General features: G+C 37.5%; 15 protein-coding genes and 5 long non-coding RNA genes across 28 annotated transcripts in view; 13 read left to right on the top strand and 7 right to left on the bottom strand.

Moving 5' to 3' along the window:
* LOC134824689 (polypeptide N-acetylgalactosaminyltransferase 13-like) overlaps nt 1-4,538 on the top strand; it is a 25,595-nt gene extending 21,057 nt beyond the window's left edge. The window contains exons 8-13 of the mRNA XM_063836661.1: nt 1,656-1,773; nt 2,052-2,177; nt 2,441-2,562; nt 2,674-2,740; nt 3,058-3,162; nt 3,367-4,538. Of these exons, the coding sequence (XP_063692731.1) occupies nt 1,656-1,773; nt 2,052-2,177; nt 2,441-2,562; nt 2,674-2,740; nt 3,058-3,162; nt 3,367-3,639 (811 nt within the window). The 3' untranslated portion in view covers nt 3,640-4,538. The remainder of the gene's footprint in view (nt 1-1,655; nt 1,774-2,051; nt 2,178-2,440; nt 2,563-2,673; nt 2,741-3,057; nt 3,163-3,366) is intronic.
* A 35,746-nt stretch (nt 4,539-40,284) lies between these two features.
* On the top strand, nt 40,285-43,533 carry LOC134824688 (uncharacterized). Its single transcript, XM_063836660.1, has 7 exons — nt 40,285-40,464; nt 40,677-40,755; nt 41,042-41,175; nt 41,450-41,540; nt 41,782-41,942; nt 42,383-42,494; nt 42,744-43,533. The coding sequence occupies exons 1-7, from the start codon at nt 40,422-40,424 to the stop codon at nt 42,931-42,933; spliced, it is 810 nt and encodes a 269-aa protein (XP_063692730.1). The 5' UTR covers nt 40,285-40,421; the 3' UTR covers nt 42,934-43,533.
* Nucleotides 43,534-48,340: 4,807 nt separating this feature from the next.
* On the bottom strand, nt 48,341-124,271 carry LOC134824697 (matrix metalloproteinase-15-like). Of its 2 annotated transcripts, XM_063836668.1 has the most exons (22): nt 124,245-124,271; nt 107,576-107,702; nt 107,301-107,369; nt 107,054-107,127; nt 106,695-106,834; nt 100,276-100,307; nt 98,189-98,282; nt 97,093-97,156; nt 85,329-85,400; nt 84,333-84,441; nt 79,168-79,255; nt 78,787-78,887; nt 64,333-64,474; nt 63,065-63,165; nt 62,515-62,653; nt 58,330-58,441; nt 55,485-55,535; nt 52,513-52,573; nt 50,904-50,975; nt 50,333-50,448; nt 50,105-50,193; nt 48,341-49,743 (listed from the first exon to the last, which is right to left on the bottom strand). In XM_063836668.1, the coding sequence occupies exons 2-22, from the start codon at nt 107,696-107,698 to the stop codon at nt 49,655-49,657; spliced, it is 1,938 nt and encodes a 645-aa protein (XP_063692738.1). In that variant the 5' UTR covers nt 107,699-107,702; nt 124,245-124,271; the 3' UTR covers nt 48,341-49,654. The 2 variants fall into 2 exon arrangements, with proteins under 2 accessions (XP_063692738.1, XP_063692739.1); XM_063836669.1 differs by lacking the exon at nt 107,301-107,369.
* LOC134825385 (uncharacterized) lies at nt 64,963-68,430 on the top strand. Its single transcript, XM_063837563.1, has 2 exons — nt 64,963-65,081; nt 65,192-68,430. The coding sequence occupies exons 1-2, from the start codon at nt 65,024-65,026 to the stop codon at nt 68,428-68,430; spliced, it is 3,297 nt and encodes a 1,098-aa protein (XP_063693633.1). The 5' UTR covers nt 64,963-65,023.
* LOC134824758 (uncharacterized) lies at nt 115,838-118,742 on the bottom strand. Its single transcript, XM_063836734.1, has 2 exons — nt 116,576-118,742; nt 115,838-115,905 (listed from the first exon to the last, which is right to left on the bottom strand). The coding sequence occupies exons 1-2, from the start codon at nt 118,740-118,742 to the stop codon at nt 115,838-115,840; spliced, it is 2,235 nt and encodes a 744-aa protein (XP_063692804.1).
* An 893-nt stretch (nt 124,272-125,164) lies between the features above and the next one.
* On the top strand, nt 125,165-127,240 carry LOC134824696 (signal peptide peptidase-like 2B). The gene is given in 2 exon segments (XM_063836667.1): nt 125,165-125,926; nt 125,929-127,240. Coding segments are annotated over 2 exon segments (1,050 nt in total). The 5' UTR covers nt 125,165-125,256; the 3' UTR covers nt 126,309-127,240.
* Nucleotides 127,241-127,483: 243 nt separating this feature from the next.
* On the top strand, nt 127,484-157,790 carry LOC134824973 (uncharacterized). The gene is made up of 4 exons (XM_063837014.1): nt 127,484-127,597; nt 135,093-135,161; nt 154,918-155,017; nt 157,525-157,790. Exons 1-4 carry the CDS (start codon nt 127,514-127,516, stop codon nt 157,599-157,601), a joined length of 330 nt encoding a protein of 109 aa, XP_063693084.1. The 5' UTR covers nt 127,484-127,513; the 3' UTR covers nt 157,602-157,790.
* On the top strand, nt 142,232-143,572 carry LOC134824976 (uncharacterized). Of its 2 annotated transcripts, XR_010161474.1 has the most exons (4): nt 142,232-142,300; nt 142,456-142,660; nt 142,862-142,983; nt 143,150-143,572. It is a non-coding gene; the product is annotated as an uncharacterized LOC134824976 (long non-coding RNA). The 2 variants fall into 2 exon arrangements; XR_010161473.1 differs by lacking the exon at nt 142,232-142,300 and having other exon boundaries at nt 142,364-142,660.
* LOC134824975 (uncharacterized) lies at nt 143,639-146,175 on the top strand. The gene is made up of 3 exons (XR_010161472.1): nt 143,639-144,853; nt 145,067-145,229; nt 145,488-146,175. It is a non-coding gene; the product is annotated as an uncharacterized LOC134824975 (long non-coding RNA).
* Nucleotides 157,791-158,714: 924 nt separating the features above from the next.
* LOC134824974 (cytochrome c-like) lies at nt 158,715-163,970 on the bottom strand. Its single transcript, XM_063837015.1, has 4 exons — nt 163,709-163,970; nt 162,446-162,508; nt 159,597-159,644; nt 158,715-159,027 (listed from the first exon to the last, which is right to left on the bottom strand). The coding sequence occupies exons 1-4, from the start codon at nt 163,872-163,874 to the stop codon at nt 158,993-158,995; spliced, it is 312 nt and encodes a 103-aa protein (XP_063693085.1). The 5' UTR covers nt 163,875-163,970; the 3' UTR covers nt 158,715-158,992.
* A 491-nt stretch (nt 163,971-164,461) lies between these two features.
* Nucleotides 164,462-188,242, bottom strand: LOC134824971 (cyclic AMP-responsive element-binding protein 1-like). Of its 7 annotated transcripts, none has more exons than XM_063837008.1 (9): nt 188,119-188,242; nt 187,875-187,938; nt 184,820-184,887; nt 179,208-179,386; nt 177,732-177,868; nt 168,621-168,713; nt 166,859-166,930; nt 166,497-166,597; nt 164,462-166,171 (listed from the first exon to the last, which is right to left on the bottom strand). In XM_063837008.1, exons 2-9 carry the CDS (start codon nt 187,923-187,925, stop codon nt 166,006-166,008), a joined length of 867 nt encoding a protein of 288 aa, XP_063693078.1. In that variant the 5' UTR covers nt 187,926-187,938; nt 188,119-188,242; the 3' UTR covers nt 164,462-166,005. The 7 variants fall into 7 exon arrangements, with proteins under 7 accessions (XP_063693078.1, XP_063693075.1, XP_063693076.1 ...); XM_063837005.1 differs by having other exon boundaries at nt 184,820-184,938; nt 188,119-188,216; XM_063837006.1 differs by having other exon boundaries at nt 166,497-166,582; nt 184,820-184,938; nt 188,119-188,216.
* Nucleotides 188,243-189,522: 1,280 nt separating this feature from the next.
* On the bottom strand, nt 189,523-210,369 carry LOC134825082 (5'-AMP-activated protein kinase subunit gamma-1-like). Its single transcript, XM_063837210.1, has 11 exons — nt 210,346-210,369; nt 209,763-209,930; nt 209,519-209,588; nt 209,225-209,374; nt 208,833-208,954; nt 208,598-208,631; nt 208,246-208,355; nt 192,848-193,235; nt 192,469-192,506; nt 192,042-192,107; nt 189,523-191,350 (listed from the first exon to the last, which is right to left on the bottom strand). The coding sequence occupies exons 2-11, from the start codon at nt 209,925-209,927 to the stop codon at nt 191,129-191,131; spliced, it is 1,365 nt and encodes a 454-aa protein (XP_063693280.1). The 5' UTR covers nt 209,928-209,930; nt 210,346-210,369; the 3' UTR covers nt 189,523-191,128.
* A 1,210-nt stretch (nt 210,370-211,579) lies between these two features.
* On the bottom strand, nt 211,580-222,047 carry LOC134825225 (uncharacterized). The gene is made up of 4 exons (XR_010161514.1): nt 221,266-222,047; nt 221,008-221,064; nt 218,591-218,656; nt 211,580-212,182 (listed from the first exon to the last, which is right to left on the bottom strand). It is a non-coding gene; the product is annotated as an uncharacterized LOC134825225 (long non-coding RNA).
* LOC134825384 (uncharacterized) lies at nt 213,946-216,651 on the top strand. Its single transcript, XM_063837561.1, has 7 exons — nt 213,946-214,104; nt 214,305-214,406; nt 214,550-214,700; nt 215,087-215,341; nt 215,492-215,731; nt 215,965-216,204; nt 216,374-216,651. The coding sequence occupies exons 1-7, from the start codon at nt 213,946-213,948 to the stop codon at nt 216,649-216,651; spliced, it is 1,425 nt and encodes a 474-aa protein (XP_063693631.1).
* Nucleotides 217,311-218,836, top strand: LOC134825227 (uncharacterized). Its single transcript, XR_010161516.1, has 4 exons — nt 217,311-217,451; nt 217,750-217,843; nt 218,254-218,375; nt 218,779-218,836. It is a non-coding gene; the product is annotated as an uncharacterized LOC134825227 (long non-coding RNA).
* On the top strand, nt 218,916-219,853 carry LOC134825226 (uncharacterized). The gene is made up of 3 exons (XR_010161515.1): nt 218,916-219,006; nt 219,320-219,493; nt 219,611-219,853. It is a non-coding gene; the product is annotated as an uncharacterized LOC134825226 (long non-coding RNA).
* A 6,595-nt stretch (nt 222,048-228,642) lies between the features above and the next one.
* LOC134824972 (uncharacterized) lies at nt 228,643-246,902 on the top strand. Its single transcript, XM_063837013.1, has 7 exons — nt 228,643-228,689; nt 228,964-229,029; nt 230,322-230,406; nt 230,600-230,740; nt 244,844-244,903; nt 246,423-246,629; nt 246,781-246,902. Exons 4-7 carry the CDS (start codon nt 230,717-230,719, stop codon nt 246,895-246,897), a joined length of 408 nt encoding a protein of 135 aa, XP_063693083.1. The 5' UTR covers nt 228,643-228,689; nt 228,964-229,029; nt 230,322-230,406; nt 230,600-230,716; the 3' UTR covers nt 246,898-246,902.
* Nucleotides 246,903-247,337: 435 nt separating this feature from the next.
* Nucleotides 247,338-256,712, top strand: LOC134824757 (transmembrane channel-like protein 7). The gene is made up of 19 exons (XM_063836733.1): nt 247,338-247,655; nt 247,810-247,959; nt 248,511-248,576; nt 248,700-248,871; nt 249,084-249,220; nt 249,473-249,561; nt 249,714-249,849; nt 250,122-250,230; nt 250,499-250,667; nt 251,020-251,173; nt 251,495-251,577; nt 251,828-251,931; nt 252,773-252,926; nt 253,142-253,276; nt 253,536-253,600; nt 253,782-253,930; nt 254,457-254,549; nt 255,958-256,041; nt 256,351-256,712. Exons 1-19 carry the CDS (start codon nt 247,338-247,340, stop codon nt 256,429-256,431), a joined length of 2,448 nt encoding a protein of 815 aa, XP_063692803.1. The 3' UTR covers nt 256,432-256,712.
* Nucleotides 256,713-257,557: 845 nt separating this feature from the next.
* Nucleotides 257,558-264,471, bottom strand: LOC134824970 (uncharacterized). Its single transcript, XM_063837004.1, has 7 exons — nt 263,673-264,471; nt 263,364-263,471; nt 262,944-263,130; nt 259,718-259,792; nt 258,462-258,548; nt 258,050-258,161; nt 257,558-257,864 (listed from the first exon to the last, which is right to left on the bottom strand). The coding sequence occupies exons 1-6, from the start codon at nt 264,446-264,448 to the stop codon at nt 258,051-258,053; spliced, it is 1,344 nt and encodes a 447-aa protein (XP_063693074.1). The 5' UTR covers nt 264,449-264,471; the 3' UTR covers nt 257,558-257,864; nt 258,050.
* A 17,965-nt stretch (nt 264,472-282,436) lies between these two features.
* The window catches only part of LOC134825100 (SPRY domain-containing protein 7-like), a 26,421-nt gene continuing 20,499 nt past the window's right edge, over nt 282,437-288,358 (top strand). The window contains exons 1-2 of the mRNA XM_063837238.1: nt 282,437-282,624; nt 283,345-283,461. Of these exons, the coding sequence (XP_063693308.1) occupies nt 282,498-282,624; nt 283,345-283,461 (244 nt within the window). The 5' untranslated portion in view covers nt 282,437-282,497. The remainder of the gene's footprint in view (nt 282,625-283,344; nt 283,462-288,358) is intronic.

The following is a 288,358-nucleotide window of genomic DNA, read 5'->3' as shown; positions in this document are numbered from 1 at the left end:
ACATTTGAGCACGATTGGTATAAGTGCAACAAAAACCACAGAGATTAACACTATTGTGCAAACATAAACTGCGACGTTCATCGAGCGCTGCTGGTCCTGAAAGAAATCTGTGTTAATATCATTTTTATTGTTTAATGTTTCGTAATCAATAATAAGGAGCATTCAAATTGCTAACATTATTCATCGATTCACGGGGGTTGGTCATGAGTATTTTTGAGAGTCCCGACGAAAATGCCAAATTCTCATTCTCAAAAATTGATTTTGAGTATTTTTGGACCACATTGCACTATTTTGGAATGGACAATTTTTGAGAAATCCATGCTGAATTTCTCAGATTCATAAATAATTTTTGAGAAAATGAGACATCCATGCTGAATTTCTCGGATTCAAAAATAATTTTTGAGTATTCCCGGCGAAAATGGTCAAATTCTCAGATTCAAAAATTCTCAAAAATACTCATGACCCCCCTCCCCCTATAAAAAAGGAAGCTCAGTTTTCATTATTTATGTTAAATAAGTTGTATTTATGTTAAAATTGCAGTACTATATTAGAATCAAGCGTTTCATTTTAGCCACGCAAAATTCAATTGACATTTTTTTGATATAAAACTAATGGAATTGCAATATAAGTTGCATAATGTCTGGCCAGATGACAACTATCTAAACTAATGGAAAAATTATGGAAAAATTATGGAAAAATTATGGAAAAATTGTGGAAAAATTGTAGAAAAATTATGGAAATACAGAGGGAAATACAGAGGGAAATACAGAGGGAAATACAGAGGGAAATACAGAGGGAATTACAGAGGGAAATACAGAGGGAATTATAAAACCAGCCGCTATAGATCAGTAATACTGGTAATTGGTATTAGACAGGAATTTCTCATTATTGCGTCACAAGTGTGGTTCATAATTTAATTTTTTGAACGATGTCTAAATTATTTTTCAAAAAAAACAAAAACATAACAAGTAACAACAAATGTCGGCATGGCAATGAGTAAACGAATTAGAAGTCTAGAAATTACCAAACGGAATACACGTACAGTCATGAAATTAAACGTAACATGAACCCATTGGTAGGACTAATTGGTTCCCTAACACTATATTTTACTTACTAACACATATCATGTTACGGGAGAGAGGCACCACCTGGGCACCACTACACATGTCCCAAAGAAGCTACATGAGGGGGTCCCGGACCCTACATGAGGCCTTGAAATTGTTGCAGAGTCTGTATCCTAGGGACAACAATTAAAATGGCGATGGAAAGGGCGGGAAATGTTGGTTTCTGTGCCCAGGATCGATTTCAAATTTGACCATATTATAAGAAGTGTGCTATATCACCCTATATCACGTGGGATATCCAAACATCCCGCGCATATATTCGCGCTTGTGGTCACTGGTCACGCATATATTCGGCCCATTATTTAGTCCTGGGCACTTGATCGTTTTCAGCTAAGCGAATGTAACATTTCGTTCATAAACTATGGAGTATGGGCAAGTACATAGTCACTACTTATAGCAATAAATCCGTTTGCCAATAAAATAAAGCTAATCCAAGAATTTATCTTACAGTTGTTTTTTTAATTTTCAAAATTATTCTGTATTTTTTAACGCAACTAATTATTTATCTCTGATAATTATCTTCCACGCCAGGTCACCAACAATGGCGGGAGGTTTGTTCGCCATGGATAGGAAATACTTCTTCGAGTTGGGTGCATATGATCAGGGAATGGACGTTTGGGGATCTGAGAACCTTGAAATATCCTTCAGGGTAAGTTAAACAGAAACCTAATGTAGTTCACACGTGACGTCACACTCCCTCACGTGACGTCACATTCCCTCAAAAGTCACACTCCCTCACGTGACGTCACATTCCCACACGTGACGTCAAACTCCCTCACATGACGTCACACTCCTTCACATGACGTCCTACTCTCTCACATGACGTCACACTGTCTCACATGACGTCACACTCTCACATGACGTCACATGACGTCACACTAACTCACGTGACGTCACATCCCCTCACATGACGTCACACTCCCTCAGATATGGATGTGTGGTGGTATACTCGAGATATCAACATGTAGTACCATTGCTCACGTGTACAGGAAAACATTTCCCTACAGTTCAAAGAAAGATGTGGGGGCTAAAAACGCTAAGAGACTTGCCGAGGTTTGTGAATCGGAGCTAAATTTATTTGAATTTTCGCAAATGATTTTTTGTTGTAATGCTGTCCCTAAAATTGCACTATAATTTAAGTTTCGTGTTTTAAAAAGTTGGTTTAATAAAATCTTCGTCAATCCTTAAGTTTAACTCTACTCAAATAATTTCGCCGCTTGAACATCGAATTCATTAGAACCAGAATAAAGTAAAAGTTCTGAACTTTCCTAATAAGTTATATCTGTAGGTTTATCCTCAACTAAAACCCTCTCTAGGTCTGGCTAGATGAGTACAAAGATTTCTTCTACCAGATATCTCCACCCGCCAGATCTGTAGACATGGGAGATATTTCCAGCAGGGTGGACCTTAGGAAACGCCTACAGTGCAAATCATTCAAGTACGTTTTGAAAGGTGTTACCTAAAATGATAGCAAGTATTAGATTAAATGAAACAGAAAGTGAATCTGATTCTATTTTTATCATTGAAAGTGAAACTAATTTACCCGCAGATGGTTCCTGGAGACTGTGTATCCAGAGATGGACGTTCCCAGCAGAGATTACATCGCTCATGGAGAGGTTAGGATATAGGAGAAATTACTCATTTTTTACGCTTATCTTTGTGATAAATATCTAGAATAGCCATGCATATGTTATGGATAGATTCTGTTATGAATCACGCTAATTATTGGCACTGTAAGTGTAACAGATGATAATGGTCACTCCCATGAAGTATGTTAATTGTTAGTACTTAAGCAGATAATGAGATAATGTGATATTAATATGAGAATGTGATAATGAGATATAATGAAATAATGAAATAATGAGATAATGAGATAATAAGATAATGAGATAATGAGATAATGAAATAATTAAATAATGATTCTAACTCCCAGATTCGTAACATGGGGACTAAGAACAGATGTGTTGACAATCTAGGTGGTTGGAGTCCTCCCTCTAGAATCGGAATGTATTCCTGTCACGGTCAGGGTGGCTCCCAGGTTAGTTAATCTAACATTTAAACTTTAATATTTACTAGATTTCATTTGTGCGGAGGTTATTCTTGTTTCCAGTAGCAACCAATCATAACCCAGGATCACTGTCACGTGACACGTGACACATATGAGAACTAATATTTCTAATATTCTTGATTTTATAAACCTTGTTAGTCGAAGTAAATTTATTAACCAGATTATCTGTTTCAGTACTGGCAGTTTGACAAGAGAACAAACGAGATCAAACAGTCACAGAACGCGGAGAATTGTCTGGACGCTGTATCACGTGACCAAATACAACTGGGCAGTTGCCATGGCCAAAAAGGAAACCAGCATTGGACACTAAACACAAAAGGAGAGATAACAACTTCAGGAGGACTCTGTCTTGGTCATGATAACACCTACCTGAATGTAGGAGACTGTACTGGTATCCCCGAACAGAGGTGGCAGTGGGGCTTTGTATTCCAGCAGCCTGTTAACTGAGTGGTGTGTGGGGGGCTATTTTAGGGGGCGGCGACTTTGTTTTGGCTTTCTTCAGCCGACCTGCTCTAATGTAACGAGCCAGAGTGTTGGCTGTTGTCCAAATTATCGTGTTCAGCTCCACTTTACTGGTTTGCCGAGTAAAGTGATATAAAGAAATTGGTTTGTTAGATGTAACGGACCAGTTTTCAATGTAGTATCGGGGAAAATCAACAGTTTTTATGAGTATTAGTTTAATTTATTTATTAATTGATTGATTTCATGATATAAAGTATGTAATAGATTAAATTAATAAATTGCACTCATTGTCGAGGACCGACGCGATAGGATTTCTAAATTGATCTTTCGCCGTTCAAGTTTTCGTCCAAGCTATCGCAATGTGAGATATGGCACAGAAATATTTTTTAAATAGTTGCTTTTTCACGATTAAAAAGATCTGACTAAAATATTTTAAAAATCTAAAACCAGAAATCTTACAAATTTCCTGTGCTTATTTTAGAAATTAGCCTCTTTAGTCTTTATACTTTTATATTTAGTCAAAATTGAGCAAATACTGCAAGGGCAGTATTTTTATTTTTGTTTTTGAAACTAGTATTGAAAAAAGAGAGCTGCTTAGGTTCGGTTTATCAAAATGAGTCTTTAAACTTAGGAATAAATTTGTTTGATTGATAATATTTTATGAATGATGGATTTTAGAATCTTGATTAACTAATAACTATACTGGTTGGCAGGCCGCCGGTACAATAAACTAACAATTTTGGTTAAGAATTCAGTTGATGTTATATAATATTATTTAAATCTGGTTAAGCTTATATTTTATTAACAAAGTTGTATTCAGTCTGACTTTGAAACAGTTTGTCCAAAATATATAGCATTGATGCATTTTTATTTGTTTGATCTCCAACTTCACAGAATTATTTGGTCTTCGGTCATTGTTTCAGACGTATCCTTAATCTAATCCTTCTGATGAACCCACCAAACTGGAATTAAAATATTTGACAGTCTTTTAAAACATGGCAGTATCGAATAATTATTCTCATCAAATTTGGGTATTACAGAAATTTGCTCCAATAAGTAGAATCAGAAAGTTTTCTAACCTTAAATCTTCAAATAGTTGAAGTATTCCCACTTCGAAACGCGGTGTTTAGGATGGACAATTTGATGTAAAACACCGCGTCACTTGTTAAGTACGATACTTGGTGACCTTAATTATTTTTTGACAATATTTTATAAATAAATCCTGGGCTAAAAATGATGGTCACTCGAATCTATAAAACGATATAAGATATAGTACATAATATATAAAGAAAATGGAATGCAGAGCAGTGGAGGTGAGAGAAATATAGTTTAAATCGTCCACATTTGTTAGAAAAAAATGAGGTATAAATAATATTGATAATGATAGTCCAATGTTCCAAGAAGATGGTCCAATGTTTCCAAGAGGAGTTGAAATAGTCATCAGATTTAGTAAAAATACTTTATCAGAAAATGCAAATGTCAACTCTAGTAGCAGTTACAATTAGAGAACATATTTAAAAAAAATTCCCGCTGCCTTTCTGCTTTCCGATCGGTTCTGTTGTGTTAGCGTTGTGTCTTCGCTATCTAAATCTTTACTTTGATCTCAAGTAAAACATTTGTAAGCACTGATTTAAATCCTCAAACAGTTTCAAGATATAAACATGAAACAGGGATGATTCAAAACTCTGACAATTTCAAGACTTGAAAAGCTCATCATAAGAAGGGGGAGGAGCATATTGTGGAACATATTGTGGAGGTGATATATCAGGTGCAACTCTGTTTGGATTCCCTGGTGGTTGAGTTGGTGCTGAATTTGATCTGATAGATGTGACCTCAGCACTGTATAACAAGTTAAAAGCAGGAGCGGATGGTGAAACAATTACAGCTGCTTCATTAATCGTGACATTTTGACCCCGTCTCACATCTTGTTCAAGCTGTGTGCGATGAGCTGTAGGGTTCTCAGTAACATTTGCTGGGTTTTCAGGAACAGTTGGCAAATGTTCATCACCATCACAACAACATTTGCGCACGCACGATATGAATAAAAGCATAAAGATGATCCCGAAAATTATGAGAACTGCTTCACCCATGGCCATATCTAGTTATGATCCGCTGCTGGTCATGCAGGAATTTTTTTTCATTATCAATATAATAAGATCAAGGAGAATTCAAAATTCAAATTGCAGAAATTATTTAATGATTCACTGGGTAGTGCCAGTACGGCGTAAGCATGAACATCAATGTTGGGTCATACTTCAAAATAGTCTTGGCACTTACTTGGAGTAAGAAATCGCATAAAGCTGAATTAGGAAGCTCAGTTTTCATTATTTATGTTAAATAAATTTTATTCATGATAAATAAAGAATAATAACATGTAAGACTGGTCTGGTTCCCAGATGTAACTTCTATAACTTATAGAAGTTACATCTGGGAACCAGACCAGTCTTACATGTTATTATTCTTTATTTATCATGAATAAAATTTATTTAACATAAATAATGAAAACTGAGCTTCCTAATTCAGCTTTATGCGATTTTTTCCGTCGGGGAACAGTCTTATAGTATAAGACTGTTCCCCGACGGAAAAAATCGGATACATACTTATATTACTGGTAAACATTTTTTGACTATTGTTAATTTTGTATCACATCGTGACCCCCACGGTCGTTTCACTATAGTAGAGTTTCAACGATACAGGCGGGTCATACAACGTATGACAATGTTAATCATAATGGTCTGGCCCGGCGTGCGCTACTTCGAAAAAATTTAGTCGAGTCTAGAAGTAGTAACATCGCGTCAAAACTATTCTAATCACATGACAAAATTGTGATACTAATACTAATAGTAATAGTCATTACTGACGGATAAAAAATATAAAAAAACTTAAAGGGAAATAGAACAGTAGCCGCTGTAAAGTGTAAGTGTAGATCAGTTATGCGACTGGGAGTGGGACTTTATAAGATTTTTTCATTATTGCGTGAGTGTGGTTCATAATTTAATTTATTCTGGGAGATGATGTTCAAACACCACCACAACTGTCGGCTTGGCAACGAATAAACGAAATGAAATCGAATGAAATGCACATTCAATCATAAACGTAACATGAGCCCACTTATAGGAAAAATTAGTTTCTTAATATTATATTTTACTTACTAACACACATCATGTAACGGGAGGTAGTCTCCACTATACTCATCTCATTGAAGCTACACCAGGCCTCTAAATTAAACGAGGAAATTGTTGTAGAATCTGTATTCTAGGAAGAGCGATTAAAATTGAAACGACTTGGTTCTTGTAGCTCTAGCACAAATATAGTTCATACCTTTTAGCTCTAACACAAATATAGTTCATACCTTGTAGCTCTAACACAAATATAGGTCATACCTTGTAGCTCTAACACAAATATAGGTCAAACCTTGTAGCTCTAACACAAATATAGGTCAAACATGTACTGAAAAAGATATCTATTTGATATTTTGAGCATTAAAATGAGCAATTACGAATTACGATTGTAAAATTCAGTCTAAGAACGAGAAATAATAGACAAAAGCTGATACCAAGGTTATAAAACTGATAGGAATTAGGATGACAGATATAGTAATAGTAATACAATTACAAACAAATGTAATAATAATGTGAATCTTTAGTCTTGTTTAGTGTTTAAGTGTGTTATATTGTGTTGTTGTTATGTAACGAGCCAGATTGTTGGCTGTTGTCCAAATTATCGTGTTCAGCTCCACTTTACTGGTTTGCCGAGTAAAGTGATATAAAGAAATTGGTTTGTTAGATGTAACGGACCAGTTTTCAATGTAGTATCGGGGAAAATCAACAGTTTTTATGAGTATTAGTTTAATTTATTTATTAATTGATTGATTTCATGATATAAAGTATGTAATAGATTAAATTAATAAATTGCACTCATTGTCGAGGACCGACGCGATTGGATTTCTAAATTGATCTTTCGCCGTTCAAGTTTTCGTCCAAGCTATCGCAATGTGAGATATGGCACAGAAATATTTTTTAAATAGTTGCTTTTTCATGATCAAAAAGATCTGACTAAAATATTTTTAAAATCTAAAACCAGAAATTTTACAAATTTCCTTTGCTTATTTTAGAAATTAGCCTCTTTATACTTGTATATTTAGTCAAAATTGAGCAAATACTGCAAGGGCAGTATTTTTATTTTTGTTTTTGAAACTAGTATTGAAAAAAGAGAGCTGCTTAGGTTCGGTTTATCAAAATGAGTCTTTAAACTTAGGAATAAATTTGTTTGATTGATAATATTTTATGAATGATGGATTTTAGAATCTTGATTAACTAATAACTATACTGGTTGGCAGGCCGCCGGTACAATAAACTAACAATTTTGGTTAAGAATTCAGTTGATGTTATATAATATTATTTAAATCTGGTTAAGCTTATATTTTATTAACAAAGTTGTATTCAGTCTGACTTTGAAATAATTTGTCCAAAATATATAGCATTGATGCATTTTTATTTGTTTGATCTCCAACTTCACAGAATTTGTTGGTCTTCGGTCATTGTTTCAGACGTATCCTTATTCCTTAATCCTTCTGATGAACCCACCAAACTGGAATTAAAATATTTGACAGTATTTTAAAACATGGCAGTATCGAATAATTATTTTCATCAAATTTGGTATTACAGAAACACCGCGTCACTTGTTATGTACGATACTTAGTGACCTCAATTATTTTTTGACAATATTTTATAAATAAACTAGAAAACCCGTGGTCACAGGGAGGAACCTAATAGTATTGTTTGGAAGTCAGTTTTAATCGTGTCAAAAAGTATTCATCCCCACCGAAGATACAGCCAAATAAAATGTTGCTCGTACTAAACACAGCGTAATATCAACAAAACCGATTAAAATGACGTTAAAACAATCATTGCACGTGCACGTGCGTGTAACAATCCTCGTTACTATGGTAACTACGCAACTTCCTATTTCTCGTCTGATTTGCACGTGGGCGGTCGTACATCCTACAGAAAGAATCTTTTGAATTATAGTAGAGATCCTGGGCTAAAAATGATGGTCACTCGAATCTATAAAACGATATAAGATATAGTACATAGTATATAAAAACAATGGAATGCAGAGCAGTGGAGGTGAGCAAAACATAGTTTTAATCGTCCACATTTGTTAGAAAAAAATGAGGTATAAATAATATTGATAGTCCAATGTTCTAAGAAGATGGTCCAATGTTTCCAAGAGGAGTTGAAATAGTCATCAGATTTTGTAAAAATATTTTATCAGAAAATGTGAACTCTAGTAGTAGTAATAATTATAGAACATATTTAAAAAAATTCTCGCTGCCATTCAGATCGGTTCTGTTGTCGTGTTAGCGCTCTATTCTCTCTTCTTCTCCATCTTCTCCATTCACATTGATCTCAAGTAAAACATTTGAAAGCACTGATTTAAAATCTCAAACAGTTTCAAGATTTAAACAAGATTTCCAAACTCTAACGTCTTACAATTTCAAGACTTAAAAAGGTCATCATAAGAAGGGGGAAGAGCATCTTGTGGAGGTGATATATCTGGTGACTCCCATGACGCCACCTCAGCGGCACTGTACGGATACCTGGGGGGTCCCGACGTTATAATAACTCCGGTTGTTTCTGTCGTTTCGTCTCCAGGGGTCGTCAAATTAAAATGAGCAACTCTGTTTGGATTTCCTCGTGGTTGAGTTGATGCTGAATTTGATCTGATAGAATCTTGTTCAAGCTGTGTTCTATGAGCTACAGGGTTCTCAGTAATATTCGCTGGGTTTTCAGGAACAGTTGGCAAAAGTTCCTCACCATCACATGAACAACATTGGCACACGCACGATACAATTAAAAGCACAGAGATCCCCAATATTATGAGAACTGCTTCACCCATATCTAGTTCTGATCCGCTGCTGGTCCTGCAAGATATCTGTTTCATTATCAATAATAAAGAGAATTCAAATTGCAAAAATTATTCAATGATTCACTGGGCAGTAAAGCGTAGGCATCAGTGTCGGGTCATACTTCAAAATAGTCTTGGAGTCATGAATTGTATAAAAAAGGAAGCTCAGTTTTCATTATTTATGTTAAATAAGTTTTATTCATGTTAAATAAAGAATACCAACATTAAGATTGGTCTGGTTCCCAGATGTAACTTCTGTAAGACTGTTCCCCGACGGAAAAAATCGGATTCATACTGGTAAATTAGATTCTAATCACATGACAAAATTGTGATACTGATAGTCATTACTGATGGAAACAAAAGCGTGTGAATGGAGAAAATTATAGAAAAACAAAGGAAAGTAGAACATTAGCCGCTGTAATTGTAGATCAGTAATGCGGCTGGGACTTTCTCAGGATTGCGTGAGTGTGGTTCATAATTTCATTTATTCTGGGACGATGTTCATTGTTCAAACACCACCACAACTGTCGGCTTGGCAACGAATGAACGAAATAAAATTGTAAAAATTACAGAATGGAATTCACATTCAATCATAAACGTAACATGAGCCCATTGATAGGAAAAATTAGTTTCTTAATATTATATTTTACTTACTAACACATATCATGTAACGGGAGGTAGTCTCCACTACACACATCTCATTGAAGCTACACCAGGCCTCTAAATTACACGAGGCCTTGAAATTGTTGTAGAATCTGTATTCTAGGAAGAGTGATTAAAATTGAAAAAGCTTGGTTCTTGTAGCTCTAGCACAAATAAAGTGCATACCTTGTAGCTCTAACACAAATATAGTTCATATCTTGTAGATCTAACAAAAATATGGTTCATACCTTGTAGCTCTAACACAAATATAGTTTATACCTTGTAGCTCTAACACAAATATAGTTCATACCTTGTAGCTCTAACACAAATATAGTTCATACCTTGTAGCTCTAACACAAATATAGTTCATACCTTGCAGCTCTAACACAAATATAGGTCATACCTTGTAGCTCTAACACAAATATAGTTCATACCTTATAGCTCTAACACAAATATAGTTCATACCTTGTAGCTCTAACACAAATATAGTTCATACCTTGTAGCTCTAACACAAATATAGTTCATACCTTGTAGCTCTAACACAAATATAGTTCATACCTTGTAGCTCTAACACAAATATAGTTCATACCTTGTAGCTCTAACACAAATATAGTTCATACCTTGTAGCTCTAACACAAATATAGTTCATACCTTGTAGCTCTAACACAAATATAGTTCATACCTTGTAGCTCTAACACAAATATAGTTCATACCTTGTAGCTCTAACACAAATATAGTTCATACCTTGTAGCTCTAACACAAATATAGTTCATACCTTGTAGCTCTAACACAAATATAGTTCATACCTTGTAGCTCTAACACAAATATAGTTCATACCTTGTAGCTCTAACACAAATATAGTTTATACCTTGTAGCTCTAACACAAATATAGGTCATACCTTGTAGCTCTAACACAAATATAGTTCATACCTTGTAGCTCTAACACAAATATAGTGTATACCTTGTAACTCTAACACAAATATAGTTCATACCTTTTAGCTCTAACACAAATATAGGTCATACCTTGTAGCTCTAACACAAATATATGTAGTTCATACCTTGTAGCTCTAACACAAATATAGTTCATACCTTGTAGCTTTAGCACAAATATAGTTTATACCTTGTAGCTCTAACACAAATATAGTTCATATCTTGTAGCTCTAACACAAATATAGTTTATACCTTGTAGCTCTAACACAAATATAGGTCATACCTTGTAGCTCTAGCACAAATATAGGTCATACCTTGTAGCTCTAACACAAATATAGTTCATACCTTGTAGCTCTAACACAAATATAGTGCATACCTTGTAGCTACTAGCTCTAACACAAATATAGTTCATACCTTGTTGCTCTAACACAAATATAGTTCATACCTTTTAGCTCTAACACAAATATAGTTCATACCTTGTAGCTCTAACACAAATATAGTTCATACCTTGTAGCTCTAACACAAATATAGTTTATACCTTGTAGCTCTAACACAAATATAGTGCATACCTTGTAGCTACTAGCTCTAACACAAATATAGTTCATACCTTGTTGCTCTAACACAAATATAGTTCATACCTTGTAGCTCTAACATAAATATAGTGCATACCTTGTAGCTCTAACACAAATATAGTTCATACCTTGTAGCTCTAACACAAATATAGTTCATACCTTGTAGCTCTAACAAAAATATAGTTCATACCTTTTAGCTCTAACACAAATATAGTTCATACCTTGTAGCTCTAACACAAATATAGGTCATACCTTGCAGCTCTAACACAAATATAGGTCATACCTTACCGTCAGGTGATACAAATTAATCTACAGGAAAAGAAGATTAATTTTTATTAACGGCACTGGCTTCCCACAAACACCACATACCGGGAAGAACAAGTCTAATTTTAGAGGTTGGTCTCCGTCCAGCCACATCAGTGCTCTGAATAACAGCAGGACGTTGATGTTTTAGGATTAGGTCCTTGTAGGAGCTGGAGCTAGCAGAGAGGTCTCCGTATATGCCTGACTTACGACTTACGACTTAGGGCGGCTTCAACGTCCGAACAGAAATAGTCTTCTTCCAAATCTGTCTATCCAGTATGAGTTTGTTAATCTCTTTGCTGTCGTCAAGCCCCGTGTCCTTCCGAAGGATATCAATGTATGTGAGATGTGGTCTTCCCCTTCGACGATGTCCTTGAAGGGGTTCCCAGAAGAGAAGTTGATGACTCAATAGCTCTTCATGTCTGGCTAAATGACCTGCGAGTCTCATCCTCCGTGCAGCTATCTTATATGCCTGACCAAGATGTTAGTTAGAGAAATACACCAAGCAATCATTAGTTTAACAAAACAATTATTACACCAAACAATTATTAATAAAGTGAGGTTATAACTGTAAACTTGTTACACCCCGCAAAAGCACTACCGTCCGGAACAATAATTATTTTAAGTTATGATATTAAGTTTAACATAAGTTAATAGAATATGATATAAGTTACGATACTAATATAACATCAGTGAAACGTCACATTACCACTACCAGTGACAGAAGAAGCCCTTGCCACTCAGCCAGATCTTAGCCTCCACGCCACACAACTCGGCCCTCTCCCGGTTGTATTCCAGCGAGGAACTGTTCTCATCGATTGTAACAAACCTGCAACATGACATTATTACAGGGAAGCCTCCGGGTGGGAAGACTCAATTAAATAACCCCGGCAAACAGTTTAAACGAAAGCCAAAAAAAAATTACCAGAAAATCAGTATTATGTTATCATGAATCTTGATCAAGTTCTGATAAAATGATTAAGTCCATAACTCGAGTTAAAAACCTGTTGAGTAGCGAAGTCTTGATGTAATTCTGGAGTCTCTCAGTAATAGCCTCGTGTTTCTCCTGCAGATAAGGACCTTGACTTTAACAAGTCATTTAGCATCCTAATTCCTAAGTGACTTGGAAACTTAAATGTGAGACTAGTCAAATATAATTTGTGACAAGTAGGATTAACTGACTGTCTTAAATTCCGAAGTCTATTCCTGCGAAGTATTAACTCACTTAACCAAAATTTCATTTGATTGAAATCAATCAGAGATATATCCAAGGCTCGACTGGAACCGCTTTCTTTTGGCCGGGACCGGAATCAATCGGTGCGCTAGACGGTCACTAAACTTCTTGTGAGGTCATTTGGGTTGTATACCCCCTTAAAATGTCATAAAATATATCTTTATTATATAAGCTTTATTACAATAACAAGCTGAATAAGCTTTATTACAATTCGTACGCCGTGAATGAATGGGAAAAGCGAGCGACCGATTTCATTCTCGGTATCAATTTGCATTTGCAGACGGTTATTCAAATTAATATCATTTCCTTTTTTTTGGAAAAGAGAGACACTGGCAGCGGTCCACTCTACCCATGATTATGGGTTTTGGTCAAATTTTGGTACACAAAATATTGCATATAATTTAGTGGATGTGGGACGACCTTTTTAGGTTTTAATTCCAAGAGGTTGAATATCATGAACTTAAACATTATACTTCAGATATTCCGAAGAAACAAAGTATGATATGTCCACAGAATGTACCAATCAAGAATGGTATGCCTTTCCTATTTTTATTGAACTTCTCTTTGCAAATTTATATACAGCTAAAAGTAGAATAGTAATACTGTAATAATAGTAGATTGAGTAGAATGTTAACGGAATATTGGCAATTTTATATGTTCTCCTTCTTCCCGTAATGTCTCTTAGCTGATGAATATTTTTCTTCCGAAAAAGTTGCTCAATTTATTAAGTGCCACGTCCGTCGTCCATTATTTCCTTTTTACTTTCTTATTTTGATTTAACTTGTAATTGCTATAAAAAACTCTTGAACTTGGGTTTGATTAATGATTTGTCGAGTTTTCAGTAAGGAACTCAGGAACTGCTTTTCGCAAAGTTTATCTTCATCATTAATTTAACCATGATATCCCTTTAACCAGCACGATTATGAACCAGTCGAGCGTAAAACACCTTCCTGACCACACCGTCTTCCTAGTCTTCAAAGGAGCATTCTTCTACCTAGCCCCTCTCACCATACATTTGAGTCTGATAGTTGTGATCCAAAACATTGTCATCTTTATCAATTACTACAAGGACAGAAACAAGCTGATCCCCAGTTTGTTCATGGGTATTGCCCTGTCTGACATTCTAAGAGTCAGAGCACAAGGAGAGTTGGTACTCTCAGTGATCAGTATCCTAGCGTACACAGGACTGGTTGATGTGACTGTTCTTTATAGGAGCTTGGTTTACTACATGCTAACTGCCCTCCCTGGTGTCAACTGGTCCAAGGTGTTCAATCTCGTGATGACCATCTCCATCACCATTAATGTCTCCAACCCATTCCACCGGATCAATTTCCAGCGCCTAAGGAAAATTGTAGCTTGCCTTTGCTTTGCCATAATGTCATTATTAATGATGCTTCATGTTGCAGACGCCATCACAGTAATCGTCTGCGAATATAAACCGATGTATCTTGATTCTCCAATTCTCCATCTGAATCATCCATATATGTCTACGGACAGGTTATGGTAATCGTACTGTAGTGCGACACGTACTCTAGTGCGACACGTACTCTAGTGCGAAGTCCGACAAAAACATCCTCTGTCGCACTACAGTACGTGTCGCACTACGATCCAGGTAGTTTTCAGTTCTGAAAATCTGTTTTTGTTTTGCGTCAAATTTCTCTCTCTTCGTTTTAACACTAACAGTACTGCACCCCTTGTACTTGTAACTTGATGCCCGACCATATAGCCAAGGCTCAGACGGCCTACACTGAAATTTCCGATATATTGGATAGTTTCCCGACTATAAATAAAAGCAACAGATCGAAGGAAGACAGTCAAAAGGCGTTTGATAATTCAAAGCTGAAGATTTTCAACCTCATGAAGTCAAGCATTCTGCCTGTTATCACTGATAAGGGTGCTACATCATACACTTACATTGTAAAGGAGAATGTGCGAGCATCGGCTGAGATCAAAGATTTGCAGCTCATAATCAGAGAGTTGCAAACGGAAAACAAGAGCTTGAATGCCCGAGCAGATACGCTAATTGGGACCTATAGTGACGTTGTTGGTGAAGTCAAGACTGTTTTGGAAAACTGGAAGCAAGATCTTGATGTATCAGGTATAGATATGAAGAAAGAAGTGAAGCAGGTCGTTAAAGAACACCTGAAAGAGATTATGACTGAAACTGTCTCCACGATAGTCAAAACAGACAAAATGACAAAAACATTTGCTGACGTTGTGAAGAATACAGAAAGTATCATTGGCCGCGAGACGAAGAAATGTTTCGAGAACAGTTTAGCATCTGCGCTTAAGGAAAGCCAGTCTGAGATTGTATCTCAGACCACAGCTCGACAGGAAGCTGATGTGTTCGACAAAGAGAAGCGTATCAGGAACGTCGTGATCACTACTGTTCCCGAGAGCTCACTAACAGAGATAAAGGACAGGATCGCAGCCGATAAGCTGATAGCTGCCACGGTTCTAGATGTCACAACCGACCAGATAGAACGCTGCTACAGAGCTGGTCCCCCTCTCGGGTCTGGCTCTAATAAGGAAAGAACAAAGCCACGACCCCTTGTTGTTGTGCTTGCGACACCGGATCTTGCCCGTAGCAAGCACAAGTACGGAAATGGCTGCAAGGTTCTCAAGGATGGTGAGGACTACTGGATAAATCCAGACTTATCCCAGGCTGAAAGAAGGGCGAACTACGAGGCGCGGCAAAAAAGACGGGAGCGGACGAAGGACAGTGGTTCCAAGGGACTATTGACAGGTGGTACGGAATCGGAAAACTCCGGCAACGTTGCGACCTATTAGCTGTCTCTAGTTATAACTCTAAACTAAGAAACAATGCTAGTCATTTTCTGAAAGTTTTTTATTCAAATGCAAATGACTTGAAGAATAAAATCAGTGAACTGCAAATTGTAGCCGAATCCAGCGACTGCAAGGTTTTGGGAATTACAGAAACAATGTTCAGTGCAGATGTGTATGATGCAGAGGTAGCATTAGCGAACTTTAGGCTGTATAGAGTAGATCGATTAACGGGGAAAGGTGGTGGTTCTTGTATATATGTGCATGATTCTATCCAATCTCACAATGTAACAATAAATGTACCTGATTGCATATGTGTCATGCTAAATTCTGATTGTATTGATATTGCATTATTTGTTATATACCGATCCCCTTCATTAACAATCGATAAGTGTCAATCAATGTTATCTAATCTGTCCGTAGCGATTGAAAATCTAGCCCCTAATACCGAACTAATCATGATGGGAGATTTCAATCTTCCTGATGTTGTGTGGGATTTAGGTGTAGTTAAATGTCCGAATAATTCAATTAATCAAAAATTCCTGATTCAACAGTGCTATCTTGATTTTTTCGCAAAACATGATCTCAGTTGGGTTATCGGAGACGATGTTAAAACTCGCAGAAGGAAGGTTTTAACAACAGTGCAATCGTCAACTCTTGACAATGTTATGACTTCAGACCCCGCCATATTTCAGGAAGTTCAAATAACCGCACCGCTGGGAAAATCAGACCATGTGGGAATTATCAGTAAGTGGTCAATTGCTAACCATGATGAGTATGTGACTCAACAGAAGAAAAATTGGTCAAAAGCAAACAAAGATCTAATCATTGATACAGCAGGGCCGCTGCAATGGAGTGCCAATCATGACTTGACTATTGAAGAGCACTGGAATCTGATTCAGGCCAATGCCAACACCATTGCTGAAGCTGTTCCAGTCGTCAAATTGAGGATAAATCGTGCAGGTGCAATAAAATCACGATCGGTCTGGGACAAACCATGTCTAATCAAGGCACGGAAGCTAAAAGAAAAACTGTGGTCTATTTTTGAAAACGACCCGACATCAAAAAACCTGAATCATGCACTACATCAGCAGAGTGCTTACGAGAAGAAGCAACAGCAGCTCATGATATGCTATGAGAATAAAGCAGCAGCCCAGCTAAAAATAAATCCAAAAGCTTTCTACAGCTATATGAACTCCAAGCGCAAGATTAGGGCTGCAATATCTGGAATCAGAGATGCTAGTGGGGATGAACTCCACTCAGCACATGATATGGCTAACCAACTTGGGATTTTCTTTGAGAGCACGTTTGTAAAGGAGGATCAGGCCTCAATACCTGACCCACTACCCGGAGACAGCGCAAAGGAGACGATTCCTGACCTGAAATTCAATACAAGTGAAGTTCAAGATCAACTTCGTAAAGTTAACATCTGGAAGTCCGTTGGACCTGATGATATACACCCCAAGCTTTTGAAAACACTAGCCGAAAACAAACAGTTTGCTGATTCAGTCACAGCACTGTTCCAAAAATGCTACAACGAGGGAAAGATTCCCGAAATCTGGAAGCAGGCAAATGTCACTGCATTGCATAAAAAGGGGGATAAATCCCAAGCCAGCAATTATCGCCCTATTAGCCTAACGTGCGTTCTTTCCAAGATCTTTGAGAGGTTTTTAAGGAACCATATTCTAGCTCACGTATCCCCCATGATTGTGAATGAACAACACGGTTTCCTACCAAAAAGATCCTGCGTCTCGAACCTACTGGAATGTATGGACATTGTCAGTGAGATACTAGAGAAGGACGGGTCAGCTGATATACTGTATCTCGATTTTCAGAAGGCTTTCGATTCTGTACCACACAAACGATTGCTGAGAAAATTACAATCCTTTGGAATATCTGGCAACACCCTTGCAGTCGTGGAAGACTTTCTAACAGGAAGAACATTTCGCGTCAGGGTTGGATCATCATTTTCTAGAGTGTTTGCTGTAACATCTGGGGTCCCTCAAGGAACCGTGCTGGGCCCCCTGCTCTTCCTGCTCTTCATAAATGATCTCCCTGATGGAATTGAGAGCTTCGTATCACTCTTTGCGGACGATCTTAAGCTAGTAACGAGCACAGCTAAGCACAGTGTTGCACAAGATGATATACTGAAACTCAATGCGTGGGAGAAGGAATGGCTCCTAAGATTCAATGTGAAGGATGGCAAGTGTAAGGTACTACATATTGGGCGTAACAATCCAATGCACGAGTACTTCATGAATGGGGAACGCCTCCCCCAAGTGAAGGCAGAAAAGGATCTTGGAGTTCTAACTACCAGAAACCTGGACTGGAGTGATCATATAGATAAGTCCGTGAAAAAAGCAAAGTCTGTTATAGGCTGGATCAAACGAAGTTTGATCTGCCGTAACAAATTTGTTATGCTAAATGTCTACAGAACTCTAGTTCGACCTCACATCGAATACGCTGTGCAAGTGTGGAATCTACCAGCAGAGCACGGAAACTGGAGGACTATTAAGAAGATAGAAGACGTTCAGAGAGAATTTACACGAATAATCGACGGGATTGGTATCCTACCATACGATGAGAGACTGAGAATCCTCCAGTTAACAACACTACTGGAGCGCCGTATGAGGGGTGATCTTATTGAAACCTTTAAAATAACGACGGGTAAAGTGGACTATGGACAAGATCTTTTCAGGATATCACGTAGCGGTACCAAGATCCTAAAAGATAAAAGAGGAAATCAGGTCCTCAGTAACCGTGTTGCCAATTACTGGAACAAAGTACCAAGTTCGGTTAAAGAAGCCAGTTCAGTAGACGCATTCAAAGCTCGACTTCAATGTTATAAAAATGAACTGATAGCGAGTGGAGCATCGTCAAAGGGTCACTTCTGGGATCTCAGCGAAACCTTGATGTCAAAAATAAATACATGTGAGCATGATTCATATGCACATTTCATGTCTAATAACCCATTGATTGCTAAATACCGAGGAATCAATGTTTCTTGATTGTTAAATTCAGAACTACATGTTAACGTCCTAAAAATAATTAATCATTAAATGTTCCGGATAGGAACATTTTTCTTTTTGATAATATTGTGCGAACTGCAATAGCGTAGAGTGCAGTTGGGTTTCAAGTTTTGTCGAGATGGCCATGTGGCCATAATCCTATTATTATTATTATTATTAGGTAGCGTACTCTAGTGCGACAAAATATCCTGACTTATTTCCAAGTTCAGGTCACATCCTATCCTTCTTATGGACCATTAAGTGATTCGTCGGGTCGGTTCACGTCACTTATTTCGAAGTGATCTTGCGAATACGATTCGTCGGTTCACATCACGTGTTTCGAAGTTATCCACTGATCATAATTCCTTCGTGTCAGTTCAAGCCACGTATGCAGTGTGTGATCCACTGGGTAACTCTTAAGCAGCATATGATCCTCATTCCTATCACACGCATCGCGGCATCGTATGAAGGTATATCTCCGATTGGGATAACAAGTTCATATGCTTGGGCCATAAATAACGTCACGATAATTCTACCAAAGCATCGAACAACATCAACATGTCTTCTTCAATCACCTTCATTCCTGGACGCACTACTGGTTCAAGAAACGTTATCCACGACTGGATTTGCGACAGCTGCTGCTGTATATTGCAAACCTGATGATTTTGGATTGTCTAGGTGTGACCCCCAGGTCACTACACCTTACTTAGTTGCCCTTGTATATTTAATTGCAGTTGTCTAGGGACTCTGGGCGGAATATGAATAATTGAAATTCCAACAGCATCTTATACCCTTCATTGTGCTGATTCTCGGAAGCATTCTCTTTACGCTCTCATCATTCTGTAGAATGAGATATCGTTCATTTAAAATTTGGTAATTATAGGCCTATCAAGGAATGCAGGGGACTGTGGTCATTATCACTATAGGATAGATCATGACCACTGTAATTTAGAGCATTGGAGCCCTGTGCTTACCCCGGTTAAATATTAATACATACATGCTACATGAAGATTGAAGAGGTCTCCTCCTAGTCGTTGGAGTGGCCAGTGGCCTGCATCACACACATCTCTTCTACGGTGTTCCACTCGTTTTAGAGCTAACTGTTTTACTACGTCTCTGCTGATGTTATCGACACCTGTCAGCCGCATCCTCGAGAACACAGGCCATCCAGCCTTTACGGAGTCGTCCTCTCAGTCTCTTCCCATAGTTTGGTTTCTAATCCCGTAAAAAATTGGGAAACTGTGTTCTGGCATTCTGACAACGTGTCCGTCTAGCTTTGAAAGTTAGCCTTGTAGATACGGATCTTGATGGGCTTCTTATAGTTCCACTGTTTCATGTCTTCCAAAGCTGATGGAACGCACCATTAGCACGCTGGATACTTGGCTCAGGTTACTTGACTCAGATCTCGTGACTCCTGATGCTTTGGGAGGGCCTGCCATGGTTCAGATCTCGAGCCCTGGGTCGGATCTCGATGCTTGAGGAGCAGTGGATCGTATCCTTTTCGGCACGCTTCGTGAACACGTAAGCTTGTTAGATCAGATCTCGCGATCGAAAGGCACCTGAGACCTTGTCATCTATTAGTACGCTTGTTATACAGATCGGATTAATACATAAGGAAGAGAGATGGTGGTCACAGTATCGAATCATGGTTGTCTTCAGCAAGTACATTAGCGGACAAAGAGGAGCCCGGAGAATGGATCGAGATACCCCTACTACCTCTACCTGGAGATGCCAGAAGTACAGAGTCAAGAAATGTCCTGCTCATGTATTCCTTGACCATGGAGATCAGTCCTTGGCCAGCGGTGCCAAACCTCATTCCCACGACCATGACAACTTAGTAGCTGAGAAAGCAGAGTTCAGAGCAGAATTGAAGCGGAAAGCTGCCGACCAACACCTCTCAGCAACACAAAACCTCCTCACCGAAGCCTTATCTACATGCCCACCCGAAATCAACGTGGTACTACCTAAACTAGAATCCCTCGCGAGAATTGTCCAACGATCACGAGCAGATAAGTCCGGATCTGCCAACAACTCCGAAGCACCAACCTCAACAGACCGAAATTATAGCACTAGAAACCAGGCACCAGCTAAACTAGAACTGTATTTGGAAACCTGTTAAACTGTTAGTGATTTCTAGTGACGATTGGGTTCAGTTGTCGTTTCAAAGTTAATTAGGTAGACTGATTGGGTTTATAATTAATTTCCCAAGCTACCCTGTCTAGGAAAAGTCCAAATTGGGTTCAGTTGTCCGGTAGCCCGATGTCTAATGAGACATCGTTCATTTAAAATTGGGTAATTATAGGCCTGTCAAGGATTGCAGCCCAATTAAGACCTGATCAATTGCAGCTACTTGTGCCATATAAGGGATAACTGAGGTCACGTGACAGTCGGTCCTATCACGTGACCGCTAATCCTATCACGTGACCTTGATTCGTAAATCCTCGGGCACGTGATCACATTCGTAACGTGTCGTATGCCGACTAGGATATTTTGTGACGTCACCAGAGCTCAAGCTACTTGATCAGGCCATATATGGAATAATATAGTGTATCGCGTGTAATTGGATCCAATTATATTTATAGGAGCTGAGCGCTCAATTATAACAGCATCTGGTATCACCTTCTGAAACCTAGCAGACAGCTGGCCCAGAGAATCGAAAATAGAAGTATTTTTTTTGATGAAAATAGAAGCGAAAACCTTGTAATCCTATGTTTTCGAGGACGAACAAGATTAAACTGGTTATAATTATCATACTCTCGTGTAAATTGCTTTAAAGCGTAATTGAAATTTGAATGATGCTATCAATTGTAATACGATAAGCTGAGCGGCTTAACGGCTGGCATTCCTGGGCCGCGCTCATCCCAGCTTGTCATTCCTCCGCAGCTTTATAATGTTTGTGAATATTACAGCCTGGGGTCCCCAGGTAACGGCTGGCACCGCTATCTTTGCCTATAAATCTCAGTTATTGTAAATAACGAAGCCTGTGGTCCGCAACCCAGGCCAGGTATTGAACGGGCTTGAATTGAACAAGTCGTGTTATTACTACAAAAAAAATCTCATAGTATCGGGTAAATCGCTTCAAAATGCACTTGAATTTCATCAATTTGATTAAGTTGTTATAAGTTGAAATTGAATAGCGGGCGCATTTACAGTGCTACGTTTTAAATTATTCTACCACCACTTGGAATTAAAATCTTTATATACATATTGCATTGTTAAATACATATAATCAAGATCGTTATGTTCAATGTGTGAACGAAGTATGGCTTTTCTTCTTTGAAAACTTCTTGGCATTATAACTATAAAAGTACTTCGGGTTTGCTTTTACTTTTGCTGCAGCCTGCTCTTCGCGATGCTGAAAAAATGCTCAGTTAAAATACTATCTAAAGATTTAATGTCTGATACAGTAATTTAATCAACAAGCCAGACAAGCCAGACACGGAGTCCAGGGTCAAACTTATTGATGGTCAACTAATTTTACAATAATAGATAGCTTTGAACACATTATGACTTTTGAATTTGATTGGCTTTCCAGAACAATCAAATTCAATTCGACGATTTGTTCCAATCATTACTTCTTATCAAAATGTTTCGTCAAAATGATTTCGATGGTCAACTAATTTCTGTATCTATTATTATCATTTATCAGCATCTGTTATATCACGTTTATCTCACGGACAGGTTGGGCATGATCGTTCTTATTCCTTTTAGGAAATTTACCACCTTTTGTTAAAAATAACCTATGTAGTACCTAACCTTAACCCTAAACAAAGCCAACATTGTTCGTACAACACGTATTGGCTTGCCCATGGTCACGTGATATCGATCCTGCATTCTGATTCGCTCTAGGGCTGCATGTCTATAAATACCCACACACACACACACCAGTAAGTCAGTGACTGTATAGTTTAAAATATTTATAGCTTATTATAACCATTGATACAAAGGCCATAATCTTTCGCCAGCTCTCTAATATCCACCTTGAGGCTACATTTTATATCCTTTTTTTTTTTTTTTTTTTTTTTTCTTTTTTTTTTTTCTTTTTTTTTTTTTTTTTTTTTTTTTTTTTCTTTTTTTTTTTTTTTTTTTTTTTTTTTTTTTTTTTTTAAATATGCAACCTACTAAAACCAATGGAGCCCTCCTCGGGGTCATTCCTCTCGCATTTGCGAAAGTCGTCCCAAAGGTGTAAAAGGAGGTCAGGATTTGTACTCGCCAAGCTCTTACATCGCTAATTGTTGACCATCGGCCTCCACTGAAGGTAAGTTTCTTTAGAGTGGAGGCCAACCGTCAGCTTGGGATGCAGGGCCAAGCGGGAAACAACGTCAAGGCCCCTTTCTACTTAGGCCATGTTGGTTTTGGCAGATACTGTGGTAATAAAATATAAAGTGAATGAGTGAAATGAAGTGAGTGAAAAGGGTGTGAGAGAGGAGGCTGGAGGAGCTTGTAAGAAATTTAGGAAAGGAAGGAAGCAGGGCATGTACTACAAAAAGACAGCTACTAGTAGTACTGCAAGATTGTAACAATAACTGATAAAAATTAAATAACTTAGACAGCAATAAAAATGGAGTGGACATATTACCCTAATCGGCCAAGATCGACACAATAGAACTTCTGTGACCTATTTTATCTCCTTGAAGTGATAGCTTAAGAAGTTTGATATACCCCTGCCAGATCGGCAAGTCTCCTGCCTGAAATTTTTTGCTAATGTACCATTTGGCAACTATATTAAAATAATTTATAATTTGTGAAGTGTGATTACAGATTATAAAATTAATTTTAGTAGGATCTTCGTAATTTCTATCGATTTTCCTTTAATAAAGTCTTCAAGTATTGTGATGAAGCTATTTGTGTGAATACAATGGAGGTAAATATGAGGAATAGTTTCTAAATATGTTTTACACAGGCTACACATGGGAGTATCTGTAACAATTTTCATCTTATGTCTCATGTATCTACAAGTTGTGATCCTCATTAAAAGTTTGTACTGAAATTGAATCAACTTAAAGTTTTTAGATACTAAGAAAAACAGGTTGCTTAGAACGACTGCCCAGTCGATGGAATGACTGTTCAAGTCGATAACCCACTGACGTAAAGGAGACAGCTCGTTTGGGCAAATAGAATCGTACATTTTATCCCGAATTTTGCTTCCCTTCACCTGCCCAGTTGCAGAATGTAAAAATTGAAGTTTTATATTCGGGTCAACAAATTCGATATTCCTTGAGTTAATCGTGGGACAGTTATATCTCCGTATCCCCATGATAATGTTACAGTAATCAATTTTGGAAATCGTATTCGGAGACAGCTCCCACTTGTTCATGAACATATCGTAGTTAAGGAGTGTACTTTGGTCTATAGAAAGGAAATCTGAGATGTAAAATATTCCCCTATCAATAAGATGATTGTTCCAAAGTTTGGACCCGATGTCAGTTATTGCTGGGTTGGACCACACACAGTGATCTATAGAACCCAAGGCTGCATTAGCCGAACTAATCTTCCACTCAGTGTAGCAATCAAGTACGTCCTGTGTAAAATTACAGTTGATATTTGCGAGACCGTTTTCTACAGAGATGGTGATATGCTCGGGAAATTTCAGTTGCATTATCATAATATCTTTCCAAGTGTGGTGAAAGGAATCATTTAGTAGCTTTGAAATAAGACTAGTTTTAAGACCTATAATAAAATCGGATAAATAAAATAGTCCCAGGCCTCCATGTTCCTTGTTTCGGGTTATGATTTCACGTTTTATTTTATCCCGTTTGCAACCCCAAAGAAAATGGAATATAATCGTGTCAAAAGTTCTGATAAAGGAAGCATCTGGTCTGGGGAGAGGAGGAACCAGGTATGTTAATTGGGAAAAGAGGAGAGTTTTGATAACTGTACATTTACCCATTACCGTCAGATCCCTCTTGTTCCACCTGTTAATCCAAGACCGAACCTTAATCAATTTATCATTATAATTACTGTTGACTATTAGTACTAGTACAGTCAAATCCGTCTTTTTGTCGGACAAAATTCGCAACAAAGCGATTTTAACGGGATATGGTCGGGACAGGTCCCAGGATTCATTCCAGAGAGTTCCCAAAATCCTCGACTTCAGGAAAATCCACAGTTACCACTTTTTTACCACCTTTTTACCACTTTGGTTTTCCGCAAATAAGTCACGTTCTGAATATCCTAGAAGATTCTAGTTTAAAGCATTGTGTTAAGAAAACAAAGAAGAACAACTTTTTCTTTAACAACGTTTTCAAAAATAAATTATTTATTTAATTAATTAAATAATTAATAAATTTTAAAATATTTCAAAAATACATTTTCATGAAAAATGTTCACAATTACATTCCACGAATATTGAACTAATTTCTATGAAAATTTTGAAAATTTTCACTAACAATATTTTGAACTTTTAAAATTTACGAAATTTGAGAAGAAAAACCACTATTTACCACTTTTTACCACATTGAATCTCCGCTAAAAAAACGACTTCTGAATATCGTAGAAGGTTCTAGATTGAACCAATGTGTTCAAAATATAAAGAGAACAAAGTTTTATCTGACAACCTTTGGATTAGATAATTAATTAATTAGTTAATTCGATTATTAAACAAATATCCAAAAATTATAAAAATTATTTTTGATCAAAATATTTTAAAATTACATATCACGAATAATTAACAAATTTCCATTAAATTAATCGGGAAATCGAAGTAGTACTTTATATAACCATATATATACTAGATAACAGTCTAACTTATGAGTCCTCAGCTGGCACATTGCTGCAATTGTCCTGACATTTGAGGCAGGTTGATCCACAATGTATTCCTGCTTTTCTGCATGAACAAGCATTGCCACAACCTGACTTTAAACATTTGCAACTGATTTTTTGAATGAGCTTTTTCGGAGCTGTACTCATAAGAGTGGTCACTGGTACATGTGTCCCATTGTTCATCTTCCATCCCAGCTTATCGGATCTAGGTCATTCTCATCCCACACCTGCTGCTGATGGTAAACACGATAAGAATGTTGGCGGGAGCTGTTCGCACTTGATGTCTGCTGTTGAAGATTGCGACTTCTGTTCAAGAACTGAAAGTCTTGCTTCATCTAGTGATCTCGATTTTTATGAAATCAGCTATTCTTAACCAATACAATGTTTTAATTTACCAGGCAAATGAGGAGTTAGTTTCGGTGAATAGCTTTAAGAGGGCGAATGATCGACAATGTAAATTTGCATGGAATGAAATATGGAAAGGGTTGCTGTCCTCAGGTACTATTTAAACTATTTATCTTTTAAGTAAGTGCACTAACTTTTAAACTATGCCCAGCAAATTTGAAACGGATACGTACAGTCCTATTCTTTATCCTGACGCCTCTCATACCTTGTATAAATAAAGAAATCAACGCACCACAGGTTGGATCAACAACCCCTGGTCACTGAACGAAATTAAACGGCAGTACAACGGCATGACTGATTCAGCTCTGAGTGACGTCTTGTGTGTATTATTGCAGACAGTGACCATAGACCAGTTCCAAAGATTCATATCTAGCCTAGCGGTTAGAGCATCCGCCTTCTGCGCAGAGGTTCAGGGTTCGAATCCCAGTGTCACCTAGTCTAGGGAGTAGCTAAGGATCCATTGGATCTAAGGGATCTCAACGGTCGACTCAACCGAATGATAGGAAACTTAATTGAGGTTTAAATGAGGCGGGGCACCTGTTAAAAGTTCAAGCAACTAGGATACCCCTTCAGTGCATACTGTAAACATAGTGCTGTTAACTATTATATCGGCCAATGAAGAGGAGTTCGTTGTAACTGAGACAGGACCATCTTTAGTCCGCGAACACAGTTTAAACAAATGTCCATTCTGTAACGTAGAGATCGCACTAAATGATAAATCCTCAAACCGGATTACAGACAGGGTAAATTATTGTGCGGGGGAGGGGGGAGGTGGTATAGTACACATACGTTAGGCTCTTACTAAGTTCCTAATTCGCTCGCCCAAAAATTTCTCGTGACTTTCTCCGTAGCTTAGTGCACTAGATTCCCACTATCGGAATCGTTCTGAATAGCCGATCCTTACCAACTCCGTGGATCCGACTGGTGGTGTCTGATCCAGTGAAAGCGTGGCACAGAAATCGTGCAGAAAGCCCAATTACGGTATCCTAGCACCCTGTCACGTGATAAGCAATTAGGTAATCATTGATAACCCAATCAATTTCGCTAACGAGATAAACAAATTGCTTGATAACTTCGTCATTTTCAATCCGTTTCGCACATCGTTTTGCAGATGTTTTGATTTGCAGAGAGGCAGTTCTGTGGTCTAATCCAGTTGATGTTTCTGTAAGTCGAGAGATATGATGTGTAAATATTTATAAATAAGCTATAATAGTATCGTACAAATTTTGATATTTTACCGTTTATTCCATTTATCTGAATTTTTTAAATCTGTTATCTAATCTATGTGACGGTGTATGTTCTGTTATTCAAGTAAATTCATTTTACGTCACGGCAAATATTTTTGATAAAAAGTATATTTTGAAATTTTTAAAAATTTAATTATTATTTAATTAATAAATCAATTAATTATCTAATCCAAAGGTTGTCAGATAAAAAGTTGTTCTCTTTTATATTTTGAACACATTGGTTCAATCTAGAACCTTCGACGACATTCAGAAGTCGTTTTATTAGCGGAGATTCAATGTGGTAAAAAGTGATAAATAGTGGTTATTCTTTACGAATTTCGAAAATTTTACAAGTCCAAAATATTGAAAGTGAAAATTTTTATAAAAATTAGTTCATTGCACGTGGAATGTAATTGTGAACATTTTTTATGAAAATATATTTTTGAAATATTTGAAATTTTATTAATTATTTAATTTATTAATTAAATAATTTATTTTTGAAAAAGTTGTTAAAGGAAAAGTTGTTCTTCTTTGTTTTCTAAACACAATGCTTTAAACTAGAATCTTCTAGGATATTCAGAACGTGACTTATTTGCAGAAAACCAAAGTGGTAAAAAGGTGGTAAAAAAGTGGTAATTGTGGATTTTCCTGAAGTCGAGGATTTTGGGAACTCTCTGGAATGATTCCTGGGACCTGTCCCGACCATATCCCGTTAAAATCGCTTTGTTGCGAATTTTGTCCGACAAAGGCTTAAATTAGGACGGATTTGACTGTACTATATATCCATAAGTGAGCAATCATTCCTATAAACTATACCCAAAGCCGTAAAGTTATTTGTTAAAAAATCATTGCCGTAGTTCATTTGAAGGGACGCTAGAAGAGTTGTATTAAGGCGAGCACGACCTAAAGGAATACATCTAGTTTTGTCGATGTTAGCTTTACACCCCGAGCACTGAGCAAACGTTCTGAGTTCTACCATAACTGCCTCTACACTCTCTATTGAAGCTTTCAGAAACAGATCAGTGTCGTCTGCAAAGAGACTCTGTAGAATTTCCACACCCGATATGTTAATACCCCTGATATTAGGGTTGATCTGAAGTTTATTCGAGAAAGTTTGAGCCACAAGTAGAAATAGAATAGGAGAGAGTGGGCTACCCTGATGAAGACCTCTGAGGAGATAAATAGGTGCGCTTAAAAACCCATTAATATTTGCGTAGCTAAAGCACGCCTGAAAAGCCACTTTAATCAACTTAATAATATAATCACTGAAACCTAATTTTTCAAGCGTACTGAAGACAAAGTTATGTTCTACCGAGTCAAAACATTTTTCAAAATCAATCTGTAAAAGGAGACCCTCTTGTTCCGAGTCGTTGTTAAATGATTCCAGAACCATTGACATGAGAATAAGATTATCTGCTGTACTCCTGCCTGCTTGAAAGCCTGACTGGGTTTTGCTGATTATGCTGGGGATAGCTTTCATAATCCTATTCTTAGCTATATGTGTGAAGATTTTATAGTCAATGTTAAGCAGAGTAATAGGTCTCCAATTTTTTATGTAGTTAAGTTCCACTGGGCTTTTAGGCTTGGGAATAAGAGTAAGAATACCTATTCTCTGCGAAGGCGACAGGCATCCACTGTCAATAGATTCTAGATAGCAGTCGTAAATGATCTGCCTGATATCCAACCAAAAGGTTTTATAAAATTCAGCAGATAACCCGTCCCAACCTGGGGATTTATTGTTTGTTAACTTGTTCACAATAGCATCCATTTCGTGTAACGAAATAGGTCCCTCCAGAGTTTCAGTAATTTCCTGTGGGATTTGCTCAAGCTCGCTGCTGGTTACATAATTATCTATCTCAGTGGGAGATGGGTTAGTTGAGTTATACAGATTCTGATAAAAGTTAACCACGTGACTAGAGATGTTATCCTGGTCCGTTAGTTCATTTCCGTCGTTGTCTATCAATTTACTAATACATTTTTTCTTGCCGTTTGATTTTTCAAGTCCAAAAAAGTATTTAGTCGAGCGCTCCCCCTCCTCTGTCCATTTCACACGTGATCTGGTAATTGCACCTCTCACCTCCTGATCTATAATATGATTTAAATCCAACTCTGCTTCAAATAATTTCTTCTGTAGTATCGTACAGTTTACTAGATTCGAATCGTTTTTACAGTCTTCAATATCTTTTTTTAACTTTTCTTTTTTCAATGTGATTTCTTTTTTTTTCTTTTTACCAAAGGTCATTCCAAACTGTTTTATTTTGATTTTTATAACGTCCCAAAGACCCCTGTAAGAATCAAAGCTATCTTCTTTTGTATTATGAATGATTTTCTTTATTTCGTTAATAAAATTTTGATCTAGGAGGTGAGAGTTGTTAATTTTCCAATATCCTTTTCCGTGTGCAATAGTAGAGCCCTGGAGGGATAGCGAGATGTAGCTGTGATCAGATTTATAGCCATGGCTTATTTCTGTATCACATACAGGTAGATTGACCAGGCTATCTTGAATCAAGAAAAAATCTAATCTAGACTGAGTTTTGTACTTTTTGTTAAAATGAGTAACAAACCCGTGCCTCAGCACCTCTGTTAAGACGGAAAATATCACTAAACCCATAGTCGTTAATGGAATCATTGAGAAAATTCTGGCAGCGACTATTTGCATGGGTGGTAGACCCCCCCCTGTTTGTCCAACATGTTGTTCAGAACCGTGTTCCAGTCTCCCACAAATATTATATGATCATCTCGTGCACGACTGAGTGATTCTAGAAATACGTTTTCGAGAAATGAAACATCGTCATTATTGGGGCAGTAGACATTCACTAAACACAGTTTGAGAGAGTCGTATTCTAACTGTACTCGACAAGGGTCGCACGACCTTGGCTGATGCTACGCTGGTTAATAATATGGAGATTCGGAGCATCAGCTTTAACAAGGAAAGCAATACCGGTTGAGTTTGAAGTGCCATGGTTAAAGATTATATCCCCATCCCAAGAATGTTTCCAGTCTCTCTCAACTTGAGGAGTTGAGTGTGTTTCTTGGAGACAAATGATTTGCTCAGGTTTATTTTTAAGCCAGTTTAAAACAAGATTACGTTTAATCGGGTTACCCATACCATTGCAGTTAAAAGAACCGATTTTTGGGCATGCCAACCCACTATTGCTGTTATTTTGCGGAGTCATTGTTAATCTGAAAATGGCCCCGCCCTTCCTTAGTGTAGCTTTTTACCCCCCCCTGAATTAAACCCCAGAAATGAAGGTGATGGTGTCGTGAAAAAATGAGTATATACAATGGAAATAACACAAAAAACATGCACACGCGACATAGAAACACGGAAAACGATCGTAGAAAAATAATTTCTACAATAATACAGCCTGTTTGTACTACAACCTACACTGGCCCCGCCCTTATTATAACAGTTATTATTGGAATAATAGTAGAACCAATAATCGAAGTGACGAGGTAGCAAGGTGAGAAACACACTGTATCTTGGAAACATGAGTGAACGCGTCGCAAGGAGAAGTTGTGACAGTTTACCCGAAACTGTAGCAGATAGAAGATCAGAAAATCTAGAACAAAATGAGAATGATAGCAACTATATCATAATGTTTAAATAGATACCGGTTATACACCGAGCAAGAGTTTTTTTTGTATGTTTGTTGGCATAGCCTTTATAAAGATTTTTTTAAACTTTTGAATAATGAATAATGCACTGTACAAAAAATCAGTACGAGTCAAACAGACCCTTTTAAAATACCTATAAAACATAATAAATAGGTGAAATTGATGGTGATAAAGAGGTAACTCACGTGGACAAAAAACTGGTCTCTCGACGTCGGTATTATACAGGTGTTATAATGAGAGGGGATAATTTTATAAATGCTAAGTTACCTTAACTGGAAAACGACTGCACGGAGCAAGTCAATCAATAGTAAATTCAATAGAATCAGGCTGACGGATACAATATTATAAAAACTAGCGGGTAAAATAATATGAGGAGATACGCACGTTGAATAACAGATAAGAAGTTGAAGAAGAGCCCTTAAGCCCTACCACGTAGCTCCCACCCCACGGAACCCGTGAACCACTACTTGAAGAAAAGGCACACGCTGCATAATTGCTATGCGTGAGTTAAGTGTTAAAACTTGAAGGGGTCTCTCGAAAATCGTACGAGATAATACAATACAATACAGTGAACACACGCTAGAGTGCTGTGATATACTAAAAGTTTATCAACTAATAAATAAATAGGCTATATTATAACAGTTACGAATGGTTACCAGAGCTTGCTGGAGGATCGTTTGGCCTACGTTGACCCCTTTTGATATTAGGGAGGCCATGTCTGGCCCTAAGGGAAAATTTAAGTCGGCTAAAATAAACCTTCAAGCCGGATTCGTTAAGATGAAAAGAGTCCGAATTCCCTACTGAGAATTTCGGTAGCAGCTTGCCGTTGTTGCTTTGGAATGTTTTCATATCTACGTATGATGCATTTGGTAAATGTTGGCACATATCGTTCAAATAAAAGTTGTACTTTGTGATTCTGGTATTGATTACAGTGGAGGTAGATGGGAGAACCCCGGGACAAAAGATGTGGCACGAAGGATGTGCTTTTCTGACTTTGCTTATGTAGGTGAAGGTAGATTTGACCAAATCTTCCGGGATACAAGAATCTACTTTTAAGTTGTTAGTGCCTACTGCTAAAATAAGATCAGAAATGCCATTATATGTTTCCGGCTCTGGTAAATCCTCGACCTTGGCTACAAAGGTATCGGATCCAGGTAAAGCGGCCCCTAAGGTCCCTTTTCCCTGTCCGAATTTGATTTTCCCCCCGGAATTAGAATCACCAAGTAAGGCTATTTTGGTCTCAGGAGAACCTACTGGCTCCCATCCTGACTCTAAGTTAGCTGAGTTTGACCCTGAGAGAGTTTCTATTTTCGCCTCAAGCTCAACATTTAAGTTTTCCAAGGCAACGACACGGTCTGACAAATCTGTGGTTTCGAGTTGATGGGACCCCGCTCTCTCCTCGATACAAGACATTCGGGTATCATACGAATCAAGTTTTAACGAGATTGAATTTAATCTAGAATCGAAGCTTTCTAGTTTATTGGAGATTGCATCCAGTCTGGCAACAGTTTGATTAGAAAAATTAACAAATAGATTTTCTATTAGCGTTACCATCGACTGCTCTTCGGACTTAATTGGAGAGCGTGAAACATTTAAATTTGGACGTTTGGTATCCTTGTCAGAAGGTGAACTACTGGCACTTACATCATCTAAGGTCCTTTTATTATCCGAATTCTGTGGAGGAGAACCAGAAAAGTACCCTAAAATACTCGACATAACCGTTAAATATGGGCACAGCTAAAGTGTAACCGGTAAACCTTATCACGTGGTAAATAATATGTACGTGTTAAGCTATGAATAGCATAGACGTTAGGAAAGTTCTAGAAAAACGGGTAAAAACGTCACAACTTTAACGGATAAAAATTATCTTAGATAAGCCATATCGTACATGATTGAAAAAACCGTTATAAAAAGTTGAAATAAAGGTTTGTGTAATCTAAAAAGATAAGAGAGCTAAGGAAAGAGTGGCGAAATAAAAGTTTAAATTGAGAAGTGAGAGCTAAGGAAAGAGTGGCGAAATAAAAGTTTATACGGAGTCCAGGGTCAAACTTATTGATGGTCAACTAATTTTACAATAATAGATAGCTTTGAACACATTATGACTTTTGAATTTGATTGGCTTTCCAGAACAATCAAATTCAATTCGACGATTTGTTCCAATCATTACTTCTTATCAAAATGTTTCGTCAAAATGATTTCGATGGTCAACTAATTTCTGTATCTATTATTATCATTTATCAGCATCTGTTATATCACGTTTATCTCACGGACAGGTTGGGCATGATCGTTCTTATTCCTTTTAGGAAATTTACCACCTTTTGTTAAAAATAACCTATGTAGTACCTAACCTTAACCCTAAACAAAGCCAACATTGTTCGTACAACACGTATTGGCTTGCCCATGGTCACGTGATATCGATCCTGCATTCTGATTCGCTCTAGGGCTGCATGTCTATAAATACCCACACACACACACACCAGTAAGTCAGTGACTGTATAGTTTAAAATATTTATAGCTTATTATAACCATTGATACAAAGGCCATAATCTTTCGCCAGCTCTCTAATATCCACCTTGAGGCTACATTTTATATCCTTGAACTACACAATATAAACTAAAGCATGTTTTAGTGTAGACTTTTTGTCACAACAAGACTGCAACCTATAGTAACAACTTTAAACAGAACCCCTAATGTCTACTAATATAATAAATTTCTTCTAGTCCTAATATGAGCCTTGTCTCTAAAAACCTAACTGAACTAGCTTTTCGGTGTGTGCAAAAGCTTTCAGGCACGCGCATTCCTTGCCCCGTTAGTTACCTGTCCTTCCAAAACCAAACTAGCAGTCAAGGACAAAAAGTCATACACCAAATGGGCATTATATTTTATGAATTGTTTTACATCTTTTTATTCTGTCAAATTTGCTAAAATTAAATTTCTTGTTTCATTGAAAATTTCTTGTTTCACTGACTTCTTAGTCTGGTCTGATATTGTTACCCATTAGTAAAAGTTATTTCTTCTGACCGCGTATTCTGTTCTTTTTCTCTTGTCTTTTTAAACCATAACAATTTTGATGAGAATCAAAGAATTTTTGCCAGCCTGTTTTAATTTCAGCTGGTATTGTCTCGAAGCCCATAGTCATTTCTATAAAAAATGCCACCATTGCATTTCTGATAGGTCTAGATATTGTAATTGTATCCAAGTACAACAGTCCTCGACATCTCACTTCGTGCCCCAATATACCTTTAAAACAGGATCTACACTGTAGAATCCTGTAGAGTCAAATTTGATGTGGTTCATCCTGTAGATTCTACAGGATGAACCACATAAAATTTGACCACTTTTGTCCGCTAATGTCCGCCAATGTCTTGTCCTTTTTGGATCCCCCCCCCCCCCCCCCCCCCTTATAATAACATCTATGACATTCAAGTGCATTTTAAAGCAATTTGCCCTTGAGTATGATAATTATAACCAGTTTAATCTTGTTCAGCGTCCTCGAAAACATAGGGTTACAAGGTTTTCGCTTCGATTTTCATCAATAAAAAATCCTTCTATTTTCGATTCTCTGGGCCAGCTGCCTGCTGGGTTTCAGAAGGTGATACCTGATCAATATGCTACAATGATTGCGCAGCTCCTATAATTGGATCCAATTACACGTGATACACTATATCATTCCATATAAGGCCTGATCAAGTAGCTTTAGCTCTGGTGACGTCACAAAATATCCTAGTCGGCATACGACACGTTTCGAATGTGATCGTGTGCCCGACGGTTTAAGAATCAAGGTAACGTGATAGGATTAGCTGTCACGTGATAGGACCGAATGTCGCGTGACCTCAGTTATCCCCTATATGGCACAAGTAGCTGTTATTGATCAGCTCTTAATTGGGCTGCATTCCTTGATAGGCCTATAATTACCAAATTTTAAATGAACGATATCTCATTCTACAGTATGATGAGGGCGTAAAGAGAATGCTTCCCGGAATCAGCATAATGAAGGGAACAAGATGCTGTTGGAATTTTAATTATTCATCTTCCACCCGTAGTCCCTACAGTTGTCTACTGTTTAGGCCCCCAATTATCATGCTGACTTAATAATACAGGTTACCCCACTGATGCTAAACACCACCCGTCACGTGTCAATCACAGTATTCTCCATATCCCCCCTCTTCTTCATCTGCAATGCAGCGTACTTTCTCAGTCAGCTCGTATTTTGGCTTATTGCCGACGCTGAACACGTTGAGGGGAAGCGTCACACTGATAAAGATATAGCAGATATAGGAGTATTGATGGCGTTCACTGAGTTCACACTGCCTCTAATATACGCGGTGCTATATCCAGTCATCTTGATCTGCAGGAAGGAGGAGTTGAGGAGGAGATATGTCGGGTACTGGAGAAGACTTACTGCCTGGTATAGCCTTGTTAGAAATGAAGAGGAGACTGAAGGTCTGAACAACTAGAGATTTGACTGACTAAAGTCAAGCTGATCATCCTTATCTACAATACTGACGATGTTTTTCATAAAAATGTGTGCAGAAAAGTTAGCCGATTATCTTATAAAGCGCTGAGTTGTTATCATTAGTTTAGTTTGAAATTTAAAAGATCGATCCTAAATTTTTGATTCGATCAGCTTGGTTTATATAAACTATTTTATCATGATACTAGAAAACCCGTGGTCACAGGGAGGAAGCTAATAGTATTTTTTGTTAATAAGTTTAAATCGCGTCAAAAAATATCCTAAACAAACCGAAGATACAGCCGATTAAAATGTTGCTCGCACTAAACACAACGTAATATCAACAAAACCGATAAAAAATGCCGTTTTAACAATCTTTGCACGTGCACGTGCGTGTAACAACCCTCGTTACCATGGTTACTACGCAAGTTCATATTTTTCGTTTGTTTTGCACGTGGGCGGTCGTACAGACAGACAGACAGAAAGAATTCTCTGAATTATAAGTAAGAAGATGAGGATATTATAAAATATAATATAATTACTACATGTTATCATGCAAATAAAAAGATATTGTGCCACTCTGTACATTGTGTGGTGGGAAGGTAAACCATATTTATTCTAACACGTGACATTGAATAACTAATCAGACTCTAGCAATGACCAATCAAAACCTAGAATCATACAATCATTGTGTCAAAAATGTTCTATGTTGCCCTCATATATTTGGCACAATTCCGATGATATTTTAATTTTAAATTTTGTTTTGCTAATTTTGCTGCTTTTTAATAATTGTTTTAATTTTTGTCGAGCTATTTGGATTATGATATCAATTAATACAATTTTGTTTCTAATCTTGTTTTGTTTTCGGAAATATAAATATTTTCTTAGCTTCATTTCAACATTACATGATTGACTGATTGATAACCTTTTAGAAAGTTACAAGTGGTTTGATTATATTTAATTTCGCACGCCTAGAAATATGAAATGAGAATAAGGATACTGATAGAACTCGAAGTTGATTTCGAGTATGCATTTTTTTTGTTGATAATAATGCATGTAGAAACAGTTGCTGATATTATCTTATCAAGTGTTGAGTTGTTATCATTAATTTACTTTTAGTTTGAAATTAAAAACGTCAATCCTAAATTTTGATTTGATCAGCCATTTTATCACAATGCCGGCAAGCATGACCGTCGCTCTTATATTCAAAATACTATTTACCCCCTTTACTATTTACCCCCTTTATTATTTACCCCCTTTACTATTTATCCCCTTTACTATTTACCCCCTTTACTATTATACCCCCTTTACTATTATACCCTCTATTGTTTTTCAGGCATTAAGACTCATCGAAAGTAGTTCAGCAGGTATATTTAAGTTCAAAACATTCTAATTCAATGTTAAAGATGACAGGAATAAGAAATTGTTATGTGGAGGTTTTAAAGAAATTTGCGCAAAATCCGCGCCAGCATGTTATATGGAATTCGGTAAAAAACCCAAAATTGCCATATTCAGGTGCCTTAAAAACCATGTTAGAATTGAGTTATAGAGATCTGAAACTTTGCAGGGCGTCTAGACGTTGACCAAATCGACTGTAAACCTTTTTTTCAAATTTCAGGAGTATCTCAGTATCGGGAAGTGGGTTTTCTGAAACCCCTGTTTTACAACAGATTGTCGTGAAGTATATCTATCTATTTAGGTATATATCTATGTGACCAAAACCCATAATCATGGGTAGAGTGGACCGCTGCCAGAGTCTCTCTTTCCCAAACAAAAGGAAATGCTATTAATTTGAATGACCGTCCGCAAATGCAAAATGATACAGAGAATGAACTCGGTCGCTCGCTTTTCCCATTCATTCACGGCTTACGAATAATTCGGGTAGTTCTTCTTAATCTATTACAATTGTAAATAAATGGGAGACACTGGCAGTGGTCCACTCTACCCATGATTATGGGTTTTGGTCAAATTTTCACCTCGAATGAGGTTAAAGCTTGAATCTCGATCAAGTATAATCACTATGGATTATACTTGCAACTTGGATATTATGGACGTAACATGAGAAAGTTCTTTTTGAAAAGTGATGAGGCTAATTCGTTAGCCTCAATTAGTCAACTTTTAGGGGTGTTTCTAATGACCAGGGTGAGCCATGTAAATTTTACAGTGATTAAACCTCATTTACAATTGAATAATCTTGTGTTCGTGATATGAGGCAACATGTAGGAGCAGTAATATTTTGCAAATAGTGCGATTCAGCACCTGCATGTTCAACACTACAAATTTTTTTGTGCGGATAATTGGGAGACAAAAATCATCGCAATTAAGTTGAAGAATTCGCCAACTTTGCAGCCAAATTTGCAGGCACTCTCACTTTGGATTATTTAACAGCGTAGTTTTTAAATATGTGTATATTCCATATGTATATTATATTTTGCTATCGAAGTTTAATGAGCCATATCTGAATATCATCCTTATTTCTTATGTTGAGTGTTGGTGGGGCATTCCTCCTTTGACATGCTTACTGCTTAGCTACCTTCGAGAAAAGCTTCAGCTTGAACCATACCTCGGTAACCTATCATTATATTAATACAGGCCGTGCCTGTATAGGGTTCTCATGAACATTTATCTCGTTTTCGTCACTGTCAGTGTCTATAATTAAATTATAGTTCTCATAGTATACAGATTCCTACTCCTAGGGTTCTCAGAAACATTCACTGGGTTTTTATTAATAGTTTGAAAAATTTCGCCGACTTCACAATCACATACACAAGTTGAACACTTTTTGACCACGTATGATAAAACTAAAAGTATATAGTCATAGACCCCCATCATTATGAAAACTATTATAACGTATGGCCAGTCTGTGTCATTATAGTCACTAGCATCTAGATCTGATGGTCCTGCAAGAAATCTGTGTTAATATTATTCTAATTGTTTGATGTTTTTTATTCAATGATAAAGAGAATTCAAATAGCGGAAATTATTCAATGATTCACTAGGAATCAGCGTCGGGCCAATACACTAGACCATAGACAGCCAATTTATATGTTATGAGCAGAATGTTCGGAGCAGAATCCACTCCTATACCTATCGTGTCCATTATTGCTATATATACAGGGTGGGCCAAAAGTTAGTATACATACGTTGGCCTTGATTAATTAAATAATCAATACATTTTTTAAAAATATTTCAAAAATATATTCTGATCAAAAATGTTTATAATTACGTAAAACGTATGATGAACTAATTTTAATAAATTTTTTGAAAAGTTTCACTTTCAATATTTTGGACTCGAAATTTTTAAAGAATAGCCACTATTTATCACTTTTTTACCGCATTGAATCTCCGCTAATAAAACGACTTCTGTTCTGAATCTGAATGCCGTAGAACTAGAAGGTTCTAGATTTGATTGGGTAATAAATGATTACCTAATCGCTAATCATGTGACAGGGTGCTAGGATACCGTAATTGGGCTTTCTGCACATTGAATCTCGGCTAATAAAACGACTTCTGAATCTGAATGTCGTAGAAGGTTCTAGATTTGATCTGGTAATAAATGATTACATAATCGCTAATCATGTGACAGGGTGCTAGGATACCGTAATTGGGCTTTCTGCACGATTCCCATAGTGAGGATCTTGTGCCAACCCAATCACCTGATTCAACGTAATGCTCCCGTTTTTTAGGACAAGTGTATTCTAAAGGCCTACCGACAGTTGCGCCCGTTTCCCACACCTTAACAGGCCATTAACACTTAACAGGTTCCCAATCATAAGTGACGTGATCTGATTCGCCATGTCAGATTCAGATGTAAAAATTTGTACTTAAGACTCAGTTCGTGGATGACAAACTAAGAGGCCACAGACCCTCCTGCAACTTGTGGAATTAACATTCGGTTTGGACGTTTGGAGGGAGTAAAATTAAATTATAAATAAATGTGCAAAATCTAAAAATGAAGTTCGGACGAATACGGTATTCCGTAACTCTCAATTCTTCGTAGCTTTGCGTCCATCGTTATGATTGTACGATTTTTTATTGAATAAAGTTTACTTTTATTATAATTGGAGGAATTTCAATATATCGATTGGGCGCAACTGTCGTATCTGATCAAGCAGTTTTTTAATTGGTTTTGACAGGGGTGTAGGAAGGGGGGGGGGGGGGGGGACAGGGGGCCATCGCCCCCATACAATCTGGGCAAGGGGCCAAAAAGGGCCAACTTTTTTATTTAGGTTTCAAAAAATTTTCGGAGTTTTTCTGAAAACCACTTTTCTCCACGTTTCATGCTACTCTGTTCATTATTAGCCGAAAATATTTTTTCGGTTTTTCAAAGTCCGCACCCACTCCTCGATACACAATTTTGGACTCGAGGCTTCCCCTGGTAATGCGATCTCGGAAGGCAGGCCTCCCCTTTGCCACACGAGCTCGGAAACGGGAGCTCTCGATACGAGAGGTACATATCGAGAATGACTTGGACCGAAAATAGTACCGAAAAGTACACATTTTTCCAGTTTTTCTGAAAACCACTTTTCTCGGTTCTCCACGTTTCTTGCTACCCTGTTCATTATAAGCCGAAAATATTTTTTCGGTTTTTCAAAGTCTAGTGAAAAAAGCTTTGATTTTTAGGGATTCGAGTTAAAATGTGACGAAAAATATGCATTTCAAGATGCATATCTTGAAATGCGGATCTGGATTCAGCCGGATATCCGGTCGGTTCCTAATCCTAGCTCAAATAGAAACATTTCGAACCTGCTAATGTGTATCGCGAACTTGTTACGATTTAACAAGGAGCAATTTTTGTAGCTGATGTTTATTGATTCCAGTTTGTCGGTGGATGGTTTTAACAACTTTGATATTGTGATTTTATTGTAGATAAAAAATAATACGACTCTTAATTAATTAGCTAAACGTCAAAGCAGAAAAATGAAGGTTTTAGTGATCCTGATAGGAGTCTTCTCAGCTGTCTGTAAGTAATGTTTATTTTTTAGAGGATCGAACATCGTGTGCTTGGCTAATTTCTTTCTGTTAACGAGTGCCACCGTATGATAATACAACTGCTTTGTTATGCAATCGAACAGACTGTTGTTATGTTTAAATAAGATTAGAAGATTTCAAACATCAAAGATAAATAGTATTAGTACAATACAAATTTGATAATAAACCAGTGAACACCCTCAGCGGCGGCAGTCATGAAGTGTAATGGCGTTGATGGCGTCACTGCCGAGGACTGCGAGGACGGAGTTGGCAATTGTACATCGTGAGTTGCAACTTTTCCTTTTTTCCATAAAATTAAATATTTTTAATTTCAGAATTGAATACTGGAAAATTTAAAAAACTACTTCCATTCTGATGGTTTTAAATACTCTCGAGTCATTGATTAATGATAACATCTCACAAATGAACTTACAATATTTTGACTATTTTGATGTGACTTTCAACGGGTGTCCAAACCAACATCGAACCCAACTCCTTCCATGTTTTACATTCAGCATACTATTACTAATTTTAAGACATCAATATAACAACCCACCATTCGACCTCAGTCCAGTGTGGTCGGAGAACGGAGGTCTGAGTGCTCAAGCGTACGGGTGTGGAGAGTGCCCTGCTAACAGTACTGCGACATGTGCCCAATGCGTTGCCACAGCAGACAAAGGATGTAACGTAGACGTAACTCCAGGTAAATCTGAATTTGCGATGGAGACAATACTAATAGACAATAGACATAACGTTCCTAGCTTAAGGTATGTATACTAATAAGTAATATTATTACCTAATTACCATGTCAGTTTTCACTATCTTCACAACTCACAACTGACACAGTTTGATCATTTAACTGTGTTGATGGGCAATCGAAACAAATCGTAGTCACGTTCAGAATAAGATTTGTAGTTTTTAAAGGAAAATTTTAAGATATAAGTATGGAATGATAATACAAAAATCATTTACTGCAGCGCCTAATACCAATAAGTGCAAGGAAATGACTGATGGCAGCCTCGCGGATGTGGTGTGTCCTGGGGTTGGTACAGTTACTTATTGTACATCGTAAGTAGAATCTTTTCCAGTTTAAAGAAACTATATCTAATTTTAAGAAACAATTAAAGAATTCAGAAAATGTTACTCTCACTCTAAAAATTTTAAGACACAAATATCGAGTAATTGATGAGTGGTGTCATCTAGTTAACAATTGACCAGTGACTTTTACAAAACGACAAATCCTCCTATATTTTCTACTCAGTATTCACTAACTTTAAGACATCAATATAACAACCCATCATTCCCTCAGTCCAGTGTGGTCCGGTTACGGAGGTGCCGGTTACGGAGGTCTCTCTTTGAGTTCTCAAGCGTACGGATGTGGATCGTGCCCTGCTGACAGTACTGCGACATGTGCACAATGCGTTGCCACAGCAGAGGAAGGATGTAACACACAAGTGGCACTACCAAGTGGTAATCACACTATATGGTGACAAAATAGTGACAAGCACTTTATAATGACAGCTGATCTTTGTCATTATATAGTGTGCAAAACGCACTATATAATGACAACACTATATAGTGACAAGTTTATCTTATATCGACTTTTCCTTACTTTTTTTAAAGACATCCAAGGTTAGCTCTGCACAAGTAAATACATTTGCACAAGTAAATACATTTGCACAAGTAAATACATTTGCACAAGTAAATACATTTGCACAAGTAAATACATTTGCGATTATATACCTTCCACATCAAATATTAATCCGCGGCTCAATAAGAGAATCCAGTAAAGTTAAACAGAATATTATTATTATTAGTCCTGCTTTGAAAATAAAAGTCTTGAACACTCAATTTCGCAACCTCCATAAATTTGTATGAACCCAACAATCGCTGTAAAAATAAACCTTCAGCGTGGACGGAAAAATTTCAGTGTTACAACCACGTCTATAATGCATCAAAATGGAACAAAGTAGCAGCTGCAGTGACTTGCTACCAAGAACATACCTCTCCCATGTGCAACAGGTACGGAGATGAGGATTCACAGCAAATAACGAATATTTAAATTGTCACTCATCAATTGAAGTCAAAATAAGTGATAGTTCGTGGATAACTGACAATAGTTAAATAGTTAAGCTCTTAGTTTTCCAGTTTGCATAGCCTAACTTTAAATTGCTCAGTTTCATTAACAATACTGAAACCTACCAATTTAAATTATTGGTATAAAGTGTGCATTCAACCGGAGAACTTAATGATCACCATTCATTATTTCAGTCCTGGAGAGAGTGCAGACGGTACCTACACCGTGCCCCACAACGGCTGTGGACCTTGTGATTTAGATTATGATTTAACAGCGAAGACAGCAAATAAATGTTCGGACTGCACCACGACCAAATGCAATTCTGCGTCAACTCTCGCATTTGTTTTGGCGCCCCTCTTGGCATTTATCTTCCATATGTTGTAAGAAGACCGGGATAGGAACAAAATATTTACAATAGACATTACCTTTCAGTGTTATACTTTCAATTTTTTTTCCTACTCTTGCCGAAGGCAAAAAGATCGTAGGGAATAAGTAATCGGGTTTGTATATATGAGGTGGCCCGACGGCGCTACGTTGATGACAAAACTCGGCTCCTTCGCAATATAGACCACTCCCCTATAATTATGTGTATAGGAAGCGTCTGATATTGTTATTTAATTAAATTACAGTGAAGTTCCTCCTTCGCAAAGTTATTTTCCGCAATTTTCTGGATTTATTTACTATTGATGCGCGGCGTTACATTGGTCAAATAAATCGTCAATTTTTACCATGCACGAATCCCACTCATTTATTAAAAAACATATTATGTAAATATGTTGTACTTTTTTCCAGTCACACTTTAATTTTCACTCGAAAGAATTAATGGTACAAGTACATTGTATGTAGGGAAAATTGATCTTGCGTGGTTTAACCGCGGCGAAATTCTTGTTTTAATGATCATGAAACATTTTTCTGGTTAATTTCAAAGTTTATTATATGTTAATGTATTTTCTTCCGGCTGCTGCACTTTTCAATTTTTACTTATTTTTTGTTTGTTTTGTTGGGGACCGGCCCGAAGTACCAGCCAATGTTTACTCAAATAATATATATATATAATTATAATAAGTGTTATCAATTCAAATTTAAAACTCACACAAGATGAGATCTTATTAAAACGATTAAAATGGAGCTTGTCGAACAAAACATAGCTGAGCACATAAAAAGTTGCCTTTAGTTGAAATTATCATATTAATGCGCTTTTAGAGTTGTTAGAGTGGAAACAGGCGCATAGCTAGTAGCTACGCTGCCGTTCCCTGAGAAAACGCATTAATGATTAAGTCCATATTTTTTCGAAATTTTGAGATATTGGTACCAACATTTTCAGGAGAAGATTCTCTACAACTTAAGCTATATGGACACGTTCATTTGAGTTTGAGGATATTGGTAAATATAAGTGACCCTATTAAAAGGCACAGTGTAGTTGACTTTGTCACACTATGCAATTACATAAACCCTTGATGGTTAGGATAATCGTTTCATCCTCTAGGCTAACTTTGTCACATAACGATATCTTAATCAGGTGATAAGATATCGCTTAAATACGGCCGGCACGGAAATAGTTACATTGTCACACTATAAACATTAAACATGTGACGGAGTAAACATGGACCCCTTGCTGCCGTTTTTGACCAAATTTTTGAGTGTCCAGTTGATTGGATGGGTACATATGACCATTACCTACATATTTGACGACTTTTTTCGAGTAAACTCAGGTTTACTCTGTCACACACAAAGAAAATATGTGATGAATGTTTAGGGCACCCTGATAAGCAATGCTGAGTAGTGTAGGTTTATTTGATGGCCTGAAAGTGCTGGGAATTGTTATTATATCATATAGTCGTAAGGAATTAAAACACAGAAGGCACAACCAAGTTTAATTTGTCACATTATCTTGATGATATCTGAACATGTGTGAAATTGAACAAATAATGATATACCAGCTTAAACCCCTTATATATTACGTACTATGGATCAAACAACACTGCTAGTACCATGCACCAGTCACATGAATCATTATCAGGTGGTAATTTGTTAACAGTGTCACAATTAAACTACCACAACATGGTCAAAAATAGGGTAATTTCGTCACAAAAAAATCATTATAACTCTGTTAGCTCCTTGCTGGCAAAATAACTAGTTTATCAAAAATTTGTTGATGATTAAGTTACATATTATTCTAATAGAGGTATAGTTCTTCAAAATAGGGGCAAGACATGTTTACTTTGCTTTGTCACATCAGTTATTATAAGAGTTAGGTAATCGTCATCAGATTAAAAAATATTTTTCGTAGTTCGGATCGATTAATATACCTGTAATAAAGCATCCTATGCCAATTTAAACGTGCACTATCTTGATATTGTTGGGGCAGGGAAAGTTAATTTTGTCACATTTAATTTACTATATTTCAGACCAAGGAATGATAATTAAACAACTGCAGTTAACTAAGTCACACAAAATGTGACATTTGAAACATTATAGTGCCTAACAACAATAGATTTTCTTTCTGAGCGGTGCATATGGGAGTATGGGTTACGTGGCTAATGTTCAGAACTTCTGCACGTGCTAGGTGAATAGATGTCAAAATTAAGGCTAAGCCACTATCGTCGAAAACGCTATTATTTTTGTTTACCAATATCCTCAAACTCAAATGAACGTGTCCATAAATCAAGTTATGAAATACTGTTTTAGCTGTCACGAAAGGCAGTAAGTCACACAAACCGTCAATATTTAGCTCGTTATCCCAAAACCTTCCCTGAGAAAAGGCATTAAGTCCAGACTTTATTTGCAGTTTTCATAGTTTTTGGCCTACAACTTTCACAGTTTTAGTTATATCGAAACAATTTTTATGTGGTCGTAATCAGCTCAGCAAGCAAAACATTTTGGTACTAATATTTCAAAATTTAAAGAAATGTTATTTTAAAAATTTTTAAACCTGAACACAAGGGTCCCCCCTTGTGTGAATTATTGAAACATCTTTTGAAAAATTTGGAGCTGAATACGATGCTGTAAAAATTATTCCAAAATGTTCGATATTTAAGAAATTATAACTTATAGGCATTTTGAGCGAGAAATTATCTATTTTTCGTCAATATTACACACTTGCAATGCATAGGAGGCCCACATTGACATAATTATATTGCAAGGATATGATCAAAAATATAGAAATGTTGTATTTTTTGTGTTGACTTTATCTGAGGAAAAATGGACTTACTGCCTTTCTAGAGAGGAATCGGTTGAAATCCTGATAAAAGGCAGTAAGTCCGCAATTCCCTCAAAAAAGGCATTAAGTCCAATGCGGATGGGAAAATAGTTTAGCTATTCTGGAGAAAAAATGGTTTTTATAGATCAGTGTTGGTGAATTTATGCTTTTAAGCATGTTTAGGACATATGACAATAATTTATTCACGCACAAATGTCAAAATTAACCCCTATTATGCAAGTAAAATTACCTAAAAACCGACGAACACGTTTGTCCCATTTTTTCAAAACGACATCGATGTGACTTTATGCGTTTTCTCAGGGAACGGCAGTACGGCTAGCTAGCTATTCCAAAATTTTAAATTTAACGACTGTTATCAGTCGCATAGCATCATGCCGTATTTGCTGGCGAATTGATGGCAGTGTAACTGAAATGGTATGCAGTGAAATTGATTCTGTGATGGCGTGCTTATGGTATTGAGACATAGTTATTATCAGCATTACGGTTGATGTTGCGCTCTGATTTCCTTAGTCCCATTATATTGTATTTATATCACGTCGTGACCCCCACGGTCGTTTCACTATGGTGTAGAGTTTGTACGATACAGGGCTGAGCCGCGCTACTGGTAGTATTGCTCTAAGACCCATTTTTTGTTTTACAAACAGTGTTTCTATATGGGACTTGGCAGCAAAACTCCAGACGAGGGAGCAGTAATTAAGGTGAGACTGCACAAAGCTGTGATATATTTGTAAACGTACTTACAGAGGAAATATTTTAAAAGTTTGTACATGTTGAAAAAAACACTCCAATGTTGAATGTATCTGGCCATTTTCATTTTCATGGCAGAAATATGTTGCGACCAGTTCAGCTTGTTATCTATTATAACTCCTAAAAAACGGGCTTCTGTTTTTCTTTCGATCGCGATTGTGACACCAGAAGGCAGAAATTACTACATCGCGATAAATGAGGTTTCTTTGCCGAGAAAAGATCATATAATTCGTTTTTTAAAGGTTTAGAGCTAAACCGTTGTTATCTACCCATTTATTTTTAACTAAGACTTCGCTAAGAATTTTTAGCTTATCATAAACCTCGTTTATATTTTCTCCTGTTAGGAAAATGTTTGCATCATCTGCGTACATGATGAAATTAGCTATTTCTGATATTTGAGGAAGATCGTTTAACTTTATGTAGATTATAAAAACCGTAAATAATGGGGTTGGCTGAGGATTCAGAGGATCCAATTGATACAAACTGGTTCCTGTTAATAAAACCGAAATCTTTTTGTAAACGATTATTTACTTTTCTCATTAATAACATTTATTTAATTTATAGTTACACATAACCAGCGCTTTAAGTTTATATGAAATTGAATGGCATAATAATGATAAACATGAACAATAAAAAGTAAAAGATTGTGGAGATACAATATACAAATGACATGAAATTAAGATCTAAAATACAACATAATATGTATTTGAAATGAAATGAGGTGTTTATATCCCGCTCAAATGGTTAACCAACAACACAAGGAAGGTGGTTAACCATGTTAGAGCGGTTGACTGTGAGTAATGCGAGGAAGTGTGTAAATGTGAACAAAAGTATGACCCATTATAAGGCGAAGGCAAAAGAAAATACATCAAAACTGATTATGAAAATGGTTCTTCAACATTCGCTTGAAACAGTTAGTATCAGAAGAGAGTTCCATGCAACCGGTGCATGGCTTGCGAAACGTCTGTCATCAACTTTAGACTTTTTATATTTTGGTGTCTTAAGCAAGAGATGATTATCCAGTTTCTTCAATCTGGTCATGCAGACAAATCCCTCGAACCAGTGGTGGTAGTAAGTCATACCAGAAAGAATTATTTCAATTGGGCACTCAGTGACTGAGCTATTAAGGCCAACGTATGTCCACTGACGTTTGGCCCACCCTGTATGTTTTGACTGACTTTTTCTTCAATGATCAATGAATGAGTTCATTTCACTGTGGATAACACAAGACACGATTGAGGCACTGAAAGTTGGATTACCAAAGAAAACTTGGATAAACGGAAAATCTTCAGATTTCAGAATAGAAGTACAAATATTGGAAGAGTATTGAAGAGAAGTTTTAATGACGTTTTCTTGACCTAATTTCAATAGGTTTGACTGAATTTTTGACCAGTGACCAACCAGTAATGTCAGTGTGAATGACAGAAGTTACCATCGAGGTACTGGAAGCTGAATATCCGGAGTAAACATTGACGAAAGGAAAATTACGCGAACCGAATCTCGATGTTTTAACTGAATTTTTCCTTAATGACCAATTAATTGGTTCACAGTGGATCATGGATGGCAAAAGACACGAGTGAGGTACTGAAAACTAGATTATCAAAGAAAACTATTGATGAACGGAAAATATTCAGAATAGAGCGAAACATTTTGGAAAAATTTTGAATAGAAGCTTTTCTGCCGTAATAGTAATATTGTTCGGCATCAGCATTTTATATATTACCACAAGATAAATTTTCTCTCTACTTTTTGAAACACTTATAGTATCATCTTGATGCTTCGGAAAACCAAGTTGGTTGTAGTGTACAGACGCTAAAAAAGTGAACAGACAAACTTGTATTTCAATTGAAATTCGAATTAAGACTTTTACGAAACATAGAATACACGCTCTCGATATTTCTGCCTCATTTTACGAGATTTTACAAAATTTCACAAAGTAAGACATAAGAGTCTCGCAAGATATTCAATATTTCTGCTATTCTTTTGTGGACGAACTTTTGTGGATGATGAAAAACAGTGTTGTGCTTCGAGCAGAAATAAAGAAAAAGTAACAAACAAACACACAGTTACAAAAAGTTTACAATATTTACAATGTCGTAAATTAATTTTAGTTAAAATCGGGTTTTGATAACTTTTACATGAAATAAAAATAAACTTTTCAGAGCTAAAAATAATAATTTAATACATATTCTTATTATTCCTGCGTGCACTCTCGGTCACGATTATTATTTTCATATGGTTCAATCTTTATTTCGGCTGATTTGCGATTTTCAACGATCAATCATTAGTAAATCTGTAAAGTAGACTACGCTCTGATTTCAATCTCGATAACATAAACAAAAAGTTTCGACTAGAAAATCTCTCGATTGACTGTTACCATGAAACAAATAGGCACCCCTTGTTATGAAAAATGTTTTTTACTTCTTGATGTACGAAAATGTTTTAGTTTGCTAGGAAATCCTTCCGGATTTGGATATGTGGCATGGTGTATTATATATATACTCAATCGGCAAATATCAACATTGTCGAAAGGCAAACTGATAAGATACATGAAAAAAGGGTCGACCAACAGGGGTTTTGAAAATAATATATTCGAATCCATATCAACGGGTATATGAAAAATGAAAAGTCAAATAATTTAAACCACAGCCGGTTCTTCAAATATTCAAGTAAACATAAATTACATTATTATAATTTATCGAGTTTCAACTATTAATTGTTGAACTGTTCTATCTAAGGTGTAAACTTACAGAGCATGATTGCACCCTAAGTTTCTTGTATTTTCTTCTTCTTTCAAAATATCTCAAAGTTTCAAGAAATCTAGCCCAAAGGACAAATTCACCCACGACATAGGACAAATAAAGACAAATCATAAAATTAAGAAACACAATCTTGGACAAGACTGATGAACTCTGTGATCCTATCAGAGTCAGAACACACACACACACACACACACACACACACACACACACACACAATAGAATGTCCAACACTTTCTACGCTCATCTTGCTATTTTCAATAAATTAACGGGACTAAATTTCAGTTCGGGGGTGAAATTCTCTTCAGAAATCTAATCCAGCCTCAAGCGCACGCTATGGCAACAAAGCGAGAAAGAAACTCTAATCCTAAAGTAGAAGCTATCGAAGGAGACACAAGTATAAACTGATGGTCAGGAGTAAGTTCCAGGAAAGGGCCTCCTGAAGAGTGGAGTAACCACGGCTGACACCTGGAGAGGATTTGTTTAGTTCAACTTGTTCAACATAGTTTAACTTGTTCAACATCAATTTGTTGTTAATTTATTCATAGTTTATAAACGATTACTATCATTTTCTTTTGACTTTTTATCCGGGGATTTTTGTGCAATGTTCGAAGAAATACACAGTGAACGGTCTCCTACTACCAAATTTGTAAGTGACTTTGCTTACAGCTTATCGGAGCACGATTCAGTCGTATCAAAATTCAATGATCTACTGTAACGTTTAAATTAAAATCGGAAGTTAGATCAGGATGGTTGACCATTGATTCTTGATTCGTCTCACCCCTAAATAACTGAACAATAGGCATTATAAATTTGTGTTCCAACTCACCGATAAGATCTATTTCTAGATCTTTGAATCGGTTCCAATTTTCATCATTCACTTTGTCGTCGAGATCAGAAGTGGTATTTCTCAGGAACCTGTAATGATATCGATATAAATGTAAGGCTCAAGTTGCAGAATTTACGATTTCAATTAGTGAATCATTCATAAAGTGTCGATAATTCGATCAATCACAATTATGGTGGGGATCGAGTACCGTAAAAGTTCCAACTATACCTCGCTCTATTCTCGTCATCAGCGACTTCTTCCTCGCACAAGAAGAAAGAGTATTTGATCTCCTGAACTTGATCTGTCTCTACTTTCGCTTTGCGGTTGTTGAAGGGGAAGTAGTACTGAAAAATATAAAGTCAGTATCAAAATTCAGAACGGTCAATGAAAATTTTCCCATGTAGCGCGTGGTGCGCGCAAATCGCTAAGCTGAATGTCTTTAAGACGTTTTGAGCTGCAAGATAATCTCCGCGCGTTCCAAAAATGTTTTACCAGGTTACGATTGTGTGACTGTAAAACGTATTGCGTGAAACTGAACCCAGAAAAATGATAGGAAATTGAGTTTAACCTTATGACGAAACTCGGAATGAAATGATTTGATTTAAGTAAATGTAATGTTATAAAGCACTGCTCTTATAAACGTAATCAACAGAATATTCTCGGCGTTGAGGTGCGAAGTGCGAACTTTCAATAATTATCGGTGAAGCATTGACGTCATACACACGACCAGAAACATCGGTCATGAATCACGGAGAAATACCAAATTAGGACACATCTATAAATCACACGTTTCACTTACGTGGTAGATGAAGAAGAATGTGTATCCGCCATCCATGCTGGTCATGGCACCGTCAAAGTTGGTAGGTACTCCCTGCAGAAAGGTGCTAATAATGCTAAAATACGGGAATATTTTGGACTTGCTCAGTTAGTCCGTTTTTAAAGTTTTAAAAATGTAATGATATTACTAAAATAGATTGATATCGTTAAGAGCAACTGAGAAGAATATGAAAAATAAGCTAATCATGTTTGCTAATTTTCAGATAAATTTACTTTAAACTTTAAGCTCTACTTTATAGCATGTTTTGAGATGATATATATGGTAATAGGTGAAGGTGATTAAATTTACTTAGTATCTACGATTTCAGTTAATTTTAGAAAAATAAGAAATTTTCTCCAATCAAACAGCCAGGAAGTAATTTCAAACCCTCTTCCTTAATTAAAACCCCTTCCTTAAACCCCTTCCTTCAATACATAAACTAATTACAACACTACAGATTTATTACATTTATTGAGAATTATGTAATGTAACGTGATGGAAATCTTTTAAACGGGCATATCCTGTCCAAACCCAGGATGCACTACATGAAGTATTCGTTGTAACTTTGTTTGAAAAGCAATAAAAAGTCACAGTATCTGAAGTACACTCTCACCCCCGCCACCAACCAAGCAACATTTCAATTTCCAATAGTTAAAACCCGTACATGTAACATGTACCATTACACTTCCATGATATGTATCCCCAGGTTGCAACTGTTGACATGTTATATTGACTAGTTTATTTCAAAATAGAAGAATCGAAGGCGAAAATTTGTTACCCCATGGTTTTGAGATTCAAATGTTTTAGGATTCCTATTTCCGTCGAATGGACGTCCATCAATTTGTCCCAAATGGAATAGTGTCATGGACTCATGATACGGTTTGATGTTTGAGTGCAAAGAATAATTTAACCAATTCCCAAAATTGCCGTGAAGCACCAAATATTTACACCTGCAAAATTTAACCCGAGCTGTTATCGGTTATGGCATTCTAAATATTAAAATACTTCATATTCCTAACAAAAGAATTCAGGAAATGTTAGTAGAAGTTATGTCGCGAATATCCAATATATGTTGCAAGGGCGGGGACTTGTAAATTGAAGCTTGAAAAAAAATCGACTGATTCTGAGGATTCTCGCTTGTAACTGGCTAAAGAGAGCCACATGACACAAATACAGCATTGCGATTGGCTGCTATGAATAGCTCAGTGACCAGGTGCACTCAGGGTGTCAGACATTTCGTGAGGGAGCCTTATGTTTTGTCACGGAATCACAATAAAAATGCGCATATGCGAAGCATATTCATCAAACTCATGGCACCTTAAATTTAGCTCATCCCAAGCAATACAATCAGTACTCAGTAGTCGTGACTTAATCCACGTGACTAGTGACACGTGACACGTGACACGTGACACGTGACCAGAGACACGTGACCAGTGACACGTGGTTAATCGGTTTGGAAGATGAACGTTATGACACAGTATTACAAACGGGAAAACATGACAAAATTAAGTTCACTGTGATTGGATGGTTTGTGAAACCTCGCTATGATTGTTCGAAAGTTTGAAATGCTGCTGCATGATTGGCTGCTTACCTGCCATAAGTACAGCGGTTGAGGGTACCCAGGGTCCATCGTACCTATAGCAGAGTTATACCTGAGAGTCGCAGTGTTAACAAAAATATATAAAACATAATCTTCGTAATATCACACAGAGAGTTGCTGTCTTTACCTATAACTAAATAGTGGATAGATGAGATAGAGTCGTGACTCGTGGTATTATTAAAATCCTCTTGATACTGCAGATGTTTTCAAAGGGAGTATTGGCTAGATAGGTTTTTGGTAAGAGCTCGAAGAGGGTCAGAGGGAAGAGTTATAAGAGGGTTAGTTGAGGTCTGTTAAAGATTTGTAAAGAGCTGAATAATTTAAAAATACGGTTAGAAAGAACTTATTAGGGAGCATATTACGTCAGCATCCTAAAACAGAGAAGAAGTGGTTTACAAATGATCGAAATGCTGCACTAATGTAATTTTCCCACAATGGGCATACGTAAAATTGGAGGAGAAGGGGGTATAGAAATGGCTGGGAACATGCGAACTTTGCCTATCACTAATAAAACAGAGTTCTAGGGACAGTGGTGAATTGTTGAAAGGAATATGTGATCAATGGTCTAAATGATAAATATAGCTGAGAGAGAGAGACTGGCCGACTGGATAGTCTTTGTTCTTATTCTGATAACCTTTTCATAATCCTTCTATTCAGGTGCGTTAAAAATATAAAATATACTAACAATAATACGGAAAATGTTCCAAAAACTGATGTAAATAAATTTCTACTTGTACAACATTTCCTTTAGTCAATGTATTCAACCGAATCTACAATTCTGTGCTTCATTAAAAACGGAAAGTATCCGAAACTTATCGAACTAGTAGCTCAACTACAGCCTGGAGGTATAGTTCAAGGCTCAGCGCTCCGATTAGCTGCGTTGCTGAAGTCTATAATAATTATTACCTGTTCTAAGGAACCGATAAATTGTTGCTTTTTATGAGGTGACCGCGTAGGAGCTGCTGCAATTAACCCTAACTTTGCATGTCATGTTTGTGGGTAAAGTAATGGGAAGGGCACCTGATCAACTTTGATGATGTTATTCTCCTCGAAATTATCCCTAAGGCTAGTAATCGTCATGAAACTTCAAGTCCGGAAACTATATATTTAATAAAATATCTATTTATACTGGTGATAGATATAAAAACCAAGTTTGCTTTCATATTGTGAGAAGTGATGTTGTCACTATTTGCCACCATTAATATATTATACCAAAATATAGATTGAAGTTTTTCACTAAATTATAATGCAAATGTACTGGTGCAAATCTGTGGTCAATTGATAAACTTACCAGCAAATTAAAGACCGTTCTTCGTAAGTAAGTTGTAGCAATATTAAAATAAAAGGAAATTTCCTTGTGTTTGACATTTTCCAAAATGTAACATCCTAAGCCCTATACTAGAATATTCTCCATTACAAGACACCGTGTTCATACACAATTTATACATTCAGAACATTGTTACGGATAAATCCTGATGATTGGAACTCTTAAAACTGCCCGGTTTGCAGATATTCGAGATAAATTCAAAAATAGTAACGGGAACTATTTGAAAATAACTTATAAAAAAACACTTACCATCTTTAGCTACAAATATTCATGAGATTCCCTCGCATTATGTAAACCTTCATAATACAGTATGAGGTAAATTAATGATAATACGGTTTACTCTAAAGAATTTGTCTTTGTATTCGATCAAGGATAATTTTCCGTTACGTGTTTTCGTTACTTGATCATTTTCCGTGTTCATTTGTATTCCAGCGTATCACATTGCGCGCGTTCATGTAAAAAATTAAACCTGCACACATCCTGCACTTCTGCACACTTGCAATTACAATTCTTTAAATCAATCTTATACCTTGTTTCATGATACGCTAAAGTAGATTTAAGATCTTACATTTTGCTCGGGAAACTGAAAAGTGATATAGAAAAGTGATGGTTATTGATTGCCGCGCAGGTCGTTAGCATCAGACTACCGACTTCTAGACGGAGGGTATTGTAACGGGTACTGCGGAGGGTATTGTAACGGGTATTGCGGAGGGTACTGTAACAGACACTGTTCTATGTAGTGTATAGGAAATGTCTGTGTCTGTTTAATTAATCAGGTTTAACCAGACGAGAAAATATTGTGAAAATTAGAAGAATATGTCGATTGTCGCTTTGTTCATAAAAGGAAACTTAGTATCCATGTTCATTCTTCATCTTGTATCTCACCGGTATGATTTATCTGGCCTACAATTGAGCCGGAAAGCTTTTTCAATATTGTATTCCAATTCTAATATTCTAACCTAAGTAATCGTTCATTTACAGGATACACCGAATGATCTAGAATTAGATCTGAAAGCCAGTAACAGCTAAGATAGTGTGAAACAAACTGTCTCTGCTCGAGACTTAGCTACATGAGAGTTTCTTGATCATTCGGCTGAGTGATTGAAGGAGCTGGAAAGAATCGACGGAGTCTCCAACTCACGGAGTGATGGTTTGCGGAGGACTAAGAGTTGAGACTTTTCAATTGTAAGCAGTGTTAGTTGGCACTACACCACGTGACCAGTGACCACGGAGCACATTCCACTTATTAGAGTTTGTGGCTTGGATACTATAGGTTGCAACAAACCTGTAGTTCTGTAGAAACGTTTCTAAAAGTTAAATAACTTTGTTCTTGACGCTCTTGGTGGAGCGCGATACTTTTTTGTTTGTCACAAATTTTCCATGGGTTTTACATCGGCAGTTAAAATATTCCTATTTATAGGTGGCTACACTGTAGTGATATGATCTAATATCTGTTTCCTATCAATTAGGAATTGTAGTTTCGAAGAATACGCTTAAAAGCTAGCAGAGTTCAGAGGTAAACTGTAAATGCGGTAAAATCTAAATGAGGGTGGGGAGGGGGCCGGGGGGGGGGGGGCCGGGGGGAGGGTTTCAGGGTGTACAGATAAACTGAATGACTAATGACTAAATAACTGACCTGTAGTATTTGTTGTAAGTGAAGAAGTACACGTAGTTGTTACGGGGCCACCTGAAAAGAAGATCCAATAATAATTCACTAAGTTCATTAATTCTACATTAATACAATCTAGTATATCACGACAGTCACGTCCAGAATTGTTGAACATTTTTTATAAATTCCAATTGACCGCACAAATAATTCGATTCAATGGAGGGAACATGTTGCAATTCGTCTAGTTCTACTTCTCTAGTGAGACTTTTCGGTGGAGGAAAACCTTGTCGATAAATCCAGCAAAGAAATTGCAATTCCGCGAGTCGTTGTCATTTTTATTTTTTATGGTTTAACTTTTAATCGGTGATTTAAAGGAATGCGAGGTATGCAGTGCTCATATCACTGTTTTTCAGTGACAACCGTGAGTAGAATTTTCCGCCCATCCCCTATTGAGGGAATTATATATAATAGAAGCACTGAAAGTACATAATATGTCCTCTGATGTTTGTCTGAACAGTAATTTTAATCAAGTGCTAATTTTTCAACTGAAATTCATGAGAACACTATCAGCTTTTATCCAGGAATGCAAAATTCCTATACCATAATATGTTCCATGTGTCATATTATATAATCTGCAAATAATTAACTTGCCTGTTTCAACTTATCGAAAAGTTAACAGCCCCTAAACTTACCACGTTCAACTACAACCGAAAAGTTTAGGTCCCTAAAATTAACTCGGACATAGAAACCTTTTAAAAAATGCCAGAACAAACAGGACATTCCGAGATCGTGGTCAAGGCATTCCTGCGTTCAGTCGCGATGATAATTAATGTACTTAACGGATTTCTTCACGCTCTGAATATAACAAAACGCAGAAAAATGCAAAAAAATCGTAAGGTATGTCGAGTACTTCGCACTTTTATGGTTGAAATTTTGTGGATTGAATTAACAAGTTTGCGCTTGTCATCCACTTTTAAATTTCTCAGATTTTAAGATTAAGAGAATATTTCCATAACGAATTTCATAACCCCAACGGTAAGGGAACAAATATAAATTTTGTCCTTTACTTTCAGTCACGAATTATTAAATATTTGATCATACCAACGACAAAAAGGCGAGGAATTTTATATTTAAAAATAGCAATATTTTAACAAACAGATGTTTCTTCTACCTAGAGCCTTGTCTTATCTTATCTTATCTTGTAGACAGCAATAAAGATCCTACGGTTAAAACTACTGTTGTTCGTCATCTCATTACTACGAAGCTGCCATTCACGGGGTGAACTCCATGAGAATTATGATTACAGTAACCATAACACTGTCGCCATAATACCATCACCAGTGTACGTGACATACCAACTTGGCAGGGGGTGGTCAAACTGTTAAAACACCTCTTTAAACCCCACTAGTAGTGTTGTAAACACTATTTATTATTATTATTATGAATCGGTTTCTGTAGAGGTACCAGGGTGACTGTAGTGCTAGTTTAACGTTGTCATTATAACAGAGTTCAGCAGGCAGGTGGCTGAAGTTCTTATGAAGTACGGTACAGAGTCACGTGACCTCAGATTAATATGAAGTACGGTACACAGTCACGTGACCTCAGATTAATATGAAGTACGGTACACAGTCACGTGACCTCAGATTAATATGAAGTACGGTACACAGTCACGTGACCTAATATGGAGTACGGTACACAGTCACGTGACCTCAGATTAATATGAAGTACGGTTTACAGTCACGTGACCTCAGATTAATATGAAATACAGGCAACATGAGCTGATTTGTGGCCAAGGTTTGTTGGTATGATACCGTACAATGCTGTACCAACATTGTAAAATACAAAGTTTACATCATAATCTAAGTTTACATCATAAATCTAAGTTTATTATAGATTAATTCTTCAGATTTAATTTAAAGACAGACATTTTTGAATCTATGATATTGTTATTTACTGTTATTTGTAACACTTCACTTATTTTAAACAGCGGGCGCAGTGATATTCTCCATAATCCTATTAGTCACGGTGACAAGTTCCTGTTAAAATGTAACAAAGTTTTAGAACACATTTTGACGAGGAAAGATCGTGCAAGTTCATGAATTGAACTATTTGAAGTTTGGTTAAAGTAAATAGTTTAAAATCTAGTTACCAGTGTAACACGACTTTAAAATAGATACAGTCAAAACGAAGTCCTAGCTCATAATATATAGGGTGTAAATTTTAGCGCAAAGTAAAATTAACGTCGCTTTTGAATTTTAAAAAGGTCGAATTCGATAAATAAAGTGTTCATTTTATTTTCTGGAGCTAAGTTATCTTACTATATATAAAGCGAGACGATATATATATATATATCTGTGCCATTTTACTGACACCACGGCATCGACTTTAACGCAACTTTCTGCAAAAACCGTAAAAGATATACAACTGAAACTTTTTTGGCTGGGTCAAATGCTTTAATATCCTCCAAATCAGCATGAAAAAATTAAAAATTGGCCGAGGAATAATGATTTTAGAGCCGAAAATTTGGACCCCCAAGTGGTGTCAAAAACGCCAATTAAATAGGTAATAATTATTTCAGTATCTTGAGTCTTGACACCGTTTAGGGTTATATTTCACGGGTTCCTGCTAGTTACTCACTAATTATTAAGGTATTTGTGATAACCTTTTACTAGCATAAGTTTATTTGTCTGATATATACTTAACACACCTACTGATTATGTAAAATATTTATATTTTATTATAATTGTTGGATTATTTTTATAAAAATAATCCAACAATAATAATCTCAATGAAATGATTTGATAACTTAATTATTAATCAATCGAATAATTTATTGTAATTTTAAAATTCTACATTATGAAACATTCCTTACCTTATGACGTCATTGATCTTGGTCGCTTTAGGGAAACCCCAGCCGGCCAGAGATTTAGGGTATCCACGGGCCATTCTGCCAGTTGTAGCATTGTACTTCCAGTATCTGTCTCCTGTTAATTGATCGATTAGTTAATATCTAAGTGATTAATATGATAATTAGCTTATTATTCGAGACAATTACAGATTCTATGGTACACCTAGACAGTTAATCACGAATATAAGTGTACGTGCTAGTACAGACATAGATCATGAGCCACGCTAACTATAACCCCAAATACAGTCGAAATAACCCTGTGAAATTAAATTTTATGATTCGAACATGATCTAGAAATGGGTTCAAAAATTGTTCAGGTATTTTTAATCAAGTTACGGAACAATGGATTTAATCCTGCATTTTTTTTCAGACGGTCCTCACGAAAATTAAATTCCTTTCCATTCAAATAAAAAAGCAGCAACATATTATACTATCATATTTACGATGGAATGATCTAGTCCAGAGAAGCAGTGACCAAAAACCAGACTTGGCTAGATTCATTGACCAATGTCCTTGACTGCCAACACCAAGAACCACCGCAGAAACATGCTGAAAGTACTCCATTGCACGCTCCAACTCGATCAGCGGACAAAGAACATGGGAATTGGGATGTAACTATAGTTTAGAAATATAGTTTAAAATTGTAGTTTTATACAGACAGACTCAGGATGTGAGGTCAGCAAGCTGATTCAGGATTTGTGAAAATTAAGCACTTATTTTGCTGTTAAAATTTAAATAGAGTTTGTGGTGACCTTTGCATGTTGTGTGTGGGACAGTTGGACACGGGTACTTGGACACGTATACCGATTACAGTGTCTCTTTTCTTGTAGATTATATAGACATAACAAGATTTATGATAAGTGTTAGCTGACATTGAAATCGTTAGTTAGTAATAATAGTGCTAAGCAACAGTCTAAACTAATTACAACACTACAAATATATTACATTTACTGAGGTGATAATCTCTTGTGGATGGCCTTAAAAAGTCGAGTCACAAGCAGATCACCTAGAGATATGTCGTTTTCGTGTCTTCATGGTTAACATCAATCTTAACAGAGACAAGATTAAGACAGTTTCTATTTAGTTAGATTTTGGGTCAGTGGCGTAAAAAAGGGACCCACAGGGCGCCATCAGAGGCGGTCTTTTATACCGAATTTTAGGTATTTTTTACGAAGAATCGTCCGATTTAGCATGTACCTACTATATCCCGACCAACTTAACAGTCGACGTGAAAAAATATTCGAGGGCACGACTTTTAAAAAAATGTTTTAAATGTTTTCATATTTCTACAGAAATATATTTTCTATTTTTGTACAAAATATTTTTTCTATTTCTGGAGAACGAATTGGAAGTACGTGATTGACGTGTTAAATTCTTAAATTGTACGTGAATTACCAAAACCAGACGTACTGTTCGTCCCTAACTCACTAATTACTTCACTGGACTGTCTTTTGCAAAGATCAATTGATTGAAGTGTCCAGAGCATCACAAGGCTGTAACTGATAACTTGTCAGCATCATGACCCAGCCCGATTCCCACCGGCACGAATCTTAAGAATTCAACAGAACCTGGGACAGCCTAGAACTGCCGTTACTCTACCTCTCAAATCTACTTTATAGACCGAAAAAACCATACAATGTCAAAACGCTGAGAAAGATGACCAGCAACTTTGAAACACGTCACGGTTAGAAGTGTTTCCTAAACAGGGGGAGGCTCACTTATCACCTTTGAGGGGGTTCCTTGCCTGAGAACGGCGGTTTCAGACTTCGAAACGCCTTTATATCTCGGGGTATTGTCTAAAAACTCTCAAGATATGGCGGTATTGTCAGATAAATTCGGTAGTCTGAAAACATGAAATCAAATTACCGAACTTTACCGCTTCAGCGACTAAAGTATGTGTGATGTAGTAAACAGTAGGAATTTAGCAGCTGGGAATTAATTAATAAGCTGGGGAATAACCGGGAGTCTCAGAAGTGTTGACTCTTGGAGTCGTTAAGTCCTCCAGAACACCCTTGAAGTTACCTTGGAGACGTCCAGAACGCTAACTTGAAGTTACCTTGGAGACGTCCAGAACACTAACTTGGAACACCCCCAAATTAACACCGTCATGAAACTTAGTTAAAAGTGACAGTCTGTGAACTGATTTCAGGTGGCCTATGATTGGTAGTTTATCAGTTTAGCTATTTGTACGGGTTTCAATTTAGAGGCTCTAGTGTTGAGGACGCCCAGGGGACGCCCACGGGAAGTATCCGGAATACTGGGGATTTGTTTAATGTTCAGCTGAAAGGGTTGACTGATTGACTCCCTTATGCTCTGTGTGATTCTGGCGACGCCTTGGTTCTGTGTGTGTGTGAATCTGGGAATGATACACGGAATACTCGATGAATTAGAGTAAAAAACTGAAACTATATAACTTAAAACTTGAAACTATAGGTACAGTTGAGCTGTGTAACTTATACCTATACGTTAAACAATCTGATGATGAAATTTAGGGACCATGTGACAATACCGGTCACTTTGTATCATTGTTGTTCCAATATTCTGGCATTGTGACACGAAATAAATAATGAATACGGAAATTGTTTCAAAACTTAAAACTTGAGACTTTATGTACAACTGAACTGTGTGACTCGTAATTTCTGACACGGGAGATTCTCAGTACTATTTATAGTACTGAGATTCTCAGTACTATAAAGTATAAACATGAAACTGTAACATTTAACGTTCTAACTTAACTTATAAAATTGAGGCGCTATGTAGTATTTATAGTTAAACTGTGTAACTTATTACTTAATTAATGTAATGAAAGTATCAAGGGAACTTGTGGCAGGGTGACATAGTGATAAAGTCGGTCACTTTGTGACATTGTTATTTAAAAGAGGTTAGACAGCGTTATCCCATGTGATAATTAACGTAAAATGTAACAATGGATAAAAATTAGGGAATATTTCTATTCGATGGACATCAATAGTTATTTCAAGGCGCTAAAGTTCTTCGTGACGCCAAGATAAAGTAAATCAGGAAATTGAGGCAAGAAAAATTAGTAATCCTGATACCGTTGTAGACCATTTGTGTCAAATTGATTTGGTTCTGCGGATCTAAAATTCTCAGCTTTTACTCATCAACCCATTTTAACTCATGTTAAAGAAGTAAGAAATTGAAACATCAACTCTTCACAACCAACAATCAAGTCTCATGAACGAAGATACTTAAATAAAGTAATGAAACCCCCTCAATGCATGGTATCATATCAGAACGGTATTTTTAAATCAAAATATAAATATTAGAAAGAGCCCTGAACTGTATTTTATACGGCTTGATATCCCATCGGAACTCAGGTCGGGGCGGTACAATCGGTCAGAATAAAGCCGGACAAGTCTAACTTTCTCCCCGGACAAGTCTCTACAACATTCTCTTCATCCGTCAAGTCTAAAAAGGAGAAAACAGCCTTCTTTTATCGCTCCGGTATGTGTTGTGATCAAATAGTTCTTAATATGTGTATCCAGTCTAGAGTTGGTATGTGTTCAGTAGACATAATTAGGATTTGAGGGGCAATTTGTAAAGACAGTCTAATTTAACGAACCGTCTCTTTTGGGGCAGTTCTTTTAATGCAATGGCTTCTACAATCTACATTCATAGGTCTGAAGTCCAAATGAACCGCTTAAGGATATTAATTTATAGACCAGGATATACCAGAATATATCAGGATATACAGACCAAAATCAGTACAACGAGAGATAAATGGGATGTTAAACTTCATAAAGTTCTTGCTTTTTATACCTCTGCAACATTAAAATATCTACGGTTTCGGTATTTTCTTCTGTGGTGGTATACTGTTTAGTGATAATGGAACACAGAGGCAAACTGTAACACAACAAATAAGGACAAGACAATAGTATAACATAGAGCTGGGTAAAATAATCACTGTTCATTTTATTTACTACAAGTAAATTAATACGATAAATGTATTAATTCTATTCACTCAGAGTACAGGAATAGGATTAATTTTATTAAATCTATTTACTGACAGTACATACAAAAGATTAATTTTATTAAATCTATTTATTGAAAGTACTGAGATGACCAATGATTTTTATTTTATTTTTAAAACTTCATTTACTAACAATATAACAGATATATAGAACATACTTGCGAAGAGAAAGCTGTATCCATTCTTGAACGCGAGACTAGCCTCTATCTCTATAGTAGGGAGACCCTGGAAGTGCATTATGGCTAACTTGGGGTAGCCAGGTTGGAGACCGTCCTCGTCAAACTTCCACACTTGGTCCTGAGAGGAAATTAAATTGAAACTATGATACTGGAACTGTTTGGAAATAGAGAAGTAGAGGTTCAGGCCATTGCTAGCATTTCAAATATTTTATTTCTAGAACGTTTCCTAAACGTTTAGAACAACACTTTAGTAAACATCCGAAATAATCGCGCAAGTTACAACACACAATGTCAGTCTTTTCAGTAAATGGAAGCACTAAGCACGACACACGATCCATATCATGTTAGTTAAACATCTGAGTTACACCGGAACTCCTACCTTCAATATAACGCTGCTAACATAATTAAAAAATTAGCTAATTAACGCTCAGATAATTAGCTAATTAATGATGCAATTAGCTAATTAATGAAGTAATTAGCTAATTAATGAGGTAATTAGCTAATTAATTAGATAATGAGTATGACTTACCCTGTAGAAAGCAAAGCTTATCCCGGTAGTTTGGTCGGTAAAGGCCGTGTCCCACCTAATAATAGAGGGACAGTTTGCTTGCACGTGTGCTCCCCTCCAACCTGTACAAATTGACGAGAATTAGAAACAAAATGATAATTAGAGACAGAAAATGGACTGTAATTGATAGATAGCAGTAATGATCTTTTAGTTACATATTATACGAAAGATTGCTGACGATTTGTCGTGGAAAGCTTTGTTAAGCCGCTTGGAATATTGATAAGAGGTGTTCGTCGCACAGTGGTACATTGGATTTAGATGAGATGTGATCGTTAAATGTGATTCGGGATCGATAAAATATGGCTAAAAGTTATGACTAAATTCTGCTAGTTCCGAGATTTGTGGCATTTTACGAGACAAAAGTTATTTTTGAGTAGTGTTTTGTCCAGTGAAAAGCGAGTATCAACAGTAAGAATTTCCAGGGTAATAATGGTGTTAAATTGCCTAGGACAGTTCCACAAAACATTGTCAACTTTAGATTAGGCGTCTTTCCATGCCTTGTTAAGGCAGCCGTTGAAATTGCAGAATGCGATATACTGCTTAACTTTCAAAGAACAGTTCATTCAAGCTGTCAGCAGTTTTAACCTTTTTGTTTCACCCCTGCAATGTTTCTACAGGGTTTTAATTCGTGATGTTTCACCACAGTGAAATATACAGCTTCTTCTCAAGTGTAAAATCTCCGCTATTAGTGCCGCTTGTTTTTGTAATGCAATAAGAAGTCTACATCTTAATCTGTTCACTGTTCAGAAGTAGACTGATATACTGTAAAAACTAAAGACAATGGCAGTTTCTTTATTTATAAATCTTACATACAATGAAGCGCATTAGTAAAAGCAAGAATATTACTATGCACAACAATAGAAGCGCTATTGTGTAGGCTATAATGGAGTGATGGTATCTGTAGAAGAGACTGGAAGTGACTGGAACAGCCAGGTTATTTTCTGTGTTGAGGTGTATTTTTAGCACGTACGATTTCTCTCCTAACTCGGAAGAAACTAGGAATTGTTGACAATGGAAACTGGTAAATCTGCAGCTTTGAAGCGTGGTGTTACACATGAATGTAACAGTACCAAGCTGTTGCAGAACAATGGCGCATTAGAGCAGGCTAAAACAAAGTTGACCGAAATCATTTGATATTTGCCGTACAATTATTTGTGGATATGATAAAAGTAGATGCATTAGAGAGAAAGTGAAAATGAAAGAGGAAGTGAAAGTGAGAGTGAACTAACCGTATAAGTTCTGAATACTGACGACATCGTCAGGGTTTATCCTCTTCTCCGCCGCAAAGTTATCGTAAAAGGGCGACATGAGAGCTCCGCGTTTACTGGTGTGCTCCAAACCAAGCGAGTGACCTACCTCGTGAGCGGCTACCTGAAAATGTGTCAATTGTCAAACACAAGGATTGTTTTTGGCAAATTAGGAAACTAGGGATAAAATAATAGGTTGAACAGTTAATTTTAAAATAAAACATGAAAAGGGTCGTATAAATTTATGCCTAGCGTCATTCTACAACCAAGTTATTTTCTGTCGTCTTTATGACGCCCCCATAATACACATTTATCAGCTACATTTCAAGACAATTAACATATTTACCAATCTATACTTGCAATCTATTGTCAATGTCAAATCATCACAAGTCTATTGTACGGTTAATAAGAAATGAAAAGAGCGAAGATGGTGTGAATACACCCAGGGTAAAGAAGCACACGGGTTGCTCAATTCTCATGAATTAATTTTGAAATGTTAGTACATGGTGGTGTCCTTTTCTTTGTATGGTGACTTTATCATTGCCAAGCTTTTACGGATTTTAAATTTGATTGCTTCTCGGTTGTTTTCTGAGCATTGATTTGTATCGAATAGATCATATCGTTATATGGTTAATGTATAGCTGAATCTAGATAATCCCACTACATCTCAGCTATGCTGTGTGTTCTAACAGTGGTAGTGATAGCTCTACAAGTACATTACATAAGAACAGGTGAGATTTGAAAGACGTGGCTAATGTGAACTTTTGACTACACGGTTAAAATATTGGGGTCATATTTTGGGTATCTTCCGGAGAAACTTATATTTTTTCAAATTCCACAGATTCAAGTACGGCGGCAAACAGCACTGTAGTGAACAGTACGGCGGAGGTCTTTACCGTGACAGACAACACGGCGGAGGCCTTTACCGTGGCGGACAACACCGCGGAGGCCTTTACCGTGGCGGACAACACCGCGGAGGCCTTTACCGTGGCGGACAACACCGCGGAGGCCTTTACCGTGGCGGACAACACCGCGGAGGCCTTTACTGCGGCGGACAACACGGCGGAGGCCTTTACCGTGGCGGACAACACGGCGGAGGCCTTTACCGTGGCGGACATTACGGCAGATGACACTTCAGCATTGGACATTGTGGCAGAGGTCACTAAAGCAGTGGACAGTTATTCGGATGACAGTATGGCTGAGGACGCTACGTCAGCTGTTTTAACGCTTATCAAAACTGACAAAACAACGGAGCTCACTTCAGTGGAGGACACCTTTACAGGATCTGAGAAAACTTTAGACGTCACTACGTCGGAGGACACCGGGGAGGTCACCAAGGCGGCGGTAACAACGGCGGAGGTCACTATGCCGAAAGACAATCCAGCGACTTCGGCTGCAGAGGTTACTTCGGCCGCGGGTGTCACCACGGCTAGGGAGGTCTTTACGACTGCGGATGCCACTACGGCCGCGGGTGAAACTACGGCTGCGGAGGTCACTATGCCGGAGGTTAATACGGTTGCGGAGGTCACTACGGCTGCAGAGGTCACTACAGCTCCGGAGGTCACTGCGCCGGAGGTTAATACGACCGCGGAGGTCACTACGGCTGCAGAGGTCACTACAGCTGCGGAGGTCACTAAGCCGGAGGTTAATACGACCGCGGAGGTCACTACGGCTGCAGAGGTCACTACAGCTCCGGAGGTCACTAAGCCGGAGGTTAATACGACCGCGGAGGTCACTACGGATGCAGAGGTCACTACAGCTCCGGAGGTCACTAAGCCGGAGGTTAATACGACCGCGGAGGTCACTACGGCTGCAGAGGTCACTACAGCTCCGGAGGTCACTAAGCCGGAGATTAATACGACCGCGGAGGTCACTAAGCCGGAGGTTAATACGACCGCGGAGGTCACTACGGCTGCAGAGGTCACTACAGCTGCGGAGATCACTAAGCCGGAGGTTAATATGACCGCGGAGGTCACTACGGCTGCAGAAGTCACTACAGCTGCGGAGGTCACTAAGCCGGAGTTTAATACGACCGCGGAAGTCACCACAGCTGCGGAGGTCACTATGCCGGAGGTTAATACGACCGCGGAGGTCACTACTGTCGCGGAGGTCACTACGGCTGCAGAGGTCACTACAGCTGCGGAGATCACTAAGCCGGAGGTTAATATGACCGCGGAGGTCACTACGGCTGCAGAAGTCACTACAGCTGCGGAGGTCACTAAGCCGGAGTTTAATACGACCGCGGAAGTCACCACAGCTGCGGAGGTCACTATGCCGGAGGTTAATACGACCGCGGAGGTCACTACTGTCGCGGAGGTCACTACGGCTGCAGAGGTCACTACAGCTCCGGAAGTCACTAAGCCGCAGGTTAATACGACCGCGGAGGTCACTACGGCTGCAGAGGTCACTACAGCTCCGGGAGTCACTAAGCCGGAGGTTAATACGACCGCGGAGGTCACTACGGCTGCAGAGGTCACTACAGCTCCGGAGGTCAGTACAGCTGCGGAGGTCACTAAGCCGGAGATTAATACGACCGCGGAGGTCACTACGGCTGCAGAGGTTAATACGACCGCGGAAGTCACTAAGCCGGAGGTTAATACGACCGCGGAGGTCACTACGGCTGCAGAGGTCACTACAGCTGCGGATGTCACTAAGCCAGAGATTAATACGACCGCAGAGGTCACTACGGCTGCAGAGGTCACTACAGCTGCGGAGGTCACTAAGCCGGAGGTTAATATGACCGCGGAGGTCACTACGGCTGCAGAGGTCACTACAGCTGCGGAGGTCACTAAGCCGGAGTTTAATACGACCGCGGAAGTCACCACAGCTTCGGAGGTCACTATGCCGGAGGTTGATACGACCGCGGAGGTCACTACTGTCGCGGAAGTCACTACGGCTGCTGAGGTCACTAGGCCGGAGGTTAATACGACCGCGGAGGTCACTACTGTCGCGGAAGTCACTACGGCTGCAGAGGTTACTACGGTCGCGGGGGTCACTACGGCAGAAGTTGATACGGTAGTGATGTTTACTACCACCAATGAGGTGACTACGACCGCAGAAATAATTACGACCGAGAAGGTCACTACGGCTGCAGAGGTGGTTACTTCACCGAAGGTTACTACGGCAAATATCACTATAGCAGAGGAAAATAAGGAGATCAATACGACCTACTTCACAATGTGGGACTCAGAAGAGCAAAAGATGTTGCATACCGGAACTGGTGTTCTACTGGCAGTTCAAGATTCCAACTCGACATACCTCATCTGCAAGACAGACGACACTCCATCCTTGGAGACGGCTAACGCTATCTGCCGACACGTAAAGCCTGGTTACCATCGAGCTGCCTGGATCGGGTATGTAGGTCGGCTAGATCTGAGAGGGTACAACGCTACTCCAACCTTCTGGGGGAACAAGACGAGATATCCGGATATGGTCACCAATCTGGAGTGTGACGATGGGAACTCAAAAACGAACAAACTGAACTGCTCTTATGAAATAAGCGGAGAATATTGCAAGGCCAGTTCCACAAATTATACGATAGTATCTAAAAAAGATACCTCAATGTCTAAAAGAAGTCTGATACCTTCAAACTACTACGCCACAGCCCTCTCCTGCTACTGCAACGCTGGATATGCAATGAGAGAAGACGGCTGTAAGAAATGTCCCCCATACAGCTCCAACAACGGAACTGCTGACCGCTGCAGCTGTGACATCGGCTACCAACTCCACTACAACCTGAACCGTGAGTGGGCGTGCAGGAAGTGCTGGGTGGATACATACGGAGGAGGAGGGTTGAACCAAACATGCACATCATGTCCGGAAGGAAGCAGCACTGGTAGCAGAACAGCTGCAATAAGTTCTGAATGGTGCTGTGATACGGTGAAGGATCTGGAGATTTTTGGGAAGTGTGTCAGTAAGTTCTTCCTGGGGTGTTATATAACAGCGGGGTTGGCGGTGATTGTAACTGTTATAGCTTGTTGTGTTTTGTATCATGTGAAGAGGGGTGCTAAGACGAGAAGGCAAGTGGAGCAGGAAAGTACGGTGATGGTTAACCCAGATATTGAATCTCATGATGTCTGAACATGATACCACTCAACCTTTTAGGAATGTTGCGCGAATAAACAAGAGTTGAAATGAAGAAGAAGATACGGTACAGAGAGATTAAGGGTTTGGAGGGGAATTATCATACTGATCGTGTTGAAGCGACAATTTCCAGTGTTTTTAGAGATTTGGTCGATTATTTTTACAGAAGGACAAAAATGTTTAAGGATGTAATTATTCCTCGCTATCATATTTTCACTGTTTTCTATCAGCTGGAATAGCCATCAAATCTTGCATTATCACACTGCTACAGGTCGATATCAATGGGTGTAAAAATCAACATTTGGTACGGCATGTTTGATAGCGGCAATTTTGGTACGGCATTTTGAGGCACAAATAGTGAAGCCATACATTTTTCCAAACCAGTTACTTCAAAACAGTTAACCAGCATATCAATTATAGAAATTGGCGTACGTCAAATAATAATGCTCTGTAATTTTAATGAAGCAGCAAATTTCTGACAATTGTATGATACAACCAAAAAAGGATGACCTTCAATGATTTCTTATTATTTTTAAAGATGATTCATGATGCATGTTTGGTACTCTAACTGATCGAATGGAAGCATGGAAGTATACGGACCGTTTTAAGGCAAGCAATTAATTTAACACCAATATGACTTGACCGGTTATTTGATTAATATATGTCTGTTTAAGGAATGATTAATGTCGTGTTACAGTGTACTAGTTGATCATTATAAAACTGATGTCATCGTTTGTGCGATGTTAATATGTCTTTAAGAATTTCATTAAGAGAGAAAACTTTATCTTACTTATATTCCCACGCTACCACATGTCAACACTAATGCAAAGCCAATTTTTCTGTATATCATGAAATGAAAAAGTGAGAATGTGTCTGAAATGAAATCTAACGTGTCATTGAATATAACCAACCTCTTCCCATTATCCCCACAATGACCGACCCAGTGAAACACACATAAAGTAGCCACATCTCCTCCTCCCCGAAACGGTTACACATAAGGAAAAGCCTGGAGTAAGCGACGATTAACACGTACGTTACGTTTTGGTACGTTTTGGTGAGTTTGGCAGGGCGTGCTCAGGACAACTGCATCGAGTGCGTCCTCCTCCAGCTCAGCATTGAGTTATCGTTTGTCGGAGTGTAGCCCGGAACCGGTGGTGTGTCTGGGTACTGTTCCATAAATCTGCCTAGACCAACTTTGAAACTGTCTAGCAATGTGATACTCCGGAGCTCCGATGGGAGCACGTTGAAGAGCTGAGCTGCTCTAACTCTAAAGCTGTTGTCGTAATCTGTTCTTACCGACAACTGTGCGCTTTTGTTCATGGCTGGGATCTCTGCCTTAATACCATGCCTTTGATGAGACTTGAACTCGAAGCCCGTATCGTTCGGAGCATGTTCATTAAGAATTTTCCATACATGAATAATAGAATAACGCTCTCTCCGCCTCTGGAGGGACATCAACTTAAGCTTCTTCAGCCTGTCCCAGTACTGGAGATCACGGCAGCCAGATATCTTTCTAGTAAAGGATCTCTGTACAGTCTCCAGCTTTTGTATCTCTGTGACTTTTGTAGGGTTCCAGACTGGACAGCAGTACTCTAGCTTGGAGCGAACCATGCTTTTGTATAAAGTCAGCATGACTACTTGTGACCGGTCTCTAAAGGCACTCAATGTCCAAGCCGCCATTTTTCTAGCTCCTTGAACTGTCTTCTCAATGTGAGGACTCCATGACCTACTGCTGCTAACATACACTCCAAGGTCTCTGACAGTTTCCTGTGGTGATATTGCGTGTCCTTTTGGTGTAGTATACTCAACAGTCTCTGGGTAGAACGGGAGCTCTCTTAGAGCTTTTGATCCATTCAGGGGGTAGTTTACAACCTCAAACTTCTGTTCGTGTAGCTCCATGTTGTTAACACGTGACCACTCGATGACTATGTTGAGATAATCTTGCAGTAACTCCACACTACTCATTACTAATGTGGTACTATGCCAAAAGGTTTGTTCCCGTTGAATGAACATTGTCCGTCCTCTGAGCTCAATTCTTTAACCGATCGCTTTCGTTTGTGTTCACTGTTTACTCCTAAGCCCTAAAACTCAACGTTCCTTGTCCCTACAGGTTAAGCAGCCCTATCAAGAGACCTTGAAAACTCCAACACGTGCAAAGTCCAACACGTGTTGCTTAACGTGATGTGATAGTCCACCTAATGTATTGGGCACTACATGATCTGATAATCGGTAACGTAACATAAGTTGGCTGGTAACGTAACATAAGTTGGCCGGTAACATAACATAAGTTGGCCGGTAACGTAACATAAGTTGGCCGGTAACATAACATAAGTTGGCCGGTAATGTGACATAAGTTGGCTGGTAACGTACCATAAGTTGGCTGGTAACGTAACATAAGTTGGCCGGTAACTTAACATAAGTTGGCCGGTAACTTAACATAAGTTGGCCGGTTACGTAACATAAGTTGGCCGGTAATGTGACATAAGTTGGCCGGTAACGTAACATAAGTTGGCCGGTAACGTAACATAAGTTGGCCGGTAACGTAACATAAGTTGGCCGGTAACTTAACATAAGTTGGCTGGTAATGTGACATATTACGATAAGATCGAGATATGACGTCAAAGGATGCTGGTACGTGATGCGGTTATTTATCTAAGCTAAGCCGGAACAAGCTCGGTCGTGACCATGAGAACGTTTAGGATGAGTTAGGATATCTGGGCAATGATTCAGAATTATGATATGAAAGTGATTCAATAGATTGTTAAAAATGATTTTGCTTTCGATTTTCGGTAAACCAACTCCTGACTACCTGTTGATTTGCAAACATTAGAAAGTTAGAAGGGAGGTGAACCGTTTGTTTTGGTACGTGACGGTGGTTTTGGATTTTGATTGGTCAATGCTAGAATCTAATTGGTTAATCGCTGTCATAATGTGTCAGAAAATTCTAGTAATCCTCCTTAGAAGAATCCATAATCTAGATCTATAGTTTTGATCTGTTTTGATACCACTGATGCATCACCTTGTCCTTGTCTTGCTCATCTACACAAATCTTTTTCCGACTTAGGTTTGACATCACAAGCGTCAAATATAAAGCATTTTACTCGACTTCTTCAGATGAATTTTGACTCCTCGAGGGATAAAAGCAGCGATGGGGAAGCAGGGTAAAATAAGTTATTCCCGTGGGTCGGAAGAGCAAGACTTGGATTGGAAACATGAGCATCTCTGGTCTATTAATCTTATCCTGATGGATCACGCCTTATTATAACTGATAAGAGATTTCCCTGGGGACTGATCATTACATTTACACATGTGTGATGCTTCATATGACAGCAGCTTTTGAAGGGGTGAAGACTTACTGGAGAGCTGATTTATTACTTAGATTGGAATGACAAGGTGTATCTTATACCTTTATACGATATCAATCACTCAATCTTTTGATGAGGAAACACAATAGGTATAGTGGTGGGTTGTGCCACTCAAACTTTACAACCATTTGACATCTCTTGACACATCTTCTCCTGAAAATTCCCACAAACTAGGAAACCACTCGTCCAGTAATAAAACAGCTTTAAACTAAGCAAACTCCTCCTCCTTATCATGCAAAAAACTCCCTCAGGACAAAGACCTACTCGTTACCCCGTTATCTCCTTAACCCGTTAACCTATCAACTGGTCAACTTGCCCAGTTTATCTCGATATCCGCTACCACCAGCACCGGGGATGGTGCCTGGTCCTTATCCTTTTATCTAAGGAATATTCGAGGCCTAGGGCCAATGAACAAGGTATACGGAACAGGGTATAACTAATGGCGGCCGCGTGGCTAGAAGGGCCGTTACTGGTCGTTAGCTTGCATGCGCTTTGTAAGATGCTAGGGAGGTTTGAAGTTTCCGTTAACGGCTCAGTTGTTTTTGTTGCATTAGCCCGGCATGTTGTGAGAATGGGCTTAACAATACCCATTCACGCTAATGCTATTGTTGGACTCATTTGCCTCATTTTCTTTGCCCCATTTTCTTTGTTACCCTTCTTGGACTCTTGTGCCCCTTTTTTCGAATGTCTGAAGGAATTGCTTATTCTTACGAATCTTTAAGAGTTGTCTGTTATCCTTTTTATTCAAATAAACTTTCTACCGAAATTTCAGCAGAAAAAGATTGGCTGTCTTAAATCGGCTAAGTAGTTTGATCTTTTTAAAACGGTTTGAATATTTTCAATCGAGCTAAAACATGGAAAAGAAGTCACAAATATATGGGCGTCCAGTTCGTTGCTTAATCGGGTGCGCCATTTGATCTTTATGAAACTTTGAAATGATAATAATGTTCAATAACCGTTGTATACAAATTTCCAAAGAAATATATTCCCTGTCTAACTGGCTATACTAAGCAGTTGGATCATTTTAAAACTTTGAAATGATATACAAATATATAAAAATGTTCAATCGAGATGAAGTACGTGGAAAAGAAGTTACGAATATACGAGCTTCCAGTTAGCAGGGTACTTATAAAACCGATATCAATTAAATCGTAATCGGACAAAAATCATCCCATTATCATAAAACTACAGTAGAACCTCTATATACTGTGCCTCTATAATCCGTTCACCTCCGTATACCGGGCCGCTTCTTTTCCCCTAAACTTTTAGCCAATTATCCCCGTGTAGCCAATTATCATAACGGTTAACCAGTTTAAGCATGAAATATGATTTTGATGTTTGAAGTTTCCGTTGTTGGCACAGATATTGTTGTAGCATTAGCCCGGCATGTTGTGAGAATGGGTCTAACAATACCCATTCACTATTGTTGGGCTAATTTGCCTCATTTTCTTTGTTACCCTTCTTGGACTAACCCTCTGACCCTGATAAATGTGACCTACTTCCTTATATGGACATGTCACGTGATCAAAACAGTTTTTCAATGATCACTCGTAAGGGAAGCATTTTAACCGTATGTCATGTGGGGTGATTTGAAATCAGCGATCAAAAATACATTGATCATAGTTGGTTTCAACTGCCGGGCCCTTTTAGAAAAAATGTTCCAGTGTACAGTGATTTATCAGTTTTATAAGTATTAAACCAGTTTTTGTAAGTACTATAACAGTTATATGGTAACTGGACGCCCATATAGTTTTTCCCATGTCATTAAGCACTAAGCAGTAAGCACGTTCAGGAAAATTAAATATAGGCGTTTAGTTAACATAGAACTGTTACACTTATAGAACTGTTATTGTTATAGTACCGGTATAGTATTTATAAAACCGATATCAAATAAATCGAATAAAATCATCCAATTATCTTATGACTACAAGGCAAGTTTCCGTATATTCTTTAGTACTTACGGATGTCAACATGTATTTTCATGAATTTGAGGTCAAAATGCTCCTGTGGCTAACTAAACTCTTAACCCACCCAGTATTTCCAGATATTCGTAGATTATTTATAGATAAAATCATTCGTTAGAGAGTGACCATTCAGAATGGTCATTTAACTTGCTCTGCATTATTCGTCCTCTTTATCTTTATAAATAGTCTGTACTATACAGAGCGCCATCCCAAGCTTTCGTCTATTGGTGTCTAAATGTCCCGTCTGCTATCTATTACCTAGATGACGACACTCTCCTACACTATCACGTGATAGACACGTGACCCTCCCCCCTTATTGTCATACCACATATGATAACAATCTGTTCTTGTCGGATCTCAAGATCGTCATACGATAACCACAATAATCCACTGTTAGACTCACACCTAATCAATCAGCATGGCGCTGTGATTGCCTGTGTTTGTTAGCGTTTTGTTGTCCTTACAAAGCACAAAGATGATATGCATGGTCATTATCTGTCTAACAATTAATCACGTGAGATACCACGTGATACGACATACTCCGTATAAAGTCAAGCTTCCCTCATAATATTGTTATCGCCTCCAATATCTCCACAATTCAAATGTCGACGATCGGCATACTTTCAATGATCAAAAGTCCGATCTCACAACAATGATCGTATCCCTTTTGGCACTTGCAAGACATAATCAGGACAGCTATACTCCACAGGAGGACGTGATTAACATCGGTATCCTGCACAAAGAGTCCTCCATTAGTGTCAGGAACCTGCCAGCCTGCCTCCCCACAGATAGCAACCTCAAATCATCCTACCACTGCCTCTGCCCGAACGTTTGGCATTGTTGATCACCTACAACAAATAACAATGGATACGTCGAGTCCTTGCCGTTAATTGTTAATTGGTTATCAGTTAGTTAGTAAGGAGATCTCATTGGTCATATCTATGAGGATTGAGTATGTTGGTATTCAGGTATTGGTGGTATGTTGGATCATGTTCTTTGCTTGAAGAGTCTGGCATTTTAAAATAAGGTGCTTGATTTTTAGTGGAGCATTTTAAGCATTTTTGGCTCCATACATAATTTTTGGAATTTTGCAACCGGTTATTAACTCTAGCTGATTAGATTAAAGCAGTCGGAACCCCAGTCTATGCCCTCTGAAACACATCTTGATTTTAAAACCGATAAGGCAAGTACCCTCATTAGGGAAATATCGTCACATTTGTCACGTGATCAACATTTTCAGCGGTATCTTAATTCTTGGCACGAGTCGTAACTTACCGGCACAGTTTCCGAGTAATGGCACGCGTCTTCAATGACATTCCTTCGATTAGTTTTTGATAAACGTCATATTTAGGGGGCCTTGGCAGCCTCCCCCTTGATTTTGATTTTATCTCCGTTTTTTCACTCATTTGTCGTAATCAGGTAACATTAGCTCCCGCTCAGGAACGTGGTTTGTTTCTTATCAGTCACATAGTTCAAATATCTGTTACATATGTACATCTGTCAAATATCTGTTACATACATGTATCAGTCACATAGTTCAAATATCTGTTACATCGGACGATTATAGCGCGATCAATATTGGCAACCGTTCATCAATCATCAGATGCTCCATCAACAAGACTACTTTTAGTCGCCATTTACCATTTCTCCATCAATTCCGGTCATTACCGCGGTAAAGTTTCCATCGATTGTTCCCATCTTTCTTTAACTAATAGTTCAATATCTGGTGTTCACAAATATTACCTCCAAACGAATCCACATCAAATATTTATACCGAACGTTACTGCCAACTTCACGGACGGCTCTTTGTATTTTTCTCTTTCATAATTTGCGCATTTCCTCGTTTAAACCCGTTCTCTGATCAACTACCCTCCAAACAGAAACAAAGCAAGATGGCCGGATGTTACTAACCCTCCTCCTTCTCGTCTCCGCTGCACTAATCCTCCCCATCACCTCCAGCTCCACGTCTCACCTCTACGGTATCAAGACCTGGAGGATAGTCGAAGCTGTGATATCAGCCTACAGAAACGACTGGGAACACAGTGTCCGGACACTCAACACAACTTCAACCAAATGTTCGGAGCTGCCCTACACAATGAGACTCCTGAATATTGATCCTAACGGGTGTACCCCAGGGAGGGTTAACAGAGTGGTTCACCGGTGGCTGAATGGGAACCGTAGGAACTGGAACACCGATCTAGAGACACTGATAGATGAGTACGTGTTGGGAGATATGTTGTTTTCTGTGGACTCTCTGTATAGTCTTCCAATGATACAGAAGCTAGGGTTGAGTGCTACCAGTGGGTATTGGGATAGCTGGCCTTCTAAGCAGTGCTATGATAACATATCAGATAGGTTGGAGAAGTTTCTGGAAGATCTGGAACAATGTGAAGTAGATAATGATAGCCATGCTCTTAAGTTGGCGAAGGAGAGCTTGCTGTTCAAAGTGAGGTTAGAAGTGGAAGAGTACAGGAACTGGTATGTCAGGAATGTAGATTTCGTGGGTGTGGTGACGTATTACGCCGGGCACGCTTGCAGGGTTAACATTGTAGATGATGCTGTGGCTAAGGGATGGGTCAGAAGAGTCCAAACTTTTGACCAGAAAATTAAACATTTTGAAGATTTCCTGAAGAGAGCAGAGCCGTTTTACGGCCCTCACCATCTACGCTTGATGTTGGAAACTGTTGAATCACTACGTACAACAATAGCGATGGTAAACGAGGGCCGATTCATCAGTTGTTTTTGGTACAGCTACACCCACAACATGGGTAAAGACCCTCCACAGTCCCTCGTAAACTCCCTTACTTCAGCCATCAGCACCTCCTTCCAACCCGCCCTAGAACGGTACCTCTACGCTCTAGAACAATCCATGAACAGCATGCTCAGTACTATACTCACTGGTCCTGGTGTGTCAGGGACACCAAATGGTACGGAGTTTTACCAACACCAGATTTTACAACACACTACTTTAGATCTGACACCGGACTATATTCACAAGGTGGGCATGGTTGAAGTGGGGAAGATTAAATCCGAGATAAGGGAGGTCGTGAAGAAGATTTATGAAACAGGAGATCAGCTTGTTTCGCCAAATTGGCCCATGCAGAAGATATTTTCAACACTACGTCATCACGACGAGTTCTTTTATGACGTCACAGATGAGGAGGCTGTCAAGGAAAGTGTAAGAAACATACTGGAAGTGATAAACCGGAAGATGGGTGAGGGCTTCACGGAGAACATTATAAAAGTCGGAAGAGCAGGACTAAACATTGAAACAGAATCAGGAGCTTTCATGGGCTACTACGTGGAATCAATAAGTCCTGAAACCAACGGGACCTTCTACATCGGAACAGGAGGTAACCTCAACAAGTTGAAAATGAGAGCGCTTGTTTGCCACGAAGCAATCCCCGGCCACCACCTCCAAACTCCCTCCTTAAATCCCACCCCATATTCTCCAAACTCTCCAACGCCCGCGTACAATACAGTGTCTCCACAGAGGGGTGGTCGCTATACTCGGAGAAGTTGTGTGGTGAGATGGGAGTGATGGATGTGGAGCTGCCTGATCTCCCCTCCAGGTACAGTACCCAGTACTACCATCTGGGGAGGTTGTCAATGCAGCTGGTTCGCGCGGTGCGTCTAGTCGTGGAGACTGGTATTCATGCTAGGTACTGGTCACGTGACCGAGCGGTTACATTCTTTGAACGGAACACAGACCTGCGATCTGATCTGATCCAGCAGGAGATAGACAGGTATATCACGAACCCGGGACAAGCGTTATCGTACTACGTGGGGTTGATGGAGGTGTTGAAGTTGAGGGAGGATGTGAAGGAGGTGGTGGGGGAGGCGAGGTTTGATGTGAGACAGTTTCATACTAACGTGTTATCAGCCGGGAGTGTGCCGATACCCACTTTAAGGAGACACGTGATGAGTTTGTATAGTGCTCGGGAGGTTTGATCATGGTGTTTAATTGTGATTTTTAATGATTGAGTTTTGTGATGAAGGTTGTTGAGCGAGTCAGTGATCTCAGGTGGAACACGATTGTTTTACCCTATGACAGAGGTATGAGTTATAAGTGTTTGTTAATTATTTTTAATTAATTAATTAATTATTTTTTAAATTAGTGTTCCCAGAAGCTAGACTTCTACACCCAGAAACACGATCCACCTTTCAGGATAAATCATACTATGCTCTAGGACTATAATAGGACTATAATAGGACTATAATAGGACTATAATAGGACTATAATAGGACTATAATAGGACTATATGACTATAATAGGATTATAATAGGGCCTCATGGCACTGCTGCTTACAGTTTTTTTTCCGATAATGATATACGTTTTTTTGTGTTACTCGATGTTGATTGTTATAATTTGTATGCAATTTGTGTTTGTAGTATTCAATATGTTGATTTAGAGATTTTAATAACGGCTAGTTTTTATTTCTTTGGAGGAGCTTTTTCTTGTCGTGAGTTACCTTCACCACAATAAAACCAATTTTATCATTCACGATCTAACGGACCGTGACCTAAGACTAAGTTTTCTTTTTAAAATTGTACGGGGGTTGGAAATCAGACACAATGACGTATGACATCCTGACCGTACAACTACAATCGCGGTGAAAAGTAAACAAAAATTCGGCGAAAGTACGAGTGTCTGTTAGTTTCTGATATTGTTGACGCGGATTGTTGGTATTTACAAATGTTGTAAAATATGCGGAAAATACTTGTGAGGAATGATTACCACGATGATAAAAGTCCCAGTTGAAGTTTTTGTTCGTTTTGCGAAAATGTTTATTGGGTTTCAGGTGATTTGCCTATGGCTGTAATTCTATAAACCAATATTACGATGTATCACAATATGTTCTGACGAAGAAATATTTTAAAATAAAACCGGAGGAGGAATCTAAAAAAGTCCTATAAAACCGCCAAACAAAATTCATCGGAACAAAATTTTCAGCGCTTATTATATAAATTGAAGTGATAACAACTTAATTATGATTTAAATAATAATCACAAAAGTTACTAACCGTATAAAGATTGATGCCATATTCTTTAGCTGAGGTCCAGTACTCGGAATCATCAAAGTGGATTACTCCTGCCTCGGGGAGAAACGCGTGTGCTAACTCACCTGTAGAGTGAAAGTGAAAGTGAAAGTGTTAGACAATTAGGAAGGAACTCATGTGTTAACTCACCTATACATAGTTCATTAGGTGGTGAAATAAAAGGGAAAAAAAAGAAAAATAAGCGAGAAAGACATAAAAGTTAAAATTTTAGTCTACCCTAAAGTTCAGAAACACAGATTATTTAATTACTTAATTGTTCACTTAAAATATTAAGCAATTGCTCAATTAACTAAGTATTCAATTAACTAACTAGTTAATTAACGTAATAGTTAATCCGCTACTAACCTCCGGTGCCGTCGAAGGAGAAGTCGTCTCTATGGTAATAATACTGAAACGACAGAACTATGTCTACTGTTGGATTATACTTCTTAGTCTGAAGAGAAAGAGAGGTTATGGTACAGGAGGGAAGGATTATCCGGATATAAATACGGATATCATCTCATTAATTTCCAGTGAATTGATTTACACACGACATTAGCCGAATTTCACATTATAATAGGGTTACAATTGGAGCGGGTCGTTATCCCTAGATACGAGATTTCAGTTACATACATTCTTCATTGAGATACAACTTAAGATCAGCGAAGGGGGTACATTTCGAAACACAAAATTCCAAAAAGGTTGCAAACTTTACCACTAATAACCACCCCAATACCCATTTGAGTTCTGATAAAATTAAATAGAATACTGTTTTAGTTAAAATTTTCAGGGGATTTGGGAAAATATATCACTCAATTCCTTGATTATGTCATTTTTATGTCATTATTGCCGGAGAAAATCTCCGATAATGTAGACTTATATTGATGTCTGAATGGTGCACAATTCTTTTATTATTTATTATCCACATTGCATTATTCAATGTTTATTGGTTCTTCTCATCTTCCCAGGCCTGTTGAAAAGAAAAATGTAAGTTTGCGACCAATGACCAATGCTTATAGAATAATCGATTTTTGAAGATCTTGACTTTTCCTAAATGGCCGTCCATTGTGCACTCAATTAAGAAGCAATAGTCTTGGAAAATTTCAAAGAAACTGACAGATAGTACCACTACGGACATGACACGGTTTTCGGAGAAGTAAAGGTGCCCACTCCCCAGTACCCACCCACCAACCAATCAAATCCTTTTATCGTTTATCCTTCCCACCAAACAATTACAAGCAGTTCAGTCATTTTGGCACGGCTTTTCTCGGAAGGAGTGGGTGTGGTTACCCGAAGGAGGGGTGTATTGTTTATACTGTTGTAATTTACTAATTGGTGGATAATGAGAAGAATAATGGGCGGACAATTGATTATCAGATAGGTAGTGTTGAAGCCTGGAGAAAAGGGTTGAAGCCTGGAGAGAAAAGCTGGTGAACAATCTTGAAAATGGTGGATTTTGCTTAAACAGTGTGGAGAATGACAATAAAGCTGCAGGGATTTCCCACAATTATTATTGTTTCAGGAGGTAAGGAATTGTAATTGGCTTACTCTGATCCAGGGTGTTTCATTCAAGTTGGAAAATATAGGATATGCAAAAGCCACGTAATTCTGAGTGACACTATTGTAGGTGTATTATTTCTTCTGAAGTTTGAATACATCTAATGATTTAAGTCAAACGTGATTCTGAGTGACACTGACACTATTATTATAGCTGTATTTCTTCAGAATTCAAAATACATCCAATAATCGTATTAAAACTGTAGGACAATACAACCGTTATTCATATTCCAATATTGCAATATTGTATCGCCCATAAAAGCATAAAGTCAGATATAAATTGCAATCTTTCACTGCCAACTACCAATACGACTACCTTACAAGACATATTTATAACGTACGAAATGTGGCGGTTTTCCGAAAATTTCGCCATATTTTCGGACCGCCAAAATTTCGGTCGTCGTAATAGAATCCGTCGCATTATCTTTTAGCTTATTTCAGTGACTGTGCCTTCACTGCTTTATATTGTTTCTAAAAAGTAATATCAAGTAAAATAAATAAATAAATTCTGGCATCTTGGGACAAATATTATCACCACACCAATGACGAATTGAATGTCAAGCAATACAGTTTAAATTTGCATTAAAATACATGTATGTGCTAACATGAAAGTCTTACAGTCTTAATACAGACTAAGTTTGAACATGATTTTACTTAACGGGTGATACTCGTAAAATATCTGTTCCATATATTGGACCATCGACGAGTCCAACTCGTCCTGGTAGGTTGTAAACCTACAAGATTTTACCGAATTTCAGAAATTTCCTTACTGCTTACTGTCACAAAAAATGATGAAAAATACCCTTATTTTCTGTGACGTCCGAAATTTGACGGTTTTTGTTCAATTTCGCCATATTTTCGGACCGCCAAAATTTCGGTCGTCGCAAATTAGGCCGCCATAAATATGTCTTGTAAGGTATTCGATAAACACCATGATTGCACTATTTGTAGCGGTTATCAAGTACTAAACCGATATTATTGATTTCAGCATGCACAGGGCTCGTATCGAAATTAGGAAATAGCATCTAGACGGTGAAATGGAATGTGTGAGTAAATGACATGTTTATTAACCGGAATTCCAGGTCACATCAGAGGGAATCAGAGGGCACATGTGGAATTTTAGGGGTGCAGCCAGTGCACACTGATCATTTTCATTGCAAATTCCATTCAAATTATGGACGAAGACCGTGAAATTTTCGCTACAAAGACCACAAAATTCCATCAAAATTCCATTCAAATTTTTAAGTATCTATCCGACCTGACCACAGTTTTAGAGTTTCTGCGAATTTACTGCCACCGACTGACAAGGGTAATAAAAGAGAGGTGGTCCATATTTTAGCTATTTTAAGCGAACTATTATTAGAGCATATCCCGCTTCATAGGTTGAGTTTACAAGATGAGGCCATTGCAAACATTCCACTGACCCTGATATACTAGGTTGGTTATTTTGGGGGAAATACAGATCATCCCCCCTCCATTACCCTCGACATATGTTACTTTTTCTTACACGGTACGTGACTTGAACTACTCATGACGTAAGATCCAACCTAGTCACGTTTTCGTAAACATTTTCTGGTCCCTAAGACCAGTCTCAATCAATCGGCAAACGTAACCAAACACCCTCCAGCCTCTACGCAATCAGTCACGTGTTAAGTAAATCAGTCACGTGCTAAGTAAACCAGTCACGTGACATGTAAACCTTTCGCTGAGTCGGTCTGTCTAGGTTAAAATAGCTCTGATACTGATGGAGATTCTTCTTCCTGTACAGCTTTATATGGCGTGGGAACGAAAAGTAGGTACTTACTAAGCTGACAAGGCACGTTTCCGTGGTTACTAAGCTGACAAGGCACGTTTCCGTGGTTGAATCATGAGAAGAATTGGGGTACGGTATTTGAAAGGGACATTCCAACGACGCGGTTAAATCAGCTGAGTCGTACAATTTTAGGAAATGAGTAGCTGAGAGGGGAAGTGATATGGTTGTCAATGATGTAATTATTAAAGTTTTAAAGTTTAAATTTAATCTCAGGATTGTGAACTGTAAACCCCAACTACTATCGCCAGTTTTGAAACAATATGGGTTAGAGCTGCGATAACGCCCAATATAATGGACATATTAAGCATTGATACACAGTAAGCGGATAGTTTATTCTGTAGTTCTGTTTATTGAAAAACAGCTTATACATGCTTATATATCACAGCATATGTAATCGACCCATATCCAGATCATATTATACTGTCTGCCTTAATAATATCCAGACAGCAAGAAAATCATAATACCAACTCTGGGCAGCTATGGTTAATATAAAATTATCTTAGACCCGCTGCAATGCTGCAGGCTGCAGAGTACTTTGACGAGACCACACCAGTATACAGGTTTTACAGAGTTCTAACTAACTTAATTAATCCACATAAACTAAGCGCCAATATCGCATTATCACATCGTCATAGCAACGTATATTCCAGAATAGAGCAAGAATGTACAGACCTATTTAGAAGTTATATCAACACTTTATTTGACGTCATTATATGCTCATTTATGCGCGTCATATGTGCAATGTGCATTTATGCGCGTCATCACGAGGGTGTGGAGTTGAAGATACATCAATAAGTAACATGATACATGTTAGAATTATCAAGTAGTACTACTGATTGTGTGGGAGATATAGGGGAGGTGTCACTTGTCAAAGAGCGTTTTAAAGTCAGAGTCAGGACTCTAAAGTCTATTGATGATATGTGTGCCGTTGTTAAAATGATTCCACCGATATGGAAGATATCGATATAACCATATAACCATATAGATTATAGAAGATGCTGATGAATGATATCTGATAAAATTCAATGTGTCCTAAATGAAGTTGATATGATAATTGTCATTGATAATTGTTATTGATATGATAATTGTTATTGATAAGTGTTATTGATATGATAATTTTTATTGATAAGTGTTATTGATATGATAATTGTTATTGATAATTGTTATTGATATGATAATTGTTATTGATAATTGTAATGAGATGGAAGTACTTTAACCAGATAATTGTAATGAGATGGAAGTGTTTTAACCAGGTGCAGCTAGTCCACACTCTGGCTCCATAATATGAGGGACTTGTTTTTATTCTATATGAAAAGCTCGAATATTTCTGATATTTCAGTTGTTAAAATTGTTTACTCTACAATGGGAGCGATAATCTTCGTGGAATGTAATATTGACTATATGTATAAACAAAAGCTATTGTTCATTTAGGAATGAAGCATATGAAATAACTTAGGGAATTAAGGTACATTCTTGATCATATGTGTATTTAACGAGTTACGAGGTACGTTTAAAGATAAAAGAGGTACACAGTGTATCTGTGTTGATCATTACTTGATGAACAATAGTTCAGATATTTGAACAATAGTTCAGATGTACAACGGAAACCAAAATGGCATGAACTTCGAGAGGATCGAGTGCGAAGCCCCTTAACACCCGCTATCAAAGTTATATTCTTTTTACACCTTTACTTGAACCCTAAATCCCACGATAAACCCAAACTTTACCTTAATCCTAATTAATAACCCAGACAAAAGTCTTCAATTAATCTAATTTAAATCTTAATTTCTATCCAAAATTAATTGGAGAGGGGGGTTTCGGGTGCGTTATTCTCAAAATCTAAAACCTAATATTCTATATATCCTACATAAACATGGACCCTGGCATGATATTAGATTAATTAATTTAATATTTAATTTCAGTTTTTCATGAAGTGAGGGAGGGAGGGTAAACAATGCCATAAAGTGTTGAAAGCTAAGAATATCTGGCCCTAACCGAGCAGAACTAATTCGACACGTGATAACAAGACACGTGACAGACAAGGCACGTGTCAGATACAATACTTTACTTAATTTCAACCTCAGGCTCTCAAAATTCACAATTCCTATACCACTTCAAAAGAAGTCCACACCCACAACTTCTCCCAAACTACTAAACTCACAATTTTAAAGTCTACTGGAGCAACTTCTGACCACAGCTGAACCGCTCTCTGGATCTCGCTCCTTTGTAACTTTCTGGGCATGTCGTTTGTGTACTTTGCAATGTAATACCTGAAATGGTGACGTGAACGTGTAATTGATACCTTGAATATCGTTATAAATAATGAATTGATAAAATTAAATTTTATTATACCTCGCTATTTATATCTCGTTACGTAATCCAAACTATCAACAAGGGGGCTACACATTAACGATTACAATGTAAAATGTGTGATGTACACTGTATCTCAACTCTCACTGACAACGCCTCAATTCTATATAATTCTATATAAAGACTGTTACTGTTACAGTGTCATGCTCCGATAAGTTGTAAAGTAATGTCATGCTTCAGCTGACAGCAGCTATTATTAACATAATATTTTAACATATTTCAAATATTTATACACACAAAGCAATTCACATTCCCCAAATAATACACAAAGGATTGTAACCCTGAATGTGATGGTGGAAATTAAGCTGTGTCGTTTGGGGATTTCGGCGACCTTTCTAATCGTTCTTCTATTGTTTCAATAGCTAAACTAAGCGAACCGTGTATTCTTATGTACACGTCACTAACGAGTAAAGTAACAAATATGCTTGGAATCCTAAATTAGAATGTAGGTCCCTTCTCTAGGTGATGCACCGCTGACTGCATATTTAAAAACTCCCACTTTGTGTCAATATACAGGTTAAACTTTAAATCCCACATTCCTCAAATTCATTCCTCAGCGTATTATTCAACACCCAGACAACAAACAATGAGTAAAACATGCTTACAGCTCCACTTGTGTTCGAGCCAACATTGAGTATTGGCTACAAGGTAAAAGGTTGCCCCTTCATTTCTGGAGTACGCATGAACCACATATTATTACACAAATCAATTGCTCGTCTTCAACGTGATTAGTAGGGAATTAGATCAGTAGGAAATTTCAATTATGTGGTAAAAAGTAAAAACCCACCTCAACTCTGGATCGTCCCACTTCCTTTTGGAGTTTGCCCACCGTTTCTTCCTCCTTTCCTCCAGTGGCGTCCTGTGAAAAGTAAAATCATCAGATGTTATGCTATTTTTAAAACCTAAGATATACACCACAAAAGTTCCAACAATTCAAGTGATGAAATTTCCTAATATGTATATGTTTCACAACTCATCAGTACAACTACATTACTAATACCGACTTTCCAGAACCCAAAAATGTGTGGAATGTTGGTGATGATGTAAGGGTGTGATTACGTAATCAGATCACGCCCTACTTCAAGAGTATAATCAAAAGTAAAATTCGATCAAATCTTTTTACCGGTTAATTCAGTAAAAGTAGAAACTGATATCGCTGAACAGGCTAGATTTTACGTCATTTATTTATGGGATTTGGGCACGAAGCTGCACGCAGAATTACGATAAAAATACTTAAAATGATAATACCTTACAATTTGCAGAGTGTTGATTGATTACCTTACTACTGGGAATACCAACTTAAAACTTTACAATTATTACCAAATTTTCAGGAATTTAGGAACTTTCAGGAATTTAGGAACTTATTAGGAATTTAGGAACTTTCTGGGTTTCAGAATCCTAGTTCACACTGCTAAATCATCAGTAACTTTACTCGGTAGCTTGGTACACATTGGAACTGTTCGTTGTACATTGACTGTAGGCAGAATAGCATGGAGTGACATTACGGAAGTCTAGTCAGTAGTCATTAACTATTAAGTACTAATGGGACAAGTTAGGCTTCGGTTTTAAATAGAATCAAAGTCAATGACTACTAATTATGGCATGGCCGAGATACAAATTCTCTGGCGATGTTCGCATATCTTGTATTCAAGTGAGGCGAATTATCGTTCTTCAATTAAAAATAATAGTAGCGGAAGAGCCAGTATATTGTATTGAGTGCCTTATGAAATCAACTCCGCTGTAAATAGGAATCTTGATAACATTAAACAATTGGATATCCAAGAAATTAATAAGAGGTCTGCATTTCTGCACGAATTTAGGTAATATCAGATAAAACTCCACGTCATTTACGTAGTAGGAGGAATGGGTATAGTACAGGGGTAGACAAATCCTTAACCTGGTAACCTGGTAACCTTGTAACCTGGTAACCTGGTAACCTGGTAACCTGGTAACCTTGTTGCCTACACAAGAGCAATTCTAACTGCAACTCCACATTTTTTTGTGGGCAATTTTATATGAAACCTATATGCACAAAATGTTATGTTGTCTGCACACTACACCATTATCAAGGCATGGAGGAGTAATGCATGGTAGAAGGATGCCTTGAACCTGGAGTTCACCAAGGAGTTGATATTGGTTGCGGTCATTGAGTGTTACCGATTCGAGTGAGATTATTAATTAGGATAAGCCAGGCTCCGGAAACCGAATATTTGTAAAAATACAAACTTTAATTTATAAATATGTATGAGTTCTACAGAATTCTTGATTCCACAGAAAAAATGTCATGTAATCAGTAATGACAAGGCACGTCTATTCGTGTTATAAACCAAGAATTTTACAACGTTTTTTTTTCGTCCAAGCCACGTACTGGCTCAATGTCGCCGTATATATGTAGCTAAACAAACGGTTCGTTTGAAACTCTAAAATTACTGGTATTTAGCTAAACAAAGCCATCGTAATACCTCCAGCTCGACCAATCTATAACATTGTGAATTAACATAATAATGGAGACATGAACTTTAGAACCGTGTCCCGCTATTGTGTTTCATCGTTATATTGGATTAGTGAATTGGCTGCAGAATGTAATGAATGGGGAAGTCTTTCTATTGATCGCTGGTAACAAAAAAGCGGGGGATATTTCCGTACGGCTCCTATTAGTGAGATGTTGGAGATGCTTGTTGTTCTGCTTTTATAACCAAATACCTGGGGTATAATAGAAACATCTCTCTGCCAACAAATACAGTTGGCCGGATGTTTACAAGAAAATATTTTGGAAGACTGTTTAAAACATTTTCGTCACAATCTTAGAAGAATGTCTCTAAGTAAGTACTGTTTTTCACAGTAGAGTTTAGCCCATCAGACCGGAAAGATGTGAAAATGTTTACAATTACACGTTCAGATAAACGGGGTGTCGAGTTCCAAAAATGTTAAAAAGTATGAAATTTTTTAGGTTTGAAGCTTTCTTTGTTCAGCATGAAGTATGCTGTTGCTTTTTGGGTTTGGCTATGGGAGAATATTTCTCAGACTTACGAATTAATTGACAAATATTTGTTTGAAACGTGCATGGTTAAGAAAGAATTGTATGAAAATTAATAAATGAAATAGAGAAATATCAATTTTCCCATGAGATCGAATCCGCAGCCAGGATTTAAGAATACCATGGAAGTTATCCACGCTCAAAAGATAACCTAGCTCCCAAAACCACGTATGACATGCCGCTTATTTTCTTAAACAACTGACCGAAGATTGAGAAAATATCATTTTCCCATGATTGATTCCACATTTTAGCATTTAAAACTCACGAATTCTTCGGAAGTTATCCAAAAGATACTTGATAACCTATGTCACGTGATCACAAAGTCACGTGGTGCGTGAATTATAACACTTATCTCACCCGACGGAATCTAAAAATTTTAAACCATCTTGACACAATAACACGAGATAAGCAGATTAAATTTACCGGATAAATTAATAAATTTTTTGGATATTCTACCAAATTCGGACTTTTCACTGAAACTTTCACTTGGGCCTATAAACCTTGGATTCCTGGGGGGCTCCAGATAAAACTAATAAATTCCGCAGGAGTTTTCAAAAACATTGCCCCGTATTATCTCTTCTCTTCGCATAGTTTTACGGCCAATTGCAAAAGAGAAACAGGTAAGCTGCATAGTTGAACCTACATGTTTGCGGGGAATCTTTTTATTATTTATCTGACTGCAATGAAAATTAATCAAGCTTGACAGGAATGGCCCACGTACCCCAAATGTGTTACAAACGTCACTGAATTAATACGGGAATTTTAGACTTGCAGGAATCTGAAATAGACTTTATGTAGAAAAATAAAGTTTAGACCGCTTCGGAAATTAAAATTATCTGATGAAGATGATCAAAAGTTGAATTCTAAACATAATCTCCTAGATTAATTATGTTTCAGTTTCCTGTAGATAAAAATTTCCTGCATCAATTAAATGAATTATTCACGATAAGAAAATCCTAATCAGACTAGAACTCAGATACTCTTAATCTGATATTAAAAAGTTAACATGACTTATCCAGATTAATCATCTCACATATCTCACAGACGACTAATCTAAATTATCCAGATTACTAATATTCCAAACTCCCAGACATTTCCTGACCACACCCTGTTATACCCTCATCTTGTTGACGTCTACTGTAACCATACCCCTCTCCTCTACTCTACTCTTCTCCAGCTTAGCACACTTTTAGAGGATCTTACTGCAGAACTTTTATGTCTGGACAGTGATATACTCATGACTCATAATACTTTACTCATAATATAATATGTAATATGTACGACAATTTTCAACAAGAGCTACTCACATATTATATTTGAGTACCTGACTCCTAAATCAAATTCCTCGACTAATCTGAATCTGAATAGAATAAATACTATTGAGAGCTAGATATTTTCCACCCCACCCAGATTACCCCTGGCCCCTCCCGCCCCCGGCCTACAAGCTCCCACTTTACATGTTACAACTCGCCCCCACCCCACTGTGATTTGCTAGGGTTTGACAGTGTCCGCGCCGTCTGTCAACAGGTTCAGAGAAATTGTTAATTGTATGTCGATATTACAGATGTAGAACTTCCTAATAAGTGCTGATATTGTAGTTGAAGTCACCTTGAGTATTATATTATGTATCAGGATAGTGTTATAGTGATAATCTCGCTACAAAGGAAATGGGTAGAATTATAATTTGAGTTGTTGAAGGTAACATGGCCGGACCTTATCTCCCAATTTCACGTAATTTGTTTCTTAATTTGTTCATAATTTTGCGTACTCAAGGTTTAAAAATTGGAAACCAGATGGCAACCTCTAAATAAAGCTGGATTTTACAACGGCTTATCTTGAATTTCTTATCATTAAACTATGAATTAATGAATAAAATCACTGATAAGTTACTAAAATTATACTTAAAGTCCGACAGAATACATTGAAATTATGCTATGTCAGTATTACAAGATGTTTACGTGTTTCAATCTGACATGTGTACGTCACGAGTACCAAATCAGGCCTGCAGCCCTGACTTCTGAGCTTCTACGTGAACAACGTAAATTAGATGAAGGTTGTAATAAGAGTTAACGGGTCACGACCCTGGCCTGATTACTGTTACCAACTGGTTACTGGTTACTGTTACTAACGGTAACTGTTGTTATGGTTACTGTGACTGGTTACAATAACTGCGCTGACAAACATTACACAGTGTCTGTGAACTCTTGATCTCGAGATGACATGTAAAACTACATGTTGCCGCTAAAACATACGGCATTTAAAGTGCGACGTCTCTGAAGAAGACACCACAAAAACTTTGATATGTCATCATATTTACATAACATACTTATATTACATATACAAGTTACCCACTTACTTAACCTGTCAATCACATATTGTAATGCATATTGTCTGCTTATTAGTGCTTTATTTAATTGGTAACTGCAGTGTAAGGGTTGATATAATATCGCGGACAAGTTTACGTGAAGCTCACTAAACTTTCTTCGTATAAGCTCGTGTAGAGATTGGGCGACATCTGTCCGACAGCGACATCTGTCCGACAGCGACATCTGTCCGACTCAGAAAATAGGTTATTCGGACAATAGTTTATGTCGTATCCTACCGTACGATTTCCTTAAACTGTCCATAAAATATGGTGGTTATAGAACGGATAATCTGTGTAAGTTTGAGCGAGTTTCTATGTTTTTATATTAGTGCTTTTCATGCAACAAGTAAAACAAATCCTTTATGTCATGTTTCCAGGGTTTGGACTGGAATTGCCTGCTTAAAGAACCTCCATCGCATTACATTACATAATTTTCTGAAACATATATTACATTTACAATAAATTATGCAATATCACAACATTACAATCAACAAAATAAATTAAATCGCAGAATCTCAAATGCAAATAATCGTAAATTAAACACAAAAAACAAATTAAACATGCAATAAATGAATATACGAATGCGCATCTTTTGTCAACTTACTCCTTCATAAAATTAATTTTTGACAAAAAAAAATTTTTTATACGGTAAAATAATGGTTACTAATTTATAAGTCACAAATAATAAATCAATACAAATTAATCACAAATACTAGAATAATTAATAGATATTAGGTAACTTATATAACTGAAAAACGATATATGTCGATACAAATTACAAAATAATATTAGGTGATTGAAACATTTCAATAAATTCATCATAAATATCACTACCATATTTACCCCAAATATTTAATCTTGATTTATAAAACTTGACAAACTTGTTGCGCAAAGCAGCTAACTTAAATCCTTGCGCAACCAATTTACCTAAAAGTTCGGTAACACAATTTTTGAAACCCTTAAGTGTCGAATTAATTCTGGCTAATCGTACTAATTGAGAAATAAATATTCCATAAGACAAATTATTTGGAACGTTTCCATCCAAAAAAGGATAAGATATAACTTTAAAATTATAATCTTTTCTTTTATCATATAACGTCACTCTAAACTTTCCTTGATAAATACTAATGTTTAAGTCTAGATAGCAACATTTACGAGCCGAAATATTAGTATTATTTACTATCATTTCCTTAGGATAAATATCTTCTAATACATTCTGTAATAAATTGAAATCATTAAAAACTATCAAATCATCTTGATAACGAAATGTGTCTTTTAATCTTTTTAGATTTTCTGTATCCCCTTGTTCTATCAAAAGTTTAATATATTTATATTCGTAAACATGTAAATAAACATTAGCTATTTGTGGTGCTGCATTGGTACCCATTGGTATTCCAATAACTTGTCTATAAATTTGACCCTGATAAGTAACATAAGAATTATCAATCAAATAATTAAGACATTCCAAAAGTGTATCTTTAGAAAAATGAACTTTATTTTTACTAACATTATCAGAGAAATAGGCCTTCTTAGTATAAAGATTAGGAATAATATAAGACTTATCTTTAAAATCAAATACTCTTTCTACAAACATACGAAGATTATCCTTCAATTGAATATGAGGAATAGATGTATATAAAGTTGAAAAATCATAAGTACTGACAGACTTTAAACCTTTCTGGGTATTATCATAACTAAGAAAATCTAAGATAGGCTCATTATTATCAATAACAAAATAATCATTTCTAACGTGAAATTTATTATCATATATAGATTTATTTTTAGCTGAGTGAAGCATAGATTTAATACAAATGCTAAGATAGACTGATAATTGTTGTAAACTACTTCCACTACCAGACGTTATATATCTAACTCCGACTGGCTTTTTATGCTGTTTTGGTGTAATATATAAATAAGGTAATTTGCTATTATCTTCATCAAATTTAATACGATGTTTAAGTAAGAATGCTTTATGCTCATTAATTATATCATCTTCTGAACGATTAACTTTAGTAAATGTATTCGATGATAATTCCTTTTCAATCATACTAATATAGAACTTTTTACAAACAATAGTAATATTATTTTTGGCTTTATCGGTAGGAACCAATACAAAATCTTTATGAAGCTCATCTAAATCTGCTAAGACTTCAACATCTGATAATACTGAATAATAGGGATATGGTTTAGCTCCTTGCAGTTGAATTTTCACTTGCTCTATGATTAGTGTTTTCCACTCTTGAAACTCTTCTATAGGTTTATGCCATAAATTAGACAATTTATCGCAATAGCTTTTGAGTGCCGTCTTTACTGATTTTAAAGCTTTTTCAGTACATGGTTTAGCTTGGTCTCTATAATTTAATCCCTTCATTAGGAGATTACGAAGTTTATCATTACTGATCATTGATAGCTCTCCTGTAATGACATGTTTATGAGTAGGGTCTGTATAACGACTTGATGCACAATTACATTTCAATGTTTCTGAGTCAATGTTAGCTTCATTATATACTTTTTTGTAGTTAAGTACTTTAGATCTGATTGTTGGAGGGTATTTGTAGGACAATGTAGGTTGCTGATGATACTTTGACTTGAATGGTGCAGCTTTAGTAACTTGTTCCATTTTAAATATCTTTCGAAAATCAATATACTCGACAAATTTATTAACATAATTAACTACAATAAAAGAATTTGATTTACTATTATTCTTACACGCTAAACCCATTCTTACCGCGTGTAGAGGCCCGGATAATGACAACAGCAAGAACATAAGGACATAAGCTGAAACTGGGTGTAGCGTAATTAATTGTAACTTGTTGCAATGTGATGTGTGTAACAGGTTGACTGTTCATGCCCTTCAGAAACCATGACAGCGTAACCAAGGGTTACGGCAAGCGTTTTAGGGGATATATTTCAACTGTTGCAACCCACTTCTAGCCAGAGCGTACACAGAAACTTGCTGGATTTGAGGTTTTGTAGTAGTTGTACAGCAATACTAAGGTAATGGGACTACTGCGGACCCTCTACCGGCCAAACCTTGTTAACAAAGCCGCAGTCAAGGTTCGGTGAACGGTAGTTAAAAGCGCTTTAAGGGAAAGTGGTAGTTTTAAGGGTTTATATATTCTCGGAATGAGACCCTGAAGAACAACAACAGTTCAAATTGTAGCAGTGCCAAGTTCCTGCTCCTGCTCGTTCTTATCTCTAATTCTATTTGTCCCTTCTATTCAGACTTTTAAACAGAAATAACCATATTATAAAGAGGGCCATATTGACGAGAAACAAGGTAACAGAGTCAATATATTTTATTGTTGCCATGAGGTGGCAAGTCCCCATACCTCCATACAGTCCGATAGTTTCACTGCGTCCTAATATTGATTCCAGTGGAAGCATTGATTGAGAGCGATATGAGTGGTTATTACTATTAGCAATAGGTAGGTAGAAGTAGGTAATATCAATAGCCAATAACCACAATGTGAATCATCCTAAATAAGCCGTGACAAATAAAATGTTAATTTCCGGTATATTATGCAGACATAGTGGATATAGTAATATCCCTGGTACGACTACTCGTAATGTCCCGGAAACTTCAACCTCAGGCGGCAATTCTCAAATCTAGCTTGTTGATTGATGAGGTGAATGAGCCCATATCCTCATAGTCCTAACTTCCTCTCGGTGCTCATTGTCGTCAGATCACACCTTATTTGTTGTGGTACATTTCAGTCTGATTTCAGTTTGTATGAGGGAGGAGGGGCGAATAATCGTCGCCGGAAATGTACCATATTGGAGTCTGAATACTATTTGTCAGGGTTTGACAATGAACATTTACTGTAATCAATGGAGTATATAGTGTGTCAGTGTGAAGATGAGAGGCTGATTTGTCAATTAGGATTTGAAATTTTATATTTTAGAAATTCTCACTGTACATTTAAGACTCCCACAGTTATCCAGATTAGGGAATGGGGGGGGGGGGGTACTCATGACCCCCCTCCCCCCCCTAGATTAGCCTGATAACCGATTCTTTTTCTTAGAACTTAGGAGAAGGTTATAAATGCACAAATGTATAAATGCAAAAATATTGCTCCAAGCGTTTTTCGGTAATTCAAACTTTAGGGAAGGTGCAAAGTCTCAGAAGAGAATTGCAGGTTTGGAGCCGATTATGTGCCTAGATTAGACTACAAGTCCTTTTGTTATAAAAATTAGGAGAAGGTTATTCATACATCATCTAGCGTAACTAAAAATACTCAAATTATTTCTTGAAAGTGCTGTAAACTGTGTAAACAGCTCGTAGCAACTCCATAGTGTACAGAATATAGATAATATTAGATGTTCATCCATTAATTGGTGTTTTCACATTAAAACTATTTCAGTCTCATTTTACACGACTCATTACTCATTGCACACAATTTATGGCTCATTTCACGCGATTCTGTACAAATTCTCACAGTTACCACTAAATAGTAAAGATTAAGACACTTCCACTCAACTACCAAGTAACTGCCACGCTGTGTTCTCTGAACGGTAGTTTGTAACTCATTACTGTATTATAACGCAACAGCTAATCAATAACTGTCGTTAAAACTTTCTAAAACTGTCTAAACTGCCCAAAAGCCTCTCACCAAATGGTATAATAAACATGAACCGATCTCACATCTGCTGGTTCATTATCTCTCTTAAGTGTTCATTATCTCTCTCCTCACTGTTCATTACACATCACTTGAGTGTTCATTACACATCACTTGAGTGTTCATTACACATCACTTGAGTGTTCAGATTGGATAATGACATGATATTGACGTGCAGACCTGATAAATCAGTCATTCTGCGGGAGTGTCAGACCAGAAAATCAGATAATCGCTTCAGAAAGCTTTTTGGACCAGCTTTCTCAAGTACGGGTTTTTGCGAATGATCATGGGGGAACAAAAGGTTGATTAAAGTCGAGGGCGACATTTATTGGAAGATAAAGAGAAATTTGTTGACTTCACTATGTGAAAAAATACGCCAATTTAAAATCCTTTTTTGGGAAAACTATTTTGAAATAGTTGCCATGAATTTCAATTCTCAAAAAAATATGAGGAAAGATCAGCCTACTATCTCCAACAAGAATTGCGCCCGTTGTTTCGTCTTGGCGGACGCTAGATTTCCATTTCACTATAACTATTAATATAAGCTCTAATCAGCTATAATAATAATATTGAAACATCAATACACTACGCGTGCCACGTTCAAGTTGGGCTTATTACAAAATATTATACATTACTAGTATACTTTAAAATACGCTCGTGCGCCGCGCATTCATTGACCACAGACTAGCTAAACACCACATCTCCGCAAGCAATCCTCGCGCGCGTGCGCGCGGCAAGTTGACATGGTAACGAACGGAAGCAACACGACATATATTTGACCCACCTACTGCAATCCCCAAAATCCACGTTTTTCTGCAAAAACGTCCATTCGTAACCTTTCACTATTGCCTTTTTTCAAAAGGGTGAAAAGGAAAAAATCACGTGCGCAAGCTTCAATAAACCTGGGGCTTGTTTTTCTGTAAAAATGTTTGTAACCTACCCAGAGAAATTCTTTTATCCATCGAGTTCTAGTTACAACTTACTTTTAGTACAATACTTATCACAGCAAGGTGACAATCAGCCGATCAGCCGTTACAATCAGTAATCACTTAATTAATTAATTACCAATAATCTGACAATACATCAGAACATTCCCTGAAGTAGCCCCGCGCACGTGCACTAGACACTACATCTGCACGTGCAAGTGTGCACCAGCTCCCCCCGTGACGCACCTACCCCACCTACCCCTCCAGACCCTAATAGACCTCCCACAGTTTAACATGACTTCCTAGAGAGGACCAGTAGTAAACACCCCTGTTGGAGGTGGTCGTGAGTCTAGGACAGAGACTTGTTGTTCTGATAATTGATAGACTAATATGAGGATTATGAGGAATATTAGGAATATTTGGGGTATTTGGGGTATTTGGATGGGTTGCAGGAAGTGCAGTATTCGAACCGTTCCTCACAGCTTGAAGAAGGGTGCCTTTTTATTGGGGTTCTGAGTAAACTAGACGAAGTAAATAGTGCGGGCTTTTTAAAGAGTGAAGTGATAATTTCTAGCAAGACATATTTGTACGTGGAGAGAGCTGGATAGAGCTGGAGAGAGCTGGAGAGAGCTGGAGAGAGCTGGAGAGTTAGAGAGAGAGATAGAGAGAGACGACTATATTAAACTGTAGTTTAACCGAGTTGAAAACTGGGGTTTGAGTTATGGGACCTTTATATGCGGCGTCAGCTGCACTGCAGGAAATAGGGGCAACCCTTATTGTACTTATTTCTTAATTCAATCCATTTCATATAAATTTGTCATATTTTCGCGGTCTAGATCTTCTGCACAAGTTGAGGTTGAGCAGGCACTCAGATTATTCCTTTTACAAAGAAAAACCAGCAAAATCTTAGGGTAAAAAGCAATGGAGTGGCCTTAGTTTTAACAAAGACAAAGCGTGACTGATTGGAATGGTGTTAAAAGTTTTAAAAGTATCTATGATTCAGTAGACAACGAAGTTCACAGAGGGTCCAATGATTCTTCATGACTCATAACTTTTTGGTGGTTAAGATCGGGTCGGAAAACGCGTAAAATAAGAAAAATGGCCAGTTCTGTAATTTTTGCACACAATTTTGGTAGAGATAATGAAATTTCAGGTTCAGAGCTTAACCTTTCACGTTTTTTATGTGCTTACAATACTGAATTACATAAGTAATTATATGAAAGTTAAAAACATAAAGGCACCTAGAAGTCAGACTTTAGATAAATGAATGTTGACATTTTGATCGGGCGAAAGTTAGAAATTAGCTTGATATAGAAATTCAGGGTACTGTTGAGATTTGGGATAATGTTGACACCTAAGATTATGTTGAAAGTTAAGATGATGTTGACAGATGAGAAGATGATGAAAGTTAATACGATGTTGACAGATGAGAAGATGATGAAAGCTAATACGATGTTGTAAGTTCAGCTGTTGTTGAAAGTATAAATGATAATGAGAGTTAAGAGTCTTCACTCTCATAATCCTAACTTAAGACATTGTCGGTTGTTCAATTACTCAATTAATTAATTGTTTTAATTACTCAATTAATTAATTGTTTTAATTACCTCTTGTCGCTGTCCCCACACCTCGGTAGCTTCATTAGCGCTAACGTCTTATCGTCTAATACCCCTGCAGGTAAAAACTAAGTTAATACACGGCTGAAAAGTGCAGTACAATTAAAAGTTTTAAAACCGAGGACTGTAAACACTACATAGGGAGAATTCTGCAGAAAGTTCTACAACGCTTTTTATAATACGACTTTATACACCCTGTTTAAGTCTGCCGTTCCAGTTTAAAATCAGGTAGGTGCTGCGGTCGAGTTCAAACATCAGTACCCGACCTATTTCTATTTTTAAAACACTTAACAGGTGGTGGCTGGTTGCATCGTACGTGACTTTTCTGCTTTGTTTGTATAAAAACTGACGCTGTCAGTATGACCTGATCTGTTAAACCCCAGATATCTGATACGTATCTCGGAACAAAGACCCACAAATGCACTGCACCCGACATGAAAGTTAGATATATGACAGGCTGTATTATTGAGGTACACCTACAAGCTGCAGTGAGTATCTCGATATGTATCCAGCGACCGGCGATGAGTTACAGCTGTTTCGGGTATAAGAACTTGTTGGTGGAATATGAATAGTTTCATTTCAGTTCAAACGTCTCCACGAGTCTTCTAACCAGGACACAGACATATTGACAGACAGATTGTCGGACAAAGACACCGACAAAAATATACCACTAATAAAACTGGGAAGGTTGGTTTCTGGTAAATATTTGCGAAGAAAGAGAAGCTAAGGTCGAATTAAACCATCTGTCTACGTTTTTGTAGACTGACTTCTACAGCTGAGAAGGTTTGTCTCTGATAAGAACAGACAAAAATAAATACAAACGAATCATCAAAGATACCGAAAAAGCCTGTCCGATTTAAAAAACCTAAAAGTTTTATACAACATCGGTTTGGTGTTGTGTCTGACTTCAATCTTGCAAAAAAACTAACAGACGTTAACGAACATACCACAACGAAAATGATCGCATTTTTACATATCAGGATTGTGGAAATTGTATGGATTCGTAAAAACAAAAGTCACACCAAAAACGTGGCAAAAGTTTCCAATGGCTTAGAAATGAAGGATTTAAAAGTCAAAAGACAATTACCTGTAGGCTTGAATTTTACGAATCTCTGAAACTCCTTGATGGCGTCCACCAAGTCCCCACCATCTTCTAGATACCCAAACTTACAGAGATACACCTGAAGAGAGGAAAAATGGTTAAAAATAGCCTCAAAACGGTTTCAAAATGACCTAGAGATAGATAAAATAGTTATTAAGGCCTCTAAATCACATATAGATTTCCTGACCATCACATGATTACATTTACTAGATAATAATTAATCGCGATCGAGAATCTATCAGTACTCAGTAGTATGATTTTTTAAATACTGCTCACTCGTGCAGTCTCAAAAGTGAACTGTGAAGTGTGTGGTGATAATTTACAAAAATGCCATTTTTTCGCCACTTTCTAAGGCTTCCCACTTCCCAGACCCTGCAAAAATTTCCCCAGCCTAGCCTCCCCCAACCTTCTTTACTTGTCACCGCCTGAGTTGAACCCAAAGAATCCTGGCTGCACAATATCTATTATAGTATAGTGTATACCATTAAATTTACAATCACAGCATGACATTCGCATTGAATTATCCTCATTGTTCCCAACTCTCTGTTCTAAAGTCAGCAGTAATGACAATGTGTCTCGGACACGAAATGTCAGACAAACCTCCAACTCAGCGAGGATTTTGGAGCACTTCAAGAACACTTTAACTCACATTCCGTGACGAAGATGACATTTCACTGACATTCCGTGACGAATATGACTCCAAGTGGGAGTGATTGTGTCTGGTGGCCTGGTGGGTGGACATGTGCTGACTGACACAAACTGTGACTGCTGACTGACACAAACCAGACACGGTACAATGGTTTGGGAGGTGTGGGCACCAAGTGGGTACCAAAGTGGTACCGTGTCGGTACATGCTCCGCACGCTCATGGTATATGTCGGTATGTCATCAGCGACACATGCCGCCAGCCGTCAATTAGTCAAGAGTTTCAAATAGGACGGACAGATTGCAAGGAATGCAGTGTAAAGTGTAAACTAGAAAAAGATAAGCGTGCCATTTTTACCAAGTCAGTAAACCTTACTATTCCAAAGTTACAACCGATTTAAGTTTTCATCTGGACCTTGTTGTGCCACCAATAAATATAAATTCTCCGTTTATATAAAGAGAACTTTAAAACATTAATTAACCCAGCATTACATAAAGTGACGGCCTCCTGTTAAAAGATGGGAGTGTCTATGTCACGTGTGTATCACATGATAACAGCTTAACATTAAAGCATAGGTATGTTCTGTACATCTACGCTTTAGATGACGAACAATGAAGTCTTGAAAATGTTCTCGATGAAGAGATAGAGTGGTGTATGATGAGTGGTGTATGATTATATTTCTGGTTCTGATCTAAATTATTGTACATTTAGCCATGTAAATTATACATGCGATCTTATTGGATTCCCATATGTCGTCATCATCATTTGTGTTCAATTTAGATGCTGTTTATAATATTAAACGGATATGCTGAGCGACGGAGTCAAGCATATTTTAATAAATGTAAGCTCTTTATGTTGAGTACAATTAAAGAATTTAATATGATTATGTTAATTTTCGAAGGAACCGGACAATAGTTTACTGAATTACTCAGCACCTGCTTATAAATTTACGTGAGAAAATAGTATGATAGTCAGGAAATCTTGGTTAGTATAAATCTCTGAAATCAGAATTTAGGATTCTAGACAAAAAGGCATCCCTTATATTGGAACTAATGTTTTGCGAACGAATTAAATAAAAATTAATTTATAATAAAGGGACGTTCATATAATAAATAACTATTATTCATGAATATAAATAACTGTCACTTATTAATAAAAATAACTGTTATTCATTAATATATATAATAAAAAGACGCTCCATTATTAATAAATGAAACTTATTCTTTAATTCATTTGTAAAACATTAGTCACAAGACTGTTCCTTTTTTTCCTGTATGTGTATTTCCAATAACACAAACAGGAAAAATTCACATACATATATATTTGTGGCCCCATATGGCCCATAGTTTTAAGGATTAAGGCACGTGTACTAAACGTGCCTTATATCATAAAGTAAGCCGTCTAATTAAAATAAGCCGTTTACTTACCCCTGCAGTTTGTTCTTCATCTGTTAATAATCCTGAAATTAATAGAGCGTTATTTCCGTTATAGAGTAAATTAATAAATTAATATTTGCCGCAGAATAAGTGCGTTATTGTTTATGTGGGGGTGGCCTGTGACTTAATACGCTGGTCAAGTCGTCTCTTGATAGTGTTTCTCTCTACTTTGATATGTTGGACAAAGTAAGTTAAAAGTTACAATATTTATCAACGCTAAGTTTTCTAGACTTCACAGCGAAAACCCCAATAGCTTTACAAGTTTCTAACTTTGATCCCTCAGATCTAAAGTTTAGATATTCCCCCTAGCTTTACAAGTTTCTAACTTTGATCCCTCAGATATTCACAAGTAGAGACTACTTGCTGGGAAGCGTGGCCTGGTTCTGAGACAGTGCTGTTGCTTTAATCCTGGAAGATGCCTCCTCGCTCTCCCTCTCCTCCTGGCCCAAAGTACTCGACTGGTTGCAACGAGTTAAGCCCAATTGGAGTGTTGTGACAGCACTCTGATCAAAATGTGTGGCTTTTTGAGCAGAGAATGGAAAACGATTTTATGGTATTAATTTTTACCAAAAGTGAAGTGATAATGTAACTGTAAGCGGCGGTACACTGAATGTGATTCATGAAGCATCTGAGATATGAAGAGATACATAGTTGGTATGGTCAAGGAATTTGATTTTAACATGTCGAATTCCTGGTAACGTTTCTTAATAAACCAAATATTAATAAAACAAATATTAATAAAACAAATATTTTTACGGCACAATCAAACAATATCAATGATAAATAAATCAGGGGAGGTTTGAAGAGGTTTCAAGTGCCATAGGCCACTGCTTATCTTTAGGATTTGAGAGTGACCTGTGCTTGAAACCCCCTCAACCATCCACTACGTCAATATATACTTATTATACAAATATAGAAAAAAATAATAATCTAAAATTGCTTATTGGTCTAGTTTGGTGACACAGGAGAGCCCAGTTGAGTTTTAGTTTAGGTTTAGGTTTTAAATCATAGTTTAAAAGGTTAGCCATGTTTCATGGCAGAGAGAGATATCATGTGTGCAGAGCCGAACCGGATGTAGAATTCTGAATTTGAGATATAATATAGATTAGTTACCATGTATTAGGGTCATCTCAATTTTGGAGGGATAGCAAGTGCTTTTTAAGGTTAGATTTAACAATACCTGACGAGGCTGATAAGTTTGCATTTTTGGAAGAACCCGGGATTATTATCCCATCTTCATTAGCATCACATATTTCTTGATTCAGTTGTATTGAATGTTAAAATATGAGTACTGTACATTGACTATATCTTGTCCGTAGACTTTACAATGACTAGCAGGAACCCGTCTAACTCTTGAGTAATGTCAAGACTCAAGAGACTAAATAAATTATTACCTATTTGATTACTTACTTGGGTTACTTGGGGTTGCTTCATAGATCCTCTATCGGGTCATCAGAACGGCTGACCACCCGTGCAGCGAAGTTGCTGTCTTTTCTGCGCTCCAGTTCAATAACGAATTCCCGTTCTGGCAACAATATCCAGTAACAGGAGGTTCGTCCGGAATAGATGTAACAAACTCCGTCAACAATGACTTGAAGCGTAGGGGGTCCTCGATAAGGTGCAGGTTTGCGGGAATGATGTTCCACAATCGAGGCCCCATCACTACAAATGAGCTGTCAAAGATCGATTGATTCCTTTGGCTACTGGACGTTGACAAGCTAGGGACTACTGCTTTCTGGCCATAACGGAGTGTATCTGTAAACTGAACGTTTACATCATTAGGACACTTCTTGTGTAGGATCTTCCACATATGAATGATAGTGTAACGTTCTCTCCTCCGTTGAAGTGACATCAATTTTAAGGCCTTCAGTCTCTGCCAATAGTTCAGATGTTGCACACCATGTATTTTGGACGTAAATGTACGTTGTACTCCCTCTAGCTCAGCGATATCAGCTTGCTTAGTTGAATTCCAGAGGGGACAACAGTACTCGAGATGGCTTCTGACTAATGACTTGTAGAGGGTCAGCATAGTGATCTTGTTTCTCGATCTAAAAGCGCTCAGAACCCAAGAGGCAACTTTACGGGCACGATCTGCTATCATAGTAACATGGGAGCTCCAAGACAAGTCCGCCGAGATCAAAACCCCCAGGTCTTTGACTGCATCCGTAGGGTACATTATGTTACCATGCGAAACTTGATAAGTTTGCGTCAGGATGGCAAACGGGAGGTCTTGCAAGCTGTTTCGGGGACAGTGTTTGTGCACGAGTATCTCAAATTTATCCTCATGCAATGACATGTTATTGCATCTTGCCCAGTCGATGACAGAGTTGAGATCATTTTGCAGTGTACTTGCATCTTCAAGTGTATAGATGTGCCTCAAAATCCGTGTATCGTCAGCAAAGAATCTAATGACACATCCTGTGATGCACAGCTTCATGTCATTAATGAACAAAATGACACCACTTGGGGGTCCAAATTTTGAGCAATAAAATTTTTATTTCTTGGCAAATTTTTTATTTTTTCATGCTGATTTGAAGGCCATTAGGACATTTGACCCAATAAAAAAGGTTTCAGTTTTTTACAGTTTCTATCTTTTACGGTTTTTGCGGAAAATCGTGTTTAAGTTGCCGTGGTGTCAATAAAATGGTACGGATATATGTATATCTTCTCGCTTTATATATAGTAAGATTCGGGGTTTTCTCTTTTTACATTATGCATGTTAAGCCCTATTTGGAAAGGAGATGGCCGCGGTATATATATCGGCCATCGGGGTTAGCGGTAAATCAGGGCGCGGTAAATGAGAGAGTTCTGTTCAAGGCAGTAAAAGCTTCCACAGCTGCCATGTTCTTATAATTCAGCCACACCCTGACGTCATGGAATCCAAATCATAGCTGGAGGCAATAATAATTATCTGCAGCTGCCATCTACCACCAGTGCACGTGCAAAATGGAACGAGGATAATTTTTAATGGTCCTAAGGTTATTACTGCAACTTATTAACGGGTAATTAACAAGAAGCCTCAGCCTCCTGTCATTATTTCTGATCGAACGATTTTAGATTTGTTGCTAGTTTGAATCTCTTCTCTTACCAATGACTACTGATGCCGGGTATAAAGAAGACAAACTCGGGATGCCAGTTTCTGTTACAATTGCAAGCTTGGGGATAATCACAAACGCTGTATCAAATATCAATAAACTTCTTCTTGAGACGCAAAAACAGAAACCTTGGAGACAAATTTTTGATTCTTCTCAACCTTTTGGACATCATAATATGCATTTCTTCAGTTGTGGGCGTGACAGTCATGTCCCAACCTAACATGATAGGGAAAGAAGCGGAAAAGGAAGGGGAAGAAGTTGAAAGGGAAATTGTGTTTTTGATCTTCTTTGAAATGCTGGTCGAACTTTCTGGAATAGCTACATGTTTTCTCTGTGCTCTGAGATGCATTGCCATCAACTGGCCCCTTTACCAGATAAGCAACCCTAAAGTTTACATTTCAGCTGTGTTAGTAGCAGTCTTCATGATCACAGGAAAGTGGGTCATGTTCATTCCTGCTGTGACTGATTACTTCTTTGGAAAATCGAAACCTTTGTTTGTTTCCCTCATTAATGTCAGCTTAATGGTAATATTTGTTCTTTTCTGTTCAATCTATTCTATTAAAGCTTTAAGTATGACGAGGCCTGCAGGGGTGGGAGAGAGATATGACACGAATAAGAAGGCCACAAAGATGGTTCTAATACTGGGTCTGCTGTTCGTTACGTTCAATCTGTCCTGGGTGTCGATGCTGGTATATTTTATTTCACACGAGGAAGAACCAGGGACGGTGAAGTTGATGGGCATCATGACGTATATCGTGATTACAATAAATTCAGCCAGTAATCCGATAGTTTACATGACCAGGAACGAGGAAATGAACATGTACGTTAAAAATACGTACGTAAAGTGATGAACGCTATCTGCGAACCGTGCTCTTTTTACACTACTGAAGCTTGAGTCCAACAAAAAGACTCTAGAGCGTGCAGGTGTTTGATATTAGGTAAATTCCTTATTATTCTGTGCAGCTGGCTTCCCAGACTCGACCAGTACCCGACTTGCACGTGGAAAAGGAGTCAAGGACAATTACCACGTTTTGATTAATTCTGGAGCCCTAATTACTCTCAATTCTATGCAACATTCGTTTTCAGTTCGGTTTTATGTTATCATTCCTGATTGTAGTATTTGAGATTGTTAATAGTGTTTTACTGTATATAAGGGTTATTGACCCTCACAGTCTTCCAGATATGAACATTATTCTCAATTGTCAACACAATATGAGTCATGGCCCCACTCCCTAGGTACGTATCTATGCAAGGGGTTTGACGGCATATTCTCTAATTATTTTAAGTCTGCACTGAATAACAAATATTTTATATTTAATCAGCTGTGAAGTGTCCAACGCTTAGACTTAGTAGTAGAGTAACTCTCAGAGTAACTCTCATCCATTCAAATAATGTCAGAGAAGAATATCTAAATTGAGTATCCAATAAAAAACATGTAGGTATTGTAGATGGCGTTTAGTGTTTTTTTCTCGATATTCTATCCTATATAGGCTTATTGTTTTTACATTCAATCCAATGTAGGCAAAACGTTTTTCTAAATAATGCCCTATAAATTGAACAAGTCTTGACTTGGTATGACCTATTGTAAATACCTAATGCACGACAAGAATATTGATAAGGGCGGTGTTCGTTGCTAGATTCTCTAGATACGGTACTACCTTGAGGTAGGTAAAGCATTCCAGGCTTTCAAAAAGAATGTAGGCAAGTAAAAAGATAGATGTTCTCGGGTGCAGTGTTCACGGCTAATTCTTGATGATTAGCCACCATTTTGACGCGTATGAGTCGTTAGTAGGTATTTGGAATAGTTTTCAGGTATTTGGAATAGTTTTCAGGTATTTGGAATAGTTTTCAGGTATTTGGAATAGTTTTCAGGTATTTGGGATTCTATCACCGGTGATTAGACCATTTTAACTGATCCCTGTATCAACACCCCAATTACTTTTATTACTTGGAGGTATTTATGGATTTCTGTAGGGATTGGTGAGTATAAGCTTCATGGATTTAAATATTTTGAATTCTTGATTACGGATAGACATTAAGTCGAAGATCAGGTAATGAAGTCGGAGATATCATCAAGATTGCAGTTATATGTTATAAACACCACCACTCACCGGTGACATAAATATCAGATAAATGGATGTTATTTCATAGATGAGAAAATCCACAACTTTAGGATCAAATATCTGGAAGTAAGTTGAACACTTTGTGAAGACGCCTTAAGTCTCATTTTAAATTCTTACTTCATTTTCGTTTGGGCCTGATCGAATACTGAACGATTCCAATGGTTGGAAACAATAAACGAAAATACGTTATATCTACAGTTCCTAATTTTACAAATGTTTCCATTTCTCTGACCGTTAAAATTTAATGTAGACTATATTTCCGTGATGAAGAAACAGTTCTACCATGAAACACTTGACAAATTTAGGAGCACCTCTTTGCTCACAGTGAACAAATTTAGGAACATTTTACTTTTATATTGTATTACAGCTAGGGAGTTGGAGACAAAATTAGTTTAATATTAACTTGACCATGGTAATTAAGTCAGTCGTGCAAAATGCACATTCCTAGACCCTTACACCAAATGAGAAAATAAAACATCAATAAATGTGGATACTGGTGGGGTTCACATCCCCGCCATTATTTCTAAAACCAATGTTGGGGGTGACCCAAGAACCAATAATAACAATATTGAGGGTGACCCAAGAACCAAAAGTAGGATATTGAGGATGACCTAAAGTATGATCTGCATAGCAGACTGGATGCCTAATCGTAGAGAATTTCCTCAGACACATCAATCGGAATGTTTTCTGCTTTATTTTGTTTGTCTGCACTTACTTTAGCACGGGCGTGAGGAGAATCACCTAGTACATATAGCAGAAACTAAATAGAAACATCCTATAATGTCGATGGAAGATTATACAACGGTAATGAAATACAGGTTTTATTAGGTCTTGTAACTTAGTTATCACATGTAAATATAGATATTGTGAGAGTGTAACGCTGAGGTACGGGAATAGTTTACTGTCTGCAAGATTTACAGGGCCCACTGTACGTGTAATTTTTTGACAGAAATTCCGCTTTATAAAGATGCGATTGAACGGAGTATAATTTATATCCCTTAGAAATGGCGGCGAGGGACTGAGGCAGAAGGCGGGAGAGAAGAGTATTTCTCTTTGCACCGAATATATTAATTAAAACCGATATCAGCAAGCAAATAAGCTACCAATCAAACGCAAGAATTAAAATCCTACTCATCCATTAATAATATTACGTAATTATTTATTAGGACAGAAATAATACTAGGACACGTACCTTCAATAGAATAAGCATTATTAGACTTATTAATATACTCATGACACCGTCTTATACCGTCGTCTCTATAGTCACTTATAGTTGTATTAGAGCGGTTCTTGTGCATCTCCTCTATTTTCTGCAGAGACATGTCATCCTCTCTGAAAATATGGCCGAATTATTTAAGAAGTTAATGTGCTAATAGGTTGATCAAAATCAGGAAAAACTATCAGCTAGGACTTCAGATTTCTACTTCTAGATACCCTGTACACTACACCGTGTACACTTAACTCTGTTGTGTAAATAAAAACAACCCCATCAAAAATTAGGTCGTCCGACAATTTTTATCGGGAACTCTCTTGAATGAACAAAAGACTTACGACTCCCAGCCATCGTCATCTTCTTCAATATATTCGTCAGAATCATTGTTCTGTAACGCCTCCTCATACACAACCTGCGTAATTTTATCGTCTAACTATAACAAGTTTAGCATCGTTAAAAAATAATAAAGTCAGAGTCAAGTGATATTTTAAACTGTATCAGTGTTTAAATGATTGGATCAAGGGCGGGAGAAGTCTGAATTTCAGAGGTACTACGGACCAGGATCAATCCCAATTATTTCCTTACCTGGTTTTCAGATTCGGAAAAGACTATTGATCGTCTCCTAAAAGGGTTAATATATGCTGTTTCTGGAATCTGCATGGTGGAGGGATCATTGGTATTTGTTGTGTTAATTAGAAGAAATCTTTGAAAAAAGCGTGATTTAAAAAAGCTTGTGCGAATCAAGAGCTTTAAGTGTGATTTGGAATCGGAAAGATCATTATCAATAATTTTTCAAGTTGAAAGTTTTGGGAATCTTTAAGGCTGAGAGTGCATAATAATTTTTTATGATTATATCTTACTTGGAGGGGAGCTGTGTCAGTCCCGATGATCAAGTCTTCGTCTGTTTCAATATATAGAGGGGTGGCAGAAACTGTAGATAAGGTTATTTGTAGGAGTAGAATAGTTGTGATGGAGCCAGCCATACCTTATTGAGAGTAAATTGTTATTTTCCAACCATGTCCAAATCTCAAGTTGTTAAGTATAAAAATCCTGAAGATCTGATGAATTCACGACAAAAAACTTGAGTGGCAAATAATTTATAATCTTAAACATAAAATTGCTGGAAATACAACTAATAAAGATTTCTTCAAACGATGCAGTTCTAGACAAGGTCTCTTAGTTCAATCAAATCTTCTGTATAAATTAAATTATAGTCGAATTAAATCTCTAGCGAAGAGGCTGTTAATTGCAATAAAAGAAAAAGCGAGAATTAAAATATGAATGCATCCTGATTCAGAATTATTTAATCGTGGTAAATCTCAAAGTCTCGAGCTAGTAAAGATCGTGATCTTTGTAAACAATTTACAACCCTGCCTTGGTATCTGGTAAATGGTTTTACTGCTTCAAAAAATAACAATCTATAACTATTTAACTACAGTAACCGAAATACTCTATTGCTATGTTGCAACTTCAAAGACTCTAAATTCCATATTTAATAACTACTTTTACTGGCATACTATGGCCCCTATGATCCTAAAAACGAGTAGACCAGTGACGATAAACGCCATGCAGGGTTGTTAAGGCAGGATTTAAAGGAGTAAAACGCTTTGAAGAGGGAAAAAATGTGACACATTCTTTTGGTGAATAAATTCTGGCACCACAACACGACTAATAATAAGAATCTTAAGGATGGTACAAAAAATAATTGGAGGAATGCAACAAAAATACTTGAACAAATACTAAGAGGAATACTGAAAAGGATACTAAGAATCGTATCACACCAAGTGGTCACTTCTTTTAAAATGGCAACTACTTTTAATTGGTAACTTCTTTTAATTGGTCAGATCTTTTGAGGCGTAACTTCTGGTCACCTCTTTAAAGTAATCACTTCTTTCAAGTGGTTACCTCTTTCAGATCACAGTGGTCACTTCATTTAGTAGTCACCTTTTTTAAACCTAAGTGGTCATCTCTTTAAAATTAAAATCAGCACCAGAATCAAATTTACACAGCAACTCACACAATGATATTATTAAATGATTTTAAGCTACTTCTGAGCTGTTAAAAAAATACTATACAACATTGGTCACTTTTTAAAAAATCACTTGATCCGTGATAAGCACTAGTTAATAACAGGAAAATGAAAGAGCTTGGTGAGTGGACGATATAGACCTCTTCTTACACATAATTCTCTACTCTAAGAAATATGAAATTACCAAACGGGATTTGTTAAGAGTTGTTCCAACTGCTTGTAAACTAAATTTGTCGCCATGGCTTCAAGGGAAAGTCTAGTGATACATCTGGTGAAATTCTAGTAGACAGAAGCTCCTCCAAAAGGTTAAACACTTGAATTGATTGTGTGTGTTTCCGTAGGCAACATAGTTTTCTAATCAATTATTGTAGCCCAACTAATGGAAAGGCCATGATAATAGTTAATACAGCGGCAAGTTCCTAGTAGACAAAGAGCAAATCAAGAATTTTTGCCGAAACCGAATCAAACCAAATGATGATTTTATTTTGCAAAACCAAACCAAATCAAACTGGTAATAAGTTATGTCATGTGTGTGTGGTCTCTAGTTTTAACTGAACCCCTCATTAGAGAAAATAAAATGCTACTGGGTTTCTTCTAATTGGATCAGGTATTAGTAGTGATGTATGATTTCTAGAAACTTTAAATTAAATTTGGCGCTCACAGGTCCTCATGAATATGTGATCGCCGCATAAGGTTCTGTAAATGCGCAGGGCACCTTCAAGCTTAAATTATTCACCTTACTGAGGCAGTCAACCAACGCGCATCTTTATTTTTATGATATGATATGTTTTGATTGTTATTAATAAATACCAAAATTTAAATTTGTTTTCCTAATTTGTTGTTTTCCTAGATTTATCAGAAAGAATATTTGCGGTAATATGGCTGAAACTTCAATTATGCCATTGCTTAATTGGCTCTCTCTTGGTGTCTGAGGATTTTATATTAGGAGATTAAGTGACTCTGTTGCATGTAGTGCGATGCACTACTGGGCGGCGCCGCGTATCAAATACTGTTTCTCGCAACCACCAACAGTAGATCAGCAAGATGCAACACTGGGCCTTGCCGAGCTGCGAAGGATTGACATTGTGAATCAAGTGACTCTGCTGTGGGATGCTCAGTCGTTAACAAGGTGTTGACTATTATCCTCTATCTGTGTTTACACAAATAGTCAAGTTGTTTGGGATAAAGCTAATTGCATTGTGCCTGGGGTAACAAGGTAGCCATATTCTCATTCTCTTCATAAGTCACTCACCTCTGTGTTGGCCCCTTGTGCAATGAATTGTATAATGACTGACTTACCCTGACATGGGACATCTCTCCCTAACAAACCAGAGGTAGGGGAAACAAGGTCATGATTTCGCAAAATTTAAACTCGTCAGGAGAATGTAACACTTCGTAGACAGCAGTATGAACTTTAATTATATCCTTTGATAGGATTGACCGACATGAACTGATCAGGATTAATAAAACAAAGCACGTCAAGAAAATTTGATATTAGGTAGTTTGTACTTAACGGAAATTCTTAAAGAACTACTCCTTTGAGGTTCAGATATGATAGGGAAAACAAATAAATGTACTGCAAAATGTAGCAAGTTTGTTGTAATTGATGAATAATTTTTAAATCTGTGATCTCGAACCAACTTGCCAAAAAAAAAGTAAATTAATGTTGCAACTTGTTGTTGAGGTGACAACCAACAATGAAACATGAAAACATTAAATTACAATTGCATATCATACTGAAATAAATTTAGCAAAAAGCGCTAATTAGGGAATATTGTTGCTTCGACGCGCCGCGCGCATAATCACATGCATGGCATATTGCATAAAGTTGCTTTTTGTAGCGCAATGCACTACTGGGTCGCGCCGCGCATCAAATAATTCTTCTCGCAACCACTTCGGTAGATCGGCGAGATGCACCACTGTGCCTCACCGAGCTGCGAAGGATTGACATCGTGAATAAAAGTTGCTTTGCAATTCATTAAAAGGTTGATAGGTAAACAAGTAATATAATACCCGTACAATATTTGTTATTATTGATTTTTGTTTCAAATATTATTTGTTTTAAATATGAAATAAAAATGTAGCTTCGACGGTCAGTTACCAAATACGCACTTATGCGCGGCGCAATAACAAAAATAAATTAATTAAAAAACACAAAACAATCTTTGGTGTGTAAGAGTGATAAAATATTTTCTATTTGACACAAAATATCTTTCATAATATTATAGTATATGTTATAATATTAAAACTGTTTAGTCGAGTTCAGGTAACAAAATTTAACTGTAATAGCACTTCTGCGCTGCAGTATTTTCCATTGTTGAGATGTAGCCATATTTTCGTCCGTTCTAACAGTGAACCCGGCTCATGATGTAAATGCTTCGTCCGGTCTAACATTGAACCTGGCTCACTAATCTAAAGGTGGTTTAGTATAGTAGTTGGAATATGATCAACTTTTACAGTTTTGATTGAGTTTGTAGCGTATATATGAGATGCTTCAGAGCCTAACTCCGCTTTGTTTCCAAGTCATCCTCAAAACATTCAACCACTCTCTAGTCTCAGGCTACTATCCATGGCATACCAGTATTATCACTCCTATCTATAAATCAGGCAACCCCTTCAGCCCAGACAATTACAGAGCAATAGCAGTTGGCAGTTCTATGGGTAAGCTGTTCTCTAGCATCTTACTTGAACGTCTGTTACACTTCAAAAAGCTCTACTGTCCTGACCCAAAAGAACAGCTTGGATTTTCGAAAGGTGCCCAAACTAACAATCACGTTTTCACCCTCAAGACAGTAATTGACAAATACACAAAAGCTAAAAAGGCTCGTCTTTATGCATGCTTTGTTGATCTAAGAAAGGCCTTTGACACTGTATGTAGGGACCTCCTTCTGCACAAAATTACATGCCTTGGAATAACCGGTAACTTCTTCAACTGCCTAAGTGATATGTACAAAAACTCTATTGCCCATATAAAAATTTCCAAACTCTTGTCGCCTAAAATTGATATTGGCAAAGGAACGGAGCAAGGACACCCCCTATCGCCAGACCTCTTTAAAATCTACATTAATGACTTTTCATCTCTCCTGAAATCTGTTGGTGACTATCCAGTTCTTGCTGACGTTCTGATATCACATCTGCTGTGGGCTGACGATCTTGTCCTTCTTGCTCTAAGTCCCAAGGCCTTGCAAGTCAATATCAACATTCTATTTGATTTCTGTAACTCCATGGGCCTTGAAGTAAATATTAAGAAAACTAAGATTGTAATATTCAGCCCTCCCAAACGAAAGCAGTCCTATGAAACATTCACATTGGGAGGTCAGCCCATCCAGCACACCGATAAATACTGCTATCTTGGCATAATATTCCACAGAAATGGATCGTTTACAGCAGCAAATACTGAGCTGAGGGCCAAGGCTCTCCGTGCTCTCTATGGCCTCAAAGGAAAAATAGTTAAGGATGCCCTCTCACACCGTGCCCTTAATATTCTATTTGACTCCTTAATAAAACCAATCCTGCTTTATGGCTGTCAAGTCTTATGCCCCCACTCAAAAACCATGAGATACCTTTCAAAAATAGATGACAAAGCCAACCCCCAGCATACCTTGAAGTACATTGCACAAGACCACTATGAAAAATTCCACCTAAAGTTTATCAAGTGGTCTTTGTCTGTACATTCAAAAGCATCAAATGTAGGTTGCTGGGGCGAAAGCGGGCGCCACCCTCTATTCTTTGAAGCCTGCAAACTTGCAATAGATTACTATAGTCGCCTTGAAAACACTGAAAACGAACTACTCTGTGCTGCATTTCACGAACAAATCATGTTGGGACTTCCTTGGTATACCAACATCTCAAAGCTTCTCACCAAATACAACTTCACCCCCTCATCTTCCTCAAAATCTAAGCTCTCCACCCAAATCAGTCATAACATGAGGGAAGAATTCGTGAATACCTGGAAAGCTGCCAAGGCCTCCTCGCCAAAACTAGAATTCTATAACTTAATTAAACATGATTTCGAACCAGAGGCATACCTACGAATTATCAAAATACCGGATGTTCGAAAAAGTCTGACAAGGTTTCGTATCAGCTGCCACAACCTCTACATCGAAAGGGGCAGATACGAAACCCACCTTGTACCAAGAGAAGAACGTTGGTGCACCTACTGCTTTTTCAGCAAAGGGCTCAAGCCTATTGAGGACGAAAGTCACGTATTGATTGACTGTTTGCTCTACTCCTCAGTTAGGGAAAAATTCAGTTTCCATCCCCTAAACATTACTGACCTAGTCGGTTTGCTCTCCAACAAAACTCTAGATCCTACCACACTCACTGCCACAGCAAGAGCAATCCATTCAATTCTCTCTGTGAACGAAAATTATACAGCCTACTATAAGAGCCCAGATTTCCACTCAAATACTGGCAAGTGCATAATGCTATAGGACCTTAAAATAAGATTGAACCATACAAACTCGATTTATCTATTTTTCTAAAACTAGCATTATATAACATTTCTAAATTATCCCTACACACTTGTAAATAATTAGAATTGTGTAACTTAAATTATTTCAGAATTACAACTATTGTGTACTCAATAAAGTAATTATCACTTTTGTATCCTTGTATCCTTGTATCCTATGACGCTTTGCCCTTGTCAGAGGGTCTATCATTATGAGTTTAGATTGAAATTGGCTAATCTCCTCTGAATTGAATTCAAATAACTGAATACAAATAACACACGTTATTGCCAGTTTTACCTCTAGTTGAAGGAATTATTCTGCATCCTTTGTTATTTTAAGTGCTAAATCAAAGAATTCGCGAAGTCTGCTCAATGATATCAACATGGAGTTCCCACCATAGCCGTGGTTTATGATGTTGTGGAAAGGGTGTCTTTCAAGAAGCTCACTCATGCTGTTCCTTTTATTTAGTTGTATATCATGAGAGAAAGTAAGCAGGTGAAGCGAATTTTGCTGCCCTCGTTCACATTCACACAGTGGAGAATCAAATTTACTGCTGTTGAATCGGTGTAAAAGTTGAGATTAAAGTTAGAAACTAAGTAAGCAAGATGGAATGTTGAGACAGAGACTTCAGCTATTATAAAGCTGCTCCAGTTTGAAAACATGCACTTCTGCTACAGGGACCTGAAGCCTCTAGGACGATACTTAAGCAAATAATTTGTAAAAAATATTTGCAACAAAATTCAGTGTGATTTTACTGATTTATAAATCAATGAAACTAATAAATCAATGAAACTAATAAATCAATGTTTTAGCTCATTTTACAAAGTCAAATATTTAAAACAATTAAAATTGTATAGTGCTCAATTTGTAAATGACTAGTTGATCTTTGCTATTGGAAGTTTGTCAAGGACTGGCAGCTAGCGGGGCAAGGAATGCACGGGCTTAGGGGCTTTTGTGCACACCAGAACACTAGCTCGGTAGATTTTTGGAAACTAGAAGGACTGAAAACTAAAATTGTTTTTGGTGGAGGCTGAGGCATGTTTTTGAGAGGGACGGTATAATAGCTTGTGGTAACAACTGGCCTTTACTTTAATAGGATGAAGTTTTAGTTTTAGGACAGGAAGAAGGCATTAAGAAGATTTGCTCTTTGTTTACAAGGCAGAATATAAGCAATGTTGGTTATAATATGTATCAATATCTAGATCTTCGTTTATCAATTTTCACTAAATGGGTTTAAAATTTTAATAGGGAGGGAAATTCATCAACTTTATTAAGTATTTATCAAAAATAAATCTTATATCAATGTAATATATTAAAAATCATAATCCTAAGTCTAATAATAAATCTGTTAAAAACACTTTCTCACTACACTGCGCTCACACACGTTAGTAAGACAAAGGAAAAAGCACACCCAGCTAATTTTCAATTTCAAGATAATCATTTTGGATGTGTGGACCCTAGGGTAGACTTTATGTCAAAATTTAGATTAGAGCATTCGAAATCTTTGTTTGTCCAATCAAGATCAGCATGATTATGCTGGTTGACGAGCAGTGATTGCTTCATCCTAGACTTCAGGCAGGCCACACTTAGACAGTAGTCACGTATACCAAGCTTAGGCACAATTACGTTCCAAATACGAGTCGTTCTGCTATTGAAGTTGTCAGGGGGGTCTGCTTGGCTTAGTATAAGGGTGGGTTTCCTACTTGAGCAGGTGAAATTTTCATGGAGGGAAATCGGAGCACGGAATTTCATGATTTTATAGAGCTCAAGGAAACAATGGTAAGTGTACAGGTTTTGGACGGCAAGTATTCCCTGTTCCTTGAACAAAGGTTTCGTGTGCTCTTTCGAGAAAAATTTTTTGTTCAGATTTTGGTTGCCAAACGGTCGAGCACGAGCACAGGTCTTAAATTTATCTAGGTATGCCTCCCTGTCGCCAAACAGTACCCTGAGACAATATTTTTGTGCTTTGAAGACAGAACTTATACGAGTTTTGGCTGCCCCACCCCAAACCGTGATACAATAGGAGAGGTGTGATTCAAATAGAGTGTAATACAACTGGCGGTGTAAGAAATCTGGGAGGGAGCAGCGTAGGCGGCAGAGAGTTGATGTTGCATGGCTGAGAGAACGCCTAAGTGATTTTATATGTTCTTCCCAGGTTAGCTTTTCATCGATGACGACTCCCAGAAACTTAGCAGATGCAACTTGTTTTATTGGAAAGTTATCAATGGTTAGAGTATATTCAGAATTATTGTCAGTCTGGGAGGACGATGCTGGTTTAAAGTGAATGAAACAGCATTTAGACATGTTGACATGGAGTTTGTTTGCTCGCATGTAGGAATATAAACTAGCTAAAAGAGAATTACATACATGTTACATGTTACATGGTAAGGTCTCCTCCTAGTCGTTGGAGTGGCCTGCATCACACACATCGCGTTGGCGGCGTAACATATGTCTCCACTGTACTCGGTTGGTAGCCAAAGCTTCTGTTGTGTCGTTGTCGATGTTTTCAACACCTGTAAACTTAGCAGCATCTTCGAGTACGCAGGACTTCCAGTTCTTACGGGGTCTGCCCCTTGACCTCTTTCCATAGTTTGGCTTCCAGTTCAACAGAAACCTCGGTAGTCTAGAGTCTGGCATTCTAACTACATGTCCATACCAACGTAGCCTGGCAGCACTGATGAGAGTCTCAACTGACTTGATGCCAGCCCTCCTAAGAACTTCGTCGTTGGTTACATGAAAGAACCATTTAATCCTAAGGATCCTTCTCAAGGAGGTTTGATGGAAAACCTCGAAACGTTTCATCTGCTTTTTGGTGGTGTTCCAGACTTCAGCTCCATACAACAAGATGGTGAGGACAGCAGCCCTATAGATCCTGATCTTGGTTGGAGTCTTTATAGTTCTGCTATTCCAAATGTTCCAGAGCTGATGAAAGGCGCCATTAGCCTTCTGGATACGGACATCCAGGTCTCTGTTGATTGTCCCATCCCCACTAATAGTTGCACCCAGGTAGACAAAGTTGCTAACCTGCTCGACAGGTTCACCCTCAACCGACAGCTCAATACAATCATCCTTGATGAAAGGTCGCTGGGAGGCGCACTTGCTTACAGCCATGCATTGGGTCTTCTTTGCATTTATTCTGAGCCCAGCGTAGGAGCTGTAATGAACTAATAGATCAGTTGATTCCTGTAGGCCTTCCCCTGAGTTGTCCATAATAGCCATGTCATCAGCATAATCGGTGTCCAGAATGACCTTTTCCTCGACCGTCTTCATCTCTTTCTGCAGCACTGCGCCTTGACTGATGATCTTGTTGGTCTCAGCCAGAAATGCAGAAAAGTTTAGGCAGAAATTAAAGACAGGAGGTGCTTGAATGTCACCCTGACCTGTGCCTGAGTTAACATCAAACCAGTCTGTCAGCTCCCCATTAACCCTCACGGCACTCATGGTACCCCCAAAAAATGACTGAAATATTCTGACATATTTTTCAGGCAGCCCATAGTGTCTCATACTGCACCAAATAAAGTCCCTTCTGATAGAATCGAACGCTGCCTTGAAATCCACAAAATTAATGTAAAGAGGAATGTTAAACTCAAGACAGTTATGAATAATAGTTCGGAGAGAATAAATCTGATCAATACATGAGCGGTTCTGTCTAAATCCGCACTGATTCTCCCTGAGGAGACACTCCATACCAGCATGTAACCGCTTAAGAAGAATCATCTGAAAAAGCTTGGATGCTGTAGACCTTAAGGTGATCCCTCTGTTGTTCCCGCAGACTGAAGTGTCTCCTTTCTTCCCAATAACAATGATCACACCCTTTAACCAATCTTCAGGAACAGTCTCTTCTTCCCACACTTTCTTGAATAGACACTCTAGTTGATCAACTAGAGCACTCGCACCATACTTCAGTTGCTCGTTAGTTATCCCGTCCACTCCTGGGCTTTTGTTGTTCTTAAGCTTTGTCAGGGAATAACTAATCTCGTCTCTGGTGGGTGGTCCATCCGAACAAGAGAGAGAGTTAAAGTGGGGTTGGGGTGGTACTGTATCAAGGTCGGCAAGGTTGACACTTGATGATGGGGGGTTCAGAAGTTCAGTAAAGTGCTCCTTCCACCTATCCCTCTGCTGTTGGGGATCCGTGATCTTCCTACCGTCCTTGTCCCGGACACAAGATGCTTGAGGCTTCTTGTTCTTACCAGAGATCTTCTTGATCTTTGCCCATACCTCACGCTGCTGACCTTTGCTCGCTGCTTCCTCAAGATCAGTAGCTACTCTAACTGCCCAGTTATTGTCGTCTAGCTTGCTGCTTTTCTTGACTAACTTATTAAGTTTAGAATACTCTGACCTGTTAGTGTCCGAGTTTGGGTCTTTGCGCTTAAACTGTGCCCGCTGAGTCAATAAATCCTTGGTCTTCCGTGACAGGTGTTGCTCCTTTGCCTTCCGGGGTCTTTTGCCTAGTACCTCCAGTGAGACATCAGTGACGGTCTGACTGAGATTACGCCACATATCCTCGAGGTCGACCTCACTATCCAGACTTGCAAATCGGTTTTGAAGAGCCACATTGTACTCTAAAACCGTAGTACTATCCCTCAGGCGCTCAATGGCAGGCACATTGGGCCTGTTGGCGTTGATCTTTGTCACTGACTGAAGTTTGATTTTCAGCAGTCCTAGAACCAGATAATGATCGGAGCCGATGTCTGCCCCGCGACATACCCTAACATCAAAAAGTGACTGACGAAACCGCTTTCCAATGCAGATATGATCTATCTGATTGACGGTGAGCCCGTTGGGGGACCGCCATGTTCCCTTGTGAATGTTCTTGTGCTCGAAGAGAGTTCCCCCGATGACAAGCTGGTTCGTCGCACAGAAATCCACAAGTCTTGTCCCGTTGTCATTTGATGAGCTATGGAGTGATTCCCCACCGATGACCGCTTCACTTCCATATCTGCCTGATGTTACTTTTGCATTAAAATCGCCGAGCAGTAACTTGATATCGTGACGAGGTAGCCCATCAAATGTATCTGTGAGTGTCCTATAAAACTTATCTTTCTCACTCTCCTCTGCACCCTCAGTTGGAGCATAGGCCACAACAACAGAGATGTTGATTTGCTTACTATGCAGCCTAGCAGTTAAAACCCGCTCCGATGTGGGAGTGAACGATATCAGGGAGTTTCTGATTCGTTTTGAAAGACTGAGACCGACTCCCTGTCTCTTGATCCCGTCGACTCTACCGGAATGGATGAGTAGACTGCCATTGTCCAGTAGAGTGGTGCCAGATCCAGGCATGTGAGTCTCGGTGATCCCCAAAAGATCCAATCTGTACTGATCAATGTTTTTACTAAGTTGGTAGAGCTGTGTAGATGAGCTGACAAGAGATAGAACGTTCCATGTTCCAAAACGTAAAAACTGTTTGCAATAATTTACTGGATTGGATTTGTTGGAAGCAGGGTCAACATGGATGATCTGTTGACTAATAAATCTGGTCGGATGACGAGTACCCCCTCTTCTCATCAGGCGACTGGGGTCCCGTAGGCTTTGCCCAGCCTCCGTCATGCTGGAACCATCCGTCCTTGAATTGGAAGTAGCACTCCGTCCATTTGATGTGTGTGTTGTTTCAGTAGCGTTGTTATTTGAGGTGGAAGGGATGCTGGCCCTTCGCACCCGATGAACTGCATGCAGTCCTAACGAGACAGATGTCCCGGTTATATTTTTCGACCTGTACTGGTCTAGAGCCGCAGTGTTCTGTTACCGTTCACCTGTTTTAACTGGAATCACCCAGAACAGGCTACTAAGCTTAACAGTGGCACCTCGAGAAGGGTGTGGCTCTTCACCACGCACTACGGATCTTGGGCTCGGAGAGGTTGTGTAAGACATTTCACGAGCCCCTGGGGTTTGGAAAACCCCTTAACCACCGAAAGAGAATTACCACGCATATATGCCTCCTTTTTAGATTTCCCAGTCACAAATATATTGGTGTCATCAGCGAAGGTGACAAATGATCCCAAACTGGAGCTGTTGGCGATATCATTAATATATAGGAGAAATAAGAGAGGTCCAAGAATCGAACCCTGAGGGACTCCAAACTGTATTTTCAAGGCGTCAGATTTCTCACCAACAACTTCAGTATATTGTGATCTATTTGTTAAGTAACTTTTTATAAGATCATTTGCCACCCCACGTATCCCATAGCCCTGTAATTTGACAAGTAATGTACCATGATCTATTGTATCAAAAGCTTTGCTAAGGTCTATGAATATGCCTAAGACATGATGCTTAAGTTTTAGAGATTCAGTTATAAGGTTTACTGAGTGATTAACTGCATGTGAAGTAGAGTGTGACTGCCTGAAGCCAAATTGTGTTTTAGATATTATACCCTGTGAGCTAGCAAACGAATATATTCTTGAGTAAATGATCTTTTCAAAGATTTTACCAAATATAGAGAGAGTAGAGATTGGGCGGTAGTTTTCTATCTCTTCAGGGTTTCCCTTCTTAAATACAGGAGTTATTCTACCAGTCTTTAGAACGTCGGGGAACGTGCCATTAGACATTAAGATGTTGATGTATCGACTAAGGATCGGTGTAATTACGTGAGATGATCTTTTGATTACACTAACAGGAATATCACTTGCTTTTCCATTTTCAAATCCTTTTATTATTTCCGTTATCTCATAAGGTGTACAGTCTTCTAACATAATCGATTTTTCATTAGTCTTTCCAAGGAAATCATAGAATGTTTTTATAGGGAGAATTGGTAAACCAGAGGCCTCACTGCTACTAAGTGTTTCATTGAGCTTAGGGGCAATTATAGAAACAAAGTAAGAGTTGAATCCATTGGCTATGACTCTACGATTCATGATTCGTTCGTTGTTTATGATAAAGGGAGGCTTAGTTTGCTTCTTTTTCTTGCCCCTGAGCTCATTGATTATCTGCCACGTTTTTTTGCTGTTTTCTATATTTTTATGAATTTCATTGCAGTAGTACGATCGTTTGGCGACCTTGATAATACTTTTAAGCATTCTTCGGTAGTCACTGAAGACTTTATAGAGCAGTACATTACCCTCAGGGTTTCTATTTGTTACAGTGCTTGACCAGTCTCTACAGAGTTCATGTTTTCTTTCAACTGAGACAATGATTCCATCGGTAATCCACGGGTTGAGTTTGGGAGTCCTTTTGGTAACTTTTGGTACATCAAGCTTACAGTGTTTATCAAGTGTTTCATTGAAGCAGTCCAAGAACTCATTGAAGTTTACCGAGGGAGTTAAGTCATTCACCTTCACCTCGAGTTCATTAACAAAATTAGTGAGTTTGGAACTTGAATAATCATAGTAGCGAACATGTTTAAGTTTTTCAGTACTGTTTTCGGTAGGAATTGACGTGAAGGTGAATATAAAGGCATGGTCACCAATCCTATCATTCAATACACCGGAGAGAAGTACATGATCTATCTCTGATGTGAGGATATTGTCAATACATGAGTTTTTACAGTTAGGACGGAAGTGGGTAGCAAGTGATATAGTAGGATACATATTGTTACGAAGTAACGTGTCCTCAAATAGCTGGCTGGAGGTTTGTACATTGAGGAGGTTAGAGTTAAAATCACCAAGAATATGGAACTTTTTACCAGCCAACTGCTTAGATATATCCTCAAGAGTTTGACAAAAGGTCTCACTACAGCCATTTGGAGGACGACAAGCAACCCCATATGTCAGTTTATCACCCGAGCTAAGAGTAATTTCAACAAATAAGCACTCAATATCTTTTGTACAGTGAGATAGATTTTCGATTACTACAGCATTCAGGCGATCAGAGACATATAAGGATACTCCTGTTCCTTTTTTCTTATCAGGGAATGGTACTTGACAAAATGTTGTATAGGAGGGGATTTGGTATAAGCCTTGTTGGCTTGGATCGATGTTGGTCTCAGCTAATCCAATGACATCAAAATTACACGGGAGGGTCTTATGTTCTATTAAAAAGCTGTCAAAATTACTAGCAAACCCATCTATATTGCAAAACAGAGCGGGCAGATAAGCAGAATTTTTATTTTTCTCAGGAAAAAGTTTGCTGATCGAGTTTGCTAGTTCTTGTTTTGTGTAACGCTTACAGTCTTCAAGTATTGAAGAGAATTTAGCTATGGTGACATCTTCCTGGTTGTTTGTATCATAGAATTTATCTGAATCATCATATCTTTGGCTGCTTGGAAATGGGCAATACCTATCTTCTATTGTACTACAGCAATCACTACACATCCATAGACCGTTTTTGCTTGTAAATTTCGCGGATCTGAAGCACTTAGTATGAACAACTTTGCTGCAATTTTCACATTCTAAGAGTGGCTGGCCAATATTAATGTATTTACTACAGGGGTCGCACACATCTTTAATAAGTTTCATAATCATGATAAACTAAGTGGGATAAACTCCCACTGGTCGGGTGGCCTTCCTTTGTCTTACTCTCTCCTGTCTCTCCCTCACATACACCCACTGTTTCAGACATCTCACAAATTTAGCAATACCAAGCTCTCCGAGATGGATTTCATCACCATTTCTCGTGAGTTTCATAGCAAGCAACCCTTTACCGTCTAAAAAGTGGCCAACACCAAGGTGCCATACAGTCTGGTTAAAGCTAGAGTACAACATTTCATCAACCAAGCTGTTGAATGCCATAATGTTTTTATTCATCTTAGGGAGTCTAGACGGTAAAACTGCTGTGACAAACAACTTCGCCTTAGGGCACAGTTTCTGGATCTGCTGGATTTTCAGGTGGAGAATGTCTACCAGCTGGTGTATATCACCAGGTGACTGCACATTTTCAACTCGTAGATCGTTGGTCCCACAAACTAAGATGACGTTGCTATAACCAATGCAGAGCTTAGGGTCTATTGCACTGACCTTGTTGGCTTTAACACGTTCACCTGGGAAGGACTGTCCAAGGGTTCCAGTACCGACACCGAACTTGATGGGCTTGGTGTTAGAGTCGCCCATGATGATGCAGCTCCGGCTAAACTGTTTGCTCACAGTTCTTAGTATGATGGAGAACCTTCCTGTCTGCACAGAAGACTGAGTTTCAGCAGGACCTGTTTCATCAATACCGTGACGATACCAGGCTTGTGACGATCGTGTCATCACATATACTGAGTTAGATTCTGGACTCACACTATGAACATACTCAGTTGAGGCTTCGTTTCCGGTCTCATGGATGCACTTAAAGCACACCTTCCTGACGTCGCCTATGCTGATAGTAGCAATTTCTGAGTTAGCAATAATCTCAGACTCATCGTCAGAGTGAAAAGGGAGCTTGCTACTAGTGGTGGTATCAACTGAGGGAGGGTAGTAGTTTATTAGGATGGAGTTGGGCTTATGGGTCAGTCTGCACTTTGATGTAACTGCGTCTATGGCTGAGGCAAGGGGTGCTGGGATTGTGGGGGATAGGGGTGGGTCTGAATCACCAGTATAAGAGTAGTCTTCCCCAAACTTGAGAACCTGTCTTCCATTCTTCGGGATGAACTTATTACTAGCTTGGCTCTCCAGGAGAAACTCTGTGACTTCTTTGAGGATCTCAGCACTTAGCACATCGACCAGGTAATCACACACTGGAGGTTCTGTGCATTTAGGGAGGGGGATTTCTGTAGCAGGTGGTGCTTCAGATGGACTTCTGGACTGCTGAAATTCATGAATCTCTTGGCTCAGCTTCTTCAGTCTTGTCTCCAGGGATACAATCTCCACAGTAGGCATACTGTTACCAACAGCATTAGAAATAGCATCTGATATAGCCTGTATGTTCTGGCTGTAGTCTACAGAGCTCTTTAGGTTGTTGTCCATCTTGGCTGACATGCTGGAGCCTGGTCTGGGGAATGATGTATCGAAACACCATGGACATAGCCATTCTGAGAGAATAATATTCAGAGAAGCTTCAAGAGGTGTATCGTGCTGAATATTGTTAGCACCCTTGAGATTGCAACAGGAAGCATGCCAGTGCTGAAAACATCTGGTACACTTGAACTTCCATTCCTTACCATCTGATGTTGATCGGCAAGGACAATCACTCTTTGAAGCCCGTTGTTTTACTGTAGGTTTATCCTGGATTTCAAGTTCTTCAGTAGACTCTTCAGCATGGGAGAATGGAGGAAAGGACTTGTACAGAGGGCTCATTGGACTGCTGGGGCTCTCTCTGAGGTTCGATGATTCTAAAGCTGATATCAGGTTTGGGCTGATCTTTTCAATAACCAGATTACCTGGAGGTTTAAGAACAGATGTCTCTGGTTGTTCTTGGGGTGACTTTGATGGGCGTTTACCCAGCACAGCTTTCTGGGCCATTGCGCTAGGGCTGTTCCTGCGCAGGGCTTTGTTGTCTGCTAGAGGTTTCTTCTTTTGGGAGGTAGCTCCTCTGCCGGATGGTGACATGCTAGCTCTGGATCCTGGGTTGGTAGGAGGAGGAGTGTGTCTAGGGGAACGCCTTTGGGTACTAGCACTTGAGGTAGTAGCCATGATGATATGATATCAGAGATATGTCCGGAGTCCAGGGGGCCAGCTTGGACAGACCCCTGCACCTGAAAGGAGAAGAGCATCAGCCGGTTCATTGTGAGTGATATGAGGTGGGTTATGTGGGAATATGATTGAATAGAATTTTTTCAAGAACTTTCAAAAGAGTGATTGAAGTATTCAAAAATATGTAAATCATTCAAAGGTCAGACACACTAACAACAACAGGACAAACTGGGTTTGGATGGGGTGATTTGGTTTGAAATTGTTAAGTGTGTAGGTAAAATTGTTTGAGCAGAATTTTCAGAGTAAAAATAAATAAATTCAGGGCAAAAAATTAGTTGAGACAGGTATTCAGAGAATGCCTATCTTGGAATACTTCAACACTACTATATATATTTTTGGACTAGCAATGGTTTTTTTATTAGGTGTAGTGACTAGTGGTATGTGAACACATGACGAACCGAACTGACAACTCAACTCATTTTCTAGGAGCAGTGATCCATCCTCCCTGAGCCCCCCATCGTCCAAACAAGGTCTCTAGTTCATTGTTAACATAACCATTGCTAGTCCTCAAATTATTTGTTATATAGTAGTGTTGAAAGTATTAAAATGTACTACTTTCTTAGTACTGATGTTTTAGATGTTACGTCATGAAAAACGTTTGATCCTAATCATAGTTATGGTCATGTCGATAGTTTCTTCTTGTACACAACAGTGTAATATCTGGATCGGAACATTATTTATTAGTCGCATTGTTGTTGCACAGCAGTACCGCAAAGTGCACAAATCCGATAGAACAAATATCGGCCGTTGGTGCAGAAAAGTGCTGTATTAGGTCAATAGTGCGATTCCTCACCCACTGCACTTATATGTTGCCTCTGTCCTTGAATGTTATGTTAGTAAGTTGACTCAGTTATTGAGAAGTACATAAGATAATTTTTACATTCTGTCGTTGTTTTCAGACAACAAACTAGCATATTATAATCTTACTCTTTCCCTCAGGGATGAAATGGATTCTTCTTCTTTTAATTCCCTTGGTTCATGCTAAGTCAGATCTCCAAATCTACCATGGAGTTATTGCTGCAACTGCTGATGGAGAGGAAGCTGAAGTAAACAAGTTTTGTGTTACTTTTAATCCAGATTGGTTCACAACTGTATATACAAACAATGTGCAAGATGCACCAAAATATCCCCTGCACAGGATTCATTTGGTGATAAATGGATGTGACGAGGTAACTGACAATCTTACTAATACATCAGTGGTAATAATTGATACAGGTGAGTGCTCAGTTGTCGATAGAGCCAAGAATCTTGTTGATGCTGGTGCAGAATTGATTGTCATTGCTAGGACTGATGGTGTCCTCAATGTTACGGATGTTCATCAGTCAAACTTCTCCTCTGCACCCATTGTCTTAATCAATTCCAATAGCTATCAGACCATCAAGACACTGGGTTCCTCGCAGGACTTGTCCATATCATTCTACAGCCCAGTGACAAAATTTGATGGGAATGTCATTGCCATCTATGTGATATGTGTCTTTTGCATAGTGGTTGGCTCCTACTGGGGTCTTTATCCCAAAAATATGAAGCTTTCGGAATTCTGGACAACAACTCCCAAGCCTCCAATAAGATTGACTCTTCAAACAAGTGAGTCAGAGGTCGACGAAGAAGAAGGTAAAGGTAGCTTGTGGACCAATATTCTGTTTGGTGCAGTCATAGTGAGCATCATGGCTGGCATGCTGCTTCTCCTTTACTTTGCATACAAGTACTTTGTGTTTGTATTCATGGGCCTCTTCTGTGTCATCGCGTCAACTGGTATGTATTCTCTCTTCTTTCCAGTCTTAGCTGAGATTGATTGTTTCCACACAAGGTGGCAGGTATCGTGCCGAAACAAAGAGAAGCATTTTGCTCCCTTCAAAGTTGCTCTATGGTTAGCCTGCTTCTCTATAACCATGGTTTGGTTTGCCTTCAGGCATGAGTACAACATCTGGCCACTCCAAGTTTTTATGGGAATCAGTGTGTGCCTCAACATAATCATGAGTGTTCCTCTTCCCAACTTGAAGATCATTACCATCATCATGGCCATGCTGTTTATCTATGACATATTCTTTGTCTTCATAACACCTTTATTCACGAAAGATGGTGTCAGCATCATGGAAAGAGTTGCTACTGGATCATCTTCCAAAAAGCAAGTGTTTGATGCACCAATGGACTACACCCCTGGTGAACAAATTCCTCTTTCGATAAAGATCCCATACTTCAAAACACAGATTTCAAAGTATGCATGCCCATATATGGAATGATCGGATTTGGTGACATCGTAATTCCTGGTCTTCTCACCGGCTACTCTGCTTACTTTGACACACTTGCTCACCCTGGTCAAATTAAGTGGTACTACATTATCTCCTGTACCTCCTACGCAGTTGGTCTCATTATCACCTACGGTGCACTGATTGGAATGGGAATAGCGCAGCCAGCGCTGCTATACCTTGTCCCCTGCTGTCTGCTCGGAGTGTTTGGAACTGCGTTTAAGAGAGGAGAAGTGTTGGCTATGTGGACTGGGCGGGCGGGTGTTGCTGCTCCTCGGCCATTTGCGGATGAAGAAGATGGTGAAGAAGATAATTTGAACAGTTGATGTAATGGATATTAGGTTTTGTGAATGATGCTGCATGAGATACTCCTAAGCTTACAACAACGTTGATGTTATGGAACTAAAAACTGTAATACTAATTTATTTGTAGAGGAAATATGAAAAGCATGTGAAAAAGAAGATATCATTGAAGCCGGAGGGTGTAGTGTTATAATGAACTATAAATGTAAAATATTCCAAATATATATCATTTTACCAGATTGGACTGCAACAGTGCAGATCTCTGTATCTTTGTACTGATGATTTAGTTTTAAACTTTTAAACGATTAATAACTTTGTTGCATGTATTATTGTATGTTGTTTACAATTATGAAGTTGTCCATGAGTTCTGAAATCTATCTTTTCATATTTAAAAGTGATTTCAGTCTGATAATTTGTTTTAGGTACCTACACCAGTCGGATTCATTATAGAGCATTGTACAATATAGTCTGCTAAAATTTGTAAGAAAACATCCATTAACTAATCAATAAACAGCTATCAACTATCCATTAATGTTTGAATTATCAGAGTCTAAATTTTACATATCTTGCCACAGTTAAAATATTTCTGATAAAGGTGGCCATGGGTACTTTCGTCAGATTTGCATACTCGAAATAGTCATTGAACCATTTAAATGTCTTACTGTGGTACAGTAGCCGATTCTAAATGTTTTGTGTTATTTTGATTTTGTGTGCTGGAATTCATGATTTTGTGAGTGACCTTCATGGCTCGATGAATGTGAAAAATACATGATTAAGAATAAAAATATTATTTTGATGGGCAGCATTTGTCTGCAGAGTAAGCAATCCCAAAACAAATCCCAAAAGTTCGTTTTCAAATTTAAGTAATATTTCCTATGGTGTTGTATCATTCTCGTAATTTGTATTTGTTTCTACCTGTATCAAATTTTCATGAAATGGATTGCTTCGATAATAAATGCTCCTGCCGTTTCATTGTGCTCAATGTAATTAAACCTTTTACAAATAAAAGCGTAAACTTTGTCAGAATTAAAAATAGGTACTTATATTAGATTAATACTCAATGATAAGATAAAAGGTATCACTGAGAAGTATTGCAATGATTGCGGTATCACTACCAGGGTACTTACATTTTAATATCACTAACATTATAAAATTGCTTCGCACAATCTCCTATTCTCTGACCACACATTCTATACTTAGCACTTAGTGTACCCTGACCACAACCTACAATGGAGACTAAACCACGCGTAAACGGTTCAATGTTGTCAGATAAGATTGGTCAAGAGATTGTGGCTGTCGGCAAAGTTATAACGGTGAGTTTTTAAGTTATATAACTTAATATTATAAGTTATGACATATTATATAATTGATATATCATTGATATTATATCGGCTGAGTCATTTCAGGAACCCCTTGCTTTTACTGAGATTAACCCGGCGTGTTCCAACTCAACTTATTTCCTTTTCAATAAGCAAACGCTGTTGAAACTTCTCTTTACTACTTTAAATGTCTATTTACTTCATGCTGCTGTCAATAAATACAATCAATGATGTTTTGCAATTTTGAGCATAATTGAATTAATTAAGCTTTTCCTTGTTACATATTTAGCAGTATCCAAGAAGCCCGACATGTGCTTCCGAACAGGTGTTCCCGAACAGGTGTGTTCAGGTTATGGTAAGGGTTAGGGTTAGGGTTAAGTTTAACCCTAACCTTAACCCTAGAACCATAACCCTAACCATAACCCTGTTCGGGAACACATGTCGGGCTACTTAGATACTGCCGCATATTTGCATATTAATATTGTTAAGATTGGTTAAATACTAAGCTTTCTGTTTTACTGCTTCTGTTTGTGATGCAGAATGTGTAAGGAATTTGCAGTATGCAAAATATGGAGTATTTAGGGTATAATGGAGGTGATATATAGAATGTACATATTGTATATAGTACATAATGTGCATTAAATATAATCTACATTTAGTGGAATATGTAGCATGCAATATATAGGATATAAAGAGTTATACAGACTCGACACTATAGAGCCTATTTACTTTAAATACAATAAGCGGTAAGAATTATACTCGTTATAAAGTTAAACTCCATCTAACCCAGATGTTATTAAGTCTATAATAAACGACCACACCCTATACACCATGCGTACGCCACTGTGACGTGACGTGACGTGTACTAATGAATTCTTTACTTCTTAATCTAACTAATATCAAGAAGTATCACATAAATGTAAGTCTAAACTTTCCAGGAGCTTATTAGTAGTAATGTATAATATTATAAGTTAAGCTAATCAGTAGTACCGCGCAATTCTGCTTCAAGTTATCTCATTTATCTCAATATAGTGCCTCCCATTATAAACAAAACACACACACACACACACACACACACACACACACACACACACACACACACACACACACACACACACACACACACACACACACACACACACACACACACACACACACACACACACACACACACACACACACACACACACACACACACACAGATGTACTGAACAATTAGCTGCGAACTGTGTGTTTGCAGCACATGCCAACAACATAGTAATTAGATTGGTTGGTATAGTGGTGAGATAGTAATGAGATGAGCTGGAAAACGGTTTATAATTACTCCGCCCACAATAATCACACCCTCGGTAACAACAAGCCAAAGCGTAAGGCATAGTTTGTGGGTATGTTAGCGCGGCTCTCTTTAATAGCTATTTAAATAAAACTGATAAGTTGATTATTTAGATTGGGAAGTACTAAATAGGGTGGTTCATTTTACCAAAAGTTGTTAAAATAATTAGAGATCATATCTTATTAGTTGCTTTATAGGGTCTGGGGGGATCAGGTACCAAGTGCCGTACGTGATGCCGACTAAGTGCAATTTTGGAATTAGAGGATTGATTTAGAGCTTTGAGACTTTCTACTCGAATATAAATGTGACCCAAGCATTTCGTTTAAACATGGTTTAAAATTTCTGTGACCACGTCCTTCCTATGTGCCTTCCTATTGACCTAATCTACTATATATCAGACCAAGGAATGATAATTGGGCAGCTATGGTAAACAATGTCACAAAAATGTGAAATTTTTTACATTATAGTGCCTAAAAGCAATACATTTTATTTCTGAGCAGTGCATATGGGAGTATGGGTCATGTGGCTAATGTTCAGAACTTATGAACACGCTAGATTAATAGATGCTAAAATTAAGCCACTATCGTCGAAAACGCTATTTTAGAAATTTACCAATATCCTCAAACTTCAATGAACGTGTCCTTAAATACAATAAGCGGTAAGAATTATACTCGTTATAAAGTTAAACTCCATCTAACCCAGATGTTATTAAGTCTTTAATAAACGACCACACCCTATACACCATGCGTACGCCACTGTGACGTGACGTGACGTGTACAAATGAATTCTTAACTTCTTAATCTAACTAATATCAAGAAGTATCACATAAATGTAAGTCTAAACTTTCCAGGAGCTTATTAGTAGTAATGTATAATATTATAAGTTAAGCTAATCAGTAGTACCGCGCAATTCTGCTTCAAGTTATCTCATTTATCTCAATATAGTGCCTCCCATTATAAACAAAACACACACACACACACACACACACACACACACACACACACACACACACACACACACACACACACACACACACACACACACACACACACACACACACACACACACACACACACACACACACACACACACACACACACACACACACACACACACACACACCCACACCCACCCACACACACACACACACACACACACACACACACACACACACACACACACACACACACACACACACACACACACACACACAGATGTACTGAACAATTAGCTGCGAGTATGTGTGTTTGCAGCACATGCCAACAACATAGTAATTAGATTGGTTGGTATAGTGGTGAGATAGTAATGAGATGAGCTGGAAAACGGTTTATAATTACTCCGCCCACAATAATCACACCCTCGGTAACAACAAGCCAAAGCGTAAGGCATAGTTTGTGGGTATGTTAGCGCGGCTCTCTTTAATAGCTATTTAAATAAAACTGATAAGTTGATTATTTAGATTGGGAAGTACTAAATAGGGTGGTTCATTTTACCAAAAGTTGTTAAAATAATTAGAGATCATATCTTATTAGTTGCTTTATAGGGTCTGGGGGGATCAGGTACCAAGTGCCGTACGTGACGCCGACTAAGTGCAATTTTGGAATTAGAGGATTGATTTAGAGCTTTGAGACTTTCTACTCGAATATAAATGTGACCCAAGCATTTCGTTTAAACATGGTTTAAAATTTCTGTGACCACGTCCTTCCTATGTGCCACGCCCACATTGTTTATATAAATTGATAACAAATAGTTTCTGAAAACCATCGTCCATCATCTTGATGTTGTTTCTCTCAAAATTCTCTCAATCACAATAAAGCGTGCACAAACTTTATCCAGAAATGTGAGCCAGAGAGTTGAGCCAGAAGATAACGTTGACACCATGGTCCATGAATGTTGAACAAGATTTGGCACTTTATCTCCTTGTATCGTCCACGAGTCACATAACAAACCCTGATGAGTGCTGACACCGGCAATAAAGTTTAAAAGAACTAAAAACCATGAGTAATTATCAGTCAACCAACAATGTCAACCTCCAAAGGAAAGCGAAGAATGCCTAGAAGAGAGATTCCATTGATAGGAAAGCTTCTCGAAAGAATCCCTGACTCCAAGCTACCCACAAACCAAGTTGTTCTACAGAGACTCTTCTTTCTTATTGAGCACAATAGAGGTCCTTCTTCGGGAGAGTTAGCAAGAGTTACCGTGAAGAACGATCTGGTGTCCGTCTGGGAGTATGCTGGTTTTGGAGACGTCCTCAAGACACCCAGCAACATAATGAAAAGGATGATCCAGCCTCTCCACCAGAAATATAAATCCCTTGCTAAAACCCCGATTTCCCAAAGATCTGGTGCCGCCTTCCAGAAGAAGAGAGCAGAGTTCGTCGAATCCCTCCCTAAGCTTTTTGACATCTCAAATAAATCCCTCATCTTCACCTCTAGAGTCCATAAAGATGACAGACAGTTTCTACTCCATCACTGGGATGCGCAGATTTCTTCAACTCGGGACTTCAAAACTAAGGCTGTGGTCGAGAAGAAGCTTGCTCGGGAAGCTAAGTACGAGAAGTACGCCAAGTCCCAGTCCATCACTGAACCTCCTTCTACCCCTGCTCCTTCCATTTCTTCTACACCCCCACCCTCCAGCCCTGACTCCTCTGACGAGTACCTACCCAAGAGGCCTCGTAAAGAGTAGACGATGTAGACTTATGAGTCATGATTGCTATATTTATTGATTACTATACCTACATGTATTGTATGGTCTCTGCTTCTTTTTAGTTTAGTGTGGTTTAAAATAAAAGATGTTTTAATTTTGTCTTGGTCTTATATTAATATTACGCTATACTCTTGTTCATTTTTACACATTTGCTCACATCACTCACAGTCAGCCGCTCTGACATGGTTAACCACCTTCCTTGTGTTGTTGGTTAATCATATGAGCGGGATATAAATACCTCATTTCATTTCATTTCATTTCATTTCATTACCTTATTAGTTTGAATTAGATGAAACTAATGATTGATTTTAAGTTAAGATTACACTAATAAATTGAATTTATACGTGTACGATGTTATGGAATTTATCTCGGAAAGCTATCGAGCCCAAGAATACTCTATACAAGGCACATTTTAGGGAAATGAAATTCAGTAACGAAGATATACTTGATCTGTTCTTTGAATTTGTATCTGGAAGACCAATTAAAACAGTTTAAATTGAAATATGTAAAAATTTCAATAAAGAAAGAAACACTTTAATCACAAGTTTTCACGTAAACCATCGACAATCACTACTAAGGTAGTCTCACAATCAGGGACAAAAGGAAATCGCGGCATGTACGGAATCGCGATTTCCCCATTATTTGCGACAAATTTTATGTATAGTTTAATATACCGCGAAATGTAATTCGCGATTTTTGGCCAAAATCGCCGCGAAATCCTTTTGTCCCTGCTCACAATTGGTTGTAAATCTAAAGTTCAACTCCGTCCCGGAGTCTTCGGGTGCGATCCTAAAATCTTCAGTTAGTCAGTCAATTACCAAGTGAAGTTGATTAGTCCATCTGGTGAGAAGTGGTGAGAAGTGGTGGGGTCGGCAGGCCTGGTGTTCATCTGGTGAGAAGTGGTGGGGGTCGGCAGGCCTGGTGTTCATCTGGTGAGAAGTGGTGGGGGTCGGCAGGCCTGATGTTCATCTGATGAGAAGTGGTGGGGGTCAGCAGGCCTGGTGTTCATCTGGTGAGAAGTGGTGGGGGTCGGCAGGCCTGGTGTTCATCTGGTGAGAAGTGGTGGGGGTCGGCAGGCCTGATGTTCATCTGGTGAGAAGTGGTGGGGGTCGGCAGGCCTGGTGTTCATCTGGTGAGAAGTGGTGGGGGTCGGCAGGCCTGATGTTCATCTGGTGAGAAGTGGTGGGGGTCGGCAGGCCTGGTGTTCATCTGGTGAGAAGTGGTGGGTGTCGGCAGACCTGGTGTTCATCTGGTGAGAAGTGGTGGGGGTCGGCAGGCCTGGTGTTCATTTGGTGAGAAGTGGTGGGGGTCGGCAGGCCTGGTGTTCATTTGGTGAGAAGTGGTGGGGGTCGGCAGGCCTGATGTTCATCTGGTGAGAAGTGGTGGGGGTCAGCAGGCCTGGTGTTCATCTGGTGAGAAGTGGTGGGGGTCGGCAGGCCTGGTGTTCATCTGGTGAGAAGTGGTGGGGGTCGGCAGGCCTGATGTTCATCTGGTGAGAAGTGGTGGGGGTCGGCAGGCCTGGTGTTCATCTGGTGAGAAGTGGTGGGGGTCGGCAGGCCTGATGTTCATCTGGTGAGAAGTGGTGGGGGTCGGCAGGCCTGGTGTTCATCTGGTGAGAAGTGGTGGGGGTCGGCAGACCTGGTGTTCATCTGGTGAGAAGTGGTGGGGGTCGGCAGGCCTGGTGTTCATTTGGTGAGAAGTGGTGGGGGTCGGCAGGCCTGGTGTTCATTTGGTGAGAAGTGGTGGGGGTCAGCAGGCCTGGTGTTCATCTGGTGAGAAGTGGTGGGGGTCGGCAGGCCTGATGTTCATCTGGTGAGAAGTGGTGGGGGTCGGCAGGCCTGATGTTCATCTGGTGAGAAGTGGTGGGGGTCGGCAGGCCTGATGTTCATCTGGTGAGAAGTGGTGGGGGTCGGCAGGCCTGATGTTCATCTGGTGAGAAGTGGTGGGGGTCGGCAGGCCTGATGTTCATTTAGCGAGACTCTCTGTAACTGTAACTGAGGAAAGACTGTGTAAATACTAAACATATTAATAACTTATTGATACTACGAAACTTATAGCCAGGACACATGAATTAGAATGATGATTTAAAGAATTTAAATTGAATTAGAATGACAATCTAATCATATCGTTCAATAAAACAAACTATACCTGACCGTTGCTTGACTAGAATAGGGATTAACTTCCAAAGTTATAGAAGAAAATTTGACCTCGAGGTTTAGGTTGGGAACAGATCGAGTTAGGTGAGAAAATGAAGTCTACAAGCCTGGGAGATGAAATAGATTATTAATGAAATACTAGGGAATTACATGAAGACTATTACAATTCGTGCAATAAATTCTCAAACGATTGGATTCTAACTTAAGCCGAGAACGTCATTAATTTCATGACAAATTATTACCTTAGATAAAGCTCCTCTCAGTGTATGCGGAGTGGACGAGCCGGTAGATCTGATGACAGTTGACCTGAGGAAATTAGGATTATAGAGAGTACAGCGGTACTAATAAAAATGTGGAAATCAACGTCATAATTCTAGTAAGAATCTGGGAACAATCCATCATACGTGTACAATCACTGCCTAATGATAGATAACAGTAACCTAGTAACAATAACCTAGTTATAAAGTAATACAGTAAAACCCCGATTCACCGCGCCCCTATTTACCGCAAACCCCGATTTACCGCGGGTGTTTCCTTTCTCCCAAACTCCGTGGTAAATTGGGGTTTTACTGTACCACGAAGAACCTACCATACCATGTCGTCACGGTAACGAATAGCCGAGAGCCCCTGGACTGGAGGAAGGAAAAGATAAACTAGAGCAGTAGTGGTTTCCGTTCGTTTTATAGTGGGAGGGGAACTCGTCAATCCAGCTTATCCAGTGAGGATGTGAGACAGTGCAGCGGTCATCATACAATTCTCAAGGTGTCATGGGGATTGGTTAATCACTCTCTTAGTACGATACATATTCGAGTATTAAAAGAGTGATTAACCAATTCCCGCAATTATATATCAAATAGACAACAAGTAGTGTAACAGTGTATGTTTACATTAAAGCGGCTGTATTTCCTATAATAACTAATAAGTTGATCATTTAGATATGTACAACTAATGAGTTATTGTTTGCATATTTGTTTGAAAGGAATGTGTTGGATTTATGTTGATGATTTATTAATAAACCTGATAATATCCAACCGAGTCCAGGAAAAAATGTGGTAAATACTAAATATACAGAACTAACTCTAACATACTTTTTGACAAAGGCTTTATAACAGATTAAAACCCCACATTTTCATCATCGAGAATCGAAACTATTTAACTAATTCAGGCTTACTGCCAGGCCGACATGTGGTGCCAATTTCGTTTAAATACACTAAGCCTGCCTGTTCAAAACCGTAAAAGCTGCTAAATCATGTTAAATTTAAGCAAGTGTTTATAATTGATAATCTTGTTTCAGAACGACGGTAAGAGTATGAAACTGGAGCTGTCAGACGGATCTAACGTTCTAGTCTCTTTTGTTGATGTGGTAAGTTACCGTTTTAAACTTACTTTTCTTAACTTATTCACTTTATTTTGATGATGAAATGGAATTGATCATTACTTTCCAATTTGAACAGTTCTGTATAAATTCTAGTGGCAGCTTCTTCTTTTTAGAATTATCAGATCACGTGGTTTTGTAATTGTAGGAAACTATCACAATAATAAAAATTGTCATGAGTATTTAAAACAATTACAGATAAACATAAGAAACTGTTCCAACCATACCCTAGTTGTGAGGAAGAAACAGTTTTTACATTTATTTTCACAATTCTTACCAAAGCAATAAGGAGCTCCCTTTGTTGGGACAAGGTCGCCGCTCTGACAAGTTGCTTTCTTCCCTCCCTTGTTAGACCGACCATCAGCGCAGGTCAGCGTTACCTCCACTTCGTCTTCTACTGGTAGAACTGGTTTCGTCACCACGTTCTTCCATGTTGGAGCTAGATTCTCACATTTTGGAGGTGCAACTGAAATGATGGATGAATAATAGCAATTATAAGATTACAAATTTAGACGGATTCGTGATAATGCTAGTACTGTTAGACTCATTTTGATCGGTATGGATATAATGCATTTTTTGGTAGAGTGACAGACTGTTGTTCTACATCGATTGCTAAGTCACTAAGTTTAAGTCAATGATTATCCCTATTGACTGACTACTGAACGAAACTTAAGAATGTCAGGGACACTTTAAAGTTGAAGTGATATTGTATGGAGCAACTTCCTTTACCTTCAAGTGTTTCTATTATGGCTATCTCGTACACGGTAAACTTATTACTAGAGCCGTCTAACTTCACCCTGTTGCCATACTTGCAGTCAGACACGGAAGGGAGATTATCAGAAGAATCTTCCTCGGTGTAAACTGTGAGAGTGTAGGAGGGACACTCCCAATCCAGGGAACTTTCACAGGAATTACAATCAGTATCAGAGCAAGTCCAGATGACATTATCTTGAGCACCTTCATACATGAACAATACAACCTGTTTCAAACAAGACACCTGGTCTAGTGTAACCTTTAACCATGATGCATTGTCAGAACCAGGTCGAGTGACCGAATAGGTTTCGGAATCCAGGTCTATAGAATTAGCAGCACCGTAAGACGTCTCGTCATCTTCGTAGGTGCCAGAGTGATCAGCACTAAGTGGGACTATCTCACCAGCCAGTCTTTCTCTAGGAGCCACTGAAACATGACCATTATTGTTGCAGTTATTAAATGCAGGTCAATGAATCATGACTAAGCCAACACTGACTTCAAGGAAAATTATTCTAAGATCAATGATAGACTTTATCTTCCTCATATTATGTTAACAACTCTTGAGAACAAAAACATAAATCGATGATTGATCACGATACTCATTTTAATCACTATGGTTATGCAACTTTTGGTAGAGTGACAGCCTACTGTTCTACAGCGATTGCTATGTGTTAGTCAATGAATATCCCTATTGAGTGAACATAATGAAAAAATTTCATAGACACTGCACTTTAAAGCTTTAAAGTTGAAGTGATATCATATTGAGCAACTTCCTTTACCTTCAAGTGTTCCTATTATGGCTATCTCGTACACGTAAAACGCATAATTTTGATAGCGGTGCAACTTCACCCTGTTGCCATACTTGCAGTCAGACACGGAAGGGAGATTATCAGAAGAATCTCCCTCGGTGTAAACTGTGAGAGTGTAGGAGGGACACCTCCCCTGGCTATTTTCACAGGAAGTACAATCAGTGGCAGAGCAAGTCCAGGTGACAAAAGGTGCAGCATTCCAGTTCAACCATACAACCTGTTTCACACAGTACACCTGGGCTAGTTTAACCGTTAACCAGGGTGCATTGTCAGAACCAGGCTCAGTGTACGAATAGGTTCCGAAATCCAGGTCTATCGCATGAGCAGCAACGTGAGACGTCCCGTCATCAATGTCGTAGGTGCCAGAGTGATCAGCACTGACTGGGACTATCTCACCAGCCAGTCTGTCTCTAGGAGCCACTGAAACATGACCATTATTGTTGCAGTTATTAAATACATGTCAATGAATCATGGCTAAGCCAACACTGACTTCAGGGAAACTTATTTTAAGATCAATGATAGGATAAATAAGTTCAACAAGAGTTATGCTTCATCTCTCTTAACAACTCTATTAACAAGCACATAAATTGATATTTGATCACGAGGTGACGAGGAATAAGGGAAGCAATATTTACCAGTTGCAGTGAGCGATGAACTGATGAATTGTAGATAAATCGAAAGGAATATTAACAAACTTAACATACTCTAAGAAAAAATAAATGTGTTATTCTGTTATATCTTTTTCTGTTTTCAACAAATACCTATTCAGTCTTTTGTCACTATTATGGAACATGAATTAAAAAGCAAAACTCGCAGAGAAGTCATGATCATCCGAACCCAAATCATTGATTTCCAAGAGAAGAATCTAGAATATCGATAGATTGGAAGGTTCAAACACTTCAAAGTATGTATTTTTGTACAACAAGATGTCAGCTTCAAGTTTACAACTTGTTTTGTCCACCCATACCCTATCTAGTATGGGGTATGCTGTAGGATCGGAGCACGGCAATCAGAAAATAAATAAAGAACTTGCAAATGTTACCACCTAGAAAAGCCAGTTTTTGTGAAAGCAACAGCTCCAAGTTGGCGTTTTCAATACAGCAACGCGAGTAATCTCGCTGCTAGGGTAGGCGGGGCTATGGCATTATTATGCTAATTCCATGGGGCTCTAAGAAGGATGAGAAACGTTAAGAGAGCAGTCTGGAATCTTCCTTGCATTCAAACCTTTTGTTTCACACATTTCCTGGCCTTACAATTCCTTGGATTAGTTTAGAACCCAAGGTAATTTGAACAATTTGGTGCCTCGTAGTCGTATACTGTTCTTGTAACCACGCTGAATATTTAAAGCCCCTTCAATTCTAGTGGATGTGTTTGGCGGCCTGGTGGATTTAATCGATCGCATTTACCTTGTGTAAAACTATTGTATCAGGATTGGATGGGTATTGAGGGTAGAGCAGGAGTGAGCAGGACCCGTTTTACATCTTTTCATGGTTATGCTGATTTAAACGTTGGAGATCCAGATGACCAGAGTCGAGAAAATTCTTCTGCTAGACTAAGGATAGAAAATCAGGTGCTTCAGAAAATGTGTGATAAAAGCTTTTAGAGAGTATGTTCCAATGCAGGCAGCAGGTGTAAACTCTAAAACGGATCGTGGAGAAACGGAGAGTATCATGATATTGTCTCTAGACTCTGGTACCGAGTGTGTTCACAATCAGTGTGAGCGTTTTATTGGTTATCTGAGATCTGACAGTGTTTCTGAAGTGTGTGAAACTTGTATTATTGCCTTCGCCCGCTGCTTACATACTGTGGGGTCTTACCATGATCTCGTCTCTAAGAAAGCAAAAAAACGATTTACAGAGCAGAGAAACAAAAGAGCGATGGGACGGCAAGAGTAATACAATCATATACTTATTTTACTATTATTGTCCTATGGGCTATGCTGATGCTATCTGGGGGTCCTTTCCGAAACGGTACTTAAGTCAAAAATGGTACTTAAGTAAAAAGTTAAGCAAAAAGTATTTTCGAAATGAGACTTTTAAGTGGGGTTAAGTGCGGTGTTTTTCACTTAAAATGTAAGTATGGTCCAGAGGTTACTTAAGTGCCTAAATTGTAGTACTAACTCAAAAATATTAAAAGGAAAAGAAGTTGGAAGGTTGCAAACTAAAAGTATAATTACAGAATTGCCTACGAATAATAATATAACAAAATAAATTTAAAATTTTATGTCACGAAAAATTGTCTGACAATTTCGTTTCGCTGATTTTTTCCTTCTCTGAAAAAACTCGAGCTTGCTCATTTTCGTCGTGGTCAGTGTCATCCTGACTCACTGAATTGTCTCTCAGTTTATTTCAGTAAATTTTCAGTATAACAATTATACCATTTAACAAAAATCGTCCTCTTATGAAATGGGAATAACATCCGGTGACCGACAACTAAGAGCTTAAGAACCTCTCATTCACATCACATGGCCCAATCAGTGACGTATCATTTGTGATGTGATCCATATGGCATTCATGCTATCATGATTTTATCATTGTAATCATAGTAAGGAAGCTAACAGTAACAAAATTAGATTTCAGATAGAAAACTTAAGAATTTAGAATTATAACTTTTATCAAAATGAATGAAAATCGAAAAACAAATTGAGGAAATTCGGCCATTGGTGTTCTAGTTTCTACAGTAAATAGACATTAGACCACAACATGACATTGCATTGCTGACAGAGAAGGAGAGAAAGAGAGAGAGAGAGAGAGCAGCAAATTTTATGTGACCGTTGCGTTGAGAAACTAAGCTCATCACATGGTTCTAGGCTTATAACCTACCAAGGGAGTTAAGTTTTAATCGTTTCCTATAGAACCACGTCATTCTATTCACTACATTCGGCCCATTAAGTGATCAGAACCGGCGTCGAGAATCTTGATCGCCTCTTCCAGGGATCCTCCAGTCATCACCGCCCCCCCCCCCCCCCCCCCCGATTTATTGAGGAAGAGACTGAAATTGTCTGAGTGCAGTTATGAAGACCGATTAAACCCGCCTGAACAAAGGAACACACAGTGCTGTTGGGAAATAAAGCAAACTGAGTTGAGTTACACAGAGTGGTATTGCTTTAACAAAGGATGGCAAGGATTACAAAATTTCTTGATGTACCTCACCTATATAAGGAATTGAGGAACTTCGGCAAAAGAAAGCGTTGTGGTGTATTAGTTTCTACATCAGATAGATACGAGACCACATGATGTGAAATGGCCACTGGGCCAGGGATAGGTTAAACTTTTAAAAATGGTATTGCTGACAAAGAAGGAGGGAGAGACATAAAGTGAGGAATCTAAGAATCTAATTCCTAGCCATATTAATTTCCATAGCCACGCCAACTAATTTTTGTAAAAAAAATTATTAAATTAACTTTAAAATAGTCGCTCTCGGTTGTTACGCACTGTAACGCTGCGCACTTTAATTCCATATTTATCCGAGAAGACGTTCGAATCGAGCGCAAATGCAAGATGTCTGCAGATTCCTAAAAGATTTTTGCGCTTCAAGCGCGTTACCAAATAATGCGTGTCATATTCCAAGGTATTCGTGTCAGATTCTTAATTATTCGTAAATCTTTAAATATACTACCAGTCTGGTAGTATGGTAGTAAAGTAGTACAGCTGTTGGTAGTAATTTAGGTATTACTTTTGGTAGTACTACCAAATGCGCGAACACGTCGTTTAGATTCTTGACGACCCTAAATCAATTAAGGGGCCATCTGCTTACGAATTCCGGCAATTGAAGGTGGGGGCCGGGGGGGGGGGGGGGAGGGAAGGGCCGGGGGTGGTTTTGGAATTTCGGACAGGGGAGGGGATAGTCTGATAATTTGCGATTTTCGCGGACGTCCTAATTAGATGGCCTCTAAACTGTCGAATTAGTATTGTTCGGTGAAGTTATGGATAAGAATGTACCAGATAGCTTTATATCATCATAATATCTTGAATAATTAATTTTAATTTAGATATCACGTGACTAACCATAATATCTAAATTGCCAAGGAGACACTGGGGGTCTATTCAAAACCATGTGGCAATTTCTACTGTGTCTCCAATATCCATCCTAACATTACACAGTACTAAAGCATTCGCTAAGACTCTACCCTAATGAGAATTCGTAGAAACATCCTGTCCAGGTTATAAGAAGAGGCACGCTTAAAGATAGGATTCATTTGCTCGCTCCAGTAATACAATCACCCTACGCGCGTGGGGTGGACTCCTGGGGTGGACTTTTATTCAGCGCGTATTTTGTAGCCTGTTCAACTTGACGTTTTGAATCGTTACTATCTCAATGTCACAGATACACAGAATGTGAGGTGATCATCTTAAAGAGAAACGTCTCAGCTTTCACCTGGTGTAAAGTTTATCTTTGTACTCAAAATATAGCTCGCTCAGTGTGCAATAGAAGTTGACAATACAATAACCACGCCCGCGACCGGTCGTCAGATACCGGAGTGTTGCACAAAATTAGGTCCCCAAATTAAAATTCTATGACACAGTTACCATGCAGAAATGTCTAGGGAAACATTTGGTGAAAGTTTCAACTCTCTACTATAAAAATAGCGATAGTTATTGAAGATAAACCGTGAGAAACTCCCTCTTGTCGAGATCGACGCTCTAGGAACCTCCCTTCTGTACCACGTGACAACGATTAGAGCGTCACGTGGCCGTCACGTGACACAAGTGCGCGCGTTCGCTCGAGCATTCTCGTGGGAACTGATTGCCTGATCGATCTCGTGGGAAATCCTGACTGCTACGGAAAGGGCTGACAACCACTGTTATTTTCGTTCCTCAATTTTCCAGTTCACTTGCTCAGTGCTGTCAGTTGTTTTTTGTTTGCCCTGCTAAATAAATTTCACTCCGTCATAATCCCCTACTCCCCTATCCAATGAACTGTTTCTGTTACAGCTGCCATTCTGTTGACTTGACCCTAACTTAGTCTTATCATTGTCACTTGATAACTTTATCCGTGTGCACTTTCTCGAAACTCACTTATCTTTGTCAAGACTCAGCTTATCTCAGATCTAAATGTTGCCTTAACAGACTTACTGGTCACTGCACTGGGCCCTCCTTTAAATGCAAATATCATATGAGCAGCCGATCGATTTATTGCTTGAACTGTGCATCCTTTTTTAAAAATACATAAGGTCAATTTTTCTATCGTGAAACTTAGTCACTGAAAGTGAAGACAACGCAATCTGGCTGTGCCGGTTCCCCTCTGCCTAGATCACGTAGAATATCCATAGTTAGCAATACTTTAATCGTTTAATGCAGCGATGCCGATATAGCCAGTTATTAATGCCACATTATAGATTTTAGCCTGTTCCAATCATCCTTATATCGAGTTAATGAAATTTAATGAAATTGCCTACCGTTCAAATCGCTCTCTGTTGTTAGCACCACACTGATTAACTACAATGTTCCAATTTTTTAGAATTATGTCCGACATAATTCTAATTTTTGCTGTTACAGCAGATAGTTATGGTGAAATGGCACGCAGGAATAAGTCATCCCTGTCCTCCAAAAAGCACATGAAAAGGTACTTGGTAAGCCATGTCTTTTCCAATATCAAATCCAATGTATCACAATCTGTGGACTTTTTACTCAAAAACTAGATTGATTAATTGATAATTCATTGCTGATTGTTCACGCGCCCTGTATGGAAGTATAAAAATGGTAATCCGCATACTCCAGGAAGAATTGAAGCAATCTCAAGAGAAAAGAAGGGAATCTGGATCCTTCGTCGGATCGTCACAGAGCTTAGAGGGGAGCTCTACGCTTCACTGGCCATGCAAAGCAGGGAGAGTGACGGAGGCGGAGGCACTGCTGGCTGCTGGAGCGGACATTAACAAGCTGGACAGAGCGCAGTTGAACCCTTTCATGGACGCGATCAACTCAGGTAAATCATTTGACCGCCTTAACAATATGGGTTTATCTAACATTGGTAATAGTAGCAAGAGGTTTTAGTCATGCGTTTGATTACAGCACAGTGTGAAACCCTGAAGCATACGTCGAGCTCTAAACTCTGTTTTGTCTGATAATCAATTATTTGAATATTGAAGGATTAAATTTGGTAACTTGATGATCACATAATTAACAGGACAGGTCGACTGTGCTAGATGGCTGCTGAGGCAAGACGGTTGAAAGCTCCAGCCCGAGATATGGTCGTTTTGTAGGGAGCTGGAGAGGGGGCTAGAGTCAGTGCTAACAGCTTAACAGAAGGTAAAATCCTGAACTTTTGTTCATTGATTCTTTGAATCAATGAACAGATTTAAAGAATCAATGAACAATCGTTCAGATGTAAAAATTATTTATTCACTATTTTGCATTACATTTAGTTACAGGACTGACATGCGACATCCGTCGTTGACCTTTGTCTTTATTTCAGCAAGGTACGGAGAGCGATCCATGGCTGTCCCGATAGACCCACTCAGACTCCTGCCGGAAGATACTCCTCCGGTTGATCCAGATGAGACAGTTCTAGCAGATGATCAGTTACAGACTGAAGAACATATCCCACAGATCAATGTGTCAACATCTGCAAATGAAGGTACTTCAATCTGCTCTTCTTGTATATGTCTTTGTGCCTGCGTCTGTGATTGTACTGAAGTGTACTCTGTGTGTTTGTGCCTGTGTTTGTCTTTGTATCGAGTGTGTGTCTCTGATTGTACTGCGTGTGTCTGTAATTGTAATGTAGTGTACTGAAGTGAACTATGTGTGTTTATGTGTGTGTGTCTGTGTGTGTATGTGTCTGTGTGTGTTTGTGGGTGTGTTTGTGGGTGTGTGTGTATGTCTGTGTGTAACTGTGTCTGTCTGTGTGTCCGTCTGTGTCTGTGTGTGGGGGGTGATGCAACGTCAATTAATGTCAGTATTCCATAAAAACCCCAAACTGACATTGACATTAATTGACATTAATTGACATTAATTGACATTAATTGACATTAATTGACATTAATTTGTCTTGAAATTTGAGATTATCATTATTCGATAAATATTCAAGATATTCACGTCTATGTAAGTTAGACCGGTTCAAAAAAACAAAATGTCCTTGAATAATTATGAGTATGTTCTTATCTGTTGATTCTTAGGTTCAAAGACCACCAAAAAAAATTTCAGCTCCCAACTCTTCCATCTTCGGTCCCCACCGGCCACGCCCATATTTTATTGGTTTCTTATACAGGTAAAATATCTAGAATCGGCTTTTTTAGTATGAAGGAGTAATGTTAGCTGTTTAAGATTCGTTATTCAAATATAAATGTCATGAAGGCATTTCGTTTAATGTGGGTTTTAAGTTCTGATGATGTTGAGAACCACGCCCTTGGATGGCCACGTCCATTTAAGAAAATTTAATTTCGGAAAACCGTATTATTTTAGTTTTATTATTTAATGATCTGAATTTTTTCACATTTCACATTTCCATATGTGATAGTAGTGAATAAATTGATGATATAAACGTTCTAAAGTGCTAAAAATATGGTAGAACTACATAATCTCTGGTCGAAAAATATCGTGTCAATTAATGTCAGTATTCCAAAATTTTGCAAAACTGACATTGACATTAATTGACATTAATTGACATTAATTGACATTAATTGACATTAATTGACGTTGCATCACCCCCTGTGTGTGTCTGTGTTTATGCTGTGTCTGTGTGTCTATGTCTGTATGTGTTTGTGGGTGTGTGTATCTGTCTGTCTGTCTGTCTGTCTGTGTGTGTGTCTGTCTGTGTGTGTGTGTGTGTGTGTGTGTGTGTGTGTGTGTGTGTGTGTGTGTGTGTGTGTGTGTGTGTGTGTGTGTGTGTGTGTGTGTGTGTGTGTGTTTGTGTGTGTTTGTGTGTGTGTTCTTTCATAGAAGTTGTTATTTCCAAGATATGAAGTTCGAAAAGCTAGCATTTAGTAATAGACGAATTTTGCAGCTGATATCAGAATCGAAATGATGATGGTACTACACGAGATGCTCATGGAAAAGGTATCAGTTTGCTTTCCTCCTCCCACGAGCAGTACAAAGTGTGGGTTCAACTTTAATCTGATAGAAGATATCGTATGCGGAACCCAAGCCCGGCTATGTCTGTACATAATAACGAAAGAAACCGGTAAGTTTTTAATCATGTAAATGTTCGGCCGAATGTTTGCTTTCATTTTAGACTAGTGACGAAAATCAACAATCGTTTGCCAGTTTGGTTAGTAAAATCGACAAAAAATAGTCCATTCCCCAAGGCCATGATATTCGAATTCTGCCCGTTGAAATCGGCCACTCTGATTTTTATCATTGAACTTTGCATTGATGACATGTTCATTCTCTACAGGTTATGCTGCGAGGGCGTTTAGCTCGATAGATGTTGAAAATGCCCACAGCATTATAAATCATTTGGACCGCCGCGGGGTCCAAAACTCCTCAATTGAAGAGCTTAGTAGACATGTCAGCAACCTACAGAGACTTCAAATTCTCAGGAAAACCTCTCTAGGACGGTAATACATTAACTTGTTCAGTTAATAAATTTAATAAGTAGATTTTGAGTGATGATTACTCAATACTGATATTGAGGTACCATAAAAAGGGTATATAAACTTATCACTTATGCTTATATGCTTATACTCAGACTCTTATACTATCAATGAATATCAAATCGCCTTCTCTAGTTATCAAACCCAACATAAATTAAATCTCTGCCTACAAGGACTATTCGATATTTACAACAGACCGAGTGAATGTCTCAATCTTTTCAGGAAGCTTTATACTCCGACATCCACAATTTACCACGCCCCTGAGATCGACAAAGGTCTTTCTGATAGATTGACTTCCAGCCAATTCGATCTATCGAAGCCGAGTGGGAAGAACAAAGAACTGAAACCCATGGTCGCAACGATGCTCCTCGCGGACAAGGGAGGGTTAGGGCCATCGGTGGTCACAAGACTGCAGAATATTTATTTTTTAAGCGTTGAGGTTGTCACGAAAGCGTACTGTAACGGGACTGTATCAGATTTGAGTGATTTGATTTTGTGATTCGCAGTTCACGTGATTTTATTGTGATCTTAGACTGTAAAAACTATAAAGGTTCAAGTTGAACTATCGTCGCCATGATTATGTATTTTGGAACTGTTCACGTTGAAATTGCTTCGTTAATCAGCAGTCTTCCTTGGTTACCTTCTACTGTGTAATGCAGCTACGATCAACGATACTTAGCTAGTACATTCATAGTAACTGCACTGAGAAGAGTAAAAAATTTGAGCTTTGACGGAATAACATCTCCTTGTTTTTAGATACGGTTACTATTCTAGTGAGGGGTTCATAGCTGACCATTAAGGTCTTACTCGCAATAATTTGTGCTCTGATATTGGCCGTACTGACTGCTGTTGAAAAAGCCACGCCATCAGATGCGCGTCGCAATAGTCCACCCCAGTAGACCCCACTACGTACAAAATTTGAAATTTTCCCAAAAACTTCTGATTAAAGGACCAGTTAACTGAAAAAAAAGTTATCCTCATATTTTGACAGATTGTGACAAATAGCAAACTAAGCAACGAGTCGAAATTCCTAAATCTCTAACTGCTCTCTAACACGTGTACATAGCGTTTGTATTATTTTGGCGATGACGTCATAAAGTCCCTTGCGCGCGCAGAAGAGCTCGTGAGACTGTATTTTACAGGTAGAAAATGGACATAATACAATGTTTTCCCCGAATAACTCGAAAAGTAAGTAATTTAGGGTACATGTTGCTTCATAAGTTGTATATAAACATGGCCATTCTGCACAATTTGCACACATTCAAAAACCTTTAGGGCCTTCATAGCCCAATTTACCAGGTACCCATAGTTTTGCATGATTTCTGGAACCGAAAATCAGTTTTTCGCCAATAACTGAAAAAGTAAGCACTTTAAGGCATATGTTTGTTCGTAAATCATATATTAATATGCTAATTGCGGTTCTTTTGCACCCTGTCTAAAGACTCTATCACGATCCTATCGAAAATAGGCTCAGCACCACGCCAAAAATGGTTTTTGGCGAATTTCTCAAAAAGTAAGGATTTTAGGCCATGTGTTGCTCAATAACTCCTATATAAACATGCATATCTGGCTTCGTTTAAGCCTATTTTGAAGTCTCTACGACCTTCAGAAGCAAGGGGTCGGTTACGTTATTGGGTCAATATGGGCGTGGCCCTCCTGGGTTTTCTCCACGGTCAAAAAAATGTCTCCAAACGAAAATCGTTTATTCATACCTTCGGGAAGGTCTGTGCAAAGTTTCGTGAGTATCTGAACATTTGCAGGTTCATTTCCATAAATGTCCATAAATGACTGGACTACACAACTTTAGAGTTAACTTTAGAGAAACTCATAAGCCATTTATCTCAAATTAAGCTGTTAGTGTCCATGATCAACCTGTGGCGACAATGTTTTACGTGAAATGTAAAAATCAGGAGTAATATAAAAAGTGTATTTTTAGATTTAAGTGCTAGCTCATAGTTTTAGAATTGTATAGATTAACGTTGGTCGTTTAGCCATCTAACAATCGATCGTGCCGTAATATATGGCCAAAGAATAATAGGGTCTTGGAACTTCTATAGTTGTTCAGTGGGTCGATTGACTGAACACGTTTGCACTTGGTATTTAAACTTACCAGTAGTTTATTTATGTTATGTACCTATGATAATGCAATTAGGATCACAACTAGGTAAGCCGTAAGTCTAATTCAAAACACACCGTACACTCCAATCAGTATTACTATTTGGTAGACCCGGTATTTTGGCGGGAATTCTGTTCCCATGGCACTGTTATGATAGAAGCTACTTCTACTAATGGTCCCAGAGGAACGGCCGTAAAGTAGCCAGACTTCTTGTCTCCTATACTGGCTGACACATGCCATGCGGATTAAAGTTAGAAATTTCGCTATGCTATAAATATAATTGCTCTCGGAATTGAACAAACTCCTACTTATCTAGATCCTTTCTAAATTCGTTAGAGTTTCATGGACTGGGGAAAAATAATCGGTACAGTCTCCCTGCTTGTGTAATTAAGCAATGAAAACAATCCAAAATTATCACATATGACATAAGTTGTAATAGCAGAAACTTTCTAACCGTACATTCACCCGCCACTGTTTAAGAACCTATATCACTGTTTAAAATCATGACGTGAGCACTGTACATCCAATCAGCTATTCCTTTAGTTAGGATGATAGCCAAAACTATAAGGATTTTGGAGAACTAGGGAAATAGTCGTAATTCTAAAATTTGAGTGAGTTACAGGTATTTTATTGACAACGATAAACATTTGCAACGTATATTACGCTATGCCAGCGCGCACTGAGGGACTTTATGACGTCACGAGGCCACAGCTTATTATTGCAATAACACGCGTTACACGTACGCTAGATAGTTGGTTCTTTCGGCGATACGATTCTTTACCGGTTTGTCACAGCTGATTTAAATCTTAGCCAAATTGGAGACTACAAATTTTTCAGTTAACTGGTCCTTTAAGCTAGTTTGTTTTCAATAACTTTTGCAATATTAACAGTAGACCCTTCAAATTTTCACCAAATGTTTCCCTAGACATTTCTGCATGGTAACTGTGTCATAGAATTTTAATTTGGGGACCTAATTTTGTGCAACACTCCGGTATCTGACGACCGGTCGCGGGCGTGGTTATTGTATTGTCAACTTCTATTGCACACTGAGCGAGCTATATTTTGTGTACAAAGATAAACTTTACACCAGGTGAAAGCTGAGACGTTTCTCTTTAAGATGATCACCTCACATTCTGTGTATCTGTGACATTGAGATAGTAACGATTCAAAACGTCAAGTTGAACAGGCTACAAAATACGCGCTGAATAAAAGTCCACCCCAGGAGTCCACCCCACGCGTGTAGGGTGACAATGATAACCACTCTTTGATTTCCGAAATATGATATTTCCCATCTTAATTATATATTTCTAGTTTACTTTAGTATTATTATCGAAGACAACAAGTGATCCTGCAGAAGCAAGCTTCTGATAAAATATAAGAGTCACAACCTAAATATCAACACTATGTCAAAATCAGAGAATCGACGTTAGCATCAATGTGTGCGAAATGTTTCGTGTCATTCAACTTGGCAGGTGAATGATGTGGGAAGAGAATCCTTGTGGACCATATGTTGCTTGAAAAATATATCCTTGTGTTTCAAATAAATCTAAGAATTTTCAGAAATTTGTATTTACTAAGTTGAAAATTTAAAATCCTTACCTAAGCAAGAAGGAGCTCCCTTTGTTGGGACAAGGTCCCCGCTCTGACAAGTTGCTTTATTCCCTCCCTTGTTGGACCGACCGTCAGCGCAGGTCAGCGTTACTTCCACTTCGTCTTCTACTGGTAGAACTGGTTCCGTCACCACGTTCTTCCATGTTGGGGCTAGATTCTCACATTTTGGAGATGCAACTGAAATGATTGATGAATAATAGCAATTATAAGATTACAAATTTAGACGAATTCGTGATAATGCTATAACTGTTAGACTCATTTTGATCATTTTGTATGGATATGCATTTTTTTGTAGAGTGACAGCCTACTGTTCTACGGGTAAGCCCCCCCCCCCCCCCCCCCCCCCCCCCCCCCCCCTAAAATTTCAGCCACCCCTAAAACGCCACTCTTGATTGATTGGATCCCATCTTCTTAGAAAGTATCTTACCTAATCATTTGTAACTCCTAAACATAAAAAAATATCATTCAGACCCTGCCACATCCTGAATTTGAATCTAAATGATGCCATAAGGGCATTTTTTTCACTTTGTACGAATTTTTTACTTTTGAAAAAAAGCGCACAATTTTATAACTCTGGAATTCATTAATATTAACTCAGTTTTGGTCTAGGATAGTGATATTTACATATTTTAGCAACTTTGTACATATGACTGGAGATATGGAAAGTTATACATTACTCAATATTACTACCCTCCCCTAAAATGTCACCTGGCCGCCCCCTAAAATGTCATTTTATCAGATTCTGGCTTTGAGACTACAAGCACCATAAAATGGAGGTACCAGCTTATTAAACATCATATTTAGCATCTAATGGTAATATTGGAAAGCTTTGGCAGCTCAAGGAATTAGTTTTATTTTATTAATTGCAATAAACATCCCCTAAAATGTCTAATTATCCCCCCTAAAATGTCATTTTAACCTGATCAAATTACTCAGGCTTTTCCTAAGATGCAATGCATACTCACATTTCGTTAATAGTTGATGTTAATAATTAACAAGTGCCAAAACAAGAGCTATTATCGCACACCATGCGAACAAAATACAAATTTGACATTTTAGGGGAGAAAAAAAATGACATTTTAGGGGGCATATCATAGGTTTACCATAAACTAGTAAGTACCAAAAACCGTAGTTTTTGAAAAAATTTTGCTAAAAGCAGTCAAATCTAGTCTATAGAGAAGGTCAGATCGATTACTGGGTTGGCTTAGTTAACTACAGGTCACTAAAATTGCCAAAATGCAGGATGATGTTAAAAATCCCAAAAAATGCAATTAAAACATGCAATTTGCACAAGGTTAAAATCACATTGAATCCATTTCTTTTGTGCCAATTGTTAGTTTATAACTAGATAATCTAACTACAGGTGTAAATTTTGTTGACTGAGTTACTGTTTTGCCGTAAGTTCTGGGTATTCAAAAAAAAGTCCCCAAAATATCGCAAAAAGTAAATTGACTAAATTCCACCATTTTTTTTTCAACAGAGAGAGAAATTCTGGTCGACACCTCTCAGAAATAGGTTATATTTGTCCCAGAAGTGGTTAAAATTAATATTTGAGCAACATTCTGAGTGCTACAAAACCTGTTTTAGCTGACGTTTTAGGGGTGGTGCACGTGACATTTTAGGGGGTGATTACGGTTTTGAGGTACTTTCTTTAGTGAGTGAATGTTTTCAAGTAGCTTAATGTTTTAATAAGACAAAACAAATAATACTAGTGACAAAAGATAAATCAGGCCTCCTGTACATTTTGTAATTATCACACATATAATAGAGTTGACATTTTAGGGGTGGTGTTTTAAAAGTGACTCCATTTCAACGTCAAAAAAATTGTACCTGATTTTATTTTCAAATTTTCAAATCTTCCTGGCAAGCTAGAAAAAGGTTTAAATATTATTCCTAGACACTTCAGAACCCTGTAAATTGAGCCCTAACTCGGCAATCTGGGCCCAAAAAACAGGTGACGTTTTAGGGGGGGGGGGGGGCTTACCCGTACAGCGATTGCTAAGTGTTAGTCAATGAATATCCCTATTGTGTGAAGGTAATGGAAAAATTTCATAGACACTGCACTTTAAACTTTTAAAGTTGAAGTGATTTCATATTGAGCAACTTCCTTTACCTTCAAGTGTTCCTATTATGGCAATCTCGTATACGTGCAACAATTTATTTGAAATGCGTTGCAACTTGACCCTGTTGCCATACTTGCAGTCAGACACGGAAGGGAGATTATCAGAAGAATCTCCCTCGGTGTAAACTGTGAGAGTGAAGGCACACCACGCCTGGCTACCTTCACAGGAAGTACAATCAGTATCAGAGCAAGTCCAGGTGACAGAAGGTGCAGCATTCCTGTCCAACCATACAACCTGTTTCAAACAATACACCTGGGCTAGTGTAACCTTTAACCATAATGCATTGTCAGTATCAGATCGAGTGTACGAAAAGGTTTTGAAATTCAGGTCTATAGAATTAGCAGCACCGCGATTGTCGTAGGTGCCAGAGTGATCAGCACTAACTGGGACTATCTCACCAGTCAGTCTTTCTCTAGGAACCACTGAAACATGACAATTATTGTTGCAGTTATTAAATGCATGTCAATGAATCATGACTAAGCCAACCTTCACTTGAAGGAAACTTTTTTAAAGATCAATGATAGGAATATAGGATAAATAAGTTCAACAAGCAATATTTACCGGTGAGCGATGTACAGATGAATTGTAGATACATCGAAAGGAACGTTAACAAACTTAACATACTCTAAGAAAAAATAATTATGTTATTCTGCCGTTTCATTTTGAGTTTTCACCAAATTCCTATTCAGTCTTTTTGTCACTACTATAGGACATGAATTAAGGAAAAACTCGCAGAGAGTCATCCGAACCCAAATCATTGATTTCTAAAAGAAGAATCTAGAATATCGATAGATTGGAAAGTTCAAAGTATGTATTTTTGTACAACAAGATATAGATGTCAGCTTCAAGTTTACAACTTGTTTTGGGACATCCATACTATACTGGGGTATGCTGTAGGATCGCACGGCAATCAGAAAATAAATAAAGAACTTCAAAATGTCATCACCTAGAAAAGCCAGTTTTTGTCAAAGTAACAGCTCCAAGTTGGCGTTTTCAATACAGCAACGCGAGTAATCTCGCTGCTAGGGTAGGCGGGGCTATGGGCTATGGCATAATTATGCTAATTCCATGGGGCTCTAAAAAGATGAGAAACGTTAAGAGGGCAGTCTGGAATATTCCTTGCCTTCAAACCTTTTGTTTCACACATTTCCTGGCCTTACGATTCCTTGGATTAGTCTAAAACCCAAGGTAATTTGAACAATTTGGTGCCTCGTATACTGTTCTTGTAACCACGCTGAAGATTTAAAGCTCATTTTAGTGGATCTCTCTGGCGGCCTGGTGGATTTAATCGATCGCATTTACCTTGTTTAAAACTATCGTATCAGGACTGGATGGTATCGAGGGTAGAGCAGGACCCGTTTTACATCTTTTCATGGTTATGCTGATTTAAACGTTGGAGATCCAGATTCCAGAGGACCAGAGTCGAGAAAATTCTTCTGCGAGACTAAGGATAGAAAATCAGGTTCTTCAGAAAATGTGTGATAAAAGCTTTTAGAGAGTACCTTAAGAACGACAAATTTAGTATACCATAAATTTAGTCAAAATTTTGACTAAAATTGTTGTAAACCAAATTTCATGAGACTAAATTTTTCTGTGACTAATTTTAAAGCAGACCAAAATTTCAGTAGAGAAAATATGACATGAATATTATTAAGCTAAAATTGTTTATAATTAATATAATATGACATCACCGTTCTTCTGCACAAAACCGTACCAAAGACCAAAGTCCTATTGCACTTAAAGGGTTAGAGCTCCTCTTGGACATAACATTTTTAATCGATCCATCCCAATGCATGCTCTGTTGAAACGGCTGAAGGATCATATCGAAATAAACTACGTTGTACCGACAAAAATGGTAAAGTCGAAAAAGGGTGAAAAAGAAACTGAACAGTGTACTGAAGAACTTAGTGATATGGAGCCACAAACTCCGGATCTGATGTGATTGAAATTCCTGAGTAATGCATTGCAGCTTAATCTGTAATGCTCAGACGGGGTAGACCAAACTTGTCGTTGTGTGTGACTAAAATGTGACTAAAATTTGCGAAATTTGTGAATTGTGACTAAAATTATGGTAACAAAAATTATGGTAACCAAATTTATTGTGAACCAAACTTATTGGCCCTAAGGTATGTTCCAATGCAGGCAGTAGGTCTAAACTCTAAAACGGGAGAAACGGAGAGTATCATGATATTGTCTCTAGACTCTAGTGCCGAGTGTGTTTACAATCAGTGTGAGCGTTTTATTGGTTATTTGAGATCTGAAAGTGTTTCTGAAGTGTGTGAAACTATTATTATTGCCTTCGCATGCTGCATACATACTGTGGGGTCTTACCATGATCTCGTCTCTAAGAGAGCAAAACAACACTGTACAGAGCAGAGAAACGGAAGAGCGATGGGACGGCAAGAGTAAAATTATCATATTCTTATTTTACTATTCTTGACCTATGCTGTTGCTATCTGATCCACGATCTTTAAAAATTTGCTTACGTTTGATTGATCGAAGGCCTTTCACTTCCACTGCCAATTCCAGCCTTTTTTTTCTTCCATTTTATGGCCTTGTAACACCAGGCTCTTTCAATAAATGATACTTGAAACTACAGAGGTTTGTAGTAAACTGTGTTATTAATTCTAGTCATAATATGATGTCCCATGTCTTCTGTAAGGCCTACGATAACATGTATTGCAGATAGAAAGTCAGTTCACCCATGTCTGATGTCAATGCGGAAAAAAAGCATTAGATCAATTTCTCCACGGTGACATCTTCACAATTCAACATTTAAAGACGAAATTACTACAGGTTGCGCAACTTAAAGAATGGTGGTTCATGGCAGACGGTGGAATCGCTAATTACTATTACGGTAGACTATTAAAGATGGTTGCTTGTAAGGAAATCATAATTAAATGTATGTATGATGTACGCTGTACATACTAAGAGTCGTTTGTCTTCCTACATGCGCTGCGAAAGTAAAAATAGAGTGTCGGGTTTTCAGTAATATTTGGTTAGCATTAGATAACACCTTAGCTTACATGATACGTTTTTCATTGCTAAAACAAGTCACAATAATGAAAATCTTGCTAATGTCTAATAAAAGCTTAACTCCCATTTTTATCGCCAAGTTTTGGGAAGTTTTCTTTTTTTAATTGTAAGTAAACTAAAGAATGTTTAAAATTTCTCCCGAAGGTCTGTGTGCTCAGCGGTCACTCTTATAGTCTTATCTTACATCATGATCCAAAATAGCTTGAAGTCTTGACATGATCTGTCATAGCTCAAGCTTTTAAAGTTTAAGAGCTTTTGAGCCATCAAAAGTGAGACGTAACCTACTGAATGACACCCCTGTCATATCTAATTTGATGTCTTTAAAATTAGATATATTTTCGTTTTTTTGGCATAATGAGTCATCAGTCATGAAACTATTTGGTGTTAATGATAGCCAATTAGCAGTAATTGCTAAGCAATTATGGAGTATTGTTTGGATAAGTTTTATTCAATTCATGACTAATTGGTGTATGTGAAAACTGGAAAGATGTGCTGTACTCTAAAATGTACGTGATTTCCAATAGTAATATGATACGAATACCGAGATGTTCCTTTAAATACACAACATAGTGGTTATGTTGAAATAGAGTAGCAGTACTGCATGTAAATAGTGCATATATTGTTATTTATTCCATTTTCTTAAATTGTCATAACCAACCCGTACCCTTCATGCAACCATCAAGTAACTCTAGATTAGTTACTCACAGTAACTCATAGATACTAAACTTATTGTTTACTAAACTCATAGCTACTAAACCTTCTCCAGATGGAAGCAATGCCAAACTCAATGGTCGAGGTAAACGCACGTGTCAACGATGCTAGGACACTAAGTGGTTTGGCTCTGGTGGTACTCTCCGATGACTTTGGTTAGTAATAATTAGACAAAATTCCACATTAATGAGATATTTCAAATAAATGAGATATTTGTAAGAGTATGCTGTAAGAGCCAATAAGATTCTGATTAAATAAGAATCATTTTACGTTAAAATTCTGATTTAATTTGACAACTGCTTCTAACCTCCTGACCACTATCAAACGTCGTGATCGCTTTGTAGAGTAATTTCCCCTTATTTGGGTGCATTCTTGCAACACCACTATAAGGACACGTTTTTTTTAAGTGTGGTGAGTTGCTGATTTCACCTTTTTCAAAGTATAGTGCACAAAATGAGGAAAAAGTCGCAATGCTTTTTAAAGTGCAACCATAAATTTGTACATAGGATGAAGTGAAAATATTCAGCAGTTGTGATTTGAAAAAACGAAGTGTCAGGCTCAAGCAGAATATGACTTATGAGCAATTAAACTGAGTGCCAAAAATCAGCAAACCATTTTAACCTCCAATTGACTAATTCCATTGATTTCGCCATATTTTGCTCAATATTGTTCACATTACACTAGTAAATTGGAGTGAGTAACTGTTTTCAGCATTTTAGTCATTATTAGCAATTCCAGTAAGTGACAGAATTGAGCAAAAAGTCATTTTTATATCTAAATACGACTGCTCTATTGATGGTTCTTGTCAAAATATTAAAAAGATCAAGGTGTGACTGTGTTTTTTTCTGGATAAGATAATGTTTGGTTGTGTATTTAAACTAATTCCTACATGTCTATGTGCCAGCCATCAGCAAAAAGTCACACATGTATCAGCTTGAAATTTATTTTTTCTAATTGATGAAATAAGTATCGAAATTTCAGTTCTCTTATTCAGTCACCTTATTGACTTTTAGATTGAAGGTGCCATTAATCAGTTAAAAGAAAGCTTGAACTCTGTACTGCTTACACTCAATTATGTCCCGAGTGCCCAAATTCAGCATATATCAGTCATATAGATAAATGATGTAAAAAGACAAAATTTGTCTATTTCTTGATCCATGGGTGTACTAGTGTTAGTTTAAGCATCTATTTCGAAAAGTAATGTGTTCATAAAGGGGTCAAAAACAGATAATACAATTAGAGTGCCACTAATCAGCTGTAGTGACTGCTGCAGCCAACGTGGGAATTACCAATTATTGTAAGTCAATATCAGCATTATCAATCATCTCAAACCACCGAATATTTTATGGTGCAGATACAAATCTTAGTTTAGTTATATCCTGAAAATTTAAACAGCATATGTGTCCTGGAAATCAGTAAAAAGTGACTTATTTGACAGAAATAGTCATTCTTACTGCTAAATGGCACTCTTTTTAGTTCATAATATTGTTTGAGGGAGCGGTGTGCCTTTATTGTTTAATATGGCACAATTTTGTTGCACTGTGTGCCATTATTCAGCTTTAAATGACTTCTTTTTCTAGGCGTATACCAATGGTAAATCACATAAATCGTTTGCTTTGTAAGCAGTGTTGTGATAACCTGCTATAACTAACTTAAAACTGGCACAATGAACTTCAAACATCAATAGTATGTACCAAATTTCCATGATGAACATGATATTGCTGTCAGAAATCTACTTTATCGTACCAATAATCAGCAAAAAGTCATTTCTATAAAGATTTTAAGCTATAAATATTATTCATAAAATGACTTTTTGCTGAATTAGAACACACAATATCGTTAGATTTTGTAAAAAACCATCTTGATGAACCTGCTTATGCTGTCAGACATCAATTGTATAGTGCTAATATTCAGCAAAGAGTCATTTCTTTTGAATTTTTAATCGTGATGAATTTGACCTAAAAATGACTTTTTACTGAAAACTGACACACTCTTAATTTGATTTTCGAACAGAATACTGTTGAGCAGACTTAATCTCGACAGTATGATTGAAAAACGTTCTAATTTGTTGCTGTCTAGCTACTGCAATGAAAAAAAAATCAATTGTAATTTTGCGAGTGAATTTTTACTGAATACAGGCACACATTAGGTTTTTCCTAGGTTACATTATTTCAGATCAACGTTTCTTGAAAGTTGTTACAGTTCATTCACAAGCTGATCGAAAGTATGGGCCTTGTACAACCCCTTCAACCAAACTATAAATTTTACCAAACAAATGACTTTTTGCTTATTTTTAGCACAGTTCAAGTATTCCTACCAAAATCCAAATATTCTTTGAATAATTCTGAGACATAATCTGAATTTTGAACAGAAAAGTCGCAAAATTCAGTTTTTTATGGGCGTTTCAAACATTATAGTCCAAAATGCTGAAAACTGGCACTGCCTTTGTATTATATTATGACATATTAACTAACTAATATATTTTCCTTACAGGAGCAGTTAAGATTGAAGGCATTTCTGTGCAACACTTTCTAGTTACTAGTCATTTCACTTTCACTGTCAAAAGTGTCATGGCACTCAAAGTCATTTTCACCACACTTAAAAAAAACGTGTCCATAACTACTCCTAGCCTGCAAAACACCTAATATTTACTACCCCTCAGATTTAAAGATCTATAATGAAGCTGTCTCGTTTGCTGCAAGATACGATATGTTCGAGAATAAGACAGCTGCTGCTTAACCTCATGCTAATTACCTGGTTACATATCGTCTCAGATTATTGAAGTGAGGGGTTGCTTTTTATATTTTTAATGGCCTTATTGAATCAGAAGTTCTGGTTTCTTCAGCTCTTTTTAAATTATTTTAATACATATTTTACATTATTGAATTGTATGTTGTCAACGTATTTATTTGTAATATCGACTATTTATATCCGCGTGTAATTTGTCTGATGTGATCTGTAATTAGATAATTACGATGGGATGACTCCTGATCTTCTGTGGTCACATTTGGCCGGTCACGTGATAGCAGGTTGGTTTAGTCTGTCAAATCTGGAATCCGCGGTAATTCTGGATCTGAAGGTATGCGCGCAACACGTACTCAATTTCCACGCGATTGAACTAATCCGAGAGGTGTACGTATATGGTACTTTTCATTGTCTTTCATTGTTCAAGACAACATGCTTAAAGTCCTGTCCATTTCCGGGTAGTATATAAGATTAAATATCCCTTCTGGGCCCATAATTCAGTTAACTAGTGATATGCCACTACCTTTAAGTTAACCATGAAATTGACTTTAGTATCCATTATTTGCAATGGGGCTAAATTACCCGGGGAAATTGTCTGTAAAAATATATTTCCTGTGATGTGCGTAATATATAAAGCTATATAATCGCTCGAATTAAAGTCCTGTATGTAAATTAAACTGTTAGTACATTCAGGGATTTTTACATGTTACGTAAGCCGATTCTGAAACTGACAAGGCATAGTATTGTAATTCCTGCTGAACAGAGATTAAACGGAGCCGAGAACTTGATGACGTAATGTGAATGATCGCTTCTATGTTCTGTAGGGGAGGGAACGTACTCACAAGAGTTAGCATAAGTATCTGTCTGTATATTTGTCGATCCCTTTTTTAAGAATGTTTAATTGAATCTACCTGATCAGTAAAGTGTAAGCCTGGTCTTTTACTAATTATTTACACAAATTCCTGTCCTGGATGTTATGACTTATGCTAAGTTTAATATGGAACTGACTTAGACACCACGTTTTACGTCTTCACGTTTTACATCTTTCATTTCAGGAGCTAGTGAGAGGGTAATAACCCGAATACAGACACAAATTAAAACACGACATTATTAGGAGAGGGAAAAGTAACGTAAGCTACAGTATACAAGGTCGCGGAAATTAAAAGCGGGACAGTAAAGTACAACAATCGGATCTACTAACAATCGTCAATCATGAATCGTCTATAAATAAATACAACACAGCATCAGTTTATTATAAAATCGAAATGACAATCTCACAATCCTAGGCGCAGGGTCGTAAAATTCAACTATTCTTTGGAGATACACTGTACAGATGTGAAGGGTCAGGACCAGGATGTGGAAAATTGTGTTCGTCTTCTTGCCGACTATTTCGTTGACTTCACCAAATATGCGATCAGATCTGAAAGAGTGGAGGTTATATTTTAAGAACAGAGAAGTTGAATCCAATCCAAAGCCCGCCACATGCATACGAATAACCGACGCGCGCATCTAGCTAGCTGCGCTCGCTCGACCCGAGCGCACAAAGATTCAGCCTTAACATCACCGCGCGTTACGTACAGTAGCTTCCTAATTTTATTTTTTCGCGAATGTTCTAGAATCTAGATACGGATAGAGTCACATACTTCTTTTGCTGTACGGTGGCATAGCCAGAGTCGTACGATATCAGAATGCACTCCTTGTTGAATAATTAAGCGACTGTTTTTGACACTCTTAGTGCCGTATTCACTACCAACAAATTATCAGTGTCCAAACCGTCTATTTGTGGATACAGGAAATGTCCAATTGACATGTATAAATAACTTCTAATATATAGTTAAGGTACGATAATGAAGCAGCGCACATAACATACAATTAGCATGTTACATTTTCATAACGGATGAGCGCACCGAAGCAGGCCAACAATTAAAGTTATCGCGCGATAATTTTAAAGACCATTCTAGAAATTCTCTTTATCAACTCTTTGCTTACCGTTTCGGTCCTTCTTCTTCTTGAGTCCAGCGAACACCATCTTCGTTCCTGAAAATAATACAATTAGATTATAATGCTCATGTCCAGTTATTATACATGCATTCATCAGTTAATCTCTAAAGTATACCATCAACAGTCAGCATCCCGACCAGATCAAATATCCTCTATACAAAACAAATCAGCAGATAGCATCTCTCAGTAATTAAGTAATTATATACGTGTAACAAGAACTACCACTAGAATCGTAACACAACCCCGTGGTACGTGTCAGTAGAACTGCCACTACAAACTCAATCTCCTCTCCCATGACTGGGCAGATAATCACATTTACTTTATAACCGGTTGCCAAGAAATGAGAAATTCAGCATGGCGGCCAGGCGCCAGCTGGCGAAACTTCTGGAATATTCTAGAATGTTGGACCTAGATAACTTGGAGAGGTGATTTATTCTGATTAGATTATGGAATTCTTGGAATCCAGGGAGCTCTTATCAGAAAAATTATGGTTCATGGTATAAACATACCCAGTTTGTTTCTGTACAGCGAATTACACACAACACTTATTAAGTAGACACTAGACATACATTATTACATTATTCAATAATCATCCAATAAGGATATTTCCTAAAATAGCTGTAATTACATATTAGACAGTTCACTATACCTATTTACTATTTAGGTCCGTCATTATGCAATTTGTACAGTTTAATGTCCACTGTAATTCAGTATTACAAGTCAACGCCCATGTCCATACACACACGTACACTGTACACACTGATGTAGTTATACACCGTACAATGTACATTGTACAATGTACATGTATTCGATGTTTGGAGTGTGGACAGCTATGGTACATCTATTTCCTGTACATGTATCTTTATTATGAAGTGTATTGACGTATAAAGATTTCTTCATAATCAAACGTTGAGTACGCAAAACCCTTCCGTGCTCAACCATTATTTCACATTATCTCAATATCTAATGTTTGGACAGACAATGCTCCACAAGTTATATCATTTAAGTAATGTAACATATTTTAGTGTATATGTATAGATAGCATGTATTTCCTGACACACCCAATTCCATAACGTACAATGATTGTAAATTAACTACAGTAGTAGTAACGCTGTTGTCAGCTGTGTAAGCTATGTCCGTAATTCTAGAACATTCTAATTGGAACATTCTAATTGGAACATTCTATATGGAAACTTCTAGAACAGTACAGAATAGTCCAGTTTTAAGTGATGAGCTTATTGTTCAATAATCAATTACATCATAGCGTTTAACAATTACGTATTATATTGGGCCCAGCCCGCACCAACCATCTCGTAAAACACGAATAAATTCGTAAAACACTTATTATAATTATTATTATTAATTTGTCGTGTAATTGGACAATCACTAGCACAGGTTTACACAAATTTTGTAATGCAAGAACAAGCCAATGAGTTTTTCTAATGTATAAGCTTGTTATTTAGCATGTTGAAATAAAGACTGATTGATAGTGAGTTTCAGTTATATAACAAGTATCTCAAATTGTAGAACACCTCTTGTCAAGCAGAGTGACACTGTACTGTATTTTCAAGAGTGCCAAATGAAGCCTTGCAAATACACATAATTATTTACAATACACTGTTCTTATTAACGCATTATTACAAGCCGAATTTGAATGTACTCAACGAGAAATGTGACTGATGTTTAACAATTATGAGTTTACGTGTAACTTATTTCTTTCGACAAGAAATCAACGGAATAATATGAAATATTGCTTCTAATATTGAAATTTTTCTACCAACTGAAAAACAAGAACTTTGTGATTGGAGATTTGTTCGGTTCCGAGCTATTGCCAGGGCCTCTGTCTTATTTTCATAAGGTCATAAGGCCCGGCATGGTTTTTCATGTATGAAACAATACAGTAACTTTGAATCTTTCTAAATATTTTGGTTTAACAACCAATTATTAGTTCGAACAATCTTCGTGTCTTGGATTTTATCCAGATGTGTGCTTAATGCTTATCAGTCTAAAAGCAAATCGAAAGTTTCGCTGAAACTCGTAGGTTGAATTGGAGATGTAAAGCCAAATTGACAACTTTTTTGACCAGTCGTTCGATCGGTAAGCACACACCCGAGTTAGAGCAATAAGTTTAACATTAAACATTATCTTTCACCGTCGATTATCTTACTGACTTTTGCAGGAATATCTTTTAACAAACGTTAACTTGTTGCATTCGGTCGCAGTTCATGATCATTCCAGTTAGAAATACATACATGCAGAACAGTTAAAACACTATTCAAACTCTGGCCAGATATTCAATGGAGCAAACTTTAAAATGTGCTTGTCTACTATTTTCTAGAATGAGCTAGAGCTATTTTATAATACTCGATTAACGTTTGAGTCAGTGTTACAGTGAAATAAAGTATAGCTGAGAGGCCAGACAAGTATTTATCCCTGAAACATTCGGGCTCTCGAACATTCTGACAAATTCCACATTCTCTGCTTTTAAATTGAGATTCAGGCATATTGTCAATTGATATTTAATCCATTAATAGTAGGTTACCCACTAAGTGGGTAGCACTTAGCCACGAAATATACAAATTGTAACAGAGGATGATATTTTAATAGTACCATGATTCATTGTTTAATCACACAATACTATCATCTGCATTATATCGTATTAGGGTTTAAGGCTAGCTCTGTCATGGTCAACATCATTAATCACGATTGAATTAGCAATCGACCCTAAATATTTTCCAACACGCAAAGGTAAGTTCGTCACGGTAAAAAACAACCCAAATATCAAATTATAAATTTACAGCAAAGTATTAGATCTATGAAAAGTTGATTAAACGTACCTGGGATGTACTTCTTAGGGTTGGTCAAGTACTCGTCCAATGTAGTTGGAGTCCACGTGATACCTGAATAGTGTTAGGTTATTAACGAGAAAATGGTTAAACTCAGTGAAGCAACTGACAAAGACTAAACGACCGTTTTTGGAGGTGAACCGTACAATAACTTTGGAAGGTGTAAGTCTTGAAAGATATGAAGTTAGTTTAGAAAGGGAAAGTTCAAGCTACACTATTGGCCTGGTGATCAATACCCAAACTGAACTGATAACTGATATTCTACAAAGCCATGACACTATATAACAGTGATCACCTTTAAGGGGGCCGAGGGGATCTTTATCAAAATTACCTCGAAATCGACTTTCTAATTGTTTCTGATAAAGGGGAGTGATATCTATCAGCTGCTTTTGGTCCCATGGAAAAATATCGTTCATTTTGATGAAGACCCCCGGCCCCCTTAAGTTATGTGCTCAAGGTGTATAAGAACATTGCATGAGAGTTGAGACAGTCTTACATTCATATGCAATATGCACACATAAATCGTAATAGTGTATTATCAGTGTTCGTTTTCCCGATTCCGCCCAAAAGTCACGCGATCTAACACAATCATGGTGACGTTAACTGCTAAATAAGGAAGCAGCTGTAGTGGCCAGAAAAAGGTAAGGCGTGAGTGTCAGGACAAAAGTATGCACACAACATATGTAAGATGTTTATCCATCTAAATTCTAAAGTCGTGACAAGAATATGTTCACACCAACAAGCTTACATGACGAGCAGTGAATGTTCAGTGTATGTAACGGTTAATATGTCAACTGACGTAAGTCCACTTTTGAAAGAAAAACCGGACGAATTGTGCAGACTGTAGCTCCAACTCCAGCTCCAATCTACACGTGATAGAAAACACAATACGTCTATTTATTTGAGAGGCTTTCACAATTTCACATTAAGTGCCTTAGACAAGCATGTTATCGTGAGCCACCCGGAATAAGCCTACATGATGGAAATTGTTGAAACATTCTTGCAACTTAAATGCACTTGAATTCATGAAGGTCGAGGAGATTCGGTCAAAAAGAAACGACTGATGGCTCCAGCAAATGTCTAGAACAAGAAACTATGATTATTAAAAGTGAGAATAGATCAATCATCGTCAGAAGATGGTAGCACATCACCAAATGTTCAGTCTTCAACTTTAACTGGTCCGCTGGTGAGATACAATGGCTTAAAAAAGTGTTTATAAGTAACTAAATATTATAGGCAGAATCAATCACAAACCTTTCTTCTTGTTGGCCTCCGTGTAAGAGAATCCTGCCATTTGACCGGTTTTGCGTCCGATAAGACCGTTCAGGTTGGGCCCTGTCTTGTGCTTACCACCAGCTGCTACAGTATGGCACTGGTCACATCGCTGCTTGAAGATCTTTGCACCATTTTTGGCGGACATTTTGACAGACAAAAGATTGATAAAAACTTTATAAGGTCTTACAAAATGAAGAAAGCAGGTTGAGAAAGGTGGATGAAGTGTTAGCAACGAGCCTAGGTAATCGTTGAACTAAAAAGCTTGCGGAGTAATTCTTTCATTGCGCGCCGCACCGCTATTTTACTATCATCTAAATCGGTCTGATTTTCGTTGGATATTCCTAACATGATGAGAAATCTCAAATTGTTGCTTTAGTTACTTCGATTATTTTGAATAACGTTAGTTTTTAAGTTTTCACGATTATCACATCGTTAGTTACATTCGACCACGAAAACTATTTCAAGTTATGGAAAGTCTCACGGCAGAGTTGGAGATGTCAAAACGTGAAGCTAGCGCGCGCTGTGCGCGTCGCAGATTGTTGAGTTTGTATTGGCTTTATACTGTGATATTTTGCTAGCAATAAGCATGGATTGCGTCATCCTCTGAGTCATTTATAGCATCACACATACGTGTACAGCGTTACCTACACTATCTACACGCTATCCCGGTAGGCTCTACGCATTGCCATGCTTTTGTTAGACTATAAACTGATATTGAACAAATAAAACTCATTTTTAAGCTCTCATAAAAACGGATAAAATTTCGAAAATTTTAAAAGGATTTAGTAGTCAGGAAAAGTTCTCAGGTGGGGTTAACAATCGTAGAAATAGGAGACTTCGCAGCGGGTTAAATAATTAATATCACCACAAATAATTTAAAGCCCAACCGTTTAAAACACGAGATAAGATGTTGATGAGACAAATCATCACAGGGCTTCCCGATGCAAAAAAGTGTGCATCGGGAAACTTTTTAAGGCTACTTAGAGAGACTAAATAATTAAATGGTAAATCTTGAATTCCAAGTTGCTCGATTTTTACAGAAAGAAGATGGATTTTAGTATAGGGTTTGATTAGCAAGGGATTAATAGCCATATCAAGCAGTTTGGTATGTCTCTTACGAATAAGGATTAATTGATTTTTGAATTGTAAGCTCTGCGAATTAAAAGCTTTAGTGTCAAAGTGAATTTTCTATCCGTAAGTGGGCAAGCAAGGTGGACACCCTTAATGTGCGTAAGTTCCGAGGAAATATCTTAAGAGGGTCAAATCAAGAAATGTAATCAGAGATAGTGCTTTGAGCTGGTTTCCTCAGGAGATAAAATCGCAACATCATCTCGATTTAATTATGCATTAAAATTAGTCCATAGATCACGGTCACGGTATTATATAATACATCCACAACGCAATATATATTATATATATTATGTAAGTACGAATGAAAACAAATCATTTAGATATAGTAGTAGCCCTTATATATTCATTTAACTGTGAAGTCTGACTTTTTTGTTTGCTCACCTTCATTAATTAGTACAAAAACCTCTCTCTCACTCTCGTTCTCAACATTTAATTAGCTATTCGTTATCAAGCATTAATTAATAAATCGATTTAATAGTATATACAGGAAGACTCCAGTGTCTTCTTTCGAGCAACCACATCAGCAATATATAAAAGCTCAGCAATATAAAAACAAACACGTATAACAGCAGGAAAGTGGTAAATATTTCCACCTTAAAGTGGTCAATATTTCCACCTTTAGTGGGTAAATATTTCCACCTTATACATTACCACCAAACTCACATTATTATTTTATAATTATCCCACTTATTACTACAACATTCTAATAGTTCCATCTTAATATGATAAGAGAATCAATAATTTAAAGATCGATAAGATCTGAGACTAAATAATTAACGACATTCAAATTCCGATGGAAAAGCACACAACTTTGCCAGTCCTTCGAATACCAAAACATGATGAAACATCTCAACGTAAGAGTCCTGTCGTTTTTGGTTCATTCTTTACCACAGAGTTTCATACCACGCATACCAATCGTTCCCAACACGCAGATTCCTCGACCACATGACAGATGTAAAATATGTACAGCCTTTCTCTCTTGATACTCAGCGAGATATTATCATAATCCACAACAAATACAGCGATCTCATCTCAAAGATCCGTATCTTCTGAATAATTCCGGATATCATCTCACGTAGTAAGCACGGTACATCAAGATATGTATCTTAGATCCCAGGGAGATTTAAGTTCATGAGAAATGTTCCTCAAATGTTGTGTTCGGGGTAATCTTTCTTGTGTTGGGTGTAAAATTCTTTCAGAGCCTTGAGCTCGTCGATAAGTTTTTTGTTTTGGCCCTCAAGAATTTGCACCCGCTCCTCCAAACATTTTAAGTACTCCTTCTTCTTTACTCGACAGTGTCGTGCTGCTTCTCTGAGGGTGGTTAAATATGTGAATATGTGATGAAATATGTAAATATGCGGGAAAATATGTTAGCACATTCATATGACGTGTTAAGTTATTTCCCGCACATTTACGGTCCACAAAGACAGGTATGTGGGATTTCTCGCCGTGTATGTTAATCTCATAATCATTTCAAATAAAAAGCTGTTACGTTTCCAGCAAAACAGGAATAAAAGCGTTAGACAATACAGCAATTAAAATTCCACCACACCACTTAAACCCAACAATAAACAAAATAAAAGACTTCCCAGCCGAATTGAATCAACCAATTAACGGACTATTAACTCCCAATTACCTGTTTTTCATGAGCCGTATTTCCCGCTTCTTGCTGGCTTCATCGGCTAACTGTTGGGGGGTCTGGTGGTTACCGCCCGGTATTCCCTGGGTCATTACCACCTGATTTAATTAATTAATTAATTAAGCCTGATTTAGTAATCGATCATTAATTAATTGTGTATTCATACAATTAATCGTGTATGGTGATTAATTGTTGAATACAGCCAACCAATGATAGTATACAAAATCGTATCTCTTACGCTCTAAAATCATTTAAAATGTACAGAATTTAAGTGCAGTACAACCATGTAATAGCTATGTAATAAGCATGTACTAATTATGCAATGATTATGCAATAATTGGCTCCTAATTAGTAATTACCTGGTTGTTGGGCGGCCGGTGGATGTTGTAGTAAGGCGTCGTTATCAGAGCGGTCCTTGGAGCCTGGATAACCTGGATCATCGTCAGTTTAAAGAGAGTAGTTTAGGAATGAGGGTGAGCATGGGGAGTGATGCATATATACTGGGAAAATGTGACGTCATAATGACATGACGTCATAACCTCATAACGCGTCAACCGGACTCAATGTTTTGTTGATTCATGATATGACGAGGCAGTGACGTCACGGTTATGTATGGTGTCCTGAGATGAGGTCACGGTGTGGTATAACAATAGAAGAGGGTCGGCCTTTAATCTAATATGCGACGTGGCGATATCTTAACAATCTAAGTGGTGATGTAATGTCACTAGGTTGGTGAGGTCATTGTTTGTGCGCTGCTCTGCTGTACTGATAAAGATATAATAATTCGTACGGTAATTCTCTTTTTCTCCTCGTGAGCATGACAAAATTATCGTCATGACATCATGTCATTGATTCGACGCAAATAAATCTGTGTTCGTAAGCGAGACTTTAAAAAAGTGATTGTGTCGATCAATGCGATGCTTGTAAAGTTTTGAGATGAAAATTTCGTCGAAATAAGAATGATTTATTGACCGCTTTGCTGAGTCATTGACGATGGTGTGTTTAAAGTGGGCCTGTCACGTGGCTGTCACGTGGTTCAGATATAGTTACAGTTAAAGAGCGTGTCACAGCATCGTGGTTGCAGTTTCGTAGTGTTCGAATACGTGCAAGGAAGGGATACGTTGGTATGTGCGTCACGAATTGACGAATCAAGTCAAAACATTCACGCGAGCCGGAATAATTTGGTAAAATATACTCCAAATATGTACATGTACTCCAAAAATGCAAAAGGTAAATTGTCAGGGTGGACACTCTTAGAAAAATATGCAGGTCCCGACCGTAGTATATTATGATAATTGCGACGATGCGGTGGGCCGGGCTGGTATTTGTATAGGATAGAAAACGGCATGTGGTGCCAGCCAATCACGCTCGCTAGGTGTGTCACAGTGAAAATGAATTTGTCAAAACGTTGCTATTTTTAGATTACGGCTTAGCGTGATGTGAGATCTGTCATGTTGAAGATTTCTTAGTGGTTTAGTAAAACAGTTTGATGAGAAACTGTTTTATCAACAAAATCGCGATTTATGAATGTAAATATCATGGAAAAAATAATCATAAAACAAAATATTTATAAGGTATACGAAGACAGTAAACGACCGGGGGTAGGATTTGGCCGGGGCCGGGAATGTCCAAATTTTGCCGGGGCCGGGAATTGGCCGTTCTGGAATTTGGCCGGGGCCGGGGCCGTGAATTTAATAAATCCACGGCCAAGTTAGAACTTTTCAGGACTTAGGATCTGAACTTATTTTTACATGACAATATAATGTTGAAAATCCATTTTAAGATTTATATGAAAGTTTTAGGCCGATTTTGATCAAAAATTCCCGGCCAAATTCCCGGCAAAAATTGAAAATCGGCCGGGGCCGGGAAGAAATAGCTCCCCCGGTGCCGGGATTTCACGGCGCCGGGAATCCCGGTCGATTACTGTACGAAGAACTAATAATAATCCGACTACTTACAAGCCATACTCAGTGTCATATCAGAATACAAATAACGAATAGCTTACAAAATCTTATATATCCTTACCAAATACAAATAAGTTAGTTAAATAAGTGAAGTTATTAAGTAAAATAAGTGAAGTTAAATAACATTAAGTTAGTTAAATAAGTGAAGTTAACTTACATTACTCAGTACTTGGGTTGCGCTCAGGTTCTGTAAGTCTGCCTGGCTGTTGTTGAAACTCATGATCGTAGCAGACTGGTCTGAGTTGGTTCCCTGAAATAGTTGATAATTAATTTACTATAATTGATTTATAATTGATGTGTAATTGGCTGATTAATTGAGCTTAACTGTTTTCTCTGTTGGGACTATTGTACATAAATTGAAGCTGATTGGTATATTCTATATTAATTTGGATAATTGGTTTTAACAACAAAATTGGCAACAATGCTCTTTCCATAACCTGCGGCGCGGCGAATGACCCGATTAACCATGTCCAAGGTATTACATATATTCTACAATTCAAGAATCCATATCCTACAACTGATGGAAACTATCATGTTCCCTTTTTTATCGATTTTAAGGAAACATTTTCTGGCTTAGAAACATTCTCCGGCTTAACTAAGATATTCACCACTCAGAGAGCATTTTAAGGGACAAAGAACTCGGAACTATTAATCTGCATTCCATTTAAATAGTTGACAGAACTTGGCAAATGCTTTACACGTGACTCACTCTACTGACAACCACTGACAAATACTAACCATTCCTGATGAAATTAAAGGAGCAGTGCAGGTAAAATCTACACCTACAATCTTAAAAGGACTCGACGGAGATCGATCGAAAAGCATTGCACAAATCACGAAATGATCAAAACTCAGAAGCCAGCTATTTTGCTCTCGTGTTCATCAACCTGCAGATTCCTTTGTCGCTCTCATCAAGTAATATAATGGCATAATCTGATTCGATTGTATTTATTTTTTAAATGTATCATCTTTCTTAACATGAAGATACCAATTTATTGGCTTCCGTTGGACGATATAACACAGGAACTCCATCACACTATCACGTCACTTGACTAAAGACCAGGTTTTGCTTTCGTGGGATGCATTGTGCTGCGTGAACTTGCTCAATTTACCAATCTTAACTGTGAGTAGCCAGTATTCTGTGTAGATTCGTGACGTCACCGTGACGTCACAGCTCTGACGGTAACACGAAAGTTGGCGGGGAATGATGGAGTAACTGTGTGCCGATAACTTGCCAGCTGTTAGTGTACAGAAATAACCAGTGCTTAGGAAACTTAAAAGGGTTTCAGAGGACTATTGTCGTATTATATATGATATCAAGAGATCATTTACTGCGACAAGTTTCGATTCTGAAGTATTTGTTCGATTCTCAAAACTGGCGGGAGACAGTGAAAAACTGAAAAAGGCTTCTTTCCAACTACGTGTTGAGGATTTAGCTCAAGTTTTACAAAGTCATAGTTTCAGAACCAGTCTGGACATGAATTACCAGAAGAATCCTGGCCACGTTTTATAATTTGGCGGGACGAAAGTTTAATCCTTGTGCAAACTTTTCCAATCATGCACATATTGTACAATCCTTTTTATATTACATAATCCTACAAAAATCATTTTTTATGCATTAGTTACCCCAGAAAATGAGAAATCAAGACATGATTCCGTACTAATGAGCTAATTAATTTGTCGCTAACGATTTAATTAATTAAACTAACGAGTCAATTAATTAACAAATGACAAAGTTCCTCGTCATTTTGACTTGTCCTGGTCGATTTTGAAATTCCAAAACTTTAACAAATGATATGTGGGCATAAAAGAACGCCGGCTATCCAAATGTTCGTAAGATGCTATGATATATCTGAAGATATCTCCGTAAAATTCAAAACTTAGTAATTACCAGAGAATTAGTATAAACAGGAACAATATAAATACTTTTATACTGTGCCCTAAATAGATTTAGGGAAGTCACAAAATTCCACAAGAGCATTCCATTGCGTAAATCACTTGATTTGATACGTCACAGGAGTCAAAATTTGTGGAATTTTAGGGAAAATTCGTGGAACCGTTTTTTGGGAAACCCAATAGTAATATATTCGATTTCTTAGTGCACAATGATTGATTGATTGAGGAGCACTATCCGGAGGTAGTTGCGGTTGTATTCAGGGAATTTTTCGTCAAAACTTCTGCAAATCGCAAGAACATACGGCGCATTTTTTGCACACGATTCTGATTATTATATTTATACCATAATTTTATAACAATTACATATGAACTGTACGTGGAAGACTAAAAATTTCCCGATATAACTTAAAACCGGTAACATTTTACCTACCAGGAAACCCACAATATAGCGTAACAAATAAAGATTCCTACTAACATGTGTTTAAAACTGAAATACTTAAGCAAACGTGTTATGTTATGTGTGAGGTATGTGCACTATGTTTTACCCATGCACTGACAAAGCACTGACAAAGCACTGACAAAGCCATATTTACAGTTCTAGACCTAACACAAAGCCTGGTGGACCGTTTTCAGATGTGAATTGGACCAATTTTAGATCCGCTCATTGGTCTTTTAGTATTATAATAACATAAAAATGTATAAATTTATTACAGTTATAGCTTCCTGTTATTTTAACCAGTTAAATTCATGTGTTTCTGATGATGATTTTAAAATGTTGAAATACACCTCAAAGTTATATTTAATAGGTTCAACCTGTATTTTTTTGGGCCTGTTAATTCGAAGTGTAATCGAAAATAATGTCAATTAAGTACAAATTATTCTAAGAGATACTACTAGAGATTAAACAGAAGTTTCTGTGTAATAGCCAGATGCTTTAGAGAAGTTGTTTCTATTCAGTACTAAGCAGCCTTATATAATTATCATATGATTACGTCATAATATCGTCACAATTACGTAATAATTGTGTAACAATTACGTCATAATTACCTTGACCTCGATCATGTTAGAGTGCTCGGATGGTGATTTAGGTTCCGCCTTATCACAATACATTAACCCTCACAAACACTGACATAAAATATCTAAACCTAACAGGTGGGGGAACCAATAGTGAATATAATATCAGTACTTTAACAGGCGGGGGAACCAATAGTGAATATAATATCAGTACTAACAGGTGGGGGAACCAATAGTGAATATAATATCAGTACTAACAGGTGGGGGAACCAATAGTGAATATAATATCAGTACTAACAGGTGGGGGAACCAATAGTGAATATAATATCAGTACTAACAGGTGGGGGAACCAATAGTGAATATAATATCAGTACTAACAGGTGGGGGAACCAATAGTGAATATAATATCAGTACTAACAGGTGGGGGAACCAATAGTGAATATAATAGATCAGTACTAACAGGTGGGGGAACCAATAGTGAATATAATATCAGTACTAACAGGTGGGGGAACCAATAGTGAATATAATATCAGTACTAACAGGTGGGGGAACCAATAGTGAATATAATATCAGTACTAACAGGTGGGGGAACCAATAGTGAATATAATATCAGTACTAACAGGTGGGGGAACCAATAGTGAATATAATATCTGTACTAACAGGTGGGGGAACCAATAGTGAATATAATATCAGTACTAACAGGTGGGGGAACCAATATTGAATATAATATCAGTACTAACAGGTGGGGGAACCAATAGTGAATATAATATCAGTACTAACAGGTGGGGGAACCAATAGTGAATATAATATCAGTACTAACAGGTGGGGGAACCAATAGTGAATATAATATCAGTACTAACAGGTGGGGGAACCAATAGTGAATATAATATCAGTACTTTAACAGGCGGGGGAACCAATAGTGAATATAATATCAGTACTAACAGGTGGGGGAACCAATAGTGAATATAATATCAGTACTAACAGGTGGGGGAACCAATAGTGAATATAATATCAGTACTAACAGGTGGGGGAACCAATAGTGAATATAATATCAGTACTAACAGGTGGGGGAACCAATAGTGAATATAATATCATGACTCGACTAAAACAAAACTGATGCAATAATAAATGTGATCTTTATGCTGTTGTCAAGTGTCAACTATAAATACAGCTTCGGCTGTCATCCATGATCTACAGCCATCATGTCAAAGAACAGGAAAACAAAAACTTATACCCTCTCGGAAACTCATCACTCGAAAAATGATCACATACAACCAATAACAACACAACACAAAACAAAAACAATCCCAAAACTCGCCCCGCCCTGGAGTAACAAAACCACCACAACCCCTCACTCAATCAACCCGAGGGTAGAAGGGGAGGGAGCAACTGCCGAGTTTGATTGAAATTTTCAGGATGCACCACCACCACCAATAACATTATACCATAACCGAGTGAAAGGAAGAATGGATCAGACCTTATTTGGATAATGTGGCTTGATGATGAAGATAATGCTGCCTCCCGCTGGGTGATCGCTCATTTTCGAAAATAGACGCATGCTATTAGCGGGCAGGTCAAGAGTTACGAGCAGGCAGAGATCTAGAAGTCACAGTCCAAGGGAGAACCGTTTTGCGAAAGTTTAAAAGGCAGACAGGAGAGAAACGTTTACGAAAGCGAGCCGAGAGGGTAATGATGCGGGTAGGAGCGAAAGTAAGGGGAGGTTAAAGTTCAGGAGGGAGGGAGCAGTTTTGTAACTTGTTAGTATTTGTAGTGCAAGTGGTGTTTTAATACTTGTCTTTGTTGCAAGGTGTGCGTGTGATCTGATGTGCATCTTACGTTCGAAGCCGATCTTTCCGTAAAATTTAAAGATATCACAGCCCAGCAAGTGATGATTTAAACTTATTTTTGACATTTATACCGTAGAGGGAGCAAAATTGAGCGGGGTACAACGCGTCAAACTAGATATAGAGAGAGCGAATGAGCGTCAGATCACGCTGACTATGTCACATCAGAAAAGTCGACACATAAATGATACGTCCTCGATGGTAAATAGATGCTGCCATTACCGTCGTTCTCAGCAGAGACACCAAAAACTCCAGTATTAAATACCTTTAACTGCTCACTAAATTTAATGAGAGAGCGATTTTGATGCAGATTACGAGGGGTGGTTGTCCACGAAGACAGAGGCGCGCTAGTGGTGGTGAGGCAATTAGATTTACGAGACATGATGCGTTGTTGGTGCGGGTGAGAGCCTTATTTGGAGACAGCGGTCGAGTGGGAGGGAGGGGGGCCGGGGGGGTTAAGGGCATTTTGGGCATTTCGTAACTTGGAACATTGTTGATTGGTGTTGAAATCGTCCATCTCTTTTCTCATTTTCTTATCAGATTTTTTCCTTATAACCACAGATAACGAAATATGTACTTGGATGTCTACCGCCTTGATTGTATATTATATATTTTACCAAAACCCATAATCATGGGTAGAGTGGACCGCTGCCAGTGTCTCTCTTTCCCAAACAAAAGGAAATGATATTAATTTGATTGACCGTTCTCAAATGCAAAATGATACCGAGAATGAAATCGGTCGCTCGCTTTTCCCATTCATTCACGGCTTACGAATTGTATAAATAAGTTTCGATTGATTACATCAATCAGATGCTGTAAAAATCTCTTTGGGTTGCGTTCGGGTCGATACCTAGTATTTCGGGGTAAGGGACAAGGGTGGTAGTTATTACTTATTGAACAAGCTGGAGTTTATTGAATCTTCATTGCCGAGTACAGCTGCCTTTGGGTAGTTCTTCTTAATCTATTACAATTGTAAATGAATGGGAAAAGCGAGCGACCGATTTCATTCTCGGTATCATTTTGCATTTGAGAACGGTCAATCAAATTAATATCATTTCCTTTTGTTTGGGAAAGAGAGACACTGGCAGCGGTCCACTCTACCCATGATTATGGGTTTTGGTAAAATATCATCTCTTTTTGATTATAATGTCAGGGTACTTTATAAAGTCGAAATATAAACTGATTCTTCATTAATAAGGAGGAAGTTTCAACGATTTCGAAATTTTTCCTTTAAAAACATATCCTTGTGTTTAGGGAAGCATATCGGTCGATCACTGACTGAATATGCCACTTAATACTTATTCAAGTTGGCATTAAATTCATATATAATGACATTAAACTGTCGTGGCAAAGCAGAATTTGTTGGAAATCACGAATGAGCAAAATTCTCACCTTTCGCACGTGCAAACTTTGAGCGGACGTTGCGTGCGCATCCAATATTGAATCGCCGTAAATTTGTGCATGTAATTGTTTTATATATAGCTTGATAAGCATGCAAAGTTTCAAAGTATTTCAAGAAGAACTGTAATCACAACGGCACTCTAAAGTTGACAGAAAATGACGAAAACAGCAATTTTCAGTGATTTTAGCAATTTTCTTTCAATTTGGGCGTGTCCCCACGTGTGCAACTTTTCGATTTTCAACTTTAAAACTAGCCTAATGCACAATTTATACCTATAAGAAGCAGAAATGAGCTCCACAACCCAAGGCATGGCCCAACACCAGAGAATACTAAATCGCAAAATTGACGTTTTTATAAAATAATTCTTCAAAAAAGCACAAACTTCAATAACGAATATCTTTATGAAGGAGCAAGCTAGAAAAACTTTCCGGTAGATTTTCAGAATGCTTGAACAATTATCTAAGATGAAAATTTCCTCAGATTTTGAATAAAATTACATCTTAATGGTTTAAAATTAATTTTAAAAGTTATTACTTTGTCAAAAATCAAGTTTTAAAAACGGTTAACTTGATGACGTCATCAAGGGGTGTTTATGACGTCAAATAATTTTTTTATACAATGTAAACTAAAGTGTAAACAATTATTTGCAAGACCTGTGGTCGGAAATGGCTGTATCTTTTATAGGTACAAATCTACAGACACCTGAATGTAGCCTATAATTGACTGGCAAAGCGTCTATCCCTGAATATATGTATGTATGTATGTATCACGACAATCTGTCGTAAAACAGGGGTTCTAGAAAACCCATTTCCCGATGCTCCTGAAACTTGAAACTTTTTTTGCAATCGATTTGGTCAACGTCTAGACGTCCTAAAAAATTTCAGATCTCTAACTCAATTTTAACATGGTTTTTAAGGCACCTGAATATGGCGATTTTGGGTTTTTTACCGAATTTCGTATAACAGTGCTGGCGAGTATTTTATGCAAATTTCTTAAAAATCTCAACGTAACTATTTTTTATTCCTGTCATCTTTGACATCAAATTAGAATGTTTTGAACTAAAAATAAATCTGTCGAACGACTTCCGATGAGTCTTAATGCCTGAAAAACTCCTGCCGGAGGCGGCGGCCTTCGGCCGCCGCCTCCGGCCGGAGTGCACGCTTCGCGTGCACGAAAGAGGCTTGTAACGTGTACCAAAGGGGGTATAATAGTAAAGGGCCAGGGGGTATAATAGTAAAGGGGGTACATAGTATACCCACAATAAATGCACCGGTCGTGCTTGCCAGCACTGTGATAAAATTATTATTAATTTTTTATTCTTATTTTTTAAATTTTTAAAAATTATTTAAGAGAGGCTGGGCCTGCCGCCTGGTTGGCCCACGAGAGGATAGCATATGAATGCTTTGCCTACCTCTGGGGTATGGCAGTCCTGTGGGAGGATGCCGGTGGAATCAAGATGTGTAATCAAGGATGATGGTAAGTGTTGTGGGGGGTGTCATAGTTATTATTAATTTATGTAAAATAGACAGGAGTGGAGAAATTATAAAACTGATTAATATACAATGTAGATTATAGATAATATAGACTAATTTTATTTTTATATTTTGTGTGAACGATCTATCATAATATTTTTTGATATAATTGTTAAATGAAAATGTAAATTTATGATGATATCCTTTTGAGACTCATTTCAGCCCATTACAGGTTTACTAATCCCCACCTAAAATAAAGTGTCCATAATCCCCCCCCCCCCCCCCCCCCCCCCCCCACTTTTGCAAAAGACTCACCAATTTTGGTTAATCTAGACGGATTTACGCAATTATAGCTTTTACCTCTTCAGAGCAGCATGGTATTAACGATCAAAAGAAAAACGTTAAAATTTACATCAACCCTCGTCTCGACATCACCACGAAATAAACAGAATAATTTTGAGGAACTATAAAAATTGTAACCACAAATTATTATATAGCTTATACATTTAATGTTAAAGTCAAAGATACCGGTTTATTAGTTCTCTAAATGAGGCAGACTAACTTTGCGGAATTTACTTGGAATTGATTAATTGATCTAAGATGGTTATTAGTTCCTCTTATTTATATCAACTCTGTAAGGATCAAATTTATTAATTTAATGAAAGGAGGAAATGTTCCCAGAGTTATCAGCCTGATAAATTCCGCTGAGTGCTAATAAATGTTACTAATTCTATCATTCCTAACGAGCATTGCTTGCATCAGGTAAATTTGGCAGTGAAACCTAAGAGTTTGAGCATGTTACCAAATCATTATGTACAGATATACGAGCTATTAATAGATTTATAGGTGAGCCAGCAAAGAATATCTTGAAAAGTCGTGCAATCCAATGCAGGTTCACTGTCAGACCGTGTCATCTCCGTGCTAATATTACTAAACCAATAGTTTCTTAATATTATTATTATTGCGAAATACAACTCTTCTAATTCAAATCGTCCAAGATACCGGGGCAGTGAAAACAAACCTTATGTTAGTTGCAGGGTAATGTTTCAGAAAAAAGTGGTTCTCAAAATATTATAAATTTTGGGGGGACTTTTTAGGCTATATAGATATACTCTACATGTGGATGTAGTACAATTTTTAGGCCTATACAATTACAATGGGGATAAGGGGGTTTGCTGCATTTACCCACACCATGGCGACGGGTTACCGAAACCGGAATATTGCAGCAGAAATAAATTACGTGAAGTAATTGGCACCCTTTACGAAAACATTTTTTCTTTTCGAGAACTTTTTTCTTTTCGAGAACTTTCTGACGTAATAATTTAAATTCGATATCATCTAGTAGATAATTTGTCGATGGAGTCTTAAAGCCGCTGTGACCAGACCAACATATGTCAAAACCATATAATTTAATGTTATTTCATTGCTAGTACATAGTAATAAGAATCACACCTATGTTAATATAATCATAAAGATAGCTGAGGTCATCAGACAACCTTTCTCTACAGCGTAGAAATTTCTACAAAGTTCAAAATTATTGAATTCCAATAGTTCCCAACAGAGTAAGTTTCCCAGAACTATTTAACTGCAAATTAATTAACTAATTATCCTAATTACCCTAATTATCGTTAATTACTAACCTGAGGGAGGGCGACTACCGTTGGCTGACCGCCAGAGTTGCTGGAGTTTGTGAGGGTTGACGCTAACACTGACATTACATCTGACGTTACTATGACCGGAGTGTGGAATAAACCGCCCATGTTACTCGTCTGAGGTCCTAAGAGAGAGAAATTAGAATAATTTGCTAATTAATTAGAATAATTAACTAATTAATTAGAATAATTAACTAATTAATTTAATTAACTCGTTAATCAGGGGGAATAACTACAACTGGTCTATTAAAGGGATTAACCACTTGAATGTTCAGTTATTGAGTCATGATATCAAGTAACTTGTCATTAATTTCGCCAATCTTCAGTTGTAACATTGATTAAGTTTAACAGTTAATACCAACGTTAGGAGTCGATTTAGAGAGCTATATTAATACTATATCAGGTTAGGGTAGGGGTGGGTGTGTCTGGCACGGGATAACCATGGCGCGCAGGCGTAACCATGGTAACCACTAACCAGTGCAGTGTTCGTTCACCCACCTCAATAAACTCTGTGACGTCATGGCTCTCAAAAATTAAATGATGGCTTTTACGTAGTCGAAAAATTGATAGTGCAACGCCCGCATCGTTAATCTGCCAGGGTTTAGGCTGACCTGTGATCAACTGTCGACATAATGCAGCTTATGATCTAGGTTTCTTGCGTAATAAAATATTAAGCCTCATTAAAATTAAGAGGTACGTGAGCGGTTATGTTGCACTCTTTGAACCATATCTATAATGAGACTTATTGACGAGACCCCGCCTAGTCATTGACGTCATACCAGAGCCGGCGGGAATTTAAAAGCAAAAAATTGTTAAATTAAATTTACTGAAATCAAATTACTTAAAATCACTAGTTTTAAGCTAGTTTAAATCATTGGCATGGAACTCCTTTTATAATGAGCATTTTACATCCGACCAATGAGATTGCAGCTAAGAACCTATTAAAAGGAGGAACTTAAGCTACCCGAATGAAATATACAGATGCTTTATTCTGAGGGCAATATAAATGCTTGCAAAATCGTGTGTGAGTTGTTATACTTCAAAATAAAGAGGGTCCATAATCAAGATCTTAATACAATAATACCATTTTGTTAAATGCTATCAATTTCTTACAAAATAAAAATACACCCTTTAAACAGCCAATATAGTGAAAAAAAGGCTGCTAAAATTGTATTTTAAACCAAATTCAGAGTTCTCCATTCTTCTTACCGGCTGGAAGCCCCCCCCCCCCCCCCCCTCAATTCCCAACCTTGATTTCTACTCCTATTCCCAGCCCTTTAAATCTCCCATTTCATGCATGCTCTAACATGCCCAGGCCTGTCCACTGCCCACCTAACTCACCAGCTAATATCTGCTGCTGGTGTGGAGGGGCCAGGTTACTGTTGTTGATGGTGACCTTGGTAACCTGGTAACCTGGTAACCTGGTAACCTGGTAACCTTATAGGGTGCTAAGTGCTAACTCACCAGCTAATATCTGCTGTTGGTGTGGAGGGGCCAGGTTACTGTTGTTGATGGTGATGACCGCGGGTTGAGATACCTGCGCATTGTGACTCTCGTTTAGGCTGACGGCCAGGTTCAGCTTGCTGTCCTGTTTATTGTCACTGCCTGTCCCACTTTCACTCGCCAACTCGTCAAGTATCTTCCTGGAGAGGGTGGACGGTTGAAACACCGGACTACATTGTATGATACATGGGTAGACAAAACCTGGTAACCTTGTTGCCTTGGTAACCTGATAACCTGGTAACCTGGTAACCTGGTAATCTTGTTTCCTGCGCAATTCTAACAGTGGGTTACGTGGTAAGATATTAGATATGAATCCAGATTCCAGATGTAGGGTGTTATTATTGGGAATGAACTGTTTGCACCTGGAATATTCTAGCGTATATCGTCCCTTTTAGTCATGACAGTTTCTGTTTGATATTATTAGCAACTCCTTGTCTTCACTACCTTGATACAGAGTTATACACTTGAAGGCTGATGAAGTCTATTGAGGAAAGGTGCGAATACCTGAACCTATTAGTCGCTACAAGGGAAAGTTCTAGAAATATAAAACTGTGTGTTCAGAGACTTGTTTGATGATTGTTCAATACATTCGATGATAAGCGCCTGAGTTTGGAAAAGACAGAGAAACTATTTGTTACTCAGCCGGGAATAAGTTGGTTCAAATTTGAGGCGATTTGGTGATGATTTTGATTTTATATTATTGCAAGACGGAGTGAGGAATTAAGGAGGCCCTGTTCTAAGTAGCTGGTATGAATTGCGGTGCATAGCCATAAGTTTGTAAATGTACAATTTGAAAACAATCTGCAGTAAACTCCTAGAACAGCTCTTCTTCTAGTACCCTATTAATTTGGACAAAACTCCTACTTTTTACACGTAAATTGTATAAATTCCTGACAAGAATGTACATATTTTCTAGAATTTGGTGGTGGTGTTAATCGTTTTCTCAACGTATCCGCAAGTAATAGTGGTCACGTATTTTTTAACAGTCTATATATCATATGACGTTGAAGAATCCGTTTCAATAACACGAAATTGACAAATCGTTTATGCAATTACAATGCGATAACTGTTAACATATATATCCAATTAACGAGCACACATCAAGGCCATGCCTGCGCCTCTTTGTTTTCTGTAATCGTCATAGATTGTTGTTATCACACCAGACAAATAAGTCTCTAATTCGAACAGAATTTCCTAACATTTTATCTTTAATAATTTTAAGAAAACAATTTGAGTTAAAAAATGTGTGCCTTAATGCCAACTCTACAGTGGTGTACTCCAGTCTCCACAGTAGAGACTAGACTCCTTAGTCCTTAAATTTCATAATTGGTTAAGTTTATAACAATATTCCAAGATATCTTGGCGATATAACTCCATAAACGCAACCATGACGTCACCACCCAAAACATATGCCAGTGGTATTACCGAACCACCACAGCTGATTACACTCCGCTGTAATTCGAAACTTGGATGGAACTAACCCCGGAACCGAGTGTTGTAACTAAGTAGTACCACGGATGCTAGGGGTATGTATTGACATATAATATCGTAACACGTGGTCATGGTAACACGTGGTTTGTAACACGTGGTCATGGTAACACGTGATTTGTGTCACGTGATTTGTTGATATGGTTCGTGGTACTGCTACTTTATTTTGAAATAGCAGCTGACGTATGCGATTATATTTTCAAGCAACCGATGCAATGTAATCAGTCATATTATATTTCCAAAGGTAATGTTTTGGAAGGATCGTGTCATTTAAACCAATATGTCAGAATAGAAGGATTGAGATTTGATAAGAGATGTTTTAAATGATTTATGAGATCTGGGTTATGTCAAATGATCTCGAGTTTTTGTGAAGAATTTAAGAATACATTTTTTAAATGTAGACATTATAATTTATAAACCTCACGTCTGCAGGCGAATAACGAAGTTTAAATTCTATGGGCGGCTGTGAATTAGAATTCAGAGATATCATTGACTTAAGTTTACGCTCGCTTCTAAGCGAATAATATCTAAGGGTCTACCTCGTTAATAACGATGCTCAGTTTTAAAAAACAATAATAACGAATCATTGCTAAAAACAAGTTTTGTGTTTGTGTAAAGTGGATTGTGGATATTGAGGTCACAAGGTTTAAAGTATTTTTAGTCCTAACACTTTTACAATTTTTCAACAGTTGCAGTCTAGAAACACATACCTTCGACTATTTCATCCAATGTCACTAGGTTATTCACAACAGAACATGTGACTCTATACTATGTAGCCATGGTCTATGATAGTATTGTGCATGATTTACAGTACCTAAGTGCAAAATGTTAATTTGTTTACAAAGGGTCCCTCCACCACAACACTACATGATTCAGAACGCAACCAGGAGCCCGAGTATTCCAGGCCCAGGCAACGTCACCCGGTAACCTAGGACACGTCACCCGGTCACCTAGAACACGTCACCCGGTCACCTAGGACACGTCACCCGGTCACCTAGGACACGTCACCCGGTCACCTAGGACACGTCACCCGGTCACCTAGGACACGTCACCTAGACCGCATTTACCTCCTGACACGACCAATATTAATACAACCCACTTCCATGCCAATGTACATGGTATTTTAGGTCACACACACTCTGAGAGTCGTGTTCTATAATTATTGGCCATTAATTTGGCAGCTCAAGGCTTTGTGTGGTCATACAATAGTAATAATAACCTGCGTTGGGTTTTTTCGGGAAACTCCGTCAATTAAATAAAAATTCTGGTGTTCCCCCGATAATTGACATGGAGGGAATGCCCGAGCAATTCCAAACACACATGATCTATTACTATATCAAAATCCAGTGGCTCTAAGGACAAAGTCCGCTCTATGACGTTGGTCAGCAGAGTCCTGTCATTGGTCGGATGTGAGTCACGTGACACGACAGTAGCCCACGTGATGCATTACAGAGCCGCTTTGTGACGTCACGCCAGGTCACGCGACGTCACGTGCGTTGCTAACTGTGGTCACGTGACATCACCAAGCGTCACGTGACGATGTCACGTGCTCACACGACACTACACATAGCTGTGTTGTGATGTAATACAGGCCGGTGTCGCTGGATAGAGCTGTGTGTTGGGCTGTCCGCCTGAGTGTGTAATAGTGTGGCTAGAAAAAGTTGAGAACTGAGAACCCGGCTGCCGGCACAGAAGAGATTATTAGAAAAATCTAGAACACTCTCTAAGGCAATCTTTATTTAAATCTTTGAAATTACCTAATGGTTTCGCCTTTAAAACCTTGAATAAAGACTGTTTACATTTCCTATAGACATTAAACGACCATCTTTCGGGATTTATCCACTACAGTCGAGTGAATTTATCAGCAGACTCAGTTAATTCCAGCCTGAACGTCTGTAACCACATTATCTCTCTTATCTGCAGCACAGTCGCAGAACATGCAGACTCAATAAACTCTGCAGCACAGTCGCAGAACATGCAGACTCAATAAACTCTGCAGCCACAAACTCTACTGCTTAACTATTAGAACAATCAACGTCTTCTCAGCGACCAATCTGAGTGCAGCCAACCTACAGTTATATTTCCCAGACTATTCACTAAGACTAAGTGTATTTCAGCTTGACTTATAATACCGAACTAATTACTGGTTCCACCAATGATTTTATAATTACCAATTCGTTTCACCATTTAGCTGCACAAGATCAAAGCTCTCCTCTGCTAGAGTTTAATAATGGTTGATGATTTCACTCCAAGTGACGTAATGCTACGATTAGATGACTAGATGAGGCCGCACGAAATTAAAGTTGCCTGCATATCACCCTACAGTTTTTAAATTAAATTTAATGTGGATCAGCCAGACCGGGTTTTGCTTTTAGTTGAAGGGATAAATCTTTCCAAGGAAAATGTACACAAATCACAAATCTCGAACTTTCCAGATTTTGCGAGCATCATGAAAACATTTTCAGTTTTGCGTCATGATGTCTGAAACTAAAAGCTACAAGAACCAACTTTTAGAAGATTCTTTAATGGTTATGATTCTCGGCTGGTGACTGGCTTATGTGATCAAAACCACCTGTGTTATTTATAGCGATTTCATATAATAAGTTGTCACGTTACACAAAAAATGGATAACACTGTCTATTTTACTTTTGACAAAAGACTGCTGAATTTTTCCATAGAAGTTAACAAGTTTTAAGTGTCATTATCAAACTATATAATAGTCATTCAAACTATGACACAAGCTTCTGGCGCATATTAAATCTTAACCCTGGGAATAAAGCTATCATTGCACAACACTGCCATTTTAGCGACTCTGTCATTTGTCAACATTTAATAACTTGGTAGTTTCAAGGAAATCAATCAACAAAACCATGTGTCATATTCCGGTCAATTTTATAATAATACAATGACTTATAAATGACTATGAGTTTAAGTGCTTAACTGCCACCGATTACGCTCCCTAGTAATATCTGTGGGTGATGTTTAACGATATAACCCATGCGTAGCGGCGCAACATTTCCTGCATTTTTTCCTGTGCCGATAACAAACTACTTGACGTGACTCATCGATACAGTAATAGCATGTCTGTGAATGATGACACGTGACCATGGTGACACGTGACCATGGTAACACGTGACCATGGTGACACGTGATTAATGATAACACAGGTGCGGAGGAGACAGGGTGTGGGTTCAAGTTGTGCGTGTTCTGGGAGAATGGTGTTCATTAGAACAACAACCACATGTAGAGTGTGGTGACTTCCTTCATAGTGACTAGTTGGTATCTGTTGTAAGGTTAGAGAGCCAAATTCTTAAAATAACTTAGTTTTTTTGTTTCAGTCATATGCCATCAAATTTTAGAAGGTACTATCAAATTTAGATAACTTATTACTTGTCGATCAAAAGGATTTTTTCCTGAAGCTATCCGCAATTCAAAAAAAAATCCAGATCCAAAACTTACACCAGCTCTATCCCGGCCCCAAGAATAATAAATTCCGGAATTCCAAATATCTGACCGGTCGAGTTACTAGATATGTAGCTGCCTCCGCCAGTAACCCGCCAGTTAACCACATTCCACATATTACCACATATTTCACTGCGTGATACGCATGATACGCAGGTAAACATTGCACGTCCCTCAGTAGAAATCTAGACATAGCCCTGTACCATTAATATTCATGTCTACTGTGTAGCGGCTGACCCTACTTTTCGGTTACCCACGGTGGGATTCTAGTTATACCTTTACCTACTAACAATACATTTCACACTCCTATGTTTTACTATACCTGAAGGAAGGCCAAGGTCTCCTAGACCAGCAAATTACATAACAAATTACGTATAAGTTTTACCTCTAGATTCTACAAATAACGCAACAAATCCTTGTTTTTACCTGGTCTTCTAGAATCTAGACCAGCAAATTACAAATTAAACAACAAATTACACAACAAACTACATAACAAATTACACAACAAATTACACAACAAATTACACAACAAATTACACAACAAATTACACAACAAATTACATAACAAATTACATAACAAATTACATAACAAATTACATAACAAATTACATAACACTGCTTACCTGTAGGAAGGTCTCCTTGACAGCTGTTCTCTTTGCAGGGCGGCTCTTTTTTCATTGTCAGCATCTTCCTGGAACAATAACCGCTGTCTACTAGTTGCTGGATGTAACATTACATGTAACTAGTTGTGCGGTGTGTAATTTAACAATTGTGTGTAATTTAACGGTGTAATTGTGTGTAATTTAACAATTGTGTGTAATTTAACGGTGTAATTGTGTGTAATTTAACAATTGTGTGTAATTTAACGGTGTAATTGTGTGTAATTTAACAATTGTGTGTAATTGAACGGTGTAATTGTGTGTAATTTAACGATGTAATTGTGTGTAAAAAGAATGTACCTTACGAGACATTTTTGTGGCGGACCAATGTGCGACGACCGAAATTTTGGCGGTCCGAAAATATGGCGAAATTGAACAAAAACCGTCACATTTCGGACGTCACAGAAAATAAGGGTATTTTTCATCATTTTGTTTTCTGACACAAATTCAAAAATTTTCTAAAAATCGGTAAAATCATGTCGAAACAAAATGAAACTTATAAATCGATTTCTTCATCTTCCTCTAAGGGGTCCGGCTCGAATCTTTCAGTTTCACTTATTGAGTTTGGTATTAAATTGTTTATCTTGACTTAGTCTATAAGACGTTTATGTTAGCACATAAATGTAATTTATTGTAAATTTAAAACGTATAACTTGACATTAAATTCATCATGGAATATTCATATTGTGTTTATTTGTCCCACCATCATATCACTAACTTTTCAAGAACAAAATGAATCGATGAAGCCACAATTATTGGAATAAGCTAAAAATAATGCGACGGATTCTATTACGACGACCGAAATTTTGGCGGTCCGAAAATATGGCGAAATTTAGGGAAAACCGTCGCATTTCGTACGTTATAAAAATGTCTTGTAAGGTAACTAGCGTGTAACTTTTGGAATTGTTTGGTTTGATTATGTGTATTTTATCTGTGGACTAGCCGCACAATAAAGGATATTATATACATAATTACGCTTTTGGTCAGTCAGAAGAATATTGATATGTAATATGTATAGTGTACAGTGCAGTTACCGGAGGAAACTGATTACTAAATTAGGATCAAGAAAAATCCTAGCTTGCCAGAACACATCATGCCTTTCAATTTCAAATGAATTGCTTTTCAAACAACCAGATTACATAGAAATGGACCATTCTATTTGTGGCACCTACCCGTGTCATGAATCAAGATACAGATTACGTGAGCGAAACGTCAAATATCACTCCAGCTATTTTGGGTGTAGATATCTACTTCAGTCTCTCTTAGAACGCGATCTATTTTTGTTCGTTACAATGGGATCCAAATATAACATGGTGCGGGCCCCCGGTATGGTCTGGATGGTTAATTACCAGCGATCCCGGTTACGTAACCGTTACGTCGCTAATAGCGTTATTGGATATTCTGAATCTGAGCAACGGTATAACGGGAGTATGGCGAGCTTTTGGATGGGATAACTATCAATTTGAAATTGCTATTTATAAATGACATGATGGTAGTTCTGAGAATTGATGGAGACGTGTTTGGTGCATGCTCGAGGCAACTTCTTCGTGATATTTTTGCCATATTCGGCCTAGGAATCCATTTTATAGGTTATGTTACGATAGATGAAATAATCCTCAGGACAGCAAAATGTAATTAAATAGTTCCTTGCGCTACCTTATACCCATGTTCAATGAACTCAGCTAATGTTAATTGTTCGTGCCTAATAGCAACTTACAAAGTACAAACAGTCGGGTCACGGCTTATGGTCGTTTTTTTTGAGCATATGACACTTTACGCCTTTAGTTATGGTTACGCCTATGGTTACGCCTATATACAAAATGCATGTGAAAAATACGTTTTTAAATTTGTTGAAAATTTAGAAACGGTGTATAATTTGAAATGTACACTTTATGAGAAATTCCACTTAGCAATTATGAAGTTATGTGATTAGGCCCACATGTGTGTAAAATGATCCACCTTCGTCCTTCATACTAAATAAAAGGTTTGATTCTCAAATTTCATATCCTACTTCAGTACACATTTGGTTATGTTTGAAAAAACACGTGACAAAATTGGCAATGTATGCCAGGAAGTACAGATGGGTCAAGAATTTCGAGATGCGGAATTTCCGAAGACAGGGAGCCGAAAAAATTGAAAATTAAACTCCAATTAGAAGTTTGGGAAAAAGTGGGATAGCATACTGACATGACCGAGCAGAAAAAGGAACATCGGTCATCACACCAGATTCCAAATAAATTACTTAAACTAACGAATGGCCTAGCAGGTCATGATAATTTATCATTATTCTCGTCTCCAAATCTTTTCGCTGCAATAGCTGGATTCGGCAGAAGAGTTCTTAAACATAGAAAATGCAACACTCATGTTGATGAAAGCTGCGTAGAACATTGGAGCATAGTAAATTACTGACATGGTGTAGAATGTTGTAAGTTAAAGGAATTCAAAGCTTGGAAGGCGCAACAATATTATTGCCTAAACAGGTTCTGTAGAAAAAATGGAGATGGAAATACTCAAACCAAGGAACCTCAACACTAAACGATATTTTGAACCTAATGTCATCCACATTGATCCGCAAGAACGAACGAAAACGCAAAATTTAAACTTTTCTTAAAATAACTCTATTAAAATCTACACATGGTAAAACGGTAACGTGCTGCTAAATAAGCCCTGATAAGCACAATACAAGGAGATCCCAGTAAATATCAATTAGATCTCCGCGACCCAACACCTGGTTAACCAGTTAATCACATCGTTACAACTCCCAGCAGCACCGTCAAAAATCATGAGCTCGCAAAATTATGGATCACAGAATCACTAATTAGTTTCCCCGGAGAGAACAAAGTGCCAAGACAGTTTAATACAATTACCTTTGTAAAAGATACCATTCGACACGTTTATCACCGGAGACACACTACAGCAAGTACAAACACAAAACTGACCAACAGCGGCATTAATAAACCGGTTCATCACAAGATGAAGCCGACACGGTGGAGAAGGAGTAATAGCGGTTCAAACCTACCTGCGATTCGAAGCTGTTTTGGAGGAGGTTGCTCGACGAGTTGTTGTCCATCTAGACTTTCGGCCTGAGAGAAATATGTTTCGTCATTTCCTGGTTGATGCCCCGGGAGCCTGGCGGCCCCCTGATCATGTCACGTGGTTAGTCACGTGTCAGGGTAGTTAGTCAATCCGAATATTGGACGCCAAGGTGAGACTGGAGATCCAGGTTAAAGCCCTAATTGCTCAAATAAGAGGCTCTTACATACCAGATAATAAGGATTTTCAGTATCAGCTGATAGTAAACATCACAATGTAATACCAGTGAACGAACTTTCTACGTAGCAATGACAAATAACGCCCGAGCTTTACCATTGGAAGATGCCCTCTGACGTTCGATGACATAATATTTTGCAAAGTTATTATACTGTGGTATAGTGCGCGGCTTTGCAATTCGTCATCAAGATTTTTACGCCGCGCTAAGTTTTGTTTTTGCTATCTTTGGCACATAACAGTATCTTTGTGTATTAATTTGAGAACTGAGATGAAAAAATGAATTATTTTAAAATTATTCAATGATTAATTTATTGATTTTTTATTAATGAAAATAGTTTTCTTTTATGCATTGCTGACAAAATCAATTTTTCCGCTTTATTACGCATGCAGTTTAAGCTTCAACAAAACAATAAAAAAATAAAAACACCATTTTTCTTTGATTTGTTCACTTAATTAAATGTCATGAAATACACAGCACGACTCCGGACTCATGGTTGGAAAAGGTTTTTATTATAAATGAACATGGTTTTTTTTACTGAGCTGCGCTTAGTTAGCCTGTGCATCATTCCGCTGAACAAAGATTCAGCGGATGTGTTTATAAACATTATAGCTTGAGGTGTCATGTAAGCCGTAAAGGTATCCAATTTCCCAATTCACATATTGATTTACTGCATAGTGCATACTCCTCAAATTGAAATCATACATAATTATAATTGTGTTTGCACTTTGCTATTATTATTAAAGTTTGTTGACTCGCTATTTTTCGACAATTTTAGTAAGAATTCCAAAATTTATGTTATGCGAAACGATGATCATATAGTGATATACTTTGAATAAAATTACATGCATGCAATTTGTTTATTACAAAATTGCTCTCCCGACACAAACTTTAAAAATCTCGTTTAAAAATGAATTTTTGACGACAATTCCAAATCATGAGCATCACATCATTGTACATCATTAGTATTACATGTGATAGGATAATTAATCGATCAGGAGTTATATATATGGGAGAAAACAGATCATAATTATAATTTCAATTTACATTTGTTCTCTGTATGAACTAGCACCGGAATTGCACACATCGCTCTTGTATCTTATTCCAACAGCTGATGAGCAATAAAGGTACTAATCTTTAAAATAATGGCTATATATAATATAAATACAATCTTCAGCAGTTACAGCTGGGGACCCCATGCAGGATTACATGTTTAAAAAACACCGATTGAAGATATATGGTTAAGTGACAGGCTGGCGCGGTCTTACAGTACCATGGTCATGCAAGTTATTTTAGATTGTATCGTCTCCTCCTTTTACTTACCACAACTATTTTGATAGTCTTTGTAACGTTTAGTTTATTCACGAAAAAAGTTGAAAAGTAATACACAATTTATTTAACTGGTTTAACGCTAACTGATAAACTAGTTTCGAATACTATACTGGTGATAAAAACATAAAACGCTTTGTACAAATCGGTGTATGACAATCAACTATTTGTCTGTCGCTTTAATTAACTAATTAATTAATTAAATCAGTTAATTTAATCAATTAATTCAACCTCATCGGTAAAACAAAAACAGTACTGAAAGGGAGTGGTTGATGGACTATGATGTAAAATTGCTAGTTGGTACTAAAATAGTAAATTACAAAAGTTTAGGTGTGATCCGTTGAAAAATAGTTTGTGTGGAGTGTGGACACTAAAAGTTTCGTCAACAACTTAAAAACCAACTTTGGTGATAAGATGAAAATCAAAACTATCTATGTATTTGTAGCTTCTTACAAGAGGGTCTCAAATTATTTAAAATCTTTTAATGATTTAAAATCACTGTTTTAATTCAATGATAAACGTTTCAAGGTATGTTTAGATAAAGATGAAAATCGCTGCGTATCAAAATCAGAACCTAACTATCAAACGTTCCGATTGACAGCCCATAACATCAAATTTTGCCTAATTCTTAGGCGTTTAAAACTTTCAAGCTAGCCTGAAAGCAAGTAACGATATTGAAATAATATTTACAACATTTACAATCGAAAATTTACAGTAAAACCTCTACTTACCATGATCCCTAATCTTCTACTCAATCATCTACACGATATAATAAACGTATCTACCATGCACATCTACTCTCATTTACTTACCGAGCAAACAACTTCCCCCGGTTAAATTTAATAGAGGTTTTACTGTTAAATAGTCTCCGATCGATGTAAATAAGGAGAACAAACCCACCATTTACCACTTCAGAATCCCGATAATGGTACAATATGTACTATGAAGTTAGACTAACACCAACGATGTTGTCATGCAGTGAGATGTTATGATAAGCCGATACTTAGTGGTAATGCGTGAGCAAGCCCCCAAAAATTTAATATATTCCTATAAACTACGACAGAAAAGAGAAGAAATTTTTTGATTTCAAAAATATCGAGTCACTTTCCTCTTTTTGTCTGTCGTCGTTTCAGAGCTGTTTCAGATTTGTAATAAGACATTAGAATTTCAAATACCTAATGGCACATATTAAACCTAAGAACAGCCTATAATATATAACGTCAAATATAACACCAAATGTCCCGTATTAATGGATACTGATACATGCATCGTCCACCGTCTCAGGCAACAAAGCTATTTATCAACCAGTCATCTTTCTGAAACTATCTGGCTACAACTTCTGTCTTATTAAAAAAAATCATTCAACAAATATTTTGCGTGCTTTCCATCAATTACAGCTGACACAGCAGAGAGGGTCAAATTTGTTCCAGCCAAATAGTTTAACTTCCCTAATTACAGTCCGAGTTCAGTTAGCCTTTGTGGCGGACAAACTAACAGCAGGTAACGTGCAAGAAAAAACAAGCAAGTCATGCGAGCAGGCACGACACAACCTAATATCAATAACAACATAAAATCTCGGGTTAAATACTAAAAATTATATGAAAAACTGGGTTTACAGTCGCGTTTCCAGGGGAGAACGTCTTTTATTTCCATTTAAAAGTTAATTAATAAAAATCCTAATCACACTTAATATGGGCCCATTGCAAAGTCTTTTTGAAAGCTCCGACACTAAGTCCAAGGAAAAGTAACATGTCTGTGGTTGTAATAATTCCTTTGACGACTTGTTCTGAATCCAAAACTACGACGTTATTGGCGTTGGCGTCGTTGAGTTTTGTGAGGACGTCTTTGAGCGTGTCTGATTCGTAGACAACCCGACATAGTTGAGATTCTGGAACCAACTGGAAAGATTGTCTTGATTAAAAATGGAGTAGTTTTGGTGATTGCAAATAATGATAATATCTGAGCAAAGCACCTCCGCCTAAATCGTTTATTCATATCAATTTGTAGAGTTCTGCAGAATGCCATCTCTACTGAATATTGCTGCAGTGAGCAGCAACTAAACCCTTCACGACTGCTGTTCAATTCAGGTCGTTTATCAAGATTAGAGCTAAATGCTCGAGTATGTCCTCTTGGCCACTGTCCAGGCAATTGTTTGACTTCCTTAAGCGGGACACTAAACAAGCTTTGAAATTGAAATATTGCGGCTTTATCCTTTAAGAGCAACTTACATGAAATATAACCCTCATTAGGGACCGGAAGTCGTGTAAAATGTAGTAATGCCCACACACGAAGTGAGTTTTAGTAACATCAACGTGTTTGTTTTGATTTGACACTCGCTTTGTTTGAACCAAATGTTTCTAACGCGCGCGCGACAAAATTTTAAAAGACTAGAACGATGCATGCGCGCCATGACGTTCATAAATATTTGCTTCGCGTTTTACAGAACGTCGAGATTTTCGCTGCCTGCGTCACTAATGGTAACAAACAGTCCATGAAGTCTAGAACATTCTCTGAGCCATTTTGAGAATATTATATATGATGTCCTACCTAGGCCTATATCCAATCTACTTTTATAATTATATAACTTACCCCGTGATATCTGACTACGTCAGCCACAGTCAATCTGACCTTCGTTGGGCATTTTAATACCACGTCCTGAAATGCGAAAGTCAAAACTGGGTTTAAGGAATGGGGTTAGTTTAAGAAATGGAGTTAAAGGTAAAAGGAATGGGGTTAGTTTAAGGAATGGGGTTTAAGGAATGGGGTTAGTTTAAGGAATGAGGTTTAAGGAATGGAGTTAAAACTTAAAGGAATGGGGTTAGTTTAAGGAATGGGGTTTAAGGAATGGGGTAAGTTTAAGGAATGAGGTTTAAGGAATGGGGTTTAAGGAATGGGGTTAGTTTAAGGAATGGTGTTTAAGAAATGGGGTTTAACGTCAGAGTGGCATCATAAATTTCGTCACAGAGAGACCACGCCCTATTCTAACAAAAATAGAAATCGACAGTATTGAACTTACGAAAAGCATCTTAGTGTCTAGCAGATATGTGAATCTTCCTGGAATACATAATTGGAGTTAATTACAAACATCCGCATATTAATTGCAAACTAAGCAGGTCTATATTATTATTAAGATGAAACATTTCTTGTGAGTTAACTAAGCTCGTCAGGCTGTTCTGTTTTTACTTTCACTTTCGATATTTTAGATATTCGAAGATGTAACGACTTTTCAGCCGATTATAAATAAATCAGAATTTAGCCACAGCTTCATAAATAAAAACAGTTTAATAGTAAAGAAACACAAAATTTCAGAAAGCCAAAAGCAGAAGGAACGCCCAGCTTTACTTCTAACCGTAATTAACTAATTAACTAATTAACTAATTAACTAATTAACTAACCATAACTATTAGTAACAGGAAGAGTGGTAATAGCAGCCTCACTAAACGTCGCTATGACCTCATTAAAAGAAGTCTGAAGGGTCACGCTCAACAGATCATTAAACGTGCCAATATCCAAACTATCAATCCTCATGTTCAACATGTTGATAAGCTTGTAAGTCCTCAGTTTGTAGTAAATGTACTGAAATAGTTTCTGATGGCCGAGTAGCATCAGAGGATTGTTTTGGTGGGAGTTGGATTCTTGGTAGATGACGGCGCGGTGCGCGGATTTGATGGTGAGGGCGGTTGTGTTCCAGTCATCTGATGGTTTTAGTTCGGCGGGTGTTATGTAGCCGTCACGTGCGTAGAGCTTCTTCCATGTTAGGCGTTCTAGCTTTCTGGCGTCGTACTGTGGGAGAAGTGGTGTTAAATCAAATGGGGAATGTTTCGAGGGAAATATTTGCAGCCGTTTGAACTATCCGAAATAATTATTGGTTGGTGGAATGCGGGTGTGTGTCAAGTTAATATGAGTACCGCAGTGTTGTTTTAGGTTTTAACTTATATACAGATTATACACCATTATTTCAGGCAGTGGGTGGTAGCGGTGTATAAGTTCATTGGTCTATCAGGCTTCGTAAAAATTTGCAAAATGTACCATCTTACCTATCGTGTGGTTAAAATTATCAATTAAAAGATTAAATATTGACATATCCGTCACATTAACAAACATGTACTAACTACTCAGTATGTATATTTAGTATATTATAATCTTTATTATGTGTGTTACTATCTTAGTAACAACTTTACCAAGTAAATATTCATAACTCGCACGAGATTAAATATACAGTATAGTACTCTACGGCCGGGTGGTGTAGTGGTAACACGATCGCCTCCCAAGCAGAAGACTCGGGTTCAAATCCGGTCGGATGCAAGTCGGCCAGTTACCAAGTTGTGATTTGGTACAGCCCCGGCTGGTGATACACACTCTCTGGCTCGTAGGACTAACCCCCAACAGCTAGTATAGTGCCTCGGCACAGAGTGGCTTAGGGTTACTGAAAAGGAGATAAGCACCTCAGGCCATCCCAACGTTCGAGAGAGACCTGCCCTTGTATCTTGTATCTATAGTACAAACAGCAGGACTCCTCTCGAGAAATACCAGTTTGAAAGCATGTCTATCATCAAAATCAATTAAACCGAGCTTTACTTTACACTGTTTCCTCTGAATATTTAAAACATATTTACCAACTTGTTTTAAATCGAGTAATTATTGAAAATGTTAAGTAAACAATAGTTCGATTATTGCCAACTCTAGATTAAATATGATTTCGAGTTCCCGCCCTGTCCACATATTACGTAATGAATCGGGTCCCTATGTGCACCTCAGTAGAACCAAGAATAGACAGTTCTGTAATTAACATACTGAAGGGAAAGGAAGCAGATACTGAAGGGAAAGGAAGCAGTTCTAACGAGCTCTTCTCAAACACAAGGATATAACTTGTGAACTCGGCTAGTATATATGAAACATTTGTCATGGAGTTGTAGAGGGAGTTATGTGCCTCGCCGGGCTAAAGTAGTGGATGACCTTGCTGTACGGCAAGTTAAACAAGAATCTGAAACTACTAGGTTCCGTACAGACTCAACTCTGCACCTGTGTCAATATGTTCATTATATGCAAGCCTCTTGATTTATAATAACACATTCTAGTACGCGGTGCAGTCTCCAGGAATCCTTTTAATCACATAATGACTCGAAAAACAAAAGGCTTGGTGAACACCTGGACAATAGACGAACAGGTAGAAGAGGAATCCTTGGTCTCTCTTTCTCCTTGAGCTTGGTCTCTTCTCTCTGTTTCTTGTTCAGTACGATGACAAAACAATGCTTTATTCATGAGCCTTGCAAGCAGAGGGCCAGGGTTCCTGCTCTATTGTGGCAAGCAAACCCGTTGCTAACTCGCCTTATACCAAGGATTAAAACAAAGGACATTATGCCATTACAAACTGCGGGCATTATCCTCAGTTATATTTGTGAAAGCTGGATTTTGGGCTTTACTTCTAGAATTTCTACATTTGTGCTACTCAAAACGCAGTGAATTCTTGAGATGTGCGTTTTGATTTTATTCCAACTCGTTTGTAGCTCTGCTCATATCAGTGACCTCTGCACTTCTCGCACAATATATCAACCAGTGACTTGCTGCTCGCAGAGCAGAAAATTGGTTGAAATTTGAGATAGGGCATGAACACAGTTAGTCGGACTGTAAGCATTGTTTTTATGTGTGGCTTTTAATATCGTAATTGAATAAAACCCACAATCAAGGATTAATTTCAATTTTCCGAGAGTTCCCTCTTCTTATTACCCAGTTCCGGTCCGGAAAAATCCGGCAAACCGGAAAATAGATTGATATCCGGTTGTTTCCGGTCCGACAACCAAAACCCCAGACCGGTCGGTTCCTAAACACAATATTAATCGCATCTTTATCAATTACTACATAGTTTAGTATGGTTATTATAATATTTATTATAAATACAAGTAACATTTCCAAATTATGATTGCTTATCAGAGCCAAGCGTCTAATTGCGATGATGACAATAATTGTAAAAACAATAGATAGCATGGTAAATAGTAGTAGTGCTCTTTAAATTACGTAAGATACTGATAGCAGATAGGATGGTCCTGCGCTTCAAAATCTACGCTTCACAAACAAAAAATTGCTATTCGTATTTGCTGAAGCCCAGTCGAATTGTTTAATTACAACCTATTTTTATGTAGCGATCATCCGGTCATGAAGATAACGATAATCATCTTCACGACTTTCTCCTGGGCACCCCTCCAAGGTAATTGAGACCATCACATCAGTTAAATTATCACCTTAATAGTCATTATTTTTTTTCAACAATAATTTACATAGTTTAATACTTATATGGCAGAAATATATACAGAAATTTTATCCCCAGTAACTCTCAATCACTAATCAGGTGGAAAGATAAGACCGAAAGTGGAAGGTGAAATAAAGCCTGTGTTTGTGTCTCAGTCTGAAACAAGTATAGATAATGTGGTAGGGAATGCTATAGACATGGATATGGAAACTCAAGCAGTAACATATGGTGATAATAGGGATGGCAATGCGTGGTTTAAGGCGTCCTTAGATGGGGAGTACTGTATCGAGCACGTGTTCCATTACGCAACACCTACATTTGATGATGTGAATACCTACACCTTCTCTGAAGAAACGTTCACATGCGAGGGAACACATTGTGATGGGTATTCCCTCTCAGTGTTCCCTGAGGATGGCAAAGATCTCGGTTCTGATGTCTTTGCCGACTGTAAGATTGGAGATACCCTTATGATAAGCCGACATATGGTGGACGTGAATGAAATAGTGATTGTTCCGAAACCAAATCTGGGTAAGAAGCTGAATGAACAATTCTGTGAAAAATCCCAAAATTTCCCTACCATTAAAAAAGAATCAATGATATTTAAATTTTTCTTGTGTTAAATTAGATGAAGACCAAACATCACTAGGCTGTGATAACTTCACCAACATAAAACGTATACTTTGTTTAGAGAAAAGGGTGTCATAAAACTATGAAACAACTATAAACCGCACAATTCCAGACTGCACAGAACTGGGCAAGAAATGGGAACACCTGTCATCAAGTTCAACCGAGCCAGCATTTCCTGTAAAGCACGACACTCTCATGACAGTACACTGCAAAAGTGGGTTCATCAACAGAGGAGGAATCCAAGTGAAATGTCTGTATGGAGGGCTGCTTCTTGCGGATGAGAGCCCACTCTGTCAAATCATAAGTATGTTTAAAACTTAAAACACCGCGCAAATATAATCGCGTTTGTCAGATATCACTCACAGGTGGATTGTTGGATGACATGGGGAACATGAGACTGTGAGATTGGTATCTGTGTTAAGATTTCAGATATCCAATTTGTCAGTCATTAGAGCACTTGAGCAATGAGCATGGTTAGGTTTGATCAAGGCTCGGCAACAACCAATACTACAACTATAAATAGTGGCACAGGCTACTTCCTTAACAAAGATATCCAACAGGGTGAGAATCCTTGTCAGGTTTTACTGGTTCTTCCAGGGCTCATGTCTGTACCCCATAGCATAGCTACGGTGAGTCAGCATTAGTGTCTATAAAAGAATCTTGTGCCTAGCGAGGGGACTCGCAATGCCATGGTGGGCTAGTAGGCCCCCTTATGTACCAGGACTCTACCGGCAGCGATCGACTAACGCCCCAGATATCACCCCTGCAGATTTCGTCGATTTCAGGTGCCGTCGGCACCATAAAAATTAAAAGCAAACATAAATTTTTTCCCCTAAAATCGAACGCTTTCTGCGCAAAAAATTGACCTCAACAGAAAAAATTAAACATGGCTTCAAATCCAAATTTGAACCAGAGATTTTTCACTTCCTCTCGATAAACTCAATTTTCAACCCAAAATAAAGTCTCAAAGGGGTAAATTACTCAGGTCAGGATTGTAGGCAATGATTATGCCAAACCATACATTTTTGTAAATTCATTAAACTTTCAATTTAGCCTAAAACACCCTATTTCGCAAAATTTCTCCGGGGGGCTGCGCCCCCCTAGCCCCCGCCAATGGGGTCCGCCCCTTACCTGGACCCCGCTGGGGGCCGCGCCCCCAGACCCCTGCCACAGCTTGCAGCTTCGCTCGCCGACAGCCCCCCCCCCCCCCCCAAAGAAAAATCCTGGCTACGTGCCTGAGCAAAATATAGGGCTTTTCAGATGATTTGGCTCCTCAACAGATACCGACGTACATAACGGTCAATATAATATGTAGTTTAGGTTTACCTGGCCCGTAGGTTACGAATGTGCCCGAGGAGGAAAAAAAAGCAAACTTATGAAAATTTCTCGGGAACTTAAAAGTTCACCTCAAAACGAAATCTGCACCTATGCCAGATATAAGCAAATATTGACGCGCAGTCATAAACAGCGGGTGCGCGCACAGAACTGCTTCCCGCTAGCACCAATATCACTCAGGGGGGGGGGGCCAAGTGGATATTTGTAGATATTTGTAGATTAATGTAGTATGGATAATCCACGAAAAAAGTGGATGACATTCTACAAATTTATACATTTATCTCCAAAAATTCAGTAGAATTTCTGGGCACATATTTGAGATTACATTTTTTGTAGATAAATGTAGATATTTGTAGATTATTGTCAATGGATAATTCACGAAAATTCTACAAATTCTACAAATTTATACATTTATCTCCAAAAATTCAGTAGAATTTCTGGGTACATATTTGAGGTATACATTTTTTGTAGATAAATGTAGATATTTGTAGATTATTGTAATGGATAATTCACGAAAAAAGTGGATGACATTATCCAAATATCTACAAATATCCACTTGCCCCCCCCCCCCACTCACCTGACCCCCACGTGACACTAACCTCACGCCGCGTCTCTACATTAATTAGCCCGCTGGGTTTTGCTGCCCCCCTGTTTGCAAAGTTGCCGCCCCCTCGGAGAAGAACACAAGTTGCATTAAATAGCTGTTTAGTCACCGAACTCTGGTGAATGGCCAAAATCTAGGTGGAAATCTATCAAATGAACATCTTTAGCGCAAAACGGAAATTCTGCTAGTACTTTAGTTATATGTGTATTAAATGCCCGCCATCCAACGCACGTGTTCTTTCCAAGCCAACATCTTTCTTCGATCTGGTGTATCCGTTATTCAAGTTTATCTTTTCTCTTTGCTACTCTGATACCATTAGCTCTCGTACGCTAACCATCCGACCTTCCAGGAAATGTCAGAAAGCAAAGGGCTAAAGAGAAAACAGGGTGATGATCAGCGGGGTGAGGAGCAGCTCACGCCCAGTAACACATAGTGTTGTAGTTGAGTAACATATAGTGTTGTTGTTGAGTAACATATATAGTGTTTTAGTTGAGTAACAAATAGTGTTGTAGTTGAGTAACAAATAGTGTTGTAGTTGAGTAACACATAGTGTTGTAGTTGAGTAACAAATAGTGTTGTAGTTGAGTAACAAATAGTGTTGTAGTTGAGTAACACATAGTGTTGTTGTTGAGTAACATATAGTGTTTTAGTTGAGTATCACATAGTGTTGTAGTTGAGTAACATATAGTGTTGTAGTTGAGTAACACATAGTGTCGTAGCTGACCATATCCACTGATTTTAGCTCAGCCACCACAAGGCAGATAGTATCAATACAGTTCCCCGCCACCTAACACATTATCCAAACGTTAGCACACCCGCAACCGCCATTAGCAACCTACGCCTCACCAAGTCTCAAGAGCCAGCATTACTCAGCACGGGCGTTATCCATTCATGGTGTTGAGCGGCCAGGGTAACCACCCAGAACTTCCCTAGGACCCAAGTTAGTAAATCTCCGGAGGTGCAACCCCGATTCGGCTGATATTATCATCCAGTGGCTGGTATTATCATCCAGTGGCCCTCAGGAAGGGGCTTAATGCAGCTGGATGGACTCCAGTAGGACGCTCCCCAAGTGGAGGGTCGCCACCTCTATAATCTATATGACGGTGGTCAGTGGGTGTCGCGACAACAAAAAAAGGGAAAAAAAAGAAAAGATATCCAACCAATCGATGAATTAAATAACCATTAAGAGCGAGTCAAAAGTTCTGTTGATAATTATCTTTTGCCGATTGTTTTATGTTGGCCGAAGTACATTTTCCAAAAGAAGATTGGTCATTACATTAAACATTCAAAGTATATTCATTATATTCTAATTCACAATTTGATTACAAAAGTAGGTTTTTTTGCCTCTGAGTTTGATCTGACTTCACTGAAAGCTCAAAAAACTAATAGAATATAAACAATTTGAGTTCCAATAATATACCGATTCGCACATTGAACAACATTTGAATAAATTTTAAAAGTAGGTCGTAGTATTATCGATCACGTTTGTGCACACATTACTAATAACTATAAATATATAATATTGATCATATCTCTTTGGTTAGAGTCTAGTATAATAATCACCTAAAAAATATATAAAGGATGCTTACACCTTCACAAATTGACAATAGTATACTGGTTACTGGTATCATTACCTATTAATTTATCATTTGAAAGACAAATTATTTGGATAACCTTTTTTAATTAAACTAATTATTTAAATAACCTTATCTGTTCCTCTAACATGTACCTATGATAGGCGGGCTACACAAAGCCGGGTATAAAGTGTGCAAATACTGTACTTTTACAGGACCGCGCATATTTAAAAAGAAGCCACTTATCTCATAAACTGCCTAGGAACTGAGCTGTAGTTGATTATGCTGCTGAAATGGCGCTAATTTAGATCACGTACCTCATTTCAGACACGTGCAGTAGAGGGTGGTATTGGAGAGTTCTTGCAATATGTTAAATTGGAAATATATATCTCTTAACTATTAGGTGCGGGATATTAATTTGGTTTTCCAACATGTATTTTACTGCCGGAACATTCGAAATTTCTAGGAGTTAAGATCTTATTAAGAAAGGTAATATACCTCTGTAAACTCTATATTAGCTGAAGTTTCTGGAAGATTCTCAACAGAGAGTTTTCCAACACTCAAGTTTTACAACAGGTGCTATGTACGTGGTTTGCTGCCAATTACCAAGGTTTGCAGCTGTGTTTAAACAACTCATTGTGTAACATTCTGTGTAAATTTTATCATAATTCCAATTACCTTATCGCTCTAAAACATATTGGAAACCTGATGTTGAAACTTCGCACATTTAGAAAAAACGTTTAGTTGGATTATGGGTGAGTATTTTAAGGTCACTACCTGATTTAATACCTTGATCCCCGGCCTGGAACTCTCCTTACAGACACGAACAAACAGAGATTTGTTGGAATGTTTAGTTTTTAGTGAATATTTCTTCATTCAAAGGGCACTACACTCTCGACTTACTCTCGACTTAGGGCGGCTTCAACGTCCGAACAGAGATAGTTTTTTTCCAAATCTGTCTATCCAGCATGAGTTTGTTAATCTCCTTGCTGTCGTCAAGCCCCGTGTCCTTCCGAAGGATGTCAATATATGTGAGGTGTGGTCTTCCCCTTCGACGATGTCCTTGAAGGGGTTCCCAGAAGAGAAGTTGATGACTCAGAAGTTTTTCATGTCTGGCTAGATGACCTGCGAGGGCACTACAACCACGATTCTACTGTGCGTACCACTTTGAACACGCCCATATAAGTTCTTAATAACAATTGGGAAGAAACACACACAGCCATGAAAGTTGAGGCAAATAAGGGCTGATTGTTTCTGCTCGCCAACGTTGTGATCTCTAAAAAGTTGCATTTGTCTTTAACGAAGCACGCCCGTTATTGTGATATTCGGGGAGAAGTTTCCTCAATACTTTAACCATCACTACATATTAGTATATTATAAATGTAATCAGGGATTATCCAACTACAGTTTCATAAGATTTAGCCTTTTTAAAGTCTGCCACTGCGTCTCATTTCGTAAATAAGCTTATGAATAAAACTAGTTTTAACTTAGTCAACTACTAGTTGTAACTCTTCCAAGTATTTGCTTAGTAAGTCTAGACTGCAGTACACTTAAATCACAACTTTAGTATTGTAACAAATATAACTTGAACCGAAAGTAAAACTTCCGTTACAGATTAAAATATGCAGCAAAAAAGCTCGTTATCTTCTGCAGACACATTCTATTTCAGCAGCGAATTTTCTGGAAAAAATTTGCTTCACAAGCATATTTATTAAATAATAATGCGTTTGTTATGTAACGTGTAGACTGTAGAATTGCTTGTCATGAGGCCAAGAAACTGCCAGATAACTTAATTGTTATAATTGATTGTTTAAACTAAAATTGAATTGAATTCATTGTGACGCAAATTGACTTGGCAAAGTCAACTTACACAATATGAAAGGCGTTACAACTGTAGTCTGTACATAAAATGCGAAATGTTACGCACATATTTTCACTTCATGGTTCACTTGAAGCTGGGATGTGAGTCAAGTACGTGGCGAACAATTTAAAATGCTGAATTTACGGAGACACTCCCTCATTTATCAAATTAAAGGATAGCTAGTCACTATCGCTTACATATTATGCGAATGTAAAACACAGGAAGGCATATTTTACAGAAGTGGTAGTTCTACTTCTTGTCTGAACTCTGAAATGCCTGATTTTTATGACACTCCAGAACTTTCCACATTCTAGGATAACTATTGTCAAGTTTAGATATAATGCAGTTGTATTATGTAGTTACAAAAATAGAGAAGAATGTTGCTGAAGTGGTTGTTTTACTGTCTGAACATTAAGAAGTTGAACTTTTTAAGAGAAATTTGAATTTTTTTCCTTTATTAATTATTCCTTTATAAGTTAAATTCATACGTTATAAACACCTATTAAATTCAACTTCTGCGTTCCGTGCAAGTTTGTGACAATATTGCTAGGAGAAGAGGGAAATATCACGGCAAGGATTTATTCATACTCAACCAACGATCTATAAATCAATGAATCCGGGAAGATTTTTAACATATTCATCGCACTTTTATAAAAATATGCAGAAGAAATATATATTATATATATATTCAAAATATATTCAAGCCATCGAAGCGTGACTTAGTATGGGTAAACAGCATTATGAATCTTATAAATCTAATTTAAAATACTCAAGTAGCCTGCAACTTATTAATTATCATACTAACAGACATATAGCTGATAGCACATGTTGAACATTCCACTGTTGAACATTCCACTGGAAGTAGCAAACTAAATGCAGGTTATACGATTATAACCAGATTTATCAGTGACATAAGATTAATCGGACGGATATTAAAAAACTATGAATCTGTTTTAAACAGGTTAATGAACGTATAAAAATGCTAGGAATTAGGATCCTCCCTCTTTAAGGTGGTATTATTTCCATAAGATGTGTACAGACTCTGTAGTACAGACTCTGTACTATAGAGTCTTAATTTAATATACCAAAGTTGGGATCCAAGGCTGATAGCTAAATGATATCATATGAGACTGTATAACTTTATTGGTTTCCAATCTAGTTGGCTATATCATCCCCAAAGAAATTCAACTCTCCTAATAAATGCTTTTTGTGTGCTGCCTTTTGTTGGAATCAGAATTTCTTCTGGATATGAGAGAGAAAAGTTGCAGTTTAATGTGATAGCGCAGAAAAATTAATTTAGAATTATAAGTTGCTGTACAATTATACTGCAAATATAGATTCGACCATACAACACATTGTGGCATGCCTGCAATGTGGCTGACTAAATGGAATGTAACAATAGTCCAAACTATCTCCAGCATTCTGACTTTGTTAATACATTATTACAGGCGACATCATGCTTGATTTGTGCAACCACATTTGTCAAATTATCAATAAAGCACTTTACAACTTTACTGATAAAGAGCAGGGAATACTGTCTGGATCAGAGCCGCGCGCTGATCCAGACAGTACTGCACGTGACACTGTGACGATATAACACGTGACACTGGTGCTGGTCACGTGATACTGGTGCTGGAGTTTGATTGGTTACTCTCTAAAGCACCATATTAAACTGACCGTGTAGTCATTTAGTTTCTTGATTGTGTGCTCTCATTAAACCCTCGTGCCTAAAGAGCGAGATTGCTTCTAAAACAGTATGCTGTGCACAGTCAAGGTGTTAAACGTAAGCTGTGCTCGTATATCTACTGTTCTATCTTTCTGATTAATATTCAGACATATTGAAGTCAGCAAAGCACATACTCTTTACACAGCATAAGTTAATAATACTGTCTCCAATGACATTGACCCCTTAGATCATGTTTATATTGATTATTGAAGTCAGAAAATCACGTACTCTTAATATACAGACTTACTAAAGATTTTATAAAGTACAGGGTGGCGCAGAAGTAACTGCCCACACGCAACCCTTTAATGAATCACGTAATTCTTCTTAGAATTCTTAGCTCTTAGATCATGTTTATATTGAAATCAGAAAAACACGTACTCTTAATACAGACTTACTCAAGATTTTATATAAAGTATGGTACTTTTAGTATATGTTGGTATCATGGTCACCAATAATTTTAACCCAGAGAAGTGGGTTAGTATCTAGGCAATGTATTTATTGGATTGTGGATCACAAATTTTGACTTCATGCCAAGTATTACTATGTATGAAGAATAACAACAACACGGAAGTCTTTGTAACCATGACTTCATCCCTCGACTCTGGCAAAACCCGTGAACGACTCTATCAATACACTTACTATGAAGAATTTGTTTCACTTCTAGATAAAAAGCTGTAATATATAGCTTTATTTGGACGAATCGAAGGTAACATAATTACGAGCTGTGTTAAGGCGGAAATGAGATCACTTCTCACTATCCCCTCCCTTGTATAGTGTATAGCGTATGATATACTAGAATACTACTATAATAATGCTACTATAATAAACTGTACTCATTACATTACATACATAGGAGGAGTTAATGATGCGGTGCTGTTATTTCCTCCATGACGTAGGTAGAGGACTGAGGACTGGGAATGTAACCTGTTATCTAGACTATGTTATCTAGACTATGTTATCTACACTATGTTATCTACACTATGTTATCTACACTATGTTATCTACACTATGTTATCTACACTATGTTATCTACACTATGTTATCTACACTATGTTATCTACACTATGTTATCTAGACTATGTTATCTAGACTATGTTATCTACACTATGTTATCTACACTATGTTATCTAGACTATGTTATCTAGACTATGTTATCTACACTATGTTATCTAGACTATGTTATCTAGACTATGTTATCTACACTATGTTATCTAGACTATGTTATCTAGACTCTGAATTGTTGTTCAAGATAATAAATTGAATGGAGTTTTTACGTGTTGTGTATAATATTCACTGTATTGGTAAGTGGTAACGATTGTAAACATTTAATAGATCCATACAAGGTACATGGAAAATAACTGTTAACTTTGATGAGGGAGGAATACAGTTATTGTTCTCGTACAGATCTGATGATGTAATATCTGTGGAGCTGTGGTTACACTTTTGGTTAAAACTAGCTTATTTCCTCCTTACCGAAGTATATAAGTTGCAGTAACGAACATTCTACAACCACAGAGTTCAAAACTTGTTATCACACCCAATTCCAACATACAACTTACATGGCAATTATCTCCACCTATAATATCCCACACACATTCACAGACTATGGCACTTATCCACACTTTTATAAAACTAATTCACAGATTTAAAAACTTGTCTGCCTTTAAATTATACTGAATCACAAGTTGTCAGCCTATAAATTCTATAGAATTTCAAATCATGAAAATTATCTGCCTCTAAATTCTGTGGAATCGCAGATCATGGCACTAATATCTGTATCCCACGGCAAAGGAGGTCAGTAACATGGAATTTATCTGCACATATTATATCCGACGAAGGAATTTAAGTCACGTGATAATTTCATACCTCTCTCACCGCGTACAATATTGCTCAGCTGCTAAGACATAGCTACCTACCAATCATCATACCAGCACTATACCCGATTATGTAATTAAATCAATTAAAACTAAATTATCGTTTAGTGAATTACTTTTAGTGTGCTCTTATAGGACTCTTAGATCTTATTATACCTTTTAAGTTTTAAGTTTCTCTCAGTTCCGATGAAAGATTTAAAATAGCATTTGGCATTATCATCTGTAATTACATTTACAGTATACTGTCTAGTGTCTGCTTTACTCTTTTGTAAGGAGAATGTATTAATTTAAACCTGCTATTGTCAAAAGGAATTTAATTGGTGTAAGCCTATTATATCAGCATACCATATTATAAAGTCATTTACACTGATGATCTTAGAAGCTAATGATAAGTTGGCAGAAGAATCTCAAAAGTCAAAAGTAAAAATAGGATACGATCTTGTAAATAAATCTCTTTAAAAGTATGTAAAGTAAGATATATTAAGATAATCCGGTAACTTGTCTCCAAAAACGTATCTGACAGGATCTGAGAACTATCCCAAAACCCAATATATCACAGAATCGAGCAAAACTCTAACTCTCCCAGACTATTCTAGAACATTATCACTAGCAAGTAGCGCCCACCTGCCACCTGGCAATTACGGCTGCATATTTGTCATATTATGTGTTAGTCAAACAAGGACATGTGCGAAGTGGTAGTTCAACTTCCCGTCTGAGCTATTCAAGGCATGACAGTACATGATGCAGCCACGTATTCTTTGTCTGCTATGAGTATAATAAGAGCGGAGGCCTGGCGTGTAGCTAGCAGGAGTTGCACTCTGTGGGCACGGCGAGAAGGCTTCCCGCTTACCGCAGGAGGCCAGCGTCCGTTGACCGTAACCGAGAGAGAGAGATTGAGTAGCGGCGGCGGTGGTACTGTTACATCCGACGCGATATAACTATATCTACCATGTTTAAAGAATACAAACTTATATTTTTATTCTTGATTCAGATTCCTGATAGATTGTTCTCGTAGGTGTTTAGTTATCTGTAACAACTTATTTTATTGTGAAACTCTGATATCCAAACTAAACCTGTTTTGTTTTTCTATTCATACGAATTTAACGTTTTCTGGAGATTATTCCAGAATTGGTTCGGATATAAATTTCTCCCTAAATTTTCTTGCCTTAGATTTGGGTGTTTCACTGCAAATATCTTTATTGGATTACTATAATCATCTAAAGACCGTTCATAAACCTGGAAATGCAAGACAATTTTAGGGATTTGACACGGTCACGTGACACGGTCACAGCATCTAAATGATTTAGGGATCTGACGCAACAGTTTTACGATTTCATCATATTGAGACAGCGGCCAAGTCTATAATTATATAATATCTGGACTGAAGCCAGAATAAACGATCCGGTAAACCGCCATTTTGTCGTCACGCTTATTTACGCTTAATAAGGTCACATATAAATATAGAGGACATTGGAGTACCATCCAATTGACGTCAGCAGAAGTCCAGTAAAAACGTGCCAAAAGAATGAGTTACATGTTATCAAGGACCGCGCCCTTATCTTGAGGCGTCTACAAGTCGGCTCCAACCAACAAACACTGCTACCATGACCATTTAATATTTGAATGTTGGAATAGGTCCAATATTTACTGTATTATCTTGGTTATTATAATACAGAGACAGGAATGACATTAATTATCAGTTTAAAACGTGGGCATTGTTCAAATTCCTGCATCAGTATCTCTTGTGTGAGTTTTCGCAATTAATGATCCTGAGGTATTTGATAAAATTCGAACTTAATTGTTTCAAAAACGTGATTTGTGGATTTTAATAAAGTATTTTTAACGTGAGGTATGTACTGAAATAGAGCATTTTTTGTTATCAATATGTCACGAGATTTCTTCCCCCCTTTTTATCTTTTTGAACAGGATATACCGGTATGAATGCACATGACTTAATGTTTGAAAGATAACAAAAAATGCACTCTGCTTATCTTCAGGAAAGGTTATGATGACGTAATATCCATATCTAGACTCGGGCTGTCACAAGAAGTTTATTGAAATAACAACACGAGGAATAGGTTGTTGACTGGTGCAAATTCCACTGAAATATCACAGTTCAAGTTTGAAGTATCTAGTGTCAAATCTAATTATTCTCATGTAAAGGAAATTGTTTCTTTTCTTTTGTTGGTTAACTTCCAAAAGTTATGATCTCAGAGCCCAGAGGGAGTTATCAGTTTCTTTTTCTATGATCTCATGTTTCGATAAAGCTAATGAACTTTTAAAAATCATGACAATTTAGAATGAGCGATTAGTGGGAAAAAATGAATGATGAAAGTCTTTTACTAGCATAAAGTTCTTTGATGTAGTAAATAACAGGATATCCAATCTGTTGAAAACAACCAGCCCGGAAATATTATTTCGCCAGACCCCTCCCTCTCCCTCCCCCTCAATTCGGGGCTATCCACAGTGACTAAAATCGCTAAAGTGATAATGTCATGATGTGTAATGCGATACCGACACAAATAGATAATGAACACTGAAATTAGCTGATGATTAGGTTAAGGGGGGTAAATTATCCGGCCTTGAAGAAATATGTGAGATTCATTTACAGTACTTTTCAATGGATTTCCCGCCAACTAGAATCTGTTCTATAGAATATGTTCTGAGTGAATCTAGATAGACGTTCTCATGAATTCCTAATACGAGTAAAAAACGAAGATTAAAGCGGGAAAAGACCAACATGCCTTATTCTCGCGAATTTCAGGCTTTAAAAATGAACATTGAGCAGTTTTTGGGGCAGCTTTTGGTGCGACAAACTATCTACTAACTATACTTACATACTGATTCAGAGAGAGTGAGCCACATTCTCTGTGGTGGCCAGTGGTTACATGTATATTATCTCACGTACTAATACCAACATTATTCATCTCTAATAGATTACTTACTGCAACAAAGCTGCCAGTACATCTAAGAAGTGCCTTGACAAAAGACTTTGACTTGCAAACTCCGACAATTGTTCTGGTGGTGCTGTCAAACAAGGGAGCCTCTTCAATACCTGTAGTGTAACCATGGTAACGGGGAGTAATGTAACGGGGATATTGTGGGTCTGTGTTTAATGATTAGTGATGATAGAACAATTTGGCAAAGAAAATGAAGCCATTAAATGTGAGATGCACGATGTTTGATGTTGATGATGGATTAATATTGGGCAGCAAGACAGAAGCCACATTGTTTAGTAACTTGCAAGAAGTTTGAAAGTCAAATAAAGCACATGTTATTGTGATTAAAATTACTTACCTAAGTCTTTGAATATAGTGGCTGTATCTTTTACCTGATAAGGATTGGTAAGTGATGCAATTAAATAAGTTTATATTTGCTACTTTTAAATTGTAATGAAATTGCAAAAACCCCATTTACAGTAACTACTGTGGCTACCACAATAGTTACTGTACTAAATGATATGAAAGATAATGGTGACAGCAGGTTAAAACTTTTGTGTTTGAAAACAAAACGATTTTACAGAGTAACTCACTGTAAGGTTAGTGTCAATGAGACAAAACTTAGCGCTAAAAGGGATAAGATCGTAGACGTAGAACTGTCCAAAGTGCTTCAAGTATTGCTGTCTAGCAGCTGGAATGGAGAACAACCTCAACTCTGAAAATGGCATAATACATATGTACATCTGGAAATAAATGTTGAGGTGGAATAGAAATAGGAACGTTAAGTGGAGGAGAGTGATATAATGAGATAAAGATAATCTAATAAGGAGTTAAGCTCACCCAGATTCAATTATTCATGACGATTACACGGTGAAGACACTTTGGGAGGAAGCTGATAACATTATACGTTACATACAAAACGATAAGAAAATGTCCCTAGATTTAATATAAGAAATGTTAAAGGTGTTTTAAAAGATGATCTCACCTTTCTTTAGTCGCTTTCTTTTGGCGAGATAATCCCTGATTTCTTCATCCTCATCATCAGGGGACAGAATGAGGAACGGAACTAGATAACCAAGCCAGTAAAGAAATCTCGGTAATGGCAAAAACCATCCCAATAACAGCAGAACAGAACCTGTGAGACAATTGTTTAAATACCCTTTATCAACAAATATCTACTTCATTGGATAAACTTCATCATTATTCACTTCTGTCTTCTATAAATCGTGGAAGTTGGTATCTACTCTAGGACCATTTACAATCAAGGGCTTTGATATACCTTTTCTTGGTTTCTTCTGATTCGTTATTATCTGATGTAAATGGAGGAGTTTCCTTGGAACTGACAACACCTGGAGAGTGGAGAGGTTATAACATGTGATATCAACTAGAAAGTAATTCCATTGGCTAAATAACTTCTATAATAACTCTGATATTTCTGAAGCATATAGAAGCATATACATGAACTTGAATTGAAATAGGATTTTAAATTCAAGAATCGAACAAAAATGCAATTATATTTTTACCTCTGCCCAAGCTAAAAAGAAGACAACAGTAACCAAAGCCAAAAAAGCTTGGCATTTGCGTCGGAAGATTTCATCTAAGGAACTGTTAGCTTCAGCCAATGCGCTACTCTTTGACAATTCATCATTGTTGCTTTTATATTCGTTGTCAGATTCGTCTTTGTTCATGCTTATAAAGGAACTGTGGTTAATCTAAAAAATTTAGGTGGACTCGAATGTAAGTTGTTTCAATTCTCAGCCTATTCTACTAGTGAAATAGAAGATTTATAGAGAAACAAATTTTTCTTGGAAACAAAAATATCAAAAATAATTAAATGCTCAATGATATGTGGGGAGAACAAGAGAATCTTAAATTGTAAAATTGTAACCAACAACTGTAATGTTAATAATTAATGTTGCATTCTGTAAAAATGCAGAAACTATGCTATATATAGCATGGTACTATTTTACAGTACACTAAAATGTATAGACAGTTTTTGTCAGTTCCAAATAATTTCTGATTATTCTGATTTTTTATGACAAATGATACTGCACTGTTAGTGTTAAGATAAACGACGTTTCAAAGTAACAACTTCGTATTCATGCTCAAATTATTTGTTATATAGTAGTGTTGAAAGTATTACAACTACAATGTATATGCACTGAAGGGGTACCATAAGATATTGTCTTTTGGCAAGACCCCTCCTCGTTTAACTCTATCAACCAAGTAGATTTCGCATAGATCCAGATGAATCATTAGCTAATTCCCTACATTAGGTGACACTGGAATTGAAACCCGAACCTTCTGCTCATAGTGCATTCACGATTCATTTACTTTGAATCGATTTGCCCAGCAAACCGAGTCACAATCTTAAGAATCAATAGCTCCCTAATTGCCCAAGCTTAGAAGCTAGCATAAAAGAATGAGTAGGAAACCAATGAATTTCCTGATCATTTGGCTAGGAACTGGGAAGTTATTGATCAAAAGCATTATGTGAAAATGATATGGCGAATACTTGATTGAATTCAGCTGCATTTGAAATATAACCGAACAGTTCGGATTATTTAGCAATACCACTAGGATCCAGTTTCCAATGAGTATCTTGCATCTAGTTGTCATGACATACAACAACTGATATGTGACAGCCTTCAATTGTGAGGCAAAGACAATTGCTTTCTAATCCTCATCCATAATTCAATTGATATCCAACACATTAAGAGATTAGCTATTTATCAAAGGTAAAATCTCACGAAGAAGCTAAACATTATTAAGCATTTTTAATGCGCGGCGTGGCCTAGTAGTGCATCGCATCACAAACTTTCAATATTAAATTTAAAACACTTTGTCCCTTAGCAATTGACGACATCGCGTTGCATTGATTGACGACGTCAATCCGTCGAGATCGTTGCTCTGCGAAGCAGAGCAACGATCGTCGACGGATTGAGATAATTACTTTCATCACGCGCATTGTGAGCCGCGCCAAATGAAATTGATGACAATGTGCACTTTGGTAACCAATACGGTAATCTAGCACGTGTGGAGCTGAGAGCCGCGCACTGCTCCCGTATTGCTGGCAGGCAGCTGCAAAACTGACTGTCATTCCGCCGAATGTATTATTCATGATTCATCAACATTACATTACAGCCTGAGGTCCCTTACTACTGGGGGGCGCCTAGCCTGTCATTCCGCCTTATCTCATAATGTGATTATGGGGACGGGGGACCCCAGGCTATTATGGCTATAATGTATTCATAAACATAGAGATTCGGCGGAATGCCAAGCTGAGTGCCGCCCAGTAATATTACGCAGGAAATTTGTATTATATAATTGAAATACCGTATTCAATTTTACAAGCAAATAAAATTTAGGACATAGTATTGATTGTTGATTGAGGTTAAATATTTTAAAACTCTTATATTAATACAACAGTGTACTCCAAGCCTACATTGCTGACTGCAAATCTGACTGAAGTTATAGTTAGTCAAGGAAATACTCAAACATTATACAAATTTGAATATCTTAATGCTCATTTCACTAGAGTTAGGTTAAATCCTGATAAGCTGGATATTTCTTTTCAGTAGTATTAATAATTTACATATAATAGACGATATTACCATAATATATCACATCCTCATCTAATATCTCCCCCATTATTACGTAGTTAAACAGTTAAACAAAGCTGCATGTTAAGCAGAATGCCATCGTTCCTCGATCAAATCCTGATGCAATATTTTGCATATTTAGCGAAAATCCTTGGTCAGCAGGTATAAGTGACTGTAAGAAAATTATTTTCATTGCCACCCTCCATGATTCCGGAGACGTTGTTCCAACTCCACTTGCTGATAAAACCTCCACTGTACTACTTTTTTCTGCACAGTTCCCCGAAGTTACGCATGCAGGAATGAGGACAATGTCAGGCATCAGCAGTCCCCTAAAATTTCAACTGAAAAAAGTAAAGTTAATAATCCTTTGAATTGCAATCGAAGATTAAAATTACAGGGACGACTGCAATTTTAATTCAATATAAAGATCACTATTTAATGCATAAAATTAATTAACAAAATTCTTATCTGATCAATACTCATATCTCAGACGTTATAATTCATACATGCTACATAAATCTGTCTCCTCCAAGTCGTTGGAATGGCCTGCAATCTGCATCACAAACATCAGAAGACGCTGAAGACGATTTACACATTTATTTTTAAAGCGACTGCTAAATAAAAATTTTGTATCACTTATATGTTTTGAACAACCCCCAACACATGTGTTGTACGACGTGACAGGTTTCTCCATTCCACTCGATTTAATGCTAACTGACGTACTGATGTTGTCAACACCAGACGAAATACGATATGCCATAATGAATACCCTCATAAATAATCACAGATAAGGTACATGTAGTAAAATTTCATTTGTCCGTTGTTTCGTAAAATCTTGACATGTCCTTGCCTGATTTTATAATAAAGTATTTTGAGGCTCATCATGTAGCAATATTGATATTCCTGTTTGTTGGACTGTTATTTGCTATAATAGGAGGTAAGTATACTTAGAGATTCTCTAATGATAAATAACATTCGGTGGACTACAGATGGATAATAAAAGGAAGACTATGCTATTGCTATATACGAATGTTACAACGGGCGCATAAATATCTAAAATATTTCAGGGACGTACTATTGTATCATAGCAGAGCTCCAAGTTAGATATTTAAGACGCTACTTGAAGAGTTTATACGAGAGTGTCCCTGCAGGCGAAAATTTAGAGGGTGTAAGTTTTACGGTTAACGATATATTAGGGTTACGATATATAGTGCATTAAAGTAACAATTCTTTTAGTACAAATAATTTGAGTGCTTGAAGAAGATAATCCCTACAATATCATGTACAGAAAAATCACAAGATTAAATTTTCTCCATTTTTTGAGATAGTACTGTAACCAACAAATAAACGTGCACTAAATTCCAGGGTTTTGAAGTAACAGTATCTGGGAGCCCAGTTTTAAGAGTCAAATCTCCTCAACCTGTTGTTTCTGACGGAGAAGAGCCTGGTACATCTGAAATGGTATGCTTGGAAAAATTGGAAACTAAGAATACCCGTAAATCATATCGTATATATATAAATATAGTACATGAACAATGTACATTGTACATTTATCTAGATATACATCCAATCAAGCACTACTAATTTCCATCTGCTACTTTATTCACCCGCAAAGGTCAGCGAATTGAATTTAACTTTTAGAGGTCGAGACAGTGTGCAATGCGCTGTACTGTCAACATTTTTCTTGTAACATAGATAGCGTCCCAGTAGGCTCAAATATATACGAAACATCATTTCAGGACGATCTTACAGTTACCTCAGTACAAACTGGCGCTAACATTGAAAACGCTGCATTACCTGACACGCAAAATCTATTGAATGCTGACGAGAATTCTACAATTACAGGTGTTACTCTAGTTGTAAATGCGTTGGAATAAAAATGTATAAGTTATATGACTTGTACAGGGTGACCTCCAGCTGATAAGGAAAAGTTTCAAACCAATTGGAAGTGTTCAATCTTTCAATCTATTTTGCTTGAGATAACACAGCCCAACATCCTACAGAAACAGTTAATAAAGGCAAGGGAAGAGCTAAATCGAAGCGCAATTCTTCTGATAAGAACAGGGAATGCACTTTGTGCGGGAATTTTGATAGTAACTATGTTATGGTGTACAGCGATTCCGCAAAGAACAAATCAGAAACTGCTAAAACAACTTTTGAGAACATACTTTACCTCCTCAAAGGTTACTTCCCAGGCGAAATGATGACTTTGTGCAGAAAAGATTTTAGGTCAATTAATCAACTTCGTGCTCAATACTCAAAGGTCAGTAAAATTTGTATATGAACTTGAACGAGTGGGTTGAAAGGGTTATCATCGCCATAATATAACCGGCTGATAAACTATAAATTAGTAAGCTAAAGACGATATGTATTTTGAAAACTCCTGAAAAAAAAAAACATTTCGTATCAATTTTTAAATCATCCCCCTCTAGGTATAAATTTGTAAGACACCTAACTTGACAGGTAGAAGAGATGCGCGAGAAATTGGGAGATCTTAGTTGCAGTCCACTCAAGCGAAAACGAGAGGACACAGGAAATTACGATATCAGACCTCATACCCTTCGAGTATGTACATAAAGTAGATAGTAATAACTAGTTCCCGATTCCATCAGTCCATAACTAAGCGTGAAATAATTCAACTTCGTTAGGTCGATATTTAAAATTACTGCGACTATTCGATTAAATTAAACAATTTTTAACCATTTCAGAGCACCTCCACTATGACAGAAGATCAGTCGGCCCAGCCACAGCCTCTTCAGCAAGAAGATTTGCTCCTAACGATCAGTAGATTGCTAAAATTGGAGAGGAAGAGTATGGTTTCTAAGCTACAGCCGTCAATTTTAAGAGGAGCAAAGTCTGGTGAGATAAAAACTGCGGTCGCATTTAAAATTTAAGATAGCAGAGGAGTTATAGCTTTAATTCTCCTGTTTACCACTCGGTTCTGGTCTAGCTAACGTGTCGAACTTGAGTACGTGTATCGATGGAGAGAAACACACTCAAACTTAATAACGTATCGAAACGGAATATTGTACTCCAGTTGAACTTCCTATAAAGCACCTGCACCGTTCACCAGTGACCAGACAGTTAGGAGAAGGGAAGCCACTCATTCAGGCCGAGGAGTAAAGGGACAGTGGAGGACCGTCGTCAGCTGTTAAAATTACACATTTTACGTGCACTAACTACTATTATGAATAAATATGGTACTCGTTCGTTTGCCCCCATTTATTAAGTCTCTCGCTTCACAGGAGATATATTCCCCGGGTCCACGTATAATCATCGGAGAATTCTAGCAACATCTCCGTTGGATATAACCAAAGACGTGCAGACGAAGAACTGTGACATCATATACACGTTTTTGAGGAACCTCATGGATAAACCCGACGACACTGAAGACGGTGTCAACCACAGGATTGGTATCGCTGTTTCAGTAATTATGAATCTCACTAACCAACAACTGAACATCTACGCAGATAAATTAGGAGTTATGATGATCGCTGCTGGTAACTGTATTTAAATTTTTGTTAGTTTAGCAAACAACAAATCATAGTCCATATAAAATATACAATGTTTATTTGATTGTATTGATCCTTGACCTATCAATGATCCTAAAGTTACATATTATAAGGTTTTAGTAAACATTTTCTCTACAGGTCTGCCAAACAGTGCATTAGACATCGTTGGCACAATGGGAATCACATGCGGTAGTCAAACTGGTAGAGAAATTATTAAAGATGCAGCGAAGGATTCAAAGTCTCTGATATTAAAAGCGGTAGAATTTAGCGGAACAAAACATAATACCGAAGAAATTATAAAATTTCTGGAAAAATTGGCAAAAGAGCCATATTTGTTTATTGGGAGGAGCAAAATGAGTCACCAGATAATTTATAACGGTCAGCGATAAATATTTTAAGCCTTTAGTTATACTATTCTGATCAAGGTTTTCAAAAATTTTGCCATGATTTTGGCTATAACGATTTCTTCAATATCATGGTAACTGCCAATAAATCAGCATATTATACGCAGTTTCAATTTTAAACAAATATTACTGCTTATCGTCTTAATAATAAAAATAATACTATACGTGAATTAGGGTGACTCAAACAGCTAATTATTAATATCTCAGCGACGGGAGGAGTAAGTATAGCATATGAGTGTGACGCTGAGTTGTTAGCTAATGTGGACAACCCTTTGTCACCTGCTGTGGATATTGTAGGGGATAACTTCAATCGAAACATAGGAAATGAAAGATGGGGAAAATCAGTGCCAATTGATGTGTTTCACATTGCTGGAATACTGAGACAAGTAAGAGCGCTACCAACCCTTTCATGGACTAAGCCCGAAATTCCACTCGAGAAATTGGAAGGTGAGCGAACACAGCAAGAGTTTTAACTGTAATATTATGAAATATTTAAAAAGTAAAGCTTGTTTGAAGCCAGCCAGATCTGGACTTACTTTAATTTACTAAAACTTTGTGACCCACGCTCCATCCCCCACCGGACCTGTTACCAACTTACAGTTATTATCTTCCTCAGTAAGTCATCTCTGCCCATCGACTACTGATTTAAATCAGTTTTCTCTGGATTCAGAATATCTTTTCATGATAGTATTAGTAAACAGAGATGACGATCTATCAGACTGTAAAGAATGGATAGATACTCATCTGCATCATCCACTAAGGGAAGTGATGGACCAAGCGACCGTGACTGTACCTCTCGGGATTATACCGGAGAATCAGACAAGTACTGCTGCCAATGTGAAGATTCTAATGGAGTGTGAGCAGTATATGAACAAGTCAAATGTAATTATTTAGCGAGTCACGTAGATTTCGATATCTAATCCTCTAGCTTTACAATTATAGTTCACGATATGTGTGGCAAACATGTCCTGGAAACTCTGAATGATATAAGCAAAGAATTTAATCATATTCACTACACGGTAACATAACTGATAACACATATTATTTTAGCTGACATATTTTTATGGTGACTATCTTACACGGGAGAGGTTACAAGGAGCTAAGATAAGCCTCTCTAGTGTGCCCGATTTACATCTGCACAAGACCGTGGAAGCAGATGGAAACTTCCATACACTCATAACGTTGCTAACGGTAAACACAAAAATGTACCTATTCCACGAATCCGATTATCCGACAACAATTCCTCCGTCCTCTTCGGTGTTTTTACTCTTTTTAAAGTAGAGGCATAGGAACGGATAGTATTATGCATGTATTTCACCAAATCTCCTCATAAATGTTATGTATCGTAGCGTAGACACACTCGCACTACCGGTAAATTTTTTATCTTGAAAAAAAGTGAGTAGTTTTGATTTGATTTTATTTCTTTTTCAGTGTATCATGAAAATGATTCATTCAGAGGAGAGCAAGCTTGACAGGGCGTCATTTACGGGAGCCTGTTATTCTTTGGGTAACTCAAAAGCAGCAACTACGAAGGTCAAGGCGAATTACAGCAAAACTCGTAACGCTTTCATTATATATTATCAAGCCGTACTACATTCAGCTTGGTTGGAAATGCTTAATGATTATCCCGTGATGAAGGAAGAATTGGAGTCTGCTAAAAAAGAAGGGAAGGAAGCTTTTCTTACAAAATTAAGGTTAGAAACTTTTAGAAACAGAAAAAGTTGTAAACTTTTATACTCTTTTTTAGTATGTGGGCGTGGGGTAAAATATTTAAAGCCCCTAGGCCCTTATTCAGACTCCTTATGGGCTGTAAAGTTCCAATGAAGTATCAAGTTTGATATGTGGCAAGAAAATCACCTAAATCGCACAGCTTCAAGAAGTGAGGTAACAAATTAGTTCAGTGGATCTGCACTAACTTATCAGAAGGAATATACTCGTATCCGGGAGTTGCCATTACCCCAACAGTTACCATCAAATGAGTTTCCATTTCAGGTTTAATGTGAAGTTACTGTTAAAACGTATCCTTCAGTTCAACAAATCCCAATGGGTCAGAAATAGACCATTACTATCTTGCAGACATTGTCAGGTACTTAGTCGCTCTTGTCAAATGAACTTTATTGAGGCAGCATAACAACATTGAACATTTAACATACAAAATTATATACTGATTCCTTTTCTTTTGAAGAACATCGGTATCATTATTCGGTCTTGCAGCTATTCGACTGTACAGCACTATGATTCTATGCTAGATTAAAATATAGAATACACATTATACATGCTATATGCGTGGATAATTAAAACAAGGATTAGACTCTTGGCAATACGACTTATTGGCAATACAATGGGAGAAAACAATAAACTTGCACAATATCGACTATTCAAACTTTCGTACTTCAACATCACTTGTCATAAGAAAATGTTCGCTGTATCGCAATTAAAATTCATTTATCAATACCTTTTAACCAAACCAGTATTTTAATCATACTAAATTCGCAGCAAGAGTACAATAATAGAGGATTACTGCAACTACATTTAAGGGATAAACATCAATTGAAGGATGAGTCTGCAGCGGCCATCATCGAAGCGGACTTTAGCCACCTTTTCGAAATCGATGAACTGTGAGTTTAAACTAAACACCAATTTTACCATTTTTCTGGTGGTCCGATGCTATATATATGCTATGTATAGCTTCTGTATAGCTTCTGTACAGCATCCGATGCTATATATAGCATATATGTGTATATACACAACATTTTATACAGATGTTTTGTGAAATGTATGTTGTACACGTCAATTGGGGGTGTTCTCGCAAATAAAATAATTGGTCACTCACTTTTGATGCGTTAGGAGTCTATATCGGTGTACGGCGCCAACGTTCTTCTAAGTTTACACGTCACTGCTGATAATTAATTGTTACATTATTGTGAGTGGAAGAAATATACATTTTTTACTTGAAAAATTGAACCAGACGGATAATAATTAAGTAAAATATATAATGTTCTATCTAAACCGATGTTTCAGGTTCAATTATGGAAGATTAGTCGTATATTTAGGCTTGCTTTTAAGCAACTTAGAGAAGGCCATTTCTTACGGAGATGGTGATCGCGAGACCCGGTGCTTGAAATTGACCATACCCATCTTTCGAAGAATGGGCAGAATATGCTCAGTCAATGTTGAGACGGGTTGTAATGATCAAAAGCGTGCTCTCCGAAGCTGATGCCTATGAGTATCGCCATAATACAACAATTGGTAAACATTTTTCATTATTGATCGCTACACTAGTCATACACAATAGTTCTGAACTGATGTCACAAATTCCTAACATTACAAAAAGGAATATTGTACAGTTTACATTATCATTTTGGGATGTATGCCAACATATAACTGGACACTTGTCTTTGTTTCAATAAGGGATATCGAATATGCTTCGGATATGATAAACGTTTCCATCATTCAAGTATAGAGTAGAGTAGCATCAAACACTATAATACATGCATTTGGTAATTTTATAGTGATTCACTGGATAACATTGTAGTATAATATAATAATTACAAACTTTCAGGGCTTGGAGTAGGCCCAGGCAGGAGAAAGTCGGTAGACTACTACATGGAGCTGCTCAATAATATCCTGTCTAGAATGATCGGCAAAACTTTCACCCTTGAAACATTGATGACGACAGCAAACGCTCTGGGGTACCTGCACACGATCAAGAAGGTAGTGGAGGAGGAGATTAGAGGTTAGCTACCATGATAACTCAACTCCGAAACGAAACTAAATTTCATTGACTCAATTCGAGAGTATCAAAGCCAATAATTCGCTTTGCTGCAAAAATAATTTGATATGACCTAAACAGGGATAAAAAGAAAGAAGAACAAAAGGAAGGAAGTCGGAGGTATTTATGAGAAATTGCTCTATAATGTCAAAAACGGAGAGTTATTTAAATTTACTCCGAGCAGAAAGTCACCTGCCGGCCTCTCGATAAAGAAGAACATTCACTTTGACAACAGGGGCAAAATAACGATGACAACCTGGATGTTGACAAGTAAATAACTAATCTAGCTGCTGATAAGTAGTACATGATTCGCAGTGTAATTGTAATATAAATAAAGCTTAAAGATTGGTTAATTGGCTGCAAGTCAAGCTTGCAATAAATTTGGACTAGATTGTTGGTTTAAGTATCTATTTTAAATCTGAAAATCTAGCGGGGTTTGATTAATAAAAAGTAAATACGGCAACATGCGTTCAGAGAACTAAATTAACACAGAATATTTTGTATGGTGCTTATTATCATATCCTTAGGTTTGATAAGATATCAGAACACGTACTACAAGAATAATACTCATGCGGAAATCGGAATGATTGAAACAAATGAAGATGATGAGGATAAGAATGATGAGGAAGATAAGAATGATGAGGAAGAGAAGACAGAAGAAGAAGATGAAGACGTTTCGGATAACGAAGATGATCTCTTACAGGAAGAGTTTCTTGTCCAATTCGTTAACTTTGTAGACGAAAGAATAGAACGTAGTTAAAACTGCACCATTTACAGTGATAATGATATTAATGCTTTTCATACAAAGTTATAACGAATTCTTCATGTCGTGCATCCTGGGTTGGGACAGAATATGCCCGCTTATCAAGTTAGACAAATAGAACATAATAAAAAAGTCCGAATTTTATAGAGCGTTTATATATTACGTCAGCAGCCGAGAGATGGAGGGGAGGGGAGGGGTCTCGGCCTTGCTGAATGTCCGCAAACATACCTAAATGTTGGCCAAAATTGATCTAATTCCAATGAATTTGATTCCAGCTTGATATTAATATTTCAGTGAAATAAACTTAATTGTAGAACAACTGTATAAAATCAGTCGACTGAGCCCCATTTTAAATTTGGTCCAGGGGTCGGGGAGAGGTCTAGCAAATGAGGACGTATATTGGGGAGCCGAGGAGAGGGGGGAGAGTCGCCAAATGCTAACAGTTACTGACAGAGAAGGGGAGCTAGAGCTTGGGTAAAAATTATCAAAACGTTGCTCACGTAATATGTGAACGCTTCCTTATTTGATGAGCGTTTGCGACGAATTACCCCACCAAGCCGTAGCTGTGCGGCTCCACGTGATACTGAACAACCATTCGATATTTTACTGATTTGACTGTGATCGTCAGATCTTTGCAAGACGTAACACATTTCAAATTTGCAACTATAACATACATATTTTTAAACAATCATTAATCTCAATAAGTCATGCTTACAGGAAAATTGACCAGAAAATATCCTCCATGACACAAACGGTTGATATCCATTCGTCCCTGAAAAAATATTCATTAAATGTTTTCGCCATGAAACGGACCAAACAGATCCTAACTCATATTCCACTAATCATTGCATATTGCTGAAAAATGAATCATGATAATTTCAGCTTAGCAGCTATCATAAGTTAGTTTATTAAAATGTTCCACTGTAAAACTCTGTTTCAAACATTCCCAATTTATCGACATTTAAATAAAAACCTTTTATAGTTGTATTTGACAAACATTTCGCACTTGAGAGTTATAGTCATCAGCTGAAACACGCAAAACAAAGCATAAGGCAAGTCGACTTGTTTTTCTCCTGTAGACAGTAGAGTAGTGTCTTAGTAACCATCCTATAAGAAAATATCATTTATTGATAAGACATAAACCTATTGTATCTAAGTGCGACAGATTACCATTATATCAGATATCAGAATTTTGGAAATTAAATTAGAGAAATATGTGAATCAACATTAAATAGGTATTCATTTCATATTCTTGTTCCAAATATGATAACTTGGTTAGTAGATACAATAATGATCAGGAAATATGTTAGAAAATGAGCAGTTAGCAGTACACATTAAAAACAATAAAGATTATTCGATAAACTATTTTGAAGCTGTGTTTCAACTTTCGTATTGATCTTATACCGCCTGATTTTAATGTAAGACAATTAAATGTTAGCGCCTCGTTTATCGATATCAAGAAGACTTTTTAGCACGATACATTCTAGTGTAGCCTATAAATCAAGTATGAACCGTGTAACGGGATATTTAAACCTTATAAGGAGCGCTACTTTGTACGGTCCCCTGATTACAAATTTATGATTTATATGTCACTTGATATCGGCGCGCCGCCCACGTGATTTCTCAAAGAATATTTCTAGGTGATTCTATTATCGACCAGTTTCGGTAAAAATGTAAAATGTACTGAAGATGGCATGAACAGTGTACACCGAGATGTAAGGGAGATGTAATACATGGCATGTAGAGACATATTTAACATATACATTATAAACTTAACTTAAATTTGAAATGCTTTTACTGGGCACATTTAAATTACGGAATTGTCACGTGGGTATCAGCATTTGCAAAGAATATAAGAAGCTCGGAAGTCCATGACCACATCCAAATATTATTTTAAAATATTATATATTTTAAAATATTGTTATGACTCGAAATCAAAATGATCCGTGCTATATTTAGGAAACCTAAGTATAATATTAAGAAGTCGAGTACACACTTCAGTGTATTGAACAACAAGCTATACTACAAAACCCCTCAATTAATTAACGCAGAGAAATAAAAGTCGTAATACCTTTAATTATAAGGTATTATTCTTAAAACCGAGCTCTTTGCTCCACCCCGGCGATCCAGTGACAGCATAACTTAACTGTAAAATTATCTGTTATAAAATTATTTGTTATCCCGCAGTCGCCAGTTATAGAGTTATAGGCTACTGCGTACTCCAGTGACCCACTCATCAATACCACACAAATCCCACTACATTTAATTATTACATTTTAATATTCCTCTAATACCAGCTTCCTCCTTCGTTAAAAAATTAATTTGGGTGAAATTAAACCACTTTTAATGACTATTCAATATTTAAATTGGAAAGTTAAATAAGATATTTTGTTTTATGAAATGTCAAAATTATAAGTATTACAACTGTTATAATAAATAAGTTGTAAATCTCCTACGTATATAATATTTATTACTATATTACTAGAGTAGCAGAGTGTAGTCAAGTGTGCACTTCATGTCCAAAATTGCATTATATTAGGTCATTTGAAACCAAATTCATCTAGGTAAGCGAGCACTATTAGTGCTGTGAGGGCCGATACTTTGGGGAAGGAGGGCTAACAGTGTGGATTTTCGTGAATATATATATGAAATAGATAGAATTGAGGATAGATAAAGTATGAATGTACTTGGTCAATTGTTTCTAAATCCTTTATACAAATATCCCAAATTTGCACCTGAGGGCAATTTAGAAATTTCGCCCTCTACGACTGGCCATAGCGATACTAATTATTGGGTATCTGGATGATTTTGGTTTGGAATGACCTAATAATCAACGATTACACTTGACTACACTCAGCTACTAGAGTAATACTCTCGACCGTGCGATAGCAAACCTATATCATATTTAAGGAAGCAAATCAGGGCGGGCAACGACAAATATAATGTTTATATTGCTGACAGGAGTCCAGAATTTTCTCTGTCCTATTCCCCGTAAATCCAGTATACCTTAATTCCCAAAAATTTGGGCGACAAAAAATTTGAGCGGGCCTCTCGCCCAAATTTTTTGCAGACCAAATAAATTGCATAAATCTTTTCCGTCTGCTAAATTTTTTGCTAACCAAACTTTTGGCATTTAGCCTGTGGCCCTGAGATCTATAGAAAGATGGCCTTTTCTTCATATCCAAGTGAAATAATATTTGAAATTTTAGTTTTCTAATCTGTCATTCATGGCTTAACCAAGTGAAATGACAGATTTCACTAAAAATGAACGATTTTTAGTGGAAAATCGTTCATTTTTCGAAGAATTTGTGCCCAAATTTTTGGTCGCCCAAATGAGTTCAAATTTTCTGCCCAAATTTTTCGGGCTCAAATAAATTGTGCTCAATATAATGGCACACAAATTTTTGGGAACTAAGGTAGTTTCTCAATAAGCAACCAAATCAATCGTTACCATGATAAATTTGACCAAAATTTGAGAAAAATAGACACTGCTCTAAACACGGTAACTACATGTGCAGCAGCATTTCAAGGTTAAATTGCAGATATGCAAACAGTAAGATATTATGGCTTGTAAATTGTAGGGAATTACTAAAACACAGTAATGGGTCTGTTGCTTTGGAAAATAAAAGAGCAACAGTTTTCAAATACGTATTTTTAAACGTCTTCATTATCATGTCTTCCTGGTTATGTTTGAATACATTCAATAGAGCAGATTGACTGAAGACCAGCAGTCAGCACGTTATCATGCGAATCATTATAATTGTAAAGGAGAATTGATATCAGAGCACTCAAGTATCGTAAGTTAATTGTTAAACCAACGAAAACAGCATTAACATTGCACATAACTATGAGAGTTCGATGATCACAACTTCGATAAGTAAGTAGAATTAAAACTGTTGAACGGTAATCTGTTGAAAATTAACAGTCGAAGGTTGAATATTCATAAACATAATGTAAGGTAAGACAAAAGTGGAGACAAAAACAGGCTCATAACGATCGACGAGTTTGGAGCATACAGACACAGTTATACGTCCTTTAACTAATTTGAATAAACAATTTCGTTGCAGAGTCAGAATGATATTAATGTATACATTATTTAAGTCAAAGTTACACAGTTGATTGTGCTGAGGATTTACAATTTCTGTTTAGAACCTTATCAAAGCGGAGCCAGTGGAAATACTGACGGAGAAGAAGATCATGGACAAAGTCAATAAAATCTGGAGAAGATTTCAGCAGGATAATAACAAGAAAAAATTGCAGGTTACTAAGTTTTAGCAAATTCTTGATCAATTATTGTATCAAACCATGTATTCGAATCAAATCGGTTCTCACCTTTTTGCCAACTGCTGCTGTACAGAGTCAAAATCTACAGAATAACGGAAAAAAAAATGTACAGAACAGGGCCGTTAGAATTGTGATTAGTCTGTTAAAAATGGCAAACAGTCCTTCTGCAGAATGTTTTCCCTGTACAGTTGAGAATGTGAAATTATCTTAATTGAAAGTAAACATACATAAACTAGAAAGAAAGTTGTAAATATTACTAGTCTTTACATTCGACTGACCGACAGCTATCCAGCTAGAAAAAGTAAAATCACGCTTTGCGATTACAAACTTCTGGCATAAATACAGTAAGAACGAAAAACTGAGCTAAGAAAACAAGCATAGATATCTAGAGCAAGCATGATATGAAGAAAACATAAATATGGAACTATTTCTGTCCTATCCGATCAAGGACCCACAACCTAGTAAATTAATTCCGCTAGTAGGCCTAATATAGCAATTTTCAATTCCTTTTTAAAAGGATTTTCATTAAAATGGTCTTAATAACTATTTTTACTACTTTATTATATTAAAATAAATATTTGAAAACTACTTCAGTCAACAAATATGTACCAACTTGCATAAAACATGTATAAATAGGGATTTAAATTTGTTGCTACCCTAGCCGTACTAAGACAATTTTGTAATATCCAACGCGAAAAAATATCGACGATATCCACCACGGTTGTAAAATTAAGTTACAGATGCGCATGTTTAAACTCATTCTTAGCTAAAGTTTAACAAATCAAACCCAAAAATTTTCCTTTAAATTTATTTGAATATTTAATACTAGCATTTAATTACATTTTACATACTAATTATAATAAATTGGATGTCATTTATCTAATTTAAAACGATGCAACAGTAATATGTCAAGTAAATCGGCGCGCGGCGCAGCAAATCGTCCATATTGAATTTACAACCAAAATTTGGTTGTAGAAAAAGTAATTATTCCCTCCCTTCGATGCGAAGCAAGAATGCTAGTTTGCGCGGCGCGTCGAAGCGGCGAAGTCCTCCAACGCGTTGCATTCAATTTGTGGAATACGCATTAAGTGCTTACATGACACAAATTACGTAATCAAGCTTTCAAATAAAGCTACATTCGCGTTTGGAGGACTTCGCCGCTTCGACGCGCCGCGCAAACGGCGAAGATGGTTGCAGAGCAACGATCTGAAAGGGTTAACATCGTCAATCAATTTTTACGCTCGCTTTCGGTACGTTGTAAAAATAATTGTAAAAGGCGCAACACAGCATTTAACCAAAAGTGCGCCGCGCATTATATCTTTGAACAAAATTAATTAACACACTTTAGTAATAATTGGTGCATTGCAATATTATGTATAATATGTTTGTACCTCATTGATAACCTTAAACTTGTAGGTTTATAACCTACCAGGACGTTGTCATACGTTGTATGACCCGCCGCGCACGAAGTGCGCGGCTCCCCCTGTATCGTCGAAGACGATACACTATAGTGAAGCGACGATACACTATAGTGAAGCGACCGTGGGGGTCACCACGTGATACAACCAGGACGCACGCTGAGTTGAAAATATTTGAAACAAATGTCACTTGTTAACTTTAAACCTGTCAAAGGTCTCATTTATTTCATTAACTAAATAAAATTAACGTCGTGTTGTTTGCACATATTACATTGTATTAAATTATATACTACTACTTAACTAGATAACACTAATTTCTACAAACCACAAAATATTAAATATAAAATGTGTCCAGTATGGCGCAAATGCATAATTTGAGAATTTCTCGACGCCATCGTCTGGGTGAGAGTTATTTGAACCAACTGCATGCCCCTACGATTGCGTCACCACTGGTGAGCAATTAGCATTTGTTTGTTGTTTAGTTGTGTTGAAAGGGAACATTACTTGATTAATTCATCCATTCGGATTTTAATAACGATGAGCTATGATATACCGTTCATCTTAGATTATTGGATCAATCTTATTATATGATTAGATTTTATAAACGAACTTGGCACACAAAAGATTATAATGCGGAGGTTGGCCGGCTCTTCTATAATAAATACGACACTTCAATTTACAGAATGCTTGCTAGAGATAAGACAAAATATTATCAGACTATACATGCAGCATAAGTAACTGGTGGATAAGCCTTCGGTAAAAACGGATCCGGAAAAGTCAATGCGGCACTCGGGTCCTTGGTATTGTCGTCGGTATATTTAATAAAACAAAAGTTTTAATAAAACAAAAGTTAAATTTATTACCAATTATTCAATCAATACATATCATAAATTCTAATATTGGAAACACAATGCAGAATGGATGTCTTAAACTATAATTTTGTTGTCACTAATAATCTATTTACTTTCAAAGTTGAAATTTAGTTAAGTATGAAATGCCACCACATATCATCATAGTTAGGGTAAAATATAATTCTTAAAAATTTTAAAATTGAGAAGATTGCTCTATGACTTAAAATTTAAAATTAAGCAAAAGATATCTAATTTTTAAATAGTTGGTTACAGTTTATGACAGTACTGGCATGATCAATATTGTCCATTATTTACGTTCTGCTTTCGTAGTTTAAACAATAGTGAGTTCTAAATATACAGCTTTAAACCGATTAAGTATGAATGAATGAAATACCTGACAATCCGCACCCTTATAATCCAAAAGCATGAGTAACTCGTAGTGATGTATGATTTCTAGAAACTTTAAATTAAATTTGGCGCTCACAGTTCGTCATGAATATGTGATCGCCGCATAAGGTTCTGTAAATGCGCAGGGCACCTTCAAGCTTAAATTATTTACCTTACTGAGGCAGTCAACCAACGTGCGGCTTTATTTTTATGATATGATATGTTTTGATTGTTATTAATAAATACCAAAATTTAAATTTGTTTTCCTAAAATTTGTTTTCCTACTACAATAACCACTACTACTACTACTACTATGTCGGAACTAAGTCTGATATTTTGAGGTAAGAAACTAACAACTAAGGTATCACCCTGTAACACACCTGCTAGTATCTCTAAAAATTCCGTTTCTCCGTCTGGAGTTCGGACTTTGGCCATTGTCTTCTAGTACTGCGTACATAAGCCGTATAAGCTCTACAATTTTAACTGGAATGCCGTAAGCTTCTAGAATCTTGAACATTTTCCCACGATGTACACTGTCGAAAGCCTTTTTGAAATTCTCTTGAAATTGTTGTTTTCTCTTAAAGTCTATAAATGTCAGAACAGCTGGCAGTTTCGTATAGTGATGTAATTAGAACTCAAATACCCATCAAATACGAAACAGGTTATGTTAAATTACATTTTTTTTGTGCAAAACTAGCCTAAATGATTACATTCGCAATTCAATGTTGAGCTAATTTGAATCTTAAAGGTGGGGTCATAACAAGCAATTATGGTACACAGGTTGGTAGTCAGTCTTACTTCTTTACATGCACCTGTTTTGCTGTACTGAGCTGGACAGCCTTAAGCCTTATCGGCTCGTGCCATGTATAATTCTATGTTTCTTGCTGCCACAAAATTTGTCAGCAGAGCTAACAGCTGCAAAAGATTGACAAAAGTTTGATCACTGAAAAACCTTTCATTTAGGCTCAATTCAATTGTGAGCAGAGCTTAGAACCGCATAATATTAGTTTCTCTGGGTCCATCAGTTGACCAGTCTTCCTGTTTCAGTCTAACACGACTTTGTTGTCAATCAGGTGTTTAATATAAAATTGTGGAACAGGGCACTTCAAAGTGGATTTGCTGATTGTGCCAAACTTGGCCAACTCATTCCTTTTTCGTTTCCCCACAATCCGGTGTGTGCTCCATCACAATTCCAGACTAGAGTGTTTGTGGATCCGAGAACATTAAGGAAGTCATAACAGTCTCTAGTAGTTATACTCCTTGTTGAATGCAAGAATATAGCTTGTATAGAGGAGAGAGATAAGCAAGATCATTCGAGACCAGACATGAAATTTACAACAAATTATGTTGTTAATATATCCAAGGTTATGGATCCTAAAAACATTCATGCTGTCTTTTAAAATTAATGTCATATCAGTTTTAGATGGCAGATGGAAACAAAGGTGAAGGCACTACACGTAAGTAATTACTTGTTTTATATTTCTGATCATGTCCAAAGAACATTCATTATAAAGATATGTATCTGATGGGTAGGCAGATTATCGTTGTGTAGTACTGTGAATGTTTTAAATCTTTAAGTTTTATCAAGTTTCAGACATTTTTGAGATAGTTTGGAAGAACGCTTCTCATTGAATCACACCTAATTGCGTAGTCTGGAGATATAAATTTACTATGACTGATACTAGCTTTTAATGTTTAATTCTATTAATGTAGAAATCTATAAACATTCAGGTAAAGGAAGTGGATCCAAGGAAGAAGAGGAGGACGAGGTCAACGTTCAGTTGATAGCTTCAGACAGTAAGCACTTTTCATAACGGAATGTTATCGTTTTTAGGAACTGTTCAACTTGTACTGTAAGGTTGGATGTCATGTTATGTGCTGTTCCAAAGCTTCATTAACAGGAAATGGTTCTAAGTTGTTAAGAACACTGATCTAGGACTACCGTGTCATCAATTATATAATTATGTATATATACTTCAGTAGTGCAGATAAATGAAATAGCATTATATTATATACTAGTATGTATGTTTTTGGTTGTTTTTATGCCAACTGCAACACATATCTAATGTAGGAAGTTTGTTTAGTTGCTATTGTTTGCCACATACCATGCCATGTTTACCTTGGGCTAGACAAACCGTATCTTATTTACAAGCAGTCATTTTTATACCTTGTCAAGAGAGACGCTCACTTTCTGTTTCTTTTTTTCGTGTTACATCAGTTGTTCATTCAATGTAGTGATACTTTAAATTGGGAGAAAGAGGTCTTATAAGAATCGAGGAGTTCATTCATCATCATGGTATGCTACGCACCAACTAGATACTTCCCAGGTATGTAGTTGCTGCTTTTAGTATGTGTTCCGCAAATAAAGTTCTTCAGTGCAAGTACATCAATCATGATATCTCAATATCGACTGTGAAACTCAAAAGTGTATCCAAATTCTCTATCGATTCTGAATTTCTGTTCAGCAACCTTATCTCCGGATCCTCCACCTCCTACTGTAAACACTCCTCCACCTCCTGCACCCCCACCTCGAACTACCTCTCCTCTTCCACCGCGAGGTCCCTCTCCTCTTCCACCGCGAAGTCCTGCACCACCCCCACCATCAACTTCACTCCATGCTCCAGCGTATCTTGATGCTAGACACAGTCCTTCTTCGTCTACTAGACACAGTCCTTTGCAGCACACCTATCACGTGACAAGTTTGACAGATTTAATGTGGGCCTTGTTTCGTGTAGTTTTGTGAGTTGTGCTGTTGTCCTAGATTAACTGTGAGTTTCAGTCTGCTTTTAGGTGTTATCAGCTAAACTAGTCGTGGGAACCTAGGTTGTATTCCATCTTGTGTTCCTCTAAATCGAATACCCAAAGAAACAAGCGTTTTAATTTGTTCAATAATATCCGTGAATATCGTAAAGTGTTGTTTTTATACCGTAACGACCGTGCCTGTGATATATCATCCGACCTTAAATCAGTCATCTATGTATGGCTGCAAAATCGCGAAAAAACTCAAAAGCCCAAGTGTGAATTTTAGATTCATCGCCTCCCAGCTCGTGTAACACTCGGCAAAAAGTAAAATACTGATTTTATCTCAGGCGATGAGTCAGATGACGAGCCTCCCCGAATGCAGTGATTCGCTCTCAGCAGGATCCAGACAGAGGTGACATCAGACTATCCACGGTAAATTGACTTATATAAGACTAATTACTCATTTAAATTGAGAAATATCCTTAATATTGTTTTTTGGGTAACATCGGACACGTGAAACTTATCTAGCTATCTTCATACAATTCTAGAGTCAGAATTTCTATAACACATCATGCTCTTACGTTACCCCCAACCCGCCTGTAAATCCCACCCGCACAACAAACAGATCGAAGGTGAAATCCCAGTATCACCCATTACCGGTGACACCCCGGTCCAGCCTAGTGTCCGCTTCACTGAGGACACCACAGAACGGGATCCCAGGATACTTACTGAAGAGGAGGAAATGGGGGCGGCTGGTTTAGAAATGGTAATTTTAAGCTGCATGCTTGATCCACTGCTGTGCTTTGCCTGTTAGAGCTATATTAGTTGATGTATAGCTATATTAGCTATATGTAGCTATATGATGTGAACTATAATGGTTCTTGAGTTGGATCAGTGCTGATTTCAAATGCTTTTGTGGTTGTCGTAAGTCATTATATCAAGCTGGTGAAAAGCTGTACATTTGTATTTAAAGAACCAATTAGGGGGCTTTATATTGTTGGTTACCATTATTATACGTCCCATTATGTAATTATATAATTGGTTTATTGATCTGCTGCCAGGTTCTTCGTACTTCCGCTTGATTCGTGACTTATACATTCTCTGTAAGAGTTTAAACCCGTATGAATCACGAATAAATAACCAATGTTTAGCTCAACCCAACTGAACTAAAAGAAGAAAGTGAAAGTGAATCAAAAGAAGAAAGTGAAAGTGAATCAAAAGAAGAAAGTGAAAGAAGAGAAGATAGAAACAGTGTTTTTCTGCCAGTAATAGACGAGAACACGACTGAGAACCACGACTCTTCACCCCCTAAATCTAGATTCAGCTCTATGTTTCCTGTTGTGACGGTGGTTATGAGTGCTCAAGAAATGATGGAGTACTCAAAGGTATATCAGCGAAATGTTCACTCGCTCGCCAACACAATCTTATCTCGTCTGATTGAATGTTCTTATCTTCAATTCTATGATCTTCTAATCTCTTATCTTCTAATCTTCATGCTGTTTTTAAGGGTTCTTAACCGCTTACATTATCTATTAACCTGATGTAACAGCATGCCACCCTTTCAATCTCTGATTTATCTCTTACATATTTCCCATCTACTTTGTTATCAGCATGCCTTAATTAATTCTTCAATTTAAGCTTATATTAAACCCAATAACACAATAATACATGTTGCATGCACGAAGTGTATCTACTTAAACCATTACATGGTGATTTTACATTAATTATTAACCTTTCTAGATTATACCACGACACAACCAAAAGGGTCAAGGTTTTGTCTCAAAATATAATTTTCTTGATTTATTCACTTTCCGATCATTTCCATAGTTGGTTAGTAGTGACTACCACTGCTTCCACTGCTACTAGTGCTACCGAGATATATACACAGTAAGGCACCGTGGCAGTAGATACAATCAAATTTAAAACTACGGAAGTCAAGGTGAACTAATTAGGCGTGTAATATACCACAAAGTTGCACTGTTCCAGAACCATTAGATACAGTGTACATTGCAGAATGTATAAGATACATCGTGCGGTCAAGCTAAATGACGCAAACAACCACATTCCACAGCCGTTAATTAAATTTACTTGGTTCGTCGTGCTGTGAGGAAACTGAGTGCACCCAAACAAATCTGGCAACTTTTTATGTAAATGGTTCACTTCAAAGCACATACCAGTTAGGTTGAATTATCAAATATACTCTCAGTACTGAAGTTGGCAGCTGTTCTGAGCAGTGAATTACATTTGAATATCTTAAAGAGAATTAAAAGACATTTAGTTCTGATATATGCAATTATACGTGTAACGTGTGCACCTGCTGGTTTCTTAAAGCCGTTAGAAGTGCCTTTAGAGCTTTAGTTTCATCGTCAACCATCAACTTATCTGAATATGATGAAAATAGTGCATCTAGACTAGTGAACATCAGTCTTTAGTTATTTTTCAAGCAGAACTTATTTCATGTAAAGATCTGTGATCTGTGAAATCAAAGATGGAATGATCTCCGAAAGTATGCAGCACATTTAGTAAGATAACACAGAACATAATATGTCTGTGTTCAAGAAGGGTGTGAAAAACACAACATTAGCACAAGCAATCTCTCCATCCTTAGCACTCAGCAGTAACACTGCCATCATTTCAGGATAAGTGCTCTGCCATTACGAGATCAGGATCAGATCCATTAGTGTTAAGGTTTAATGATAATCTGTGATATCAGGCTGAGCTGTGGTTAAACTTCATGTATTATACCGAATTGGGCAGATTACTTCATTTGTCTGCTAAGAGCGATGTCAATGTGCTGTTGAGTGCTTACATTGTACTGCTCAGCTTTTAAAGGATGTTATCTTTTTGCAACTTGTAGTACACCCTTTTCATTATCTCAAATATCAAGTTAAATGAACCATTTTAGAGTTTCTTAGTCTTTGAATTACTTAACTTTGTTTAGTACTTTTAGATTGGCTGGGATAACTTCTTATCTGGAGAGTGATGTCATGTACATTTTACATTTCACATTGTACTTCCCCGATAGATCCAGCTGCGTGGTCTTTGTCAAAGTTTCATAATATTAAAAGCTCTTAATTTTCAAACAATGGAATCTTAATTTCTAGTTGAGTGGACACATGGACAGCCGAGAAACGTTTTGTTCTTAGATTTTCTCGACATTTTTGTCATTGTTTTTAAATATGTTACCAATTAAAACAACTTTTGTTTTCGAAAACACGTGCTTCTGCCTTACCGCCGACTTCAAGCCGATAATAAGATATCTTTATTCTTAATAACAGTGAGCAGATGAAAACGATTTCCTTCAACAAACATGTAGAATAAGGTAATAAATGAGGACAAGTAAACTAGACTCTCAAAACCCAACACTTTAAATACCAACGAAGCAGCTTGTAATTCACAAAGCCGACAAAGGAAGATGTTGTCTTAGATCACAGATTACCCTTGCTGCAATCAAACTGCATAAAACTGAGAATAGTGTGTAATTTTTAGGGTTCCGACGCCTACCTCCTAATAACGACATGCTTATCTCAATGGACCTCTACAGCCTGTTAGTGTTAAGGTCACATACTACATACTACATACTACACAGGTATCTGTACACAGATTTACATATCTGATTAATATTCAAAACCATGGTATTGGCATTGTGTTGTGGTTTGGTGTAGGATTTGTGTGTCTTGTTATCTTGCTTACTGTTATCTTGCTTACTGTTATCTTGCTTTAACTTACTACTTCGATTATTTAACGCGTACGTGATTGTGTCTCTCAGTGCTTAAAGAGATAACGTTACCACCAGAAATCAGAATAACAGACTACCACAATTTCCGCAAAATCAAAAATAAAATCACCCAAATTTAAATCCTCCCCCACAACCAGCATTAACTGACAAATCACCAGTTTTCGGTGTATGGATATGATCGTTACCATGGTAACCGCACACGTCGCACGTGAAAAACACTGAAGACTTGGCAGTAATTACCTGTAATTAAGTGATTATCTGTTTGAGGAAACAGGTCGTTATGACGCCTATCCCTGTATCCCCTGTATGCACAGCTTGTACTTGTATGTTTTGCAATAGACGTGAAATTTAAGTTTCGACGCGAGTTTCCCACATGACTCATTTTTAATCGACTGTGGGCCAACCGAAGACGAGAGGTTGATATATTCTAGCTATAGAGTCATTTTACTGAGAACATTTTCAAGATGGTGCTTATTTTCTAGAGAATTGCGTCGATTTGGTGCCCTTTGTTCCAAGAAAAAGAGACCAGCAATGCTTTGATTTGAGAGGGTTCCTTTGCGTCAACGATTACGACAGAAAATACTCTTTTCTGAAACGTTTGAGAGCTTGTTGTACAGGTGTTGACTGTTGCAAGTTGCTAGTGTTGAACCACTGTTGAACCACTGTTGAACCACTGGTACAGATGTTGACTGCTGAACCACTGGTACAGGTGTTGACTGTTGAACCACTGTTGAACCACCGGTACAGGTGTTGACTGTTGAACCACTGTTGAACCACTGTTGACTGTTGAACCACTGGTACAGGTGTTGACTGTTGAACCACTGGTACAGATGTTGACTGTTAAACCACTGGTACAGGTGTCGACAGTTAAACCACTGGTACAGGTGTTGACTGTTGAACCACTGTTGAACCACTGGTACAGGTGTTGACTGTTGAACCACTGTTGAACCACTGTTGACTGTTGAACCACTGGTACAGGTGTTGACTGTTGAACCACTGGTACAGGTGTTGATTGTTGAACCACTGATAGGTTGGAGTATTGAATCTGTGAAGGGGACTTGGTTACCAGTTTCTGAAGTTTATTGATTTCGGAGTTCGTTAAGAATGGTTACCAATGCAATGGTTACCAATGGTTACCAATGGTTTCAATGGTTACCAATTACCAATGTAATGGTTACCAATGCTGCCATCAACATACATCTTGACATCTTCCGACTTTTTATATATTTAGAACAACAAAAAAGTAATCAGTAAGAAACATATTAAAAACACCTGTTATATATTACGAAGGAGAGCTATCCCCAGAATCCAGATCCTTATTATCCGTCTTACCTCTAAACCATTTACGTGTCACGTGACCAACATTGAAATTGTTGATTATTTTGGGGGGAAACGGAGTCCAAAACTCAAGAAATCAGAGTCAGGACTCCGACTAACAAAAGTAAAACGAGATAACAACTCCACAGAAATGGTCTAATGATCACAGTGCTGGCAAGCACGAGCGGTGTCTTTATTGGGGGTATACTATGTACCCCCTTTACTATTGTACCCCCTTTACTATTATACCCCCTTTACTATTATAACCCCTTTGGTACTCGTCGGAAGCCTCTTTCGTGCACGCGAAGCGTGCACTCCGGCCGGAGGCGGCGGCCGAAGGCCGCCGCCTCCGGCAGGAGTTTTTCAGGCATTAAGACTCATCGGAAGTCGTTCAGCAGATTTATTTTTAGTTCAAAACATTCTAATTTGATGTCAAAGATGACAGGAATAAAAAATAGTTATGTTGAGATTTTTAAGAAATTTGCATAAAATACTGCGCCAGCACTGTTATACGAAATTCGGTAAAAAACCCAAAATCGCCATATTCAGGTGCCTTAAAAACCATGTTAAAATTGAGTTAGAGATCTGAAATTTTTCAGGGCGTCTAGACGTTGACCAAATCGACTGCAAAAAAAGTTTCAGGTTTCAGGAGCATCGGGAAATGGGTTTTCTAGAACCCCTGTTTTACGATAGATTGTCGTGATATATACATACATATACATATATATATATATTCAGGGATAGACGCTTTGCCAGTCAATTGTAGCCTGTATTTAAGTGTCCATAGATTCAAAAGTATAAAAGATACAGCCATTTCCGACCACAGGTCTTGCAAATAATTGTTTATACTTTAGTTTACATTGTGTAAAAAAATTATTTGACGTCATAAACACCCCTTGATGACGTCATCAAGTTAACCGTTTTTAAAACTTGATTTTTGACAAAGTATTAACTTTTAAAATTAATTTTAAACCATTAAGGAGTAATTTTATTCAAAATCTGAGGAAATTTTTACCTTAGATAATTGTTCAAGCATTCTGAAAATCTACCGGAAAGTTTTTCTAGCTTGCTCCTTCATAAAGATATTCGTCATTGAAGTTTGTGCTTTTTTGAAAAATTATCTTATAAAAACGTCAATTTTGCGATTTAGTATTCTCTGGTGTTGGGCCATGCCTTGGGTTGTGGAGCTCAGTTCTGCTTCCTATAGGTATAAATTGTGCATTAGGCTAGTTTTAAAGTTGAAAATCGAAAAGTTGCACACGTGGGGACACGTCCAAATTGATACAAAATCGCTAAAATCACTGAAAATTGCTGTTTTCGTCATTTTCTATCAACTTTAGAGTGCCGTTGTGATTACAGTTCTTCTTGAAATACTTTGAAACTTTGCATGCTTATCAAGCTATATATAAAACAATTACATGCAAAAATTTACGGCGATTCAATATTGGATGCGCACGCAACGTCCGCTCAAAGTTTGCACGTGCGAAAGGTGAGAATTTTGCTCATTCGTGATTTCCAACAAATTCTGCTTTGCCACGACAGTTTAATGTCATTATATATGAATTTAATGCCAACTTGAATGAGTATTAAGTGGCATATTCAGTCAGTGATCGACCGATATGCTTCCCTAAACACAAGGAAATGTTTTTAAAGGAAAAATTTCGAAATCGTTGAAACTTCCTCCTTATTAATGAAGATATCAGTTTATATTTCGACTTTATAAAGTACCCTGACATTATAATCAAAAAGAGATGATATTTTACCAAAACCCATAATCATGGGTAGAGTGGACCGCTGTCAGTGTCTCTCTTTCCCAAACAAAAGGAAATGATATTAATTTGATTGACCGTTCTCAAATGCAAAATGATACCGAGAATGAAATCGGTCGCTCGCTTTTCCCATTCATTTACAATTGTAATAGATTAAGAAGAACTATCCAAAGGCAGCTGTACTCGGCAATGAAGATTCAATAAACTTCAGCTTGTTCAATAAGTAATAACTACCACCCTTGTCCCTTACCCCGAAATACTAGGTATCGACCCGAACGCAACCCAAAGAGATTTTTACAGCATCTGATTGATGTAATCAATCGAAACTTAATTATACAATTCGTAAGCCGTGAATGAATGGGAAAAGCGAGCGACCGATTTCATTCTCGGTATCATTTTGCATTTGAGAACGGTCAATCAAATTAATATCATTTCCTTTTGTTTGGGAAAGAGAGACACTGACAGCGGTCCACTCTACCCATGATTATGGGTTTTGGTAAAATATTGTAAACGATATTGGTAAGTAGTACTAGTCATCATAAGTGATCGTCTGTACTGCTGGTAGTTATGTATTATGTATGATATATATAACCAGAGTTAGATCGCTAGCTTTAATATCAGTGTATCATCAGCTGTGCCTCTTTTCATCTTGTGTGTGTCAGTTTCGTTAATTTACTCTGGTAGTAATCGGCTCTTGAAATACAGGGGCGCGTCGTAACCTGGAGTATATTAGCTTTATATCCACTGTATCAGCTTGTCTCTTTTCATCTTGTGTGTGTCAGTTTCTTTAATTTATTCTGGTATTAGTCTGCTATGCTCTTGAAATACAGGCCTTACAGGGGCGCTATACCTGGATTATAGCGCACTATATAGCGCACAGTAACAAAGAGTTTAGTGTTAAAAGGCTCTGGCTACGTTCTTTTGTGTTTGATATCTGTCCCAAATCTCGAAAGATTGGGGAATGATCCAACTCTCAGTTTCTAGTATAAATACAGGTGGTCAAGTTGTATGTATTATTTTATGTAGTTACATAATCCAGTGCAAGGTGAGAGGTTTGACGAAAGAGGGTCTAGGGAGAGTTGGAGTTTAGAATAAGTCAATAACAGGGGTAAAGGAGCGAGAGAGAGAGAGAGAGAGAGAGCTGTGAGGTCTAGTATTTTGCGTGTGTGATCTCTTTTGTTGGAGGGTGTGCTTGCAATGGAGCATTAGCATGCAGGGGCGTGGTAATAATAGCTGGGAGTTGTTTTGTGTTATTTTTTACTAGAATCGTAACACACGGACCTGTTTGTTTGGGCCCGGACGGTGCCGGTGGTTCTAATGACCATTTACTAAAATACATAGATACAAAATACAATATAGTATAAATATTATAATCAGAAGTTTTATAAATCCTATCCGTCCAAGTTAAACTTGAAGGGCGCTACACGCACGACGAAAACTCCCTTTAATGTGAGCTGAAGTAGACTACTAGTAGTAGAGCTAGTAGCGCTTGAAATTGACAGAACTGAAAACGAAATCTGACAATTGTCGCGAAAACTGACAGTTTTGTGTGCTCAAAGTGTCGAGAAATACTGACAGTGCAAGACTGGGCACACAAGAGTGAGTTAAAACATCCTCCACACAACAAAAACTTGAATACACTAATAATAATCAATTATTAAAAACACACAAGCTCATTCTGCAGTCTTATTAGTCTTATCAGTACTCTTTATAGCACCGTTTCTGATAAAGTGTAGCTTATCAGGCTGCTCAGTTACCAGTTTTTTCATGTCCCTGACGAGTTCTCTTTGCTTGGCTCTCTGTTCTGGAGATCGATCTGGGCTGATAAAAACAGTTTTAAACTTTTCCGTTGCTCGCAGGTTTCTCGATTTAGCGAGAATCTGATTAACAATTGTTGCACTTGCCGCAGTCACTTTAACTGGTCTCACAGCCTTGCCAGGTTTGAGCTTTCCGAGTCTACTAGCTTCGATTCTAGGTTTCTCTCCGATTGCTGAGAACACTTCACTGACCACGGTGCTGAGCTCCTCATTGTCCTGCTCCGATAAACCAAAAATCATCAGATTTTTGTTTCGGTCTTCCTCCTGTACCACAGTTTTCACAGCTTTCTTGATCATTTCAGAACTGACAGGCTTCTGAGATTCTGGACAATTCGCCTGTAATACCGAGCTGAAGGATTTGAATTCAGCCTTGACAGACTCTCCGACTGACGATTTAACTGACGTCTGCAACGATTCCAACTGTTCATTTTTGCAGGCTAGTAGTTCTGACTGCAGCTTAATGATGGTCTCCTGTGTCTCGAACATAAGATGTTTAACTGAGTTTGAGGCCATCTTGTAGTCCGTGGATACGACACCAGTGAACTCCTCTAAATATCTTAATGCATCGTGCAACAAGTCACACGCAGTGTTCTTGGTCATCTTCTTCACGCACGAAGGGGATAGTTGCTTCATTGCTGTGATCTCCATCTCGTACATAGCCTTGCTGAGAAGTTCAACTGAGTCACCCCTTAACATGTTGATCTCCTTTTCACCATACTCGCTGGGCGGGATGGTCATGGTCGTGTAACACGGTGATACACAAACCACTGTAGCTGCACGTTACAATCAACAGAGATAAGCACTAAGATAAGAGAGTAAGAAAAGAGCAACGTATGCAATTAGTGTAATACTGAAATGCAATTAGTGTAATACTACCTCCTCTTTTTATCTTTGTACAGTTGTTAACATGCCTAAAACTCACTTGTTGTTCTTTCTGTACCGTTAGATAAAGATTACAATATGGGAGTTAAGTAACAGACACTAAGTTCTTACACATTTTCTATTGTTTTAATTCGTGGAACCACTGTAGATCAGGAAATGGTTGTTTAGTTCAGTTCTTAAAACTTCTACTTTTATACAAACTACAGTCCTATGCAGTTTAAGTGGAAGATGTGTACAATTTAGGTCAGAAAAGTGACTACCTTTGGGCTTTGTGACTCAAATTGACTAGTCCTGTAGCAATAATAATATAAAATATCTTCCATGAGAACTATAGCTGTTGGATGCCACCGTTTAATGTCGCCACGAAATTTGGTCACGCCGCCGCCGATTGAGTAAAAAATTGGCAGCGTGAAAGTATTCCTAAATTCAGATAAGCTTATCTTTTCCTTTAAGTAAAATAAATAACATACAGAGTATCTAATAAATGTAACTTATAATCCAAATAATGGAAAAATAGTGTGATTAGATGAATTCTCTACTCAAGTATTGAATTCATTTTGTCGAAATATTTCTCATAATCTTCATCCCCAAAACATGGTAACCACACGCCTTTATAAATAATTTATTACGCTGTAACCTTCTGTAACGATCTGATCAAGTTTCAACTGCCACTTTCGAGATTCGAGTTCTCAATCGGAAATAGCTTGAAATCATGACGTCAAACTGTGTCTGACTGGCACCATTTGGTCACCAATGGTCACATTATGTGTATAAGGTTGCTTCATGTTGCACTTGGGTGATCATAAACGATCTTGAGGGCTTAAGTTTTGGCTTTCGGGATGATGTCAGTGAGAAAATTACAAACTTTGAAAGCGAGTTCTATAATAATGTCGAGAGAAAGCCGACAGGTCCTGTTTAAATCAGAAGTTCTCGGTTATCACAACGAACTGTATAATGAATGTGTACCATCTTACACTAATCATGAGTGGGAGACCATCTGCTGGTGCAGTCACTGTGACTCATGTTAACTTTAATACGTTCTGCACCTGATTGGTTATCTGATAATCGCTCTTCCGTGACTGGTGTGTCTGATGTGACTTTGTTTTTTATAAATTTACTTATAATATGCAGTACGGCATTTTAAATTTTAAAAATCAAAATGGGTTTTTATAGATAAGCACGTCATGTTTTCCAACAAATATTCTCGTACCTTTTTACTTTACATTACATAATAAGATATTATACTAAGTTAAGAATATGACATTCGTTAATTTCTAAGTACCTGCTAAAAAACATGGCCCTGGTTTTTTAGTAACATATTCGAAACAGGATCTATATAAGTTCATTAATGTAATCAAGGTAATTTTAAAAGTTCATTAATGTAATCAAGTTCAGATCAGGGACAAAAGGAAATCGCGGCATGTACGGAATCGCGAATTTCCCCATTTTTTGCGAAAAATGTTATATGTCGTCTAATGTCGCCTGTTTGGCTTGTCGCGGTATCGCGATTTTTGGCCAAAATAATCGCGATTTTCTTTTGTCCCTGGTTCAGATTGGTAATGTTGCGAAATTGAAGTTAAAGCCTGGTGCTCTTTTACAAATCACAGAAATTTTTATAACACATAAACATTTGCCAGATTTATAGTCTGAAAATCAAGCAGACGAAGAGAAGTCCAAACTTTATCGCCTAAATCAGTAAATCATTACAAGAAAAGCGCAATGTTTGTCCCCATTTTGTAGTGCTTCGACTTTCTTTTTCCAGAAATTGCTCAACTAAATTAAATAAGACGTATATAAGAGAATTCTTACGAAGTGGCACAACGAATGTAGCATACTAAACAGAGTTAGAAGTAACAATCACCGTGGAGGACGTAATTATTCGACATGAAACGTATTGATAAATTGTCTCAGTTGTCTCACATTGCAACAATTCGCAATGGACCATCATACTAATCTCTATATCTAAATGGTACATACCAAGTTTTCCTTCCGAACTTTCGACATCGTGTCACGTTCACAAAACAAGGTGTCACTTGCGAGGTCACGTGTGGGCACATAAAGGTGAAGCCAGCACTGGAACAGTGGTACAATGCCCCTCACCCGTGACTCAGGGAAGATAGATACATTACAATGACAATGTTTATGTTCTCTTCACCGTCGTCGGTAATACCACCTTTTTCTTTTACTTGTTCACTCCTTTTATGGGATGATTGTTTACGTTTGGACTCGACTTGATTCACTATCCTATTCTGGATCTAGTTGGTTGCTGTTCGAACCACGTTTTGAATTTCTTTCATTTCGCAATATTTTTTGGTTTCGTGAGATTCGTCTGGTTGGATCAGATTATTTCAATGTTTTAAATTTAATACTTTTGGGCGATAAAAGTTTGCTCTTTACTGTTTTGAAAATGCTCCCGCACAATGCACAAGATCGCTTATCAGTTATGTATGTGTTATAGTTAAAATGATGGAGTAGTTTGATGTTTATTAGTCTCATGATTGAAATACTGATAGTTGGATAATATCCTGTTGGAAGAACCGGAACATATTGATATTATCCAACTATCAATATGTTATAGTGTTATGTATAGTAATAGCAATTATTACTAGCTATGTTCGTTTTGAATTTTGTAATTCATGACATAACTCAAACTAAGGCAGCTGAGAATCATTTCTAATACCCTAAAAGTAAATATAAACTTTTTTATTTTTCCTGTTCTGAGATCATCTGAGATATTTAGATGCAGAAAAACTAATGGCAGATGACAATGAAGTAATAGAAAACAAGGCTGCCGAGTTATCGTCAGAAGAAGAGGAAGAAAACGAAAATGAAATATCTGATGAAGAGGAACAGTCTCCAGACCAAGGATTCTCCTCCGATTTCAACACTGATCCTGTTCCCGGAGACAGTTCCCAGGATTCCCTCCACAGGAATGTTGAGAACGATAAGAATGTTCGTCACGTGAAGAACATATCCGATGGTAACAGTGACAGTACGAATTCTGCGGAGGAGCCGGTCCCGGATGAAGGACGGGATTTAGAGGTTGATATTGTGGAGCCGATAACCAGTGTTGAAGGTCCTGAGTTAGACGGAGTAAGTCACGTGATCTGCTGATAGTCACGTGATCTACTGATAGTCACGTGATCTGTTGATAGTCACGTGATCTGTCACGTGATCTGCTGATAGTCACGTGATCTGTCACGTGATCTGCTGATAGTCATGTGATCTGCTGATAGTCACGTGATCTGCCACGTGATCTGCTGGCGTTACAGCTTGTTGCTAAATTTAGATTTTAGTGATGTACAAGTACAAGTACAATTGTAGTGTTGATTCAAGCTCAATTGAACAAGGCAGACTTAACGTTCAACTGTTCAAGCGCTGACAGGCAAAGTTGTTGATATTATGTAATTTGTACATTGTAGAAGAGTTCCCTTATGTACGTTGGTTTCTGTAAGGTAAAACAAGAGTTGTTGTTGCTAGCTACTGCTGATCATTTGGACCGTTTGCTCGCTGCTAAAGATTTCAGGTTTGGGTCCTCGATATAGAAGGTGATTTGAGCTTTAAAAATATATATTTGCTTAATTTATTATAACTATTTCATTGCTCGTTTTTTGGTAATATAATTTGTGCCAATTAAAGTTTAATAATATGTAACATTTGATTTAAATGCTTATACAAGTAGTTGAATGTTTCGGAATCCGCTTTCGTCAGCTTTGTCGCTTTTTGACGACGACCCTCCCAAAAACCCATCACAAAGTGACGAACAAGTTGACAAACAAGCTGACAAACAAAGTGACAAACAAACTGATGTACAAACAGACAAACAGACAGACAAACAAACTGACGATATCTCTTCCAAGGTATTTTGTAAAATCCATACAAAAATGTTAAATTTGACCATAAATGGTCATTTATTCCCACAGTAAATCAGTCACAAACCCAAATTTCAGCTCTCAGGAGGGCCAGGAGTGAGGTTTGCTACCGATACTAAAAGTATGCCGACCGTACAATTTGAAGAATGTTTAGAACCAGGGGTTCCGACTGAAACGTGTAGTGTAGTGGATAAAGCCACGTGGAGATGGTCTGTCAGCTTGTATGAGTCTGTGAGTCTGCAAGAGTGTGATTTGAGGGTGGTTAATCTTACGGCGTGTTTTAGAATGGCATATTTTGTAGTACAGTGTGTTGTGAACGAGTGATTTTAATCATTTTTACTGAGAGTCAGCATGTTTATTTTTCATTTTTATCATTTTGGAAGTTGAAAAGTGTGATTTTGTAAATGGTATCCGAATGGGTTTAAGTTGGAATGCATGAAGGAAGTGTGACAGGTACAAGCATGGTTTGAAGTGTGTTATTTGCTTGTTATCCTCGTCCCACTCGTTCCACATAACAGCTGTGCCCTACTTTTATCACAACACGCAATGAACACGAACGCCGCAAAATGCGTGCGCACTGCGCAATGATTGCAAGACGTGTGCGCATTGCGCAATGATTGCAAGACGTGTGCGCATTGCGCAATGATTGCAAGACGTGTGCGCACTGCGCAATGATTGCAAGATGCGTGCGCACTGCGCAATGATTGCAAGACGTGTGCACAATGCGCAATGATTGCAAGACGCGTGCGCACTGCGCAATGATTGCAAGATGCGTGCGCACTGCGCAATGATTGCAAGACGCGTGCGCAATGATTGCAAGACGCGTGCGCACTGCGCAATGATTGCAAGACGCGTGCGCACTGCGCAATGATTGCAAAGGGCGTAAGGTGCAAAGATAACATGTCATACTGTTGGGTAAAACAGCACAGTTAACCCATAGCACACTCTCTTTTATACAAGTACTGAAAATACTCACCCATGTTGGGTAATGAGTACTACATAATACCCATATCGGATAGTAACAACCATTATACTAAACATCATGGTATTTGTTTTGGTGGTTTGATAGTGGTTGGTATCATGTTGTTTATCACCAAACACAGTTACACACGCATTGTAAGATAAAACACTTCTTGTTTGCTGATTAAACACGCTTTTGATTTAACTTTTTTAATGTATCTCTATGTACAACTTTGTTTTGAAGCATGCTTGTTTCTTTAAATGTAAACCCTTTTTGGTATTAAGCTTTCGGGATTTTATATAGCATGATATAGCAAGATATAGCAAGATATAGCAAGATACCATTTTGATGTGTTGAAGTTAGATTGTTACTTAAAAACATATAACGACTTGGTGACAGGTGACAAACACCACTAAAATAATACAACTCAATCTCTTATCATCACATCGGTGATAATATAATAATTTGTTTAATTTGGTCCTTGTAACTTTGTAATATGATCCTGTTTTCAGTTACCTAGTCGGACAAGACACAGTTCAAAGAAAAGGAGAGAAACTAAGCAGGAGGTAGGTGTGCTTTATTTCATACATTTCAAAGTCTCATATTTTTACTTTTTACTTAACTTTAAATTATTTTTATTAGGGAAAAGCTTGAGGGAAGATGACAGTTGCATGCAGAAAACTAGTTTAAATCGCCAATGCACAATCTGAAGTTTGTGAACCTCAACTAAGCCTTTCACTTGTTACATTTGAACGTAATATTATGATGATATCTGGTTACCAATTCAGAGCACATGGTTCAACGGACAAAACTTGGATTTTGTCAAAAAAGTGTTTTTGCCATTTCTGTTAAGAAAAGTTATGGAATAGTTTGACATTGTCTTACTATGACAATCATTGTGTTGTTTAGAATGATATGGTTTGAGCTTAGAGGTTAGTCTTAGAGGAATTTGAGTGCGTCAATAAAGTTGATGAGACATGGTAGATCCTTCATGACACAATATCAATTCAGTTTTCAATATCAGAATCAGACGTTATAGAAGAGGTTTGCATGAAGTGTAAAAGTAACCACTAATTATATTTCGATTAGTAAAAGTAACCACTAATTAATAATTATATTTCAATTAATTTGTTACATTATTACTTAACTGTGTGATTGTTGTGTATTTTGAAGGTTGATTATTATCGGTTGTGGGAGTTTGTTCAATCATATTAAACAGAAATGGTTTCTTAGAGTTCGTTGATAATCTCATTAAAGGTTCTGCTGAATTATTTATAAATAAACCCATGCAGAAAGATCGAAAAATGATTATAGAGAATTATAAACTTTCTTGATACACCTCCAGATTGGCAACTGTATTTTCATGCATTTGAAAACTTTGCTACTCAACAGTAAATTAGCAGCTACTTTCAAGTCATAAATTTGTTGTTGGATGAAACTTACACTGAACATTACATAACCGTTTTGAGTTTTAGCATGAGATTTTAAATAGTACTCTGCAAAGTCAGCCTGGATCTCATCTAATAATAATAATTTTTATCAATGAATTTGATCCCTCTTCTATCACCTACTCTAGACAAGACTTGTTCACATAGATCTTATTACCAAAATTCCTAGGCCACATATTTAGAATATTCCTATAACAAGACTGCAGGGATGTATGTTTATCAGCCCTTTGTTTACGGTGCAAATAATACACTGTCCTGTAACATGAGCCTAGGCTTAAGGCGTGTTGACCTGTTACCTACCTGGTACATATAACACACTTTTGGTGTACTGTAATGTAAAGTCTTGTTCCTAATCTGGATTACTGATTATCATTATCTGCGGTTAGAATGTGTGATTTGAATGTTTCGTGCGTGGTATTCAATAAAACTCGTTAAAAATAGAGGACTCTAATTTCCAACGACCAAATGAATCTGTTATAATACTGTACAGTTTTGTGGGCTGTCCAAGTTAGGGTCAGTTAATTTGACCTGTAGTACAGTACAGTTCGCCAAAGTGAAGTAGAATTTCACATCGTCCAGTTATGTTTCACAAGGTACAGAACTTACCCCAGTTGTAACTTTGTAACGAGCACCTATTTTACAGGAAACTGGTGATCAACCTGGACCGTCACAAGATGGAGATGTGGAGATGCGTCCCGTCTCCTCTGGTAGTCTCAAACGTACCACCTCCAGTCGGCGCAGCGTGCGGGGCACTCTCAAAGCCCGCAGTCGGCGCAGCGTAAAACGGGGGCCTGGCGAGAGTTTGAACATTATGGATAGGAGGACACTCAGAAGGGAGGAACTCAATCAGGTAAAAATTGATAAAATTAGTGTAGATTGGTTCGTAAACAAAATTATATTTCATAATAAAGTTCACTCCTTGAACTTACAATTCTTGATCAAATGGAAATGTGCTCAATCTCAACACAAGGAAATATTTTAAACATCCTGATATCCACTAGATGGAGCAGTTTGAGATAAAGAGTTTGCCTCTTTGTACCTGGTTGGGGTACAATATATCCTTAACCGTGCAGAGATCGTGGCAGAAATTCACGGAGGGCCTTAACGATTACAAGTAAGGACTAATCGCTGTGTCGATTTTATCATTGTCATGTATCGATATATTCGTGCATTTTATTAATGTTTGAAAGTTTGAATATATTCTAGAATAATTAGATGCATGAATGAAATGATGATTCAATAAATCCGTATAATCGCAATATTTTAAATTACGCAATCCTAACTATTCTGTATGTTGGTCCAGGCACCGTCACTGATTGTTTTTTATAACAATAACCCACCAAATATAATCAATGACTGCTGACTCGATTGATTAACCCGCAGGATTTGGGGCGGACCAATCCGAGAAGTTGAAGGAAATCTTGGTTCTGGAGTCTCAACATACTTTCGTGTTCTGAGATGGCTTCTGAAAATCAACTTTCTGAACCTTATCGTGGCTCTGTCCTTTATCACCGTTCCTGGATTATATGTAAAAACCTACAGTTTCATTATCTTTATCATGACCTACACTTTCATTACCTTTATCATGACCTACACTTTCATTATCTTTATCATGACCTACTCTTTCATTACCTTTATCATGACCTACACTTTCATTACCTTTATCATGACCTACACTTTCATTACCTTTATCATGACCTACACGTTCATTACCTTTATCACGACCTACACTTTCATTACCTTTATCATGACCTACACTTTCATTATCTTTATCACGACCTACACTTTCATTACCTTTATCATGACCTACACTTTCATTACCTTTATCATGACCTACACTTTCATTACCTTTATCGTGACCTACACTTTCATTATTGTTATAATAAGTTTCCACCTGATCTATTGTACAAGTAAATTGTACCCAGGTCATCAACAGTTCCGACCATCTGTACCAACTATCATTTCGATATATATTGTTATTTTCTAATATTTAATGGTTCTTTTATGAGTTTGTACTGGTACTTTTCCAGACGTTACACGGCCAGGAGGAAGGAATTCACACGCCAACACTGTACAACGCAGATAACCTGACGTGCACAAATCCTAACTTTTTGAATATCACTGATGCACCGATATGGCACAATTATGCCAATACTTTGCTACAGTTTTTAACCGGAACGGTGAGAATTTATTTTCTATCCTGTTTGCATAATTTGAATTCTTGATTGATTTTTAAATCTTCAATCTCAAATATTCTCGGACATATCAAGACAATTGTACAAATCAAAGCTTATCTTCGGCTGTACTTAACTTTTATTCTATTGCTAAATGCTATTCTACAAGTAACACAGCTCCAAAATGATGCTTTCGCACATAATCCTGTGGAAGTTGGAATATTAATCACACTAAAAGCTTCCAGACTGTTAATTTGCGCGTGCACGACATCCATTAATGTAGACAGATATGAATTGCTCAAAGAAGTCCTTGAACAATTACCAAATCGTGTTCACTTAAAATCAAAACTTAGACCTTCTCGCAAACTTTCCTATTGCTAGTTTTGTTCGGAGTCTTTATGTTAAAGTTTACTAACGTTAAAGGTGCGCGCAAAATTAAAATGCTGCGCTGCGCTGGCATACCATGCGTAAATGTGTTTCGTCTTTCAAAAGAAATACCCAAAACTGGGTTTGTATTGGATGGGTATTATAACCCAACTAACTTGTCCTATTTCCAGGGTTGGATGGAAAAGACACCACTTTATATTGGATGGTATATGCCCCTGAATATAACTAATAAAAACGTAAGTTTCGTCAGTTTTAGTTGAACAATCTTTTCTTACACAATAATATTGCACTTTTTCGGTTTTCACTATATTTAAGACGCGGTAGATAAATTTCGATATTTTCACTATTTTCAATTGCAGATTAAATACAGAGAATCTGGTTGTAAGCCAGATGATAGATACCGATGTCGAACTTTCGACAATCCAATCGAGGGAGAGGGTGACGAAGCAAAGAGAAAATACAATGAAATAGAGTTTGATGGGGAAGATAAGGATCACAAGGAGGATTTTACAGAGGGAAAGTTAGATTGTGGTGAGTGATATTTCCTGGCTTGTTGTCAAATAATCTGCGAAAAGAATTTCACCACTTTGGTTGTTGTTAGTGTGTACTGATATTGCCTAACGTTTTATCTAATTTATTTACCTAACTTATATATCACATTACTAATAAAAGTGTTTTGACTGCCTTACACTGTTATACGTGATTAATATAAATGTATGAGCAATAATATTCTCTTCTCACAGATATCAACTGTCCAACCACAATAGATAAAACACTGTCTGCAGAAGAAAGGCAACAATGTTCAATAAAATGTTACAAATGTGGCGATTCCTGTGATGATATTGATAGATCCGTGGCTCGGTGGTTATCGATGTGTCTGGTGATGATGGGAAGTATACATGTTTTAATCTGGGTGAAGACGCTACATTCGGGGCGGCAGATTGCCAGTTTTCTTTAATCAAGGAAGATTTGGGTCTCAAGTGCGACACGTGCAGGGTTGGTCGATTGATTCACTTTCACTTACTTTCCTTTAAACTTATATTAATAGACGATTGTTATGATTGTTCGGTCTCTATTTTCATTGATGTTATAATTGCCCAATTTCCAATAATAATGACTGAAATTCCTGCAGAGGCTCGGAATTGTTTACAACTTTGCTCTGGCATATGTCTTGGTCGGACTTTCTTATTTCCTACTTTCTCTCCTATTCATTATCAAAAAGTAAGCATTCTTTTCATTAAAGAAAAATTAACATTTGTATTGATAAGTGAATTCAATCGAGTATGTATAATACATTTTTTTGTCCATTAAAATTACTCCTACAGATTAGAAGTATGGATGATAACGAGCAACTGACAACTATTTATCTTCAGTATGATGAAACTGTTCAAGAAATCAGCTATCGAAATAGTTGGGTACAATCCGTACTCTGAACTAGTGTTCGGAGGATGGGATTACAACATAGAAAACAAAGAGTCAGCCATCCTCAAGAGCAAAAGTATTTTAAAGGTTAGGATATATCTACATTAATAACATTCGCTCATATATATCCAACTGTTTCACCCTTAAATCAGGAGTCCTGAGCTAGCTGTCCAGAGCTCCCATACCCAACTGTTTCACCCTTAAATCAGGCGTCCTGAGCTGTCCAGAGCTCTCATATCCAACTGTTTCACCCTTAAATCAGGAGTCCTGAGCTGTCCAGAGCTGTTTCATTCCCAAGGATTCTTTAAACCTCTCTATTGACTATTCTTTATAATCGTACAATGTCCCTTAATTTTCAGAGTCTAAAAGAAGAATTAACTTCGGACGATCAAAAAGAGAAACTGGTTTCAACTAAAGAGAAAGTTCTTCTAGCTCTTCTGAGGATGTTTACCAATGTGCTTTGTTTAGGTATGTAGAATATGTAAAATATGTTTAGGTATGTGAAATATTTTGAAGCTTGGAGAAGGGGTAATTTTTAAGTTGTTACGTTGTTTCCTCACTTTTTTTTACAGCGTTCAGAACTAATACCCGAATTCAAACTGAATTGTTACAGTTAATTTCTGTTTTTTTACATGATGTTGTGTAGAAAAATGTGATTTTAACCGATCACAACTATAGTTGATGTACTAACATAAACTTAATTAACCTATTAATTAAGCATACAAACTCCCCTCAGCGGCCATGGGTGGAGTGTTTTACTTGTACTATGATGTGTATGATAAGAAAGAGGCAACAAATCCTTGTGGATCACAGGATGGGGATACAATTGATATCAACAATATCACATCAGAGTCACTCAATGGAATGTGGAAATCTTACGGGCCTGCTGTCATCGTTTCGGCAAGGTTTCATTATTATCTATTCCTTACTCGGGAATATTATAGCGGGTTAATTTATGACTGGGAAAATTAATGACTGGGAAAAATATGGCGGAATTTTACAAAACCCACCACTTTATCCCAGTCATAATATTTCCGAGTAAGGTATTCTTTATCCGAACTCTGGCTTAAATATTGTAATTTGTAGATTTATAACCTATCAAGACGCGCGCCGAGTTGGTAAATATTTGGAACAAATATTTAATACGAGTATCACCCGTTAAATCGTCATCTAGCTCAATAAAAAATGTAATTGGGCTGATATTGTCAACCTCATGTAGAATCCTACTCATTGTACATTACAAACTTACAATTTCAGTAACGTGATATTTCCGATATTTTTCGAGTTTGTCGGAAACATGGAAATGTATCAGTTCCAATCCACTCGGATTAACATAACGATGGCACGGTCCTTTGTGACAAAACTATTCAGTGTTGTAGCTTATCTCTACATATTGTATGATACTATCCAAGTAAGTTTTTGATCAGAATCTAGATATTATTATTTGGCAGAGTTTATACGTGTTATATAACACGCGAAATTGGTCCACTTATTTGACTGGATGCTTATTGCTCTAAGTCTGAAATTAAATCGCCATTTTCTCATTAAATTAAACTGTATCACCCACTACAAAAAAAATATCGGTTTTTCCTCATTAGTCAAACTCTCCCAAATGCTGACTTATCATGGGGTTTTTGTCCGTTTGGCGGCTATATTTTCAAAACGGACAAAAATAAACGGACAAAAAATAACATGATCCCCCCCCCCCCCCCTTATCATTTATCTCACCTAGAAAACACAAGATAAGGACGCTCCGAAGGATACAGATTGGACCTATAACTGCTGGGAGAACTTTATAGGAACTGAACTTTACAGGTACCATCAGCATGTTCTGATTTACTGATAATTCAATACTTTACAACTTCAGTACATGAGACTTGAAGTAGTACGGTTAACATTTGGCCATTTTAAAATCTAATGTGATCTTCTATTTTCCTACAAAGTACATGCGTATTTTGTATGGACAAATTCAATTTATACTAAATTATTAAATTATCAATACAAGTGATTACCATTTAATAACCAATTTTGTTTACAGCTAATTTTAAACTTGACTACCCTGCAGGCTGATTATAATTGACTTTGCGGTGTTTGTGATTGCCCTGTTAACGACAGAGTGGTTAAGGCGGTTAATGGTCGAAAACAACCGTTTTATTCGGGAAAAACTTGGTATGTTCAGTTTAAGATTCCGTTCAAACTTTAAACAATCAATTTATTTGCTAGATGTAATACTGGAAATAAGGTTATAAGACCATCATTATATTTGTTTGACAAAGTGATAGTAACCTAAAACCTCTAACACCTAATCCCTAGCACCGACCCTTATGTACGGCAGTGTTAAACAAGGAACTGAAACCGAGGGGTTCCGTTCAGGCCCTTCACACTTTGTTTCTGTCTGGTTCTAATATACCGTTAGAATAATGACTTTAATATATAATCAAGAGTGCTAGCACCGACCCTTGTATTATCTCCACGCCATTTTAACCAACTTGAATAGATATTATGAGTGGTGTCCTAAATATTTGTATTTGAATTAAATAAATGAACAATGGGAAAATGACGAGTTTTAACATCAAAAATCATTTCACAAGCAAAAATGAGTTTCAATAATCTTATAATAATTAGAACTGTTAAAGTGATTCAGACGCAACAGTGCACGACCTCAGTCCTCACCTTGTAGTATACGTTTATTGTCCACTTCTTCGTTTCTTTCTGTTCTTCATCAATTTCTTACCTCTAAGTTTCGCAACCCTCTGGGCTCTGATCTTATCTTTAAAGTCGTCCATCCTGTTTGTGCCCTACCATCTCCCCTCTCCGCGCCTCTCTCCTCTTCTGTACATCACTGTTATATCCTGAGTGTATCAGTGTACAATAAACTGGTAATACTGGAGGTCAAATCTGATTAAATTCTGGTTATAGAAACTCTACCTTTTTTGGTAAATGCAGGACTGAGTGATATTCCTAAAGTAAGTAAGTAACTCCCTCATGTTAACATAACAAATTTTGCCAGGTATAACTCAGTTCAACATAACAAAGGAAGTGTTGGACATATGCTACAAACAGATGATATTTTGGAGCGCACTTTTCTTCAGCCCTCTGGTGTCTGTGGTGGCGTTTGTCGAGATTGTTCTCATGTTTTATTTCAAGAAAATAAGTGCACTAAGGTTTGTAAACGTACTTCAGGATTTCAATCATTATTTCAATAAGTTTACTTATTATTGGAAGGTTTAATTTATTTAATTGAAAGTTTAACGTTGGCAAACTTTTAAATGCCTGCACTTTGACTTACGACTGCAAAACAAGGACAGATAAAATCTGTAGATTGTTTTATCCATTCAAATTTAACATTAAAAGAATCTGAAATATTTCTCTCCTCTAGGAATGTGAGACCCCCAGAGAAAGTCATACTCAATTCCTCAAGCTCCAGTATAATCAACATAGTATTCATAATATCTCTACTGGTGGTGTTTGTACCTATTGGGTTGATAATCTTCACCTTTAATCCGAGTAGCGAGTAGGTTTTTTTTTTAAATTTTTTATTATTATTATTTTTTTTAGCGAGTAGGTTGTCAATAGTTGTTATAACAAAAAGTCTTGAACAAGATATCATTTTTTCTAAATGATATGACAGAACGTTTTTAATTTTAGATGTCGGTTTTCCAAAAATTGATCATAAATGAGATTAAATTTAATAATGCAATATTCCGATGTTTTGATTTGAATTTTAACTCCTCGCTGTGCTTCAACTAAAACTCATCGATATTTTTTTTCAGCTGTGGACCATTCCAGGGTCACGATAAATTTATAGATCCACTCAATACTATCATCGATAAATCAGGTATGCAAAAAATTGGTGGGGAATCGTCATTATAACAGTCAAAGAATCTTGCCATTATCCAAATTCTTGTCCAAAATAACAATTAATCACTCAAAAATATGTAGCTTTCAGCTTCTAATTTGCACTAATCAAATTAATTAATAAAATTAATTTGCACCATAATTACCTACATCATTATCAGGCTCATTTAAAGAAATCATCTTGGATAACCTAAAGATGACATCTGTAGTTGTGGTAATAGTGGTGGTAACGGTGATAGTAATCCATTTCTTCTACTCACTCTCCGCTGCAAGGCAGCTTACTATACAACTCTTACGGGAGCAGATCAAGGTTTGTGGTTTTGTTTGTTTGTTTTTTAAATAGAACCCGTCCCCAATCTCGTACCGGAAAATGACTTAACTCAGGTCTGAGTGTGGATACGGGTGGTATTATTGTGGTTTTATTGCAAGTGTAATTATGAGATAAGTTTTATGCTGATGCCACGTTTCTTTGCAGACAGTCAACCACCATTGACTGATGACCATACAAGGAATAATCGTTGTCTAAATCTCCAGCGTCAGCCTTGTGAGACCACCAAATATTCGTTATCAGTTATTAATATTGAATCGGTCGCTAAGAAAATGTCACATAAAAGCTCTCAAATTATGATAAAACGCATACATCATGCACAATACAGCGTTTGTAGTATGGGGTCGTTCACATATTACGTAATCACTTTTTGAACAATTTTTAAATCTGTCTAGCCTAAAGACTGAACTAACACAAAAGTGATACGTTTATCTCATATATTATATCTTATATCCCTCCATCTAATCTGATATTATGAAATTAAAATTACCAAGACTCTTTCTGACAGGTGGAAAATGCTGATAAGAAGTTCCTGATCGAACAGATGAAGAATAGCAGAAACCCTCAATCTAGCAGTGAACTTATAGCTGAAGATAAAATTGTAAGTCTTTTTTTTCTGTTCACATTACTTGTAGTCTAATTGATTAGTAGTAGTACTACGTAATAATTTCGGCGGAAAAGCGCCTGTCTGTTCATTGATATATAATACCGCTTTTTAAAGATTTATATTTACCACTTTTAAAAGATTTATATGTACCACTTTATTATAATATCAACAAATATAATTGACTGTACTATAATATCAGACTCAGATGTTGCCCTCAAATAGTTTACATCGGTGACTTAGTATAGGTAACTACTGGCACTGGTTTGGAAACTATGAATACACACTTTTTATAAAGGGATTGAACTTGGGATTATACTGACACCAAGTTATGCTTTGTGTGTTAAGGCCACAGGGGGGGGTCCGAGGTCGATTTTGAGATTTTGAGATATGTTGTAGAGCTCGATCTAAATTTTCAAATGCTTTTGTCCTTACCGAAAACAAAGTTTCCTATTTGAAGATATCGCGCGTTGAATTTTGAGGTTTACCTGTAATTCTATTGTAAATGAAAACTTTAAATGAAATCGTGTTCAAAATCTATCTTCTTTTTCAGTTTATGACTTAGAACCTTGTAACTTGGCAACAATGTTCTTCAAGGTATTTTGAGTTTTTGTTATGTAACGATTTATGATATCTTGCTCCAAAGCTGAGATATGAGGTTAACCATGAGTGCGGGTTACAAAATTTAAAATGGTTAACCTCATAAAAAGAGTTAGGAGCAAAATTACAACAATCGTTACATAACAAACTTTTAAATTTATGTCAGGAACATAAGTTCCAAATTTGAGGTGAAATGGATAAAAACTCTAGGAGAAGATAGATTTTGAAGTCAAAAATTCGTGGTTTTCAGGAGAGGCAAAAAACTGTTTTTTATGTTATGTGATTTTTGAGAATTTTGCCTTTATTTGTATATTTTTCAAAGTTTAACTGTTGAAATAACACAAAAACAATAAAAACAAAGCCTATCGTAGTTTTCAGTTGTAATGGCATCAATATTTCTGCCCTCCATTATCGATTTATCAAAAAAATGAGGTTAAATGAGAATTGGTTAACCTCATTTATAAAAAAAAGTAAAATAGCTACAGACAAATGAGTGGTGGCAAAGTATCCACCACAAAAATATATATTGATTCAAAGCATAATGTTTTTTTGCATTTTTTGAGGCCTCGACCCCCCCCTGTGGCCTTAAGCACTATTTTAAGTTTTATTGAGGCAGGTTTTCAAAATGAAGCACTGATGAAGTAATCCCCAGTAATCCTCATTTCGATCTTGGATTTGCTTTCAGTTTTAGTCCTATTTGTACTTCAACTCACACCTTATTAAAGAATCTAGCAGTAGCATCTCTGAATTCTGATCTCACGTTTTTATTCATTTAACCATCCACTTCACTCACATCACATAACAGGTCCACTTCAAAATCCTCTCTCCAACACCAGTAGACAAAACCAGAGTCCAACACAACTTGGTTTGGTATCAGTCCAAATTTGATGTAAGCCAAACGTTCATATAAGCTTAATTATCACCTCATTCGCATTATTTCATTCCTTATCACTTATTATTATCGGCCACAAAAATATTGGCAAATTTCCAAAATCCAGCGTTTTAAGAAGCCCATTAATATATTGAGTGAATTGTGAAAGCATTTTTCTTGTTGCGATACGCCGCGAATTTTCAAATCCTCCCAAATCCATTCCATGTCAACGTGCTCAACTTTGTAGGGTCGTGTATTACGTGCTCGCCCTTATGTAGAGTTGTGGCCCAACTGTATTTATAAAATCTAACACGATTTTCACTTCAGCCGGATAAGGGAAAGAACAAGAAGAAGAACTCCAACGTAGTAGGAAGCTACGCTAACCCTAACGTCAGGAAAAAAAGATAACAGACATTCGGACATTCCCTGAATATTTTGCTAAATATAACCTTAATTTCCCTGACATTAATTCCCAGACTATTGAACACCTTTGGTTTTCAGGACCAATTAATTGAAGAAAATATACTTCGACAGACTTCGGTAGAATCCGGAAGAGTTTGAAATCGTGAATTAAATTTTGTATCTGTACGGAACACGTGAATAAAGCGTATTTGAGGATTTCTATGTAAATACATTAGGGGTCGTTCACATATATATAACGTAATCAGCCTAGGGGGGTTCTATATGATTACGCTAGTGTTATTTTGATACAATAGCTATGTGTAAAACTGAGGGGGGGGGGGGGGTAAAAATTGTTCAAAAAGTGATTACGTAATTTGTGAACGACCCAGGTTAAACCATTAGGTTTTTGAGGCATCAAACTGTAGCATTGCGTCACTGACACACAGTCTGAACCTCTAATAGATGTTTGAAAATGGACGGTATACTGGCAGAGTTTTTAAATTATCCTTTGTTAAATCTGCACAAATTTTATAGCACAAATTCTCGGTTTGAGCTGAAAAATATGCAGAGTTCAACTTTTTCATAGGTGATGTTTTAGTGGATATCACATCTTCACACGAATTTATTTAGGGATTTTCATTACCAAGAATGGAGGTTTGTAGTGAAGCAATTTTTTGGAACGCATTTTGTGAAATTTTTATCATTTTCTTATCATTAAACAATAGTGTCTGTAGTACTGTAGTTTCTACCAAGGATTGTTAATTTGGATATTTAATGTTATGCTGATGTGGAAATGCTTATGCTTTTGATTTTTATTACCAACTGATACCTGTAGTGTCATCAGTTAATGAACCTTTCTTAAACTAATAGTTAATCAGATTAAATAATTCTTTACATTAATTAGTAAATCAATGAATATTCAATTTGTTTAATACCGCTGTATAGATGATTGTACCTAAATGACTCATGAACAATAATGTTCGTTACTTATTTGATTTGATTTAATTACAATTGTATTACGTTAATTATTACAGACATTGAGAGATCGATTTTCAGTTTTTTTTTCAAAACCCACATGCTTGTTTCATTTATTTGGTTTTGAAAATAAAGATGAACACCAAAACGCTGATGATTTATTGGGTAAGTTTTGAAGTGTATAATTGAAAATTCACACCATTTGCTTTATTAAACATTAGCAAAAGTCTTGCTCCCAAAAATAAAGGAGAGCTTGAGACCTCTTACGAAAGATTGATTAAAAATTATGGAAACTAGTAAAAGTAAATGTGAAACACAAGATAATATTTGTATCATATCTCGGTCCGGATAAAGGAACCAATTAATTAACGCTAAATTAAATTGCATATATATTGTTTTAAAGTATAAATGTTTTTAACGACAGCTTATTGAGAAAATGCTTGATCTTCGATACGAGATGCGACCTGAAAATATTTCCATATTAGAATTAACAAGATCAAACATATAATAAATTACAGGTGTCGGAGGAAGGAACAAATTTTAAAATTCAATGATGGTTGTAAGAAAACCAAGATTTCAAGGACCCAAAAATTCCTATTTAATACAAAAAACAAATGAATATCAATAGAAAAATATTCTTAAAACCAACCTTATTGCTGTTTGAATTGTTCGAGCTCTTCCTTGGAATGGAAGTTGATACATTTTAACTTTCTAAAACATTTCACTCCCCAGGGGCATTTACGAGATCCATTAGGAAGTTTCTGAAATATTATTCTTTAAACATATTTTATTATGTATATGTGCTTGTCATGAATAGTTCGAATTCCGGACCATTTGAATAAAAAAATCTAAATTTAGCAATAATTTGTGGTTCCGTAATTAAAGGCACCATTTAATCATACTGTCGTATTTGTAGTAAGCAATTGAACACGAGAAACAAGTTAATCCGGCTCTAATTTATTTTAGGACTAGCTTATTTAAGCGACTCAAGCATTTCAATAAATTCAATGATGCATGACGTGTCCGAAGAAATGTAAAAATAAACAACAACAATAACATACCTGTTTGTTAAACTCATCATGGTCTTCAGGAGAATGCCATCTGCTACATTCCATACCAAATAGACATCTCCCCCCGTAATTACACTTCTGTAAAAGTTAGCTAATATTAGGATAGTCAAATTGACAGTCAACTCACAAGAGAGTGATAAGCTAAGACAGTCTTATGTTTAAGTCAGGTGAGATGATAAGGATATATCAGATAGCACAAAATGTGATAAAAACGTGATTTCATAGTTGGGTGTAGGTTGTTTTGACTCGGTGATGCAACGTAAGCAATTCTGCCTGATTGCGTCCCAATAATTTAAATTTAAGTACTGTATTTACTTCTTAATCTCATTTCGCGCGAAAGATGTAAATGCTGACGACAATCTAACATTCACAGCTAAAGTTAAATCGGCGTTCGCGCGTTCCATAGCTAACGGGAATTCACTATTTCAGTCTTTGTTTTTGGGCTATTAATATCCCGTAGTCGTGGAATGGCAAAGTTGAATCGGGCAACGCTACGACGCAAATGTCGCTGTAATGTAATGTAGGAAACAGAAGTGCAATGGTCACGGTCGTATCAGCAAAATCCTTCAACCCGGTTATTGGTTATTGTTTGGCTATTTAAAATTTGCATGCAAGAGAGGTTCTGCATGTTCTATGTTGCTATAGCAACTTTGATTAGATTCAAAATCACGTACTTGGATAAAAGCTAAAAAGGCATGTGATGATGTTTAGAAATTAGTCGGGCATCAAAAATGTTTGAAAACTTAAAAACACGTACCATCGAATGACATTGTAAAGAAGTTATTGAAATATTTGTATCAATGGTGGAGAATTATAATGCATGATGAATTAGATTAGATAACTGAGCCGTGTGCAGCACATAAATATTAAATATATGCAAAATATTATAAATCCAATAAACTGCCAAGTAAAATTTAATCAACTGTTTTAAACGTTTTTCATTTTAAAACGACTAATTGAAGACGAAATTAAAATTTAATCAGCTAATAATGGACGGTTACACAATAGGAAATTGACGTCGCGACAAAAACCGAAAAATCTTTTTGCATTTTACCGCATTCCGCTACATATGATTCTTCAGAATTAAAAGTCGTACATTAATGCAAACATGCTGAGAATTCTACCATGGTAACCATTATATTATATTTAACTCAATTAAATTACATGTTACGTAACTCAATTAAATTACGTTACATGTAACGCGTTACATGTAACGCGTTACATGTTACGCGTTACATGTTACGTACCTCTACACCAGCAGGCGGCTGAGAAGGCATCTTATTGACCGGCTTGTTGGACTTGGACTTCTTGTTGCACACAACCTGGTAAATAGTTAGAATTTAATTAGAATTCAGTTATAATTCATTTAGAATTAGGTGAAAACACTTATTATCTGTAATATAAAATGTAAGGCTAAGTTAATAAATTGGAGGGGTTCTGAAAAATTAGGACGTGTTGTTGTTAACAGGTAATGGCAACACAGAGACAAATATTTAGTTTCGAGCATTTGTTGATTTTATTTTGATACCCCCTGCCCATACCGTAGAATCATTATTATTAAAACAAGAAAAAATATCACGTCAGATTATCAGTTGATTGGATAATTACCTAATTAGCTAATTACCAAAAGTTTGAATAATTTGTATTAAGTGACCGAAATTGCATATAAAACAACGAGAAACGCAGATTTTAGAAAATCTGATTGCAGGAAATTTGGCAGAATTGTTATTGTTATTTGATAATGTTTGGTTTGATTGAGGACACCAATGATCTGATATGCGGCCTGTAATAAGATCAACATTCAACAAGCCAAAAGAAGAGCCGGTAATTAATTATTCAATTAAAATTGCCTGTAGAAACATCTAATGTTGCAAGATATCTGCATTCTAATGAGGGAGCACTAAGAGATTAAGATTATCACATACGAACTTTTGATTATGGAATTTTAAAATCAAAGGTTCGTATGTAATGTGATCCTGGCCTCTTACTACTCCTACGGAGATATGCTAATCCTGCAACATTGTTTTCTGCAACCTCACCGACTGCAGGCAATATAAATTAAACAATAACTATTGAATTAACGGGAAACATAATAATTATTATTATTTACTAAGACCGTCTAAGGTGAAAGGTTTTAAACTGAAAATCGTTAACCACTCATAAGAATTTCAGGAATAATCACAGTACAGCCTTAGTCGGTAACCTGCTGTATTTTAAAGATGTAAAATTACTTTGTACAGGACACATACCTAGTGGGACTCATGAATGTCAAAAATCTTTTGAAAGCAAGTTGCATCGGTAAATCGATTTTTTTCCAGACGGATCTGTCTGTACTAATAATAGGCCTTCCTTATCTACCATGGAATAAATTATCCAGCTAGTTGAGCTATTTGAGCGGGAAATTAATCTTGGCTCCTTAAAATATTCAAATATTTCCCCTTTGAAGTTAAATGTGGTCACAAAGCGTAGTTCAAATATCTTACACCATTTTGTGTAAAAGAATCTTATTTCAGATATGACCTCATAGCCACTTGAAGTTATTAATTGTTCTCAACTCTTCTAGTAGTTATTTGATGAACATCTACTGCAAAAATCTCCTCGGCAATTAAGTAAACAATTAAAATAGCTCCAGTATAAACAGAGAGCGTGTGCCAAACAAGCACATTGATCGCGGCTTCAAGTGTAATCAAAGTGGCGTGCTATAATAATAGATATTAGAACATTTCTAGTTTGAATTTAGAAAATCTTACAGTGATATCATGTATTTAAAACAATGTTGTCTAACATTATTTAAAACATGAAATAATAAACAGCGTCATCATTATATTACATGTAAAACAATACTACATATATTGGCGAGAGTTTTACTTTTACATCTTGATAAAATTTATTGTCTCGCAAATAAGAAATTGGTTAATGGTAAAAACACGTTCCAGGTCTATCATATTATGCTCGTATTATAAGATAAGTAATTGTTTAATTAATTTTACTTGCTCACGAGGTCGACTATTACTAGGATATTAGTTTAAAATTATTCAGAAAATGTTGTATACATGTCCTTCATACTATATATGAATGACATAAATAGAGTATTTTCTATCCACGAACGCGTTAAAAAAGTTAATATACGAGATCATGGAGATGAGTATTCTAGGTGAAACTATTGAATCTTGTCAAACACAAGGATATATTTCATGTGTTGCTATGAAAGCAAACTTTACATCGTTGAAGCTAGCAGTTAACACTCTGTGTGAGATCACATAGACCTCATTCAATTTTTCATACTGCTACAAAGAAGGTGAAGCAATCCTTGAAATCAGAAGATTCATAAACAAGGGGCGCATCACCTACACACATTAACTACGATAACTGATAAGAACTAATAATGAACATGTAAAATAAGTGTCTGACTTAATCCAAGATTTCGAAAAGCGAATTTATTGCGGAATGACATGACGTGTAGAAAATACGAAAGTTATGGTGATCTCACTACTGCATTTCATTTGTTTTACATTAGAATTATAATTATAATTATAATCTAATTTACATTAAATATAAGAATGTGGTTGGGCTGTGATTTTATCGACCATGAATACCAAGCATATAAGCAGATATTTGAATTGACTAGATTTCCACTGGTAAGCGATTCGGAAAATCATGGGCCGGCATAGTGCCGGGGCGGGTATGATCCGCCAACCTCCGAGTTACATGCCTGGTGCTCTACCAATTGAGCTACCGGCCCTATTCGGCTCAGGAATTTCTTGCACGCCTATCAGTAAGCAATCGTGTCGTTATCTCATATCTGCTGCTATTAGTACACTGCATTATATGCACCTGGGATACTCACTGCCATATTTGTGAGTGTGCATACTGTGTGTAATGTTTTTAATTTGCGATTGGGGAGGCGGATTATCGTTGTGAAGTACTGTACTACTCACGAAGTACTGTACACGATGTTTTCAACCCACGAGTCAGAGAGCAAGCTCAACTGACGGCTCCCAAGGATGTCGTATGCACATGTGATCTGGTCAAGAATGTGGTTGGGCTGTGATTTTATCGACCATGAATACCAAGCATATAAGCAGATATTTGAATTGACTAGATTTCCACTGGTAAGCGATTCGGAAAATCATGGGCCGGCATAGTGCCGGGGCGGGTATGATCCGCCAACCTCCGAGTTACATGCCTGGTGCTCTACCAATTGAGCTACCGGCCCTATTCGGCTCAGGAATTTCTTGCACGCCTATCAGTTATAATAATTACATTAAATATGTTATTCAGTTACTATAGGACATAAAATAAAACTGAAAGCTACAGTTAAACCTTTACATCTAACCATAAAGTTACAAATTATCTTAAGGGACAACAAACGTTTTGTTGTTCCTTTAGATAATTTGTAACAAAACTTACAAATATAACTTTGAAACTTTTTTAGATAACTTAAGTCAATTTGTAACCAAAGTCAAATCATACCTGAAATCCACCGGGTCTAACATTAGTAATGACAGATCTCTTAGGCATGGAATAATCAAAATCGTCCAGCTCGCTGACTTTCTTGCCAACACAAGCAGTAACGACTGGCTCAGGTACCGGCTCAGGAATTCTTTGCCTCTGGTCCAGGTAAGGAGGAGATTGCTTTTTAAATTGTTGTGCAGTAGAACTGAGGAATGTTTATTATCAGTGAATTGAACCAATACTTTAGTCTGTATAAAATCATGGATTAGCTCGATTTAGAGGCCTCTTGAAAGAAGAGAAAAGTTACAATAAATCGAATTGTGTAGTCTAATGAAGAACGTTTCAATTATATTTAGATACATTATGAAACCTTAAACAAGCAAATTCCCGAACAAATCGAATATCTGATAAATCTAACCTGGTTAAAAACGAACGTACCTAGATTTAGACTTCTTAATAGCATTTGTTGATCGTTCAAACTTGAGAGGCTTGCTCCAAGCATTTTTAGAGGGTATATTTGACGGTGCTGATGTAGATAATCCCACACTGAAAAAAGTTGTGGAATGTTATTAAAAAGTAAATTTGTTATTAAAAGTTGATATTTAAATTTTTCTCAACCTTGTCAAATGGTCATTACTTTAAATTGCAATATCTTTATCAGTTTTTTTGTTAGAAATATTGCAAAAATGTTAGCAGATTATAAAGTGACAACGTGCAGTAAAAATATCTAAATACTGTTGAACTTACTTCAGATCAATAGTATTTAAAGAATCCCACACGTTAATAGGTTGATTGTCAGACTCAACAGATTCACTTGAAAGCTTCTTCCCATCATCTATCGACATTGATTGGAAATTTGGGGTAAAGAAATCAGTGAAAAATGACTCCGAGCTTTCCCGTTGATATACAACCAACTCTTCCTTTCCATTAGGTGCAGTCTGACTAGGCACAGCCGACGAAGAAGAAGAAGGCTCCAAATTAGTCAGGCTTCCAGAGGGATGATTAAGAAAATCTCGAACTTTCATCGATTCGATATTATGGGTAGGAGATATGGTTGATGGTGGAGTAGATAATGGAGGGGTGTTATTCAAGTAACCCATAATACGAGATTGCCCAGGTGATGAAGATATCAAACTATTCTGATTATCCGGCAGTCCAAAGCAGGTTGAGGTTGGTAGACTATGATATGTATAAGTGTCCACAGGGTCTCCGTTGGACCATTGCTGGTTCCATGATTTAGGTTGATCCTCAAATAGGTTGCTGTGATTGGTAAAAAATGATGATTCAGATGGAGAATCCTTGTTGAGAAAAGAACTATCAAAATTAGAGTTGGGCAGATCAGAACTGATTTCTCTGGCAGTAAATGGATCGTAAGAACCCGTATTTTCTTCAGGATTGTGTCCAAAGAAGGAATTTGTGTTAAACATGTGATTAAAAGTTGGAAATGCTCCTTTGTTAAATGATTGCTCCGATTCCTTCATTGAATTAGAGTTGAAGTCTGCTTCGAAAATGTTCATGACCATTGGGCTTGTATCAGTGTATAGCGCTAGCTGTAAAATAGAATGAGTTAGACAAGAAATATATATTGTTCCTAGTAATTAAAATAAATAATTGCCACCGAATTTTATATTGCAATCTAATCTAAACGATTGCTACTGCTACCCACGAACATCATGTTATGTGCTTACAAAATATAAAACATCTTGACAATTGACACTTTATACTTAAGGAGGGTGTTCTCTCACAGAACTAGAGTAATAATATCAGCAAAACTTATTACTTCAATGACAATTTTATTAGCATTCTTGAACAGTTGATGAAGTCATACATCAATTAAGTGACAAAAAATTAAATCGGATTGCCCATTGAGAAAAGACAATTTAATTCGGCTCAATCTCTTGAATTAAATCTTTTAAAGCTCTTCTAAAAGATTTCCTATATATACACTGTCTCTTAACGAACTTAAGAAACTTTATCAATAAAATATATAAGTCATATATGTAAGAATTTTAATTATTTGGTTCCATACTATGCATAAATATTACTGTTAGCTTTTCAATCACAAGTGTCCAGTTGTCACCTAGTATAAAGGTACATTTCTGGGATGTTGAGATTAAACACTGCTGAGTATAAGTTTTATCTTAAAAGTCGTGTTATTAGACCAAATTTTGCTACAAGACTACTATTACAGTATTACATCACCCTACTGTAACTTTGATTGGAAACGTGTTACAAATTAGCCTTGAAATTCAGTCAAGGCTGCACCTCCAAGAGTTATATTGGAGTTACTGATCAAATTTCAGGATTTAAAGAAAAGCTATGTGATTACATTGAATGATCAAAATGGTGCATTCAGCAAAAAGCAACTCAGATACAAAATACAATCTGAACTGATTGAGTTTTTCAAAATGGTCATAGCCCTTTTTGATAACTTTGTTTCTCTAATTCGTCGAATCTTACATTTCTAATCGTAGAGGATCCATGAAAACTAATTCATTATCAATCAATCACGGTAAAGTATGACGAAGAAAACACATAGAGTCGACTATTGAGAAACAGAGAACTTGATAGAAACGATGGGAATTAAGTGTGCAATTGACAAATCAAGTCAAATAATAATGACACAAACATTGTTACAAGTCATCATAAATGTTTCTACACAAATTCAAAAATGCAACTAAAATTCTAGATTCAAAGACCCAGTAAAAATTTATACTTTCCACTACTATATAAGTTTAAAAAACGTTTCTCAGCAACATAGGGATTAAATCTAAGATATTCATTATGTTTTTCTTTATTAATAACATAATTGGTTCCTCATGCCTCAACTTTATTCGAAACATTCAAAAAATAACAATCATTTAAAAAAACTTTTAGAAATAATTTCTTTCTTAAATACATCTAATTTAATTTTAAAGCATAAAACTGTCACCGAGTTCGTAAAAAACTCCCTCTAGAGGGAGTTTATTCCAAAATAGATAACTCACTCCAGGAGAAAAGACTTTTGGATATACATGAAAATATAGTCAATAATTTGAATGCGATAATTGAACATCGAAACGATAATCAAAAGGAGGCGAAAGGGTTTTGAAATGCAACAGTGACACCTAAAATTCGTAAGTTATTCTTGTAAGAACATGACTCTCACCGTTCTCGAAATAAATTATTCAAACAATATACACATAATATAGCAATGACCCTATATACAAATTCTGTAAAAATGGTACAAATTTAAAAACTGAGGTAAAAATAAAACCCTTTGTAATAATATATATAAAATCCACTAAATCACATCACAACAAAAAGCAGTTTAGACCCCCATCCAACAAGCACTCCATGACCTTTTAGGGTTTAGGAGTGTTGATCAGGTTAAGGTCCAAATCACTTATTGCCGTGGGTGGAAGGGTTCTGGTACCTCTGTACCCCCTGATAGAGATTATACAGGTTCTGAGTAGATCAAAACGCAGTCTGCGTCTGACAAATGACATCACATCACAATATCGTTGGCCTTTCTTTAGGCTGATCTTTTCAGCGAGATGTTTTAGGAACTGTGAAGCCTCGGTTGCCATTCCTCCTGTAGTACTGAACACCAGTGGCGTGAAGGTAGCCTTTTCAACATTTAGGACTCTGTCATTGTACTCACGTTTTTTGCTTTTCTCGTGAGATTGGTACATCTGTGAGATGCTCTTGTCACTGTTGGACTGGGCTTGAGGGTGAAGTACCCTTACATCTGTGAATGCCCTGTCCAGCGGCGACCAAAACGATCTCTCACTGATGTCCAGTCTTGCACCATCCTGTCTATTTGTTCCATTAGATAGTTCAAGTGTGGGTGGAACGGAGAGAAGCTGGGGTTCTGTTTCAACGTCTTTGCAAACAGTGGTTAGGAGTTCAGCTATTGTATCTCTTAGTGAATTGTGTCTAAGTGAAACGTAGCCTCCGATTTTGCAGGTTAGGGTATGGTTGATATGATTTTGATTTCCACATACACATAGGGGACTTCTGTTAGCTGTAGATAGTGTAAGATTATATCTGAGTGAGAGGGCATCAAAGAATTCTTGTTTGTTAAGGACGTACCCACATGCTTTTAGCGGGAGTGTGGATAACCAAATGGATGCTCCTTTTTCACTAAGGAGTTCTAATTGCCTTTGTGTTGATGGGGATACCTCATTCATAATAGTTTCACGTTGGTGTTTGTAAAGCTCTTCCTTACGCTTCTTTCCTTCACTTATGATTTCATGCTGCAGTTCTTCGTTTAGATGGAAAGTAGTAAGCTGTTGAAAAACTGCTTCTGTGAGCTGTTTTGTAGCATTTACTGAGTTAGTGTACTCCATCTCTGCTGTTGATGTGCAGTCTGGAATGCTCAGCCCGCCCAATCTTGCAGGAAGTGAAGCTATTTTTCTGATTTGATCGGGCACAAAACTTTTGCCCATAATGGCTGGTATAAAGTCTTCCTTGACACAATATTCCAAGAGTTTCAGATGGTCGGAAATCCCTGGGGTTGTACGGCAAACAAAATTCCATCTTTTGGAGGTTCCGTAGATGAAAGCGGAGTAGGCTAGCTGGGGTTTGTTTGCAGCTATTTCGACCAGTCCAAGAATGTCTGCTTTCCAACTTTCGGTCTCCTTTAGTATGAACTCTTTTACTCCTTCTTCTGATCCAATATATGACCCAAGATAACGGTGGCCTTTGGTAGTGATCTGAACATCTGGAAAGAGTTCCTTAGCTTTGGTTGCATGCTCTGGTTTCACTATCAACCATGTCTTGCTGGGTTTTGGGTAATACCCATATGTTATTACTGTTCACACCTTTCTCTCTCTTTCGTGACAGAATACTTCTAACCGTGCTTACCCTTTCTAGCAATGACTACCAAAGAAGGATAACCGATTGGACTGGGGAGGAGTGGAACATTGGCAGCACACTACCGTCCAATCGGTAAGTATTTACAATGTTTAGTTATTAGGTATATATTTGGAATTGGTTTAATTTGGTTGTAAAGTTATTCTATTATGTAATAAAGTATTGTGTTTTACAGGTTTTGTACATACGACAATTACTGGTTTTAATTGGTCAACTTAGAGTCATCTAACAGTGATAGCAGGAAGCAGGACGATCTACCCAACGACCTAACAACTGTGGAACTTTTGTTTTCTTTTGAGAGACATTGAGAGACATTTTGGAGTTTTTTTAGAGACACTTTGGGAGTTTTTTTTTAGTCAAACGGTAATCATGAGTCTTCGTGAGATACCTGTGTTAGACGATAGCGCTGACTACAGCACGTGGAAAAAAAAGTGCTTATATGGCAGCTTGGAACCGGAGCATCAGTGAAACAGCAAGCAAGTAAACTTATCATGAACATGAATGGGAAACCACAGGAGGTTTCTATAAATATACCAATAAAGGTTCTAGGAGCTGAAGATGGAGTTGATAAACTCATTGCTGAACTGGACAAACTGTACAAGAAGGACGGTACTCAGTCTTTATTTAAGGCAATAGACGACTTTGAGAGATATAGAAGAGGAGATGGAGAAGATATCGACAACTACATCTTGGAATTCCAGCGGAGGTATCAGATCCTTAAACAGCTGAGAGAAAGCAAAGAGCTCTATGACGATATGATATTAGCATATAGACTGTTAAATCAGGCTAGCCTAAACGATGAACAGGCCAGATTAGTTAGAGCAACTTGCACTAGTACATTATCTTATAACTTGATGCAAGAACAGTTAAAAAGGACATTTGGAGATGGATTTACAAGGAATGAGAATCAATCCAGTCTGCCTTTCAAAAGTACTCCAATGGAGGTGGTAAAGCAGGAACCCGTCTTTCTAACTGAGGATCAGCAAATGGGGTCTGACGTGCACTGGACTAGAAATGGGGATCATCAAAGAAACTTCACTGGTCAACCTATGAGAGGGGAAAACAGATATAACCCTTACGGTCAGAATAGAGGGCAGTCTAGATTCAACCCATATGCACAGAAACGAGGACAAAAGTCTTACATGAGGGGGAGCAGTAACCAAAGGATCAGTTGTTTTATATGCCATCAACCAGGTCATGTTGTCGCTGAGTGTTCTTTTAACACATTCGCTAAATCTCATCAAAAACAAGATGATGACTCTCGCAGAAAGGTCTACGCTTTATTTGAATCAGATTTTTCACTTCCAGATTGCGAAGAAGAGATAATTTACTTAACAGGTGAATGTACGAACAAAGCGTTGATAGATACAGGGGCATGTGCAACCATCTGTGGAAAGGAGTGGTTTACAGTGTATGAAAGCTCTTTGACTACAGAAGAGATGAAACTGATACAGACTGAGACTACTGAAAGGACATTTCGATTTGGAGATGGTAAGCCAGTGAAGTCGATTGCTTTGAAAACTATACCTATTAACCTTTGCAACAAAGATATGTTTTTGAAAACATACGTGGTGACGAACGATATTCCTCTTTTGCTAGCGAAGCAAACCATGACGAAAATGGGTATGGTACTAGACATGGAAAATATGACCCTAAAAATAAAAGACAGCAAAACACTGGAGAAGTTGCGGAGTACAAAATCGGGTCATGTAGCTGTGCCGATTGCACGTTGTGGAGATGGGCAAGAAAGTGGAGTAACTTATCAAGTGTCTGAAGAGCAAGACTGTGGAAAAACTGCTGACTTTTATCACCGTTACTACGCTCACGCATCAGCTGCGAAGATAGGTAAAGTCATCAAAAACGCAAAGTTGAAAGATGGTAATAAGATCATAGAGGAGCTTGAGAAGATTGATCAAACATGTGATTTTTGCTTGAAGTACAAGACTAGATCTATTCCGAAGAGGAAAGTGGGAATCCCTCAAGCTTCAATTTTTAATGAAGTCGTTGCTATGGACTTAAAAATTATAAATGATGAGGTGACTTTACAACATATGGTTGATACCGTAACAAGGTATTCTGTGGCAGCTCGAGTGATCAGCAAGGAAGCTCAAGAAATACTTGATAAGGTATTTAAGCATTGGATATCCATATTTGGACCACCATCGACCTTCATATCAGATAATGGAGGAGAATTTGTAAATGATTGTTTTAACCAAGCTTGCTCAGTACTGAACATCAAGATTCAGACATCGCCAGCGTATTCACCTTGGTGCAATGGGATTGTAGAACGACACAACGGCATCTTGGGATGCATGATAAAATCTTTGTTAGAAGAAATGAGATGTGATCCTGAAATTGCTATAGCGTGGTCTGTTAGTGCTAAAAATTCTCTCAGTAATACATACGGATTCAGCCCTCACCAACTAGTATTCGGAACAAACCCAAGGGTTCCTGGAATCATGGAAGAAAATATGACTCCTGGAACATTAAACCACGAAGGTGTTCTTAAAATAGTCAGTGATCACCTCAACGCTCTCTCTCTGGCTAGATTGAAGTTTGTTGAATTAGAAGCTAACGACAAGCTCAAGAGAGCACTCCAACAGAGGATATTTCCGCAAGCTAACTATAGATATTGCAGTGGCGATCTCGTGTACTTCAAGAGAAGTAAAAAGTTCTGGTATGGACCAGCAACACTAATAGGACAGGTTGCTAATCAAGTTCTGATCAAGCACGGGGGTCACATCATGAGAGTGCATCCGTGTAAAGTGGTTCTTAAATCTAGAGCAAAAGAACAAATTGAAGGAAGTGGTGCAACCTTGCAGGGCCAGGGGAATGTTGGTAAGCCTATTATAATCTCCGAGTCGGTTTATCGAGCAGCAGTGGAGGAAGTTAGGCCTGGGGAAAATACTACTCAGTCTATAGAGTTTGATGATATAGAAGATGAGGACGAGGAGGCCCCAGTAACAACTGTTCAAACATTGGTAGAAGATAGGGCTCAATCTATAGAATCTCATGACACAGTGAATGTAGATGACACAGCGAATGTAGACGTCTCTTCTATAACAGATGTCTCTGCTGAAACCACAGAAACGGAAACCTCGACGGAGGTAGATGAAGCTAATACAGAAACAGACAACTCAATCTGGAATAGTATATCTGGGGATTCTACAAAAATCCGACTGATTAGAGGAGATGTGATACGTTTTAGATCTGAGGATGAGGAACCTTGGAAATACGGAATGATCGAGAAGAGAGCTGACAAGACGTCAGAATGTTCGAGAAATTCATTTCAAATCGAACAGGATCTAGTGGAAGAGCCAATAATAGTAGATTTGGAAAAGCATCATGTTGAGAAACAAGAAGGTAATCAAAGGAATACAACTGTACTATTGACGCAAGAAGATGCTGAGCCTTATATCTTCGCAATCGGAATACAGGACTCAAAGAAGATAGACGTTGCTAAGGAACAGGAACTGAAAAGACTGTCAGAATTCGGAGTATACCAAGAAACTAAAGATACGGGACAAAGTCATGTATCATCAAGGTGGGTAGTAACTACTAAGGGAGAAAACGATGAGCAAGTTAAAGCAAGACTGGTTGCTAGAGGTTTCGAGGAGAATTGTGTCATGAGGAAAGACTCTCCTACGGTAACTAAGGTAGTTATTAGACTGTTATTTTCACTAGCAGCTTCATATAATTGGACTGTTGACACTTTAGATGTAACCAGTGCTTTTCTACAAGCTAAAGGAACTATGAGAGACGTATTTGTTAAACCTCCCCGTGATATAAGGAAGCGAGGAGTAATCTGGAAATTACTTAAACCGCTATACGGACTTGGTGACAGTGCAAGAAGATGGTACGTTACTATTAAGGAACATCTGACTGAGACTTCTAGCTGTGAGATCTCAAAGTTAGATAAATCTTTGTTTAGATATTACGAGAACAACAGATTGCAAGGAGTGATGGTTACACACGTTGATGATATACTGCACTGTGGAACAACCCGATTCAAGAACACTGTAATAAAATCAATCTACAGTACGTTCAAAATCAGCAGAAGTTATACGGGAGTATTCACCTATCTTGGGTGGAAAGTGGTGCAGAATGAAAAAGACATATACGTCGATCAAAGAGATTACGCATTAGCTATAAGACCAGTGGATATAGCTAGTAGCAGATGTACGGAAGCAGAGAGTGACCTCACGGAGGAGGAATTAGTAGAATATCAAAAGCTATTGGGAAAACTTTTGTGGTTGAGCTCTCAAACCAGACCTGATTTATCCTTTGACACTCTGGAACATTCCACTTACAGTACCAAGAAAGTTAAACACCTTAAAAGTTTAAATAAGGTAACAAAGAAATTGGCTGACGGGCCAAAAAGAGTAGTCTATAGAAAATTAGATATTGAGAAAGGAAACTTACACCTCTTGTGCTTCACAGATGCAAGCTTGGGCAACATCTCCGGAACCAAGCATAGTGCTAGTGGTTACATTATTTTCCTTGCAGATGGAAATGTAGCAAACCTGATAGCGTGGTCAAGCAATAAAGTTAAGAGAGTCGTGCACTCTATATTCGCTGCTGAAACACTTAGCTGTACTTCTGGCACAGCTGCAGCGATCTATATAAGACAAGTGTTGTCAGAAATGTTGTTCAGAGATCCGCATAATGAAGTGATCCCGATTGTTGTCTTGATTGATTCAAAACAACTCTATGATAATGTACACTCCAGCAGTTTGTGTCAAGATAAAAGATTAGTCCTTGATATAGCCGTTCTGCAGGAAAACTTACATAAAGGGGTAATAGGAGAGTTCAGATGGGTTCCTACACCAAAAATGTTGGCTGACTGTTTAACAAAGAAGGGTGTCTCCAGTGGAGATTTGGCAAAGATTCTTGAAACAGGATACTTTCACTTGGACGAATATCTCAAAAGATAGTCATCGGTCATAAGCTGTTCGTGTGTTGTTGAGTGTTTGAGTCTTACGTTTTTGAGTCAAGAGTCGATGTATTTATTTTAGGTTTTGTGAGTTTGTTTCAGTTGTATGTTTGTTGTTAAAATCTTGTCGTGTTTTAAGTTTGTTTATCACAATTTGTTGTCGGGTTCTATGATTTTAAATAGAATACTTGTTTAGGACCAATTTTATGTCTGTTATAAGATTAAGCAAAATTTTTCAGTATGTTTATTCAGTTCCATGATTCGTAGTTAATCGTGTTTTTTACGAGTTATTTGCTGAGCAATGTCAGGAGTATATATTATTTCGTCTCGTCAGTTTTTATTTTAAGTTTGTATATTTCATTTTAATTTGCAAAAGAGTGTGGTCGCAGGTAAACATAATAATATATCTGCGTATATAATATGTTTGTAGCTAATTTAGGTAACTAATCCACTTTGCTGAGTTTGTTCTGTTAGCATCTATTTCAAATTTTTATTCGTTTTATGAGACGCTCTTAGTTTTTGAGCTAGATTTTTAAACCTCCGTGAGTTTTTAAAATCGAACAAAGGAATTTCTAGATTTCTAGATTGCTAGTTATTTTGTGCGCGTGGGTATAAAAAGTACCAATGTAGCAGCATTTGAAAATGCGCGCTGGTTGCGTGGCGTTTTGTATTTTAGCGGGGTTTGAAGAGAATTTTAATATGATGTATTATGTTTTCTTGGTAATAAACTTCGAATGTTTTAGTCTCGATAGGTCACTGCGGGTGATAATCAGAAGACAGCAGTAGCTCCAACGGGGTTGTTGAGCGTAATTATTGGAAACATTTCGAGAGTGTGGCAGTTATTTTATGGATATGTCTAGATAGGTCACTGCGGGTGATAATCTGAAGACAGATGTAGCTCAGACGGGATCTTCGAGCGTATTTTTGTGTAATTTAGTAGTGCAATCTTAAGAGAAATTGGGGCTAGCATTGCTGGAAAAGGAAAACCGGGGAATGTTATTACTGTTCACACCTTTCTCTCTCTTTCGTGACAGAATACTTCTAACCGTGCTTACCCTTTCTAGCAATGACTACCAAAGAAGGATAACCGATTGGACTGGGGAGGAGTGGAACATTGGCAGCACACTACCGTCCAATCGGTAAGTATTTACAATGTTTAGTTATTAGGTATATATTTGGAATTGGTTTAATTTGGTTGTAAAGTTATTCTATTATGTAATAAAGTATTGCGTTTTACAGGTTTTGTACATACGACAATTACTGGTTTTAATTGGTCAACTTAGAGTCATCTAACACCATACATGGGACCATGATCTTTAAGGTCCTCCCACCATTTCGTGAGTTGATCAAGTTTACCCCCTGCTGCAGAGTCGTCAGCATACCAAACTTGTTTGGGATAAGTGTTGGGTTCCCTGTCTGATCCTAGTTCTGTTTCAGGTTCTGTCTGTTTAACCTGGACTTCTCTGAGCAGAGGCATTAGGCTCAGTGCATACCATCCGAGTGCACAGGTATCTCCCTGTGTAGTTCCTTCCTGAGATTGTAAGTGGTCATCACTGTTGGCGATGAATAGGTTAGCTTCTTGACTGTATGTATTTAGGATGTAAGTGAATAGTTCTGGACAGGTGTATCGAAGATTCCTAAGGGCTGTGTTGCGATTTAATGCATTGAAGGCGTTTTCAGCATCAACAAGCAGGATCGCTTCTGTGGATTCCTCTTCAAAGATCTTTCTGACTGCATGAATGGCAGCTTCCACTCCTCCTTGTAAGCCACCACACAGTTGCATGGGTGCTGTGTTCATGATAATGTCCTTTTTCAATGTGGTCATCACTGCTTTTCCGACTATTCTTCTAAGGACTTCACCAATCCCAATGGGTCTAACCCCTGGGTCTTTGTCAAGGGGGATGAGGCGACCTGCTATGTATGTTTTCAGGTGGTCGGGCTGTATCTTTTGGCAACACAGCTTTCTGGCCAAAACTGCAACTGCTTCTTTTAGAAGTTCAGGCTTTTTCTTAAACTGCTTAGAGCAGAGAATATGCTGCCATGTCTCTGCATCAGTTCCTGAGGGCCCACCAGATCCGCTGAGGTCTCTTGCAACCTTTTCAATTCTGCTGGAATCAATGGAATCAAATATGACGTTGTCTACTTCTTCAATGGGTCCCTTCGTCAGACTAGATTCGAGTGATGGGCTGCTTTCGGGGTGTTTCTTTATGAGTTCCTGTATGACAGTAGGGCTTGTGTCCAGGAGTTTACTTCTCTGGCTCCCATTCCATCTTAAGGCTGCAGAGACTTTTCCTAGTAACATGAGTCGTGTGAAGACTTTGTTGTGATGTCCTGGGCTGTACTTAGATTTGAGTAGGCGATCTTGTATTGATTTACATTCCCTAGCGAGCTTCTCTATTTCGCCATCTTTCCATAGTTGGAGTCTTCTTTCCAGGTGTGCTACATGGTCTTTGGCTTTAGAGGATTTGGAGGGTTTCTGGAGCAGGAGGGGAAAAATTATAAGCGTCATAGTAATTGCAACACTCTCAAGGTTAGAGCCACTGTTAAAGAGATTGATGGTATTGGCAACTTCCTCAATAAAACTCTCTCCTATCTTGCCTTTCGGTACCTTAAACATGTTCTTCTTCCAAAGGACTACCCTCTTGTAGATAGAGTCTACAGCTGGCCTTATCTGTAAACCTTTTAGGACTCCCCATTTTGCACTGTTGATCGATGCGATGACTGCATCCGGGAGGGGTAAGGTGGATGTAGTAAGGTGTTGTTTTTCACAGTTACCACATACAAATGCAATGTCAAACTTTTCATCTTGGAGGTGTTTGTATTCTTTGGTGTTGATTTCCTCACAAATGGGATGGTGCCAGACATTGCACTGTTCACAAAGGAGCCCATCTTGTTCAGCAAGAACACCTAGGTGGCATGTTGGACAGATATCTTCTTGGGTGCTGTGGTCTGATATTAGGATCTGTTGTCTGTTAGATTTCAGTCTTTCCGATGTTATGAACTCATCTATGGCTGTGTTAGGAGCTTGGATTTCTTGTGCTCTTTTGTGAATGTGGATAGGGAGAGCATGCTTTTCACTAAGGGAGGTGGGATTTTGAGATTTACGGCTTCTAGGAGGGGGTATAGGAGCAGTAAGTGTGGATTCTAACTGGGGAACTGTTTTAGATCTGGTGTTCATTTCCAACCCAAAAACGGGGACCACTGTACTGTTTTCCGAGTCGATTACCAGCAGGAGCTGTAGCTTACCGCCAACAGTCCCTACTGGATGCGGGTCTCCTTAACAGTAGTGGATCCGAATTTGGGATCTGATGGAGTAGTCTCGACACCAGAGGGTTTTACAGAATAAGTTAAGTCAACCTTATTCCAAGGACTTTTGTAAGACCGTTCACCGTTCTCTAAACATTCTATTTGACTCTCTAATAAAACCGATACTGCTCTATGGCTGCCAAATCTTATGTCCTCACTCAAAAACCATGAGATACCTCTCCAAAACAGATAGCAAAGCCAACCCCCAGCATACTCTCAGGTACATCTCACAAGACCACTATGAAAGATTCCACCTTAAGTTTATCAAGTGGTCCTTGTCTGTCCATTCAAAAGCATCAAATATAGGCTGCTGGGGCGAAAGTGGGCGCCACCCCCTCTTCTTTGAAGCCTGCAAACTTGCAATAGATTTCTATACTCGCCTTGAAAGCACTGAAAATGAACTTCTCTCCGCTGCATTTCACGAGCAGATTATGCTGGGCCTTCCTTGGTACACCAACATCTCTAATCTTCTCACCAAATATAACTTCCCCCACTCATCCTCTTCAAAATCCAAGCTCTCTACCCAAATCAGTCACAACATGAGGGAAGAATTTGTGGATACCTGGAAATCTGCCAAGGCATCCTCACCTAAATTAGAATTCTACAATCAAATTAAACATGATTTTAAACCAGAAACATACTTAGGAGTGGTTAAGATCCCTGATGCTCGGAAAAGCTTAACAAGGTTTCGTATTAGCTGCCACAATCTTTACATTGAGAGGGGCCGTTACGAAACCCCCCTAGTACCAAGAGAACATCGATGGTGCACTTTTTGCTTTTTCAGCAAGGGGCTTAAGCCTATTGAGGACGAAATTCATGTTCTAACTGACTGTTTACTCTACTCCTCAGTTAGAGAAAAATTTAACTTCCATCCCAAAAATATTACTGACCTAGCCGGTTTGCTATCCGATAAAACACTAGACCCTACAAAATTTACTGCCACAGCAAGAGCAATCCATTCAATTCTCTCTGTGAACGAAAATTTTACAGCCTATTATAAGAGCCCAGATTTCCACTCAAATACTGGCCAATGCATAATGCTATAGGACCTCAAAAATAGTATTATATTAAACATTTCTATTTTATCCCTACACATCTGTAAATAACTAGAATTGTGTAATGGAACTTTTTAAGATCATTAAGTCACGAGTACCAATTTTGTTATACTACTTATTCAACATATCAAATAGGAAAGATAATCTGTTCATTACACCCTCTCCAACTAATCAATTTATTTATAAATCTGCATGGCTGTGGAACGAATTCCGTAAAGTTGGCCCGTTAAATTTCACCTCCACATGCGGATCTGTCAAGAATTTACTTAAACAGTCACTTCTAAGAGCTCAAAACCGGTATGGAACTGAGTGGTGTGACAGAAATTTCACTGAATTCTGATTATGAAGTGATATTCATTTGCCTGTTATTCCCACTTAAGCACTTACTGACTGACAAGCTTATCTATGAATACCATGCTTGAATTTAGGTAAACAACATACAACTCATTCCCAGTAACGCTGAGCGCAACCGCCGAATGACACAGTCTAGTAATACGAGACCGCGCATAGCATTGCGCGCCCATGCTGTGCGCGTTGTTGGCCGAAACTTGGGAAGTTCCCGCTCTAATATTCAGACGACAGTGATGACTCATTAAGAGCACTAATTTCGACCACTTTCCCGGTCGAGCCATACCAAATCAAACTAATTGACCCACGTGTATAGCCAATGTCCTGGCGGTGCTGAGCCGATGTAAAACTCTTCTGTAAACTCTTTTGTCTCTTGTAACTTGTTTATATTTTATATTTTAGTTATACTGTGTACTGTGTACAATAGTTATAGCGTATAGTGTGTGTAGTGTGTAGTGGTTATTTTGTTGTGACGTGTCACTTTATACTTTGCTACCAACGTCAGCCTTGACTTACCATTTATTGTAATTGGTACAGCATATATCAAAACTAAAACACTGTTTTCGATCTGACGGGTGATGGGCTCTCTCTGATGGGACACAGTTCTAGGGGGTACCCGGGGTACGAGTTAACGAATAGTGTTCGTGTCCTTCCACAATCCCCTCTCATTGTGTTTTTGACGGAGGAGAAGCCTAGTTCATCCGTCTGCATCGCTTAATCGAGTTGAAAATTTAGCCAATAACAAACTAAATTACATGTTAGACTGATAGCAGGTGTAGAGTTTATAACATACAAATTCTAAATTTTTGACGGCTGACGATGGTAAGTCGCTACGTTTAATTCGGGACTTTTATAGTCTTAAGTCTTGGAGCTCAAAATGTCTCGTGCTGTGGGCCGTACAAACGGCGCACACCACCGCCCCGCCTTACTTCACGGTTGCGGGGCGGAGCTGGTGCCGTTTGTCTCGGCCTCAAGTGGCGAGTGCTTGCCCATCGAATACACGATTGAAACACTAATTATTTATTGGAATTCTACAGTTTCCAAAACGAAGTACGAAGATATATTAACTTTGAGCTTTGTTTTGGCGACTGCTTCATCGATGGGCGAGTAGGTATTTGTTGTTTAGCAGTGTTGAATATTGGAGCAATTATATAATGTATATCTCCATCATAATATAGGCTAGTGTAAAGATATATAATCAAGAATACAAACAAACGCGAACGGTATTAGTAACTCGCTAGATTATAGATGTTATTTAAACACATATGTTCACGTCAATTATTACTAAAATTAATATTCTTTTTGCTTTAATATAATTACATTGTACATGTCACATGGATTAATGGATTAGTTGAATGAAACGTGTGCTACAAATGTCTACGCCTCACGCAGAACTGCGTACCGCTCAGTACTAATTCATGCTTGAGCGGTACTGCTGTTCACAGTGGCGCGCACTCAATTTAATCACAATAAATAACGAGCGCGCGGTTTTTTGGAATCTCTCCATTATTATATTAATTAGATCGCAGTGCTCACGGCCTGTACTGCGTGAACGACAGAAATATCTTTTAAATTATTTTGCTTCTGAAATTTTGGCTCTAGTAATTAAGAAATGTGACATGTAATTGTAAGTTAACAATTAAATAGATCCTGTGCGCGGCGCCTACAGCTGACCTACGAATTTCTGAACAATTTTAAATTGTGGCTGTGTGCGCGGCGTACTGTATATGTGTTTGAAATTGAAATTTGAATTTATTTATGAATATAACATTATGTATTGATTATTTGTGGTAAATAAAAATTTTTCTTTCCTAAAAAAAATTTTTCTTTCCTGTAACCTTAAACTATTTCAGAATTATAACTATTGTGAATTCAATAAAATAATTATCAATGTTGTATCCTTGTATCCTTGTATCCTTGTATCCTTGTATCCTTGTATCCTTGTATCCTTGTATCCTTGACTGATGACAGTATTTGCTTCAGCGCTCGATTTTCCTGCTACGGTGTAAATTTGCGAAAATATAGGCGGCGCACCTAAAGTTTTAGTTTCATTTTAAATTGATTTTTATCATAATTATATTTTATAAGTTTTTATTACAAAATAAAATAAAGCGCGTGCAAAAATTCAAATTTTGAAAACTTTTTTATCTTTTGAACGTTTTAATTTTTGAAAACTTTTTATTCTTTCCAGGGAATATTCTAATAAATTATTTAAATTTAGTACTATATTGTGCTATGCGGCTAATTGATTGCTAGCTATCCAGAGCCCTTGCGCTTACAGTGGCGGCGCGCGCACCCGCCTCCCTTGTGAAACAAGCGCACCCACAGTAGCGCAAAAGCACATGGTTAGGCGAATCTAATTAAAGCTATTTTATTCACAAATCTAGTTTTATAATAATATATGATATTTACCTGGGGACCCCAGGCTATTATGGCCCGATGGCAAGTGCTACGAAGTAGCGCGCGCGGCCGGGCCAGACCATTAACAATGGTCAAACATCCAATAAGCATTCGCACTTTTTTTCAGGGCAATGGAGTCGTAATTCACTTATGGCCCAAATAGAGATTTGGCGGAATAACACTAGGCTGAGCGCCGCCGAGTAAATATGATAAATTAAATTTTGGTATATACCACATGGCTTTGTTGATTTCTTTTTTCAAATTATTTTTGAGATTTTGCTGATCAGAAAAAATTGAAACGCGATTGGCAAAGCTGAATGCACTACTGAGCTGGGCCGCGACCATGAAGAGTTTTAGTTAGATTGACGATGTAAACCCTTCCAGATTGTTTCTTTGCAAATTAACAAAGCATGCAACGATCTCGTCATATAATGATGAGAAGTAAAAATGATAGTTTGCGCGGTGCGTCGAAGCGGCAAAGTCCTCCAATGTTTTAGTTAATTCGGTGCGATGCACCATTGTACTGCGCCAAAATGCAAAGGATTGACTTCGTCAATCAAAAAGAAAAGTAATATAATTATACATATTACATTCATACTTTATTCAAGTTTAAATAATTCTACGCGTACGTTTAAAAACCTGTATTTGAGGTCCCTAGTGTATCGACAAAAAAATGATTGTTATAATAATAAAAATCTTAGTAAATTTTATAAAAACCCTTTAAGTAATAATAATAACTTGAACTTTCATCATTTGCTATAATTTTTGATGGAAAAAAAATGCTTTGCAACAGATAATGGGAAAATCTGTTGCAAGGGTACAGTTGACCGCATTAAGGTATTTTTATGAATCATTTTTGTCGGTAAGATCCTGTTTTATAATAATGATAATAAATAAAAGAGGGCAACTTAAGCTTTTCTTCATAGGTATTTAATAGTTGTATTGTATTGTATATTTCCCAGATGTTGTATAAATTTGAAATCCTACTTATCTAATATTGTAAAGGGTGCATTTGTTCGATATCAGAACAGCTACGCTACAGTAAGTCACACCGGCCGGCCTCGAGTGTTCTTCAAACTATGTGTATTTCCAATTAAGTTCACATTCAAAGCATTTTACTGTATTTTTGGATTCTTTGTGATGAATAATATCAAAAACCTGACTCAGTTAACACAACAGTGGTTAAGTTGATTCAGTCCTTTTGCAGCAGCTGAGGTAAAAGACGCTCATGAAAAGTGTCTTCCAAATCTTTTCCATATCTTTTTTTTTCTTTTATTCTAGCCGATAAGCTGTATCATTTTGGTGTACTGGAAATCTGTTAGAACATCAAAAAATAGTTTGGTAGGAAAAACTTTCTTCTGTAAATTTCAGCTATTCATTTTCTGCACTTTAGTGTTATCGATGTGCTTAACCTGTTGAACACAGTAGATAAGATGGGCATATGGCTAGTTAAGGGGATCCGTTGGATCTATGCAAAGTTACACATCTGTCTAATGACTTCTCACCTATCCAGTGGGCCCACTGACCCTGCTGTGCAAGGATTATTTTGATCAAACAGAGCCAGTGGCTTCTGGGAGCAGACAAATTTCTGTAAATATGTATGTTCCTTATATTATATATCTGTAAATTTGGTTTTCCTTTTCTTTTATAATGATATTTAATATACCTAAAAGAGTGATTTTTAAAATATGTCTCCTATCTTTTAAGGCTATTAATGGAATAGCGCCACTGTACCTTCAAGATATGTTTAAGTATGCTCACCATGGACACACTGTTAGGCTCATAGTCCCTTATCGTTCAACCAAGGGTTTTGGTGATCGTAGTTTTAGTGTGGTTGGTCCACGAGTTTTTAATGCACTACCAGACTCAGTTAAACAATGTTATTCTGTTGAGGCGTTTAAGTCCGCACTGAAGACTTATTTGTTTACTTTATCTGACACTGAGGTAGCAAAAATGTTTTATTAACAATTTTAACCCTCTCTTTGACTTATCTAAATTATATTAGCTTTTTGGAAGTTTTATGAACGAATTTATACATTGAACTTTATTTTGCTTTTGATATATAGTTTTAAAAGTATTTTTGTAAACTAGTTGTAGTGACACTGCTGAGTAAAAGTGTACGCTTAATAGTGGTGTTTTTAAATTTCAATTTTAATTAATAATAATATCGATTTTCCGTTCATAAACATGTATCGGTCTAGTGCTGTATATCATTTGACTTTAAAGATACTATAATTATTGTGCTCAATGGGACTTTACTCTATTTATTCATTTACATTAAGCTAAATAAGCTTGCGCTCAGTAGTCACTGGCTCTGTTTGATCAAAACAATCTTTGTAATTGTCATTATTATGGTTGCAGATGAATTGCATAGCATTACAACTCCTTGCCTTAGATACATAATGCATTTAATACTTGCATAATTTTGTTATCTCCATACTATGTCTCGCTTGAATGGCTTAAATTTATCTTTCTTTGTTGCATAGCAGCAGGGTAGTAAATACTGAGTTTCGTTTCGTTATGTTTTTGTTGTTGACGTATTTTTTAATTAATCTAATTATAGAATTCATTACCAGTTGTTAAACCATGATCAACTAAAATAAAACTTTCCTAAGCCCTACCCAAGCCATGAGAACGAGAGGTATGTAGAAGAATTCACTGTTTTGTTGCCACATGCTAAGTTACGTTGCCGGCTGGTTCGGGTGGGTTGGGGAATGTTTTCTGTGCCAAAGACCTTCAACTAAGGGCCTCAACAATGCTAACACTATATCTCCTGTGTGTTTGGACAGTAATAAAATTGGTGAGTAAAATGTACGACTTTAATTGATTTAGCAATGCCAGATGTGATCAAATTAGGATTATCTACTGATTTAGTTAATTATAACTATTCAAGAATCGATACGTACTCAGTGCTTTTCTTAGTGAAGAATACCAACATTTTCTCTCAAAAATACCAAAGACCAGTAACTGCGGTGCTCTTTCACTAGCAGTAAAACAAACTACAGAGCGAGACTAAATGGATTAACGTTATGTTGCTAAGATCACAAGATACTCATTAATCCTACCTTTTAAGGCTAAAAATATCCCAGTTTTAGGTTCATAGCAACTGCCACATATTTACATACTTAGCACCTATATACTTAGATATATGCATGATTTCATTTACCTCTTGGCACAGTAGGTTTTATTGAGTCAATAAAGCCTGCATGCTGATATTATACTGTGTCTAAAATATCTTATGAGATTATTCGTTCTAGCCCTGGTCTGCGGTCAAATTAAAATCTAACCAAGGATTTTAATGTTATGATACAAAGACTATTGATCTCAAAGGTGACTGCCAAATGCAAGGTAGCAAATGCAGCACTGTGTTATTTGATCAAACAAAAGTAAACCTTCAATTTTCTGCACTCCTATATACCGCAAATTTTGAGCGGCTATTTCCCTTCCTTCAAACTCCGCAGTAAATCGGGCTATTACTGTTTACTCTACTAACCTAGCTGTTACAAGTACCCTTTTTCAGGCTCAGAGACAGTGATAGTAAAGTCAGGTAGAAGAATTTGTGGGGCAGGAGGTGCGCTGGCAGACACACCTCTCAACCAGGATAAGACTTACTTCGAGATTAAAGTCCAAGCTTCAGGTCAGTGCTCTTCTTTCACTATAAATTATATTATTAGATAAACGTTAAAAAACAACGCCCAAGTCTAATCTTCCCTAAAAGATATTGCAGTTTCAGCCAATATCTCTTATCATCAGATAAATGACGGAGATAAAAGTCCAGGTTTTACTGCGTCTGCTTTTATTGTGCTTCCTTTTCTACCAAACTCCCGGTTTTAGGTCGGCGCTTTTTGTGCTTCTTTTAATAATACCTGCCTCCAGATTTGTGCGTGTTCATTTCGTGTCTCTAAGTGATGCAGCTAGCAGTGTGGCTTGTTGACCGTATTTAATTAGCACACGTTCATATACTGGACAATTTTATAATTACCGTCTCATTATGAATAAATGTCATAGCCCTGATTCATGATTATTGATTATCGATCTCCATAGAGCAGCTTCTCCCGCAATTACTACAAGATCACTTTCCACCACGGCTTGCTACAGCTACAACACGTGCCCTTAATCATATATCACGTGATAAAAACGAGACACGTGTCACACCACGTGACAGAGTTACAACCATGACTTGTCACATCATAGAGCGTGTAACACAGCATAACTGCCCACGTGCTCAGTATTCTTTACCACGTGACTTGTAACCACGTGACTTGTTATCATGTGACTTGTACTCGTAGTACTTTACCAGTATAGCCAGTATGCATTGTGCAACTGTGTGCAGTGTATTGCTAATGATTTACAGAGGTACACTGTTGCCCTCACATTATGTTCAGATGTACACACAATCTTGTAATTACCTACACGTGTGTGTAACCGCACCCTTCAAGTGTAATTATGTAATTATTTAATTATGTCATTATGTAATTATACTGTGAGAGCGCGTGTGTGTGTGTGTGGGGTGATCAGTGATTAGTGTCTGGGAAGATGGGCTACACCCTCTTTAACTGATCATTATATTCTGATACTATCTGGATGGTATCTTCAGGGTGAGTTTGTCCAGACTAAATATATGATCTGGTAAATTGTTAACTTGACACGTGATGAAATTGGAGCATTTTCGAGATCAGTTAGATCAAATCATAAAATTGCTCAGGGTATTGTAAAGTATTGAGATGGACGTTTATAGAATTCTGTAGAGTGTAAATAGATATAAAAATAATGTTTTTTGGGGCAACTAATGGCAGAGTGACTTGATCGTAAAATATTTCGCTATTTATTCCATAAATTTCTGAAAGTCAGATTTGTTGCTATTTATTCCATAAATTCCCAAAAGTCGTCATAGTTAGCAAAAATGAGGATGTCGCCCCTAGCGTATTTTGCAATTTCGTTCTATTAATAAAAATATGTTGACCTGTAATTGAAGCCTTAGAATTCTATGTTGAATCACCCTTGATGGCGTAGAGCTCTTATTTATTCTACAGAAGTGAGATACGTGATGCTACTCTCAATAAGAGAGGAGTACAATTTATAAAGGAGTATTTACATCTTCTAGATACGTTACCATGCTTCTTAAGAAACCAAAATGCATACATTTTATGGTCCCTCCTCAAGCAACTCAACTTACAAACGCCTTTATAAATATAATTCATGCTTTTTTTTTGTCGTGACTATCTGTCCTAAATATCGATGTCCAAATTCTAAATTACTTTGAGTTAGTGTTAAGTAAGCCCACTGTTACTGCTGAGTTGGCCCACTGTAGTACTACACTGTAACACTGTAGTACTACACTGTAACACTGTAGAACAACACTGTAACACTGTAGTACGACACTGTAACACTGCATTTTACTGCCCCAAAACTTCATCTACAGATCATTATGACAGGAGATTTGCGGTACAATGTCTCCTGTTACAGCTCGTAGTAGACTTGAGATACGGACCAGCGCAGGGGACCAGGGGGGGTTACAGATCTTACCAGCCTGCTACTCCAACACATAATGACAAAAACTACAAAATGTGGGCCCCCCAGATGTTGGTGCAGACCTTTGATAATGACACCCAATTGGCACCTCCCACCTGCCACTATGTAAATAACCAGCTGTTAATCACCAGGTGGTGGTGTGATCCCTGAAGTAGGCCTGAACTACATGCACCTAAATGTGAGGGAGTGCCCTTTAATTGGGTGATTAGGTGATTAGGGTGCCAGCAGGGGTAAAATTAGTGCTGGTGTGGGTTCCCTCTTGTGTGTCGGATGTTATGTAGGGAGGAGGAGCTGAGAGAAGGAGGGAGTGTTATAACTGTGTTGCAAGATTCTGAGTGTTAGATCACCTGAAAATAAGATCACCTTAAATAACTTATTCGACAAATGAAACAGATTGTTTTGGCTACAACTTGGGTTTGACACCCAGATCCAGAATGATGTAAAGCTCCATCTTCTCTTTTTGGTGATTATTTTGATTGCGGCAAGAATTCGGTGGTCAGACGGTTTCTTCTTCTGACAAAACTATACATCTCGATGCTGGTGGGGAAGTGAATTATGTACATTTGTGTGATACTTGAGGCTTGACGGTGGTTCTGGGTAATGATTGGTCGACGCTGAGAGCTGATTGGTTTGTCACTGTCACGTGTCAGGTTAGTCATTACACTTGCACCTTGTTACCATGGTTACACTTGCACCTTGCAGCACGCGATCTGTTACAATCTAATTATTGAGACCTGCCTTATTGTTCTGGAACTGCATGAGCATAATTACACATGACAGCTATTAACCAATCAGCTTCCAGCAATAACCAATCAAAATCCAGAATCACTACCACGTGTCAAACAATCACATCTGCTGTGGAGCTAATACTCATGAATAAGTTAGTGAGTTATGTGTAGTATATTAATACATGTACTGTGTGTGGTGTAAAGTGTGTTTACAGGGGTATAAGTGACAGGTCCTTTAGTAGTAGTGTAGGAGTAGTAGTGTAGGAGTAGTAGTGTAGGAGTAGTAGTGTAGGAGTAGTAGTGTAGGAGTAGTAGTGTAGGAGTAGTAGTGTAGGAGTAGTAGTGTAGGAGTAGTAGTGTAGGAGTAGTAGTGTAGGAGTAGTAGTGTAGGAGTAGTAGTGTAGGAGTAGTAGTGTAGGAGTAGTAGTGTAGGAGTAGTAGTGTAGGTGTAGTAGTGTAGGAGTAGTAGTGTAGGAGTAGTAGTGTAGGAGTAGTAGTGTAGGAAGACTACCTAATGAAGATCGAGAGCTGGTGTAAACGTTAGATGAGACGTACGCTGAGTTTACTATTTTATTGGATAAACGGATAAAAAGTACATCATTTCATCTAAACAGTAAACACATTTCCTTTTTGTAACTTGAAGTTTGAATTGTCAGGCAGATCATCTTGGATTGACCAATATCAAGTTATCAAATTCTCAAATCTCTAATTAAAGCAGTTTAGAAGCCGATTACACGGTCATTAGAGTCAGCCCCTTACGCTTAGCTTGAGAGTGTTTGATCAGTGTTAGAATCATATCACTGAACTTCAATCAGGTGATTGAACTAGAAATACTATAACTGTACTGTGTACTGTTTTGTAAGTGCGTCACGTGACCTAAAACTCTAATATCTGACCTGACCATGGCTGACCACGTGACATAACAGAGACCACGTGACATAACAGAGACCACGTGACATATTAATAACCGTTCTCTCTCTCTCTCTCTCTCTCTCTCTCTCTGGCTGATTTGATTGATACCCGTGTGGTGCATGTAAACTGTAACGCTCAGAACCCAGCTATACTACATAACATACCTAGCTCTCAGTCACTCGGACAAGTAGACCAGCAAGATAGTACAGTTTAGGTCACGTGACATCCCAGCAAATTACGGAGATTAGACGGGTACGGTGGTTACTTTGGAGACTGTCATTTTCAAGCAAACTCATTTATTTTCAAAACTGGCAAGGTTTCAACTTTTTAAGATGGCATGACAAAGAAAAGGAATTTGACAAAGAAAAGGAATTTGCCTTTTCTTGTGAGTTGAATATCTGGAAAATAGCATTATTATATATTATAATATATTATGTAGGGTGTGTACTGTAATACTGTATTCGGATAGAGCCGGCAGAGCTGAGGTTTGAGTTAATAGTCCCTAGGGAATCAGTGTTTGTGATGCGCTGTTAATTGAAATATTGTAGTGCTAATTAGTTGATAAATCGCTTCCAGGCGTTTTAAAAACATAGCTAGACTGTTTATTTTGGCACTTGACATTGATTTGCGGTCTTCATTGGTTAATGCTGGAAGCTGATTGGTTAATGTTAATAATGTTTCGGATAAATATGCCTCCCCACCAGTATAAATAACCAGATCTACAGACTGTAACATAACGTAATATAAATTTATAATATAGCGTAATATAACGTAATATAATATATAACGTAATGCATTTTGAGTTATGAGAAATTACTAATTCAACTGCAAATGTCTCGCCATAAATGGACATATCACGAGTAATTCTCTTTCGACAAATCTTTCAAGTTCTTATTCAGATAAAGGCAGATAGAGAATTGCACAATATATCTTTCTCAAGGTTTTAGTGGAACTAAGATAACTTAGATGATCACCATTGCATCACTAATTACTTACTTAGCATCTATACGTCTTATTGTCGTGCGTAAATCGCAACCATGCGTACACTCATCTTAATATTATGTAACATGTTCTTCAGCTGAGATTCCACTGATGCTATTAAAAAAGTACACAAGTTTCTACCCGCATTAAGTGAGCAATTTATTTAATTCTAAGTGTACTCACGTATCCAATAGTAATTAACTTTATAACAAAAGAAGCAATGCTGACTATTGGTGCTCATTCACATAGATTGCCTGTACACTGTACACCACTAAATTATTTTTCAAATGCTGGTACGTGCTTTTCTAATCTGGAGTACGACCTTTTTGTGCTCCCTTCTTACGGCTTCTTAGCTATGCATAATCATTAGCCCAAATATGA

This window comes from Bolinopsis microptera, chromosome 13, assembly GCF_026151205.1.
Source record: "Bolinopsis microptera isolate Bmic1 chromosome 13, MBARI_Bmic_1.0, whole genome shotgun sequence".
Lineage (NCBI taxonomy): Eukaryota > Metazoa > Ctenophora > Tentaculata > Lobata > Bolinopsidae > Bolinopsis > Bolinopsis microptera.
Note: the sequence above shows the minus strand (reverse complement) of the source record. Positions and strands in the feature narration are given on the sequence as shown.

What these genes read in the sequence shown, in the direction of transcription:
- LOC134824688 (XM_063836660.1), top strand. Translation starts at nt 40,422, where the DNA reads ATGAAGGTTTTAGTGATCCTGATAGGAGTCTTCTCAGCTGTCT. An exon ending in AGGAGTCTTCTCAGCTGTCT is followed by an intron (nt 40,465 to 40,676) that starts GTAAGTAATGTT and finishes GAACACCCTCAG; the next exon opens with CGGCGGCAGTCATGAAGTGT. An exon ending in ACCTCTCCCATGTGCAACAG is followed by an intron (nt 42,495 to 42,743) that starts GTACGGAGATGA and finishes TCATTATTTCAG; the next exon opens with TCCTGGAGAGAGTGCAGACG.
- LOC134825385 (XM_063837563.1), top strand. Translation starts at nt 65,024, where the DNA reads ATGCTGTGTGTTCTAACAGTGGTAGTGATAGCTCTACAAGTACATTAC. An exon ending in AGTACATTACATAAGAACAG is followed by an intron (nt 65,082 to 65,191) that starts GTGAGATTTGAA and finishes CAAATTCCACAG; the next exon opens with ATTCAAGTACGGCGGCAAAC.
- LOC134824697 (XM_063836668.1), bottom strand. Translation starts at nt 107,698, where the DNA reads ATGGCTGGCTCCATCACAACTATTCTACTCCTACAAATAACCTTATCT. An exon ending in CTCCTTCGACGGCACCGGAG is followed by an intron (nt 78,888 to 79,167) that starts GTTAGTAGCGGA and finishes TTCACTCTACAG; the next exon opens with GTGAGTTAGCACACGCGTTT. An exon ending in ACTTACAACAAATACTACAG is followed by an intron (nt 52,574 to 55,484) that starts GTCAGTTATTTA and finishes TGCGACTCTCAG; the next exon opens with GTATAACTCTGCTATAGGTA.
- LOC134824758 (XM_063836734.1), bottom strand. Translation starts at nt 118,742, where the DNA reads ATGACGGAGGCTGGGCAAAGCCTACGGGACCCCAGTCGCCTGATGAGA. An exon ending in TGATGTTAACTCAGGCACAG is followed by an intron (nt 115,906 to 116,575) that starts GTCAGGGTGACA and finishes CGAAGTTCTTAG; the next exon opens with GAGGGCTGGCATCAAGTCAG.
- LOC134824973 (XM_063837014.1), top strand. Translation starts at nt 127,514, where the DNA reads ATGGAGACTAAACCACGCGTAAACGGTTCAATGTTGTCAGATAAGATT. An exon ending in CTGTCGGCAAAGTTATAACG is followed by an intron (nt 127,598 to 135,092) that starts GTGAGTTTTTAA and finishes ATCTTGTTTCAG; the next exon opens with AACGACGGTAAGAGTATGAA. An exon ending in GGTACTCTCCGATGACTTTG is followed by an intron (nt 155,018 to 157,524) that starts GTTAGTAATAAT and finishes ACTACCCCTCAG; the next exon opens with ATTTAAAGATCTATAATGAA.
- LOC134824974 (XM_063837015.1), bottom strand. Translation starts at nt 163,874, where the DNA reads ATGTCCGCCAAAAATGGTGCAAAGATCTTCAAGCAGCGATGTGACCAG. An exon ending in GGAGGCCAACAAGAAGAAAG is followed by an intron (nt 162,509 to 163,708) that starts GTTTGTGATTGA and finishes AACACTATTCAG; the next exon opens with GTATCACGTGGACTCCAACT. An exon ending in GAAGAAGAAGGACCGAAACG is followed by an intron (nt 159,028 to 159,596) that starts GTAAGCAAAGAG and finishes CCACTCTTTCAG; the next exon opens with ATCTGATCGCATATTTGGTG.
- LOC134824971 (XM_063837005.1), bottom strand. Translation starts at nt 187,925, where the DNA reads ATGGACAACAACTCGTCGAGCAACCTCCTCCAAAACAGCTTCGAATCG. An exon ending in CCAACAGCAGATATTAGCTG is followed by an intron (nt 177,869 to 179,207) that starts GTGAGTTAGCAC and finishes TCTCTCTCTTAG; the next exon opens with GACCTCAGACGAGTAACATG. An exon ending in CGGTAGTCGCCCTCCCTCAG is followed by an intron (nt 168,714 to 177,731) that starts GTTAGTAATTAA and finishes CAACTATTTCAG; the next exon opens with GGAACCAACTCAGACCAGTC.
- LOC134825082 (XM_063837210.1), bottom strand. Translation starts at nt 209,927, where the DNA reads ATGAACAAAGACGAATCTGACAACGAATATAAAAGCAACAATGATGAA. An exon ending in TCTTTTTAGCTTGGGCAGAG is followed by an intron (nt 209,589 to 209,762) that starts GTAAAAATATAA and finishes TCCACTCTCCAG; the next exon opens with GTGTTGTCAGTTCCAAGGAA. An exon ending in CACTATATTCAAAGACTTAG is followed by an intron (nt 208,356 to 208,597) that starts GTAAGTAATTTT and finishes GTTACACTACAG; the next exon opens with GTATTGAAGAGGCTCCCTTG.
- LOC134825384 (XM_063837561.1), top strand. Translation starts at nt 213,946, where the DNA reads ATGGTGTACAGCGATTCCGCAAAGAACAAATCAGAAACTGCTAAAACA. An exon ending in TTCGTGCTCAATACTCAAAG is followed by an intron (nt 214,105 to 214,304) that starts GTCAGTAAAATT and finishes CTAACTTGACAG; the next exon opens with GTAGAAGAGATGCGCGAGAA. An exon ending in AGTTATGATGATCGCTGCTG is followed by an intron (nt 215,342 to 215,491) that starts GTAACTGTATTT and finishes TTTTCTCTACAG; the next exon opens with GTCTGCCAAACAGTGCATTA.
- LOC134824972 (XM_063837013.1), top strand. Translation starts at nt 230,717, where the DNA reads ATGGGGGCGGCTGGTTTAGAAATG. An exon ending in GGGCGGCTGGTTTAGAAATG is followed by an intron (nt 230,741 to 244,843) that starts GTAATTTTAAGC and finishes TCCTGTTTTCAG; the next exon opens with TTACCTAGTCGGACAAGACA. An exon ending in GAAGGGAGGAACTCAATCAG is followed by an intron (nt 246,630 to 246,780) that starts GTAAAAATTGAT and finishes GATATCCACTAG; the next exon opens with ATGGAGCAGTTTGAGATAAA.
- LOC134824757 (XM_063836733.1), top strand. Translation starts at nt 247,338, where the DNA reads ATGACCTACACTTTCATTACCTTTATCATGACCTACACTTTCATTATC. An exon ending in CTCCTATTCATTATCAAAAA is followed by an intron (nt 249,562 to 249,713) that starts GTAAGCATTCTT and finishes ATTTATCTTCAG; the next exon opens with TATGATGAAACTGTTCAAGA. An exon ending in ACCTTTAATCCGAGTAGCGA is followed by an intron (nt 253,277 to 253,535) that starts GTAGGTTTTTTT and finishes ATTTTTTTTCAG; the next exon opens with CTGTGGACCATTCCAGGGTC.
- LOC134824970 (XM_063837004.1), bottom strand. Translation starts at nt 264,448, where the DNA reads ATGGTCATGAACATTTTCGAAGCAGACTTCAACTCTAATTCAATGAAG. An exon ending in TTAGACCCGGTGGATTTCAG is followed by an intron (nt 259,793 to 262,943) that starts GTATGATTTGAC and finishes ACTATTTACCAG; the next exon opens with GTTGTGTGCAACAAGAAGTC. An exon ending in ATGATGAGTTTAACAAACAG is followed by an intron (nt 258,162 to 258,461) that starts GTATGTTATTGT and finishes ATAATATTTCAG; the next exon opens with AAACTTCCTAATGGATCTCG.